Source organism: Rattus norvegicus, chromosome 8, assembly GCF_036323735.1.
Source record: "Rattus norvegicus strain BN/NHsdMcwi chromosome 8, GRCr8, whole genome shotgun sequence".
Classification (NCBI taxonomy): Eukaryota; Metazoa; Chordata; class Mammalia; order Rodentia; family Muridae; genus Rattus; species Rattus norvegicus.
This window is the reverse complement of record NC_086026.1, coordinates 63,569,905-63,858,262: the sequence shown is the minus strand read 5'-3', so window position 1 is coordinate 63,858,262 and position 288,358 is coordinate 63,569,905. Positions and strand designations below refer to the sequence as shown.

General features: G+C 43.4%; 4 protein-coding genes, 1 non-coding gene and 2 pseudogenes across 10 annotated transcripts; 4 read left to right on the top strand and 3 right to left on the bottom strand.

Annotated features, from left to right (window-relative positions):
• Positions 1–14,961: 14,961 nt before the first annotated feature.
• Positions 14,962–31,853, top strand: Cib2 (calcium and integrin binding family member 2). 2 transcript variants are annotated; one of them, NM_001015010.1, is made up of 6 exons: positions 14,986–15,215; positions 20,926–20,960; positions 26,683–26,794; positions 28,107–28,254; positions 30,605–30,800; positions 31,167–31,853. In NM_001015010.1, exons 1-6 carry the CDS (start codon positions 15,165–15,167, stop codon positions 31,186–31,188), a joined length of 564 nt encoding a protein of 187 aa, NP_001015010.1. In that variant the 5' UTR covers positions 14,986–15,164; the 3' UTR covers positions 31,189–31,853. The 2 variants fall into 2 exon arrangements, with proteins under 2 accessions (XP_006243133.1, NP_001015010.1); XM_006243071.5 differs by lacking the exon at positions 20,926–20,960 and having other exon boundaries at positions 14,962–15,215.
• Positions 31,549–45,209, bottom strand: Sh2d7 (SH2 domain containing 7). The gene is made up of 6 exons (XM_008766362.4): positions 43,512–45,209; positions 42,260–42,349; positions 37,979–38,144; positions 37,526–37,735; positions 35,155–35,841; positions 31,549–33,442 (listed from the first exon to the last, which is right to left on the bottom strand). Exons 1-6 carry the CDS (start codon positions 43,685–43,687, stop codon positions 33,392–33,394), a joined length of 1,380 nt encoding a protein of 459 aa, XP_008764584.1. The 5' UTR covers positions 43,688–45,209; the 3' UTR covers positions 31,549–33,391.
• A 9,142-nt stretch (positions 45,210–54,351) lies between these two features.
• Dmxl2 (Dmx-like 2) lies at positions 54,352–220,949 on the top strand. 5 transcript variants are annotated; one of them, XM_063265469.1, is made up of 44 exons: positions 54,352–54,371; positions 96,849–96,974; positions 99,694–99,765; positions 101,200–101,278; positions 102,026–102,161; positions 102,887–102,953; positions 115,774–115,952; positions 117,868–118,051; positions 121,332–121,506; positions 127,361–127,600; positions 128,222–128,493; positions 129,305–130,001; positions 130,827–130,948; positions 157,611–157,700; positions 159,371–159,494; positions 164,390–164,509; positions 166,045–166,272; positions 169,006–170,682; positions 174,419–174,529; positions 176,809–176,978; positions 178,047–178,144; positions 178,590–178,755; positions 180,315–180,579; positions 182,839–183,908; positions 184,655–184,846; positions 186,481–186,557; positions 188,200–188,330; positions 190,773–191,021; positions 197,305–197,483; positions 200,373–200,503; positions 201,367–201,452; positions 201,816–202,017; positions 202,870–202,987; positions 206,893–206,955; positions 207,825–207,911; positions 207,992–208,113; positions 210,740–210,878; positions 211,491–211,551; positions 211,647–211,774; positions 212,332–212,409; positions 215,555–215,646; positions 216,794–216,846; positions 218,124–218,341; positions 219,467–220,949. In XM_063265469.1, exons 6-44 carry the CDS (start codon positions 102,909–102,911, stop codon positions 219,674–219,676), a joined length of 8,649 nt encoding a protein of 2,882 aa, XP_063121539.1. In that variant the 5' UTR covers positions 54,352–54,371; positions 96,849–96,974; positions 99,694–99,765; positions 101,200–101,278; positions 102,026–102,161; positions 102,887–102,908; the 3' UTR covers positions 219,677–220,949. The 5 variants fall into 5 exon arrangements, with proteins under 5 accessions (XP_063121539.1, XP_008764580.1, XP_008764582.1 ...); XM_008766358.4 differs by lacking the exon at positions 54,352–54,371 and adding an exon at positions 76,983–77,457 and having other exon boundaries at positions 188,203–188,330; NM_001427384.1 differs by lacking the exon at positions 54,352–54,371 and adding an exon at positions 77,147–77,457.
• LOC134480174 (glyceraldehyde-3-phosphate dehydrogenase-like) lies at positions 112,623–115,360 on the bottom strand (annotated as a pseudogene).
• Ptbp1-ps2 (polypyrimidine tract binding protein 1, pseudogene 2) lies at positions 191,028–197,297 on the top strand (annotated as a pseudogene).
• Positions 220,950–238,916: 17,967 nt separating the features above from the next.
• On the bottom strand, positions 238,917–282,993 carry Gldn (gliomedin). Its single transcript, NM_181382.3, has 10 exons — positions 282,459–282,993; positions 263,092–263,143; positions 255,755–255,772; positions 255,332–255,439; positions 247,520–247,666; positions 246,209–246,328; positions 245,006–245,089; positions 244,324–244,449; positions 243,295–243,445; positions 238,917–239,960 (listed from the first exon to the last, which is right to left on the bottom strand). The coding sequence occupies exons 1-10, from the start codon at positions 282,819–282,821 to the stop codon at positions 239,480–239,482; spliced, it is 1,650 nt and encodes a 549-aa protein (NP_852047.2). The 5' UTR covers positions 282,822–282,993; the 3' UTR covers positions 238,917–239,479.
• Positions 275,587–275,667, top strand: LOC120094446 (small nucleolar RNA SNORD113/SNORD114 family). Its single transcript, XR_005488760.1, has one exon. It is a non-coding gene; the product is annotated as a small nucleolar RNA SNORD113/SNORD114 family (small nucleolar RNA).
• Positions 282,994–288,358: the final 5,365 nt, after the last annotated feature.

The following is a 288,358-nucleotide window of genomic DNA, read 5'->3' as shown; positions in this document are numbered from 1 at the left end:
CATGCCTGTGTCCAAGGAGGCCAGAAATTGGATTCCCCAGGATTGGAGTTATATATAGTTGTCAGCCACTGCGGGCTGGGAATTGAACCCAGGACCTCTGGAAGACCAACTAGTTCTCTTCCTGCTGGGCCATCTCTCCAACCCTTTCTTCCTTCCTTGTATAGGTTCTGGGTTAGAACTCAGGTCCTCATGGTTAAGGGCAAGCACTTTGCCTATGAGCTATCTCTTCAGCATTCCCACCCCTAGCCATCCTCTTCAGGCAAAGCTCTGTCATTCCTAGTGCCTTGGAAGAGTGATTCTCCCTTGCGTTCTCCCGTCATTGTGTATTTTGTCAGCTTATTTTCCATCAGTCATCCCAGGGTCAAAGACCGGAGATACCAGCCAAGCAGGCATGCTGGCTGCTCCCCAAATGTGTCCCATGTGCCGCCCTCCGCACTTAGTGTCTTCCCATTCTGTCCCCTCTGCCCTTGACTCCTCTGCACCATTCTTGATGGCTGAAGTCTCAGCGACTTGTCAAAGCTCAGCTCTGATGTTGGTTTCTTTGGGATACCTCCACAATCTGTCCAGTGTCCCTTCCACTCAGAACACCAAACATGTGACTCCCAGCCCGAGAAACCTACCAACTTCTCTCCAACTGTATACCATCAACCCCAAGGCCATCTCTTACCCACTTTGTTTCTCAAGCAGAGACTAGTGCACCAAGGTATTGTTACACCATGATTGCAATGAGCTTATATTCAATGCTTAGTCACCAAGGAGAGGACTCTTCCCTAGGATTAGAAGGATTAGGGGGTGTGGCCTTGTTGGAGGAAGCATGTCACTGAGGTTGGGCTTTTAGGGACCTCTCCAAAGCCATGCTTGTTGCCATGTTCCACAACATGATGATGATGGGCTAACCCTCTAGAACTGTAAGCAAGTCTCAGCTAAACGCTGACATCATGCCTTGGTCATGGTGTCTCATCTCAGCAATAGAGCAGTGACTAAGACTAAGATGGTGAGAAGATCCCACCTCAAAAAAAAAAATAAGGTAACGAATGGCTGAGGAGAGTACTTGACATTGACCCATTGGGTATGTGACATGGACCCATGGTCCACTGAACGATGACTCATGGTTCCAGGCACTGAACTAGAATTAAGCTTACATGGCAAGTGCCCTACCCATTGCACCAGTTCATGGGTCCCCTTTTCAGAAGAAGCATACAGCTCACTTCAACAAAAATGTCTTAGTTTACTTTAAATATCTTTACAAAAGTGTGATGTGGTGACTCATGCCTCAGGAGGCTGAGGCAGAAGGCTCACTGTGACTTTAAAGCCAGCTTTGCCTACAGAACAAGACTCTTATCTCAAAAATAAAATAAAATAAAGTGGGTCTGGAGAGGTAGCTCAGCAATTAAAAGCACTTACTGCTCCTCCTGAGGACTACGGTTCAGCACCAACATGGCGGCTCTCAGCCATCCATAAGAGTTCCAGGGAACCTGACTCCTTCTTCTGAACAATATGGGCAGTAAGGGCACATGTGGTATACACCTGTGAGCAAAACACTCATGCATAAAGTGAAAATAATAAATCTAAAACAAATTTTAAAGGGGGAGCTGCAGAGATGGTTCTGGGTTGAGAGCACCAACTACTCTTCCAGAGGACCAGAATTTGATTCACAGCATCTGAAAGACCCACCCCATGAGTCTTAACTCAGAGTTGCAACAGGCTTGAACGAGCCCAGGCACGCCCAGATACCTAGGGCCGAGTCACCGTTAAAACTAACAGACCATAAAAGGAAAGGAATACAGAACAGACTAGGAGTACCGGATCTGGCAGGAAGGGATAAGTCCCTAGCCCCCCGACATTCAGGACATCCCAGCCCGCACGTACTCTTACCATGTTACAACCTCATTCGAATATGATTCAAACCTGCCAATGTGTGTAGCTATACCTTATTACCTCATCTTGTGAAATAACCAATCATATGTGAACATGTCTCTATGCCTCGTTTAAATCCACCAATCCCCGTAACTATGCATCTGCTTCTGTACGCCCGCTTCTGCTTCCCCAAACCCTATAAAAGCCCCATGCTGGAGCTGCTGGGCGCGCAAGTCCTCCGAAGAGACTGTGTGCCCGCAGGTACCTGTGTTTTCCAATAAACCCTCTTGCTGATTGCATCCGAGTGGCCTCGGCTCGGTCATTGGGCGCTTGGGGGTCTCCTCCTGAGGGAAAGGTCCTCTCCGGAGGTCTTTTCACATCCACATGGTCTATAAACCACTGTTCTCCTCTGATCTCTGAAAGCACTAGGCACATAGACAAAACATACATACATATAAAATAAAATAAGAAGTAGAGTATCATCAATGAAGCATGCATCCTTGTCTTAGGGCAACTATAGATATGTTAAAACTCCATGTCCCGGATTAACTTGAGGGGAAAGGGTTCATTTGACTCACACTTCCACATAGCTGTTTATCATCAAAAGAAGTCAGGGCAGGAGCCTGGAGGCAGGAGCTGATGAGGAAGCCACAGAGGGGTGCTGCTTACTGGCTTGCTCCCCAAAACTTGCTCAGCCTGTTTTCTTATAGCATTCAGAACTACCAGGCCAGAAAGGGCACCACTCACGATGGGCTGGGCCCTCCCCCATCAATCACTAATTAAGAAAATGCCCTATAGGCTTGCCTACAGCCCAGTCTTATGGAGGCAATTTCTCAACTAAGGTTCCCTCCCCTCAGACAGTTCTAGCTTGTTACAAGTTGACATAAAACCATCTAGCACAGTTCCCATCTCAGTTGTAGGGGGAAAACCCAAGTTTAGCATCAAAAAGGCAGATAAAGGATCCAAGCAATTGGTTCACAGCCAAAGACACAGACAGAAGCTTAACCATAGCCAACCGTATGGCATGCTTAGGGGCAAGCAAATCAAGAATCTGACTATGGAAACTTTCAACCCCTTGATTCCTAGGGGAGGACTCTAGGGTCAGACACAATTCCAACCGATGGTGAAACTGTGACGCCCAAAGCTGTGGCTGACCTTGAGGAATTGCCACAAGCTTCTTTGAGAAAAAAACAGTTTAGCAATATGTCTCTGGAGTCGATCCGCATTCTCACCCTTTCTCCTAGTTAGATCTGTTCCTGGGCATTCACCTCTTGCAAAACTTCAGAAGGAGAAATCATCAAAATGCTCACGATAGGGTTTTCTTTATTTTTCAAAAAACATTTCTTGGGGGGTGGGGGAGCATAGACTGTATCGGTTACTTGTGACAAAACACAGGACAAAAGCAGCTTAAGAAAATAAAGGTTTATTCCAGCATTTCAGGGAAGGTATGGTGGCAGGACCTGGAGGCACCCGGTCGCATTGTGTCCATGGCGGCTAGGGAGATTTCTCAGCATTTAAGAGCACTGGGTGGGGCTGGAGAGATGGCTCAGTAGTTAAGAGCACTGATCTTCCAGAGGTCCTTCCAATCACACGGTGGCTTGCAACCACCTGTAATGTGATTTTACGCCCTCTTCTGGTGTGTCTGAAGACAGCTACAGTGTACTTATATATAATAAATAAACAAATCTTTAAAAAAATAAAGCAGAGCACTGGCTGCTCTTCCAAAAGACTCAGGTTCTATCCCTAGCACTTACATGGTGGCTCGCAGTCATATATAACTCCAGACCCAGGAGATCTGATGCCCTCTTCTAAACTCCTTGGGCACACATATAGTAGATATACACATATACAATAAAAATAAATGAGTAAAATAATCTTTTTAAAAAAAGAAGCAGAGAGTAATGCATACTCATGTTCAACTAACTTTCTCCTTTTTATGCAGTCCAAGATCCCAGCCTAGTTTACACAGCAAGTTTCAGGTCTGCCAGGGCCACATAGGGAAGCCCTGTTTCAAAAAAAACAGGTGGGGGGTGGGAGTGGGGTCCAATGCCTAAAGCATATTACGGGCACAGTGCATTGTGGTTGGGAAGGTATGAGAGCGGGTGGTAATGTGTTGTCCGGGACAGGTAGCGGCTGGCTATACCCTTCAGTACTCAAGAAACAAAGAGAGTGATTACTTGTTCCTCCCCTCCCCCATCTAAGCCCCACCCATGGGACAGTGTCACTCTCATTCATGCCCGGTAGCAGGAGCAAAGATCCGAAAGTGAACGACAGTCTGATAGTATCTGGGGGAATAAAGGGCTGAAGGGCACAAGGCCTGGTGGGAAAGGGGGGCAGAGAGGGGAGGGTACGGACGACTCAGAGTCCAAATCTTCACATGTAAATCATCATAAGTGTCGGGGACTCTGTCCTGGGGGAGTAACGGGACATCATCCAAAAAGTCACGTTTTACTTAATGGACGCATTGTTTTGCTTGATGAATCCTGGCCAAACAATTTGCCAAGTGAGGTCTCTGGGGGAATAGTGTCTCTGGTTGCCCAGTAATACGCCATGGAGCTGTTGAAATGGCGTGGATCTCAACTATCTCTCCTATTTGCTTATGCTGTGGAACCTGGCTTTGCTCTGTCTGCCAAGTCCACAGGTCAAGGGCTTAGGATGGTATGCAAACAGCAATAAAACTTACCTCAAAGCACATGATGAGTCTCGGGTCTTGGCTTTCCCTAGAGTTTCTGAGCCCATGGCATCCAATGTAAAGAACTGAGCCTGACTTGGTGACATGGGCCCATGATCCCAGTTATTTGGAAGACTGGGGTCTGAGGGTCAAAAGTTTGGATCCTTCATGAAGTATGTAGTTCAAGGCAAGCCTGGGAAACTTAGTGAGACTCTGTTTCAAAAGCAAGAAGTAGGGGGCTAGGTAGATGGTTACACAGTTAAAAGGCGCTGGCTGCTCTTTTACAGGACCTGGGTTAGATTCCCAGCACCTACAGTCATCAGTAACTGCCTCCATGACACTAAGCAGACATGTGCACAGACAGATACGCACACAAGCAAAACACCTACACTCATAAGATAATTTTAAAACAAAAAGCAAACGCCCGCAGTAGGGTGGTGTTAGCATTCCTTCTAGGCTCTGCCCCACAGTTACCTGGCAACAGCCAGGTATGCCTGACTCACTGTAAAAGGGGCTGTTTGCCCCCTCCTCACTCTCTTACCCCCCTTATTCTCTTACTCTTCTACTCTCTTCCCCTCTGTCTTAGGGTTTTACTGCTGTGAACAGACACCATGACCAAGGCAACTCTTATACAGACAACATTTAATTAGGTTCAGAGGTTCAGTTCATTATCATCAAGGTGGGAGCATGGCAGCATCCAGGCAGGCATGGTGCAAGCAGAGCTGAGCGTTCTTTATCTTCCTCTGAAGGCTGCTAGTGGAAGACTACTTTCCAGGAAGCTAGGGTGAGGGTCTTAAGCCCATGCCCATAGTAACATACCTGTGGCAAACCATCATACCCTCTTGTCCCTTCTCTCCCCATTCCCTTTTCTTCTTTCCTCTCTTTCCACCTGTTCCTGGCTTACCTCTATTCCCTCTCCCCCCTCCCTCCCTCTCCCCTGTCTCCCCCTCCCCCTCCCTCTCCATCTCTCCCTCTCCCTCTCTCCCTCTCCCCTCTCTCCCCCTCCTTCTCCCTCTGCCTCTCTCCCTCTCTCCCTCTCCCCCTCCCTCTCCATCTCTCCCTCTGCCTCTCTCCCCCTCCCTGCCTCCCTCCCTCCCTTCCCCTTCTGCCTTTCTCTGTCTCTACTCCCTCCTCAACTCCCCTCCCCATGCCCTGAATAAACTCTATTCCATACTATATCCATCGTATGGCTGGTACCTCAGCGGGAAGGGATGCCTCAGCATGGACCCGCAGAGGTATCCCCTTCCGCCTTACCATACTGCACCTCTACTAAACATTCTGACTCTTTCTTTCTTTTTTTAAAACACAACACGTGGGACTTGGAATGTAGCTCAGTAGCAGAGTACTAGTCTAGGCTCTGTACTCAGAACAACTGAATACATAAAGTAAAGGAATGAACCTTGAAAGTCTATTTTCTGGGCTGGTGGGATGGCTAAGTGGTTAAGAGCTCTGACTGCTCTTCCAGAGGTCCCGAGTTCAATTCCCAGCAACCACATGGTGGCTCACAACCATCTGTAATGGGATCCAATGCCCTAGTCTGGTGTGTCTGAAGACAGTGACAGTGTACTCACACGTATAAAATAAATAAATCTTTTTAAAAAAGTCTATTCCCCATTTCCACAGTATCTAGGGTAGACAGAACCTGTTGCCATTTATGAAGATATGGCATCCAAGTAATCCCCAGGCAAATACAGACCTTGGTTCTCAGGCGTTCTCTGGATGTGTGAACTTGAACAGTATATAACTGAGTTATTAAATCCACCAAAGGCAGAGTTCAGTGATTAATGAAAATGAGGCCATCTAACATCGGAAGATGCTTGGAGCCAGTGTGGTACCACACACTTACAATCCAAGCATCTGGAAGGTAGAGACTAGAAGACAGGAGCAACATAGGGAGTTCAAATCCAGCCTGGACTGTGAGACACTGTCTCTAAAACACAAGATAAGGGCTAGCGAGATATTTCAGTGAGCAACTGTCCACAAGTCCTTCTAGCCCCCTACAGCTGTAATGATTTCCTTACTCCCGAGCCTCTTACTCTATGGTGATTACCTGTAAGCTTCACTACAGGCAGAGAAGAACAATCCAGAAGGAGATACGAGTGAGACTCAGCCTGTTTTTATTGTACTCATCAATGGATGAACCAGGACGTCTAGAGTCTGGCCCACATCATTTTACTTCAGCCATATTTAACCACGGCACAATTTTGGAAGAAAAAGAAAAACCAACGTATTCAGGTAACAATTACCTCAGCTCCAGGAGTGCAATGAAGCTTAAGACATGATTACACTGGTCATTACACTGAGGTTCTTCAAAGTACATATGACTTCATCCATAAAACAAAGCCATTCTTGTTGACTTCAGTGCTCAAGAAGAGAGTCTAGGGAGAATGACTGAGGTAAACACAGCCTGTGGGAGTCAGGATGGGCCTGGCTCTAAGATAACAGAGACTTTGCTTAGGCTGTTGTAAAATACAAATGACATCATTCATAAGAATGAGTTTTATGGCTTAACAGCAACGCTCAAGGTTTAGGAGGGAAGGACCTGAGATAACTCGATGCTGGCAGATATGGGCGGAGCCTTTCTCATCAGACAGCAAAGGATCCCCAGGCTGTAAACCTCCTCCATTCCTGGCATTCCCGGAAGAGCAGCTACCTCTGTGCGGTTAACCTTCCTGGCGTCTCCAGGTTTCTGTGCTTCCTGGCTTCTTATCTGTGTGCACAAGGCCTTTTTGCATTTAACATCAACCCACCCCTATAAAGGGTTACAGCTGGATATTCCCCCTGGCAGGCCCCTCAATTTCAATCAGGAGAGAGGCTGTCCCTTGCAGTATACAATAACAAACACAGTCTGTTGGAGGTCAGACTCTGGTCTCTTTCTGTCTTACGTCTCTTTTCTCTGCCTCAGAAATCCTATGACTGGGATCCCACTCTAAATAGCCAAATCTTAGAAGAACTCTCTAACACCCATATAATCCCATCATCCTCTTGGAAAGACAACACAAGAGGATCACAAGTTCAAGTGTCACTGGGCTACAGACAGAGAGAGTTCAAAGACAGCTAACTTAGAGAGCTCTGTCTCAAAAAGAAAGAAAAAGAGGTAGTGGTGGTGGCTGGGAATACAATTCAGTGATAGAATACTTGCTTATCCACTTCCGAGGCCCTGGGTTCAATTCCCAGTACCACAGAAAGAAGGAACAAGGACACAGAAAGAATGTATACCTTATTGTCTTTACTCAAATCCTTTGTAATACCCAAATTAACCTGTAAGTCCCACACTGCCCAGGGACCAGTTAACTTCCTGGCATGCTGGGAGTTGTAGCTCTTGGCAAATAACAAAAGCTTCATGGGGAAAGTTCATTGGCCTGTGGGTTTGTCTTTATAATTCCCTGTAACACAGTGTCTTGGGGTCACTCACTGAGCTGAAAGTTCTTGGGAATGGGCCTGACCAAAGTCTATCTTGGGAGGTATTTAATAAAGTTTGCTTCAAATTTGCCTTAGATGGTGGGACTGGTTTTTTTTTTTCTCTTGTGAAGGTCAGGAACAACACCTTTTACCTTTTGTCAAATGCAGGCCTTGGCTACTTGCTGACAATTATATGTTTTCCTCCCAAATTTTAAATTCATTGTGAGAATTAGAAATGAAAAACTAACAAACAAAAGACTAGCATTTCAAAAGCATTTACAAATGTCAGGTTCCAGTGCAGTATCCTTGACCCCTACCCCAGGGTCTACTGTCCCACCCCTCCAATTGTGACAAGACTGTAACTGGCTAGGGGCATAGAACCCTTAGCAGTGGTAGCTCTGTGTTCTATTTCCTTCCCCGGACAGTGTGGATAGGAACGAGTTGGGGTTCAGGTCTGTTTTTTCCTTTTTGTTTTGTTTTCTTTTGAGACAACGTCTCACCATGTGGTTCAGGCTGGCATGGAACTCCCTGACTTCCTGTTGAAGCTTCCTACATGCCAGATTACCAGCAAAACCCAGATTCAAACGCACATTAGCCTGGCATGGAGGTTTGTGCCTGTAATCTTCACATTCAGGGACAGGTGCAGGCCAGTTGCTGCAAGTCCCAGGCTGTCTTGTGCTACATAGTGAGCCCCTTTCTCAAAAATCAGTCAACCAGTGCATCCATCAACATTTGTGGCCCTGTGTGCCTTCTCTGAGATGATTTATCTACTAAATAGGAAAGTGGCGTCAGACTCTATAGACCGATGAGGCGCTTATGAGGCGATTATCTTCAGTTGATATAAAGTCTGATATGGCCCTACACACCAGGTACGTACTGTCTTCCTTCTCCTTCTAAGCAATACCCTGTTCTCCTCAGGGCTTGTCCTGAACATCTGGAATGGCCAGAGCACAAGGCATAGAGGCTGAAGTTCGAGCCTTCTTTACTTCTAGCTGGGTGGCACTGGGCCAGTCCTCTTGCCTCTCTAGCTTGCAGTTGGCCTGTCACTCAGGATCTGTATCCCTTGACCTCCCTCACGATATCTTAGCTTGAAAGAGAGAGCTTCAGTTAGGGTGATGAAAATAGCAATTAGAAGGGATTTTTAAAGAGGAAACTTCCAACTCAAGTTGGCTTCCTGCACTTCCTGTGAGAGCTTTTTGGAGGTCCTGGCTTTTCTACCTAGAATGTGAGGCATGCATCCTAGCAATTACACAAGAATGTCGAAGAACAGGGTCTGAACACGCAGGATCCTGGCTTGCTCCTGGGCACTCTAAGACAAGGAAATCATTTGCAATAATGCTGTAGTTTGGCAAGCACTTCTATTTCCCCGACTCTAACTTTTGAGACAGGGACGTGCAGGCAGAGAGTCTCTTAAAGGCACCTGCCTGATGCACATCTTCAGGTCCCCTGGGTCCTAGAGGACAGACTCCACTTCTCTCCCACAGCTAAGGTCTCCTTTGTCTACACTGCATGCAAGAGGGGAAGGTGGCCTTTGAAGACTGCTCAGTAGTTCCCTGGGCTGCTTCACTGCTTCCTGACCACCCCACAGCTCCTGACTGCAACACCTCCAGTAACATTTGCAGTTCTGTAGGGTGGCCTGTCTGCTGCACTCACCAGGGGCTGACAGAATAAAGCCCCAACCAGTTAGGAAAAGCTACAAACCCTCATGAAGCCCTCCTACAAGCTCTGACCAGGCCCTTAACAAGCCACAGCCTGAGCCCGAGCAGAGGTTCAGGTGTGGTCCAGCAGCAACTAGGGACTTGTCAGATGCCCGCAACCTCAGCAACCAATCAGAAACTTAGGGGTACAACTTCCCTCGTGATTTAGAATCAAGAGCCTAAGAAACAAGGCACACCTTGAAGGACATTTTTTTTTTTAATTTTATTTAATTTTTTACTTATTTACTTCAAATCCTGCTCACTGCCCCACCTGCTGGTCACCTCCTCAAACAATCTTCCCCCATATCCTCCTCCCCTTCTCCTCTGAGTGGGTGACCCTCAGGGATTGCTGCTTACCTATGGGGGGGGTCTCAGGTTGGGCTGGTTATTGGTTGGCCAGTCCCTCAGTCTCCGTTCCATCCCCATCGCCTGCATTTCTAGTAGACAGGATAAATTTGGGGTTGAAAGTTTTGTCCGTGGGTTGGTGTCTCTATGGCTTCATTGGGGTTCCTCCGTGGCTACAAGAGGTAGCCTTTTTAGGTTCCATCTCCCCAATGTAGTGAGTCACAGCAAAGGTCACCCCCATTGATTCTCGAGTGCCTTTCTTTTTTTTTTCTTTTCTTTTTTTTTTTTTTTTTTTGGTTCTTTTTTTCCGGAGCTGGGGACTGAACCCAGGGCCTTGCGCTTCCTAGGCAAGCGCTCTACCACTGAGCTAAATCCCCAACTCCCTCGAGTGCCTTTCTTATCCCAGGTCTCTGTCTCATCCTGGACATTCCCCCTACCATCAGTTGCAGATTTCCATTCATTTTCACGGTTACCTGGTCATCTTTCCTGTCCTTCCCCACACCTGATCCTGAACTCCCCCATTCCCCTCCCTAAACCTCTCTCTCCCAATTCCCCTCTCCGTCTGCCTCTTACAACTATTTTATTCCCCTTTCTAAGTGAGACGTAAACTTCCTCACTTGGGAAGGTTCTTCTTATATTGAGTTCCATCTTCGATGCTCAGGGAAAATGAGCTTTTCTGAGCTATGATTACAGTGAGACAAAGGCATGAAGTCCCCAAGCAGGGAAGGGTCTCTCCCCTCAGAGCCTTCTCCACCTCCTCTGATTCACAAATATGGTTTCTTTTCTTTTTTAACTTTTTTTTTGCAAACCACATTATTTTGTGCATACGACCCCTCATGAGCTTAGAGGGTGGGGTGAAGTATGTGTGCCAAGATGATATGCTGAGCTCAGAGTAACTTCGCAGAGTGGCTTCTCTTTTTTTACCGTGTGGATTCCAGGTCTGGTCGGTCAGGCTTGGCTGTGTGAGCTCTCTCACTGGCCCTGGTTTGGTTCTGTGATATAGGGTTTTCTTATTGAAATCAGGCTCACATGAGCCTTGCAGCAATCCTCCGGCTTCTGTTTTCTTTTTTTTTTTTTTTAAAGATTTATTTATTTATTTATTTATTTATTTATTTATTTATTTATTTATTAAGCACACTGTAGCTGTCTTCAGACACACCAGAAAAGGGCATCGGGTCTCATTACAGATGGTTGTGAGCCACCATGTGATTTGAACTCAGGACCTCTGAAAGAGCAGTCAGTGCTCTTAACCTCTGAGCCATCTCTCCAGCCCCGGCTTCTGTTTTCTAAGTAAAATATTACAGGTGTGTGCCACCAAGTCTCACTTGTTTTGCTCTGTTTGAGACAAGATCTCATTATGTCGCCTAGGCTGATCTCAAGCTCAGTTCTCCTGCCTCAGCTTCTGAGAGCTAAAATATAGACATGAAAACCACGTACCTGACTACATTTTATTTTCTTATTTATTATTTTTAAACATTATCAATTATTACATTCTCTGTGTTGAGTTTTATTAGTAGCTTTTATTATTTATTAAAAGGTTTATTTATTATTTATGTGTGTGTCTATGTGTCTATATGTGCTATGACACAAGTAGAGGTCAAAAAATAACTTTCAGGAGTTGGTGTCCTCCCACCACTTGGGTCCTGGGATCAAACTCAAGTCATTCAGCTTAGTGCCTTTACCCACTGAGCCGTGTTGCTGGCCCTCTTTTTAAATTGTTTTTACTTGTTATTACTGTGTGTGTGTCATGTGTGGAGGTCAGAGGACAACTTTTGGGAATTCAACTCTCCTTCCATCACGATTATCTGGAGATCAAACTCAGGTTGTCATGCTTGTAGTAACTACTTTTATGTACTGAGCCACCTCACTGGCTGAAATCTTACAAGACAAGCATGTCCACAGAGACTTGAGCTGAGTAGAGGAACAATACAGAGCGAATCACATAAAATAGCTGGAGCTTGAAAGACAGAGTGACAGCTGGAGAGGGCAGGCACAAGTAAAGGTTAGAGGAATGACTGGGAGGAGATGTCCTGGCTTCCCCACAATCCCACCCCAAATCCTCCTAATTAGTTTGTTTTGGTGTGTGTGTGTGTGTGTGTGTGTGTGTGTGTGTGTGTGTGTGTGTGTGCATTTTCCTGTGCCTTTACATTTTTACAGTAGAAATATGGTTTCCACCACATGGCTACACTCCCAGCCATCAAGCCTTTATTCTATTCTCACAGGTTGCAGGGTAGTATGTTTGATCTGTGGCTTCCTGATGAGTGGCACACAGCTAGAGATTTGGGGAAGAGACAGTCTTGTCAGGATGAGAAATGGACAGGTCTAAGCAGGATCTGAAGAGAAGGGCAGAAGCATCTTTTGGCGGGTGACTAGGATCCCCACAAACCTCTTCACCAAGGAGGATGGCAGGGAACAAAAGGGAAGGGGAAGTTTCAAGTGAACACCATTATAATGTTTCCCTTGTTCGTTCCTCAGGCTGGAGGGATTTTTGCAGGCTGTGTTCTCTGACTGTCCATCTGTCCATAGACCGGAGCACGGCTTCCATCAAGCCACCTGAAGCATTGTTCCCAAGAGTTCCAAGTGCTATTACAGTTGGAGAGGAGAATGTAAGAAGTTATGTATATGAGTATGTGTATATAACCAATACATAATAAATAGATTGGTATTTAGACTATATGGTACCAATCACTACACTATTTAGCTATACTTCCTCCAGTGTTTGCCACCAAACTAAGTAGGAAGAAATCCTTGAAAAGTTCAGCTGAAGCTACTAATAGACTTTAAACAAGATTTGAAGGGACCCTTTAGCTCCATGTATATATGTATGCGTGTATGTATATATGTACATATGCATGCATGCATGTGTATGTATGTATGTGTATGCATGTGTATGTATGTATGTGTATGTGTGTATGTATGCATGTGTGTACATATGTATATGTGTGTTTGTATGTGTATGTGTGTGTATATGTGCATGTGTATATGTATTGTATGTGTGTATGTATGTGTGTATGTACGTGTATGTATGTGTATGTGTGTATGTATGCATGTGTGTATGTATGTATATGTGTGTTTGTATGTGTATGTGTGTGTATATGTGCATGTGTATATATGTATTGTATGTGTGTATGCATGTATGTGTATGTGTGTATGTATGTATGTATCTCTCTTCACTAGTTGTGCTATCTTCTCAGAGCAGTCAGGGTCTTCTAAGAATGCAGCTTCCCTTGGAAGTGCTGATGATATTCTCCTTTCCCACTCACACCAGCAGTAGGGACTAGGGGGCTCACATCTGTAATTCCAGAACTCAACAGGCTGAGTAGGAGGGCTGTGAGCTCAGAGCTAGCCTGATTTACACGGCAAAGCTCTATTAAAAAGAAAAAGAAAAAGAAAAAGAAAAAGAAAAAGAAAAGAGAAAAATACCTAGAACAACCACCACCAAACAAATAAAAACCCTGTTATGTAGAAACTTGTCTCAATGATTACAGCAACAAAAACACAGACTGCATATATACATATGTATATCTTCCCAGTCAAGCTTTAATTATAAGAAAAAGAGTGTGAGGCTGGAGAGATGGCTTCCAGAGGACCCAAATCCAGTTCCAGCCCCCATAGCAGGCCCTCAAAACTACCTGTAACTCTAGTTCCAGTGGACTTGATACTCTGTTCTGATCGCCTCAGGCACTGTACTTATTGCACACACCCACAGCACACACATATACACATAGTTTAAAAATAATAATTATGGGGGCTGGAGAGATAGCTCAATGGTTAAGAGCACTGACTGCTCTCTAGAGATTCTGAGTTCAAATCCCAGCAACCACATGGTGGCTCACAACCCTGTGTAATGAGATCTGATGCTTTCTTCTGGTGTGTCTGAAGATAGCTACAATGTACTTATATATAATAAATAAATCTTTAAAACATTTTTAAAAGAAGTAAGGGGATTGATAAAGAAGAAGCAGCACTTGGGGCTGCAGCGTGAGATGGCTCAGCTGGTAAGAGCACTTGCTGCTCTTTTACAAAACCTGAGTTTGGTTTCCAAGAACTCATATCTGCCAGCTCATAGCTGTCTGTAACTCCAGCTCCAGAGAATCTAACACCCTTTTCTGGTCTCCACTGGCTTCTACATATAAACATGGCAGACACATAGACGTAACGCACATAAAAATAAATCTTAAAAAATTTAAGAGTAGAACATCATGACCCCCAAAGTGATATAAGTCAGGCAAAACTGGGTAATATTGGTGTTTAGGTTTTGTTTGCTTTTGTGGTGGTGCTAAGGACTGAACCCAGGACCTCCCGCATGCTAGGCTAGGTCTCTGCTACTGCACTACTTCCCAGCTAGTTACTTTTAGTTACTATATTTTGTTTTCTGAGATTAAGGGCCATCTTGGCTAGGACAGCTTAGATGAGCACATCCTTGGCCTTCTCTTTAAACTCTGATCTCGATTTAAGACCTCAGAGTCAGACTTGGGGGGTTCCTGAGTCTCTTTGTCCCTCTTCCCAGTGTGGTCGCATTGAATACATTTTCTTTTACTGTTTTTGACTTTCAATCTGGCTTTTTAAACCGGCTTTTTGAGGATGGGTCTGGTGGGAAGTAGACTGTGACTGCGCAAGCTCAGTAACACACCAATTCTCAGTGGGATCAGAGGCTGGAGGATTTGCCCACTAATCCATGGCCTTTTCTGGCTCACCAGGATTGACCTGGGCGCTGCCTGTCACAGTGCTAGTTGAAACCAGAGGTACAGACAGTGGCCAGGAGTCAGGCGGCCCTCTGAGGACACCGCTTGGCCATCCCAGTGTGCTGCAAGAGCTCAGACTGAGCAGGCCTCTGTCCCCAGGGAGAAGTCACCTCCCGGATCGCTCTAGACAGGTCTAAGGCTCCGCCTCCTTCCCCCCCCAGACCGCGCCTCCGCCCCAATCCGCCTCCGACCCCGCCCCTCCGGCCCCGCCCCCGCCTTAGGAACGCCCCCGATCCAGGCCCCGCCTTCGCCTCCCCAGCCCTTGCACCCCTCCCACTGAACTGCAGGACCAAGCGGAGCGGGCAAGCCTAGGCTGGCGACGCTGCCCGCTCCCGGGCTTGCAAGGGCCGCGGGCGCGGGGCTCGGGGCTCCAGAAGCCGCCGATGGGAAGCAGCAATCGAAAGGGCGAGAGACGCCGCCGCGGCCATCCATACCACCGCGGTTACCATGGGGAATAAGCAGACCATCTTCACAGAAGAGCAGCTGGACAACTACCAGGTGAAGTCGGCGCGCCTCGGCCCCTGCAGTCCTCCTTTCTGTCTTTTCCCAGGCCTCGCAAAAGCGGACTCACCGAGGTTCAAACTCTGCCGCTGCCTTCAGCGCGCAGCGTCACCTTGGGCGGATGACTTCCCCTTGATGAGCCTCAGTTTCCCAGGCCCGGGATTGCATTCCCGTTAGAGTATTCTGTCAGATGCGCCTCACCCACTCCTTCTTCTCTTCCTTATTGACCTTCTTCCTGCCCTCCCTGGCTGGACCTTAACCATTCTTACCTACTCAGTGGGCATGACCCCCATCCCACAAAGGTCTTGGAGTAGGGGGAGGACAAGAGGCCCCAAATGCAGTTTACAGGATGGGGTGTGTTGTTTATCTGTTATAACTGTAGGAAGGAGGCTACATACCCATATCCTTTAACCTACTTTGTGATCCTGATAGCCCTTTCACCCCGGATTCTTCCAAGTTCAGAGCTAGCTGTCCGTATCAGTGATCTCAAAGACCCCAGCCACGTGAAAAGTTTTCTATAGGTATAGGAGGAAACCTTATCTCCTGGCTAGCCCAGAGTCTTGCTCAGCTGCCTTAGCTCACCATGTAATGTCTCCTGTCTTTCAAGGTACAGTTGTGGAGTCTTCTTTGTGTCTTCTAAAACAGATTGGTTTGGAGTGTTATGTCACTTGTGTTCCAACCTTCGCGAATATTCAGTTAGCACAGAGTGGTTACCTCCAGTATCACCCAAGTGATAGAATATATATTGAGAAAAGTCCTAGTGGACAAGGGAGGGCAATAACTCTTGCTTTTGGAAGGTTCAGGAACAGTACAGAGCTTGCATAGGGCCTTGGGAAGTCTGGATTTTTGCCCAGAAAGTTCTGGAAGGAGGTGTTTTAAGTGGAGGTAGACGCAGGCCAACAGCCCAGACCCGGGAGAGAAGAGCGGTCTAGGGAGGTGGGGAGCCTGCATCCCCACTCAGACTAGCCTGGCATTGGGTTACTAGTCAGACCCAGTCCAGTGTTGAGTTCTGATCTTTTGCCAGGGCCCAACTAGACCCTGCCAGGGAAAGGAGAGCCATGAAACACAAGAGCCCCACATCTCTTTCCTTCTGGCTCTCTAGCATGCCCAACCAGGGCTGGGTGGGGGCCCCAGAGTTACATTCCCTTTTCCAAGCAACTCTGGGTTTCCTGAAACTTCACAGTCTGGTGGTCTTCCCTCCCTGAGGCAAGATGCCTCAGTCCCTGGTCTCAGATATCCCTGCAGATTCCCAAAGTTTCGGCTACTGCCCTGGCCACTTTTGTGCATGGCACACCCATTCCCTCTTCCCCTCACGAGCCTACCGCTGCCTTCCCCAGAGTGCACTGTATTGCTCCAGCCATTCCAGCTCTTTGCCTCAGCCCATGTCTTAAATTGAGAACAAGCCCTATGTATGACTCAGCCTACTTTGCATCTCACCTCGAGATCCCCTCATCCATCTCAAGAGTGTATCCCTGGTGAGCCCTCCAAAGTCTCCTGAGGACAGAGGACTAATGGGAATTTCCTCCCCTCCTTGGGTTCTTGACTCTAGCCAGCGTTCTGTAGTCTTCTCTTTTGTCCCTCTTCTCTTCGTTCCCTTCTTCCTTCCCCCATGTTCTCTTTCCTTCTTCCTTCACCTTTCTTTCAAGAGATAGCATACACCCTGCTATAGTTGGATTGACTGCACTAGCCAGGCCCCTGAAGGTAGCCTTAAGAAGCCATCCGTTGGGGGCTGGGGATTTAGCTCAGTGGTAGAGCGCTTACCTAGGAAGCGCAAGGCCCTGGGTTCGGTCCCCAGCTCCGAAAAAAAGAACCAAAAAAAAAAAAAAAAAAAAAAAAAAAAAAAGAAGCCATCCGTTGGACCTGGATGGATGAACAGATATAAACACGTGCCCAGCTCTAGCAGGAACTTTGTAAAACAGATACGGCCACCTTCTCTCCAGCTCATCCTGGCCTGCTCTGGGTTCAGCTGGTCTCCAACTTCATTTCTTTCTCTCTCTTTTTTGAAATCAGATTTACTCACTTTATGTGTGAGTATTTTCATTTATGTACGTGACCCTGTAGGCGACTGTTGCCCGTAGAGGCCAGAGAGGGCATTGGGTCCCTGGGACTTGAGTTATATGTGGTTGTAAACCACCATCTAGGTATTGGGAATTAAACTCAGGTGTTGTGTAAGGGCGACAACTGCTCTTAACCCCTAGCCAACTCATCCAACTTCATTTCTGACTTCAACCCCCAGGCACCCTGCAGGGCTTCTGGTCAAACTGGTGTTGTTGTCTCTGCTCCTCAGCAGCAGGCTGTCTAGGTCTCACATCTCCAGGAAGAGCTCCTTGATCTCACCCTGGGAGTACACAGTGGGCCTGTGACACACATCCTTCTCCAGTCCTTTCTCTGAATGGTTCCTGCCTGGCAATGTTGCTGCCTGTACCCTCTCTTCCTGAGAAACATTTTCTAGGCACAGAAGAGGCTTGTGAGGAAAAAGGAAGGAAGGAAGGAAGGAAGGAAGGAAGGAAGGAAGGAAGGAAGACAAGCACATCTATCATACAGTTCAAGAACCGCAAAGAACTCCATATAGGGATTCTGAAGTCCTGGGTTCAAGTTGTAGTTGGGCAGTTGACACTGGGAGTTGATAAGTTGATGTTCTCTTCTGGGCCCAGGTTTCACTTTTGTGGTGGGAATTCTTAATAATCAAGGCTGTATGGGGACCAACTGAGGCCATGCTGGAGCCTGACCTCCAGCTGTTTGGTGATGGGTAGGGGTATACCCAGGCTGTGCCGGCAGAGCCAGAGAGGAGCCCTGTCTCCTTTATAGGCACAGATAGTGGCTTGGCTCTTGACCACTGCTGTAGGCAGGCCAACTAGATAAGAAGCAGACGCCAGATAGAGCTCTTGAATTGAGAGGGGAGGGAAGTGCAGGAGAGGACAGGGAATTGGTGGCACATACATTGGAGGCAGAATTAAATTTTGGAAATTACCTCTAGGTTTCTACTAGTAACTAGAAGATCCCAGCCTGGCCTATTTGGTGCTTCCAGAATCCTGACCCCCAATTCTCCCAGTCCAGCCACGCCCCTCCCTCCACGCCCCTCTTACCCTTCCCACCAGACACAGTTTTCAAATCTGTAACACAGGGAAATAGCACCAGGGTGGTGCCAAAGATGAGATGAAACTGACAATTTAGAGTCCCTCTCGCAAGGTGCATGGTAATTGTGTACTGGCTGTGAGGTGGTTCTCAGCCTGGGCTGTTCTTTCGAATCACTGAGTGATGGGGTGAAGTGGGAGCTCTGGGGGATTGAACCTAAAGCTTTCTATGTGCTAGGCACTCTATTACCCTTGATGTGTATCTCCATGCCTAGTCTTTGACAGTATCTCACTCAGTAGTCATGGCAGGTCTTGAACTTGTGACCCTCCTTCCTTAGCCTTCTAAGTAGTTAGGATTACAGGCCTGGTTAGAAGGACTGAGTGGCTTTAAAGGCCACTGATGCCCAGAAGGATGTAGGAACTTCCCATTTCATTGGTCTGAGGGGTGGCAAGGTGTCCAGGTATTTTAAACTGCTCCTCGGGGGACACTGCTCTGGAGATGTTCTCTTGCTAGTAGGAATCAGCACACTGGGAGTGCTTTTAAAATGGAACTACATACTTAGAGTTTTAGAGCCTACATTTCTACCATATTCCCAGGAGGCTGCTGCTATGACTCAGGCACCGTTTCTTCAAGAGCAGTGCCCAGAAGGTGAGTCTAGTTGTGCTCAGGACACATGAGTCAGAATTCAAGGGAAAAATGCTTTTGTAGCCGCACTCTTGAGGCATCTGTATATGTAGGAGGAACTCTGGGAATATGTAGGAGGAGCTCTGGGTATATGTAGGAGGAGCTCTGGGTATATGTAGGAGGAGCTCTGGGTATATGTAGGAGGAGCTCTGGGAATATGTAGGAGGAGCTCTGGGAATATGTAGGAGGAGCTCTGGGAATATGTAGGAGGAACTCTGGGAATATGTAGGAGGAGCTCTGGGAATATGTAGGAGGAGCTCTGGGTATATGTAGGAGGAGCACAGGGAATATGTAGGAGGAGCTCTGGGTATATGTAGGAGGAGCTCTGGGAATATGTAGGAGGAGCTCTGGGTATATGTAGGAGGAGCTCTGGGTATATGTAGGAGGAGCTCTGGGAATATGTAGGAGGAGCTCTGGGAATATGTAGGAGGAGCACAGGGAGACTGGAGCCAAGACTCTCTCTCCCCTAGTCCAGTTCTGTGACTGTGCTTCCAGTTTAGTTAGAAGAGCCCTGGCCCTTTCTGCTTGGTTCCTTCAGCCGGCAGAGCTAGCCCTCTAGATAGGCAGGGTGTTCCTAGGAAGCTTTGCCAGGCTGTCTTTGCTGCCTGATCTTGGTGTCTGAGAACAGCCAAGGAGCCAGCCCATATGCCCTCAGCCTACCTGTCTCTTGGCCCTGTCAGACAGGGAGTTTTCTGTCTGCATTGGGTCAGGATGGGGCTGCTGCTTCCCAGCCTGAGCTTTTCCTGACTACTACAGAGGAGACATCACCAGAAACAAAGTTGAGTCCTCCAGGAGAAGCCCTTGAGTTTCCGAGATGGGCACAGCCGCATGGAGTCCTTCCTCTTCGTCCAGTAGACAGCAAGTAGCCTGGAAAGACATTCACTAGGCCTCGTGGGAACCTGGAAATTGCACACATCTTCTTCTTTGCCTACACAGAGGCAGCAAGGAAAACCCCAGCTATTGTGCACATATGGTGGGCATTCTCTTTGGCCCACCTCAATGTGCAATCCTGCCAGCCTGGTGTCTAGTAGCTCCAGGTCTTCCAGAGCCAGCCTGGCTGTTGCTGCACCCTGGGCTGTGTCCTTAACCCCCTCATCAGAGTAGTTCTGCTTAGCATAAGGCCCCAGGAGGCCCTGTGGGCTCTGGGCTCTGCAGAGTCTGAGGCTTTCTTCCTTCATGCTACAACAGTGGGCAAAGGCAGAGGAGCTAGACCGCAGGAGATAAATGGAAAAGCCCTGCTTTGGTGGACATTTGAAGTCCCGTTGGGCCGCTTTCACTTCCTCTCTCCTCGGCCTGACATAGTAACCATTACCTAAGACTCTTGGCCATGAACAGATGTACCTCAGCCAGCCAGAAGGTCCTTAAAAAGAGTTCACTCCCCTCATCTGGGCTCTGCCCCCATACCTCAGGCCCTCCATCTTTCTCCTGCCCCCCTCAGTGTGATATCCCTTGTCCTTGCAACCTAAGATCATATGCCTGGAATCATAAGTTCCCAAACTCAGGACTGATGCCCACAGCTACTAGGACGTCCACTTTACACTGCCTGCTCACGTGACTTGGTGTTCTCAGGGCCTCAGGTAGTGTGCTGAGGCCCCCGTTGATCCTCTCTACAGTGGTCTCTAGAATTGTCTAGTAGTTACCCTGTACTCTCCCACCATGTATCCCCTTGGCCTTCAAACCTACTGTGGCCACTTGTGTTCCTCTTTGCTGAGTACCCCCAAGAGTACCCAGCCCCACCTCACCTCCTCATCACTGTCCTGGGCCCAGTTGGCAGGGCAGTGGATCAGAAGTTTCTGGAAGCATCTTCCGGACCTAGAATTGGCTGTCCCTTCTGGAAAGGAATGGGGAGGAGCAGTAGGCATGTTCTGCTTTGGGTCCAGGGCTGTTGGGTGAGGCCCCATAGCTGTACGGGCTCTAAGAGAACACCATTTGTGTATTCCCTCCACAGGACTGCACTTTCTTCAATAAGAAGGACATCCTCAAGTAAGTATGGGTTCTTATCTATCTCTCTGGGGCTGAGGCTGTGGTAGGAATGGGGTCTTTTAGGACCTTAGGGATCTCCATCTTTTAAGCTAGGGGCTCTAATCATCCTCTGGTTTCAATGTCTGTCACTCCTGGGACGTCAAAAGCCAAAGGCATGCCTACCATTCCTGAGCTGTTTGCCAGGGTCTCCAGGCAGAGATCCTGAGCAGGAGAGACTGCAGTGTTGTCAGTCTCCGACCAGTGAGCAGCTATTACAGGATGCTGGAAACCTGCAGCCATTGCTGGCCCTCTCTACCTAGGCTATCCAGTGTCACTAAAAGCCAGCAAAGTCTCAGGATCAGTTTCCCTGGAGATCGATGTCTCAGGCTGGGGCTACAGCCTGGTCCAGCCTCCTCAGAGAGTTGTGCTGGCGGGTTGTTTTTTTTTTTTTTTCACTCCCCTGACCACTCTGTGTGGACAGTGCTCCTCTTCCAGCCTACCATTCTACCTTGTCACTTGGGTAGACGTAGGATACCCTGTTCTCACCTCTTAGGGGGTCAGAGTTCCCAAGATTCAATCTCAGGGCCTGAGCTCTCCTCCCACATTCGCAGCATGGAGGGAGACCTATGGCCTCAGCGAGGTTTGGGCCTCTGGAGTCTCCCTTTCTGGGATTCTGGTTCCACTATCCAGAGGCAGTAGTCAAAGATGCAGTACCTGAACAATGGAACTATCCTGAATGTGTCCTCAGTGAGGATTTCCGGTGCTGACCCTGACCTTCCAGAGGTCTTGGGACAAGTCCTCTTTTTAGTAGGAACTCCATAGGAATCTTTTATTGAGGTGTGCCTTCGACCCCCTACCCCCAGCTTGGTACACGCTGATTCTGGGCTTCTTGTGCTCTGAGGCTCACAATGTTTCTGTTCTGGCCTTGCCACTCCAGCACTAACAATGCTCTCTTAAAGTCAGTCAAAGTCTGTAGATTCATAGGCTCAGTAACTGGCCCCCTCTGGGGCAGAATTCAGATGTCTCTACCCATGCCTGGTGCCTGGCCATGGTGCCTGGTGGCCATCAGTGATAAGAGGTGGGAGGACAGGACACAGGTGGATGTTCCAGACTGGCAAAATGCAGAGACAAAAGCACAGTCCTGTGTCTCCCTTTCAGCCCCCACCCCCATGTACCAGTCTCTACTGAGATCAGCAAGGTTACCCTTAGGAAAGGATGGCTCAAGACCAGGCCAACAGTTGGGACTGGTCTGACAGGCCTTTGGAGGTCTCTCTGGAAAATGAAGGAAGGGAACTTAGGCAAAGTTCCCTGGGTCTCGTCAGTCCTGGCCTTTTTATTTCCACACTAGGGAAAGAACAAGCGTCAGGTCCCCTCGTGGGTGAAGGAACCTTCCAGTTATCTGGACACCCTGCCTGAGCAGTTTCCTGTCTTGTTTCTGGGTGTCACTCCCAGCAGAGGCCCACCTCACTGACCCCTGTAGCCCTGTCAGGCCAGCCCTTCTCCACCGCTCACATCTCAGGGAGGTCCAGAGATGCTAAGGAGCAAAGACGACCCAGCAATGCCCAGCAGGTCAGTGGCAGAGCCAGCCTGACAGACCCTGCCTCTGTTGGTCCGCCCCCCTCCTTCCCTAACTGGCAGCAGCTTGTTTCCTTGGTAAGCTGCACCCTGAGTACTGACCAGATGGCAGGGAGGAAACCTGAGCCTGAGGTTCCTCTGTCAGTGACTCAGATCACAGATAACCATGGTCCCCTGCTCACCTGCGTCCCCTACCTACAAGCCCTGTAGATCCCGGTACTCTCTAGGCACAGCTTTTCCAGCCCAGCATGGAGGTGGGTGGGCAGCCCACCCCACCCATCCCCCACCCCCTTCAGCTTCCATGCTTCCTGTGGGTAAGAGCTTAGTCCTTCAGCCCCCTTGTCCTCAGTGGCACTTGGTTCCTGAACAAGTGGACAGGAATTCTGTCCCCCCACTGCCAGAGACAAGCTCGTCCAGTTGACACCCTGAGGGGTCTGCTGAGTGATTGCTTTATTATTTATCTTCTTTACCTTTAAGAAAACGTATGTAATCTATTTTAATTGCTTTTTACTTATCTTTATTGTACACGAGGTGTCTGAAACTTAACTGGCTGCAGGGCCAGCCTGCACCATGAGTAAAGGAAGTGGGCCAATGCCTGGTTCATTGCTGCTGCAGAAATAACTGCTCCCAGCCCAGCAGGAGCACCAAACGAATGTATAGTGTGAAAGTCTTCCCGTGTGTAAATGTTGGCAAATAAACTTGCAAATTTAATTATTTAATCCTCTCTCTTCTAAAAATGTAGCGTATTTAAAACCCCATTCGAGAGCCAGGCATTCGTGTCGGCTGTTTATGACTTTTCAGAGGAATCCATCTCTCTCCTAATGATTCCAAACGCTGTGTGTCAGAGGCCTCAGCTCAGTAACACTCGTCTCAGTCTGGTGCCAGTGCCTTGTCTGTCTGTCTGTCTGTCTGTTTGTGTTTTCTTACGGTGGGGAGCACAGGAGGCAGGTAGTTAAGACAAGGCCTTGCTGGAGAGGGTTGGCTGATTTCTAACCTTTGCAATGCCTCTGTTTCATTCTTTGGGCTCCAGGTGAGAGCTTGGCTTTGTCTCTCCCTTTCCCTCTCCTCATCAGTCTCCCTCCCCTGTTCTCTCTTTGTCTGTTTATCTATTATTTATGGATTTTTGGTTTGGGGGGTTTGGGAGTTGGGCTTTGTTTTTGATTTTTGGTTCGTTAGCTGGTGTTTTGTTTTTGAGACGGGGTCACCCTGTATAGCTTGGGCTGGCTTTGAACTTGGACTCCTCCTCCTGCTTTAGCCTCCTTAGTGGTTGAAGGGCACTATGAGCTTCCAAAACCACCCATGGGGCTTCCACATCTGCTTCATGCAGCTAGAGCAGTACAATTGTCATTTCTGGTTCTCAGGTCATGACAGGACATAGGTGTATACATCGTCTTTTTTTTTTTGTTTTTAAACCCGGTGCTCTTTATTAAGGGAAGTGACATAGATGTAGATTCATTCATTCTTTCTTTCATTCACTCACTCATTCTTCTTTCTTTCTTCCTTCCTTCCTCTCTCTCTTTCTTTCTTTCTTTCTTTCTTTCTTTCTTTCTTTCTTTCTTTCTTTCTATGACTTTCCTCCCACAGCGATTCGGGTTTTCAGATTCTTCTTCGTGGAGTTCCTTAAACATTTCCAGAATCTTTCTTGTTATTTTCCTTTCTAAATTTTTAATGTTTTTAAAGAATTGTTTATTTTATATGCACCGAGTGTTCTTTTTCCTGCATGTATGCATAGGTACCACATACATACATGCCTGGTGTCTACAGACCGGCAGAGGGGACCAGAAGAGGATGTTGGGTCCCCTAGAGTTAGAGTCACAGGTGGTTGTGAGCCATACTGTGGGTGCCGAGAACTGAACCCAGGTCCTCAGCACGAGCAACAAGTGCTCTTAACTGCCAAGCCTTCTCTCCAGCCTCATTGTGTGTGTGTGTGTGTGTGTGTGTGTGTGTGTGTGTGTGCATGTGTGTGTACATGCAATGCATGTGTGTATGCCTGAGGAGGTCAGAGTTGTCAGATCCCCTGGGGCTGGAGTCGAAGGTGCTTGTGAGTGCTGGGATGGTGACTCAGATCCTATGGAAGAGTACATTCGCTCAACCAGAATCATCTCCAGCCCTTAGCTGTTGTTTTAGAACAATATTCCAGGGCAGACCATGGCTCCTCACTCTTTGGGAGCACCCATAGCCTGATCCCATGCCCACCTCTTCTGGGGCATCGTTGGTAGGCAAATAAGAGTGTAGAAATAGCTATAGTCTGATGCCCGGTGGTTTATGTATGTGTGCAAACTCGTGTATGCATTTGTGTGCACGGGTGCACATGTTCTGTTTTTTTCTTTCTTCCTTTTTTACTTTTTGGAGACAGGGTTTCTTTGTGTAGTCCTGGGTGTCCTGGAACTCACTCTATAGACTAGGATAGCCATGAACTCAAAGATTCATTTCCTTCTGCCTCCTGAGGGCTAGGATTGAAGCCCCCTACCCCCTGCTGCATGGGTACATATGTGCGTGTGGGTACATCAGTATGTATATGCCTGTGGAGGCCTGAAAAGAACCTCAGATGTTGTTCAAGCACCTCCCTCTTTGTTTTGAGACAGAGTTTCTCAGTGACCTGGACCTTACCAAGTAGGCAAGGCTGGCTGGTCTGACCTCAGGGTCTGCCTGTCTCCTACTCCTCAGCATTGGGGTTAAAATATATATATATGTGTGTGTGTGTGTGTGTGTGTGTGTGTGTGTGTGTGTGTGTGTGTGTGCGCGCATGTGTGCATGTGTGCATGTGTGTATATATATATGCCAGGGATGGAGAGATGCCTCAGAGGCTCAGAGCACTTGCTGTTCTGACACCAGACCCAGGTTCAGTTTTCAGTTCTCCCACAGTGGCTCCCAACTACCCCTAAGTGTGTATGTGGAGCACATACACAAATGAAGGCAAAACACTCCTCCAGGTAAAATAGAATAAATTCGTCTTTAAAAAATTAAATACATAAAATGTTAAGATTTTTAAAAACAAAACAAAAACAAAAACCCAAAGCTATTTCACTGTGCTTGGTCTCTTCCTTCCTTCTTTCCTTCCTTCCTTCTTTCTTTTCTTTTCTTTTTTTCTTTTTAAATATAGGTTCTGGGCATTGAACTCGGGTCCTTCCCTGACTTTACTGACCGAACCCCAGCCTACCAGAGAGTTTTATGAACTCTGTCCTATTTAATTCACACAAATGTGGAAAATGTTAAAATGGTTCCAATTTCTGGCTGAAAATTATTTTCTGCAGTTATCCATTTACCCAAGGTCACCCCACTAGCTAGTGAGTGGCTTAGCTGCGTTTCCAACCTCAGCTCTGCTTAAAGCTCCTGCTGCAGCAGCCCTCACAACTTTGGGGGCACAGGCTAATGTCCAGAGGCATCAGCATCACTCCTAGCACAGGGGGAGGGGAGTACATGTTCAGGTCTAGTCCGAAATGTAATCAGAAACACCGTGGATCTGTTAAAGATGAGCGGATTAGCCAAATGTGGCAGCCTCAGCCTCGGGAGGCTGCAGGCTATCCAACCAAATAAGAGGCTTGCAAGGCCTGGCCTGGCCACATGGTGAGGCTCTGTCAACCCCAGCCTCCTCCAAAAAGCACATGAATTGCAAAATAAGCATTTCGTTGCAAGGACTTTTTATAAAAAGAAGGGTAATGTTCCTCAATGCAGGGAATAACAGGACATTTGAGTGTCCTCTTGCAGAGAGTCCCAGCTCTCATCTGGCCACACTGATGTCTTCTGACCCTCTCTCACACGAAGAATAGGATATGGGGGTTTCTCCTTTCTGCTCTACCCCCTGTGGCCTTAGATCCTTTGATGGAGATGTGTTCTTGGAGAGGAACAAAATCAGGAGGGTGAGGGGAGAGAGGATGAGAGAGGGAGGTGAGGGCAGTCGCCCAACTGGGGGACAGGGAGGAGGTGATGATAGTGCTGGTGCATGTGTGTGTGCTTGGGAAGCAAGAAGGACCTGGTCAGTTGGGTCATCTGCACAGGGATTTGCCAGAGCCTGCTTCCCCTCCAGGCTATGCCCACTGTGGACAGAGCAGACAGCCTCCTATTGACCCTTCACTAGCTCTTGGATAAGGACCTAGACAGGGAGGCACTGGGTCACTGGGGCTCAGGGTCAGTAGCCTCTAGTGCCTTTCCTCTGCTTCTCTCAAAGGCTTCATGCACGGTTCTATGAGCTGGCTCCCAACCTCGTCCCGATGGACTACAGGAAGAGCCCCATCGTCCACGTGCCCATGAGCCTCATCATTCAGATGCCGGAGCTCCGGGTAGGTGAGAGGATGCTGCTGGTGGGCCGGAGCATGGGGGATCCATGTCCAGGCAGGGAGTAGAGGCTCAGATCCAGACTGCCACCTGGCTCTAGCCATTGTGAATGTGTTTGCCCCGAATGGACCAGCGAAGCTCTGTGTGCCTCGGTTTCCCAATACACATGATGCATAAATGAGTTGTGGAAGGGTGTGGGGCTTGATAGGTGTCCTCTGGATATGTGGCTGCCCACTGCCCAGCCACTGGCCTGTGTTCACCTGCTTGTCCCTATGTGGAATAGCCTGGGCTACACTCAGCAAACCTTGGTATATTCTTTTAGATAATTTGTCTTTCATTCCCTGTCTGGCCATGGTTTCTTGGTCATCTCTAATGACAAATCTCAGACTGGAACTTTCTGGGATTTTTGGAATGTTCATTTGTATTTGGGCTATGTGGGGTAGGCTCAGCCAGCTCCTAATAAGTCCATGTGAGGGTCCTCGGGTCACCTACACATGGAAAGTTTCTTGAGTTTTTCAACATGGGATATAGAAAAGTACTCCCACAGTAAGAGAGCACCAGGCACAATTCCACAGTGCTGTGGGACTTGGCAGGCCTGGGATGTATGGCTTACAGTACGGTAAGAGCTACATGGCATCACCTTGGGCCGGCATCTTGACTCTGTCCTGAGAGGTGACAAGCAGAGGCTTAGCCCTAGAAATCACTGCCTGTCTTCAAGGGAGTAGGAGACCGTGAGGCACTGCAGGGTCTTTGTCTCCAGGTCTATGGGGCTGATCCAGGCTGAGGAAGGAATGTGGGTCCCTGACACTTTGGCATGACGGGGAGGAGCAGAGGCAGGTGCTGGGAATGAGAACAAATGGGCTGTGTGGCTGTAGGCATCAGAACCACCTCTTGCTGCTTGTGTTGGTCCTGACATCTTGGGGCCTCACTTCTACTTCCCACCTGTCTGGCCTGAATTAGCCTGGACCGAAGGTTTCCTGGAGTCGTTGTCTTCTATTGCTGGGGACGAAGCCCAGTTGGTTGAGGAAGGAGCCTGTGTGTGTGCCTCTGAACAATGAGACAGTTGGGATGCAGGGTCCTCTGTGCTTGCTGTGCTCATGTACACATCCTGTGTAGTGTGAGAACATGCTAGCTGAGCCAGATCCCAGAGCAGCGCCTTACACTTCTAACCTGGAAGCTCCTCCAACAGCCCATTAAGAAGCTGTGGTTGTTGCCTCTCTGAAAGCCACATGTGCAGGCTGTCACAGGCTAACCCTCAGACTGGCTTGAGCCCCCTGCTTTACCTACCCCAAGTGACGGGGCTGTGCTTTTCTTCAGGAGAATCCTTTCAAGGAGAGGATTGTGGAGGCTTTCTCTGAGGACGGTGAGGGGAACCTCACCTTCAATGACTTTGTGGACATGTTCTCTGTGCTCTGTGAGTCGGCGCCTCGGGAGCTCAAGGCGAACTATGCCTTCAAGATCTATGGTAAGGAAGGGCTGGCAGCAGGGCGGAACCGCATTGCTGAAAGGAGCCGTGAGCCATTGCGACATCCCGTTATCGCTGGGTACACTAAGGCTGCCCTTTGAGGGATGCCTGCCTTGAGGGCGCAAATCATGCCTGAGGCAGACACATCTTCAGAAAGACTCACCCGATCTGGGGTGGGGAGGGGGGAGATTAAAATGAGGAATATGATGTCAGGGACTAGAGGACTAGGGGAGATTCGTCCCCTGGGACAAAAGGACAGGCACCCCAACAGAGTGCACAGTAAGGCTTGCCAATATAGTGATTGGAGTGTGGTGGGAGGGATCTGTGAGAGTACAGCGAACTGTGAGGAGTTTGGGCCCAGTGCTCAGGGCTGGGACACTGCAGGGTTCAGACAGGGAAAGGCAGGCAGAGAAGGGCAGTTGTGTTCTAGAAAGATCATTGGGAAACTTCGATATGCGAACTAGAAAAGTCAGGCTAAATCTAGGGGCCGGACTTCTTGAGACACGCTGATAAGCCAGGCAGAGAGGGAAATCCTGAAGAGTCCCCCTCACAGGCCAGAGATAGGGTCATCCCATTTCTCCAGCCTGCTGACCAACCGGCCACTAGAGGGCGCTGCACACACTTCATTTTCCCAGAGCTAATGGAAACTACCACACTGCTCACTTTCTGTGCCTTGAACTTTTACTGGGCCATATGAAAAGACTCCAAACCTTCCTGCACCTTTGAGAAGCTGGTGGATGTTAAAGCAGTGGGACCGTCAAGGGCTGTCTGTTAATTTTGTGCTGTCACGTTTATTTCAAAGGACTTTGGTTTAGGTACACAGTGCAACACACGGTGTTTGCCTATGAGAAAGCAGACCTTGCCTGTCCAGTTCCATAAATGTAGCTTCGAAAATTACACCCATTGTCCTTAAGCCTAGGACTCCACTGTGCTGTCCCTGGGAGAGGCTGTCATCTTAAATCGGCCTAGGATTCTGTCCAGCCCACTAGCCAGATAGCGAGTCTTTTCCTGGAACCCTCTGCAGGCCCTTCAGGAGCAGAGATGAATCCCATCTCATGCCTACCATGGAGACCTTCACAGGCAGGGATAAGGTGGGCAGCTCAGTTTACACTGAAGGGCTTCTACTCTAAATCTGACCCATGGCTGTGACCTCAGGAAGGTCCTCGTCCTCTCCAGCTCTGCTTTTTCACTTGCAGAGTTCAGGCATGGTTTACACAAAGGAGGAAGAGTGGTTCAGGTCTTCCTCAGTGCCATCTATGCCAGCCTGGTGGGCAGCAGGAGTTCAGTTAGAGGGACTGTCTAGAAAACGATGCTTGAAGAAACTTGAAGGCCAAGTGGGTATTTGCCAGGAAGGCATCAGAGGCCTGGGAAACCAAGTGCACAGAGCTGATAGCTTTACTAAGAGAGTGAGGGGTAGGGTAGAGCTTATCATGATGAGCTTGCACATGGCCCAGCCCACAGGGCTACCAAGTAATGCTCTGGGGATGGCCTTTTGCCCAGGAGACCCAACAGTGCCCCTATTCTGTCCACAAAGGCCTTTCCTGTGTTGGCCTCTCTCTAGCGGGATCCTGCATCTCTTGATTTATGGTTTTTTTAATTGACAGATTAAGTTGTACATGATTACCACTTATAATATGCATATTGTTAGATTAGTTGTGTGTGTGTATGTGTGTGTGTCTGTGTGTGTCTGTGTGTCTGTGTGTATGTGTGTATGTATATGTGTGTGTATGTGTGTGTGTGTATGTGTGTGTGTGTGTCTGTGTGTGTATGTGTGTCTGTGTGTCTGTGTGTGTGTGTGTGTGTGTGTGTGTGTGTGTGTGTGTGTGCCTACCAGGGGCGATGAGGTGCCATTACGAAAATGTGGGTCTTAGAGGTAAATAGACCTGATCAGAATCCTTGCTCCATCCCTAATTGGATCTTCAACCTGGACTCAGGCACTGGCCTTTCTGGGTCCTGTCTCCCTTGGCTCCAGGAGTCTAGTGTGGGCGAGAGCAGGAAGGCTCTTTGGATTGAGTGGGCTCAGGGAGTTCATATTTGGAACAGCGTGGGCTGTAGCTGTAAACGCCTTCACTGTGGGGGCTTGGGGGTCCCTCAAGTATTAATTTGTTGCCTGCAGATGTTTAAGATCTACCTTGCGTATGAACTTGTTGGTTTCTTTCAGTGGGGACAAGGACCCCAGTGTTCTCTGAGTTCACAGAGATACTCTGGGGAGTCCAGAGGCTGATAGTGAGATCTGTGTGCTCAGCTGGGAGGAAGGAGTAATACTGCACAGGACACCTCTGTCCTCAAAGCCCCTGGAGGGACTGAGCCCTCTTCTGACCATCTCCGTTCATCCCACCTAACCTCACAGACTTCAACACTGACAATTTCATCTGTAAAGAAGACTTAGAGCTGACACTGGCCAGACTTACTAAGTCAGAGCTGGATGAAGATGAGGTAGTGCTTGTGTGTGACAAAGTCATTGAAGAAGCTGACCTGGACGGTGATGGCAAGCTAGGCTTTGCCGACTTTGAGGACATGATCGCCAAGGCCCCTGACTTTCTCAGGTGAGGTTACTCCAGGAGCTGGGCTTGCTTGGGTTACCGCAACATTTAGGGGCACAGCTGGCTGCCCGGTCTCATGGGACCTCCATAGATAATGATATAAGCAGGCCTATTTCGTCCAGGCCCAGCTTCCCAGATGCATGACTGGCTCTTATATGACTACTCCTATCACCAGAGGGAGGGATCAAGACTCTTAGGGGAAGGAGGGAGGGAGGGAGGGAGGGGTGGTCTAGATCTTCAGTTTCTCCTTCTTAGCCTCCTGGAAGCTTTCCCTCTGTGCAGCTTTCCTTAAGGACATGACCAGGGTTAGGTCAGCTCTCTCTTCTGCCCAGCCCTCAGTCTCTCACCCTCTGTGCTTTCTCTTTATAGCACTTTCCACATCCGAATCTGAGGACACTGCCAAGGCTGTGGGGCCCCGGACTCCGTCCTCTGGCCTGCTGTCTACGCAGGTATGGTTTTCAAGTGCTCCAGGGAAGGAGCTGTGGCCTTTGGGGTTCTCACCCGTGGACATTTCCTGTGGCCCTTTCAGCAAAAAATAATCAATTAATAAATTAAAAATAAAAATGAATAGAAAACCTAACTGCAATGGGGTTGTGAAGAGCAGGACCCTTCTCCAGGCCTCCAGTGTCTACCCTCAAGACCTGCATTTCCCCTGCAGGCCCTCTCACCCACCCCCTTGCCCAGTTCTTTTCTCACCTGGGAGGGGAAGGTAGAAAAACCTTGCAGGAGAGGTAAGGCTGAATTATCTGTGTGCTGGGCAGGCACTCCAGTCACCCAGGGGTAAGTGCAAAAACCAAACAAACAAAGAAACAAAGGAAACAGAGCCTGGGGTTCTATGCAATCTTTTACCAAAGCCAAGGCTGGGCTGTACCCACCTCCAACCCCATGCTTTCCCAATGTGAAGTTGTATACGAAGTTAGGTCCAAAGGGCTCTGCCCCCATGTCACGAACACTACTCCACCCCACCCCACCCCATCCCCGATGACGTGGTATCACTGATGTGTGCTGACCTCAGATTTGTGAATTCCTAGAAATAAAGCACTTTTGTGTCCTGCACTCTCCGTGTCTGTCAGCGTCAGGAACGTTCGGTGACACTCTTTTAGGCAGTCCCTGACGCCTCAGAGGAAGGGTCGGCATCAGTGTCAGTTGCTAATATTGGCTTCTGGATGTTGGGTGAGGGTTGTTTCCATTTCCCTAGTAATGGATTTGTCTACCAGCAGGGAGCTCACCATTGTTAGGCTTGGGGTTTTCCTGCTATTCTTAAACCTTTCACCAGCACCCCTAGGAGATAGGGACTTCTAGAGTTCAGAGGGACAAGCACACTGACCAAATAATCTACCAAGGAGTGGCTTTCCCCGGTGCGCACTGAGCCAGTTCTGCCCAGGGCCTGGGTGGAGGCAGGTGGGGAGGGGACTGTGGTTTTGGTTCCTGCCTCCAGCTTGTAAAGACAAGGTAAAGAGAAGGCAACAGGGGCTGGGGATTTAGCTCAGTGGTAGAGCGCTTGCCTAGCAAGCGCAAGGCCCTGGGTTCGGTCCCCAGCTCCGAAAAAAAGAACCAAAAAAAAAAGAGAAGGCAACAGAGCAGTTGCTGACGCTATGGGTTTGGGGACACATGGGTGAAGGGGAGCAGTATAAAACAGGACAATTCCCGGAAGAGCCAGCTTGGCCAAGGGAACAGCTTGAGCAAGAATTTTCTAGTCCCGACCTGGTGACTGAGCAGAGCCCTACTCCCAGAAGTCCCTGGAGGTGAAGCCACCAGGTTCATGGTAGGTTGCATGGGAGGAATCTGAGTTGCTCCAAAGGTCAGGACCGGCCGGAGACAGAGGGCAGGAAGGGGTGACCTGCTCACATCAGCATAGCATCAGATGTCCCCTAACTGGCTACCAGATGCTACCTAGCAGTACATCCAAGGTTAAGCTTGCCTTATTGAGGGGGTCTCTGTTCAGACCCTCACTAGCTATGTCTTTGAACAGGTTTCTGTAGCAAAAGCTAGGAGTTTGCACAGTGAATCTAGGATAAAGATGGTGGAGTGGGGAAGGAAGGGCTGGGGTCGGTTCCCAGGAGCCCAGCCTGATATTGGGTTAGAACCATGGCTTCTGAGGTTGGACCTGGGCTGCTGCATCCCAAGCTTCTGGATCGAATCCTTCTGGGATGGGTGCAGAGGATGTGGCTCCCGGCCATCTCCTCTGGCAAGGCTGTGAGGAAGGGAACTGCTTTCGTTCTCAGAAGTAATAGCATGATGTCATTTAGCCCGTCAGGAAAGTGTCTGTCTTGGACAGGGGCCTGCTACATACTTGTTAAGCGTCTGGAGCATGAAGCCAGCTTGATCGATCAGTCCAGGCCTTCCCATGTTCATCCAACCCTTCCTTTAGTTAGTCCCCACCCTTACTGGCCTTATCCCTTCATTATGTGGATGGACAGCATTGAAGAGACATCCAGGAGTTGCAGGCTGCTGCAAGGTCTCTCCCAGGCCTTCCTGGATAGGTACCCGGGCTGCATCTTGGAGCCTAGTTCCGTAGCCGATGAGCTGAGGGTATCCAGTAATCCCTGGTGCAGTGTGGCTACCACTAAACCCTCTGAATGCCAGGCCTTTCCTCAGGATTTATGCTTCTTGTCTGTGAAGAAGAGCCTCCGGAACTTGTCAGGCTGGGAGGAGAGAAAAGATGTTGGGGCAGAGAAAACCAGAGACCCATGCTCAGAGGCTCTTAGCTCAGGCCTGGGGTGTCAGCCAGAACATAGTGCCAGCATGGCTCCCACAGGCCTCTCTTGGGGACCCCAAACTCCACTTTCAGTCTTCCAGTTTAAGATGAAGATTTATTTAGCTTTGACTGGCTGAGGATGGATAGTGAGGAAGGAGGTAGAAAATACCACATTTCCCTCCTGAGTATGTGCTGGGGTCCCTACTACTTCCTACCCTTCTGGGGCCTTGCTACGCCCTGGTTGCAAAGGGTGGAGAGGAAGACAGATTATATACAGGACCACCAGGAGTAGAGGAAGACATGGGGACATCTGGAGGAAGTGCAGACACGGATTCTGAGGACTGTTCACTGCCTAAGTCTTAGAGGATTGACCCCTCAGAAATGATGGAGGTTGGGGAGGGGAGAACAAGACAAGGGTGGGGATGGGGGTGGAGGTGGGAGTGGGGGTGGGTGGGGAAACCCTGCCCTGAAGGAAGAGCTGGTTTGAAGCTCAGGGTGTCCTTGTTCTGGCTAGGAGAGGGAGGTTTCAGGTTTCTCCCAGATTTGGGGTTGTGTCCACTGGAAGGAGGCTTTCCACTCCTGTTGTGTGCAAGTACAGGCAGCTGAGGGATAGGGCGGGGTTGTGGGCTCATCTGCCACCTCAGGGGCCCAGGTTCAGCCCCATGCCAACCACCTCCCTCTGGTGTTATTTTTACCCCCTGCCCTCGCCTTGTTCTTCACTTCTTTGTCATGAATCCTCAGAAGTAGTCACCCTGAGAGCCAAGAGCCACCTCTGACAGTGTCTTGTCAACAGGGCATATGGTGCATTGTTCCCAGGGCAGCCGCCCTGAGCGCAACTGGATAATCGGCCCATTGTACAGACACGGAAGAGTCTGGGTGGGGTTTCCAAGTCAAAATATAGGCTCTCCAGTTAAATCTGAATTCTAGGAAAATAAGAAACCATAGTGATTTTTTTGTTTTGTTTTTTTTCTTTTCTTTCTCTTTTTTTGAAACTTTAAAAAATGATTTATTTATTTTTATTTCGAGTGTTTTGCCTGCTTGTATGACTCTTATGTCTGGGTGAGGGCACAGGTAGTTGTGAGCTGCTGGGTGGATGGTAGGAACTGAATCCAGGTCCTCTGAAAGAGTAGCGAATGCTCTTAACTGCTGAGCCGTCTATCCACAGACTCCCATCATAATGTTTGAGATATGTGAAAGCTACTGATTTATATACAATTAAAATCTAACTAGATGCCTTGTATTTTATCTTGCTAAATTTGGTGATTATAGTCATCAGAGAAATTGTCTTGCCTAAAACCAGAAGCTAGAAAGTTGTTTATTCATGACTATGGCAGAGGGCCTTCTTTCCAGCTTCCAATGGTTCTGACAGCCTTCTGATGGGCTGCAAGAAAGGCAGGAGTGCCTACTGTAGAGCAAGCTCCTGGGTGATTTCACCCTGAAATCTAGCGGCTGCTTTTCCCACCTTTAAATCACCGGGGTGGGGGGGAAGTTCTGGGCATTGGTAGTAACCTCCTCGTGCTTGAGGACCATACAGAGTCTCCCTATGTAGTCCTGACTGACCTAGAGCTCACTATGTAAGCCAGGCCGGCCTCAAACTCACAGAAACCCTCCTGCCTCTGCTACCCTAGTGCACCACATCCACCCCCTCTGGGAACTCACCTTGTGCACTCGTCCAGTGTCCTTGTTCTTGGCAGCTGGGATTTGCTCATAGGTGTTCCCTGGCTCTGGAAGCTGCGGGGTCCCCGGAATCTTCTCATAGCCATAGTCCATTGGCCCCGATAGTTGGCTGTATGTCGGACTAACTCCAGGGCATGGGAGCTTGGCGGCGCTATGCCAGCAGGACGGAATCTGCTCGTAAGTACTGCCTCTTTGGTCTGGTTTGTCCCTACCCTCTTGTCGTAGGCCTGATGTCTCAGCAAGCTGGTAGGTGTCTGCAGAGCTGGCTTCAGAGGAGGACTGTGCCTCGTGGCTCAGCTTTAGAAAGCCTTGCCTCCAAGTAGTAGCCCGAGATCCTTGGGCCTCAGAATTGGGAGGCAGGGGAAATCCTAAGGAAGTATAAGGCATTGTGGAGCCTTGGTCTGGCTTCTCCCCAGAGGGGGCAGGTTCTGGGCTATTGGGCTTGTTTTGATCTTCATCTGAGAGTTTCCTTGAGGGCTCCCTGCCTGGGGATGAAGCCAAGTTGCCAGCAGGAGCTGGCCTGTGCCTGCCCCAGACCTCTGTACCTGGGCCTAGCTGTGCCCGGTTCATCTTCTTCAGTTCTGAGTAGACGATACCACTGGGGCCTGCAGAAGAGTCATCCAGAAGAGAGGGACTCTTCTGGGGAATGGGGGGCACTCTAGTGGGTACCTGAGAGAGAGGGACAGAAAATGTCTTAAAAAGCCACCATTGGTACTATGTCCTTAGACCCTCTAAGCTATCTTTATAAATTGAGCCTCCCTCTTTTGTCTCAGTTTGCCTATCATATGCAGGGGTTGGTTCAGGTTTCCTGGTTCTGATTCTAAATGCAGTCTTTGCCTTGACAGCCAAGGCCTTGGCCCATCAGCTCAACAGCAAACCCAAACTCATTCTGCCTGGTCCTCCTGTCTCCATCATGGTTCACGGGGTCCCACAGGGCCCTATGAGTCCTCCCACTCACTGCTATGCACCCCTTCAGAGTGGTTTACTCCCAAGCCCATCAGTCATGGAACCTTTCAACAAATATTTACTAAGTACCAACTACACGGCAGACAGGCTAAGTCCTGAGACCAGCCTGAGTTTACATTCTAACCTGGAAGCAAGCACAAAGATTTGGTGTAGAGTATGATGTATGAATGTGTGATAAGGATGTCCCGTCACGTCATGATCAGTGCTGTAGGGAGCAAAGCAGGTAACAGAAGAGAAAAATAACAGGTGGGAAAGGTGGCATGTCCTGTGTGTAGGTCAGGAGGGAAAGGTGGCATGTCCTGTGTGTAGGTCAGGAGGGGAAGGTGGCATGTCCTGTATGTAGGTCAGGAGGGAAAGGTGGCATGTCCTGTAGGTCAGGAGGGAAAGGTGGCATGTCCTGTATGTAGGTCAGGTGGGAAAGGTGGCATGTCCTGTAGGTCAGGAGGGAAAGGTGGCATGTCCTGTAGGTCAGGAGGGAAAGGTGGCATGTCCTGTAGGTCAGGAGGGAAAGGTGGCATGTCCTGTATGTAGGTCAGGTGGGAAAGGTGGCATGTCCTGAATGTAGGTCAGGAGGGAAAGGTGGCATGTTCTGTATGTAGGTCAGGAGGGAAAGGTGGCATGTCCTGTATGTAGGTCAGGAGGGAAAGGTGACATGTTCTGTAGGTCATGTGGGAAAGGGGATACGTTGTATAGGTCAGGTTGGAAAGGCGATGTGTTCTGTAGGTCAGGTGGGAAAGGTCCTATAACTCAGGTGGTCTTTCTGAGGAGAGACGAAATGCAGTATGAGTATGAGTGATGTCACTCTGGTAAGAAGAGCAGCCAGGCAGAGTTTACAGGAAGTTAAAAGCCTTGTGGGTTTAAGAAAGATCTGTAAGGCCAGTGGGGCCACAGTGGGCAAGGGAGAGAGGTTCAGGAGACTGGAGTGGCTCTTGTAGACCCTGGAGGTTTTAGGTTCTATTCTGAGTTTAAGACATCCTTGGCATGCCATGGTCTATGTCTAAGGACATTTTCTGAGCCTATCTCATCATAGAGACACCCCACCTTACAGTTTCCTGGATGGTGTTCAGTATCTCACAACATTCTCACTGAGCCCTTGCAGGTACCTCAGGAACTATAAATAGACTCATAGAGAGTTCATGACTCACACAAAGGCTCACACTGAGAATATGGAAAAGTCTAGTCTAGGCTTGAGTCAATCCAGCTGACCAGGGCAGAGCAGAGCATTGGTGAGTCACTGGAGGCTGTCTCTAGGTTGGGCTTCTTATACTGTGAGCCTGGTGTTCACCCGCTATGTCTGAGGATACCGTCTGGTGGCCTCCAAGGACCTGACTCTAGTATGACCCCCCCACATCCCAACCTAGCCTGTGTGGAGCAGACTCCTCCTCACCTCTGTACTCTCCTCATTCGAGCCAGTTCTGGAACTCGCATCTAGGGCTTTCTTGGTGTGCAGGAAGGAGACCTGGGGCTTTGCAGGAAGGCAGGGGCTGGTAACCTTGTCAGGGAGCATGCTGGGAAGTTCCATAGCTGGAATTTCCAGGCCTAGATTAGTCTGCTGGAGGCCCGTGTTGATGGCGTCGTATAGATCATTTTCCTCGAGCTGGAGGCAGTGAAGATATAACAGGCTTATGGTCATACGCTAGGGTCTTCAACTGCCTGCCAGGGGCTGCTTAGAAGGGATAGACACACTCCACTAGGTTTCTGACCTTTGGGTAAGGTTCTTTTTTTGATTGAGGGCCATGGTGCCTCTCTGTTTCTTTGATGGCATGTGCCTGTGTAATTGTTACCCCAAGGATGGACACCCCATCCACCCATCCTCACCCGGGGAAGAAGAGGTGCCTACCCGTGGGCAAGCAGCAGCAAGGGTCTCTCCAAAAGGCTCAAGCTGCACCTCCTGGTAATGGCGTAGGAGCTCATCCAGGGTGCTGTGGCTGAGGGTGTCTCCTGAGACAAGGTAACGTCGATTTCGCAGCTGGTTGATGACAAAATGGCGGCAGCGATCACTACCCCTGTAACACAGTTCGCACGTGGGCTGGGTTGGGCTGCTGGCTCTGTGCGGGCCAGCTTTGCCCCTGTGTGTCGGAGGATCATCTCTCCAGTGCAGACTCGTGTGACCAAGGGTTGCCCTCCCCACGTGCATCTGTGGTGTTCCTTGGAGAGCTGGGGGGCACTTCAAATGTCTGGGCCCTGGGAACAACCTGATCTTGTTCTTTGGAAGCACAGGGCTAGGACTAGTGTGATTTAGACACTCATCGAGCACAAAACTTAAAGATGCTCATCTATTTACTAATGCAATAATTTATCTGTTCTTTTTTTTTTTTTTTTTTTTTTTGTGGTATTGGAGAACAAACCTAGGGCCTGCCTACATGCTGCACAAGTGCTATGACACTGAGCCATGCCCCTAGCCCTACTTAATTATTTATTTTAACTTTAAATCCTTTAATTATTTCCTCTTGATTTTTCAGAGAAGATCCAACTTTATAGCCCAGGCTGGCCTTGAACTCAGGTGGATCCTGCTGCCTCAGCATCTCTGTAGGTGCGAACTATGGTGCTTGGCTAAGACAGTAGTCAGAAGATCAAAATAAAAGAAAAACGAAGCAAAACCATAAACACAACAAAACAATGAGGAAGAAAATATCAAAGTTTCCAATAAAGGCAAGGTGCAACCCTGTACCTTTGTCACTCAGCTTCACCCATCCCCCATCCTCTGGAACAGCAGAACTCTCCCTCAGCCTGCAAAGTCCCACCCTCTTCATTGTCCACAGCACACATCATGGGTGCACAGCAAGATGAATTTCTGCACATAAAAATGCCCAGGTAACCACATGGAGATCAGGACATGAACCTTGCCCGGCCCCTCCCTGCCAGTACCCCCAGGTGGCCTCTTTCTGACCTATTGCTTGTTTCTTCCATTCTGGAATTTCAAATAAATGAAAATTATGCAAAAATCCTCATTTGTGTCTCACTTCCTTCACTCAACGTATATTTCAGATTCGCTTAGGCCCAAGTAGGTTTAGCTTCTTTCTTTCAAAAGTTAGGTGTATCGTCTCACCCGATGCTCATTGGGGTTGTGCTGACTGTGCTGACTTTTGGTGAATGCATTTATTCATTTCTACTGAGAATATGCCAAAGAGTAATAGGCAAGGCCGAGCCACCATACACACACACACACACACACACACACACACACACACACACGCACACGCACACACACACACACACACCACACCACACACACACACAGTACACCATCCCATACACACACACCACACACACCACACACACCACACACACCACACACACACACCACACACACACACACACACCATACACACACACCACACCACACACACACACCACACCACACACACATACCACACACACCACACACACACACATACACACCACACACACACCACACACACACACACACCACACACACACCACACCACACACACACACACCACACACACCACACACACACACACACCACACCACACCACACACACACCACACCACACCACACACACATCACACCACACACATACACAGTACACCATCCCATACACACACCACACACACCACACCACACCACACACACACACACAGTACACCATCCCATAAACACACACACACACCACACCACACACTCACACACACACCACACCACACACACACACACACACACACACACCACACACCACACACACAGTATACCATCCCATACACACACACCACACACACCACACACACCACACACACACACCACACACACACCACACACCACACACACACACACACACACACACAGTACACCATCCCATAAACACACACACACACCACACCACACATACACACACACACCACACCACACACAAACAGTACACCATCCCATACACACACACCACACACACCACACACACCACACACACCACACACACAACCACACACACACCACACACACCACACACACATCACACACACCACACACACAGTACACCATCCCATACACACACACACCACACACACACACACACCACACACACACCACACACACACACACACCATACACACACACACCACACCACACACACACCACACCACACACACACCACACACACCACACACACCACACACACACACACACCACACACACACCACACACACCACATACCACACACACACACACACCACACCACACACACACCACACCACACACACACCACACACACACACACACCACACACACACCACACCACACACACACCACACACACACACACACACCACACACACACCACACACACACACTACACACACCACACACCACACACACACACACCACACACACACCACACACACCACACACACACCACACACACACCACACACACACACACCACACACACACACACACACACACACACACACACACTCCTCTGTCTCTCTCTTTCTCTCATTTTACGGAAATCAAATTTACTAGTCTTTAAGAGCTTGTTTGGGGATTTTAGACCAAAGGTCGTTCCTTCTTTATTCTGGGAAACTTGTCCTCTTTAACAAACTGTGCTTCAGGAGGGATGCCCGTGTTTCAGCAAGGGAGGGGTCGCTTTTCTAGCCAGCCAGATCAGCTGAATGAACGCTGGTCACAGGTTGGGTAACAGATGTGGCAGTCAGGCTGCATTCACATCCAAATTTATCAGTCCTTTATAGTGAGTACTTTATGTGTAAGAAGCTTTTCTTTAATCCTGTTTTTATAGGCACCTTGTTTGCTAATGGAAATATTTTCCTGTTCCTGTTTCCTTTTAGAAAGGTTATTGTTTTCTATTTTGGACCTATGCAGAATTACTCATTTTTGTACCTTGTATGAGGTAGTGACCATTTTCCCCCTAATTGGATATCCAAGGGCTATGTATCAATTACACGAACACCGGGAACAACCGCGGTGTCTCTGATGTGGATGTGGGAGTCAGCACGCTGACTGTCTCTGCCCCCTTCTATTCCTTTTCATTATTTATGTTTCTTTGAACACCTCCTCTTGCCCTCTTTTATAAGGTGGCACTCTGCCTAAGGTCTCATGAGGGAGACAGAAGCTCAAAAAAACACAGAATAAAGAAAACCCAAAACCGAAAGGAGATTTGGGAAATGCTTATTATATTTCAGAGTGCCCAAAGCAGTGCCTGGGGACAGATGAGAATCGAGCGATTATTAACATTTGCCCAACCCTCCCATGTTTTGTTCCCTGTGCTGGGAGTTGCAAATGCCTGTCTCATCGGGTGCTTGCAACAGTCCTATGGTGGGTAACTAGAACGCTCCTATTTTACATATGAGATGGCAAAGACACAGAGAGGCAAAGAAACTTCCTCCAGGTTAGGATCTGAACAAGGAGAGTCTGTGCACATAATTTGAATCAGAATGTGAAGACTTGGAAGTTTGCCCTGCAGTCCTGGCCTCCTTCCAGGCCTCCAGAGGAGCCTTCTACCTTCCCAACTCAACCTAATTTCAGGCCGTGGTCCACAGTCATCGCCCCTGACTTTATATTAGGTACCTGTCTCTTCCTCTTTAGCCTTATAGCCTTATATCAGGAAGACCCAAGATCTTCATACCCAACCAATGGTGTGGGCTCCCACAGCCTTCACACCTCAAGACTGTCTCCAGTTCTCCCTCCTTATGTGGTTAGAGGGACCCTGCTTCTGCCTGGATCCCTTCTTTGTGGTCCGACTTCTCATCCACCGCTATCCTGTTCCCGGAAGTGTTGTGTCCTGCTGCACCCAAGGATCTGTGGTTCTCAAAATCTTGTACTTCTGTTCATGCCAGTTCACTTACTAGAAAGACTTTCTTATACCCAACCATGCCCCCTTCTCACTAGCAAGCCTATTCCTCCACTGCTGGGCCCAGAGTTCATCTGTGCCCACTGGGAAGAGGTTTTATCCGACTCCCCTCCTCCCTTTGAAGGCTGCAGCAACATCCCTGGCATATAGTCAGTGCTGGTGCTCTGAAAGGGTTGGCCAAGCAGAGGATGACTGAATCATGGAGTCAGGGCCCAGAGAAAACCAGACAGTGGGTGTGTGAGCCTCTGTGTTCATCAGCAGAGTCTGCCTGTCTCTTCGTAGAGGGCTTTCCACTTACCTGTAAGATAAGATGTAGCCGGCAGCCCGGTCACTGAGGCGAATGAGGAAGGAACCAAGAGCTTTGTCCCTGAGTAGCTGCTCTGTCTGCCTGGACAGAGGACATGCCATTAACTGGGGTCTGTACCCTCACAGTAACCAAGCAGCCTGAATCAGACCTGTTCAGGGCCCTGCTGCGAGTCCTAAATTGAGACAGATATTCAGCCCTTGATGGAGAGTCTTCTGAGACCTTTGACTGACTCTGAGGCCTCTGAAGGTGCAGTCTGTGGTTGGTCTTGGCTCAAGGAAACAAACTCAAGACAATCTGTAGTTGGATGTGAGTCCCCAGGCCACAGGTACCTCCCACTCCCCAATGTGGCCTTGCCAGCAGGAGCAAGAGACATGGCCTGCAGATTCCCGCTCTCCACCCGGATAAGTATGTAGACAGAACGATACCGGAGACTTTTGCATTGGTAGGAATCCCTCTCTTGGGACTAAGTGTGCAGTTGTGCAAGATGTATACTACATAAGAGTTTCTGTAGCAAAGAGCCGCTGCTGTGTCTGAAGCTTGGGTACAAGAGAAGCTTACAGGAATTCACCACCACCCTTCAGCTTCTTCTACATGACACCAAGTGTTTTTGAGGCAAGTAGAAAATTCTAGTTCTTTATTTTCTTTTTGGCTTGGAAGAACACAGACCATATAATTTCTTACCCACTAACTCACCAATACATCACTAATCAGAACTACCTTCATAATTTTCGGGAATCAATGCCCAATGAACGTGTGGGACCCCTTATTTCCAAACAAAGAGTGTCAGGACAGTGACACAGAGCAGTAAAACAGCTGCAGGTCCCCCGAACACAGCCTCATGTGGTCTGCAAAGCTGTCCCAGGTGCTGGGTTAGGCACTGGGCCAGGACCTGGTGGGCTTTGTTTCTCATTCCTGCTTCCATATGGTACTTGGGGAGCTTGGTAATCCAGCCCAACCACAATGCCAAGTCCCACATTCTTGCCTCTATGCCGGGATAACCGTGTGTCTAGGTTCCCTGGATAGTTTTTTACCTCAATTACAATAACATTCCAGTGCCTGCACACGGCATGGCCTTCTAACTTTCAACAAGATACCCAGAGCTCATCTAAACACGCTCAGCTCCTACACAGCCCACTTTAGTCCTCCCCACAGCTGCCAGTACCAAAGATCCCGCTAGGGACATGCCACACCTGCCTTCAGAAGCTTCTTCAATCTGCCCCTTCTACCTCAGGGGCAGTCTTACTTGCGAGTGATGAATCCATGGAACCAGGGGGGCAGAGCTCCATTCTGTAGGATAGAGGGGGCCTGTGTTTCCATGAACCACTTCAGAGCCAGCTCCTGGATTTCTGCCAAGGCCTGCCCATTTCCTGCCTCTTCTAGTGCCTTGCCCTGATGGAACTGCTCCGGGCCGCCCTCCATCCCGGTGAGCACTGGTGATAAGTAAGCCCTGATGGCTGCAGTCCTTTATATCTGTGCGTGATACAGCTCATTTGCCTGTACTCACACCCTCCCCGATGCCTGCGGCCCACAGGAGTCCTATTACCTCTGCACTGGTAGATTCTGGTAGGTCTGACTAGATTCATTAGCAGGAAGCTATGGTGGCAGCCTGGTGAGGATCAGGCAGGGTTTCCATGATCTCTGGGCCAGCAGATGAGCTGATGACTGTGACCTCTTTTCTCCTAACCTCCAGTCTTTGCCTCAGTGGACAAGCAGACACAAAGTACAGTCACAGCACTGCCCCTGTGAACAGAGTCCTGGATTTATATTCACTGTATCTTGCCCTCCCAGGGGCTTTTGTGTCTTGGTGGGGAAGTTCCATTCTGATTTCCTTCTACTTTTTTTTTTTTTTTTTTTTTGGTTCTTTTTTTCGGAGCTGGGGACCGAACCCAGGGCCTTGCGCTTCCTAGGTAAGCGCTCTACCACTGAGCTAAATCCCCAGCCCCTCCTTCTACTTCAAATTGTGTAAGGTACCTGCTGTGCATGATATAGATCTGGGAATAAGACCACAAGTGGTGGGAAAACATTATATGTTCAGTGTATGTGTGTGTGTGTGTGTGTGTTCACACACATGTATGTGCACATATTCACACACGTGCATGTGCACACATGCACACAGGTATTTATCCACGCATAAGTCTGGAAGTTACAAGTTGGGCGTCTTCCTCTACATCACTCTCCATCTTATTTTTTGAGACAGGGTCTCTCATTGAACCCAGAGTTGCTGTTCAGGGTTGACTGTCTGGCCAGCAAGTTCCTGGGATTCTCCTGTCTTTGCCTCCCTCTCAGTGTGTTCAGCTTTTATGTGGGTTCTGGGGCTCCAAATTCAGGTCTTCATGCTTGTGAAACAAGAACTTTACCTACCGAGTCATGTCTGCACTCCCAGAGAAGCACTACTAATAGAAGTAGACAATAAACGTGTGTGATTGCATGTGCAGCACTGCACCAGATGAACCCAGCCTGCAGGAAGCAGGGAGTGGGAGACAGAGAGTGTTGGCTGCATGTCATGGGTTGTAGTCAGTCTTGCCCAATAGTGGATCCTTGAAGGAGGAAGCCAAGCACCAGGTGAAGAGGGACTGTTGCTAGCTGTGAAGAAAATGAGGACAAAGACGGGATTTTGCATCAGTTTAGGGCAGGCAGTAGAACATTTTTTTTTCATACAAATATTCCCAATCCCTGGTGTCAGCCTTCTACAGCAGAAACTGGAGCTGGAGGACACTGAGGACCATCAGTGCCCACCTCCCCCACCACCAAACATGGGTTAGAATCCCACTTCTATCACATTTGGGCCTAGAATATCAGAGAATGGCTGAGCTGTTGGAAATACTTCGGTTTCCTCATAGACTGGGAATTAGAAGCTATTGTTAAGACTCCGGGGCCTTTATGATGGGTAGAAGCAAAACAGCAAAGAATGAAAGATCATTTACATTCATTCAAAGCAGGGCAGAACTAATCAGTGATGATAAAAATTAAGACAGCAGAGGCTGCAGTGGTGCAGGGGGCAGTGTTTATTGACTTCCAGGAAGGGACGAGGAGCCGTTGAGGGTTGGTGTGTTTCTACTTTCTGATCTGGGTGGTGTGCTCACTGTGAAAATTCATGGGAGCATAGTTTATGCCCTTTGCCAATTACATGTTTTACTTCAATAAAAAACATTTACTGAAAAAGAAGAGTAAGATACCACAGCCACATTTTCAAGGTTTAGATTCTGGCTTGATAGCTGTGTTGACCCTTACTCAAATGTTTTAACTTTTTAAATTTCAGTGTCTTTGTCTTTGAAATGAGGATGATAATATGACCCATGTATTAGTTCATTTTCTATTGCTGTAATGAAATACCTGAGGCTGGCTACTTTGTAAAGAAAAAAGATTTATTTAACTCATAGTTGCGGATGCTAGAAGGCCAAGATTATTGGGGAACTTTACCTATTTGGGGTCTGGCAGAGGTCTCCTTAGTTGTACCACCGGTGGTGGATGCCATCATGAAGACATAACTGAGAAGGAACAATCACATGGCCAGACAGAGCCAGGTTAGCTCTTCTGTAATAACCCACTCTATTTGGAACTCTCTAGAGTGCCATAAAAACTGAATTAATCAACCCCTTCCAAGGACAATGTTCCCCAATGTTCTTCTAGCCCCCTTTCAGGGTTCTACCACCTTCCAACATTGACTCTCCAAGGATCAAGCTTCCAACAGATAACTCCTTAGGGGACAAGCCACATCCAAACCATAGCAACTTGTTGTTAGAGAGGTCAAATGAGTTAACTCCTTTGAACAATAGCTCCTTTATTCAGAATAAAATAAGTGATTAGGATCAGCCATTGCTCTGATGATCATGACACCGATGAGGATGATGATATAAAGATTCTTAAGTATGTGTAGTGTGACCCCCATTCAGTAGACTACTATTGTTACTGCAACATTGTTATGAGTCATCTCAAGTCTAAAATGAAATGTGTTGGGGGAGGGGTAGTGGTGGCAGTGTATACCTGTAATCCCAGCACTAAGCAGGGAGAAGCAGGAGGACTGTAAGCTTGAGGTGAGCCTAGGCCCCATTTCAAGAGATCAGTTTGAAACCAGCCTGGGTCATATAGCAAGACCTTACCTCAGAAACAAAGTAAGGGGCCTGGCAAGATGACTCAATGGTTAGAATCAGAACTGGACTAAGTTTCATGTCCAGCATCAATATCAATTAGCTCACAACTGCCTGTAACCTCAAGGGATCCTGGGATCGTCGTCCAGCCTGTTTAGGTACATGCACTCATGTGCATGCATGTACACACACACACACACACACACACACACACACACACACACACGATCTTTCTGTGTAGCCCTGGGTGGCCTGCAACTCACTATATCGATCAGGCTGGCCTTGAACTCACAAAGATCTTCCTGCTTCTGCTTTCCCAGTGCTGGGATTTATGGTATATACCACAATGCCTGGTTTTAAAATAGAGTCTTTTGAAAATGTGTTTGAGCATGCATAGGGCGCATTTGGTTTATTGGGAAGGCAAGAGCACGAGGCAAGCCTGCCATCTGAACGTGGAAGCTCACTCTTTGCCTCTCAGCCAAGTCTTCTTCATTGTCTTCCTCATCTGCACAGAGTAACAGTGCTCACCTCTCACAGGCATCCCAGCACGAGGACAGGCACATGGCGACGTAGCAGGTGTTCTTGGAGAGTCAGCACCCACAACATTGTTTGTTTTTTAATTCTTGATTTCCAGCCTTGACAATGAGAGTTCAAAGAGGGGGACATCATTTCCAAACCTGTTTTTCTGTCTCCCCATTACAGACAAGCCAGGGATATCATGGGGTCTGGAGTCTCGGACCCAAGTTGGCAAGGACTAAATTTCTCTAGAATGCACATCTGGGGAGGAAAGAGTTCCCATGCTTATTTTCCCTAACTTTTCATTGAAATTCAGTATCTCCTTCCTGGTGAACAGAGGCAATAAACCCCATTAATACCAGCAGCTCTTCCTTCATCACCACCAGAAACCGCAGAGATTTTCCGATCTCAAGACAGCAGCTGCAGATAAGTGCACAGAGCATCTTTCCCATCATACCAGAATTATAAAACTCCAACCCAGTGCTGCATCTTGCTCTGCAATACAATGCAAAACCACAGTGCTACCTCACCAATATCTTCCTGTGACCCCGTTTAAACACTGTTTAATTCCACTGTTACCCTATAGGTCCAATTGTGTGCACTAAGAAGTATCTAAGGGACACAGGAGACTCAGTAGATTTTCCAGAGGCCCATGCACCATATGGGTGAGCACTCTGGGGTCCGATCCAGAACTGGTTTGCTGCCAAGGTAAGGTCCTGGAAGTATTCAAATGCAAAGAAATATGCTGCTCTCTTTTCCATGAGGCCATTCTCACTCCACCACCGTTAATGCTGGATACATTTGTGGGCGGGACCCCATCATTTTCATAAGAGGACAAAGGCTTTTTTGTACCGAAAAGGGACGTAGCCCAGATGGCTATGGATCAGGGTGACAATACTGAGAGTTAGGCAAATAAGATGAGCTCTGTATCTATACTCAAAGGAAATATGGGACCAAACAGGGCAAAGCCCAGGTTTGGAGAGACCTAGGGGTACTGTGTAAAGGATCATGGGTAGGAAAAGATTGTTTAGGAAGGAGCCTGCATCCCATTGTTCAGTTCACTACATGTTCACCTACAGGATGTGAACTCTGGACAGAGAGAATATTGTGGAGTAGACCCCCTCCTATTCTCCCTGGGACCCAGAAGTGTAGGGACGGAGTCAGAGCTTCATTCTCTAGAGTCAGGCTGAATGGCTCAGAATACCAGCTCCCACTGGCTGACTCAGTGATATCTCTGTGTCTCAGTTTCTTTGTCTATTAAAATGGAGTGCACTGGTCAAGTGTCTGCTGCACAACCACAGGGACCCGAATCTGAATCCCTCCCATCATGGAAAAAGCTGGCTGTAGTGGCTTGTACTTAGAAGCCTAGTTTCAGGGAGGTGGAGTCAGGAGGATCTCTGGCAGTCACTAGCCAGCTCGTCACTGAATTGATGAGCTCCAAGTTCAGCGAAAGGCCCTGTCTCAAAAAAAAAAAATAAAGTGGAGGGGCTGGAGAGATGACTCACGGGTTAAGAGCACCTTCTGCCCTTGCAGAGGACTCAGGCTCAGTTCCCAGCGGCCACATGGTGCTTCAAAAGCACTTGCAACTCTAGCTCCTGGAGACCTAATATCCTCTTTTAGCCTCTGTGTGTGCCAGGCATGCATATAATACATATACAAACATGCAGGCAAACACTCATACGCATATAATAAAAACAAACAAATCTTTTTACAAAACAAGGCAAAGAATAATAGAAGGGAGACATGTGCACATGCATCTGTGTGCAACACACATGTGGAGGAGGGGAGAATACCTACATGATAGGGTTAGGGTGCAAATGAGTGAATGCACGCAGCTCAGTGGCCAGGAGGCATGGCTGAGGCATGAGGAGGTGGTCGCAACGTAATTTACACCTTGACTTCAAAATATTACAGGTCGCCAGAGTTTGATGCCCTATCTTTATCATTACTTTCCTACCCTGGGTCCTCATCCCACAAGGTCTCACCCTCCAAATAGAGAGCGGCAGGCTAGCCAGCAAAGGACTCTCCTGTGTGACTCTTGGAAGCAAGGCTGAAGTGTCTCTGCAGAGCTTTTCAGAGGGTGTGTCTCGCCAGCCACCTGACTGAGCATACAGACTGGAGACAAAGCAGGCACTGGCTTGGCTGGCACGACTGGTTTGTGCTTCTTTCCTGAGTAGTAAAGGGGTACACTGTGGGGTGCTGCTGGCCACCAGGCCCTGAGTGGTATCACAAAGGGAACTGCAGTGCTCTTGTCTGAGGTATAAGCACTACCTTTGCACACCCTGGAGGTTCTGTGGACAGGGCGTGACTTTGCTCCATGAACTTGGGGCTAGAAAAAGGATGACTCGATTTTTCCACCCCCACAACCCTCTTCATTTTGAAGCATCTGCCATTCTCTGCATGGTACTGTGCCCAGAACAATGCTTGACACAGAAGCAATAGGCACATATTAAATTAGTATTCAAGTAAATGCCATTTATGTTTTTAAAGGTTCGATTTTTTTTATTTATTCACTTTACACCCCTTTTTAAGCCCTCCTCCCTCCCCTCATCCCAGTTCCACCCTCACACGCCCCTCCTTTTCTCCTCAGAGAAGGGGAGATCTCCCCACCCCATCCCTGCACCATGGATACCAACCTGCCTTGGCACATCAAGCTGCAGCAGGATTAAGTGCATCCTTTCCCACTGAGGCCAGACGAGGCAGCACAGCTAGGGGGAAGGGATCCAAAGGCAGGCAACAGAGTGAGAGACAGCCCCCACTCCAATTGTTAGGGGACCCACATGAAGACCAAGCTGCACATCTCCTACATATGTGTTGGGGCCCTAGGTCCAACCCAAGCATGATCTTTGGTTGGTGGTTCAGTTTCTGTGAGCCCTCATGGGCCCAGGTCTTGCAGGATATTTGTTCACAGTGAACCCCAAGATTGTGTTGTTTACTGGAAAAGCCCATTTCTAGTTATGGTGTGCCTCAGCCCTGGCACACACCTTTATTAATTCCTCTGACTGGAATACAGACACATTTTTAGCACACACCTTTATTAATTCCTCTGACTGGAATACAGACACATCTTTAGCACACACCTTTATTAATTCCTCTGACTGGAATACAGACACATCTTTAGCACACACCTTTATTAATTCCTCTACTGGAATACAGACACATCTTTAGCACACACCTTTATTAATTCCTCTGACTGGAATACAGACACATCTTTAGCACACACCTTTAATTCCAAACAATAAAGGTAAAGTTAGTTTGTAGAAGGAAGCACCCATGTTTGAAAGTGATGTCTAATTGAGTGGCAGACAAAGTGACGAACCAGAGAAAGATTTGACAGGATTGGATATGCCCAACTCTCACAAGAACAGAGAGGAAAGAGAGGTGACTGAAGAGAGAGCAACACACACACACACACACACACACACACACACACACACACACACCTCCCCCACCCCTTTTTGAGACAGGTCTGACTATGTAAACCCAGCTATTCTGGAACTCTCTTTGTAGACCAGGCTGACCTCCAACTCATAGAGGTCTTCCTGCCTCTGCTTTCTGAGTACTGGGATTAAAGGCACTACCACCTCTGCTTACCTGCCCCTTTTCTGAGACAAGGTCTCGCTATGTTGCTCAGGCTTTCCCAGATTTCTGGATTCAAGTGATCTCTCCTCTCCAGTGTGCAGAGTATCTTGAACTACTGTTATGTTTTTAATTTTTTCCTTGTTTATATAAAAGGCATCCAACTGTAAGGTGCCCTACTTTCTATTTCACTGTCATTATGCCCATATTCCAGTGTGACTGGACTCAGAAATGGCATGTGGACCAACGTTACCATATACTACTCCCTCCAAGAATAGAAATGACACGTGGGACAACATGCTTATTAACTGCACCTCTTATGACAAGGCTTCAAATTGGCATGTGGATCCCCATTCCTGTGACGGGGTTTGGAAATATGTGTACCAAAATGCTCCTACAAAAAAGACATGTGTACCAATATGTCCACTCTGTCTCTCCATATTATTTAGGTCAGTAATGGGATGTGGTCCAACATGCTCATACTTCTCCCCATATGACCTGACTTGGATATGGCATGTGAGCCTACATGACCATATACCCCCAGTGTGTCTGGACTTGGCAAAGGCTTGTGGTCCAATATGCCCATACATGCTTTCATATGGCCAGACTAAGAAATTCACGGGACGAATGGCCCAGCATGCTCATTCTCCCTCTAAAATGGCCTGGCTTGGAAAGTGAGCCAACATGCCCAAACACCTTCCAATATGGTTGGACTTGTCTTGTTGGCCAACATGGTCGCACACAGAGTCTTCCAATATGACCAGACTTGGAAACAGCATGTGGGCCTGCTTACCCATTCCTTCCCCATGTAGCTAGGTTCAGATATGGCATGTGGACCAACATGCAATTCACCATCCATTTTGAATGAGATTGGAAACGGAATATGGGTCAGCATACAGACCTCCATGTGACTGAACTCAAAATATTCACGTGGGCCAACATACCTCTCCACTGCTCAATGTGGCTGGGCTCAGAGTGGCATGGGGACCAACATGCACGTACACTGCCCAATGTGACTTGGTTCAGAACAAGTCCATACACCTCTTATGTGACTGGTCTAAGAAACAATATAAGGGCCGGGATGTCTATTCACTCCCTGTGTGAACTGGTCGAATATGGTATGTGATCTGTTTTCTCATAACATTCTCATACAGGCCCCCATATCACCATGGTTGGAAATGGCTTGGGGGAAACATGTCCATATACCCTACCATACAACCAATCTCGGAAATTACATGTAGGCCAAAATGTAGGCCATACGCCACCCCATATAACCAGACTACAGAATGGTATATGCCCACAAGCCCATACACCTGCAATGTGACTGAGTTCCATAAAGCATGTAGGTGAGTAAGCCCATGCACCCTTACGTGTGACTGGTATTAGAAGTTTCATGGAAGCCAAGATGTCCATACACCCTCCCCATATGACCAGACTTGAAGTAGCAACATGCACATACTCCCTCTTGATGTGATCAGGCTCAGAAAAGGTTTGTGGTCCAACACGTCCATACAGTTCCTCATGTGACTGAGCTGAGAAATGTCATATGGGCCAACATGGGTCAACATGTCAATTTACTCTCCTATATGTCCTGGACTTAAAAAGGCATGTGAGAAATTATGCCCATACACCAGGCCCATATTACTGGGGTCATAAATGGCATGTGGACCAACATGACCATAAGCTCCCCATGTGACCTTGTTCTGAAATGACAAGTGGGCCTCCATGAACATATACCCCTGACATGTGACCTGGCTCATATGTGCCAACCAATATATGATCAGGTGTAAAAATAACATGTGAGCCAACATTCTGTCAACCTCAAGATATGACAGGGCCCAGATACAGACCAAGTTTAGAAATGATATGTAGACCAGCACACCCATACACTCCAGGGTTTGAAAGTGGCATGTGAACGCACACACCCACATACTCCTTCAATGTGCCCAGGCTCAGGAATGCCACAAGGGTCATTTTGAACCTGTCACATGGTGGGTTAAAAGGAGGTGATATGGCCACATGCTATTTACAAAGTAGGTGTTGGCCTAGCTGATCTTTCTAAGCTCTGTCACATCTGTGAGTGTATGAACATGTTCACTCACATGCTATTTCTGAGCCTGATCACATGTAATAAACTGTATAAGCATGTTGGCTCACATGTAATTTCTCAGCTTGGTCATAAGGGTAGCCAGGTCATAATGGGAAAGTATGAGCACGTTGTACTACAAATGACATTGGAATACTGCATGGGAACACGGATTCACATGCCATTTTCAAACTCTGATACATGGAGGGGGCTGTATGGCCATGTCGGTCCACATGCCATGGAGGTGTGTGTGGGTGTGTGTGTGTGTGTGTGTGTGTGTGTGTGTGTGTGTGCCCACATCACATTTTTAAGACCCATCATGGGGGTCTATTGGCATGTTGGCCCACATGTCTACTTTGAGCCAGGTCCCATGGGCATGTGGCTGTTTGGGTGTGCCGTTTCTTTCTCTGGGCATATTGGGGTAGGTAGGGCAATTATCTTCACATCCCATTACTGATATGGTCCTATGGGGAGGAATATAGGCATTTTGGCCTACATGCCATTTCTAAGTCTGGTCACATGGAGGAGTGTGTGAACATATTGGTCTACCTGCCAAGCCATTTTTATGGGGGCAGGTATGGACATTTTGGTCTCTATGCCTTTCTAAGACTTGTCTTGTAGGGGTTCGTATGTACATGCTGGCCTACATGCCAATTCTGAGCCCGTTCATGTGGGAAAAGGGTTATATGGGCATATTCTCCTACATGCTATTTCCAAACCTGGTCACAATGGGGATGTATGGATACATTTGTTCACATGTCATCCTGAGCCTGGTCATATGAAGGTTATATGAAGGTTGTATGGGCGAGTTGACCCAGAAGCTAATTTTGAGGACTGTCATACAAAGGAGCATATAGACATTTAGGCCTACATGCCAATTTTCCACCCCGTCATATGTGGAGTGGTACTTTAATAGTTGTGTTGAACATAGTCACATGGGAGAAGTGTGGGTGTGCTGGTTCACGTGCCATTTCTGAGTTTGAACACATGGAGGGGCATGGATGGATATACTGACTTTCATGCCATTTCAGATTGGTGTGTGAGTGCGCGCGCATGCACGTGTTGGTCCACATGCCATTTTCTAAGACAAGTTATATGTGCTGGTGTATGGACATGTTAGTCTATAATTCCATTTCTGAACCCAGTCACAATGGGCCGGTGAATGGGAATAGTGGCCTACATGTCCTTTCCAAGCTCTGTCACATGGGAAATATGTATGTGCATGCTGTCCCACATTGCATTTCTAAGCCCAGGTTCATGGGGAGCTGGTTGTCTAGCCATGTTTGCTTTTAGGCTATTTCTGAACACAGTCAAATGGGGGATGTATGGGCATGTTGGGTCACAAGCCATCTTGGATTCTGGCTCTAAGGAGGTCAATTTGGTGAGTTGAGCATCCTGCCATTCTGTATCCAGCTATAGGGGTGTATATGTGCATGTTGATTTGTATTCCGTATCTAAGTCTGGTCACATGTGGGAAGATGTATTCCGTATCTAAGTCTGGTCACATGTGGGAAGATGTATTCCGTATCTAAGTCTGGTCACATGTGGGAAGATGTATGTATGGCCATGTTGGCCCATATACCAATTTCCGATGACTGTGTCACAAAGAATATATAGGCATATTGACCCAAATGCCATTATGAGTCTGGTGGCACAGGCATTAGGGGCATGGTGACAGACAGAGCTCTTGTGAGCTCTAGGCCATCCTGGTCTACGTAGTGAGTACCAACTAGGAACTTTGTCTCCAAACAAACAAACTTCCCCGAGCACATAAAAGAATCAGAAGTGAGCACTGCGGCACCATACCTGTCATTCTGGCACTTGACGGGCTGAGGTAGGAGGAATATGATGAGTTCAAAGTCAGACAGTTAAATCTTGTCTTGAAAAGGAAAAAAAAATGTATCAAAAAGAAATACAGGCTGATTGTATTTTAGTGAGAAAAATAGAATAACCTTCAAAGAGAACATCTAGAGTTACCCAGTGGCTGTACTGACCTGGTATTCCCTGGAACAAGCCTACTTTTTCCATTCAGGTGACACTGGACATCCCTTTAGAAGAAGGAGGATTGGATTCACATGGAAATTAAGCTGAAATAGTCCTGGATATTCTGGAAACACTAGGAAATACTGCCACCAGGTGGATGGTAGCAATTTCATTTCGGTCCAGTTCTAGACTGAGTGCTCTTTGTCTGAGGCACCGCCATACAGATGAGGATGTCTGAGTAAACAATCTTCATCTGTATGGTAGGTCCTGCACAAAGTAAATAGGCTCATATCTGTGGAACGAATAAATTAGTAGTGTCATGGTTTAGTAACCTATTTAGTAGAAAATGTCTTAAATTGTAGTGGCTAAAATTAAAAATTATTACCTAGGAACTTCAATTAGTTCAGAATAAAGCAAATGGTTAAAGTAGTTCTTTTCTTTTGGATATAAATAACTATTTTAGTCAACCAGATTATTCCAAGTCCATATTTTTTCTTAGGGCAGGGTCTCATGGAGCCCAAACTGGTCTAGAATTTCCTATGTATTTGAACCTTGAACTTCTTATCCTCCTGCCTCCACCTCTTGAGTTCTGGGGTTGCGGGCAGTGTTAGCATTCCCAGCTTATCAGGTACTGTGTGTAGAACTCAGGACTTCAGACATGCTAGACAAATTCTCCAGCAACTGAACTCTATCCCCAGTCCCCAAACTGCACCTTTGATTAATTTTTAAATTGTCTTACTCGATCTTTTATATGTTGGTTTGCTTTTGTGCTTCGGTTTGTCCAAATGACTCTGAATTGCTCATCTGCTGCATGGACTATTTTGATTGTCTATAGACTTTAGAATTACAACTCTGGGTCTTTGTACAGACTTTTAGTACTAAGCATAGATGAGGACTGACTTCTGGGGCTCTCTTCCAAGTAGCTAGCCCAGACTTGTGAATTAGATCTCATATGTAATCTGTAGGCCAGAGGAGGACTATCAAGTCTTTCAAGCAAGACTTGGGGATTACTGGGCATGAGAGTGCGCACATGCAATGTCAGCAATTGAGAGGCAGAGGCGGGAGGATCAGGAGTTCAGGATCATCCTCAGCTCAATAGTTGGAGGCCAGCCTGGACTACGGTGACCCTGTCTTAAGTAGACAGATAAAGGGAAACTCCAAATAATTTAACAAAACTGAACGCTTCAGTATGCAGAGCATCTTGGAAGGGAGGAATGCCCAATGTTAATATTAATGTGTGACAAAGGACACAGGCTATTAAATGTAACTGTACTCAAACAAAATTAGAACAATCCCTAAAACGCCAGTCTCACGTATCTAATGTCAAGTTTGTTGATATCCAACACCTTGGTTAAGAGTTGGATATTTACATCATCCAACAAACTCCTTTTTTTTTTCAGATCCCAGACTCTTTCTCAAAAGTCAGGCTTGCTTTGTAATGAATGGCCAGTAGAGAACAGATTGGTTCCAGCCTGTTGTATTTCTCATGGAAAGTTAATAACATGGCATTTTGTTCCCATCAAATGTATAGGATACTGTATATGCACAAAGCAGTATTGCTGAGCGGCTTCTAAAGGCCCTTCTAATAAACACAATCATATGGATAGAGTATGGGGAGTTGGTCATAAAGTAACATGTAATGTTATGTAAGTGAAATTCAAGATTGGGTGGCAGAAATCAGGATAGAGGGGTGTCTAGGAGGAAGAGATGTTGACTAGAAAGAGGGATGAGGAATATTTATGGATTTAGGGTAACCATCCATGTTGATATCACATCAGTAGATGCATGTGTCAAAACTCTCCAGGTTGAGCTGGGTGGTGGTAACACACACACCTTTAATCCCAGTATTTGGGAGGCGGAGGTAGGTGGATTTCTGGGAGTTCCAAGCCAGCCTGGTCTACACAGAGAGTTCCAAGACAGCTAGGGCTACACAGAGAGACCTTGTCTTGAAAAAAAAAACCCACCAAAGTCCAGACTAAACACTAAGGATGTGTGCTGTTTTCTATGTGTAAAATATTTTTCAAGACTGAATTATTAACATACGAAACTGCCCGCTTTAATCATTAGCTTCTTGTGAGCTTAGTGTGCATGAAATAGAGTCCCTGGTTCACCGGCTTGGCTACCGTGAGATTTTGGACAATTCTAGTTCTACTAAAGGGCCTGAGGGCTTTGTAGAGGATCATGGCAGTGTATATTTGCTGGGGTTTTAATCTTGTAGAAATTTTGGTCAAATGTCTCACTGAATGTTGTTAATGGTATTATTTTATGCTATTAGGCAGTAGATTTAAGAGAGTTTGACATTTGTTTTCAATGGATTTTTTAGGTTTCTTTTTAATCAATATATTCTTTTTAATTAATACATATTGTGCTCTATTCTCTACTAAACATCCCCCCAAATTTTATTAGTTTGTATGCTGCATATCCTCACTAATTTCTTCAGAAAATTAAGGTATTTGCCCAAATCAAATGGGTACTTTTACTAAGAGTCAAGCTAAAACAATGTATTCATCCTTTTAGTGAATTAAAGAGATATTCTTTAATTAGAAAAGTTAAGGATCCACAGAAGGCAGACATAGTGGAGCACACTTGTAGAGACAGAAGAACTAGCAGTTCAAGGCCATCCTCAGTGTCTTTCTCAGCTCTTAGTATAAAGTACTCTTCCCTCTAAGTCAGGGGAAGCTGAGTTGTTATGATACCTGGCACATAATGACATTCTCACTAATATTCAATCACCACCAACATATCAATAACATCACCGTTATCATTACTATAAATTACCACTCTGGTCATCCTCCTCCTCAGGAGTCTCAGCTAGCGACATGCACTGGTTTCCTAGACAACACTTTTGTGAGCTAACACAGAATTCTTCATAGGCCAAAACAGAAGGAAAACTCACACCAAATGCACAACGAACTGTTTACTTGTTTATTTGGGAGTCTCACTGCTGTTCTAGGTGAACTAAATAGATCAGACTGGCCTCGAACTCACCAATATCCACTTGCTTCTGCCCCTAAGTGCTGGGATCAAAGGTGTGTACCCCCATTCCTGGTTTTTACATTCATTAATAATGACAAAACTAGATGCATCAGTATGATTTTCCTTCCACATACAACTCAGAAGACAAATTACCTGTGAAGATAGTTTAATAAGTCTAGGATCATTGTTCCCTCCTGTGGAACTGCTATATCCTATTCCTAAATGGTTGACAGCTTTAGACATGCCAGGAGAGTCTTGCTTGCCAAAGACCACAAAATAAGCTAGGTTCCAAAAGAGATACTCATAGGGTTTCTATAACTGTGCAAACAACAAGAGAGGAGCTGAACATAGGACTGTTAGGACAAGGGGAGGACAAGAGGATAACTGTTAGGACAAGGGGAGGACAAGAGAATAACTTAGGACAAGGGGAGGGGACTCGGAATAGCAGAAGGAGAGGAAGGAAAGGTAGGACAGAAAACAACCAAGCCAGCTCAGCAGTCAACAGGGTCTCAAGCGAGGGAGTGAGGATTGAAAAAGAAAAACAGACAAAATTATAACACGACTCCAGCCCGTACTGAGGCCAAAGCAGCTTTATGTCTCTCTAGCCTGCTTTTATATCATTCTAGGTACATCCAAAAACCATGGTCAGTTCTCAGATCAAAGACAAAGTAATCAAGCAAAGTAGTAAACAAGGAGATCACACCAGCCCGTAATTAACTGAAGTAGGAAGCAAAGGGATCACATAAGGTAGTATTCAGCACAGCCGTGAACAAAGCCCCATGGTCGCCCAGTCTGCTACTCTTATCTGAGCAGCCTACTTCTTTGTCTGAGCCCAGTGACAAATGCCAAATTCCTAGAAGCAGCACCAAAGGCTCTCAGCAAGATAAGAAGGGGACACGACTGGAACACAGCACACACATGTGTGGAGACGTTACAGTTAAACCCATTCGTTTCTATAATTAGTGTTAATAGTTGCAGTAACTAGTTCCAAGTTCTTTATAAAAGGGATGTCTGTAGAAATGGCTATTTTTGTTGAGTAACTATTGTGTTGTAGATCTTAAATGGACATAGATTTTTACTGTCAATCTTTACACACACATTTTCAGAGCTGCAGTTTTATTCTTATTATTTGGGTCAAACCACTGAAGACCAGAGAAGAAAGCCTCTTCAGGAGCCTCTGAGTGGCTGGCACAGGCACCACTTCCGCGTGCTTGTACATTTCTCTACAATCCACATTCTTTTCCTTGGTCGAGCACACTAAAACGGTTTGTGCAGTTTTCGGCTTCTTCAACATCTAAGTCCTTTTTAAAAGATTTTATTTATTTTATGTATATGAGTATATGCTATAGCTGTCCTCAGACACACCAGAAGAGGGCATCAGATCCCATTACAGATGGTTGTGAGCCACCACGTGGTTGCTGGGAATTGAACTCAGGACCTTTGGAAGAGCAGTCAGTGCTCTTAACCGCTGGGCCATCTCTCCAGCCCCTCCACATCTAAATCTTGTATCTCAGGAAAGCACAGCATCACATAGCATTTTGACAAGAGAAATCAGTTGTTGGACAGAAGGTCTGACCTTACTTTGGAAGGTTTGTAAATAGTTATTCCAGTAACCTGGAAGAGTTCAACCCAGAGAGATCTTTTAGTAAAGGAATAAGATAGGCCATTAAAGACTCAAAGTCCCTGAATATCACTTTGTAGTAATCTCCAGACTTCTGGATTTCAGAATACAGTTGGAAACATAAGCTGATAAATTAATAGAAAGAGTGGAGAGAAGAGAAAAAGACAGAGTTGCTAACTTTTAATTTGCCCAGAAAGAATGTTATGATTACTCTTAATTATAGCTAATGTTACCATAGTTACATTTCCCTCCCCAAAAGCCAGACGATCACGATTCAAAAACAAAGTAACAGCTGGTGACCTTACTCTGAGCCCATGTCCTCCATTACCGTCACTTCTCTTATGTTTGTCTTAGATGGGAGAATTCTGTCTGATAGTCACTCCACTTCTGACTGTGGAGTTCTGACCAGGAAACAATCTTCTACCACTGTATCAGGAATGACACAGTCAAAGTCAAGCTATTAAATGAATAGCTCATGCTTAACACATGGGCCTTAAACTTCAATTGTGTGTGTGTGTGTGTGTGTGTGTGTGTGTGTGTTCATGTGTACCAGTGCACATGTGTGCACGCCTGTTTCTATGCATGTGGAAGCTAGAAATAATCCAGGGTGACATTCTCCAGGAGTCATCTGTCTTTGAGGCAGAATCTTTTATGGGTCTGGAACTACCAAGTAGAATAGACTGGCTGACCAGTGTGTCCCGGGCACCTCTGTTTCTGCACCCCCTCCTACACCCCCTCCAGGGATGAAACTACAAGCGGTGCTGTCATACCTGGCTTTTTGTTTTTTGTCTTTTGAAACATGGATTCAGGAATCAAACCCAGGCCCTCGGGCTTGTAGTCGCACTTTATCGAGTGAGCTGTCTCCTCGGTTCCTTAAATTTGATTTTTAAACCTTGCTGATTAGTATTCCTGTTTCCGGCATTTATTAAAGAGTCACTGTATGAAGCAGAGAGCCACATTCTATCAATCATTTCCTTAAGGCGGCACCTGACCTTTGAGGTTTCAATGCCCCATTTGTTAGCGTTTGGACATTGGCCTGAACCCACAGGAGTCCACAGTCTAGAAACCCTGAAGAAGAAAACAGGGAAGTCTCACTGTTTCAACCCAAACTGTTCATTGAGTGTTTATCCTGGTCTTAAATGTAGACACTCATAATTTATGATGTCACTGGATTCTGACTGAGTAAGGGGAGAGACTCTGCGTGGTCCTGGCTGCTCACAAAATCCTGACCCAAGCAAGGAGTCTGAATGATTGAAGAGATGGATAGAAGGCCCTTGGAAAAATCGCCACAAAATCAGATGAACCTGTTTGTCAAACAGTAATAAACTTCAATCAGTGGATAGTGCTTGACATTTATAGGGGTAATTCTAGAAGAAAAATATAGAACATATGAAATAAAATAAAAACAAAATGAACAACAGCAGGAACGACAAAAAAAATCTCAACCTCAAACCAAAGTGCTTGGACCATAAGGAGACTGTGGTCCAGTCCTGGAACATGACCTTGTTAAAGAAAGTCAAAATTAGACACTGGGGAGGTGGAGCTGGAGGACTGGGTATTGGATGCAAAACCCAGTTACACGGTGAAGCCCTTTCTCATAAAAATAAAATAAAACGAAGAAGGGCTGGGATGAGATATCCCATATCTACTTTCTCCACGGAGGCTGGTAACTGTGGGAGATGCGTGTGTCATCCCCAAGGACAAATGAGCAAGCACCTTTTCTGCTCATGCCATTAGTAGTCAGAGACAGGATCCTTTCATGGTCAGTTTCTGTTGAATTCTCCAACACACAAAAGACAAGAGCCACATTTCCAGTATTTGATCCAAAGCAGAGTGAGATAATTGGTCTTCTGGTTATTTCCCCCAGTTCTCTTAATTATATCTCTTTAGTGATACTGACTTTGTGTTTCGTATTGACCTGGACCTGAAACACACGCCGACCCTCTATTCTATGCCAAGCAGAGTGTTATTTAATTATTACAAACCCTATGAGAGGAGGGCGCTTATCACTCTCATTTTATAGATTAAGATGCTAGGGTGTAGGGGACTGGAGAGATGGCTCAGTGGTTAAGAGCACTGGCTGCTCTTCCAGAGGTCCTGAGTTCAATTCCCAGCAACCACATGGTGGCTCACAACCGTCTGCTCACGACCATCTGCAATGGGATCTGATGCCCTCTTCTGGTGTGTCTGAAGATAGCTACAGTGTACTCATATAAATAAAGTAAAAATTAAAAAAAAAAAAAAGAAGATGCTAGGGTGTGACACAGTTAACTTGCCAAGATTACACCATCACCAAGTGGTAGAGCTAGGATTTGAACTTGGCACCTTTACCTAGGTTTTCTGCTACATGAATTGCCTTCCACTAGATTTAGTTCATTAGAATTATCTATCCTGTCTACTGAGTTATAATCTCTAGGAACAGGATCTAGCATCTCGGATTTTAAATGGACTCTTCAGATGATGCATCAATCTCAACTCAAACCGGAGAAAAAGTCACTCATGCAGCCCGAAATAGAGACGTGTGGGAGGGCAGAGGCTGGCTCACTTGGAGAAAACCGAGAGGCAGGAAGAAATTGCTATGAGTTTAAGCAAACAAGTACTGATTGAGCCAAGCAGCACTCTGCACTGCGGAGGCCACAGTACCTTCGGCGTCTGTAAGGTGATTGGCCCTTTGAATGTGCTGCGTCCTCCATTGCCTTCCTCTTTGCAAATGCTCCTCGCGGTTCTTTGCCTAGAGAATACTTTAAAAGCAATTAGGGGTTGATCTTGTAAAATGGAAATGCTAAGAGAGGATTTATATAAAGGACACATAGAATATAGCTCAGAGGTATTTGACAGCATAAAATGAACATAGCAGGCATTGTCAGCCATTTGTGAAAGGAAAAGCAGCTGTGTTACTCTGAATTTGCTCCCCGGGAGCGAGTAATGGCTCCGCTGTGCATCATCAGGTCCTGATATCTGGTTCCGTGTGTGCTCAGCTATCTTTCTGGCTTCTCTCTGCAGCCCTGCTCACTTAGGCTCCTCTGATGTGTAATTTGGTCAGTCCTTGTGCTCATTTCTGTCTCAACTTTGCAAATCCTTTAGAGTCTTTTATACACCATTGTCCAATTCGAGATCTCTGTGTCCCAATTTCATATTTCCAGCTCAGAAAAATCTGATTGGCTCTGCCCAGTCTGTGTTGGTTTTCATTTGAACAGGCTCTAGTCAGCTCATTCGAGCCTTCCTGGAAACCAGAGAAAACAGGGTCAGTTAGACTCATTTTTCAACAGTATGACAGGTGGAGGCAATCCCAAAGGACAGCATTTGTATTGGTATCTCAAATACGCCCAATATAGTCCATGTAATCCATAATTATACTGTAGTTATCAGGACTGTTACTGCCTTGCATGCTACCTTGTTTGTCATTTTTATATTTTTCCTAGTTCAATAGACTTTTAGTATGACTTAGCATCATATGAATTCAATATACCCTTTACCTATAAAAAGGAATTCATACAATTATCTGTATCTTTATAGACAGCAATGTGTATTATCATTAGCATAATCTCTTTTTGTAGCTTCTGTCTCTGAAAACATTTTTGTGTGTGTTGTCAGACTGAATTCTTGGTAGGGAAAGTGTAGGTGGGATTTCACATCAGGATGTGTGGGATCACCTTTATACTAAGGCTAATGCCCAGGTCACAGATTTGTGGTGTGTGTGTGTGTATGTTAGTGCATGTATGTCTGTGCATGTCTCTGTGTATGTGTGAATGTGTGCATGTGTGCCTGTATGTATGCATGTGTAAGTTTGTGTGTATATATGTATGTGTGTGGGCAAGGGTGTTAATGTGTACACATGTCTGTGCATGCATGCATGTTTATTTTCATGCAGTGTGCATGAGTGTGCGTATATGTGCATGTATACAAAATCAGAACTCACCTCAAAAGTGGACAAGAGATAGTTTATTTTGGAGCCAACGTGAATGACTATATTCCCAGAACACAGACTCAGACTACTACAAATTTCATGTTTCAATGCAGAAGCAGTTTTATGAACTTTCTATAGGAGCAGAACAAAGAAAGTCATAGACCTTTAAAATGCGTTGGTGTGTAAACATCGGGGATACGGATTGCAATCTCAGCATAGACCTTGAAGCTATCCAGCAGCAGTCTTAGCCCTCTGACTGGAGGAGACTAAGGTTCGTTAATACATTCTAAAAGGTTTCTGTCTGTTAGTCACAGGATGTTGGGCCTAAGACAGGGGTGGGCAAGAAATGGGGGCTAAGGATGGCCCAAGATAGATTGTCACTAGATAAATCCAACTTCTCTACACTGCTCAAGTTCACCAGTCAGTCAGCATTTGCAGACACAGCTTCTTCTTCCTAGGAATTTTCACCCACAGTGTGCCTAGAGCTCTTGGAGTCTGTCCTCTCTTGCAGTCTTGCAGGGTCCAGGGATCAAATTCAGGTCAAACTTTTGTGCACAAGAGCCCCTACCTACTGAGCCATCTCCCCCTTTATTTTTGAGATAGGGGTCTCCCCTGACAGTGGCCCTTTGGCTAGACTGGCAAGCCTCGCAAGCCCCAGGGAACCTTCTGTCTCGGCCTCCTCAGTGCTGGGATTATAGGTGTGTGCCGCCATACCTGACTTTTTAGATCAGTGCTGGGGATCCTGACTCAGCCTTCAGGCTTACATGACAAAGGCTTTATTTACTGAGCTACATCTCTAGCCCTAGGCTTCCCTTCTAAAACTTCAGTTACAATCCATTGTTATTATAAAGGTTTCTTAATTTTTTTTTAAATAGATTTTTACTCTGAAGCCCAGATTGGCCTCAAATTCATTGCATGACTCAGGCTTCTCAACATAACTTTGGCAATTCTCCTGCTTCAGAGTCCTGAGTTCTGGCATTATAGATGTGAGTCACCTGTCTGGCTGTGCATTTTTAACATGCACTGAATGAAGTTGGTCCTCGAAGCCAGAGGAAGACATTTGTTTTCTGCTTTTTCACGGGTGGTTTGTTTGGTGCATGGCATGAAGGAGTTCTGAGTGTTTGACCCATATCTGAAGACCTAGCTCTGGGCTGGTGTGCTAGATCTGCAGATCTGCAGGCAAAGCTCTAAGCCATCAGATGTCAGCAAAATGATCCAAGACTTGGAAACAAACTAGAAAGATGAGCCGACATGCCCTCAGCCAAGGGGCGGGGGTGGGGGGTCCAGCTCACGGTTAACTTAGGGTGTTCCATTTGATTCCGTTGGATTGATTAGCTATTGATCAGGGTGTTTTGAAACATTGCAAGAGTAAAGGCAAAAGTTTGAAAACCAATAGGGATACACATAATTCATTTTAAAATTAATGTTTAATTAGCTTACAAAGTCCAGGTTTCCTGCGGCATTTCTATAGCTCCTGAGTTTTGATTAACCACCGTCCCTTACCTTCATAATTAATTTTCATAAGCAATGCAATCAAAACTGACCTTCGTTAGGTGAAGAATACAAAGTGCTACAAGCCACATTCTCACTTAAACCAGCTCAATATCCATCTGGTTACTCACTAGGAAGTAAATTGAGTAAACTATTTGTATAATTTCATTTTAGAGATACACGAGTGAGTTATGTGTGCTTTAGAGAAATAATGGACACCCTGCAGCCGAGGCACAAAAATTTGTGGGAGCATAAAAGGAAACCAATGCATTCAATATCACAAGGAGGAAAGTTTTTACAATGGAAGTGATTATTTAAAATAAAAAAAAAAAAGAAGAAACTGGATTTGAAGAAGTTTAATTGGGTCAAGTTGTGTTGGGGAGACGAAAAGGAAGAGAAAGAGTTTTAGGCAAGACCAGTGGCAGACACTGGGGCTTTTGGGAGTTCCGATGTTTATAAATGCACACGTCAGAGGATCACTGTCTCCTCATAACCGGAGGCGACGGAGCTGAGGGTGGTAGGCTATGGAGCCCACCTCCCCAGTGCCAAGGTCAAAGGCTCAGCAAGGACAGCCCACCCTTTGGGAATCTGAGCATGTGCTCCATGTAGGCTTAGGAGCCCTGTGCTGCTTAGCTGTTAAATAAATGTAGATGTGTATTTTACGTTTGCACTTGAAATTTGACGTGCACATACATTATTGTATGCTTAAGTAATAGTGAAATAATTCCACAAACAACTTCTTATTTGTTCACAGTTGAAATTTAATTCTATGACAGGAAACCTTTTGCAGAATATATAATGTTAATCTGAGTACAGTTTTCTAGACATTCCCTCCCTCTACTGAGATGTGGTCTCAGAAAAATGTAATTCAGGCTGGCCTTAAACTTGTGATTCTCTTGCTGAGTTTTGAGGTCTTTAAAAAATAATGTGTGTGTGTGTGTGTGTGTGTGTGTGTGTGTGTGTGTGTGTGTATGTGTGTGTGTGTCACATGTTTGCGTTCGAATGCATGGGTGCACATGCATGTGCCATTGAATGCTTATGAAGGTCAAAGGGCAACTCAAAGAAGCCAGTTCTTTCCTTCTGGCGTCAGGGTCCTGGGAAGATGAACTCAGGCCGTCAGTCTGAGTGGCAAGCTCTTTTGTATGTTAAGCCATATGATCGGTCTCTACTTTCTTTCTTTTTTTTTAATTTATTATTATTGTTGTTGTTGCTGCTGTTTTACTCATTCACTTTACATCCTCCTTGCTGTCCCCTTCTGGTCCCTCCCTCCTACAATCTCTCCCCGCAATCTCCTTCCCTTCTGCTCCAAGCAGGCGGAGGCTCCCCTGGGTATTCCTCCATACCCTGGCACTTCAAGTCTCTGTGAGGCTAGGTACTTCATCTTCCCCTGAGGCCAGACAAGGCAGCCCCAGCGAAAAGAACCTATCCCACGTACAGGCAACAGCTTTTGGTTAGCCTCCATTCGGGTTGTACATGAAGACCGAGCTGCACATCTGCTATGTTCGTGCGGGACGCCTAGGTCCAGCCCGTGTGTGTTCTTTGGTTAGTGGTTCAGACTCTGAGAGCCCAAAGGTCCAGGTTAGTTGGCTCTGTTGGTCTTCCTGTAGAGTTCCTATCCCCTTAGGGCTGCCATCCTTCCTTCTACTCTTTCATAAGAGTCCCCAAGCTCCATTGCTAGTTGGCTGTGGGTCTCTGCATCTGTCTGAGTGAGGTGCTGGGTAGAGCCTCTCAGAGGACAGCCATGCTAGACTCCTATCTGCTGTATTAACAGTATTGCTAATGGTGTCAGAGATTGGTACTTGCCCATGAGATGGGTCTCAAGTTGGGCTGGTTATTGGTTGGCCATTCCCTTAGTCTCTGTTCCATCCCCCATCCCTGCATTTCTTGTAGCCAGGATAAATTTTGGGTCGAAAGTTTTGTGGGTGGGTTGGCGTCTCTATCACTCCACTGGGGTACCTACGTGGACACAGAAGTCAGCCTCTCCAGGCTCCGTAACCCCTAATGCTGTGAGTCACTGCTAAGGACACCCCATTGATTCTTGGACTTCTCTCCTATCCCAGGTCTCCATCTCTTCCTGGAGACACCCCTGCTTACTTTCCCATCCCAGTCAGTTGCAGATTTCCAATCATTCTCATGGCCATCTGGTCATCCCTCCTGGCCCTCCCCACACCTGACCCCAAAACACCACTCTCCCCCACCCCTCCCCCACTCAGGTCCCTCCCTCCATCTGCCTTCCATTACCCTTTCCATGTGAGACTCAAGCATCCTTGCTTGTGCCCTCCTTCCTGCCCAGCCTCCTTGTGTCTATGAAGTGTAGCATGGGCATCCTGTGTTGATGGCTAATATCTACTTATAACTGAGTACATACCATGCGTGTCCTTTTCCTCCTAGTTTTTAAATTAAAATTCTTCAAAGAGAGCTTATTTGTTTAAAAATTAAACTTTTTTTTTTTCAAAAGAGGGTTTCATTGTGTAGCCTTGACTTATCCTGATACTCACTACATAGACTAGTCTGGCCTCTAACTCAAAGATTTGCCAGCCTCTGCCACCCACATTCTGGAATTAAAGATGTGTACACCAATACCCAACAATTTATGAGTTTTCTTGACAGGTACATTTATTGTAGAAAATTTGGGAACAAATGTGCAAAAGGATTGAAATGAAGTTTGCTCCCAATTGTACAGTTAGAAAAAAGGAATTGCTGGGCTGGAGAGACGGCTCAGTGGTTAAGAGCACTGGTTGTTCTTCCAGAGGACCTGGGTTCAACCCCCAGCATCCATATGGCAGCTCACACCCATCTATAATTCCAGTTCCAGGGGACCCAATGCTCTTTTCTGGCCTCTTCAGGTTCCAGGTACACAAGAGGTACGCATACATGCAGGTAGAACCCCCCTGCAGACAAAATAAAAATAAAAAAAAATAGGAAATGCTAACGTAGTAACTTCTAGATCTTTTTCTTTGCTTATATACACACATGCATATTCTCTTTTTTACACACACACACACACACACACACACACACACACACACTATTTTTTATAATTCACAAGCATCCTTCCCTCCTTACCCTTCTTTCCTTCCCTCATTGAAATGACATTCACATGACATAAACTTAATTCATGGGAAACAAACAGGTCAGGGACATTTAGCACACTCATGCTGTGGGATAGCCATTTCATCTGACTCCAGAGCATTTTGGTCCCACATAAGGCACCTGCTCCCATTAAGGGTCTACTCCTCAGGCTTCCTACACTTGATCTTAGCCAAAAGTGATCACCTCAGGCTTCCTTACCCAAGTGCTTGACCCCTACCAATTTGCTTTCAATCCCTATGGATTTTCCTATCTTGGAAATTTCATGTGAATAAAATTGTACAACATCTGACTTTTTTCTGTCTGATTTTACTTGTCTATTTCATCTCTTAAGATAGAATTTCACATAGCCCAGGCTAACCTTAAATTTGCTATGTACTTGTAGACAACATTGAACCCCTTGTCTTTGTGCCTCAGCTTCCCAAGTGCTGAGATTACAGACACGACTCACACTACTCCTGCCTTGGCTTCTTCTATTGAAGCCAAGCAAATTTCTAAGGTTCACCCATGTTATAGCATGTATGAGAATTTTGACTGAATGGTGGTCTCTTGTATGTTTATAGTACATTTTATTTAACCCATTTATCCATAGGTGGACAGGTTTTTTTTTATTATTATTATTTTTAACAATCTACCTTTTAAAAGCTGACTAAGAACAAGATCTTCTAAATCTACCGAGCAAAGCTTACATGAACTCAGAATGAAGCCAGAAGTGCAGGGCCTGCGCAGGTCTGTACCAGATCCCCTGTGTGTGTATTATATCTTTCAGTTCAGTTTTTTTTTTTAATGGCATTGCTGACTGTGCGAACGAGTGGGTCTCTGAGTCTCCTGCCTTCTCTTGGGGCCCGTTTCCTTTTGTGGGTTTGCCTTGTCCACCTTTGATGTGATGGGCTTTTATTTTCCTTATTACTTTTTATTTTATATTTGGTTGTTATCTCTTAGAAGCCTGTTCTTCTCTGACGAGACAGAAAGGGAGTGGCTCTGGCTGGGAGGGGAGGTAGAGGGGAACTGGGAGGAGTTCAGGGAGGGGAAACTATAATCAGGATATATTTCATGAGGAAGATAATCTCTTCTTAATAAAAGGAGGGGAAGCTTAATAAAAAAGCCTTTCATGTATCCTTTTAAACGATCTTGCTTCAAAGGTGAACGTGTTAATGACCACCGGGATATGTCAGTACAAGCCTGAAGAATTCACAGCAAGGGGGAAAGCTGAGCCAGTCAACAGCATCAGGTTTTGTTTGTTTGTTATTTTGTTAACTGCTAATGCAGGAACCTGCCCAGTCTACCTCTACCAGAAACCAAACCCTAGTTCCAGACCTCTCCCTACTTCTTGTTCCTGCTATGAATTCTTTCATGGAAGAGAGAACACCATTTCTCTTTCTCCATTTCTCACTTCCTTTGTCCCTACGGTGTTAGGAAATCCAGCCTCTGACTGGGCTGTTCCGTCCTGCAGATTGCGGTTACTCTGGAGATCTCCATAACACAATAATATCACAATGCTTGTTTATTGCATGAGTGACTTTTTTTCTGGGCAACTCGAAGAATCTAGCATGGTCCTTTTGCTCCCTCGGTCTATGATCAGATTTAAAATTCTTCTCAATTTAAAATTACATTCTGCTTAAGCTCCATCCCAGCAAAACCAGTTTGGTTCTCTTGAGGCCTAACATGGCCTGCCGTCTTTCCATTAGACCAAGACTAATTCAGTGACTAATTCCAACTTCTGTTCAATCCTAATTTTTTATCAAGGCTTCCCCATCCCCCTCTAATTCCATAACTGCTATCTGGCCTTCCCCATAAGATGTAATATTTTGTTCCTGATGTTTCAGGAAGGTATGTACCTCCTGAACTACCTATGATACTTGGGTTAGTAAACTTTTTTTTTTCTTTTGAGACAGCGTCTCACTATGTAGCTCTGGCTGGTTCATAACTTGCTTTGTAGACCAGGCTGGCTTCAAACTCATAGAGATCCACTTGTTTCTGTCTTCCCAGTGCTGGGATTAAAGCTGTGTGCCACCATGCTGGGCAGTAAATATTTCTTGAATTCCTGTTGTGTAACAAGAATTATGTCAGACTTTAGGAGGTAAAACCACACTAACAGGGAGGGGTGTCAACTTTAACAGATATACAAAAATTTGAACCAAGCAACTTAATCTGGGTGTGATGGTGCCCATATACAATCCTAACACTTGGGAGTCGGAGGCAGGAGGATCAGTTTATGGGGATGCTTGGCTACACTGAGGATGACTCTAACCTAGGCCTCATGAGACCTTCTGTTAAAACAAACAATCAAAAGCATAATGATGGTGAGGGCGATGGTGGTGATGGTGGCTGAGGACATGGCTCAGCAGATAAAGGCACTTGCTGCTAAACCTGGTGACCTGAGTTTGGTCACAAATGAGGGGAGAAGAAAGCTGGCTCCCCCAAAGTTGTTCTCGCCATACCTGCTCCATGATGTATGAGTGTGTGCATGAACACACACACACACACACACACACACACACACACACACACACACACACACACACACACACACAGACAGAGGAAATGTAATATAACAACAACAACCTGGTTGTAGTAGGCCAGGGCCGGTTGGAGTTCCCCATCTCCTGGGATTCCTTTGAAGCTTTCAGTTTTCTTCTCTGTCACTCCTAGTGTTGGCTCCTCATCCTCATGTTCTAGGGTGGATGGAGCTCTAATCATCACATCCATGTTTGAAGGAAAGAGGAGAGGAAAAGGAAGAAGGTACTGACAGAAGGGATGTGCCCTCTTGCTCCGGGTTACTATTACTGGGATAGGACACCATGACCAAAAGCAACTTGGGGAAGGCTGAAAGGTTTACTTCAGCTTAAAGCTTGTAGTCTGGATGTCAGGGTCAGAAGGCCATGGAGGAGTGCTGCTTGCTGTCTTATTCTCCATGGCTTGTTCAGCCTGCATTCTTAAATACCCTAGGATCAAATGTTTTGGGATGGCACTGCCCACAACGGACTGGACCTTCAAACTTTTAACCATCGATTTAAAAAAAAAAAACCTGCCCCACAAGTTTGTCTACAGGCCAATCTGGTAGGGCTACTTTTTCAATTAAGGTTCCCTCTTCCCAAATGACTCTAGCCTGTGTTAAGTTGACATAAAAACTGGCCAGATCAACTGCTTTAGAAGAAAACGTTCCAGAAAGCATATTTATTATAATGTAGCCATAAATTTAAACTGCAGCAAGGTTGTCTGGGCACACAATTCTTCTTTCTCATTTTCTCTCAGTCTATTTTTCCACAGAAAAACTGGGGTCCTGATGTGGAGAAAGGAGACAGCAATCAGCATAGACAAGGCCGTCTTCCCTCTCAGACAGAGAGAGAAGGAGGGCATAAAGAAGGAATTTGAGCCACCGGGCGTGTGTGTCTGTTAAAGGGATGGTCGCCTCTGACCTGAGTTCAAAACTTTGTGTAAAGAAGACTGGAAATTAGACAATTAGTGTGGTGATGAGGGAGCTTCTAGAAAGGGGAAGTAACCAGAGTCCAAAGGCTTGAAAAGATTAACCGGTATTTCCACCCCAGTGTGGTGGTGGGACTGTCTGTTTAGAGATCAAAGGTCTTGAAAGATGAAGTTAAAAGGTCAGGTAGGACCTCTACATACTAACTATTAAATGACAAGCTCTTTTAAAAGTTAGTTCCCGCTTAAGTGCTAATTTACAAGAAATCACCACATGTCTGGAATAGTGGCCCATGCCTTAAACCCCAGCACACAGGGCGCAGAGGCAGGCAGATCCCTGAGTCCGAGGTCAGCCTGGTCTAGAGTTCTAGGACAGCCAGAATTAGGCAGAGAGACTTGTCTTTAAAAAAAAAAAAAAAGATAGAGAGGAAGGAAGGAGGGAGGGAAGGAAGGACTTAGAGTAAATGAGTCCTTTCATTTTTGATTTTTGAGACCGGGTCTTCCTATTTAGCCTTGGCCTGTAACTTGCTCTGCAGTCAGGCTGCCTGTCAGCTTGTGACTGTCTTGCTTCTGCCTCCTGATCTGAGACTATAAGTGTGCACCATTGCCCCAGTGTACTTTTCACAGCATAAGTGTGAGTTTGCCAAAACAAGCCATTCTTTTCACTTTCTTCCAAAGATGATTAATCTTCTCGCAGCTTAGTAACAAAGTAACCCATGAAAACCTACCCTCTTATGAAAATAAAAACATGGATTTAATTTTATTCCTAAAGAGTCAGCACTGCCTCAAAGAGGGGTGTTTAAAAACTGCCTGGTGTGAGAGAACAAATTGAAGACCTAAGGTTTGAGTTAAATGGTGAAGTGTATGTGAGGCCACCAAGTCAATTACTGTAGGGTGATGTGAAGGAGGGCAGCGAAGCAAGTGCGAGCTCTTCCACCTCACGAGAATTTTTCTCATTTCTTTTTTTTTTTTGTTTGTTTACATTTATCTTTATGTGTATAGGTGTGTTGACTGCATTGTATGTCTATGTGCTGCGTATGAGCCTAGTGCCTTCAGAGACTTGGAACATGATGTTAGATGTCCCAGAACTCTCCATTCCTATATTAAGGTGTTATAGACATTAGGCGCCATTATGTGGATTCTGGGAACTGAACCTATGTTTGCGGAAGAGCAGCAAGTACTCTTAAGCACAGAGCCATCTCTCTAGCCCTTCTCCTCCCTCCGCTGGTTACCTATGTCGCTTTAGTTCTCCTCTTCCTATACTTCTGTTCCCCTGTCCCCTCTTCTAGAACTCCCAATTCTTTCGCCTCCCCTTCTCAAATACCATGCTGATAGGAGTGTGCTGTCACCATGGGTTACTGTGTGCTAGCATGCAGTTTGTGCATGCTAGGCTAATACTCTATTAACTGGGCTATATCCTCAGCCCCAGTAGTGTGATTTCTTAGGCTAAACTGTAAAAGACATCACAGGTTCTACTGGTCTCATTCTCACATTTCGTGTAGGAGAAATCATCTGCAGTATCCTGAGGACAGACCTGTGGAGAGAGTGACACAGTGACGGCTGTGTCCTTCTGCCAGCCATGAGGATCAGCTAGCTAGCCAGAGCAGTATACTATCTTGGATGCCTTCGGCTGTCTTTAGGCCAAGTTGATACTTCTTTTAAAGATTGTTTTATCAAGACTATAATTTATTTGCCATAGAATCCACTAATTCCAGCTATATTATTCAATGATTCCTGATAAATTTGCAAAAATACCATGCTTGCATTTTTATTTTAAAACATTTATCCGTTTCATTCAAAACGCAACCCCATGCCCATTAAGAGCAATTTTTTTTTTTCTATTCTTTTTCGGAGCTGGGGACCGAACCCAGGGCCTTGCGCTTGCTAGGCAAGCGCTCTACCACTGAGCCAAATCCCCAACCCCAAGAGCAATTTTTTGTTCTACCCTCTGTCCTGTGAAAACATATCAACATACTGTGAAACGGTACAGAAATGGAATCAAGACACATGCAGACTTTTGTATCAAGCTTCTTTTATTTCATATCAAGCTGACATTTTCACTGTATCTGAACCTGAACCTTCCGCCTAAGCTAGTATTGAATTCCTTACCACAGACATCCAGACACTAAATTTTGGGCGTGGGCTTTGCGATTACTGCTGGGAAGCTAAGGCCCTCTGACATTTAAAATGTCATTAACTCCAACCCTCATGCATTTACTATTAAAGCCCGTAGAGCTGGTAGTGGTGGTAGTGGAGCCCACCTGTAATCCCAGCACTAGAGGGGAGCAAACCAAAGAAGAAGCAGTCAAGTTCAGCTCAGGTTACAGCACGGGCTGCCTGAGACTCTGCCTCAAAACTAAACAAAACCTGAGGACAGGAAGTTACCTTACAGTTGTGTGTGTGTGTGTGTGTGTGTGTGTGTGTGTGTGTGTGTGTGTGTGTGTGTGTGGTGTGTATGTGTGTGGTGTGTGGTGTGTATGTGTTGTGTGTGTGTTGTGTGTGTGTCTGTTGGTCTGTCTGTCTGTCCGTCAGTCTATCTAGAGGTCTACCTTGGATATTTTTCCTTAGGAACCTGCTATCTTGTTTTCTTTTTCTTTTTCTTTTCTTTTTTTCTGAACAGGGGCTGTCACTGGCTGGACAGTGAGTTCCAGGGATCTCTGCCCAGCTCTGAGTCTTCCCCAGTGCTGGAATGACAAGCATGTACCACTACACCTGTTTTTTTTTTTTTTTTTTTTTTTCCCCTCTTCCTTTTTAAAGTGCATTCTAGGGATTTTACTCAAATCCTCCAAGCTCTTTACTGGCTGAGCTATCCCGGAAGCATGGGTTCAGACTTCTAGGCTTTTAAATGCTATTTCTTTCGGCTGTGAGTGTGGAGACTGAGATTGTTTGCTTTATTGGAGATAAGATCTCACAAGGTGATCCGTTGGCCTCGCTTCTTGAGTGCTGAGTTGTAGGAGCGAGCTGACACACCTAGCTAGGACTCTTTCTGACATTGCTTCCTTCTTGTTAAATATTTGTTCTTCCCATAACTGGCTTCTATAACACACTTTCCATTTTTCTTTTATTACTTCACATTTAATAAAACACTTGCCTCTGCTTATGAATATAGTGTTAGAATTGCTTCAAATTGTTATTCTGCTGTTTTTTTTCCTAGTTTCTACTGCCCCCCCCCCCCCCACACACAAGACAGGGTTCCTCTGTGTAGCCCTGGCTATCCTGGAACTTGCTCTGTAGACCAGGTTGGCTTCGAACGCACAGGGATCCACATTCTTTTGCTTCCAAGTGCTGGGATTAAAGGCATGGATCATCTCTGCCTGGCAGGAAATCTTTATCTACAGGAGTTAAACCTTCTTATACAGAAATTTATTTTAATTTATTGTATTTAACCACTTTATACCGTTTTTACAGATATATGCTATGCCTGCATGCGCAATAGAAGTTGCTACAACAAAGGAACAACTCTAGTATTTATTTTCATGTTTATCATGCACAACATAGAACTTCATTGGTTATGATAGCTTTTGTTTTGCTGTCATATCTTTAATGTGTTTCTTTTTAGTGACATAGCTTTCTATCTTTTATTCATGGTCAGCTGTCTATCAGTAAATAGACAGTCAATGATTTCCCAGAATTCAGTAAATTGCACATAGTGTCAAAAGATAGAAATAAAAAGATAGAAATTACAACCAGGGGCTGGAGAGATGGCTCAGTGGTTAAGGGCACTGACTGCTCTTCCAGAGGTCCTGAGTTCAATTCCCAGCAACCACATGGTGGCTCACAACCATCTGTAATGAGATCTGATGCCCTCTTCTGGTGTATCTGAATACAGCTACAGTGTACTTATATATAACGAATGAATAAATCTTAAAAAAAAATAAATAAAAAAGAAATTACAACCAATTTAGTATGAGAATTTTTTTCTTGAGACAGGTTCTGGGTATGTATTTTATGTTGGCCTTGAATTTACTATGTAGCCCAGGCTAGCTTTGAATTTAAAGCAGTATGACTGCCTCAGGCTCTGTAATTCTGGGAATTACAGGTATGTGCTACCATGCCTGACTGGATGCTGTCATTTATCTTTTACTCTATAGGTTAATAAAGTATTACAATTCTAGTACTAGGGAAAATTAAATACTCACCTTAACTTGAAATGTCTATGGAGTCTAGTAATAAAACACATAGCATAAACAAACATATTATTGTGGTGTGCGTGTGTTATGCGTGTCACAAAGGAGGAAGCCTTAAGGTATTTGGAGATAGTCAAGGTGATTAAGAGTTACAATATGGTTTCCCAGGTCAACAACTGGAGGAAGGCATTCCAGAGAGTACATATAGCATGAGTAACGTCAAGGAAGCATGAAAAAGAAAAAACCCTCTGGAGAGGGCATTGATTCAGCGGGGCTGGACACTAGTGGTTAATACAACAGCCTGAGATAAACCAGGAAGATTAGGCAAAACCAGAGTGAAAGGATTGTCAGACCAGCTGAGGAATGTGGACTTTAACCCCCAGGGAATGGAGCAACTACAGATTCAAACCGTTTCTCTGGGCTGGTGGCGGTAGCTGAGTGACAGAGTGCTTACCTAGCCGGTCCTGGCTGGGCTTAACCAGCACATCCCAAATCAAACAGAAAAATGTTTCTTTGAACGGTTTGGAGAGCGAATGTGCTGAAGACAGCACATGGGAGGCAACTAGGGTAGTTAAGTGAGAAGCTGTGAAGGGCAGAAGAGGGAAGAGGGCTGGGGAGCTGGGGAGGGGCATGGATTGTGAACCTGGCAGAGAAACAGATGGGTGGAGGTAGGGAGTGACTCCGAGATTTTAGCCTGGGGGTTTTATGCCACTATAGATGAAAAGGAATATGCCTGAGGTCGTTGGGAATTAGTCCATTACTTCTGCTGCTTTCCCTGGAACAGTGAACAAGCCAAATCTGCCTCTATTTTTCCCACCCTCGGCTTAACGCTCTGATGCGCTGCACAGTCACCTTTCCGAAGCAGCTCTGATTATAAATTTCAGCTCAGAAGTACCTGGTAGCCTCAGGATAGGCAGAACAACATCTAGGCTTCTCAGTGGATTCAGTGTTTGGCAAGCCCACAGACACAGACCCTTGGGCACGTTTATTTCTTAACCATCACATTTTTTTCCTAACTGATATACAGTACCACCTGCCTCAAGCATTAAACGGAGTGCCTTCCCCAGCCATTTTACTTTCTAACTCTCCCTAATTTCTCTATTGTAATGCTGCACTTCTAGTTGCTCCTAGCCTGTCAAAATTGGATTAAGGGACTCCTTACTCTATGTGCTTAGAGGGATCCTTCCAGTCCCCTATTAACATATTGTGACTTGATCGATTTTTGTTATCTGTTGTCAACATTGTGCTTGTTTGGTTTAAAATTTTCCTCAATAACCCTTGTTCCATGTCGCGGTTTCTTCTCTACAACCTGAGCTAAAAATCGCAAAGAATTGACCGGGGACAGGGATCTGATTTCAGTTTAGCAGACAGCCTGGAAAAGCAGGCGATTCTGCGACTTCATGACATCACACCCCGGGGGAAAACACGTCTAGATAGAGGGATTACCGGTCTCTAGGGGGACGCGTGAGAAAAAGTGTGAGCAAAACAATTTGCTGTCAGGGGAGTTCAGCTTCCCTTAAAGGCTGTAAGATGCCCGATACTTTAAAGCAGACAGAAGGACCATAAGATCATGGGATTGCCCAGTGATGTTAGTGTCCTTCCCCTGAGGTCAGCGGTGCTGACCAGCACGCACTGTCCAGAGGGACGCTTAAACACTTAGCAAAACAGGCCGGCCCCCTTGCCCCGCCCCCGGAGGTCTGGGCCCCGGGCTCGGAGGGAACTCCCGCACGTCTGCGCGCGCAATCGGCACAGAGGGTCCGTGCGACGCGGCGCGCGCAGTTGTCCTGGAGACTGTGGCGCGCGCACGCGCACGCGCGCCGCCGAGAGCGCGACTGCTAGTGTGAGCGCGTTCTTTTCCCTCCGTGTCGCGGCCCCGCTCCGGGAGCGCGCCGGCCTCTCCCAGGCGCGCGGCGTGACGGCCTCACACGCGCCCCTCTTGCGCGCTCCCCGGCGCCGCCCCCGCCTCGCACGCGCCGCGTCCCTGCGCCCGCACTGTGCGCCGGTGCGGCAGGCCGTGGGAGCATCCGGGCATTTCCGCAGCCGAGCGGCGGTCGGGCTGCGGCGGCCAGAGCCTCTTATGGCCGGGCGGCGGCTGGCAGGCGACAGGCGAGCGGGGCGCTGAGTCCCAAGAACGCACAGGAAGCGGCTGCGGCCGGGCGCCGGCGCCGGGCTGGTCCTTCTCTGGTGCAGAGCTCGGACCAGCCGGAATCCCGAGATGCATCTGCATCAGGTCCTCACCGGGGCTGTCAACCCTGGAGACAACTGCTATTCGGTGGGCAGCGTCGGGGAAGTCCCCTTCACGGTGAGCAGAACTGGGGCCTCCCGTAGGGCCGCGAGCGACGGGCCCACCCACGCCCCCTCGGCTCTGGGCTTGGGCAGGGCCGGGGGGTGAGGATAGGGAATCACCGCCCTCGTCCGCCCGGTGAGTGCGCGGGTGGCAGGGATGGAAGGTTCAGGGTAGCCCCGGGGTCTGCGGTGCCTGGAGGTGGTGGCAGCAGCCAAAGCCCGGGGCGGTTTCCACCTGCTCCTGGCTGGCAGCAAACGGTCTTGGTTTCAGGGTATGGAGGCGGTGCTGCTCCCTGGCTCCCCGACCAGCCTGCGGCTTTAAAACGCGCCCTCTGTATCTCCCAAGGTAGAATCTTGGCACAAGGGAATAGAAAAATCTGCCTTCTCCCAGAAAGAGTTAGAATGGAAGTCACCTTTTCATGAGTGGCCTATCTAGCTCAAGGTTCCGTTTTGATAATCCTTTCAGGTAATAGCTTAATCTTTGCAAGGTAGTTTTTTCCTTTTTTTTTTCTTTTTTTTAACCCCGAAGCAATGGCACATTTTATTACTTTCCTTGGGCGTGTGATAAAGATGTATGTAAACATAACGTTTTGGAAACTAGCACCTACCTACACGACATAGACTGTTTCTCAATCAGATGGGTGGAAATCATCAATCTTTTTTTGAGAGTAGGTTGTTAAAATCAAGGTCTCCTAGGGCTTATTTTTTAAGACTCACACAGACCAATAAGAGTTTTTAATATTAAATATATACATGGTCCTCAGAAGGAATTGTATTAGTGAGACCTCTATTAAGTACATATTGATAATCATGCTTAATAAAATCAGACGTTGCTTAGCAATATGCTTTTTAGACAACAAAAGCCATTTGATTTGATGTCTATTTTACAGCAGCATGTTTTTGAAACTGCAGGAAAAAAAATTAGAGCAAAACTGCAGAATCATTATGTAGCGCTGCGTTCTGGAACACTTTATCTGTTTTTAATGTTTTCTGATTCATTAAGGAAAACCCAACAGGGTTGCTTCTTGGCCTTATTAATTTTTAAATGTAGTCGGCTCAGCTTTGTTCTGGTTTTGAAAGAATCCTTTAAAAACAGGGTTGTTTGACATAGTGTTCTATCGCTATCAGTGGTGCTGTGTTTGCTACACATGTGACTTAACAGCATCTGTATAGGGCCCTGTGAGACGACTTGCTGGGTAGAGGTGCTTGCTACCAAACCGAGAGTCTTGAATTGAATTCCCTTATGGTTCTCATGGTGGAAGGAGAGAACAGATTCATGTCAGATTGCACTCTGACCTCCATATGCTTACTGTGGTATTCATGTTTGCCCCTCCCCCACGATGAAAATTGTTTAAAAAAAAAAACCCAAACAACCCAGTAATATTAGCATAGACTGGAGCTTGGTCTTTTAAGTGTATGGAGACTGTTTGGAGAATAGAGAAAAAAAAATACTTTTGTGTCTTTTAGTAGGTAGAGGAGGAAGTCCCTGAGGACCAGAAGAGCGGGTTTCCTTCAAGAAGTAAATGTGAAAAAAAAAAGAGAAGTAAATGTGGACTTTTGGTTATGGATATTTCCCCTGGAGGGATGATGGTATTTACCGGGTCCATCTAAAAGTGAAGCATTAGCTGGGCGTGGTGACACACACACCTGTAATCTAGTACTTAGGTGGTAGAGAATCTGTGAATCTATGCTTAAAATAAATGAACCAACACCCAAAAATAATGTTCTTAGTTCCCTGCAAAGCTGGTTTACAGAGTTAAAGTAGTTTCTGCCTGGAAAGGCCACTGTAAGAACTGTCGTGTTTTGCAGGTGTGGCTGTGCTACAGGCCGTCTGTGGCCATAGTTCCCACTTGAATTTATTCTGTCACCAAGTCTGATTGTGTAATGTCTTCCAGATTCACCCCTTTGAATGTCTGTAGTCAACATCTGGTTGGAGAACCTTGTGTTAGTGTGAAAGCTTCCAAATGGGATTCCTTACACTCATCCCAGCGCAACCTTTCTTGTCATAGCTGCTCGGGTGTTTTCGTTGAGTACTATTCCATCATGCCCCTCCCCTGGGAATAGATAGTTGTTCCTGGTAGCCACATTAAGGAGTCATTGTCAGGTATCCTGCTGTCTTTCACTTTGTTTGACACTGCTGCTCACATTGGCCCCTCTGTGACATACTGATCTTACAGAAGCCTACATTTTAAATTTTATTTTGTTTTAAATTATGTGTATGCGTTATGTTAGTGTGTGGGTCTGTGCAGGTGAGTACAGGTGCCCTTAGAGGCTGGAGGGGTGAGGTTCCTGGAGCTGAAGTTATAAGGGGTTGTGAGCCGCCTGGCATGGGTGCTGGTCAGCCAGACTTCAAATCCTCTGCCCTTGACCGCTGAGCTGTCTCAGGCACCCTGCAGACTACATGCTCATCGGGACAGCCTGGCTTATTATTTTCTCTGCTACAGCTTGAAAATTTATTTGGTTTAGAATGTTGGCTGTGACTGTTGTTATTTTGACCCTCTGGCAAGTGCAAATACAAGTCTATTTGCACATGCTTCATTTCAAATCTTAATTATGAATGCCATGCTCCAGTTATCTTGCTGTGAACTAAAAATGATCTTCTGGGTACTATGAAAACATACTTGCTTAAAGATACGATAATTATCTGTTTTCAAGCATTCCAGAATCAACTAAGAAATACCTTAAAAACTATATATAGTAAAGATAAAATTACAGAAAATAAATTCTCTTTACATAGATTATGCCAGTTGATTTTATAATTTATGTTTGATAAGAAAGTCTTCAGTTCTGGATCAGATGACTAAAGGACTGCTAGGCATGGCTGGAATGAGTCTTGTGACTATTCGTTTGGTGGGCCTTTTCAGAAGTTTTCTTAACAGACTGCTCTGTACTGTGTGTGCACACATGCGCGTTCCTGGGTGCATGCATGGGTGCATGCGTGAGTGAGTGGGTGCGTGCCTGCGAGTGTGTGCTTTCCTCTTGGTATAGAAGGAATATCTGCTTTGCAACTAGCCAATAGCTCTTAGTTGATGTGTTGCCTGGTAACTGTGAGACCTTTTCAAAATAGAGTAGATAATTTACTTGGAATCTATAAACTGAAAAAAAAAAGATTAAAATTGTTCTAAGTTTTTCAATGCTGTGACATTGTAATAATGAAAAAATAGTGCACTGTGTATTTCACTGCATGCACTGGGGGCTTGGTTGGCTGGCTGTGAGTGGCTGCTCGGTGATGTCCTGATGTCCCAGCTTATGCTGTATGGATGTATGGACATGGTGGCGAAGTTTGTGGTGTGTGTTCCCAGTGGCATGTCATTTCATAGGTGATGTGTGAGGTGCGATGGTTTCCATTTGTGTCCTGCCTATCACTTGACAGCAGCTCTTAATTCTCTCAGCATTCAACTGTGACTTTGTAATTTTTGTATTTTAAAATGACATTTTTGTATATCATTCTTTAAAGCATCACCGTTTTATTGGTTTGCTTGTGTGTGTGTGTGTGTGTGTGTGTGCATGTGCGTGCATGCGTGCATGTGTGTGTGTGTGTGTGTAAAACATCTGAGTTTTAGAAATAGCTCTTCTGAAGAAAGTTAGATCCTGGGTAGTCCAATGTGCTCTTCTGTGTCTGAGCTTTATTGTGTGTATGTTGCCTTTAAATACTCTTCAGATGAGTGAATGGTCTGAGGCTTTTAAAATTAGAGATAGGGGGGCTGGGGATTTAGCTCAGTGGTAGAGCGCTTACCTAGGAAGCGCAAGGCCCTGGGTTCGGTCCCCAGCTCCGAAAAAAAAGAACCAAAAAAAAAAAAGTAGAGATAGGGTTCTAATTTATTGTTTATTATTTTTTAAAAATTGTCTCTCTATTAAAATATTGGTGATACATGATTATTAATATAGTTTTAAAACCCACTGTCTGTCCTTCGAGAGTCCTGTGTGCAGTTTTAGGTCTGTGAGGGCAGTTGATGTTATCTTAGCTTCACCTGAGTTTAACACTTTGATCCAAGTTTACAGAATTAGTCATTTTCTTTCTGAGGGAGTTTATAAAAGATTGATGGATTAAACAAGACGACACGAGTACAAACAGGTGGATAGATGAGACTGTACGCAGTTTGGGAAGATAGGAACTAAAGCTCTCCAAAAGCAAGAGCAGCAAAAGCCAAGAATGGAGTAATACAAAAGCTGATGGGTAAGCATGTTCTCTTCATGGAGGAATTTTTTTCTTATCAGCCACAGGGCTTCATTAAGTAGCAGATGCCCTGAATGTTGAAAAATATGATTTACAACAATATTCATAGCCTTTCGTTGTTGTTTTCCTGAGATAGGGTCTTGCTTGCTAGCTTAGACTGAATTTGAGTTTGATCTCTTACCTCTGCCTTTGGAGTACTGTGATTACAGACATGTGCCACCATGATTGGCCTGCAATTAAAAAAATTTAATTAATATACCACTAATAGGTTGGTCTGAATGAAAAACTGTTCCTTTAAGAATTAGAAGGTAGGGGGGCTGGGGATTTAGCTCAGTGGTAGAGCGCTTACCTAGGAAGCGCAAGGCCCTGGGTTGGTCCCCAGCTCCGAAAAAAAGAACAAAAAAAAAAAAAAAAAGAATTAGAAGGTAGGGGCTGGAGAGATTAAGAGCCGACTATTCCTTCAGAAGACCCAGGTTCAATTCTAGCCTGTACATGGCGGTGCTCTCTCCCTCCCCCTCTCTCTTTGAGAGTGTGTGTGTGTGTGTGTGTGTGTGTGTGTGTGTGTGTGTCTATAACTATAATCCCAGGGGGCTTGATTTCTTCTATCCTCTGCCAGCACCAGGCATACATATGGTTCACAGGCATGTATACATATAGCCAAAACACCAATACACATTAAAAAAATAACTTAAAATACAAAAAAATGAGAAGATAATGTTATTTCTATTGTACAGTAATATTTTAGTTTAGAATTATGGCAAATTTAATAGCTTAATATTTAGAGAAGTAAGGGCTTTTTGTTTCAAGAAAATAATAATCAATAATAACAGAATAATGATTAACCTGTTTATACATTTAGTACATGTTTGTTGAATACATAGGTGGCTAGAGTCTGTGGAGATTAAAAAACCCCAAAGGACATAGCCCTGACTCAAGGGAGACAACCAGAGAAGTGTAGAACTTAGAAAGCTAGAAGCGTTAAATATATTAACCACAGCTGACTAGGCACTTCTTGTGGTCTCAGGAGAAATGAGAAGTTACTTTTGGAGGGAGTATCTATCAGAGAGCTGTATAGAAAAATGCTCCTGAACTAGCTGGTTATTAATAGGTATGACACCTCATGTATCTGCTGACTACCTATGCTTAGTGTGATGGGGAAGACAAGTCAGAGATTTAGAAGGGATTTCTATTCCAAGAGAAACTGGCCCACTTGGTTTTGGGATGTAACATTTTGTTTGGGTTGATAGGTAGTATTTCAAACATTGTGGTCTTACATTTAGTGTCACTTGGTATGGGAGTATGAATTCTAAGTCCTTCCTAAGGCCTTGTTTAGATTGTGGGTGGGTTGCTTTTTTTTTTTATTTTTTTAAAGACAGGGTTGACTATGTAGCTCTCGATATGTATGTAGACCAGGCTGGCCTCTAAGTCACAGAGATCCCCTTGCCTCCGCCTCCTGGGTGCTGGAATATATGGAGTGTATCACCACCCTGTGCCCTGTGTAGATCGTTAATTAGCTTTTGTGCTGATGGAGGAAAGATGAGCAGTTTCTCAGAAACTCTGATGCGCTTCTGAATGCCTTCCTCTACAGTGGGAGTTCAGTGTGTAATTACTTGTATGATCTTGATAAAATTCACCTAGTCATTTTTATATTTCTCATCTGTAAACAGAAGTTCTTGAAGTAGGTGCTCTCTGTGTGTTTAGTGAATTTCTTTAGACATTTTTTGGGGCCAGAGTAAAGATGGGCCAGCACTATAAAATGGTTGTGGTAAAGTTCTGGGTCTTAGTTGATGGTTGCCTTATCTCATGAGACCCCATAGTGTGGAAGCTTCATTTCAGGCTTCATAAAAAGCCCTTTCAGAGATTTATGAAGTAGTAGGTTCACAACTGCCACGGAGCTCCCTCCTCTTCTTATTAAAAATACTACATTACTTAATTTATTAAGTGTGTGTGTGCATGTGTGTGTAAGTATGTAGACATGCATGTGCAATGTCATGCATGTGGAGGTCAAAAGGCAACTTGTAGGAGTTGGTTATCCCTTTTTACCATGCATCAGACTTGGTGGTCCATGCCTCAACCTGCAGAACCATTTCACCCCCACTCCCCTTCTTCCTGCTGCATTGTTGCTCAGGCTGTTCTTCAACAGGCAGTTCTCCTGTTTCAGCCTCCACATGCTGGACTACAGCTGTGTTCCACAAGCCGTTCTTGGGAAAATTTAGAACAGTGGTTTTCAACTTGTGGATCAAAATCCCTTTAGAGGTTAACCCTCATACAGGGATCGCATATCAGACATTTTGCATGTAGATATTCACACAACTCATAACAGTAGCAAAATTACAGTTTTGAAGTAGCAATGAAAATAATTTTATGGTGGGGTAACACAATACAAGAAACTGTATTAAAGGATCTCAGTTTAGGAAGGTTGCGAATCACTGATTTATAACAAATCACATTCTTGGTATTTGATCACAAGAAGGAGCACAGAATGTTGGTTAACAACTATAGTAAACAAGTCATGCTTGGCCAACTGAATTTCTTCAGATGATAGAAAGTAAAGCATTATTTGCCCATTCTTAATTAAAAGATTATTTTATATGTGTGAGTGTTTGCCTGCACGTATGTTTCTGAGCCACGTGCATACTCAGTACCGAAGGAGGTTAACAGGGGTGTTGGACCCCTTGGATCTGATAAGTTAGAGATGACTCAATTCATCTTTTACTCACTCATGGGAGCTGCCATGTGGGTACTGGGAATTGAATCTAGGTCTTGTGGAAGAGTAGTCAGTGCTTTTAATGGCTAAGTCATGTCTACAGTTCCATGTCTTTTTTTTTTTTTTTAAAGCAAGTTTCTAAGGTTTTAGTATAAATTTTAGGGTTTCCAAATTTAGAGTTTGTGGAATTCATTTGTGTAAGAGTTTTGATCTGGAACTCTTTAATTTTTTTTTTTTTTTTGGTTCTTTTTTTTCGGAGCTGGGGATCGAACCCAGGGCTTTGCACTTCCTAGGTAAGCACTCTACCACTGAGCTAAATCCCCAGCCCCTGGAACTCTTTAATTTATACTGTCAATTTATAAGTCTGCTACTAAGGAACAAGTACAACTTCTACAGGTTGTATGGCTCCTTTTTTTCTTTTAGAGATGCTCATTGTAATCCTAGGAGTTGATGTATGTATACATGTCAGACCAGTTTCCTGTACTTCTGATCTCCTTCTTGTCTGAGTGCTTAGGATTCTCCAATGTCCCTAATCCTACACACCTGACAGTTAGCCTTCTCCTGACAGAGTAGTCAGTGTTGTAAAGGGCTTTCTGCATAGAATCTGACACTCAGTGAATATGGCAATTTGCTGAGGTGACTTAAAGGACAAATGATAATGCCATAGATGGGGTGGAGGAGGAGCAAAAGCAGGAGCAGGAGGAGAAATAGCAGCAGCAGCTCCTCCTCTTCCTGCTCCTCCTCTTCCTGCCCTTCCTCCTCTTCCTGCTCCTCCTCTTCCTGCCCTTCCTCCTCTTCCTGCTCCTCCTCTTCCTGCCCTTCCTCTTCCTGCCCTTCCTCCTCTTCCTCCTTTCTTTTTCTTCTTCAGATAGATGCATTTTCTTCCCATCCTCTAAATATTGATTCTTCCCAGATCTAATAGTAAGTTATACTAAATCATAGTGACGTTTCTCTTCTGTGACTTTGGGTAATCTGAGGTGTTTGGCAAGTGGGTGACACTTGTAAAGACACAGGCATTGCCCTACCCTCAACGAGATGAAAACAACAAACCCAAACTCAAAGAACCAGCACATGCAAAGCTTGGTTTACTCAGTTTACAAACATGTAGTTTATACAGTAGCTGTAATCCAAGAACGAAATAATTACTGGTTCTGGTTGTACCAAGCTGTATAGCTACTTGGGAAGCTAAGGCAGGAGGACCATAACTTCAGGGCAACCTAGGCTGCATAGTGCATTCAAGGCTACTAGCCTGGGGAACTTAGTGAGCCTCTGTGAGAGTGAAAAGTAAAGCAGACAGACAGCTGGGCTCACTATCAAGGCTAATGAATTGTATCACCATGTAGAGCTTTTTCACATGATGTGCACATACATGTAAAGTTTGTACTGAAGGACATGTTCTAATTAGGGGCTCTGCTAAAACCCTTTGCTTCACAGAATTCCATTTTTATTTGGAAGACCACTTGATAAACCAAAGCTATTCAGATATTTAAAAAATCAAGCTATAGTTAGAAAATTGGAAACTGGACTAGTGTAATGAATATCAGAGTTTCCCAGCATAAAGACTTTTCTTTTGAGATCCATGATGCGTAAAAGTATACAAGTCTTTTGGCTGGCCTAGAACTCACAGTGAGCTTCCCACCTCTGCTTTCTTAATGACAGAATTACAGATGTATGCTTCCATGCCTGGAAGTATATTTTGATATTGTGTATTAAAGTAGGTTAATATTTAGAAGCTCTTCACAAGCTGACATATCAACATAAAATTAGATGGGCAAGGCAACAGCTCTTCAAGGTTTGAAAAAGATACATGGATTCCAGCGTGACAGTACACAGAAAAGGCAATCACCGTAGATAACCTTTGGCTTGACTAGCCTCTCGGAATCTGTGTGCTGGAATAGTCTTGCTATTGGTAAATTCAGTCTGAATGCCCAGGGTCCTGAATCTTACTCAACATTCTGGCTGGATTGTTTGTTAGAACAATATGATTTATAATTTATAAACTTCTGTTTCCTTTCTAGGATGCTAGGATTATTGTGACTGTTTGAGCATGGGCAAAAGGCTAGTGTAAGCCCTAGGCTTTTAGTCATAAGTGCATGTTTCTTGGCAAAAACACCTCACATATGTTGTGGAGGGAGAAGTGTGCTAAGAGTAACTCTGAGGAGGGAGAACCTTGGAAGTCCACATTTTCCAGGTTCTACCTATGTGTTTCCCTACCTGCGACGGTTGGCATTTCTTTATTTTAATAAAATGTAACCATAGCTATGACTGTTTCTGTTTCTTAGTCCATCTTCATCCATGTAGGAGGTCATTTCCACAGTGATAGTGAAAATTTTTCTGATGACTTCAGAATATGGTGATGTATGTCTATAATTCTAACACTTGGACAAACAAGTTGACTGATATTTTCTTATCTACATCTCGCTTTTAAGATACTGCCGTTTATTAGCTGGGCATGGTAGCACATGCAGTCCTAGCAGTGGGGAGGCAGAGGTCGGTCTTGTCTACATAGGCAACAGTCACAGAGTAATATTCAGGACCAGTGAGTCGGCTCTGGGGCTCAAGGCACTTGCTGGGGAGCCCAACCACCAGAGTTTCTTTCCTTGGAACCCCATGGTGAAGGCAGACTCACTCTCACAAGCTGCTCTTTGATCTTTATACAGGCAGTGGCAGACACACACTCCATACACATAGGTACATAAAATATAAAGAAGATAAAAAACCATTAGGAAAGGCTATTAAAATAGTTACTCATGTCCATCCAGGATCTGCGATGTCAGTTAAGTCATCACAATAGAATGTGAAAGCAGACATGGGAACGCAGCTGTTTCTTCATTTCTGTAGTTGTTAGGCACGTGTGGGCTTTTTTGGGGAGTGCCTCAGATCACTATTAAGGAAAGATGGATATGATACAAATGGAGATGAAGAATGTACAACCATACTTTCGTTAGACCCTGGTATCCCAGCTAAGGCTGAGAACGCAGGCTCAGAAGCTGTGGGGACCAACACTCATCTTTCTGCTTATTCATTGCAGACTCTCTGCAATGACCCTGATGAGAGAGGTGGGCACACTGTTGACTAGAAACCCGTACCACCCACTCCTTCAGGGATGCCCACCTTGTTTTTTGTGCTTTTGAGACAGAGTCTCACTTTGTAGCCCTGGCTGGCCTTTTCTTGCTCTGTTGTTGAGGCCTGTGGCCTGTGTGGTACTCAGTGGTGAGTCGCCTGTCTTAGCATCTGCATCTCTAGTTCTCTAATACTGGGGTAACAAGTGTGCCTACCACGATATTGGTGTTTTGTTTGTTTGTTTTGTTTGTTTTTGTTTTTGAGGCAGGCTTTCTTGATGTTACCCTGACTGACCTGAAACCCGGTGTATAACCAGGTTGGCTTTGAACCTGGGGTAGTTCTCTCATTTCTGTCTGAGTCCTGGGATTACAGGAGTGTGCTCAAAAGCCCTAATCTCTTTAGCTCCATAGTTCAGTTTAAGGGATCATGGAAGAGTGTGTCAGGAACTGTATCATCACTCTACTTTCTGTCTTCCAGACTGCTGTCTTTGGGTTTTCATTCCCTGCCACAGTTTCACGTTTTCCTTACAACTCTGTTCTGAATATCTTTAATCTTTCTTTTAGCTTTACTTTTCTTTGCTCAGGACGAGACACATACAGTAAAAGCAAAAATAAGGCAAGTATCGTACATGCCTGTACTCCCAGCTGAGGCAGGAGGATCTGCTGTTTAAGGTGGCCCGGTTTATCTAGTGAAACTGTCTGAAAAACAAACAGGAGATTGGGGGTGGAGAGCTGGCAATTGGGAACACTGGCTGCTCTTCCAGTGGACCTGGGTTTAATTCTAGCATCTACCTGGTGCTCACAACCATCTGTAATTCTCATTCTATGGGTTCTGATGACCTCTTCTGGCCTCCTCAGCCACCAGGTACTCGTGATACATAGACAGACATACATGTAGGCAGAACACATAAAATAAAAACAAAAACAAGACAAAGAAATTGAGAGAAAAGCTTTTTGGTCATATTTTTCCAATAATAGTTTTATATCTGAAAAAATTGTTCATTCCATTTTTTTGAAGTAGCCATTTTATTTTTTTGAGTTTTTCGTTTAACTAAATGTTTTGGTCACCCATTTTTAAAATGAGAATTACTAGTGTATAGTCACTGACATTTCCATCCATCCATAGGTCATGCATTGATCATGTTTCCTTTCCGGACTTCCTTTTCCTCTTCCCTCTGGCCTTTCTCTGTAGCCTTCTACCCCGAGGTACTTTGTTATTTTGCAGGACAGGCACTCATCAAGAGAACAAATTTGAGCCTAAAAGATAACATTTAATTTTTATATATGCTGACCAGTCCCTGGGGCTTCTGTTTTTACTTATTTTACTGTGATTTACTTTAGCATTTTTCATAATTAGTACTTTGAATAGTTTATTCTTAGCTCTGACATGCAAAGTAGTTATTTACATTTTGTTTTCTACTGTCCCTCCTTTTAGTGAGAATGCAGACAAGCCAGAGACAGCCGGTTTTGTAATGCTTAATTAGAACAAATTAATTAATTATTACTTATTTGCTTTTCAAGCTCTCATGTTTCCTTCAGCTATTACTAGCAGTAGTAAACATGTTTTCTTTATCAGAAATATAGAAGTATTCTTAGCTTGGGCTGTGAGGTTTTTTTAAATTATTTATCTTTTTAAATTTAGTTTTTCTTTTTTTTTCTGTTTTTTTCCTTTATTTTTTTAATTTTTAGACAAGAATCTTAGTCTGTAGCTCTAGCTGGCCTAAGACTCACTGTACAGGCCAGGCTAGCAGTCTTTCCCTTGGCCTCTCGCTGCTGAGACTGTAGATTTGTGCCACAGTGCTTGGCTTACATGCGTAACTCAGTACTTACACCGAGTATTTCCATGTATTTTGTTATTAATATAAAATTGGATAGTTTTTGACATGTTCAAAATTGTAAAACTAAAGTATTTTAAAAAGAGTATGAAAGAAAGCATTTCTCTAGAGGAGGAAGGTCCTGGGGTGGAGCTCAGTTCATGGAAAGCACGTGCTCTGTCACTGAGCTATGCCTCAGACCTAAGAAAGGTGTGTTTTTTTTTTTTTTTTTTTTTTATTACTACTTAATCAAAAAAATATATATTTTTAAAACGTCCTAACCTATCTTTTTCTGGCAGTAGGTTATTGTCTTTACAGATCTCAAGTTTTTCTGTCCTGCTATTTTCAAGTATTCTGTTACTTTTGCATTCCTCATTTTTTCTGAAATGAAGGGTTTTTTAGGTGCCACACATGACATAATTTGCAGCACTGCTTCCCTCATTTTTGACTTAGTATAATTTTTTTTTCTGATTTTCTAAGTCTGTTTTGCCCAGTTAGCATTCTTGAGTGGACATTCAGCCATTGGAGCAATTCACTTATACATTGGAAGTGAAGTATGTTTTTAGGAATGTGGAAAGAACCTTTAAGGTTTTGGAGACTGGGTCTCACTATGTAGCTCTGGCTGGCCTGGGATTTGTTTGGCCTGTAGATAAGGCTGCCTCTGCTTCCTGAGTGCTGGGGTTAAAGGCATGTGCCACCACACCTGGTGGCTGTTACTGTTTTTAATTGTGTGTGTATGTGGGTGTATGAGTGTATATGTGTGTGTGTACTTGTGCACATGTGCGCACGTATGAAAGGTGGAGTGGGGGATGTGTGTGTATGCATGCGTGGGTGCTTGTGAGTGCAGGTGCTCAAAAGTCCAGAGGTGATGGATCCTCTAGAGCTGGGATTACAGTTAGTTGTGAGCCCCTGTGGATGCTGGAAGCTGAATTTGGGGCTTTTGTAGTCATTATGGCTAGAAAAACAAATGGTTTTTAACTGCTGAGCCCTTTTTCACCCCTAGATACTTTTCTTCACTCTCCTTACCACAGAAGGAATATGCCATGTGACAGTCATTTAGATTCTTACTAATATTTGCAGTAGCAAAATATAGGAAACAGATTAATTATGGCAAAACTATAAAATGGCATAGAATGCACCTAGTAAGAAGGTTGACTGAGGGTGAAACTCATAGACATAGTGATGTGGAAGGAGAGAGTTCAGGAGGCCTTAACCCCACGTACAGAGAGCTACAGGCAGTTAAGGGGTGCTAAGAGGAGAGATAGTGTCCCCAGGAGGAGACAGCAATTGGCTGTGTAGAACTAAGTGGTTAACCCTGAAAACATACACAGGTAACATTATATGGACAGAATGGGCTGTATTTATATATTTACAAGTATTTACAAACATTTATATACTTGGAAATATATACACACATGTATACATATATGTATATAACAATAATTAAGGAAAATAGCTAACGAATTTGAATGAGAACAAGGAAGGGTACATAGGCGTAAGGAAAGGTAAGGGGAAATGATGTAATTATAATCTAAAAAAATTATAAAAAGTGACGTATTTCTTTCAGAGATAGAATGGAAAGTTCTTCGAGATGTGTTAGTTAAATGAAATAAGTTTCATAATTATGTCCATTAGAATCCTATTTATGTTGAAGAAGATTGATTTGAGTTACCCTTATACACAGAATGTTTCATGAAGGCCTGTTTATAACTAAGTGATTGCTCCTTACTTATGTGGGAAGCTGATCAAAGTAATGAGTTGTCATACTTTTCTGATTTAAATTTATGTGTTATTTTCTCTGCCTTCTGAGTAATGGGATTTACAATCATGTGCCACAAACATCCAGCTAATTTTTAAGTCTGAGAATATTCTAAGGAGTTAGGATTTTAGTTAGATGGTGGAATGAAGGACAGGGTAGGGTGTCTTCTTTCTTTTTGAGATTATAACATAATTACATTACTTTTCCCTTTCCTTTCCTCCCTCCAAACCTTCCCCTATGCCCCTGCGCTTGTTCTGATTTGTGGCTTTTTTCGTTGTTATTGCATGCATGTAGGAGTGTGAGCGTGCTCCATGCATGTAGGAGTGTGAGCGTGCTCCATGCATGTAGGAGTGTGAGCGTGCTCGCTGGGCTTGGGCAGGTGGAGTGCAGGTGCCAGGCTACATTCCATCCTCCCAGCCACGGTGGTGCCTGGTGCCGCTGTGGAATGCCCACATCCGCTTGGGGTTGGCGGAACGCAGCCTAACATGGGGACCCCAGCCCGATCAATCAAGAAACCGGGGCTGAAGCTGGGGTTCCCTAACTTCCGGGTACCCAGTTGCTGCTGGGAACTGCAAGGAGTCTGGAATAGAGGGGGGCCTGCGCCTGCCTGTAAGAGCCTGGGGAGAGGGGGGAACTCCATCTTGGGCATAACAAAGGCCTCCCCCAACTGAGCTTCTTGAGGAGAGAGACGGTCCTTGCTTGTCCAAACTGTTTATTCTACTCATAGTGAAGAATAGATGCATACCACTTACTCAGGGTGAACCAGAGATCAAATACCTTTTGCAGGAAGGAATGTCTGGGGAAGGAGGCTGATTGGCTAAACCCTCAGGGCCCATCTAGATACCTCGTTAGCAGGAAGAACTCTGTGCTATGTTGTCAGGATTCTCATGTGGGGTCACGTGCCCCAGGACAGGAACTGGGAATAGATGAAACTCCTACCCAGAATTGCTGGGGTTTTTGAATCTGCTCAACCTTCCCAGTTTTTGTTTGGTAACACGGTTCCACTTGTCCCACACATACATGCATATGTATATGTATATTCCTAATACAACCTCGGGCTGTATGTTAGTTGTATGTCTATGAGTTCGGGGCGGACCACTTGGAATTGGGTAACCAATCGATGTGCCCTCCCAGCAAAGAACTTACAGGTAGCTAAGAAGTGCTGACAGGGAGCAATAGTATTTCCTCTCAGCATTTCTTCATTGCCTGTAGCTCTTTGCATCGGGTTAAGGACTCGTAGGCTTCCCTATGTGCTCTTTGGCATGTCTGTAGGTGTTGTCTTTGTTCAGCTTATGCCTAGGTAATCATGTTGGTGAGGCTTCACAGATGTAGCTGCCGACACGACTAGGAGAGATACAGTCTCACAGCAAATTCCTTGATCCTCTGGCTCCTAAATCTTTTTGCCCCCTCTTCTGCAATGCTCCCAGGGCTGTAGCTTTTGGAATTGTTTTATAGATGTATCATAGATTCAGGGCTGGGATTCACAACCCTGCATTTTGATTGGTCGTGGTTTTCTGTAATTGTCTTCACTGGTTGCAGAGAGAAGTTTCTTTTTTTTTTTTTTTCTAAAGTTTTTTTTTTTTTTTTTTCCTTTTTTTCCCGGAGCTGGGGACCGAACCCAGGGCCTTGCGCTTCCTAGGCAAGCGCTCTACCACTGAGCTAAATCCCCAACCCCGAGAAGTTTCTTTGAGGAGTGCTGATGACCACACTTATCTGTGGGTGTCAGGACAAACGTTTATAGTGTAGTCAGGGAGTATGCTGGTTAGCTGGTTGAGGGTTCTCCCAGGTCCATGACTTCACTAGTCTCAGTTTCCAGTACCAGGCATTTCCTTCTTGTTGGGTAGGTCTTAAGTCCAGTTGGATTGGTGTTGATTACTGCCAAGGTGAATGTGCTGCTACCACACTCCTCGGGGTATGCTGCCATGCTGGTCATTGTTTTGGGTTACAGATGTTTATAGCTGGGTAGGACTATTAGTTTCTTTCCTTCTTTGGAAGCTTGCCCAGTGTCCTCTGGTACCATGAAAGCTAGCTCTCAGGGAGGAGACAGTCATGTCCGGCTCAGGGGTCTCTGGATCCTGTTTCTAAAGACAGCAATAGGGATATTTACCTTCGGCCTTTAGGGGAGAACCGAGGGCCATAACAATAGGCTATATGTTTTAACTGTCTCTTGCATAGCCCTGACCCTTTTCCTGTCTGGTGTTTAGGGTTTTGCTAGATGATCATTAGTTTTAGGAGGGAGCATTGTCAGCCCAGAGAAGACAAGCTTATTCAAATTATGCATGTGTGTTTATTCATAGGATTATGTTTGTTATGGGTTTCTCTTTATGACCCTTGATGACTTTTCAGACATCCTTATGTTCTTTTACCCTTCTCCCTTTTTCTGTATTTACTATTTACCTTTCACCTTCCTGCCTCTTTTTAGTTTTTTTTTTTTTTGAGATAGATTCTCCCAGTTTCCTTCTGGAAGGTGTCTATATCCATTATGTTGCTAGCTGGAAATTATCAGCAGAGAGGCTATGCTACCTTTCTCAGCATCTTTGATAGATATTTTTATTTTTTGGTACTTAGATTTTTGTAACCACAAAATGTTATGTTGCCTGTCTTACCTCCCCTAAGGTTGAGATCACAAGTTCTTTCCACCATGCCTAGTTTGTTGTCGTTATTTTAGTTTTGGATTTAGAAATGGTTTCATTTGACACTGTGTAGTTCATACTGGCCTTGAACTTGTAGTCATTCTTCTGTATCAACCCATGTTCTTTTTTTTTTTTAAATTTATTTAATACTTAATAATAATTCTTTGGTTTCTGGGCAAACATCCCCCTCCCCCCTCCCCTTCCTTATGGGTGTTCCCCTCCCAACCCTCCCCCCAACAGTCTAGTTCACTGGGGGTTCAGTCTTAGCAGGACCCAGGGCTTCCCTTTCCACTGGTGCTCTTACTAGGATATTCATTGCTACCTATGAGGTCAGAGTCCAGGGTCAGTCCACGTATAGTCTTTAGGTAATGGCTTAGTCCCTGGAAGCTCTGGTTGCTTGGCATTGTTGTACATATGGGGTCTCGAGCCCCTTCAAGCTCTTCCAGTTCTTTCTCTGATTCCTTCAACGGGGGTCCTATTCTCAGTTCAGCGGTTTGCTGCTGGCATTCGCCTCTGTATTTGCTGTATTCTGGCTGTGTCTCTCAGGAGCGATCTACATCCGGCTCCTGTCGGTCTGCACTTCTTTGCTTCATCCATCTTGTCTAATTGGGTGGCTGTATATGTATGGGCCACATGTGGGGCAGGCTCTGAATGGGTGTTCCTTCTGCCTCTGTTTTAATCTTTGCCTCTCTCTTCCCTGCCAAGGGTATTCTTGTTCCCCTTTTAGAGAAGGAGTGAAGCATTCACATTTTGATCATCCATCTTGAGTTTCATTTGTTCTAGGCATCTAGGGTAATTCAAGCATTTGGGCTAATAGCCACTTATCAATGAGTGCATACCATGTGTGTTTTTCTGTGATTGGGTTACCTCACTCAGGATGATATTTTCCAGTTCCAACCATTTGCCTACGAATTTCATAAAGTCATTGTTTTTGATAGCTGAGTAATATTCCATTGTGTAGATGTACCACATTTTCTGTATCCATTCCTCTGTTGAAGGGCATCTGGGTTCTTTCCAGCTTCTGGCTATTATAAATAAGGCTGCGATGAACATAGTGGAGCACGTGTCTTTTTTATATGTTGGGGCATCTTTTGGGTATATGCCCAAGAGAGGTATAGCTGGATCCTCAGGCAGTTCAATGTCCAATTTTCTGAGGAACCTCCAGACTGATTTCCAGAATGGTTGTACCAGTCTGCAATCCCACCAACAATGGAGGAGTGTTCCTCTTTCTCCGCATCCTCGCCAGCATCTGCTGTCACCTGAGTTTTTGATCTTAGCCATTCTCACTGGTGTGAGGTGAAATCTCAGGGTTGTTTTGATTTGCATTTCCCTTATGACTAAAGATGTTGAACATTTCTTTAGGTGTTTCTCAGCCATTTGGCATTCCTCAGCTGTGAATTCTTTGTTTAGCTCTGAACCCCATTTTTTAATAGGGTTATTTGTCTCCCTGCGGTCTAACTTCTTGAGTTCTTTGTATATTTTGGATATAAGGCCTCTATCTGTTGTAGGATTGGTAAAGATCTTTTCCCAATCTGTTGGTTGCCGATTTGTCCTAACCACAGTGTCCTTTGCCTTACAGAAGCTTTGCAGTTTTATGAGATCCCATTTGTCGATTCTTGATCTTAGAGCATAAGCCATTGGTGTTTTGTTCAGGAAATTTTTTCCAGTGCCCATGTGTTCCAGATGCTTCCCTAGTTTTTCTTCTATTAGTTTGAGTGTGTCTGGTTTGATGTGGAGGTCCTTGATCCACTTGGACTTAAGCTTTGTACAGGGTGATAAGCATGGATCAATCTGCATTCTTCTACATGTTGACCTCCAGTTGAACCAGCACCATTTGCTGAAAATGCTATCTTTTTTCCATTGGATGGTTTTGGCTTCTTTGTCAAAAATCAAGTGCCCATAGGTGTGTGGGTTCATTTCTGGGTCTTCAATTCTATTCCATTTGTCTATCTGTCTGTCTCTGTACCAATACCATGCAGTTTTTATCACTATTGCTCTGTAATACTGCTTGAGTTCAGGGATAGTGATTCCCCCTGAAGTCCTTTTATTGTTGAGGATAGTTTTAGCTATCCTGACAACCCATGTTCTTTTATACAAGAAACTTCTGATTTAATAAGTTTGGGGTGTATTGTTAAACAATTTTCTTAAGTAAGTTCAATGCAGCCAGGTTTGAGAACCATTGCAGAATTAGAAAAATATGCTTACCTTTGAATGTTTTCAAAGATTCAACTTTTAATAATTCTTTTCTTGTTTTCCTTATACTTGACCCTTTCTGCCCGACTGACTAACTTGAACTTACTTGGTTTTTATTAGCTGTCCTGTCTGCTTCTTGGGTGAAAACTTAGTTTATTAACAATTTTTATTTTGCTACTATAAGAATTAAAAGATAATAAACTTCTGTGCATACAGTTGCTTCAGTTGCCTGCCGCCTACACATACACACTTAACACACATGCACATGCACATGTTAAAATGTTGTCTTCCTTATATGGAATACCTGATATTTTTGAGTTTCCTTTGTCAGGGATGTAATTTAGTATATTAAATTTTCTAAATTTTCTGAAATTTGGGAATTTTCTCTTTGCTTAGTGCTCATGTGATCAGAGAAAATAGTTACATGATTTCAGCCCACTCAGATTTGTTGATCAGTTTCTAGTTCATCTGTGATCCTGAATGGTAGACAGAAACCAATCTCCACCCTCATGATGGCTGTGCCCCAATCCTTATGACCAAAGGAATTTTGCATATGTGACTGAATTGTTGATCCTGAATGGGGTAATCTGGGGTTGTCTGTAAATGTAGTGTATGGAAACGGTGAGGACTAAACGTCAGGGACTGAACAGTGAGAGGAGGTGAAGTTTTGTCTATAAAAGCTGGAAGAACTTCTGCCTGTTGAAAGCAGCTTTTGAATGATGATGCATGGAATGCCATTGGTTTATTTTTTGATATGATCTTTTTGTTTGTTCTTGAGACAGGGTTTTTCTGAGTGTTCCTGGCTATTCTAGAACTTGCTCCGTAGACCAGACTAGCCTTGATCTCAATGAGATCCACTTGCCTCTGCCTCCTGAGTGTGTTAAAGGGATTAAAGGTGTGGTTTTTTGATATGATATTTTATGTTCTTATTTGTGTATTAACTATTTTGTAAGATATGTCAAGGCATATCTTTATATTGGTAACCGAATCCAAAATAAAGTAAGATGTAATAATAATTCAAAATTGTATCTCTTACAGTGTCACAAACCTTTTCCTTTTTAGGCATATGGATCAGGCTGTGATATTGTTATTCTGGCGAGCGACTTTGAATGTGTGCAGATCATCCCTGGTGCTAAGCATGGAAACATCCAAGTCAGCTGTGTGGAGTGCTCCAACCAACATGGAAGAGTAAGAGATTCAGTCACTTAATTAACTGTCACTTAAATGTTCTTAACTCTTAGAATATTTGTATGTGAGTCGTGATGTGCTATAATGCCAATGATGTGAAAATTGTTCTCCCACTGGATAGACTATGTCGAGAGGTCCATAGACCTCCCAGTCTTAGGCCACTGTTACTCTGTTAATTCTGTAACCTTTAAGCCTTAAAGGGAGGAGGAATCAGTTTCCTCCAAATTCCAATAGCAGCCTTGTTTGTTTTTGAGCTGAAGTCTCACTGTAGCGTGCTGGCTGGTCTTTACTCTGGGACACAAGGTGAACTTCTTGTTGAGCATCTGCCATGAGCGAGACCAGTAGACCTGACCCTTCCTCTTCAGTAACAGTGGATGCTTAACAGGAAGGTCAGGGAACTGGGTCTAATACAATACGTGTCACATAGGTGCTTTGTATACTTGTTAATTTAGTGAAAGTTTGTTGAGTGAATATTTAAGAATTTATTCCAACTTTACTGAGGATTTATTTTGTAATAGTTAAAGCTTCATCTAAAGTCTTCTTTCTCAGATTCTCTTTTTTTCCTCTTTCATTTTTCAAACAATATAAAGTGAATACTAATAGAGTATAATTGATATATATTCTATGCATTCAGTAAGAGCAATATTATATGACAGTTGTATGTCACTATAAGATTATAAAAAGTAGTTTTAAAACTATGGTGGGTAATTAGAGTATTTAAACATTCTTGGTTTTTTTAGAGGTTGTTCTTTACTGGATAAAAGTCTATCAAAGATATGTTGTTAGGATCTCCATGGTAATCATGCAAATTTATACTGAATAATGAATTTAATTACTTTATTATTCCATCTCTCCTGCCTTATTCAGCTGTTTGTATCAGGCTCAATAGTTGTATAAAAGCACGGTTGCATGGTAGCAACGCACTTGAAACACTACATTCTCTACTTGCTTTTATGACTTTATGTATTTTCCTATAAGTATCGCTTGTGTTTAATTTAGAGAGCACTGAGGACCATCTTTCTTTCATTATTTTTTGTGTGTGTGTCAATCTTCTCTCTAGCCAAGCAAGGTAGCTTCAAGCTTGCCAAGGGTTGAATGATAAAAATTGCTAACCAATTTTTATAAATTACTTAAAATTCATGGTAATCACAATTAATACATTATATGGGAGTAAGGATTTAAAAAATATATACAATAAAGCTGGCTGAGACTAGAGGATTGTTTGAATTTACTAATCTAGGGTCAGCTTGGGCAACACTGTAAGACTTTATCTCAGAAACAGAACGATCGTTAAGTATGGAAGATGTTTGTGTTCATAATCAGATAAAGCCTGTTTCTAGTCTCCTCCCCTGGGGACAGACAGTTAAAGTATCGCATCTCTTCTGCCACGTTCTTGTATTTTAATCCTTTATCCTCGGTTCCTGTGAGTTCATATTAGCTGGGCATTTGAAGTAGCCCCCTGCCCTACTGTGGATCAGTAGCCTTGTTTGGAAGGTTAGTTTTGTGGATTATCAGAGTAAATGGTGTTAGAAGGGAGGGCTTTGGTCGGTTTCCTGATGCTGATTCTTTCTTCCTCAAGAGGATGATGAATTGGGAACAATTTCCAGGAATTGTTAGATTTGGGCTCTGGTAGCCTCTTGGAGTGGAGGGGCTTGCGGTCCTTCTTATCAGGTATGATCTGGAGCAGGGTAGTTCTGGCCCTCGCAGACCCCTTCAGTGGAGACTCACAGCAGCTGCTCCATCCGGGTGCTCGGCATAGTTCAGCGATTTCCCTCTTTGTTATTTCTGTTCCTCCTTCAAGGTGATTTCCCAATTGGTGTTTTCTGTTCGATGGTATAATTACAGCCATTTTTGTGACATAGTCTTAAAATCTGTTATTGCTTGATCTATTTTTTAAAACTTCTCACTGGATTATAAACATTGCTAATAAAGAGATGTACTGCTAAGACAGATTTTTGTTACTAAAGTTATCTCTATATTAAAAATATTAAGGGCTGGAGAGATGGCTCAGTGGTTAAGAGCACTGACTGCTCTTCCAGAGGTCCTGAGTTCAAGTCCCAGCAACCACATGGTGGCTCATAGCCATCTGTAATGGGATCTGTGTGTGTAATTGTATACAAAAAATAAATAAATCTTTTAAAAAATATTAAAAATTTGAAAATTGCATCTGTTAATTTACTGTGTGTGTGTGTGTGTGTGTGTGTGTGTGTGTGTGTGTGTGTGTGTGTGTGTGTGTGTAGTGGTCAGAGGATAGCTTAGGAGAGTCAGTTCTCTTCTACTATGTAAGTTCTGGAGATTGGACTCACGTTATTAGACTTGGTGGCAAGTACCTTTACTCAGTTATCTTCCTGGTCCCAAAATAAAGTCTTCTAGAAAATGTAATTTTTTAAAATAGACGTTGAGGTGCATACTTGTAATCCCAATAGGATTAGAGGCAGGAAGATTAGGAGTTTGTGGCTAGCCTTAGATACATATCATGTTCTAGGCTATCCCAGGGTACCTGAGATCTTGTCTCCTTTGTAACTTTAAAACAAGACTATTGAAGTTTTTGGTAGCAGAGGTTGTTAAATTTACAATACTGCAAGGTTTATTTGTAGAAGTAAACCATAGAGATATATTGAAATTGGGTTGTGTGAAATTAGTTTAGACGTTTGTATGGAGAAGGCCATTTCTATTTCACTCGTTTCTAAGCACTAACATCATGTTCATTCTCTTTTAGGTTGCAGCTTCATATGGGAATGCTGTGTGTATTTTTGAGCCCCTAGGTATAAATTCTCATAAGAGAAACAGTGTAAGTATTCACGGGCAGTAGAATATTCTAAGAATCTGGTTAACTTCATTTATCATCATTATTATTATTATTATTATTATTATTATTATTATTATTATTATTATTATTAGTTTTGGTTAACGTTTGAATGTTTTCTTGTTTCCATAGACTCTACCTACAGTAGCGGTAGAGAGCTTCTTAGGAAGCAGTACAAACAGTGGATAGGAATATCTGTGAAGTCTAGTAAAGGCTTTGTAGAAACCCAAGTTTCTACAGTATTGCTAATTGCCATTTGTTGTGTTGAGATCTACACAGAGCCTCACAACCTCTGACTCTGTATGTCACATGTGTGATGTGACTGTGTTGTATTGTATTTTTTGTTTTTGTTTTTTTATAAACAAATAGGTACTTTTATTTATTTAGAATACTATATCCCATGCCAAAAACATTTGGCTTTTAAACTTTAATTATCTTGAAGAATGAACGGATTAGATAGAAATTACTCAAATGTAACATCACATTTGTGAATTGCATATATATTTAAAATCTATCTTCTTCTTGGGAGTTCTATCTAGTTTAGTTTAGATATTGAGTCCATTTCTGTGCATTAATAAAAGTTTCAAAATGATTTATTTTTATTCTCTTGTCTCTCTGTCTCTGTCTCTGTGTTTGTCTCTGTCTTTCTATATCTCTGTCTCTGGTGTGTGTGTGTGTGTGAGTGTGCGTGTGTGCGTGTGCGTGCGTGCGTGCGTGCGTGCGTGTGTGTGCGTGCGTGCGTGCGTGCGTGCGTGCGTGCGTGTGTGTGTGTGTGTGTGTGTGCACATAGAGGCCAGAAGAGAGTGTCAGATCCCTTGTAGCTAAAGTTACAGGTGGTTGTAAGGCTCCTGGACTAGGTGTTAGGAATAGGACTTGGGTTTTCTGGGGAACAGCAAGTGCTCATAACTGCTGAGCCTTCTCCAGCCCTAATAAGATTTTATAATAGGCATGGCATGAGCTGAAGGTAAAAGGTTAGAGCAGTAGTCCAGCTTGGAGGCAGAAGCTGGAGGACTGGCCAGCATGGCTAGACCCCACCTCAAACCCCAGAGACAAAAAGGCAAACAAAAAGAAAAAAAACCAAACTGAAACTCCTTACTCACACCCTCCCAACCCCAGTCCTACCAACAAGCAGATACACTGTCATGCTAGTAGATGCACGTAACAGCACTGGGGAGGGGGGCAGGGTCAGGGTCACAGGTCATTTCTGTGCTATATAGCGTGTTCCAGGCTAGCTGGGACTACTTGAGACTAGACCCTATGGCCGTGTGACCTGTAAGTGGGCCCATTGAAGTCATTTTAAAATAGTAATTTAATATTTAAATCTTTGTAAGTTTGTTTTACGTTGAAGAAAGTGAAAAAATGGTGGAATTTGGAGGTATTTTAAAAACATCTTTTTTTCCCTCTCTCTACATGTTTCAGCAACTCAAGTGTCAGTGGCTTAAAACTGGGCAGTTTTTTTTGAGTTCCGTGACATTCAACTTAGCATGGGACCCTCAAGGTATTTAGTAGCTATACTTAAAAGTTATTAAAGTGAATAATTTGATGTGAGCATTTGATTTGAATGTATAATTAAAATGTCATAATCTTTGATGATAAAAAGTTACAAATGTATTTTTGTTGATGAGTGAATACAGGTTTTTCTCTTTCATATCCAGTGCTTTGCACAGAACTTAATTTTCTCCCCTCTTCTTTTTAGTCTTTGCCTTCTACTGTTTTATTTCAAGAACCAGTGTTTTTTTTTTTCAAGTTAACATTATTTTAGCTACAAAATGATAAATAAGACAGGGGTGGAACATTTTTATTTTGTTATGGTGTATTTCAGGAAATTACTGTCTTTAATTTGCAAAGATTAGAAACCTGTAATGACACATAGCTGGTACCCGTTTATGTTCACAATTAGAGAGGGTTGTTCTGTATTCCCTGTAGGAAACTCACTTTTAGTTTTGACCATGTCTTGGCATGTGAGATGCAACTCCACTTCAGCGCTTCTCAGACTTGCTTGCCAGATGAATCCCTGAGCAGTGGGTTTTTTGTTTTCCCTCAAGTCGTCCCTAATAACAATTCTTGCTTAGGTTCTTCTTCTTGCTCTTCATCTAGGGGATTTCTCTTGAATTGAGTCCCTGTGTTTTTCATAGCTGGCATTGTATGTTTTCAAAACTACTAGTTTATAGACCTAACAGAAACCGTGTGCATTTCTATTCTTACATAAGCCTGGGTCATTCACCAGAACACTTTTAACTTTCAGATAACAGATTGCTGACAGCGACCGATTCGATTCAGCTGTGGGCTCCCCCAGGAAGTGACATTCTAGAAGAGGAGGAAGAAGTCGATAATAAAGTCCCCCCTGTTTTAAATGATTGGAAGTGCATCTGGCAGTGCAAGTTAGTATCTGTGTCTGTTGTAACAGTGATTCACTGAGTGCTTCCTAAACTATGTTCTCTCTTACCAAGGTCTTTATTTTTTGGTGGTATTATATTTTAGAAATCAAAAAAGTAGACTTTTTTAGAACTAAAACTTATTATAATATCATTATTTAATTTTTAACCTGTGCTTTAGTTAACTGTTCTCCCAAAATTAAAAAAAAAAATCATTATTTCCAGTTCAGTACTTGAGTTGACTAAGTGTGCTGAACTAAGAGTGAAGGAAAGGTGGGTTGGGGATTTAGCTCAGTGGTAGAGCGCTTGCCTAGCAAGCGCAAGGCCCTGGGTTTGGTCCCCAGCTCAAAAAAAAAAAAAAAAAAAAGAAAAGAAAAAGAAAAAAGAGTGAAGGAAAGGTTTGGAAGCTCCAGCAATGACTGTTAGTGTCAGCACAAGTTATGTAAAGAGACCCAGTTATCCAGGGAAGGGGGGACTGTCTGTGACATGCTATAATGAGGGTTTTGATTGGCATGCATGTAGCAATATCATGTGTGGGTATTATATTCTTTGTTTTTGAAAGTATACTTTGGATTAGTTTATTGATGTTTTTAGGAAGGTGGAACTCGTATTGTTATGAGGGCAGAAAGATGTGTTGTGATGTTTGTGACACTGCTATTAGGAATATCTTGTTTTGACCATTTATACATAGAACATACTCTTCTGAACACATTGGCTTTGTTTGTTCTTAGAACCTCAGTGTCTATACATCTGATGGAATGGTCTCCTGATGGTGAATATTTTGCTACTGCCGGAAAGGTAAGGGAGCAAGCCAAAGAGTAAAGCACTGTAACAAAACACCTCCAATATCCCGTATGTTCATTTCCAGTTCTGTCTCCCATGAATTGAGATTTTCCCTCAAAACTTGCTTGAAGTATAATAAAAATATTCGTGAGGCTGGAGATATAGCTCAGTGATGGTGAGCAGTGTCACCATTGAAGTCCTGAGCTTAGTTCTCAGCTCTGTAAAATGGCGAGATGGTTTTAAAAGACCTGGCACGATCTCTACAGATAGTATACACTTGGGAAATAATGGCTATCATTATTCCTATTTTACTTTAGCGCAATTATATGAGAAAAATTTCACACTTACTGTGTATATGGTGTGTATGAGGGGCAGAGACAGAGATGAGGGGGAGGGCGGAGCTAGAGTGAGAGTGAGTGATGTGTGGAAGTCAGCTTGCAAGGATCAGTTCTCGCCTTCCACATGTGGTCCTGGGATCAGATGAAAGCCACTGGGCCTTATCCACTGGGAATCTTTATTCCGTGTGCATTTCCATTTAAATTAAAAATTAACTTTTAATAATTTTATACATGGTGTTTTGATGATATTCAGCCTCCCATTCCATACTCATTCAACTTGATGTCTTTATTTTTTTTTAAGTCAATAACCTCTAAGTTGGACATCATGGTATATGCCTTCAGTCCCAGTGCTTGGGAGGCAGAGGTAGGCAGATCTCTGTGAGTTCGAGGCCAGCTTAGCCTACAGATTGAATTCCAGGACAGCCAGAGCCATATAGTGAGACCTTGTCTAAAAACAAAAACCAAAAAACAACCAACCAACCCCTAAAACCCAAAAACAAAAAACCACAAAACCAACAAAAATCCAGTGAGTCCAGTTGTGCTACTAGTAAACTTTTGGGTGTATGGCCATCCATGGCTGGATGCATGGTCAACCTTAAAATTCATTTTTCTATTTTAACTAGTTTTTCTATATTAAAAGTATAATATAGTTCTATTTAAAAAGTAGAATTGAGCCTCACAGGATGGAGGCTCCTATAATCCCAGCACTTGGGAAGCAGGCAGATCAGGAGTTGGCAAGGCTCATGCCTTTAATCTTAGAATTCAGGAAGCAGAAGATGAAGTTCTGTAAGTTGGAGACCAGCCAGAGCTGCAGGTAAGACCCAGTCTCTAAAAGGACAAGAAACAAAGTAGATATGTGGCACCGAATAGTGACATGCTCTGCCTCCCCTTCCCACCCCACCCCTTCTTTCCTTCCTTATTTCTCAGACAGTGTGTTGCTGTGTGCGTCTTAGGGCTCTCTAGAGGAACAGAATTGCATGAAAGCAAGTACAGAGGGCATTTATTAGAGTAGCTTACAGGCTGTGGTTTGAGTAATCCATTATTTGATTCTAAAACTTAAAACAATGTAGAATTAAGTCCTGAGTTCATCTGTGTGTTGTTGAAGACAGCTTACTGACTCCTTTGTTCTTTTTCTACAACCCTGCCACGCCATTTCTGATGGGTATTCAGTAATGCTGCAGGGAGGGCCTTGCACACGTGTGTCAGGCATGCATATGGCTTTTCTTGAGTGTACTCAGGAGGAGAACTGGCTGGGTCCTGGGTTATTTGGCTCTGTAGCCTTCACAGATAGTGCCGGCTAGTTCTGCCAAGCTGCTGTGGCTAACCGATGCTCTCACCACTTTGCTTCTCTTCCTTGCCCAGGCCAGCATTATCAGTCAGACTCTTAGGTTGCAAGTGTAGCTTTTGGACTCTATTCAGATTTGTTCAGTCAGTGTTACTATTTGGGTGCTGTGAGAACTTGGAAATTCAGGGAGTGTTGATTCACTGAGTGGGCTCAGTGAACTTTTATCCTAGAAACCCATTGGGATGTCTAGGTCTACCTGGAGGTATCTACTTGCTTTAGAAAGAGTAGCAACCAGTCAGAGTCCATGGCTCCTCCTAGGTGTTGTGAGTTTGCCAGACTCTAAAGTTCTATTTAAACCTACTAGGGTCTGCCTTGTAGTCAATTGCTGTTTAAACTCAGGTTTAAAAGTGCCATGCTATTCCTCAGTAGAATGCTAGAGTTCAGAATTAGGAAATTATTTTACTGTTCCTAGAGTTTTAAAAATCCATACTCATTCTGCCATTTCATAAACTGGGAAAAGAAATTGCACATTTATTCTTATAGAAGCCTGTAAGCACTCCATAGACAGAAATGCACCCTGGACTAATGCTCAAGTGTGTTTCCTGGGTCACTGTAAGTTCTGAGTATTAGTATCTTGGCATTTCTTTCCTTTTGGAAAAATGACCATATAATAGATACATACGCACCATGCCAGACAACAATGTGTCTTTAGCTTGAGAGGAGTTCCAGTTTGATCTATTTTTCTGAAAATCACAAAGTTTTACTTTTAATGGCAGACAAAAGCTCCATTATGGGATTTAGAGAGATGGCTCAGAGGTTCAAAGCACATATTTCTGTTTTGGAGGATCTGGGTTTGGTTCCCAGCACCCACACGGTGGCTTAAAATTGCCCGTAATTCCAGTAGCAGGGCATCCAATGACTACTTCTGGACTCTGTGGGCTCCTGCATACAGGAAGTACATGCAAGCTTATGCTCATGTACACACACACACACACACACACACACACACACACACACACACACTCTTAAAATGGGATTGGAGCGATGGCACAGTGGTTAAGAGCATTGAATGCTCTTCCAGAGGATCCAGGTTCAATTCTAGCACTCATGTGACACTCAGAACTGTTTGTAACTCCAGGACCTGACATCTTCACACAGATATGCTGGCAGGCAAAACACAAGTGCACATAAAAAGAAAAATAAATAAATAAAGTTCTTAAAAACAACTCCTTCATGGCAGGCTGTGTTGGCACATTTTTCTTTTTTTTAAAATAATCTTAGCACTTGGGAGGCTGAGGTAGAGGCAGGAGGATTATGAGTTCAAGACCAGCCATGGCTATACGATGAGAACCTGTCTCAAGCAATATTCCCCTCCTTCCATAAAAAACAAAAACAAAACAAAACCTTCCAGACAACAAAAACAAAGACTAGCCCTCCATTGTGTATATATGTATGTGTCACATTTCCTTTCTCCACTCATCTGTTGACAGACACCTCAGCTGCTTCCAGACCTTGGTCATTGTGAAGAGTGTTCAGAACCATGGCTGTGCAGGCATCTCTTTGTAGTATGCTGACTTAGATTCCTCTGGGTGTCTCTAGTTGTGAAACTGTCCAGCTTTTCTTACTGTCTTGTGGCCTAGTCTTGTGGCTTGGTACAGAGGTAGTTGCTCAAGAGTTGCAAGAACATAATAGGAAAATTGTACCACACTGTAGACAGGAAGGTTACAGTCATATTTAGGTTAGCAGTGGTTCTGATCATTAACAATTTCTAAGTAAAATATGTGAAAATATTTTGAGATACATAGCAACCATCATGTGGTATCAAAATATTGATTTCTAGGCAAAAATCACATGGATTGTTAACACTGCTTTGCTTTGTTGAAGCATTTTCTTCAAATAGTTATGGAAACAGAGAGGTAATTGTTCTTCAAGTTCATTGAGCTTTGGGTCTTAATTTCTAGCTTCTCTAGAATCACACATGGAAAGGAGGACGCATGTGGTTAATGTGGGAGGTGTCTTAGTTTCTTTCCTGCTACTTCTATAAAGTTTTGGCTTACAGTTCTGAGTTACATTCCTTCCCCGTGGGGAAGTCACGGAGACAGAAGCTTGCAGAGGCAAATCCTAAGTCAGGAAGCAGAGGGACAATGCATGGTGCTGCTCAGCTCCCTTTTCTCCATTTAATGTAGTCTAGGATCCTAGTCAGGGAATGTTCCTACCCACAGTGGGTAGTTGTCTCCCCCTAATTAATGCAGTCAAGCTAGTCATTCACTGGTGTGCCCAGAGGCCTATCTCCCCGGCCATTCTGATTCTGCCACCTTGACAGTTAACAAGCCATCACATGGGAAATGATCAGATGAGATGTACTAGATGGAGGCATATTCTTAAGGAACATGGCCATATATCTTTTCTTAAGTGTTTTAATTGATTTAAGTCTATGGATACTCTGAGAGCCAGCATTACTCAGATACAGTATATTCCTTGTACATACTCTTCGAAAACTATTTAAAATATTTTTATACAGTATATTTAATCATATTCTTTCTCCTTCCCCAACTTCTCCCAGATTCTTTGCACCTCCCTATTCTCCCAAATTTATTTCTTATTCATATTCTTTACACATCAGTAATTGGCAGAGGACTGGTGAGGACAGAGCTGAGATGCTTCAGAGATGGACATGCCAAGTAGACACCTTCAGCTGAAGCTGACACACCAGATTGCTAAGCCTGCTGAGTATGGGTGATGGACCCAAAGCATCTGCTACATCGAGGACCCCTGGCTTAGAAGTTGGGCATTTTATATTTGTATTTGACATTTAGTAATTTCTATAATTTGGGGGAATGGTTTAGACAGTGACAGTTAATTTTTTCTATTTATCTGTCAATATATCCAGGGGTCCTACATAGTTAATTGAAAAGCTTCTCTTTCCTTGCTCTCTGTAGCTACTTTTGTCAGAAATAAAATGTCTCCATTTCTGTGCGTCTGTGTCTGGGCTCTGTTCAGTGTGCTCATTCCCTATATTTGTGCCACTGTCTCAATTGCTATTCTTTTAAAACAAGTCGTATCCTTAATACAGCAAGGCCTCTCTTCTGATTTGCTAGATATGGTGGTGCCTGCTAGTAGTAATCCTATAGTGGGGAGGCTGAGCCAGGAGGGTGCTTGTTCTAAATACAAACTTACTGTACTGTCAGGAGAATGGCTAAGAGCCCATTTCAACACGCAGGACTGACAGAAAGATCCCCCAGTTTCTGTCATGTCTCCCTGCATCCTTATGGAACCTGGAAAGGGTGTTTTCTTCTTTCTGTCTACATGGGTTTTCCTCATTTTCAGTTGAGACCACCTACCAGCACTCTTCTAGTGGTCATCAGAGACTTCCTGTTACTAAACCCTGTGGTTAATTCTTACTTAACCTAAAACCATGAGTCAACACATTAATTACTGCTTTCTTTTTAAAGCCTGTTAAAGTAGTAGGAGTACTTTGGATTCACAGGAAAACTGAGGAAGGTACAGAGAAAACTCTGAATTGCTTATCCCTCTACACATGCACATCTTCCTGTGTTGCTCACATTTATTTCAGTTGATAAACCTGCACTGACAGATGTTGGTACCCAAAGTTAGTGTTTTAAGACTAACTCTTGTGTCCATCTAGTGGCCTGGGTAAATTTATAAGCACATGGATCTGACATTGTAGTGTTGTGTAGAGTATTTTCACTGTCCTAGAACATCTGTCCTCTGCCTATTTGTAATTCTGACAGTCCTTGAGATTTTTTTGTGTTGTTTTATTTTTGCAACTTTGGGCAGAGTTGTTTTGTTTATAGTGGTGGTGCAGAGTCCTACGGTTCTCAGGTTGGTTTCCAGCTCATTGTGTAGCTGAGGATGGTCTTGGAAGCCTTTTGTTTCTACCTCTCAAGTCCCATCTTATGGTTTGTGCCACACCAGCTGTCTCTGCTGCTTTAGTATTGCAGTACCAGGCTCAGCTTTTGGCCTTTCTCTAAATATAGCTGTTCCCTTAGTTTTCAAATGTCATCTTTTAAATGCTGATGACAGGGTTTTGTCTGTGGTTGCCCCCGTCCCTTTATCCCTTGATCTGTTCCTCTACTATTTTCCTTGTAGATCTCCTTTAGGATATAGTCACAATCTACTCACTAGTTTTTAAGCTACAGTGAGCCACCCAGATAAACCCTGTGCTCGTCTTGATTGCCTCCATGGTATATTCAGATATAAGCCACCATTGTGAATCACTTACAGTCTTTAAACATTTACCAGAACAGTTCTTCCAAATTTTACTGTGTTCCTGTCTTTTCAAAGTGTGCTTTTTAAATATTCAGGCTAAAAGATCACATGTGGTACACACTTTACTTCCAGCATGAGAAGCGTAAAGTTAGAAGATTGTTATAGGTGTCGGGTTAGCCTGAGCTACAAATTAAGACCCTGTCTCAACACTGCTCTGAACCTGTCATGAGGTTTCCTTTTCATTTTGGAAAGTCAGAACTCTATAATGGCCCACATACACACTGTACTCTAGGTCCAGGATCATTCCTTCAGTCATATTTCCTGTTATATCCTCCCTTTGTAGACTTGACTCTAGCCAGTTAGGCCTCAGTGTTCATGAACAGACTTGGCCCATGCACACATAGAGGTGCTACACTTGTACCCCGAGTCTTGTATTCCCAGATTCTGTATGGCTTTTCCCTTTTACTTCTGAATGTCACAGTGACAGCAAGGCTTCTCTTGGCATCCCTTTGTAAATTGTACCTCACCTTCCAACATACTCTACTCTTTGTTTGCCTTAATTTTATCCATAATATTTATCATTAGGCATGTATATTGGCTTTCTTTTTACTATGTTAACAAGTTACTACAAACGCAGCAGCTTCCACCACATTATTATCTCAGCTCTTTGGATTAGGAGTCTTGGCTTGGCTAGGTGCTCTGATGAGGGGTGTGAAATGCTCTAATGAAGGTGTCTTACAGCCTGGATTCTCACCTGGAGGCATAGCTTGCAGACTTACTCCAGTGGGCAGGGTTGATTCCTTGCAGAGGTCTGGCTGACGGGCTGGCTTTTTACTGGCTTTTGGTTGAGGCCTTTTCCAGACCCTGAGGCTGCTGAAGCCCTTTGCCGGAAGGGCTTCCTCTCTCTCCACTCCCAAATAAAATATCTAAACAGTCTACCTAAATGGCAAGCAGGGATTCAAAGAAAACAGGAGCAGTCACAGCTAGAACAAATGAAGACAGCCGGAACAAGTAATTTGGAAGAAAAAAATTACTGAAGTTAGATATGAGAAGTAAAACCCTAAAAATTTCGATAAGCTTGTTCAGTCGCTTAAGAATAGTGAAAAGGTAATTTCTGTATAGACTGCAGAGATTCATAGACAACTTTTTAAAAACAATGCCTAAAAAGAATGTGTTAATAACAAAGAAAAGTTATTATCAAGATCATAGAAAAAATAATTTGAAAAATAGTATAATTTATGAGTTTTTAAAAACCAATTTGTTTATTTTTTGTTTGTATGTTGGGGGGTGGGGAGCTCCTGTGTGTGCCAGTGTGTGGAGGCCAGAGAATTGCCCTTAAGAATCTCCTTCTCTCATGTAGTTCTAAGGATCAAACACAGATTTACCTGCCGTGGCCTCCCAAGGGCTGAAGTTAAAGGTGTGTGACACTGTACATGGCAGAAGGCTGGCTTCTTTATAAGTCCACATATGGAGATAAATTTAGTATAACGATCACTTCTAGAATTCTAAAATTCTGTAACAGTTGAATCAAGAAAGGTTCTTTAGAGCTGGGCTGTCACTTAGTGGCAGAGCACTTTGAGTGTGTGTAGGCATCTGAGTCCCACAGAATGGATTTTTTATAAAGCTAATTATGTAGGCAGCTGGATCTCACAAAGGTCTGTTTGCTTCTGTGTCTTGGATGCTGAGATTAGAGGTGTGCATGATCTTTCCTGGTGATATGCTTTTATTTTTTGAGGCATAGCTCAGGCAGGCCTCACATGCGTATGTAACTGATTCCTGGCCCTTCAGCCTCCCCTAATCTAGCATTACAGGTGTGGGCCACTGGCCAGGTTTGTGTGCATGGTCTTCTGACAGAGACATTGGCACTTTAATTTATTTGTGGTATGGGGCATTAAATCTAGGATTTTGTCCAAGCAAGGTAAACTTACCACCAGGCTATAGCCTTACCCCGTTCCCCATTTAAAATATATTTTGGGGGGCCATAGAGCTGGCTCAGCAGGTAAAGGCATTTATTAGCAAGTCTGACAACCGCAGTTTGATTCTAGGGACCTGTGTGTGTGGTTGAAGGAGAGAGCCGACCACTGCAAATTGTCCTGTGTCTTCTACTTGTACACCATGGCATGCGTGTGTGTCCACCTGCAGACACAGACACAAACACACAAATAAACAGTAAAGCATAATAAAAGTTAAACAACCTGAGACAAGGTCTTAGTTGCCAAAGCTGGCTCTGTACTTGTGATCTTCCAGCCTCAGCTTGCCCTGCAGCTGGGTTGGCAGGGCCGTGCCTCTAGGCTTACCTAACCCTTGGCACTGTAAGCCTTCTGTATGGTAACCTGGTTCATTATATGAACCTTTATTTGTGTTCTCATCGTTAATCTGAAAGATGCTTTTGTACTTTGTGTAGGATTAAATCACAAGAGTTACAGCATATTTCCCTTCAGTGGATGACTAGGTTTGAAGCTCCTCAAGGCCTCCACCTTGGTTATATATTCAGGAACCAAGAATTGCTATCTTTGAATTTTTATTACACACCGCCTTGAGGATTACTGAGAACTTTTACTTGCTTAATTATATTTCCCCAAGCTTGTATTCAGTTCTCCAAAGAGCTGTTTAATAATTCTTATGGAATGATAAGAGCATTTGATTGGTAAGGATCCTTTGAGGGTCAGTTAGCAAAAGTGTTGGATTTAAGAAGATTATTTCCTCAGGTTTGGAAAAGATAAAATATTAATTTAGATTCTCTTGAGAAAAGAACAGACATTGACTTTGGAATGCTGGGCAGATTTTTGTCCCCACACCCCCATCTGTTCTGTTGAGAAGGTGGCGTCTGTGTGATCTGATGAAGCAGATGGGAACTGTGGCTCTCAGAGAGCACTTCCCACTCCTCTGCAGTGCACACAGTCAGGACTTCAGCTGTTACAAGACTCCAGTTACTTTTGGGATTTTGAATATTATTGGGTACTTTTACTGATAAGATTCATTTCTTATAAATGTGGAATTAAATTTTTCTTGGTCTTAAGAATATTTGGAATTTTTATCTGAGCTTAAATAAAATTTTACTTATTAATGAGCCATTTTTACTTACAAGATATTTGATTAAATCTTTTTAATATTCTCTTAGTATGTAGCCCAAGGTGGTCTCCAATTCATCCTGAGTCAGCCTTCCCAGTCCAGTGCTGGGAGGTGTGTGTGTGTGTGTGTGTGTTTGTGTGTGTGTGTGTGTGTCTGTGTGTGTGTTTTCTTTTTTCTTTTTTTTTTTTTTTTGGTTCTTTTTTTCGGAGCTGGGGACCGAACCCAGGGCCTTGCGCTTCCTAGGCAAGCGCTCTACCACTGAGCTAAATCCCCAACCCCTGTGTGTGTGTTTTCATGCCTGGCTCTAAAGTCTTTTTAAGGATACTGTAATTTTCCACCATGTGAGTAAATGTACTACAATTTAACTTAGCCACACAACTTGAAAAAATCTATTTGTTATTATTAAATAATTGTATTATTTATATTTAAATGATAATAATTATTATTGTGATGGAATCCAAGACCTCATGCAAATTAGACAAATTCTGTATCACAGAGCTATACACTTAGCCTTGGACAACTCTTTTTTTTTTTTTTTTTTTGTGGGTGCAGTGAACTTTATTGATGGTATTCAAGAGAGAAGGGAGGGCTCCCTCGGCCCCTCCTGTTATTATGGGGTCTGGGATGGAATTGTGAGGGAGATGCTCAGTGTTGGGGGCTGAGTTGGGATGGGAACTCCTCAGCAACTGAGGGCCTCTCTCTTGCCCTTTTTTTTTTTTTCTTTTTTTTTTTGGAGCTGGGGACCGAACTCAGGGCCTTGAGCTTGCTAGGCAAGTGCTCTCTCTTGCTCTTAATATCCTTAGTATCCTTGCTGGGCTGGGGTGGGTGGTCTAGGGTTTTTTATTCCTTGGAGGCCATGTAGGCCATGAAGTCCACCACCCTGTTGCTGTAGCCGTATTCGTTGTCATACCAGGAGATGAGCTTTACAAAGTTGTCATTGAGAGCAATGCCAGCCCCAGAATCAAAGGTGGAAGAGTGGGAGTTTCTGTTGGAGTCAGAGGAGACAACCTGGTCCTCAGTGTAGCCCAGGATGCCCTTTAGTGGGCGCTTAGATGCCTGCTTTCTTTTTTTTTTTTTTTTTTTTTAAATATTTATTTTATATATATGATGAGTGTGCTGTAGCTGTCTTTAGACACACCAGAAGAGGGCATCAGATCTCATTACAGATGGTTGTGAGCCACCATGTGGTTGCTGGGATTTGAACTCAGGACCTCTGGGAGAGCAGTCAGTGCTCTTAACCACTAAGCCATTTCTCCAGCCCCAGATGCCTGCTTTCTTGATGTCATCATATTTGGCAGGTTTCTCCAGGCGGCATGTTAGATCGACAATGGATACACTGGGGGTATGAACACAGAAGGCCATGCCAGTGAGCTTCCCGTTCAGCTCTGGGATGACTTTGCCCACAGCCTTGGCAGCACCAGTGGAGGCAGGGATGATGTTCTGGGCTGCCCCATGGCCATCACGCCACAGTTTTCCAGAGGAGCCATCCACAGTCTTCTGAGTGGCAGCGATGGCATGGTGTGGTCATGAGCCCTCCCATGATGCCAAAGTTATCATGGATGACCTTGGCCAGGGGTGCTAAGCAGTTGGCGGTGCAGGATGCATTGCTGACAATCTTGAGGGAGTTGTCATATTTCTCATGGTTCACACCCATCACAAACATGGGGGCATCAGCCGAAGGGGTGGAGATGATGACCCTTTTGGCCCCACCCTTCAAGTGGGCCCCAACCTTCTCCATGGTGGTGAAGATGCCAGTAGACTCCATGACATAGTCAGCACCAGCGTCACCCATTTGGTGTTAGTGGGATCTCGCTCCTGAAAGATGGTGATGGGCTTCCCATTGATGACAAGCTTCCCATTCTCAGTCTTGACTGAGCCATTGAGCTCACCATGGGTATAGAGTCATACTGGAACATGTAGACCATGTAGTTGAGGTCAGTGAAGGGGTCGTTGATGGCAACAATCTCCACTTTGCCAACTGCAGAGCAGAAGGCAGCCCTGGTAACCAGGCGCCCAATACGGCCAAATCCATTCACACCATCCTTCACCATCTTGTCTATGAGACGAGGCTGGCACTGCATGAGAAGATGCGGCTGTCTCTGGAACAGGGAGGAGCTGAGAGCCCTCGGACAACTCTTAATTAACATTAAGTGTGTTGTTAAAAATGAATACACGAAACCTGTCATTTTTTAAAATTAATTTAGTATCTTTCAATTTTGACAAATTTAAAATCACTAAGAGAATCAGTACTAGAGAACATTGCTATCATCTCAAAATATTAGCTGCTTTTTGACATTAGCAAGAGTTTTCTTGCTGTTTTGTGTTGAGTGTGTGGGTGTGTGTGCGTGCATGCATGTGTGCATGCGTGCATGCAAGCTCAAAGTCTGAATCTGGTATATTTCACTCTCCACTGTATTCACTTGTTTATTATACTTTAAGTCAGGTCCTCCTCTTATTTACCTGAGCTCACATACAGAGATGGACATGGCTGCATAAGCTAGTGAGTCCAGCATTTTTGAGGAGGACATAAGTGGCTCTCAAGAGCTTTCTGGCCAGCCATACCAGCCAAAGTGGCGAGCTTCTCAATTGATGAGAGACCCTGCTTCAAGGCTATAAAGCACAGAATGATAGGGGAACACACCTGTAGCCCTCTGGGGTGTTCTTCTGCTTCCACATGTGTGTGCATAGGTGCACGCAGCTGCATACTTAACATGGATGTTACCACACACACACATTTCCCGTGATAAAATCAGTGGTGTTGTCATACTTATAAGTACTTTAGCGATAGAAATGATTTAATTGGCTAGCTAAATGCTTTCTTTGAAAATCACTTATAGGAAGCATATTATTAGCCAATTACTAACAAGTGTTTTTTACAATTTTCTTAATTCATTGTGTTGTGTCTTTTACATTGTTGTTTAAAAATTTTTTAGATTTATTTTATTTTATTGTGTATGAGTATTTGCCTTGAATGTATGTGTGTGTACCACCTGCATGCCTGATACCCATAGAGGTCAGAAGAAAGTGCTGGGTCCCTTTAATCTGGAGTTAACAGATGGTTGGGAACCACCGTGTGGGTGCTGGAATTGAAGCCAGGTCTTCTGCAAGAGCAATGAGTGCTCTTAACTGAGTCAACTCTCCAGTTCCTGTCTTTAACCTTTAAAATTCTTTCCCTTTTATTTAACATGTATGTAAATATGCCTCCATGCATATGTGTGTGCCATATGCACACAGTACTCAAGTAGGGTAAAGAGGGAACTACCAAATACCCAGAACTAGAGTTACAGTAGTTGTGAGCCACCATGTGGCTCCTGGGAGTTACAGCTGGGACCTCTGGAAGAGCAGACAGTATTCTTAATCACTGAGCCATCTCTCCAGCCTCATGTTTTTTGTTTGTTTGTTTGTTTGTTTGTTTTTACATTCTTAAAGGGTCCTAAAAAGGAAAAAAAAAACTTCTCAAACAATAATCTGTGCCACAGACCTATGAAGCTGGTTTGTCAATTGCCATCTATTTGGCCCTATAGAAAAAGTTTTCTGGTTCTTAACTTAGAGCGGAAATAGTCTGTATTTAAGATGGTTTTATCCTGGCAGATGCCTTCAAACAGGGGAGCAGTGACTGATAGCTAACACATTGGGTTCCCCCCCTTTTTACATCCAAGGGACTAGTACCTACTCTGCGTATATGCAGGACTTTATGTAACAGTAACCTCTGAAAAATGCCAGTGTACAGAGAAGGTTGGTAATGAATAAATTGCCCATTTATTTCTTTAAAGTAATAAATGTCATTTTAGGTTTGGCTTTGTAATATGCCTGTTACATACTGTATTTTAAAGATATATTTTGTTTTAAAGCTTACATTACTGCATTTAGAATAACAAAATAGTTTTATACAGTCCTATATCTTTTGCAGGATGACTGTCTTCTGAAAGTGTGGTACCCTATGACTGGCTGGAAGTCTTCTATCATACCTCAAGATCCCCATGAAGTGAAAAGAAGACGGGCTTCCACTCAGTTCTCTTTCGTTTACTTGGCACACCCTCGAGCTGTGACAGGTTTCTCATGGCGGAAAACTAGCAAGTATATGCCCAGGTTAGATGCATGTTTCATACAATGCTAATTTTTTTCTTAAATGTTTATAAAATAATGAAAATGGAATCTTCACTGTACTGATAGGTTGTGGCTAACAGAATAGAGTGGAATGAAGCCTTCTGAATTCAGCTTCTACATCTGTCATTAGCCCTGTAAGCTTGTGAATAGATTTTTAAAGCTCTCTGTCTCAGTTTTTCTCTTTGTCGAATGAGGGTAGTAATAGCACCATCTCAGAGAGCAGTGAGACAGACGTGCTTGTGTGCATGAAGTATTTAACAGGCCACAGCACGTGTTTGCCCAGACCACATTAGCTGGTGTTATGAATAGTAACATTAATGGTGGAAGATTCTAAAAAGGATATCTTTGCTTATAAATAGGAAAGTACCCACTGAGGAAAAGTAATGACTCTTAATAATGTATATGGTGAAAGAATACAATTTACAGTTTATACATGACAGAAATGGCCCATGATATGGAGATAACAGTGGATTTATTTGTCTTTAGAGTCCAAATGAAAAATTTATTTAATCTATTCGAAAACAAAGACTAAATCTTTAATTCCAAATACCAGGGACTGAAGTCCTCAACCTTGCTAAGGGTACACCTCCTTTTGAATCTTTGTTTTATTCAGTGTCCTCTACACTAACATGTTGTAGTTCCAAATTAGTAGACAGCTTATATTTCTGTTTAAAAAGGTTATTTTGTTTAAGTTATTTATATCTTTTGTAATCATTTGAAAATTACTTTTAAACTTTTGGCAAAATTAAATTTCATGTGAACAAGTTTTAAAAATACTTGTATTTTTTATTTTATATGTATGAGTGTTTTCCCGTACACTTGCCTGTGCACCGTAGGCTTGCAGTGCCCACAGACGTCAGAAGAGGGCATCAGCTCCCTTCAAATTAGAGGTACATATAGATGAGAGCCACCAATTGAGGGACTGAGCCCTGGTCTTGTAGAAGAGCAGCAAGCTACTAAGCCACCTTTTTAGTCTCAAGATTTCTTTCTTTCTGTTTTATATGTATATGTTTGCCTGAATATACGCTTGTGCACCACACCTTTGCCTAGTGTGCACAGAGGCCAGCAGAGGGCATTGGATCTGCTGAAACTGAAGTTAAGGATGGTTGTGAGCTGCTGTGTGTGTGTTGGGATTGAACCCTTGTCCTCTACAAGAGCAGCAAGTATTCTTTAACCACTGAGTCATCTTTCCAGCCCCATAAGTAATTTTACAAAAGAAACAGTAAGTTTTGGAGGCTATAGCTTAGTCGGTGGAACACTTGCCTGGTGTGCACAGGGCTCTGGATCTGATCCACTAGCCCATAAGCCCCCAGATAGATACAACACACACATGCACATGCACATGCATACACACACACCTTTGTTATTTTATGGTAAGTAGTTAATGTATTCAGCTGCTTGATATTACACATTTTTTTCCTGCCTTTAACTTAATGACATTGGTTTACAGTTTGCAGTGCTATTCTTGTTGCTATATTATGCTTCTTTGTCTGCCTGTTTACAACTGTCTGCATTGTCAAGATGTCAGAAACCATAGAAGTACTGCCACCAACTAAATAATTATATTCAATGATTTTTATTATGATCATACCTTAACTTACAGCAGTTAGGCTTCCTTCTGCTCCTTGTTCGTTTAGAAGATACTGATGTTCCTTAGAGCCTGGTTTTAAATAGCACATGTACTGTCAAATCCAGTTCCCTGTGTCTATTGTCAAGACTATTTCCCAGTTCTTATGGTGTCCCAGGGAGCAGCTTTAAGGCTTTAGTGAATTACTTTTACATACAGTGTTTTATATGAATGCCAGGTTAGTAAACGAAGAGTCAATGCTAACTAATAACATGTAGTTCGTGGATGGCACTGATACTCACAGCATTATATGTTTCTGTTTGTTGCTAGGGGCTCTGTCTGTAATGTCTTACTGACTTCATGTCATGACGGTGTGTGTCGGCTCTGGGCAGAAACACTGTTACCAGAAGACTGCCTTTTGGGTGAGCAGATTTGCGAGACCACTACCTCCAGCGTTGCCAGCAACCTTTCTTCTGCTGGAAAACACAAAGACAGAATCCAGCATGCTCTTGAGGTATTATCTTATGTAAAGCCGTAAATGGATTTTGAAGGTTTGTTTTGCTGGGTATGGCACACATGACATGTGATAAAGTTAATAGTGAATTATACTTGTGAGATTGCTCAGTGTGCTGTTATGAAGCTAAAGACAGCGATGATTTTAGGCATATAGTCTAGATAAGCAACACAGATTTGATGTTTTCACTTTGCAGGTCAAATATCAAAATCTTTAAGAGTACTTAGCACTTGTAAAATATGTAAAAGTCCTTGAACTCAGTTCTAAATATTTTGTTTTTATTTTGTTCCTTAAGACTAAAGATGATTATTTGTTAAGATTTAGGTAGAGAAGCTCTGGGTGGTAGAGCTGGGTTTGGTGTCCACGCCAGTGATTCTCCACCTGAGAGGAGGCAGAGGCAGGAGGACTGAGATTTAAAGCCAGCCTGGGCCTCAATTTAAGACTGTCTGAAGACAAAACAACAGCAGCATTGCAAGCACAGAAAACAACAACAAAAGCTGTGTGAGAGGCTGGGCGAGTGGTACACAAGTACATCCTTAGCTACATGGGGAGTTCAAGGTCAGCCTGGGCTGCATGGAGCTCTGCCAGAAAAAACTGTTAGGCCCAAGTGAACACATATCACTGCTACACAATGACTCTTGTGAGCACTTTGAAAGTGAAACAGTTTTTCCACTTTAAAAATATATGAGCAGGCTGAATATATAATCCAGCCAGTAAGAGCATTTGTCGTGGCAGAAGACCCAGGCTAGATTCCCAGCATCCACATAGTGGCTCACAAACATGCATCACTCCAGTACAGGAACCTCTCTTCTGACCTCTGCATGCACAAGGCACTCGTATGGTATACATACATATGAGCAAAACTCATATACACGTAAAATAATTAAATACCGATGTATTTCCATATGCAGCATGGTATACATACCAAGTTCCAGCCCTTGGGAGATAGACGCAAGATCAAGGAGTTCAAAGTTGGCCTTACCTCCACAGCAGGTTGGAAGCCAGCGGAGCCACCTGAGCTCTGTCTCAGCATAGAAAAGTTAGAGCAGAATAAAAACCAAGCCAAAACAAGATAAAATTGTTTCTAGCATTGTATAAAATGATAAGGAGTAAAACGAGGAATACATAGTATTTGAAGTTATTAGATATTTTATATAGTAAATATATTGTAACTGTTATCATACAAGGAAGATACCCTTATTCTAAATTTACTTATATTTATGTGTACCAGTGTTTTGCCTGCATGTATGTAAGTGCAGTATATGCACATCTGGTATTTGTAAGTGTGAGAAGAGGAGGGCCTCAGAGGAGTTATATGGTTGTGAGCCACCTCGTGGGTACTGGAAATTGAACCTGGATCCTCTGGAAGAGTAGCCAGAGCTCTTACCTTTTGAGTCATCTATCTAGCCTAAGAGAGCCATATTCTAAAACAATGTTAAGAAGAGGGGGGACAGAAAAGATAATAGAATTTATATATGTGTGTGTGTGTGTGTGTGTGTGTACACATAGGTATGTATAAATTTTCTTAATACAATTAACATATTATATGAAATGTTTATATATTATAAACATCATTCTTCATTACTACTTACACTTGTATGTTAATGTACTTAAAGAGTTTAATGACTACATGGTCAAAATGGCTTTGTTTTGTGGAGTAGAAATATTTTGAGTTTGATATTTTAAAACTGGTGTTCAAGAATGAGTTTTACATGAAGCAAGCGGGCTCTAGTGGCTTTGCTCACTCTCCACAACTGGGCACTAGTCATATATTTTTAAAATAGCCAAAACTTAAGTAAATTAAATGACCAGAGTCATTCAAGGGACATTTTTGTTTTTATATAGAAATTTAATGGGATAAAGTACTAATCAGATGTTTGCTAATTTTATATATCTGTTATGTTTTATGTTCAAGTTATGCATAAACATTTACTGACTAAGTCTTTGTCCTCTCTGACATCTGATACACATCTTTTAGCATGTATGCCAGTGATTTGACAAGCTTTTGCTGTCTTGTAACAATACTATTAATAATGTTTAAATTTTTTTAAAGAAAAGCCTATTTGTAGGAGTACTCTGTAGGGTACAGCTCAATTTAAACCCCACAGGTCAGGGCTCAGGAGGTATTCAGTGGTAGAACTCGCCTAGCACACTGCTTTCTGATACCGTTTCCTATGAGCCCCTCACTGCTAGGTTTATGCATTTGCGTATACTTTTAAATTATATATTTTTGTTTCTAGAAGAAAAATTAATAGTATTTTGTTTTTCCTGAATGTCAAGTATCTATTGAAAAACTCAGGCAGTTTGAACTAGGAGTAGTCTAAGAGAGCAGAGGCTTCATAGCAGGGTGATACCAGAGAACATATATCAAAACGATACGGCTTTCTGTAAGCAAAGGGATGATGCTTGGAAAACTGAAAAGGAGGATTAGATACAGTATTTTAGTAGCCAAGCACTGGTAACTTATTGTCACTTACTATGATGAGAAGAAGGGAAAGAGTGGGGTATAAAGCATGGTGTTTGGGGATAGGGTAAGGTATAGACAAAGGGGGTTGTGCTATGAAGAAATTTTGCTGAGAATGACCATGTCTCTGTGTTCTCAGTCATGCTTGTGAGCAGGCCTACTATAAAAAGTTTGACCTTATAATTGCATCTTATGTAAATCATACAAGCCAGAGGCTTGGGAGATTGTCAGTGCTAGACTACTGGCCTGCAAGCTAATGCCCTGGGCTCTGTCCCCAGCAGGTAGTTTGTGAGCCTAGGCCAGCGCTTCAATGAGGGCATTCCTGCCTGCTCTGAGTGGTTCCTGTTCTGTTCTATAGTTTGTTTTCTTCTTTATATTGGGGATAATGCATTTTGTAGTTTAGGGCAATCTAATTCTAAGTGAGTTTTGGGAGGAATTTTCCCTGGAAAGATTCAGGGACTTTATTTTTGTTGTTTTGAGTAGTAAATCTTATTTCAGTATGGGATACCCCTAAAGCACTCCCCAACTCCAACCTCCCCATGCCACAAAATTTGAATCTCCTAATCTTAATGTGGCCTTTATTCAGTTTATAGATACCATGCATAAGTATTTTTGAGCAACTACTTTTTTAAAATAATTTTTTAAGAATGATGGAACATATATCTAAAATTATTCTACTGTAATGGAGAAAGTTTATCTTAAAATCATCAGGTCCACAGGAGGCCAATCCTAAAATTCTGTAAAATGCAGAGACTTCTCTGGTTGAGATGGTTAGACCTTTCAGAGTTGGGTTTAAGACATACTTTTCTATTTTAGACAATACACCATTTGAAGAATTTAAGGAAAGGCCAAAGGAGGTCTTCTGTTCTTGTAACTCACGCTGAACTGATGCCTGACAAAACGGCAACCCATGAAGTTCACAGACACATTTCTCACCATGCCAACGCGCTGTGCCACTTTCACATTGCGGCGAGCATCAATCCCGCCACAGGTACCGTGCAGTATAAATGTGCTGAAGTAAGGCAAGTCACCGAAAGACAGTGCTGCTTCCATAGCCAGGTCTTTATTTTATGTTGTCCTTTAGAATACTTCTTAGCGTGGGAATAAAATACAAGGTAGTCCTCCTTGTTGGGTCTCTGTGGTTTCTTGGGTATAATTTCCAAAGTCTATTTGAACATCTCTGTCTAGAACGTAACGAAGGCTCCACGTAAGTCAGAGCTGTACTTGGGCCAGGCAGCACAGATGGTACTGGCTTGGGTATTTAGCATATCCTCTCCCTAGCCTAACCGTCTTTTGTAACCATATCTAGGAGTTTACATCTTGGCATGGCTTATTTTTTATCTATGCAGACTCTCTTGGCCTGTCCCTAGGAAGAAAGGTATTTCTCTTCTCGCCTGTTTTTTTCTTCTAGCTTGTCTTCTTACCTGGCTAAGAATTATCAGAAGCAGGTTTTGTGTTGGCAAAGCATATTTGAGAGCTTTTCTTTAAGGGCATTGTGTTTTCTTTTGGTCTAAAAATATATAGAAACACTGTAAATTTCTTGCTGCATTGGTGTTAGAATTGTATTTCTATAAATTTTGTCCTACTTTATCAATTGGAGGTCTGTTGCTTCAGAGTGAACAGAATTTCATTTTTAAATGCTTCTTTATATAATGATGATACTCGCTGAATACAGTTCCTAAAATCTGATCTTTAACAGTGATTACAGTTGTGTGCTGTCCAGTGATCTTGAAATATGACTGTTCTAAATTGAAGCTTGGTATATGGTACACATTGGATTTCCTATGATAGTATAAAAAAGAATGAAACATTTTTTTCTACTAGTTTTATTTCTATTGTCTACTTGTTAAAATTACTTTTTTCATAATTTTGAAAGAAACAAAATATATTGCTAAGTTAGGTTTGTCTGTTTTTTAGACATACAGAGTTACTATTAATGTTATTGTCAGTAAATATAAATAATATTTATGTGAAAATATTTTTGTGCAATATATTCTGATCGTTTCCCCTTCTCATTTCCTAGATCTATCCCACCTTCCCATTCACCTAACTTGATGCCTTCTTTCTTTCTTGCTTTAGAAAACAAACAGGCAAATAATAAAAAGGGAATAAAAAACAAAAACAGTACAAGAAGCATATGCATATGTGTGCACACGCATGCACACACACAAACTCAAAGTCAGATACACCAGCAAAAGACTGGTGAGGTAACAAAAGCCTAAGCAGAGCAATATGAGGCAGAAAACCCCCCAATGCCACTGCGTATGCTTTGTGTTTGCCGGCTACTGTTGGATGTGGGCCTCCCTTAAGTGTGGTTTTACACTCAGTGAGACTCTAGTGGAGAAAGCGAAGTTTTCTGTTTCCAGCGGACGTCAGTTGGAGACTCCTTCTTGGTTAGGGATTAGTGCTCCTGTCCACTTTGCCCTCTCAGTGCTGGGACCTAAGTGTTGGGATTTTGATGGGGATTGCATTGAATCTGTAGATTGCATTTGGTAGGATGGCCGTTTTCACTGTTAATCCTACTGAGCAAGGGAGATCTGGGATAAGATTCTGATATCTTATTCAATGTCTTAAAGTTTTTCTTATACAGGTCTTTCATTCAGTTGGTTAGTTATCCTGAGATATTTTATTTATTTAGTTGGGGGAGCTATTGTGAAAGGTATTGTTTCCCTGATTTCTTTCTCGGTCTGTCCTATGTATACAGGAGGGCTACTGATTTTTGTATGTTAATTTTGTTTCCTGCTACTTTGCTGAAAGTGTATCAGTTGTAGAAGTTTCCTGGCAGAGTCTTTAAGGATTTTCATTTCATGTATAAAATTATTATCATCTGTAAGTCTGTAAGTTATTATCATCTGTACTTGTGACTTCTTCCTTTCCAATTGGTATCTCCTTGATCTCTTCCAGTTGTCTTCTGCTCTAGCTAAGACTTCAAGTACTGTACTGAATAGATCTGGAGAGAGTGGGTATTCTTCTCTTGTTTTAGATTTTCAAGGAAATCAATGTGGGCTGTGGGCTTCTGTATATTGCCTTTCTTATGTCGAGATATGTACATCCTTGTACTGCTAGTCTCTTTAGGACTTTTATCGTGAATGAATGTTGGGTTTTGTCAGAGGACTTTTTTGAATCTTGTGAGATGACCATGTGGTTTTTGCCTTCTAATGTACTTATGTGGTGGGTTATATTTATTGATTGACATATATTGAACCATTCCTGCATCTCTGGGATGAAACCTTCCAGTTTTTAGAGTTTCTATTGAGAACTTGTGTGTTACTGTGATGGATCTTCCTTATATGTTACTTGGTATTTTTCCCCCTTTGTAGATTTTATTCTTCTTTTTTTGTTCCCTAAATTCATTGTTTTGATTATTATGTATTGTGGGGAATTTTCCATCTGCTTGATGTTCTGTATGCTTAGTGGGCCTCCTAGTTTAGGGACATTTTCTTAAGTTATTTTGTTAAAAATATTTTCTTTACCTTAGAGCTGGGATCCTCTATTCCTAGTATTATAAATTTGTTCTTTTTATAGTGTCCCAGACTTCTTGGATGCTTGTGCCTGGGTTGTTTTAGCTTAACATACCTTTGACTAGGATTTTCATTTCTTGTACGTTGTCTTCAGTGCTTGGGACTCTCCATGAGTCTTATGCTCTGTTGGTAAGGCTACCTCTCAGGTTTTTGTTGGACTTACTACAATCTTCATTTCTCTGGTGGGTTTTCTTCAGTGATTTCAGGTCCTGAACAGTTTTTATTATTTCATTTTACTATTAGTATTTTCACAGACTCCGTTAAGGGATTCACTCATATCCTCTAAGGTCCTTAAACATATTCATAATTGGAATTTTGATATTCTTGCCTTGTTTGTCAGCTATATTGCATTTCTCAGGATCTTCTGTAATTCAAGGTTCCTTCGTTCTGGTGGAGGGATATGGTCTTGGGTGTTAATATTTGTATTTTTGTGATGGTGCCTAGGCATCTGGAGTTAAGATGATTGAGGTAATTCTAGGTGCTGAAATCTGGTCCTGCCTTTGTTGAGTCCTTCCATTCTTTGGTGTCTGTTGATCTGTCTGGATCTTAGAAAAGTATGGTGGCTGTGTTACCTCGTGGAGATTGCTTATGTAGGTTGTTCGGTGGCAGAGAGGGATAGAGTTGGGCTAGGTGAAACGAGAGAGAGGAGCTTCAGGAAAGAGCTAAGGTAGATCCACATTAAGATGCCAGGTCACAGAGAGTTGGAGATGTGGTAGGAAGAGGGGATCCTGCAAGTAGGTTACAGTAAGACAGAGAATTATCTGGAGAGACGGGAATAAAAGGGCTAGGGGACCCTGAGTCTGAACCAAGAATTGGAGTTGAGGTAGGAAGAGGGGCACATTTAAAAGCATGTTGTTGCCAGGTTGTTGGTGGTAACAGAGGGGTTGTATTAGAGAACAAGGAAGTAGGTTAAGATTCACCTACCTGAATCCATGTCGCATATGGCTGCTGTGTGGGCGGAGTTCAGGTAGAAGGTATATCTAGGCTTTGGTGTTTGACTTAAAGGAATGGGAGGGGAGTTGAGAGTCCACAGAAAGGGGAAAGGTTCAGCATAGTCATCTACTACATGGTTAACTGTTCTTTATGCCTGCATTTGTGGTTCTCACTATTTTTCTCTTTGGTTCTACAATGATTGTTATTTTACTTATATTATCCTTTTGATCTTTTTGCCCCCCACCTGAGTTTTTGAGGCATGATCTTGAAATGTATCCCAAGTTGGTCTTGAATCTATAATTATCAGCCTTTGGAGTCTGGGGTAGTGATAAATGAATATCACTATGCTTAGTTTGGTCTTAAACCTTTATCATATTCTAAGAATGCCCTGTAACTTATTTTAACTTACTTTTTAAAATGTTGGTGGTTTTATTTTTTTTTTTTACAAAAATTTTAACCTTTCAAAAGAAGCTTTTCTTGAGTTGTTGACTGTGATAAAGATACAACTTTAAAAATGCAATTATTGATAGTCCACAATAATTCCATCTACTCTAGAAGCTTAGCTTTTACCTATGGATACTCTTGAAAATCAGACGGGCCGGGATCCATCCCACATTGCTTTATTATCGATGGATGTAGGAGTTGTATATTCTTGTAGGTATTGGGCCTTACCTTCCAGAGTTATTTTGTTTTCTGTTTTGAAACTGGATCCCACAATATAGCCCTGGCTGGCCTGGGACTCAGTCTGTAGACTAAGCTGGCCTAAAACTCACAGAGAGCTACTTGCTTCTGCCTCTTTTTAGGATTAAAGGCATGTGCTACATGCCTTACCCACCTGCATACTATTATTCTAAATGTAATTTTCATGTCATTTGGCTTGATGGCTTATAGGTACTCTTGCAAATACAATTTGTAGATTGACCAAATTAATTGTTAAATGCAAATGCTTTTGTATTGTTAGTTTTTCCCTCCTATTTTTTTTCCAGGAAAACATTTGAATCTGTGATATAGCCAAAAGACAGTTAGTTGATTTCTTTTATTAATTTATCTAGTGATATTTTTGCCTGTATTTATGCATATTCACCACAGGCATGCTTGCTGTCCAAGGAGATCAGAAGAGGGCATTTGATCCTCTGGGCCTGGAGTTATAGATAGTTGTGAGCTCACGTGTGTGCAGGAATCAATCCAGGCTTCTACAAGAGCCACTAGTGTTCTTACCAGTGAGCCATCTGAATCCTCTGACAGATGTCATACTGTCCATGTAAATTCATCATATATTACTAGCTAATTAGATTTCATTTGTTTCTTCAACCTGTATGTGTTTGTATATTATGTGTCTTTTTCTTTCTGTCGTGTGTGTACATATATGTATATATGCATGTTTACATGTATGTGTGTGTATGTGTGTGTGTGTGTGCATGCATACATGTGTGTGTCCATACAGAGGTTCTTAGTTTTTCTTAATCACTCTTCAATGAATTTATTGAGGCAGGATTTCTCAGTTGAACGCAGAGCTCACTAGTCTAGCTAGTCTGGTTTGGGAGCTTCTGGAATCCTGTCTCAGCCTTCTGACTGCTGGCATTTCAGGTGCACCATGATACCCACCTAGCATTTACATGGACTCTGGGCATCTGCACCCTGGTTCTTTCTTGCTTAGTAAGCACTGTAATCACTGAGCCAGTTCCCTGGTTCTTTCCTTCATCCTTGTGTTCTTTCCCCTGAACTTGTAGGAAAGTTTTAGACATTCAGCAAAACTACAGGAGCAGTACAGTGAACACTTAGGCTTAACCATTAGCATTTGTAAGTGTGAGAGTGTGCATGTGCGTGTGTGAGAGGCGTGCTTGTGTGTGTGTGTGTGTGTGTGTGTGTGTGTGTGTGTGTACGTGTGATCATGTGAGCATGTGTGGGAGTTTTTTTCCTTAATCTTTTCAAGGTGATCTGCCCATATCATGAGATTTTACCCTTAGGAACTTGGAGTATTTCCTTAGAGTTAGGAAAGTTGCTCCCATAAATATAGCATCATTATCAATGCCTAGGAACTGGTTAGTCATTCCACATGGTTTAACATCCAGTTCATGTTTAAACTTCTTCACTTACCTCTCATAGCTGTGTTCATCCCCTTTTCTCAAAACCGAGACTCAATAAGGTCGATGTGTTGTTATATTTGAAATTAGTATTGTAATTTGATATAAGACTATGACATTAGTTCTTAATATTTACATTCACCATTAAATTCAGTTACAGTTGTTACAAATCTTGGCAGAATCATGTTGACTTATTGTTTTAGCACCTTCTCTCTGTAAATATATGACAAATCATGATAAACACTTGTCTTATTTTTAAAGAAATTGGAGCACCATACTGAAAGTTTAATCCTTTTTGTTTCTACAGATATTCCAAATGTCCTGGTTGGCACTGCATTTAATATTGATGATATCAATGGAGGATTTGTAGTTCATTGGTTAAATAACAAGGAATTTCACTTTACATCATCAACTGAAATATTTATGCACCAATTACGAAAACTTTCTGAAAAACAGTTAGATCATGAAAGTGATGATGCAGATAGAGAAGACGATGAGCGCTCACAGGAGGAGAGAGAGAGGGGCTTGCGTATGAAACTGGATCATGGTTTGTATCCCTCGCCTTGCTGTCTCACGAAGGATAAATAGCAGCTTTCTGTGGGGCCTCTCTGAGTCTGAGCTCTTCCTGCTTTTCTCTGTCCTTTGCTTTTTCTTTTATAAGTACGAGTCACCGCATAGACCAGGCACTGGGCTTGTTCCTGCACACATTGTTAACTCTAGCTGATTTGTTTTGTTTATGATGTGGACTTATGCAGGCTAGGCAAGTACTCTGTGACTGAACTATAGCCTGTAGCCCTTTCATTTTGAGATCAGCATTCCTGAATTGCCAGACTGGCCATGGGCTTGAATTCCTTTTGCCTAAGTCTCCTGAGTAAATAGGATTAGAAACTTGTGCGTGCATGCCAGCCAGACTCTCTATATATCTTCTATAGCACCTTCAGTAATGTACTGTGGATACCATATTCTTTTTTTGGAAATATATTTTGATAATTTTAATAATGAAAATATGGTATAATTTTTATTTATCTAAAATAATAGACATAATAATTTCAATTTGGACAAGAAAATACTTTTGCTGATCATAAATCGTAAAGGTAATTTATAGTTTCTAAATGAATTCTATAGTATTATATAGTATATATTCTGATAAATATATTTTCTGATTTAGAATTGTCTCTGGATAGAGAATCTGAGGCAGGTACAGGCTCATCAGAACATGAAGATGGAGAGAGAGAGGGAAGTCCCAGGACCCACCCACGACCCAGCGTCTCGCTGCCCCTGCCCACAGTGCTGCTGGATCGGAAGATCGAAACGCTGCTGACAGAGTGGAATAAGAACCCCGACATGCTGTTCACGATACACCCTGTAGATGGGACGTTTCTAGTGTGGCATGTAAAGTACTTGGATGAATATAACCCCGGAATATTTAGACAAGTTCAGGTATATTTCCCTGATGAAAACAATTACAGTTTTAAAGTAACAAGATGCTATATAGACTTCATAGATTTTCAGAATTACTAAAAGATTTAGCTTTTGTAAACAACTAAGAAAAAACTTATTCTTGTTTTTAAAGAGGATCAGTACCACACATTTTGCACAATTAGTTAATTCAATGGAACTTCTTTTCTTTTGAAAACACCAAGTATTTAAATGACTACACATGCTTTCTGAGAATTGTAATATTTTTAGTACAACCAAGGGAACTATTTTGAAAATATGATATATTCTTATTGTCAGTTTATTTCCTTTTTCTCCTCTTCTCCTCCCCTCCTCCTTCTTTTTAAGGGACAGGGTCTCATGTAGCCAGGCTGGTCTCAACTAGTTGTAGTGCCAAGGATGACCTTCACTTCCTGATTGTTCCTCTCCCTCCCAAGTGCTGACATTGTAGGTGTATGCTCACCCTCGGTTTTAGAAGCCAGATCAAGCTGCTTTCCTGTGGTGTCATCTTAGCTGTGTTATAATTTAAGGACACTATTACGATTACTTTGGTGTAAGGTATAAGCCATGTATTTGAACTTTATCATTCATTTTGTACTGGGATATTACTAGTGATCTGTTATCTAAATTGGAGAATTAAACTATACAGAGGTTAAACATGATTTCTTTTTTTTTCTTTTTTTCTTTTTTCTTTTTTTTTTTTTTTTGGTTGAGAGGCTAGGATTTGGCATTTTGAAAATAGAAGTGTGTTTGGCAAAGTATTTTTGAAATAAGGCAAACTCCTTATAATGAATCATAAATTTGTGTTTTTCAGGTTTCTTTTTCCTCTCGTATTCCTGTTGCATTTCCCTCTGGGGACGCCAACTCTCTTAGTAAAAACATCATGATGTATGCTTGTGTAAATGCTACAAAAGACTCATACAGCACCACATCACAGCCTGAGCTGATGTCTGTAGATAGTTCACATGGGTCACAGCCTCACTATACATCACACAGCACTGATTGGAACATTTTAGCGCCTACGGTAATGATGGTTTCTAAACACATAGACGGGTCTTTGAATCAGTGGGCAGTCACATTTGCTGATAAGTCAGCCTTTACCACTGTTCTGACCGTATCTCACAAGTTCAGATACTGTGGCCACCGATTCCACCTCAATGACCTGGCATGCCATTCCGTTTTACCTCTGTTGCTGACATCTTCCCACCATAATGCTCTGTTGACTCCTGAGGCAGACTGTCAGTGGGACACGGACAGTAAACTAAATAGATTAATAGATCCTGTAAAACACACAAAAGGTTCATCAAAACAGCCGCTTAGAAATGCAGCAACCCGCACATTTCATGACCCAAATGCAATCTACAGTGAACTTATTCTGTGGCGTGTAGACCCCATTGGACCTTTGTCATATACTGGAGGAGTGTCAGAATTGGCTCGAATTAACTCTTTACATACCTCAGCCTTCTCTAATGTGGCATGGCTTCCAACTCTTATTCCTAGTTATTGTCTTGGTAAGTATTTATTTCATTGGAAAATGAGTAAAAGCTTTTATTTGTTTTATTTTATTTAAAAAAAAATTTTAAGACATCGTTTCTCTGTGTAGCCCTGGCTGTTCTAGAACTCTCTGTAGACCAGGCTGGCCTTGAACTCAGTGATCTGCCTGCCTCTGCCTTCTAGGTGCTGGGATTAAAGGCATGTGCCACCACCATTCAGTGAATAAAAGTTTTAAAATTATTACTTTTTATTAACAAAATCTTTTTTCTTCTTTATATTTCTTTTGAGCCATCGTATCTTGCAACATTTTATGTAGACCATGCTGGCCTTGGACATTGAGATCTTGCTGCCTCCCACGTGCTGATATTACCATCATGCTTGGTTCACAAAATGATTTAGATTTATCATAGTTAAGCTCTTTTTAAAAAGTTATTTTATTTTATGTGTATAAGTCTTTTGCCCACATATATGTCTGTTCACCAAATGCCTGCTTGGTGCCATGTCAGAAAAGGTGTCAGATTTTTGGGACTGAGTTACACACAGTTGTGAGCCACCATATGGATGCTGGAAGTCAAATCAAGGTTCTGACTGCTGAGCCATCTCTCCAGCTCTGAGCTTCTTTAATAGGTTGTCAGAATGTTTGTACATGCTTGTCTTTAGAGTGTTAAAGCTTTTATAGTTTTTCTACTGAGTGTTTGTTAATAAGTTTATTGTATTCATTTAATTATTCCGGATGGTAGTTACACCTAGAAAGAAATATGTACTTATTTGTTCTTATATTTCAGTCAGTAATAAAGATAAATTACACATTGTAACCCAAAGACTTTATTTTTTTTCCCCAGGCACATACTGCAATTCTGCAAGTGCTTGCTTTGTTGCATCTGATGGCAAAAATCTAAGACTCTATCAAGCTGTGGTAGATGCAAGAAAATTATTAGATGAACTATCAGACCCAGAAGCCTCAGTAAGAATTTTCAAATCATTTTCTAAGCTAATAATTCTCTTTTTACTTCACCTAAGACTGCGGTTTATTAGTTGGTGTTTGGGGAATGAGAATATGTATTTTGGCTATGTTGGACAGACAGTAAGACAGACAGATATTCATAAACACACAATTTTTTTTGTGTTCTAAGGTATACAATTTAAAACTTAAATGAAAATGCACATCTCAATTTGACATATAAAGAAACAAATATCTTGTCATTTCCCTAAAATATTGACTTTCTAGTTTGATTTTTTAAAAGCATATTTATGGGTTATTTGTGTGTTTTGGTGTGTCAATGCCATGTGTGTTCAGGTGTCCACAGACGGTGTTAGATCTCTGGAGCTGAAGTTACAGACAGTTGGGAGCCCTCCAATATGGGTGCTAAGAACCAAATTTGGGCCCTTTGGAAGGGCAGCAAGTCCTCTAAGTGTTGAGTCGCCTCTGCATCCCTAGTTTGGGCATCTAAATCTTGCTTTCAAGGCATCTTTACCCAATGTTTTAAATTAGAAAATTAGAGTATTTCTAAGCCTAACTTATTTAAAATATTCTGTGGCTAGAATCTATCTATCTATCTATCTATCTATCTATCTATCTATCTATCTATCAATATATATAGTATATCTAAAATATATATAATATTGCCTCATTCTAGTAGTTATATAGGAGACTAGAACTCATATATTTTACTCAATATTTGGGTTTGATCATTGACTTTTTCATTAACTAATAAAGACATATCTCTTTATAAAATGTTTCCTGTTCTAAAATGTTTCCAGTATTGAATACCAAATACCGGGCTGAGGAGAGTTCATAGTTCAGTGTGAAAAGCACTAGCTGTGTAATACGCCTCTCAACCTGACTTAGAGCCTCAGATGCCATGAAAGCCACATGCAGAGGTGCACATTTACAACCCTAGCATGTTGATGGTGGGTTAGGTGGTCAAGACAGGAGGATCCGCTAGAAGCTTGCACAGCAGCAGAAACAAGAGACCTTGCCTCAGAAGCAAAGTAGAATGAGAGAACTGACTGCTCCCAGCTTGTCCTGACTTCCCCCTGTGTACTGCACTGTGCTGCTGGACCTCATCAGGGAATCCGTGAGTAGTCAGGGAAGCTGGAGCACCAGGTGCTCTTTCTGATGTCTTGTACCTCTTGATGTATAGAAGACACAGAACATAGTTACAGTGCTGACCTTTAAGAAAACTTTAATTTAAAAGAAAACTGCAGTAGAAGGCAGAGGATCAGGAAATTTGAAGTTATCATTGGTTCTATGGTTCTGGGGCAGACTGAGCCACGTGGGACTCTGTCTCAGAACAAAAGAGAAAGTCTTAGTAGAAGATTAGTTTGAGACCAGAGGAAGTGTTTAGGTGCTCTTCAGCTGATTGCTAAAGATATGGCACTGGAAGTGTTTATAGCAGCAGAGAGACCAGATTAGGATGATTATGGAAAGTTCTATCGAAGACTGGGTTTTGCTTTGTTCTGGACAAATAGGTAAGATTTGGAAAGATGATACCTTTGTTTTTGTCTGTGCAAAATAAGTGTGGCTACAGGAAAATACACATATAAAACACATATAGAGATAGAGGGAAAGCATTTTGGGTTCTTGGTGTAGAGAAAGTCTCAGCTGTGCTATAATACTCTAAATTCATCTGCTTTTTTTTTTTTTTTTCGGAGCTGGGGACCGAACCCAGGGCCTTGCTCTTCCTAGGCAAGCGCTCTACCACTGAGCTAAATCCCCAACCCCAATTCATCTGCTTTTAATTCTGCTAGTGGAAGCTAAATGAGGTCAGACCTGGTTACTATTTGGATGGGACAAAGTTGGCCAACGAAGCATCCTAGAGTTGTCCTTGGAGTTGGATAGTGCACTAAAGGCCAGCTACTGTCACCAGCCATTTGATGTTTTAGTCCAAGCTATCTTACACTGTCATCTCTGTTGTCAGGGAACTGATTCTGATACAAATCATGCTGTCTTTGGTTAATGTTGCTACTATGTTGAAATTCAATGTATTTTCCACAAATTGTCTTGGCTAGTCATAGTTCTACTTAGAGTAAGTCTCATATTCTTTTCACAGAGAATACCACAGATAATCAAAGATAATCAAGGTTTTGTAAACCTTGGGCTTTCTTTCTCCTTAGGACAAATTTGTTTCATTTCTGACCACAAGTTTTAGTTTTTCAGAGTTTGTGTATTTGTGTGTATGTGTGTGTGTGTGTGTGTGTGTGTGTGTGTGTGTGTGTGTGTGTACAGAGGCCAGAGGAAGGCATCAGTTGTTGTCCTCTGTCATTATCTACCCACTTTCTTGAGGTAGGATCTTTGACTGAACCTGGAGATAGGCTGGCGCCCGATAATCCAGCAGTCCTGCCTCCATCTTCCCATTACTCATGCACTGCTACACTCCCAAACTCAGGCCCTCGGACCTGCACCAACACTTGAACACACTTAAACCCCTGAGCATGTCTTCAGCCATTAACAGTTAATGGATGCCTGCCTGCCTTTTTTCTTTTTTCTTTTTTTTTTCTTTTTGAGACAGTTTTTTCCTGTGTGTCCCTGGCTGTCCTAGAACTTGCTCTGTAGGTCAGGCTTACCTTGAGCTCACAGAGATCCACCTACCTCTGCCTCTGAGTGCTAGGATTAAAGGTGTGCACCACCACCACCTGGCTTGCCCTAACGGTTTCTTAATTGTTTTATGTTTGACCTTGGCTAGCCTGAGCAGGTTGGCGTTGTGTGGTGTCAGGAATAGAGCTGTGCTGCAGTCTCTTCCTCAGTCACTAGTATGTTTGTCACTCTCCACACTCTGCAAGCCATTGGTTCACGTTTACTTGACCACCAGTTAAATGCCCCAAGGTCTTTTATCTATTCCATTATATAGAGTTTGGGACTCAAATGTAGACATGGTTCCTCTATTGCATTAATAGCACTACCTTTTACTGTCCTTTTGCATCTAGACTCTTACATTCAGTGTATTTAATATTGCTTAATGCTAGTCGTGCTGTGACTGTCAATTAAAGATGCTAAGCAGCAGAGGTGTGAATAGAGTCTAGCAGTAATACCTTTAGACTTTAGAGTTTCATTATCCAGAGTCATTCTACCATTCTCAACGGTTTGTCTGGAGGAGCTTGTTGTCTTCTGTGCTAAAATAAAGTAACCCTGTTTACCAAATCTTCTACATAAAAAGAAGGAAGGTAAATGTTAACAAATGATACTATTTTGAGACAGGGTCTTGCTATGCAGCCCAGGCTGTTCTTACACTGTCCGACTTCTACCTCCTGAGCACGGGGATTATAGGTGTGGACCACCATGCTTTACTTCTTCCACACCATTTGATACCAAAGCATAAATTATACTGCTTCTTAATTTGGTTTCTCTAAACGTACTATTTCCTTTTTAAAAATTTAATGATAACAGGGATTGAATTTAGGACTTCGTTATGTGCTAGGCAGACAGGCTTCCACTGAGCTATCTCCTAGCCCTTTCTTTTTAGTTTGAGATAGTCTTGCTAAATTTGCTCATGCAAGCCTTGAACTTGTTACTGTCCTGCCTTGGCCTCCCATGTGGCTGCCCAGGCAGGTCTTGAACACTGTACTGTCCTGTCTTAGCCTCCTGGGTGGCTGGGGCTATAGGCCTTTGCCATCAGCAGCTTGCCTGTTATGCCAGGAAGCATTCATGAATCCCAAAAGACCACCAAGGAGCCAACCCCGATGCAGTCACATTGGGTTCTCGTTATTACAAACCTGAGTTTGAGCTCACTCACCACCGACTCGTAGGGCAGTTTGATGAAGCAGCTCTGACTCTCATCAGGACAAGATTTCACAGAAAATGGAAGTAAGGAAGGAGCGGGGTCCAGCCTGGCAGTCATCTAACTAAATGTCTATTGTAAACCAACGGGTGGGTGCTCTGAAGTAAGACCGTATACAATCACAGACGATCTGAAAGTACATCAGTCAGACTAATCTCTGAGTAAGTGTTGCTAGGAAGTAGCTAGGGAGTAACTCTGGCCAAGGACAGCCATGAGGACCTTTATGGTATGTGGGTGCAGCTGTGGGCCAAGTTCTCAGGCCCCCTTTTTTAAAAGATAGGAGTCTGGTTCCAAGATGGAGTAGGTTTGGACTATCAGCCTTGTTTTTGAAAGCTAGACATGGGTCTGGTTTTGGTTTAGTCGCTGGTGTCTGTTGGCGTGGGGGTTTCAGTCTTGCACTCTTTGGTCTTTGTTGTGAGTTTATTAACCACTGCTGTTTGTTTGCATTGAGAGGGTTTTTAAAAAGACTCTTGTCCTTGTGAATAGTTAAGTGCTATAATTATTTCTTTTATAAATGGAATGTTGCCTAGTTTGTGTGTTGCTGGCTATTGAAACTAGAGCTTTGCATGTACTGGGCAAACATTTTCTAGACTGGTTCCTCCTGGCTAATTTTCTTGGTATTTTCAAGGAGCCATGTTTCTTTGAACCTCTGCTTCTCTGTTGATTTGTCTGCTTTTATCTTTATTTCCTAACTTTTGCTTGCTTTGGGATTTCTTTCTTCAAATTTATTCTTCTGTCATATATTTTATCCTGACTGAAGTTTCCCCTCCCTCCTGTCGTCAGTCTCCCGTTTCTGTTTCCCTTCTCCCAGATCCACTTCCCTCACCCCACTTCTCTTCAAAACAGGGCAGGCATCCTAGGGTTATCAACCAAACATGACATATCAAGTTTTAGAAAGACTAGGCACCTCCCTCATTATTAAGTCTAGATGGGGCAGCTCAGCGGGAGGAAAGTATAACTTTAATTTTTTCAAACCTTATTTTATAATGATGGTTCCTAAACACTTTAACCTCCCTTGTAGCCCACCACCCACCAGAGGTAGTGGAAAAGAAAGAATACAGGGGTGGGGGGAGGGGCTGGACCTGTTTAGAAAGGTTCTTTGGAGCAACTTCTGTCTCTGTGTTCTCTGGAAATAGGCAGTTCAGTTTACAGATTAGCAGGCAGCAGCAGCTTGATCCATTCACAAACACTTCACAGTAGAGTCTAGTTATCTACAGTGATGATATGACCTAGCAGAGACAGCAGGAAGGACCAGCAGGAACACCAGGAGAAGTCTCTTTTTCTCTTAGGGAATCGAAGATCAGCAAAGACACACCCACAAGCATTGCATAGCTAGGTGTACCAACAAGCCAAGCTCTGTCTCCATTAACTGTGGAGTCCTATTTATCCCCTCCAAACATCACATGTCCTCCGTGTGCCTCACCTAAACACAGGTCTTGCCTCAGCACGTGCATCCAGTCAGCCTGAGTCCGCAGACATGTCAAGAAGCTGCAGCACACCACCAGAAGGTTTTTGGTGCCTTCTCTCTATGGTGTTCTGGCAAATGCAGCTCAACTGTGCAGTGTAAGGCAGATCAATACATGTGTGCTGTTAGCAGAGAATCCTTCATCACATGTCCTTTCACCTGCTCACTTTAGCAGAACATCCTCTGCTGTGTCTGCTTCAGTGAAACATTCCTTCATGAGTCTGCCTTAGCCTTTCACACTCGTTTCCTTTTTAGCGAAACGTTCCTTCATGTGTTTGCCCCAGCAAAACACCATCCAACTGACTTCCCAAAGAACCCTTATGTTTCCACTTCAGAAAAGGGTTCTAGAAGCAGGTAAAAGTGTCATAGACAGCCCCCACTCCTACTGTTTGGAGTCCCACAAGAACACCACGCTACATAGCTATAACATATACACAGAAGACCTAGGGCAGGTCAGTCTCTGTGAGTCCCTGTAAGCCCAGGGCTGTGGGTTCTGTGGGTTTTCTTGTTGTGTTCTTGACACCACTGGGTCCTTCAATCCTTCCTTCTCCTCTTCCACAGGATTCCTTAAGGTCTGCCTAATGTTTGGCTGTAGGTCTCTGCATCTGCTCCCATATAGCAGAATATCACTAGGATTCATTTTACTGCCTTTTTCTTTCTTTACTTTTGCTGGGAATATTTGGTTCTATCCTAGGTCTTTGGGGTATCCAGCCTCTGGCTCCTGGCCCTCCAGGCAGTGTCAGACGTGGCACCTTCTAGTTGCATGGGTCTCAAGCTGGGCCAGTCATTGCTTGGACACGCCTACAAATTCTGTGCCACTTCACCCGGCACATCTTGTAGGTAGCAGCTTACCTATGTGTTATCCTAATCCCTCCACTGAAGCCTTGCCTGCTTACGGAAGATGGTCAGTTCAGGCTCCATGTCCCCATTACCTTTAGTTTCTGACTTGTCTTGAGTTTTCTTTCCTTATGGAGAGAGGAGCTTAGATTATTAATTTAAAATTTATTTCCTAAATTAAAATTTGTCTTGAGATTTATTTATTTTATTTTAAGTGTATGGATGTTTTGTTTGCTTGCTCTGAGTATCGTGTGCATTCCTGGTAGCTGAGGAGGCCAGAAGAGGCTATCAGATTCCCTGGAACTGGAGTTACACACAGCTCGTGAGCTGCCGTCCGGGTGCTGGAGAGTGAACTGAATCTTCTGGAAGAGTAGTTGTTGGTCTTAACTACTGAGCCATCTGTCTAGTCCCCTACGTTTTTGTTTTGATTTTTATATGCACATGCAGTGTGTGCATGTGGGGTCGTGCACAGGTGTGTGCACAGGTGTGTGCTCAGGTGTGTGCTCAGGTGTGTGCTCAGGTGTGTGCACAGGTGTGTGCTCAGGTGCGCATAAAAGCTGCAACTGTGGCGCTCTGCCTTTTTTTTTAATTTTTAAAAATTAAAAAAGATTATTTGGATATTTTATGTATTTACATTTCAGATGTTATCCCCTTTCCCTCCTCCCCCTGCTTCTATGAGGATGTCCCCACTCCCATCCACCCACTCCCATCTCAACACCCTGGCATTCCCCTACATTAGGGAAACCAGCCTTCACAGGACCAAGGGCCTCTCCTCCTATTGTTGCTGGACAGTGCCATCCTCTGCTACATATGCAGCTGGAGCCATGGGTCCCTCCACATGTGCTTTTTGGTGGGTGGTTTAGTCCCCAGGAGCTCTGGGGGTCTGTTTGGTTGATAATGTTTTTCTTCCTATGGGGTTGCAAACCCTTTCAGCTCCTTCAGTCCTTTCTCTATTTCCTCCATTGGGGTCTCCGTGCTCAATTCAATGGCTAGCTGCAAGCATCCTCATCTGTATCAGTAAGGTCTGGTAGAGCCTCTCAGGAGACATCCATATGAGGCTCCTGTCAGCAAGCCCTTCTTTGCATCAAAAATAGTGACTGGATTTGGTGTCTGTATATGGGCTGGATCCCCAGGTGGGGCAGTCTCTGGATGGCCTTTCCTTCAGTCCCTGCTCTACTCTTTTTTTTTCCTGCTCCACTCTTTGTCCCTATATTTCCTCCTGTGAATTTTTGTTCCCTCTTCTAAGAAGGACTGAGGCATCCACATTTTGGTCTTCCTTCTTCTTGAGCTTCATGTGGTCTGTGAATTATTTCTTGGGTATTCTGAGTTTGGGGGCTAGTATCCACTTATCAGTGAGTACATACTGTGTGTGTTCTTTTGTGACTGAGTTACCTCACTCAGGATGATATTTTCTAGTTCCATTATTTGCCTAAGAATTTCATGAAGTCATTGTTTTTAATAGCTGAGTAGTACTTCATTGTGTAAATGTACCACATTTTCTGTATCCATTTCTCTGTTGAAGGGCATCTGGGTTCTTTCCAGCTTCTGGCTATTATAAATAAGGCTGCTATGAACATAGTGAGTATGTGTCCTTGTGATATGTTGGAGCATCTTTTGGGTGTACAGCTGGGCCTTCAGGTAGCATTATGTCCAATTTTCTGAGGAACCACCAGACTGATTTCCAGGTGGTCGTCCCACCAACAATGGAGAAGTGTTCCTTTTTCTCCACATCCTCACCATCATCTGTTGTTACCTGAGTTTTTGATCTCAGCCATTCTGACTGGTGTGAAGTGGAATCTCAGGGTTATTTTGATTTGCATTTCCCTTATGACTAAAGATGTTGAACATTTCTTTATGTGCTTCTCAGCCATTTGATATTCCTCAGTTGAGAATTCTTTGTTTAGCTCTGTACCCAATTTTTTTTGTACCCAATTTTTAATAGGGTTATTTGATTCTCTGGAGTCTAACTTCTTGAGTTCTTTATATATATTGGATATTAACCCTCTGTCAGATGTAGGATTGGTAAAGATCTTTTCCCAATCTATTGGTTACCATTTTGTCCTAATGACAGTGTCCTTTGCCTTACACAAGCTTTGCAATTTTATGAGGTCCTATTTATCGATTCTTGATCTTAGAGCATAAGCTATTAATGTTCAGTTCAGGAAATTTTCCCCTGTGCCTCTGTGTTTGAGGCTCTTGCCAACTTTCTGTCATTTCTAGCAAGTAGCTAGACATGACTGAGAGATGGAGATTGCCTCTCTACTGCCCCTGCTGGTCAGTCTCCTTTCTTGGTAATCCTTTTTTTTTTTTTTCAAATATAGGAAAATATTTTATTCTTAAGTCATTAAGTCATTTTAATTTATCTTTATAGACAGTAAATATCTTGCTATGTGTGATGGCCAACACTTTAGTCCCAGAATTCAGGAGGTAGAGACGGTTGCATCCTTGACTGGTCTACATAGTTTCCAGAGACCAAGAGCTACATAATGAGATCCTGTCACAAACAAAGAAACCAAAACAGCAAGACAAAAAAACGTCAGTGAAAATCACATATAAATTATATTGATCTCTTTGTGTTTAGGCTTATAAAATAAATTTATTAAGGTGTAGAGATAGTACACTATATAGACCAAAATTTTTGTATACGTTTGTGAAGGCTACCACTTTCCTATATTATCTTTATTGGTGAATTCTATTTTATTATCAAGAAGCATAAGATTGTAATGTAATTTTTTCACAGCTATAATTATAGAATGCTATTTAATCACTTTCCATTTGTTTATTTTCTTGAGTGTTTTGATAATTTCATGAAATTACTTTTTTATAAATGTGCAGAAACATATCATTGTTAAAAAAGCATCTTTATTATATGAATTGTCAAAAATGCTCTACCTAATACCGTTTGATATGATATTTTTATATAACTTCCAGATGATTCATTGTATTAGGTATAATTTATGTATAGGAAACAAACCAATATCATATAGCAGAGAAATTTCTCACAATTTGAACAGACACAGAGAGTCATGACTTAAATCAAAACCTTATCTGCTGCTTTCTTATTTACTGTTCCTTCTTCCTGACCAAGGTCAGCTCTGTTTTCTCACCAAGGGTTACATTAGCTACTTTTACAAGTCCATGTATGTATCTACAAGTGGGACAGACATGCAGTTCTCATTGCACCAACCCTCATATTTAAATTCTAAATATATCCATTCCGGTTTCATTCTTCCCTTTTTTTTAAATCTGTGCTTTTGTGCAAAGCCACTCTGCCTTAACCGCTCCCTAGAGTGTTCGCTGATGGGGAGTTTTGGCTGTCCTTTGTCTTTTGTCTCTGTGGGACTCTCTGTTCCCCATGTGCTGAGGAAAGAAGCATCTGTAAGCACATCACCCTCTTGGCTCACGCTCTTCCTCTGTCTCATGCCCTCACCGTTTAGTGCCATGTCAGCAGCACGCCTCTTTTTTGCCAATTTTTTTTTTTTTGCCATTTTCTTTTTCTTTTCTTTCTTTTTTTTTAAAAAGCAATTGGGTTTATTGTATTATGTTAAGTTGAAAATACCTCAGTTACACATAATTTGGATACTGCACTTGAGATTATATATACCTCATACTGACAGTTATGTTTTCATTTCAAAGTAACCAGTGTATAAATTTTCCTGTTACCTAGATTTTGACATTTAAAGAGTTGATAGACTATATTTTATAACAAGTTGAACTAAAAATTCATGATTTCTCTTCTCTTGAAAGCCACTGATTTTATATTAGTTTTAATACTTATCCTGGAAACATAAATTTGCCTCTAGCATAAACGTTTCTGTGCCATTTTTTTTTAAATTTTATGGTTTTTTTTATTTTTTTCCATCTTTATTAAATTGGGTATTTCTTTTTTTTTGTTATTTGATATATTTCTTTATTTACATTTCAAATGTTATTCCCTTTCCCGGTTTCCTGTCCATAAGCCCCCACCCCCCCCCTGTACGGGTGTTCCTCCCATCCACTCCCCTTACCACCCTCCCTCCCTGGACATTCCCCTGCACTGGGGGTCCAACTTTGGCAGGACCAAGGGCTTCCCCTTCCACGGGTGCCTCAACAAGGCTATTCTCTGCTACATATGCAATTGGAGCTCTGGATCAGTCCATGTAAAGTGTTTTGGTAGTGGTTTAGTTCCTGGAAGCTCTGGTTGGTTGGCATTGTTGTTCATATGGGGTCTCAAGCCCCTTCAGCTCTTTTAGTCCTTTCTCTGATTCCTTCAACAGGGGTCTTGTTCTCAGTTCAGTGGTTTGCTGCTGGCATTCGCCTCTGTATTTGCTGTATTCTGGCTGTGTCTCTCAGGAGAGATCTACATCCGGTTCCTGTCGGCGTGCACTTCTTTGCTTCATCCATCTTATCTAGTTTGGTGGCTGTATATGTGTGGGCCACATGTGGGGCAGGCTCTGAATGGGCGTACCTTTAGCCTCTGTTCTAAACTTTGCCACCCTATCCCCTCCTAAGGGTATTCTTGTTCCCCTTTTAAAGGAGTGAAGCATCCACATTTTGGTCATCCTTTTTGAGTTTCATGTGTTTTGTGCATTTAGGGTAATTCGAGCATTTGGGCTAATATCCACTTATCAGTGAGTGCATACCATGTGTGTTTTTCTGTGATTGGGTTACCTCACTCAGGATGATATTTTCCAGATCCATCCATTTGCCTATGAATTTCATAAAGTCATTGGTTTTGATAGCTGAATAGTATTCCATTGTGTAGATGTACCACATTTTCTGTATTCATTCCTCTGTTGAAGGGCATCTGGGTTCTTTCCAGCTTCTGCCTATTATAAATAAGGCTGCTATGAACATAGTGGAGCATGTGTCTTTGTTATATGTTGGAGCATCTTTTGGGTATATGCCCAAGAGAGTCCTCAGGTAGTTCAATGTCCAATTTTCTGCGGAACCTCCAGACTGATTTCCAGAATGGTTGTACCAGTCTGCAATTCCACCAACAATGGAGGAGTGTGCCTCTTTCTCCACATCCTCGCCAGCATCTGCTGTCACCAGAGTTTTTGATCTTAGCCATTCTGACTGGTGTGAGGTGGAATCTCAGGGTTGTTTTGATTTGCATTTCCCTTATGACTAAAAATGTTGAACATTTCTTTAGGTGCTTCTCAGCCATTCGATATTCCTCAACTGTGAATTCTTTGTTTAGCTCTGAACCCCATTTTTTAATAGGGTTATTTGTCTCCCTGCAGTATAACTTTGTGGATTCTTTGTATAAATATCTATTCTCCAAATACAAGGGCACCTACATACATAAAAGAAACCTTACTAAAGCTCAAAGCACACATTACACCTCACACAATAATAGTAGCAGATTTCAACACCCCACTCTCATCAATGGACAGATCATGGAAACAGAAATTAAACAGAGACATAGACTAACAGAAGTTATGAACCAAATGGACTTAACAGATATTTATAGAACATTCTATCCTAAAACAAAAGGATATATCTTCTTCTCACCACCTTATGGTACTTTCTCCAAAATTGACTGTATAATCAGTCACAAAACAGGCCTCAACAGATAAAGAAAGTTAGAAATAATCCCATGCGTCCTATCAGACCACCACGAGCTAAAACTGGTCTTCAATAATAATAAGGAAAGAATGCCCACATATACATGGTGAACAATGCTCTACTCAATGATAACCTGGTCAAGGAAGAAATGAAGAAAGAAATTAAAGACTTCTTAGAATTTAATGAAAATGAAGGTACAACGTACCCAAACTTATGGGACACAATGAATGCTGTGCTAAGAGGAAAACTCATAGCTCTGAGTGCCTGCAGAAAGAAACAGGGAGAGCATATAACAGCAGCTTGACAGCACACCTAAAAGCTCTAGAACAAAAAGAAGCAAATATGCCCAGGAGGAGTAGAAGGCAGGAAATAATCAAACTTAGAGCTGAAATCAACCAAGTAGAAAGAAAAAGGCCTATACAAAGAATCAACAGAACCAAAAGCTGGTTCTTTGAGAAAATCAACAAAATAGATAAACCCTTAGCCAGACTAACCAGAGGACACAGAGAGTGTATCCAAATTAACAAAATCAGAAATGAAAAAGGAGACATAACAACAGAATCAGAGGAAATTCAAAAAATCACCAGATCCTACTACAAAAGCCTATATTCAACAAAACTTGAAAATCTGGAGGAAATGGACAATTTCCTACCAGGTACCGAAGTTAAATCAGGAACAGATAAACCATTTAAACAACCCCATAACTCCTAAAGAAATAGAAGCAGTCATTAAAGGTCTCCCAACCAAAAAGAGCCCAGGTCCAGATGGGTTCAGTGCAGAATTCTATCAGACCTTCATAGAAGACCTCATACCAATACTATCCAAACTATCCCACAAAATTGAAACAGATGGAGCACTACTGAATTCCTTCTATGAAGCCACACTTACTCTTATACCTAAACCACACAAAGACCCAACAGAGAGAATTTCAGACCAATTTCCCTTATGAATATTGACGCAAAAATATTCAATAAAATTCTTTCAAACCGAATCCAAGAACATATCAAAACAATTATCCATCATGATCAAGTAGGCTTCATCCCAGGCATGCAGGGATGGTTTAATACATGGAAAACCTTCAATGTAATCCATTATATAAACAAACTGAAAGAACAAAACCACATGATCATTTCATTAGATGCTGAGAAACAGTTTGACAAAATTCAACACCCCTTCATGATAAAAGTCCGGGAAAGAACAGGAATTCAAGGCCCATATCTAAACATAGTAAAAGCCATATACAGCAAACCAGTAGCTAACATTAAACTAAATGGAGAGAAACTTGAAGCAATCCCACTAAAATCAGGGACTAGACAAGGCTGCCCACTCTCTCTCTACTTATTCAATATAGTTCTTGAAGTTCTAGCCAGAACAATCAGACAACAAAAGGAGGTCAAGGGGATACAGATCGGAAAAGAAGAAGTCAAAATATCACTATTTGCAGATAATATGATAGTATAATTAAGTGATCCCAAAAGTTCCACCAGAGAACTACTAAACCTGATAAACACCTTCAGCAAAGTGGCTGGGTATGAAATTAACTCAAATAAATCAGTAGCTTTCCTCTACACAAAAGAGAAACAAGCTGAGAAAGAAATTAGGGAAACGACACCCTTCATAATAGTCCCAAATAATATAAAATACCTTGGTGTGACTTTAACCAAGCAAGTGAAAGATCTGTATGATAAGAATTTCAAGTCTCTGAAGAAAGAAATTGAAGAATATCTCAGAAGATGGAAAGATCTCCCATGCTCATGGATTGGCAGGATTAATACAGTAAAAATGGCCATTTTACCAAAAGCGATCTACAGATTAATGCAATCCCCATCAAAATTCCAATCCAATTCTTCATAGAGTTAGACAGAACAATTTGCAAATTCATCTGGAATAACAAAAAACCCAGGATAGCTAAAAATATCATCAACAATTAAAGGGGAATCACTATTCCTGAACTCAAGCAGTATTACAGAGCAATAGTAATAAAAACTGTATGGTATTGGTACAGAGACAGACAGACAGACCAGTGGAATAGAATTGAAGACCCAGAAATGAACCCACACACCTATGGGCACTTGATTTTTGACAAAGGAGCCAAAACCATCCAATGGAAAAAAGATAGCATTTTCAGCAAATGATGCTGGTTCAACTGGAGGTCAACATGTAGAAGAATGCAGATTGATCCATGCTTATCACCCTGTACAAAGCTTAAGTCCAAGTGGATCGAGGACCTCCACATCAAACCAAATACACTCAAACTAATAGAAGAAAAAGTGGGGAAGAATCTCAAACACATGGGCACTCGAGAAAATTTCCTGAACAAAACACCAATGGCTTATGCTCTAAGATCAAGAATTGACAAGTGGGGTCTCATAAAACTACAAAGCTCTGTAAGGCAAAGGACACTGTTGTTAGGACAAAACGACAACCAACAGATTGGGAAAAGATCTTTACCCATCCTACAACAGATAGAGGGCTTATTTCTTGGTAATTCTTTACCGCTGCAGTAGAGCTGGCAAGGGGCAGCCCAGTGGCTTGCAGGTCTCAGCTGTCTCAGACATGGGAACCTTCAGTTATCTCCTGAGCTTCAGAAGCTTGAGGAAGCTGCTCTCTTGAACTGTCAGATCCAATTTGAAGGATTTTGCGTTGAGTTCTTGAGCATCTTTACTGACTGTATGTGTTCTAGCAAATATTGAAAGGATGTTAATTTATCTTAACTCTAATTGGGAGTTTGTGTATTTTCCCTTCCACTTTTAAAAATTTTACCTCATGTATATTTTAAAAAATGTTTTTGTTTCTTTTGGGCACATATATATCTAACTTGAAGTTAAGGGTGTCAAAGGTGAGGCCTTCTCAGGGTTGTGGGGAGGATCCTTCCTTGCTTGTCCTAATAGCTCCTGGTGGCCCAAGGAAGACTGCTCAAGTCTTTTGAGTCTTTAGAATCTTGAGCCATTTGAATTTCAGAGATTCTGGTGGAAGGATTCTGGGCTTTGTGTTTATTTCTGTCTACACGAAGTTTAGCATGGTCTGTAATTCCCGCCATCTGTGCTTTTCCTTTTGTTATTTGTAAGTTCCCTAGCTACTTCCTCTACTAATCATGAGTCAGAAGAGCAAGACGTTGTTGGCATAAGCTTTCTTATTCCTCAAAATTAGATTTTTCACAGATGTTGGATAAAGGCCAGCTTACCCCTCCCCCACCACCCACCATAACAGACATTGAAAAGATTTGACTGTTTTTATATAGATGGAGAGGTAGATCTAGGGGACATTGAAAATGTTGGACAGGAAAGCCAAGTGGTTGGTCTGTGTGGTGGTTTATAGTGGATGTGCACTGGAAATATGATGGGAGCAAGGAGTGTGCTGAGGTCAGCTAAATACTCTTAGACAGACTATAGCTAGAGGTGGGGTTCCCTACAAACCGGGAAGAAGAGCAGACTTAGGAGCTGCTTGAATATGGATACAAGATATGACGTTGAGCTTTCTAATGTGATTATGGCTTCGGTATGGCAAGATACTGGAAGGTATTTATGATTTAATTTGGAGGTATATCAAATGGGGGTACTGTCATTTTAGGTTCTTCTAGGTGTGACTTAGATCATTATTTTATAGATAATTACAAATAAATTAGTAAGGCCTGAGGGTCATGGTGATGCAGCACTTGGGAGGCAGAGGCAGGTGGAACTTTGTGAGGTCAAGGGCAGCCTGGTTATTTAGTGAGTTCCAGGACAGCCAGAGATATGTAGAGGGACCCTGTCACAACCCTACTCCTCCCAAAATAGCAGTGTTCCACATTCTATAGCAGTGGATATTTGGAATGAATTATTGTAAAGACATAACTGAAGTTAGTGGATTTGTGCAGGCATTGGTAAATGTACATATGTGTATCCTAATTATCCAGGGAAGATTCTGTTCAGCCAACTGTTTATAAACACATTTAAAAATGTTTCATATTTTAATATTAAGTTATAATTTTATCTGAATATCAGTTATTTTAGTGTTTAAAACATAAACTTTTGAATCTGTGCCAGTGATGCTAGATTTATTCATTCATCAAGTATATGGGGCACCGCAGGACGACTGGGACTGGAAGTAGAGCGGTTTAATATGTACTTCTGTTACTAAAAGCAAGCTTTTAGAGTAGGAACTATGTTACATGTAATTTGTTTTTCCTCATTAACTTATTGATTTGTTTATCTATCAATATTTAATTTTCATCAGTGACTCACTGTGTGTAAGCTGTGACACAGTGGAGGAATAAATGTGCACAGGGTTCCAGATGATAAGAGTATTAAAGTGAACAGACATGGGAATAGGTTCAACCCTCAAGTATATGTCTGAGGCATATGAATCTGTTTGTCTAGCATGTAGTAACTGGCAGAAAAGGCCATCTCAGGATTTGAAACTCAGCTGACTTTCATGTAGTTAGATCCTTGAATTTCTTGATCTCAGACCTCATTCTTCTACACATGTAGGACACCCTCTGGAAGAACAGTGTATAAGGAAGAACAGTGTATAAGGAAGAAGTGTATAAAGCAGAACAGTGTATAAGGAAGAACAGTGTGTAAGGAAGAACAGTGTGTAAGGAAGAACAGTGTGTAAGGAAGAACAGTGTATAAGGAAGAACAGTGTGTAAGGAAGGACAGTGTATAAGGAAGAAGTGTGTAAGGAAGAACAGTGTATAAGGAAGAACAGTGTATAAGGAAAACAGTGTATAAGGAAGAACAGTGTGTAAGGAAGAACAGTGTGTAAGGAAGAACAGTGTATAAGGAAGAACAGTGTATAAGGAAGAACAGTGTATAAGGAAGGACAGTGTGTAAGGAAGAACAGTGTATAAGGAAGAAGTGTGTAAGGAAGACAGTGTGTAAGGAAGAACAGTGTATAAGGAAGAACAGTGTGTAAGGAAGAATAGTGTGTAAGGAAGAACAGTGTGTAAGGAAGAACAGTGTGTAAGGAAGAACAGTGTAAGGAAGAACAGTGTGTAAGGAGGAAGTGTGTAAGGAAGAACAGTGTGTAAGGAAGAACAGTGTATAAGGAAGAAGTGTGTAAAGAAGAACAGTGTATAAGGAAGAACAGTGTGTAAGGAAGAACAGTGTGTAAGGAAGAAGTGTGTAAAGAAGAACAGTGTATAAGGAAGAACAGTGTGTAAGGAAGAACAGTGTGTAAGGAAGAACAGTGTATAAGGAAGAACAGTGTATAAGGAAGAACAGTGTGTAAGGAAGAACAGTGTGTAAAGAAGAACAGTGTGTAAGGAAGAACAGTGTATAAGGAAGAACAGTGTGTAAGGAAGAACAGTGTATAAGGAAGAAGTGTGTAAGGAAGAACAGTGTGTAAGGAAGAACAGTGTGTAAGGAAGAAGTGTGTAAGGAAGAACAGTGTGTAAGGAAGAAGTGTGTAAGGAAGAACAGTGTATAAGGAAGAACAGTGTGTAAGGAAGAACAGTGTACAAGGAAGAAGTGTGTAAGGAAGAACAGTGTGTAAGGAAGAACAGTGTGCAAGGAAGAACAGTGTGTAAGGAAGAACAGTGTGTAAGGAAGAACAGTGTGTAAGGAAGAACAGTGTGTAAGGAAGAACAGTGTGTAAGGAAGAACAGTGTGTAAGGAAGAAGTGTGTAAGGAAGAACAGTGTATAAGGAAGAAGTGTGTAAGGAAAAACAGTGTATAAGGAAGGACAGTGTGTAAGGAAGAAGTGTGTAAGGAAGAACAGTGTGTAAGGAAGAACAGTGTGTAAGGAAGAACAGTGTGTAAGGAAGAACAGTGTATAAGGAAGAACAGTGTATAAGGAAGAAGTGTGTAAGGAAGAACAGTGTGTAAGGAAGAACAGTGTGTAAGGAAGAACAGTGTGTAAGGAAGAACAGTGTGTAAGGAAGAACAGTGTGTAAGGAAGAACAGTGTGTAAGGAAGAACAGTGTGTAAGGAAGAACAGTGTGTAAAGAAGAACAGTGTGTAAGGAAGAACAGTGTGTAAGGAAGAAGTGTGTAAGGAAGAACAGTGTGTAAGGAAGAACAGTGTGTAAGGAAGAACAGTGTATGAGGAAGAAGTGTGTAAGGAAGAACAGTGTGTAAGGAAGAACAGTGTGTAAGGAAGAACAGTGTGTAAGGAAGAACAGTGTGTAAGGAAGAACAGTGTATGAGGAAGAAGTGTGTAAGGAAGAACAGTGTGTATGGAAGAACAGTGTGTAAGGAAGAACAGTGTGTAAGGAAGAAGTGTGTAAGGAAGAAGTGTGTAAGGAAAAACAGTGTATAAGGAAGGACAGTGTGTAAGGAAGAAGTGTGTAAGGAAGAACAGTGTGTAAGGAAGAACAGTGTGTAAGGAAGAACAGTGTGTAAGGAAGGACAGTGTATAAGGAAGAAGTGTGTAAGGAAGAACAGTGAGTGTATAAGGAAGAACAGTGTATAAGGAAGAACAGTGTATAAGGAAGGACAGTGTGTAAGGAAGAACAGTGTGTAAGGAAGAACAGTGTGTAAGGAAGAACAGTGTGTAAGGAAGAACAGTGTGTAAGGAAGAACAGTGTATAAGGAAGAACAGTGTATAAGGAAGGACAGTGTGTAAGGAAGAACAGTGTATAAGGAAGAAGTGTGTAAGGAAGACAGTGTGTAAGGAAGAACAGTGTATAAGGAAGAACAGTGTGTAAGGAAGAACAGTGTGTAAGGAAGAACAGTGTGTAAGGAAGAACAGTGTGTAAGGAAGAACAGTGTATAAGGAAGAACAGTGTGTAAGGAAGAACAGTGTGTAAGGAAGAACAGTGTGTAAGGAAGAAGTGTGTAAGGAAGACAGTGTGTAAGGCTGAATTATGTCTGCAAGTTAAGTTGCAAGCTCTGGTCTGTCTAATGGTCACTGTGTACCAGCACCAGTTCTAAGTGTTTCATAAACATTTACTCATTTAGTCTTTCCAACAACCCTAACAAGAAGGTAGTACTATCATTCATGCCTTAGAGCTAAGGAGACTGAAGTTAATACTTCAAGAAACGTCTCTATTTCCTCTGGAAACTCTAGACAGAATCTGTTTCTAGCCTGTACAAGCTTTTAGGGGATATCCCCGTTTTCTGCCTTCTGGTCATTTTTCTCCATCTTAGAAGTCAGTCAGTCTGTGTTCTACCTGTCTCTGTTACATCTCCTCCTACCTCCCCCATAGAAGACCTAGTGATTACTAGGATTGTATGAGGAATCCAGAGTGACACCCCCCCCATCTCAGAAGTTTGAAGTCTCTCCAAGTAAAAATGGATTAGCATAGGAATTATGATGTGGGCATCCTTGAGAGAAACAGACCTATTATCCCAATTATCACAACAGACTGATTACACTGTTAAAATGAGAAGTGAAAATTAACTGAAGTATGTTTAGATTCTAAAATTCTTTGGTGACAAAATTTTTTTTGGGACATCTCACATAGCCAAGTCTGACCTTGAACTACTGCCTCTACCCCACCCTGGGTGCTGGAATTATAGGCATATGTCACCACACCTTGCTTATGCTAAGCATTTAAGAAAGTTTGGTTTTGTGAATATAGTTGGTTTATAAAACTCTGCAACTTTTTGAGCGCTTTTTAAAATTCATCAATTTATCCTATTGAAGATAGGTTTTTTTTTTTTTCTGTTGATAGTGTTCTTTGCCTTACAAAAGCTTTTCAACTTCATGAGTTCCCATTTATTAGTTGTTGATCTTAGTGGCTGAGCTATTTGTGTTCTGTTCAGGAAGTTGTCTCCTGTGCCAGTGCACTCAAGGCTATTCTCCACATTTTTGTCTATCAGGTTCAGTGCATCTGGCTTTATGTTGAGGTCTTTGATCCGTTTGGACTTGAATTTTGTGCAGGGTGGTAGACATTAATCTATTTACGTTCTTCTACACATTGATGTCCAGTTAGACCAGTACCATTTGTTGAAGATGCTTTCTTTCCTCCAGTGTATATATTTCTGGCTTCTTTATAAAAAGAAAATCAGGCGTGTGGATTTATATCTGAGTCTTCCATTCACTTCCATTGATCAACCTGTCTGTTTTTTGTTTGTTTGTTTTACTTATTCACTTTTTATCCCACCCATTTCCCTCTTCTATAATTCTTCCCCCATCCCCCTTCCCTTCTCCTCTGACTGGGCATCCCCTCACCCTGGCACATCAAGTCTCTGCAGGGCTGGGTGCATCCTCTCCTCTGGAGGCTAGACAAGGCAGCCCAGCTAGAAGAGTATATCCTACAGCAACAGCTTTTGGGATAGAACCCGCTCCAGTTGTTTGGGACCCACATGAAGATCAAGCTACACATCTGCCCCTTATGTGCAGTGAGGCCTGGGTCGAGCCCATGTATGTTCTTTGGTTGGTGGTTTAGACTCTGAGAGCCACAAGGGTCCAGGTTAGTTGACTCTGTTGGTCTAGAGTCCCCAAGTCCATCCACTCTTGGTATGTGTCTACATCTGTCTGAATCAGCTGATAGGTGGAGCCTCTCTAGAGGACCGCCATACTAGAGTCCTGTCTGTAAGCATAACAGAGTACCACTAACAGTGACAGGGATTGGTGCTTGTCCATAGGACAGGTCCAGGTTGGGCCAGTTATTGGTTGGCTATTCCCTCAGTCTCTGCACCATTCCCCATGCCTGCATTTCTTTGTTTGTTTTACTTATTCTTGCATTTCTTGTATTTCTTGTAAACAGAATAAATTTTGGGTCGAAAGTTTTATAGGTGGGTTGATGTCCCTATCGCTCTACTGGGGTTCCATCCTGGCTACAGAGCTGGCCCTTTCAGGTGAGTTACAGCAAAGGTCACCCCCATTGGTTCCTGGGTGCCTTCCTTATGCCAGGTCTCTGTCTCATTCTGGAGATGCTCCCCACCTCTGTCAGTTAGATTTCCAATCATTCTCATGGCCACTGGTCATCTCTCCTGTCCCTCCCCACACCTGATTCTGAACCTTCCCATCCTCCCCATTCCCCTCCCCATTCCTTCTCCCTCCCAGTTCCTTCCCTCCATCTGCCTCTTATGACTATTTTATCTCCCCCCCGCCCCACAGTGAAATTCAAGCATCCTTGCTTATGACTTCCTTCTTGTTTCACTTCTTCAAGTCTGTGGAGTGTAGAATGGCTATCCTGTATTTTATGGCTAATAGCCACCTATAAGTGAGTAGATACCATGCATGTCCTGTTGGGACTGGATTACCTCACTCAGGATGGTATTCTCAAGTTTCATCCATTTCCCTGCAAAATTCACGATGACTTTGCTTTCAGTAGCTCAGTAGTATTCCATTGTGCAAATGTGCCACATTTTCTTTATCTATTCTTCAGTTGAGAGACATCTACAACCTGTCTGTTTTTATGCCTCTACCATTTGGTTTTTATTACTATTGCTCTGTAGTTTGCTTGAAATCAGGGGTGGTGATACCTCTGGAAGTTCACTTATTGTACAGGTTTGTTTTAGCTATCTTGGGTTTTTTTGTTTTGCCATATGAAGTTCAGTATTCTTCTTTCAAGGTATGTAAATAATTGTGTTTGAATTATGATGGGGAGTGCCTTGGATCTGTAGAATGCTTTTAGTAAGATGGTCATTTTTACTACATTAATCCTACCCATCCAAGAGCATGGGAGATCTTTTTATTTCCTGATATCTTTTTTAGTGATTTGAAGTGTTTACCATGCAGGCCTTTGACTTGCTTGGTTAGCTACCCCAAGGTATTTTATATTATTTGTCACTATAGTGAAGAGTGTTGCTTCCCTGATTTCTTTCTTAGATAGAGGGCTAATATCCAATATATATAAAGAACTTAAGAGACTAGACATCAAGAAACCAAATAACCCATTAAAAAAATGGGGTATGGATCTGAACAGAGAATTCTCAACAGAGGAATCTCAAATGGCTGAGAAGCACTCGAAGAAATGTTCAATATTCTTAGCCATCAGGGAAATGCAAGACAAAATGACTTTGAGATTCCATCTTGTCTGTCAGAATGGCTAAGATAAAAAACTCTAGTGACAGTTCCTGTTGTGGATGGTGTGGAGAAAGGGGAGCACTTCTCCATTGCTGGTGGGAGTGCAAACCTGTACAGTCACTGTGGAAGTCAGTATGATGTTTCTCAGAAAAATTGACCTACCTCAAGATCCAGCTATACCACTCCTGAGTATATACTCCAAGGATGCTCTGTCCTACCACACGGACACTTGTTCAACTATGTTCATAGCAGCTTTATTCGTAATAGCAATAAACTGGAAACAACCCAAATCCCCCTCAACTGAAGAATGGGTAAAAAAAAAAAAAGTGGTGCATCTGCATACTGGAGTATTACTTAGCTCTTAAAAACAACAAGATCATGAAATTTGTAGGCAAATAGATAGAGCTAGAAAAAAATTATCCTGAGTGAGGCAAGCTAGACTCAGAAAGATGAATATGGTATGTTCTCATGTATGAATGCTATTAGCTGTGATGTTAAGGACAGTCATGTTAAAGCTCACAGACTCAGAGAGGCGAAGTAACACAGAGGGCTTACAAAGGACGAAGGGTCTCCCTGGGAAGGGGAAATAAAATAGATTTCTCTGGTGAACTGGAGGCCGGAGGGGTTGGGAACAAGGAGGAATCTGGTGGGTGTTGGGGGAGAGGAAGAAAATACTGGGAGAAAGAACTGGAATTGGGGGACATTTCAGGGTAAGGTAGAAACCTAGTGCAATGGAACCTACAAGAGTCCTGCAGAGGAGAGGAAGGAAAGTTAGGAGGAACCACAGGGATCAGGGACACCACAGGAACATGGCCCACAGAATGAACTGATGGGACTCATGGGAGCTTGCAGAGATCATGGAACCCAGAGGGGTCTGACCTAGGTCCTCTGCATATATGTTATGGCTGAATTGCTTGGTGTTCTTGAGGGATTTCTAAAAGTGGGAGCAGGACTTTGGGGCTGTCTCTGTCTCTTTTGCCTGCTTTTGGGATCCTTCTTCTACTTGGTTGTCTCAACCAACCTTGAAGTAATGGTATGTGCCTGCTCTTAGTATAGCTTGTTATGCCATGTGTGGTTGGTGTCCCGGGGAGGCCTGTTCTTTTCTGAGGGGGAGTGGATCTGGGAGCCAGGGTAGGTGTTGGGGAGAGACTTGGTGGAGGGGAGGGAGGGAAAATTGTAGTTGAAGTGACAGGACAAAACAAACAGGGGGGTGGGGAGCACAAGAAACACATATAGATGCAGGTACCCACACATTCACATACAGAAGTCCTGTAAGAACAGACCTGGAAACAATCTATACACTCTGTGCACACTCTGTAGTTGTGGGTCTCTATTTGTTTTCATCTACTGCAAGAGGAAGCTTCTCTAATGATGGCTGAGCAAGATACAGATCTTTGAGTATAGTAGACTATCATTTAAAATCATTTTATTTCTGCATTCCTTTAGCAGAACGGTGATATTTAGTTTTTTTGTAGGACCCTGAGCTATCATAGTTTCAGTTTCTTGGTCACCCGAGCAGTGTCGGGTAGGTTCCATCTCATGGAGTGAGCCTTAAGTGCAGTCAGATGTTGGCTGGTCCCACAAGCTTAGTGCTACTATTGAAGCAGTGCATCTGGCATGCAAATTACCACTGTAGATTGAATAATCTGTTCCCATGTTGGTGTTTATTTCTCCTTTGGTAGCATGCAGTGTCCTTTCCAGTACCATGAATACTAGTCATAGGGGTGAAGGCTCTAGGTAGCCATCAGGTTGATTTCTCCACAGTGATGACTTGTGCAGGTGCTGTTTTCAGCAGTAGGGCCTTACGTCAGTCTGTGGAGAACAACAGCAGACCTTACCACAGTGTCATTGGAAGTAGGAGTAAATGGAATGCAGTGTTTTGTTTGCATTTCTGAAACTGATTCACAATATTTTAGTATTGTACTCATTTTTTCCTTTTAGAAAAGGTTTATTCATTTTTATTTTATGCATATGTGTTTTGCTTCCATGAATATATGTATGTGCCTGGTGTCCCTGGAGACCAGAAGAGTGTAGGATCCTCTGGAACCGGAATTACAGAGTTGTGAGCATCCATGTGGGATGTTGGGAACTGAACCCAGATCCTCTGCAAGAGCAGCAGTGTCATCCTACAGAAGTTTCCGTCTGGTCAATAGATATGAATGTTTACTGATTACAAGCAAATAAGTTGATTTTTGAAAACATTATGAATGTATTTCCATCCATTAAAGCCAGGAAAATAAAACTAGCATTAATTTTATTTTGTGTGTATGTAAACTTAATCTTTTTATAATATATTTTAACTAATTTTCTTAAAAAAACAGGATTGCATTTATAAAGTTTTTAATTTTGCTTTCAGGATTATTAAGCCATTTGATCCTATATTTAAATTTTTATATTTTATTTATTTTAGATTTTTTGAATGAATTTTCATTTTTAAGAGACACCACAAATTTATATCATTTATCTTGATTTTTTGATGCCTTTGAAGTTCTGTGCCTCACTACATCAGCCTCGTTTTGCACTGCCCTGCACTGTAATATAAGCTTGCTAGTCAGAATCAAAGTGATTTCTACTGCCCAGTGAATTCCTTGGCTGTAGGTTGAGTGGGATGCTGTACTGGCAAATTCCTTAGTTATACTGTTGATAGAGTTGTAAGGAGGGAAGACAAACGCTTAGCTGGAATTTGTATTTGTTCTTGTTAGAGTCTTGGTTATATGTTGGAAGTACCTGAGGAACTTACAGAATCACTCATGAGCAGATCAGTCTCTGTGCACAGGACCTAAGCATCAGTAATTGAGGAAGAATCAATGTACAGCCAAGACTGAAAATTATCAACCACAGAAATACTAGACACACGTGCATGTGTGTGTGTGTGTGTGTGTGTGTGTGTGTGTGCATTGCTAAAAATGTAACCCAGAGCCTTGTGCTCACTTGATAAGCACTGTACTGTTGAGATACACCTCAGCCTATGACTGGAACTCACTCTGTAGCCCACGTTGCTCTTGAACTCCTGATCCTCCTACCTCTACATTCTGAGTGCTGGAATTAGAGGTTTACTTCACTCTGACCTGTGTCTTAGGGTTCCTATTGCTGTGACCAAAAGCAACTTGGGAAAGCAAGCATTCATTTCATGTTACAGGTCTTAGGTCCTATTTCATTACTGAGTGAAATCAGGACAGGGACTCAGACAGGACCCTGGAGGCAGTAAGTGAAGCACAGCCATGGAGTGACGTTGCCTCCTGGCCCATGCCTGACGGCTTGTTCATCCCGCCTTCTTGTATAATTCAGGACCACCTGCTTAGGTGGGGCACTGCCCCCATAGGGCTAGGCCCTCTCACATCTACCAAGAAAATATCCAAGTGGGAGAGAAAACATTGTAGTCAATAAAAAATAAATTTTTATAGAAAAAAAAAAGAATGGAAGAGGATGGGAAGACTAACAATATGGAAAGTGGGGGGTGGGGTTCAGCCATGGAGAGAACTGGTATGTAGGCTGAGAAACTGCAAAGTGAGCCGTCAAGAGATGCTTGGGCAACAAGGGATCATTTGCACCTTTCCCTGAATTGGGCTTCTGCAAGCAAGAAGGTCACCAGCAGCTCTGCTGGAGTCACAAATGGAAGTGTGACCAGGTCTCTCACCCTTCAATGTCCACTCAAAACACCACAGGCCGATTCCCAAATACAAACTGAGCATACACCAGCAGTGTTTCCATCAGTTCCCAAAGGACTGCTTCATGATGTTGAAAAATGACCTATCTAAACTAGATTGTTAAAGATTGTCTGCAAGGACAAAAGAGATCATGTAGATTGTCTGCAAGGACAAAAGAGATCGTATTGGCTTTTTAAAATACATATAGTAATCATATAAAACTTTTTAAGACTTGCAAAAATAAAAATCCTACAGATTTGTCTTTCCAAATAATACTAGCTTGTGTCAAGCTGAGAAAATTTTAACCAGGACACCCCGCTTATAGCAGCCATACTTCTTAAACTTCTATATACACACGAATCTGGAGATATTGTTAAAATGCTCATGCTCAGCACACTTCCGAAAAGTACTGTCTTGTTGCTGTGGTTCTGTTGATGCACTAGCAGTCTCCTTTTTTGTGCTAGAGAAATCCTGGCATTTTAGCCTCACAAGTTGTCACAGCTGAGCCCAGGTTTCAATGGATAAAATTAGCAGAATATCAAACCACTTGTTGGTGTTAGAGCTAATACTTTAAAACTGACTCTGGAGTGAATGTGCTCATATCAATAAATTCAGCCCTACTTAATCACCAGTCTTATCTCTCATGGCTTATTAACACCAGAGTACACCCCAGTGCACGTTCTCTTGAATCCTCCTGATACAAATCAGAGCAGTTTTACACATCCAACATGGATACTCTTTCTCCTAGAGTTGTTCTTTAGCTAAGCTTGGATCTAAACTTCGTTATGGTGGGGTTGTTGGGGCAGAGAAAGACACTGCAGATTACTGCCGAGAGATTCACTTATTGACAGGTTTTTATTTAAAAGTGATGACTTCATGTTGAGGGTTGGGAGGAGAGACCCCTTCCAGTATGAAGTTTGGGGAGTTTTAAGAGATCCAGATGTTAGCATCATGTTTTGTTTTTTTTTCCCCCGGAACTGAGGACCGAACCCAGGACCTTGCGCTTGCTAGGCAAGCGCTCTACCACTGAGCTAAATCCCCAACCCCTATCATGTTTTAATTCATACATTCATACATACATACATACAGCCCTTCTTGTCACTCAAGATCTCTGTGTATCATTTGGATGGAGTTGTACTTTCCGGTGGCTCTAAACATCCATATGCCACACACAGGCATTGGGTTAGACCCTTATCCACATTTGTCCTGGTGAAGACATTGTAATAGTTAAGTGCTTTGAAGTTACTATATTTATGTTAATATTGTCAGTTTTTCTAAATTTGTAACTTTAAAACAGAAACAAGAACAGAAATTCAATGTGTTTCTTTGAATATATGAATTGCTATTGTCAGTGATTATACTGGTAAGCTATCGTGTCTCTGATGCTATCATATTGACAGTAGAGTGGCAATTTTGTTGGTCATTAACATTTTGCATTTGTTGTTTACAGAAACTTATTGGAGAAGTGTTTAACATTGTGAGCCAACAGTCCACTGCTCGACCAGGATGCATTATTGAACTCGATGCAATAACCGACCAAGTAAACACGTGCTTTCCAGTTGTGACGTTATGTGTTGTGTTTGACTCTCTTCATTCTAGAATGCTCTCTATGTACTTTTCTAGTTTTACTGTAATCATTTGATAAAACACCCAGTGTCCAGTGACTCCCAAAGTGTGTGTGAGGACATCTACTAATGACTTAGGAGTTACTGCCCTCCAACTGACTTGGATCTGCGTCATTATTTCTTATTTAAAGGAAGTTTGAAACTGTAATCTCAGTGTCTATGTATGTGCACACCCCAGTTGTGGTTTCTCCTCCATGTTAGCTTTGTTTGGGCATCAGAGTGGGTATTTTTATGAGATCCATTAAGATGCAGATGAATGTAGTCTCAGCATATACTCTTACTTTGTATTCACAGTCCTTTGTGTAGACAGGCTTCCTCCCTACCTCCTACCTGCATTTCTCCCCAAGGAGTGGAAAAGTCCACTTATCTCTGTACTGATTATTTCTTTAAGGTCACGTTCGTGGACTGGGAGAGAAATCACAGCCATTTATACAAAAAAGATTACTTTGAGGAAGTAACCATATATTTAAAACAAAGTAAAATTAGGAATCAGACAAGTATAGAGTTACTCATAATCTTCTATGGCACTTGTATTCTTGAAGGATATAAAGTATTTCTACTTACATGGAGAAATTACCACATCAGCTTTTGGTAGCAGAAATGGGGCTGCCAGACTCAAGTTACTAATGATGCCTCTAAGGAAAGGGGAACTTTACTGTCCTCAAGTTGCACTAATGTGCTTTAAATTCAAAGCAACACTAGTCGCTTCCTTTTTTCTACTCCGGACAGATCTAGAGTGTGGATTCCCCACATTGGTTGGTCTCTTTACCATGGATATTGGTGTGGCCCACTCTCTCTTAGTGCTCTTTTTCTTTACATTTATATCACGTTGGTTTCCTGTCTGCTTCTGATTTTCTGTAGCACAAGGGTGGTAAAGTCCTACCCCTGATAAATGGTGGGTTTATGAATCTCGAGAATTTAAAGCTCGGTGTAAGTTTGTTCCCAGTATGCTTTCTTATCTCTCTCCCCATCTCCTTTCTCCCTGCCTTCCTCATTTTCTTGTCTCTCTATCAGTATTTCTGACAATTCCCTTTTCCCTAGTTGAATCCTCTTTTTCTCCCTCTCTCCTTCTCTGTCCTTTTGTTTGTGTTGGAGACAGCAGCTTTGTGGCCGGCTGGACCTCACCACTGCCCCAACCTTCTGAGGCCTGGGGATGTAGGCTTTTGTGCCACGACTGTGTTCTTGGAGTTCTTTGCTCACGATGGCCTGTCTTCAGTTTTTCTCTTTCCCTTGGGAAGATGGCCTATTTTATAAAGAGATTTTATATTTTTATATCTGACAAACAAATGTTCCAAACTTTGATACAGTTTTTATGGCTTTATGTAATATTATAGCCCCTTTATTTCATTCCATGTAAGGAGACTAATTTCCTTGAAAATTTTTTTTTTTTTAGTGATTATGTATTTTTTTTTTTTTTTTGGTTCTTTTTTTCGGAGCTGGGGACCAAACCCAGGGCCTTGCGCTTCCTAGGCAAGTGCTCTATCACTGAGCTAAATCCCCAACCCCTTCCTTGAATTTTTAAGATTGCACTCCGTTCATTCAGTGTCCAGCTAATCAAAGCTGCTTTCACTTATCTTGTTTATAGTGTGGCTCAAATACACAGCTACTGCACGTGTTTCAAGAAGACTTCATTATTGGATACAAACCACACAAAGAAGATATGGAGAAAAAGGAAAAGGAAACAGAAATATTTTTCCAGCCATCACAAGGTCTGTCTTTGAGGGAGGTAGGGCATGTTCATTAGCTGATGATGGAGTTTGTTGACTTGTTATCATTCCAGACAATAGAATTTCATCTGGGAGAACAGTAAGTGAGCTCCCTTAATCTTAAAACGCTCCAAGCTTTCAGCAGGTGTGGGTGTTCCAGGGCAGTCACTCAAGCTTTGGGCACTTAGTCACCTGTCAAAGCTGCTTGTTTGTGCTGGAGAGATGGCATGGCTGTTAAGAGCTTCTGCTTCTCTCCAACAAGACCCAGGCTTTGGTGCCAGGGCCCTTTTTTTGGAAAGAAAATAGGTTTTCTATAAGATCTTCCAAAACAAAGAATAAAATGTTTAGTTTCAACTTCAGAATTTAGCACCAAGTATCTCTTTAAGAAATTATGATTTTGAATTTATAAAAGTCATGCTGTGTTACAATGAAAAACCATGTTCTTTTCTAAGAATTTGTTCTCTATAATGAGTACCACTTTAGTTTGCAAATGGTTTCCAAATACTTGTTCCCCTTTGATATATTTCTTATGTCTCTGTCAAATTAAGCCATTTTTTTCCTTAATGCTTCGGAAGTTTCTCTTCTGTAAAGTTTCTCTTTGGTTTTCCTCCCAATTTTATATCCATTTTTTAAAAAAATTTATTCACTTTACATCCTGATCACTGACCCCCTCCCCCAGCTCTTTTCCCCTCCCCTTCTTCTCTGAGAGGGTAGAGGCCCTGGCCTGGGTATCCCCCACCCTGGCACATGAAGTCTCTGCAGGGCTAGGCACATCCTTTTCCACTGAGGCAGCCCGGCTAGAAGAACATGTCCCATGTACAGGCAACAGCACTGGGACAGCCCCTACTCCAGTTGTTCAGGACCCACATGAAGACCAAGCTGCTCGTTTGCTACATATGTGCAGGGGACCTAGGTTCAGCCCATGGATGCTTTTTGGGTTGGTTGGTCAGTCTGTGAGAGCTCCAGGTGCATCAGTTAGTTGACTATGTTGTCTTCCTGTGCAATTCCTTTCCCCTCCAGGTCCCTCAATCCTTCCCCAAACTCTTCCATAAGAATCCCCAAGCTCCATTCAATGTTTGGTTGTGGGTTTCTGCATCTGTTTCAGTTAGCTGCTGGGTGGAGCCTCTCAGAGGACAGCCATGCTAGGCTCCTCTCTGCAAGCATAACAGAGTATTAGTAATAGTGTCGGGGATTGGTGCTTGCCCACAGGATGGGTCTCAAGTTGGCTGATTATTGGTTGGTGATTCCCTCGGTCTCTGCTCCATCTGCCATCCCTGCATGTCTTATAGACAGAATAAATTTTGGGTTTTGTGGGTGGGTTGGTGTCCCTTTTGCTCCAATGTGTAGATGTGCCACATTTTCTTTATCCATTCTTCAGTTGAGGGACATCTAGGTTGTTTCCAGTTTCTGGCTATTATGACTAAAGCTGCTATGAGCATAGTTGAGTAAGTGTCCCTGTGGTATAGTGGGGCATCTTTTGGGTATATGCCCAGGAGTGGTATAGCTGGGCCTTGAAGTAGAACTATTCCCAATTATCTGAGAAACCACCAAATTGATTTCCAAAGTGGTTGTACCTGTTTTCACTCCCACTAGCAGTGGAGGAATGTTTCCCTTGCTCCATATCCTTGCTTCAACATTTCTTCTTGAATGGTGCTTCTCAGCTGTTCGAGATTCCTCTGCCGAGAATTCTCTGTTTAGTTCTGCACCTAATTTTTAAATTGGGTTATTTGATTTCTTGGTGTCTAACTTCTTGAATTCTTTATATATTTTGGATATTAGCCCTCTGTCAGATGTAGGGATAGTGAAGATCCTTTCCTAATCTATAGGCTGCCATTTTGTCCTATTGTCATTGTCCTTTGCCTTACCAACCAATCAGCAGCCCAGCAACAGCCACCCGCCCTGCCTCTGGGTCCTAACATTTATAAATGGTACCCAGAATTTAAAATGTCATAGTTGCAGAAACTATCTTCAGCTAGCAACACCATGTTCTTGCTAGAGCATGAGGCAAATCATAGTCAGCTGTTGAGATCGGTCCAAAGCAGCCCCAAATTCCCATACCTGGGATCAAAATGGAAACATATTTCCATGATATTTCTTTGTTTTTTCAAAGAAATCAGAACTCCAAAATTGTCACTACACTGCTCTTCTTGGATAGCAGGTTTCTTAGTCAAGCCTTTTGTTAATGCGATGAAACACATGACCACAAGCAATTTGAGCAGGAAATGGTTTATTTGGCTTACAGTTTCACATTACAATTCATGACCAGAGGAAGTCAGGACAGGAACTCACACAGGGCAGGAATGTAGTGGCAGAGGCTGATGCAGAGGCCATGGAGGGTGCTGCCTAATGACTTGCTCATGACAGCTCACTCAGCTTGCTTTCTTCCAGAACCCAGAGCCACCAGCCCAGGGATGGAACCACCCACAATGGCCTGGACCCTTTCCTGTTAGTCACTAATTGAGAAAATGCCCTTGCTGGATCTTATAGAGTCAGTTTTTCTTTTTTTAAAAATCATCTTATTCATCTACATTTCAAATGATATTCCCCTTCCTGGTTACCTCTCTACCACCCCCTATCCCCTCCCCCTCCCCCTCCCTTTGCCTCTATAAGAATGCTCCTCCACCCATTCACCCACTCCCACCTCATCCCCTACACTGGGGCATCAAGCCTCCCTCCCCTCCCACTGATGCCAGATAAGGGCATCCTCTGCTACATATGTATCTGGAGTCCTGGTTCCCTCCATGTGTACTCATTGGTTGGTGGTTTAGTCCCTGGGAGCTCTGGGTGGTCCAGTTAGTTGAATTGTTCTTCCTATGGGGTTACAGTCCCCTTCTCATCCTTCAGTCCTTCCTCTAGCTCTTCCACTGGGGTCCCTGGACTCAGTCCCATGGTTGGCTATGATTTTCTGCATCTGTATTAGTCAGGTGCTGGTAGAACCTCTCAGGGAACAGCCATAGTAGGCTCCTGTCAGCAAGTGCTTCTTGGCAACAGCAATAGTGTGTGGGGTTGGTGAGTGCAGACGGGATGGATCCTTAGGTGGGGTGGTCTCTGGATGGCCTTTCCTTTGGTCTCTGCTCCATTTTTTGTCCCTGTCTTTCCTTTGATCAGGATCATTTCTGGGTTTAAAATTTTGAGATGGGTGGGTAGCCCCATCCCTCGGCTGGGGGCCATGCCTGTCTACTGGAGGCGATGGAGACAGGTTTTCAGCTGAGGCTCCTTGTTCTCTGACTCCTCCCCAGCACAGCCGGCAGGGCTCTCCATCCCCGAGCCGTCTCTACAGTCCCTTACCTGCGTTTCCAAAAGAGACAAGCTGCTTACATCCTCAAGCTAGTGAAATAAAAAACCCCAGAATCATATAATAAGTAGTTTATGTGTTATCTGCCTAAAATACTGGTATTTTTGTGTTTTGAATCGATTTGACTCCATAGCCAAACTAAGTCCACATATTTTTATGTGCATGTGTACACTGGGGACTAAACTCAGGTACTCAGACATGACAAGCACTTTCCAACTGAGCCAGCTCCCCATGCCCAAGCTTTCACTGTAAAAGACAGTTTGCACTGTTCAGTAGAGATCTCATTTTCCTTTGTAAAGACTACAGTTTAACAGGTGTAATAGGAGTAACGTGCTCAAAATGAGATGCCTACAAACTTCTCTGTGCATTTACTACTGCCTCCCTCTCAGTCACATTTATAAAAATGGTAGTTCATGTTAGGAAAGCAGTACTTAATATTTGTGGTGTGTATGTGTGTACCGTGGTGTGCCGTGCTGTGATGCTCAGAGGACGACACAGGTTCCAGGCTTGGCAGCTCCTCTACTCCGCATCCATCCCACTGACCGTCATGCTTGATTTTCAGCACCTGGTTGCTGGCCTGTCTTTGGGCTCCTTTTGTGTCAGCCTTTATGTGTTTTAAAATTTTTAATGTATTTATTATTATTATTATTATTATTATTATTATTATTGTTGTTGTTGTTGTTGTTGTTATTATTATTGTTAGTTTTTTAAGACAGGCTTTCTCTGTGCACTCTGGCTGTCCTGGAACTCTCTCTATTCACTAGTTTGGCCTTGACCTCAGAGATCCACCTGTCTCTGCTTCTGAGTGCTGGGATTAGAGGCATGTGCCACCAGCTGGCACATTATTATTGTTATTACTGTTACTTGTTTATGTGTGAGAGCATGGTGTGAGTGTGTAGGTGTGCATGTGAAAGAAGACAGTTTTGTGGGGTTAGCTCCTTCCTTCCACCTTTTCATGGGCCCGTTCTGGGAATTGAACTCGGGAAGCCAGGCTTGTGTGTGGCAAGCTCCTTTGCACATTGAACCAATTCACTGCCCTCTTTGTGTACATGGGACAGAGCACAGTTAGTTTTAATAGTTCTGTACTTTTGACCCAAAACATATGTTAAAAATAATTCTTAAAATGAAATCTTACTATATTTTTGATGTACCTCAGTAGTCCAGTACCATAGAAGAGAGATTTTGGCTTGTGGTTTTTGGCCCATGGTTGAAAGTCTATATCTATCTGATGATAATGAGTTCTAGGAGCAGCTAAGCATGTCACTAGGGAGAGAGGGAACAGACCTCCTCTTTCTCTTTTAGAGAGCTGCCACTATCCAACCATTGTGACTCCACCATGGTTCCTTATCTAATCCTACTGCCTTCCAGGGCTCCAGCTCTAAGTACAATCGGATTGTGCTTGTACCGTCTTAATACCTTAATACAGTGGGAATTAAGTCAACTAGAATTTTAGAAAGGACAAAGCATATTTAATACCACATTTTGCCTTCTTTCCAACTTCTGTGCATATTAAGAGATTTTTTTTCTTTCTTTAACCATTGAAAATTCCTTTATAATCCTATAGAAAAAACAATTTAATTATTCTTTTCCCTTTGAACAATAGGATATCGCCCACCACCATTTTCAGAAAAATTCTTTTTAGTAGTCATTGAGAAGGACGGCAATAATAATTCTATTCTTCATATGTGGCACCTTCATCTTCAATCTGTGCAAGCGTGTTTAGGTAAGTAATTATATTGCTATGTTATACAGAGATGATGTGAAATAAAGACATTTTAATAGAAAATGCTTTAGATTGGTTGGTTCTTTAAGATGAAGAAATAAACTATAAATTGAGTTGATAAATGAAAATATGATGATGAAGATGATGACGTAGCCCATGCTGTTACAGGAGCCCAGCCCAAGATCCTCAGTCTCCTGAGTGCTAGGTTTGGAAGATAAATGTGACCAGGCTGAGTTTCTGAAACAGACTGACCCTAAAAATAGACCAGTCTGTGGGCACATTAGATATACTGGAGATAAAAAAAAGGTTGACTGGGTTATTTTAGTTAACAGTTATGGAGCACCTGCTGTCTGTTTGTGGAAACCATGTTTTTAAGTCAGTCAGTCCTGGTGGTAAGAGTCTGTGGTATTTATATATGTAGTCTCTCCTTGCTCTCGGAAACACTGCTTCAGCCTAGCATTGTGAGCAACAGTTGTTTGGCCAAATGAGATTAAACACCTGAAGGTTCCTTGAGAATACAGTAGTGTGGGTGATAAACTGTTTCACACATGCTTTACCATACACATTCACATTAATTATGAAGCAAAGAAAGGGAATTTAGGGGGGTGAGGCGTTAGTGCATTACATATTTGGCACACAAGGACTTTATCAGTGAGCTACACTCACCCCCCCCACCAGTTTTCTTTTGTTCTTTCCTTTTTGATACACAATCTCATTATATAGCCTAAGTTGTCCAGGAACTCACTTTGTAGGCTATATTGAGTTTATTTTAATTTTTAAATTGTGATTTTTGATTGTTAAGTAAAGAACCGCAGGAATAGCCATACCATGCTGAATCCACTGTTGCTGGACAATAAGATATTTTACATACATTTTATTTTTAATTTACATATTAGGTATTTTTATGGATTACAGTGTGTGACTTGACTTGTTAATATGCAGTGTGATGTGTAACCTTTGATTTAGTGTAACTGGTTTATTCTCTTAGACGTCTGTCACTTAGTTATCAAGGTGAATCTACTTTAAAGTAGTTAACACAAAGTTCTAAGAGCTGTTGAAAGATTCTGTTATTTTTGGTATTAATTTTGCTATTAACCAGTTTTATGAATATTACATAAGTGTCCTTACCTACTAAGCAATCTTACTAGCCCACTAGGCTGTTTATTAAAGGTACAGGTTACTAAGATCTGTCTCAAGTTGATGTAACCAGTGTCTCTGGGATTAGACACAGGATTTCGTACGTTAATGTGTTTCTTAGGCCTTTACTGTGTTTAAGGCTTAGGAATGCTGTACTGTGAAGTTAAGGTTTAGATCTCATAGGTCGTGGTTCTCCCCTGACATGTCCCTGTGAAGAAGTAGGGCACAGTAAGAAGGAACCAAACAGTCAAAAAGTATATATTTCTCAAGGTAAGCAAGGAGTCTAAAAATGATCTTTTAACAAGTAGGAATACTTATAAGAAGTTGCATTTCTTAGAGAGTAATACCTCATCTTGTATGAATAGTGGAGATAATACATCTCAAATTTATTCACAAAGCCAAAGCTGCAGAGGGCATCTCATCCGACAGTCTGCTTTCAGTCCCGGGACAGAAAAACATGGAGTCTTCTTCAGAAACCTCCTCTAGTGTGAGCTCCATGCCGCATTCCTCATCAATTGCTAATCTTCAGACTGCTAGCAAACTTATTCTGAGCTCCAGACTGGTGTATAGCCAGCCCCTGGATCTGCCGGAAGCTGTTGAAGTAATAAGAGCAACACCTTCAGCAGGTAACGTGTTGTTGAGACTGACAGTGGTGCCTCAGAGTGTTGTCTCCCAGTGTGTGTGCTGCAGTGACATTAAGGAAGTTACTGCTTGTAGTGATCCACCCATTTACACATAGCTTTCTTTTCTCCCCAATAGTTTATTTTTTTATTCACTTTACATCCCCTCTTTCTTCTCCTCCATGTCTCACCCTTACAAATCTCTCCCCCATGACCCTCTCCCTTCGGGGACATCTAGTCCCCATCTCTCTCACTGAGGCCCAACACAGGCAGTCCAGGCAGAGGAGAGGATCCAGTGGCAGGGAACAGAGGCCAAGGGAGCCCCTGCTTCGCATCTTAGGAAGACCAGGCTGCACATTTGCTACAAATGGAAACATGTTTCTGTTAATAATAATTTTATGATAAATTCCAATGGCTGGTTCTCTACCAACCATGTGCACAATGAGAAGGAACCAAACTGTTTCAAAGTATATTTTTTTTAAGGTAACCAAGAAGGAGTCTGACAATTATCTCCTAAGAAGTGGAAGTACTTCTAAGACACTGCACTTACTTCCTGTCTTCTCATTATGTAGCTCATGCTAGCCTTGAACTCTTGGCAGTTCTCCTGTCTTGACCTCCTGGATATTGGGATTACATTTTCCTTCAAAAGCATCTGTCAAACCTTGTTCACACATAAAGGTAAAACATGGTTAGCACAGAGTGAAACCTTAAATTAAAATATTTTACGTTTGTAAATTTATTTTATTGGGATGGGGCATACTACAACATACATCTAGAGGTCCCATACTGGCAGGAGTCAACCGGTAGGTTCAGAGGTCACACTGGAGTCATCAGGCTTAGGGGCAAGCACCTTAATCTACTAAGCCTTCTAGCTGTAAATACAGCAACTGAATGAACTTCAGTGATTTGCATACAAATGCATTTCTTGTCTGAAGTTTTGCTATGATAGTATTCCAAAATGTAGACAAGATACCTCACATTAGAATATGTATTTCTGGTTGTTGAAATAGCTCTACTGATAGAGGCAGTCTCTGTAGGTTCAATGACCTGAGTGCAAGCTGGGGTCCTAGAGAGAGGCAGGAAGCCTCCACATGCATACCATGTCACGTGCACCTGCCCTCACACACTATAAATAGTTTTTAAATTAAAGATATGTCATCTACCTACTTATTATTGTTCAGTCTGTCTGCCTGTCCATCCATCCATCCATGCAGTTTTCAGAACTGGATGTTTCTGGCCATAATGCTGCATTGACTTTAGTAAGGTAGATGAGGTAATTTGAAGGATCTGAAATGCTTGCCACCTGAGTAATTCTAATTGGAGAGTTCCTAGGATAGTGATATTGACAAGTCACAGTGGAGGTTCAATTTTCCTTTGCTTTATAGTGGGTGCCATTGAGTACAGTTGAAAGATTATCCTGAGAAGATTTTTATTATAGGCTTTTGTGTTTGATGCAGATCCAAACAATTCATTTGGATTTTGTTTGTTTTTTGACAGTGAAATTGTTTTTTGTTTGTTTGTTTGTTTGTTTTTTGAGGGAGTCTAATTTTGTAGCTGAAGCTGGTCTGGAACTCATTAATGTATGAGGTAGGAATGTCTGGAACTTTTAATCCTGCCTCTGCCTCCCAGTTACTGGTTTTCCAGGCATATTTTCCAAATACAGAAGGTTTTTAGTTTTTCAAAATATTTGGAGGTTAGTTAGCTGACTGGGTGGTTAAGAACATTTTCTATTCTTCCAGAACAGTACCCACATCAGGCAGCTTCTAACCACTTGTAACTAATAGCTCTGGGAGTGTCTGTCTCTCTCTTCTGGCCTCCAAGATCACCTGTACTCACGTGCACATACACATAGTTAATATTTAAAAATATTTGAAAGTTTGGAATATACTCATTTGTTTATTAAAACTTAGAAATAAATTATACAGAAGCTTTATTAAATGCTTTCAAATATTTCATAGACACTGACATCCCAAGTCAAGTAAAAACTGCTCCCTGTTGTCTAGAAGGAATGGACTTACATGTTTAAATGGTTTTCCCATTCTTCCAAGGGTATTGATGGATTGAAACTTGAATCCAGGTCTTCTGATCCCAAATCTTAGTCAGAATCTTTTTTTTTTATTGGATATTTTTTATTTACCCCTTTCCCAGTTTCCCGTCCATAACCCCCCCCATCGAATCCCCCCCAACTTGTTCTATGGGGTGTTCCCCCTCCCCATCCACCTACCCCTTCCCGCCTCTCCACCCTGACATTCCCCTACACTGGGGGTCCAGCCTTGGCAGGGCCAAGGGCTTCTCCTCCCATTGGTGCTCAACAAGGCCATCCTCTGCTACATATGCAGCTGGAGCCATGGGTCAGTCCATGTGTACTTTTTGGGTGGTGATTTAGTCCCTGGGAGCTCTGGTTGGTATTGTTGTTCTTATGGGGTTGCAAGTCCCTTCAGTTCCTTCAATCGTTTCTCTAACTCCTCCAGTGGGGACCCCATTTTCAGTTCAGTGGTTGACTGCTAGCATCTGCCTCTGTATTTGTTATGCTCTGGCAGAGCCTCTCAGGAGACAGCTATATCAGGCTCCTGTGTTTTACAGGTGATAGTAGATGGGAAGTGTAGACAGACTGATACATGAGGTTTCTGGTACAATGTTGAGAGATGCTAAATTAAACTGAGTAAAGAGTTTGAGATCTACTGATCTCACATTTTTGTAATTCTCTGATTATGACTATTTTCTTTCCTTTTTATAAAGGTCATCTGAGTTCCTCTTCAATTTATCCAGTGTGCCTTGCACCTTATTTAGTGGTTACAACTTGCTCTGACAATAAAGTGCGCTTCTGGAAATGTTGTATGGAAACGAACTCACCGTGCAGTTCAAGTGGTGAGAATGAGACCTATCACTGGAGGAGATGGCCCTTGATGAATGATGAAGAAAAAGATAACAGCAGTACTGTGAGCATCGTGGGAAGACCTGTTGCTGTTAGCTGCTCATACACAGGCCGGCTTGCAGTGGCTTACAAACAGCCCATCCACCACAATGGTTTTATTTCTAAAGAGTTCTCTATGCATGTCTGTATATTTGAATGTGAATCTACAGGAGGGTCAGAATGGGTTTTAGAACAGACGATCCATCTTGATGATTTAGTTAAGGTGGGGAGTGTACTTGATTCAAGGGTTAGTGTTGACAGTAATCTGTTTGTATATAGCAAATCAGATGCATTTTTAAGTAAGGATAGATACCTTATTCCAAATATCAAGCATTTAGTACATTTGGACTGGGTGTCAAAAGAAGATGGCTCTCACATTCTCACAGTAGGGGTTGGTGCTAATATCTTTATGTATGGGAGACTTTCAGGAATCGTAAATGATCAAACCAACAGTAAGGATGGAGTAGCTGTCATTACGTTACCACTAGGTGGTAGTATCAAGCAAGGAGTTAAGTCAAGATGGGTTCTTCTGAGATCTATAGACTTGGTATCCTCTGTGGATGGCACGCCCTCACTGCCTGTTTCTCTCTCCTGGGTAAGAGATGGAATATTGGTGGTGGGAATGGACTGTGAAATGCATGTATATGCCCAATGGAAGCATTCTGTCAAATTTGGAGACGTTGAAGCTGATAGTCCTGTTGAACAAACAATAATACAAGATCATTCTGCCTTCAAATCCTCTATGTTGACAAGAAAGAGTATCGCTGAAGGAGCAGCTATCCCTGATGATGTGTTCTGTTCACCAACTGTGGTTCAAGACGGTGGCTTATTTGAGGCTGCACATGCACTCTCTCCCACTCTCCCACAGTATCATCCAACTCAGCTACTTGAATTGATGGACTTAGGGAAAGTTAGAAGAGCTAAGGCTATTCTCTCCCATTTAGTAAAGTGCATTGCAGGTGAGGTTGCAATAGTTAGGGATCCTGACGCTGGAGAAGGAACCAAGCGACATCTCTCTCGGACCATTAGTGTGAGCGGCAGTACAGCAAAGGACACCGTTACCATTGGGAAGGATGGTACTCGAGACTATACCGAGATAGACTCTATCCCTCCACTACCACTACACGCACTGCTTGCTGCAGACCAGGACACATCCTACAGAATTTCAGAAGATAGTGCAAAAAAACCACAGAGCTATGAGGACCATATCGAAAGCCAACCAGAGGATCAATATTCAGAGCTGTTCCAAGTCCAGGAGATAACAACAGATGATATTGATTTAGAGCCAGAAAAGAGAGAGAACAAATCAAAAGTAATAAACCTGTCCCAGTATGGACCAGCTTATTTTGGCCAGGAGCATGCTAGAGTACTTTCAAGTCATCTCATGCACTCAAGTCTACCAGGCCTAACCCGCTTGGAGCAGATGTTCCTTGTAGCGCTCGCTGATACTGTGGCAACCACCAGTACTGAGCTTGATGAAAACAGGGATAAGAACTACTCAGGTAAGAGTTTCAATATAAATGTTAAGTTTATAGTTAATAAAAATATTGTGTCATCTGTGTAATGGCTAATATTTTGAATTATTTTTTCTTTCAACCCTTGAAGAGAAAAAAAGGCCTATGGATAATTATTATAGACCATGCTTGTTTATAAAAGAAAGGACAGTTGAGGCAGGCATGTGTGACATACAGATCTGTGATGTCTATACTCAAAACGTTTGTCTTAGTGTTTCACACATTGATTCCTAATGGTGTTGTTTTTGAGTGATTAAAATGACCCTTTTTTGTTTTGTTTCCCTGTATCATGAACCTTACAGGGACCTCATGGATCAACTTGCTTACTTGACCATTTGAGGCATAGATAATTTTTGAAAAAGATTTATTTTATTTGATAAATGTTTTTCTTGCATGTGTGTGTGTCGCATATGCATACCTCGTGCTATATCAGATCCCCTGAAACTGGAGTTAGTCTTTTGTGTGTGCCTAGAAACTGCACCGAAGTTCTCTGCAGGATCATTTACTGTTCTTAACTGCTGAGCCACCTCTCCAGCCCCATAAATAACTTTTTGCCATCATATAAATTGTCCAAAATTTAGACATGTAATGTAATATGTATTGTGCCATTTGGAACTGGATCTCATTCTGTCTTGTCCAGCTAGTTGAAGGTAATAGAGTCATTTTAAGCAATGACATTAGCAAAAGAAACGAAATTATTGATTATTGATTTATGCAATAAATACTACAGAGGAGTGAAGAATCACTATGTGCCAGGTGCTTTATCCCATTTAATTATCATAATTCTCCAGTGGGTAGGTGGCTGTTACTATGCATATGTGTATATATAATCTCTCTCTATGTATGTATACTATATATAGGTTTATAAATGAAGGTAATAATCCTTAGAAAACATAAGGGACTCAAATACAATCATATAGGCATTACATGGCATAAGTTCATATGTGGATAATTGTTGCTTTCAGAACTGTATTTTAAAAATTCCTTAAAACTTTTAAATTGAGCGAGGGTATAAAAATGTTCCCATAGCCCATTAGCAACATTTTTCAAAGGTTTAAATTCTTACAATATAGCCCTACAATTTTACTTCTGTAGATTAAAATAACCAGAGACCTTGGAAGGTTTGTCTGTGACCCACTGTCTAGTTATGTTGAGAAGGAACAGACCATACCTGTTTCAAGGTTGTGGGCAGTAGTAGAGTAAAACCCCTAGAACAGCTATAAGCCTTTCTTGTACAACTGATGTTGTAACAGTTGGTAGTGTTAGTCATATTTCTCTGGGGAATAAAGAAAGGGCTTGGGGGCTGAAGAGATGGTTCAATTGTTAAGAGCACTTGCTACTCTTGCAGAGGACCAAATTTGGTTCCCAGCACCCACATTGGAGTCTATTAACTCCAGCGCAGACCTCCATGTGCACTTTATGTCACGTGCACATACCCATACAGACACCCACACCCACATATACAGGAGGGGGGGTCAGAAAACAAAGATAAATCTTTTAAAAAGGAAATACTTGGGGGTTGGGGATTTAGTTCAGTGGTAGAGCGCTAGAAGGCCCTGGGATCGGTCCCTGGCTCCGAAAAAAAAAAAAAAAAAAAAAAAAAAAAGAAAAAAGAAAAAGGAAATACTTGTTATAATTCATGAAAAAGTTAAATCTTTCTGATACAAAGCTTTATCATTGGACAATACTTTATAAATGTGAAGTAGATAAGGCAGGGTGGATAGTTCCATTTCATAGGTGGGAAATCGATTTGTATATTTCAGCCAAAGAGAGTTCTTCAGTTTGTTCTGGTAAGACAGCTTACCTCTTCTGTCATAGCAGTGTCCAGTTTCTTTGCACATGTTCTCATAGATCCGTTCTATTATATCCAGAATCTAGCCATTTCTCATCTCCTGTGCAGTTACTACCTGGGTTCAAGCCACAGTTGATTCCTGTCTAATTGTTGAAGTCTCCCGACAGCTTCATTCATATCAACTATGTCTTTCCCATAGAAACCAGTGCATTCAGTCTCACCAGTGTGTGTCTGTTCATCCTTCTTGTTTCATTTCCTTTTTTTAAAGATAGTATCTTATTGTGTAGGCATGGCTGGCCCAAACTTTACTGTTTAGACCAGGCTGGCCTCAACTAACAGAATTTCTGCTTGTGTGCCTCTCCTCTGTTCAGTAGATGATGTGGCTTCTCTGAGACTTTAGAAACCTTGTCGTGGTTTATAAAGTTCTACATGGTCTGTGCTCATTTCTGCTGTGTTTGGGCTCCTGTTAGCCCATGGACACGGAGCATGCTCCGTTCTCAGGGCCTTTATACTTACTTCTCCGGTACATAGGATGTTCTTTTCTTTAGTTCTATGCATGACTCATGTCCTAACCTCAGATTTCTCAGATTTCATCCTGTTGTAAAGTTCTGCCCAGGTCAGTTGTATGAAACAGAACACTATTAATTTGCTGCCCCATCTCATGTCCCGTCCTATTTTTTGTCTTCCCTTAGCATTCATTCCATATATTACGTATTAGTTACTTTGCTTACTTCCAGTTCTGCAGTGCCTAGGCTGTCTCCCACAGAGTAGGCACAGATCTACCCAGTGAGCACACGGGGAAAGCCTAGAGGAAGCAGACGTGGAGCTAAAGCCTTGGCAATAGGGTGTTTGTTTTCTTCTGTAAACTACTTTGTTCTTTCTCAGACAGGGATCTGTCTGTCAGCTGCTGCCTTAGGATCTGTCAGTGCTTTCGCACTGCACTAAGCTTTATTAACTCACCAGGCGTTCATGTCTTTGTTTAGGTTTTTACTAGATTTGTGGAATCAAGGTAAAGATTCAGGTTGCCCTTTTCAACCTAACACAAGCCCAGAGAATAAAAGTTCAAACCTTTGGTAGTATTTTTGTCAAGCTAATAGCCTAGAAAACGTTAGCTTTGTAATTATTGTAACAGATTATTCAGATTATTAGCCTTTAGTATATGATTCCTGTCAGTAAAATCTCAGTTCATGCAGAGTTTCAAACTTCTTTAATGACCAAGGCAACTAGAGAAGGACAAGTTTATTGGGGCTTAGTTTCAGAGGGTGAGCCCATGACCATCATGGTGGGGAGCATGGTAGAAGACAGACAAACAGACAGGCCTGGGGTATCTTGTCCACAGGCAGAGAAAGAGAACAAAGCTGGGAGTAGTGTGAACTTTTGAAACCTCAAAATCTAACTCCAGCGACACATCTCCTACCTGCAATGATCCTCCTGCCTGAGTTTCTAGGTGTTGGACTTACAGGCATGTTCCACTAGGCTCTGCTTTATTCATTTTTACCTAAGCATCTGTTCAGTAATGGTAATCTCGAATCCTTCCCAAGCAGTTCCACCAACAGGGGACCAAGCATTCAAATATATGAAGTTTAGGAAGCCATTCTCATTCAGTGTGCCACACAAACTTATACACATTCCACTAGATTTCAAGGTTTCTTTCATTTATTTTGAATAAGTATAGGTACTGATGTTATTTGTACTAATAGGTAACTTTATTTTCCCTAATAATTTTCTACTAAGGAGTTTTAATATTTGTGTCTTAATAAGAAATATTTTGTAAAGACAAAAAATTATTTACCAAGTAACATGTTAAAATATCTTTTTGTGCAAATTATTACAGAATTTAATGTTCAGCTCATACCTTTTGAATCTTATTTGTGGCTCTCCAATCCTGTTGAATCTATTCTTCCTTAACATATTTTTTTTTTACAATTACAGGAAGAGACACCTTAGATGAGTGTGGTTTGAGATACTTGTTAGCAATGCGCTTGCACACATGCCTGTTAACATCACTGCCTCCTTTATACCGAGTCCAGCTCCTTCACCAAGGTATTCTATGTACTGTTTGAACCTTTGTACTGCTCTGATTGAACGGTGTGGTGCTGGGTGTCGCTTTTTGTGTCCCACCTGTCAGTAGCCTATGGTCTTCATGCCGCATGCCATTTTCCTGTGTGTGCTTCAGCTCTGTCTGACAGCTTAGCTTCTGAGACTAGGTGGTAAAGTTGTAGTCGAAAATGTAGTAACTCAGAGTATCTACAGCACAGCTCTGAATTTTTCTGCTGCCTTCTCTTTAAGAACCATCTGTTTTATTCTTTGTGTTGTCACCTTGGTTCCCTCCCTCCTCATCTCTTCTTACCACTCCCCACTTCCTTTTCACAGGATCTCTCTGTGTGGCCTAGGCTGGAACTCTTGGTGATTCTCCTGCCTGAGTTTCTAGGTGTTGGACTTAAAGGCATGTTCCACCAGCTCCACTTCATTCATTTTTACCAAGCATCTGTTCTTAGTTGCTGTCAAGGAGAGTTGATGCATTAGTGTATTGAAAAGCTCTCTCATAATGACCTGGTACATTTGCTTAGGTCTAGCACATTGCCACACCCCTGATTTGAGACAGTTAGATCAACTCTTACTTATAGAAACTATAGAGTTTTAGAGTGACTGCCCTGGAAACAGGATGCCTTATTTGTAAACATTTAGCCTCTTAGTCTGGTGCTCATTTCTTTAGACTGATGCCTTTTGGAACCCCAAACCCCATATGTTGTTGAGAATGTGGTTGTTAGAATCCCGGGTGTGCTAGACTCCTTTACCTCCTAAAATATTCTTTGAAAACAAAAGCTAGTTATTTATTTATTTGTTCATATTTAATATTTTGGTGGGTTTTTATTTCAATTTATTTTGTGCGTGGATGTTTTGCCTACATGGCTATCTGTAGACTGCTGGTAAGAACGGCCAGTGTTCTTAGCCATAGGATTTATCTTTCTTTAGTGTTGAAGTAAAGTCTTACTAAAGACCATGTGGTCTAGACTGACCCAGAGCTTGTGGTGATTCTTGTTTCACCTGCCAAGTGCGAGCATTACAGTTCTGCCACTATGGTTGACTGGAAACACGATCTGCTGGGCATCAAAACTATACTTTGTCTACTCAGCCCTAGTTTTCAAGGCATTTAAATTTTTTTTGGCTTTTAAAATTTGAATGATCATTGCAAGGAATTATTATAATGTTACATATAAATACTTTAATTATTTTGCTTTTATATTCTTTTTCTTTAAAGTTTATGTATTATTCTGATAATTTCCACAAGCTATTTTATTAATTAAACATTTTTGAATAGGTGTATATTTCTTGTTAGTTTCCTAGCAGTTGAGTTACGGAGTTAGAGTGTGAAGATACTTAACTCTTCTTTAGTATTAGAAAGGTGTTCTTCAGAATGAATACTCCTTTACGTTGTCCAAAGTAGTGTTAGATGGTGTTAGAACTCAGCCACCATCTGACGCAGTTCATCCTTCTCTCCTGTCCCCATCCCTCCCTCCTTACCTTGCCACCTCCCTTCCTTCTTTTTTCTTCCTCGCCTCTGGTAAGTCTTTTGGTCCGTCTCTCCTTCCCTTCTAAGATGAGAGATGAGCCTCACGGTGATTGTGTATTCTTTACATTAAATGCAACAGGAAGTACATTGCTTACTTTAAGTGACTTTGGCTCTTTGGTTAGAGCAAAGGGTGGAGCAGGTTTTAAAATTCAGTGCCAAAGATGCTGTGCCCAGGCATATGGCAGTGTGAATAATTTGGTTTGTAGGCCAAAGCTTTTGACGTGACCAGTGTGTTCTGTTTGTACGTTTGGTATATGAGCATGTGAGTAGCTTGGTTCTCAGTTATGTTTAATTTCATTGACTCAGTTTCATCCTTTGTCTTTTGTTTACTCGTTTTAAGTTCTCATGTAGGCCAGGATGGGCTCGAACTGAAGATGACCTTGAACTTCTGATCTTTCTAACTCCACCTCCTGAGTGCTGGAATTACATTCATGCGACATTATACTATATTATTTCCTAATAACTTTACATTTGTATTTTAAAAGAGCAGTTATATATGGAAGAAGAGTGATTGATTGTGGTGTTATGTATTCTGTCACTGGTCTTGAATCAGAAGCAGATAGAATAAAATCCAGAATGATGGCAGAGTTCCTCCATCCATCCATCCATCCATCTATCCATCCATCCTTCTCCCCCACCCCCTGCTTGAATGTGCTTTTTAGAATGGAGAAATGTGTAATTAAGCAAAATACTGTTTTGTTGTTACTGATGTAATTCCTAAGGTTATTATTTCATGTTTTCAATTTAGGAGTGTCTACCTGCCACTTTGCCTGGGCTTTTCATTCCGAAGCTGAGGAAGAACTGATCAATATGATTCCAGCAATTCAGAGAGGGGACCCTCAGTGGTCTGAATTAAGAGCTATGGGAATAGGCTGGTGGGTGAGGAATGTTAACACACTTCGAAGATGCATTGAAAAGGTAACTTTCTTCATTGGGGTTTTGTGCGCGTACACACACACACACACACACACACACACACACACACACACACACACATTATAGAGGGGCAACAGGTAATAGTTCAGTCTGGCTCAGTCTGACTGTGAATTCCTGATTCTCCTACTTCTGCTTGCAAACATTAATGATATTTTTAAATTTCCAGAAAATCTGCTATAGACAGTTTGTACATTTTTGAGAATTTTTTTCTAGAATAATTTTGAAAAATGACATTTATTTATTGTGTGTGTTTGCATGTGTGCGTGTATGTGTAGGTGCACATGGAGTTTCAGATTTGACCTTTATAAGTGCAGTATGCTGTCAGTTTTTGTCCTGTACATTTGTTTGTTTGTTTGTTTTAGACAGGGTCCCTCTGTACAGCTCTGGCTCTTCTGGAACTCAGTATGTAGCCCAGTCTGGCTTTGTACTCAGAGGTTTGCCCTAAGTTTCAGACCACCCTGTCCTCCATAGTGAGTTCAAGGCCAGCATGGGGTACATATTAGAACTCCAAAACAGGAACCATCAAATGTAGATGCCAGGCTCGGCAGCATGCTTCTTTATCTGTGAAGCTGCACATTAAACAATTAAGTGTGCTGAATTTTCAAACCATGATCACATCTCTTCAATCCTCTTGTCATTATTTTGTTCTACATTTGTTTACTTTCCTAGGTTTTCCTTTCCTCCCATTACAGTGGGAACTTAAGCTACCCATTTAAAGCTCTTGGCTCAACTATGTCTATAAAATGAGGACAGTACTAGATCTTTAGAGTGGGTAGTAGTCATTAAGACTAATGAAAGGTGCCCAGTCTGGTGCCAGGTATACAATAAACAGTCAGCAAATACTAGCCGACGTGCTGTTTTTATTAGGATTACTGGAATGTAAATGCTTTTTTTCATAGAAGGATGCTATCTTAAGCTACGGGGGCCACACACTCTCATCTCCACAGTGTGTGAGCTAAGACGGTAACACGCGGCCTTACTGTTACTTGTTGGAGTAATTGATGGTAGTTCTTTTGTCAAATGGTTCCATGTTATTTTACTTCCTCTCAGGTTGCCAAGGCTGCTTTTCAAAGGAACAACGATGCCTTAGATGCTGCTTTATTCTACCTTTCCATGAAGAAGAAAGCAGTAGTATGGGGTCTGTTCAGGTAACGTGCTCCGCACTTCACAGGAGTTCCTGCAGAGACTTGCTTCCCTCCCGTGTGAGTGCGTGAGGCACATCCCATGTTCCAGTAGAAGAGACGCCAGTGAGCAGCACCTGCAACTGAAGCTGTTGCTCTCCTAGGATTCCCGTGTGGCGTGTGCATGGGGGTTGGCCTGTGTGTTGTATTGCCTGCATGTGTGTTGTGTGCCACATGATGCTGTGCCTGCAGATACCAATGGGAACACTGCAGCCTGACGCTGGAGTTACTGAGAGTAGTGAGCCACCACGTGGGTGCTGGTAACCTAACCACTGCGCTGCCTCCCCTGTTCTGCCTGCCAGTCTTCCTTACGTTAAATGTTTAAATGGTTTTCCCCTTTTCATACACTCTGAAAAGAATTAAACTATTTTAAGTGTGGTGTAGCCACTGGTACTTGTGTTCTCATTCCCAGGTCACAACATGATGAAAAAATGACAACATTTTTCAGCCACAACTTTAATGAAGATAGGTGGAGGAAAGCTGCTTTGAAAAACGCCTTTTCTTTACTCGGAAAACAGCGCTTTGAACAGTCTGCTGCTTTTTTCTTGCTGGCTGGCTCATTGAAAGATGCAATCGAGGTATAAATAAGCCAACAAGCAGTTGTATATGAGGCCGTAGAGCAGATTGTACTGTCTGTTAGAGGTTTGCCAGAACAGAATAACCTCAGAGCTTACTGAATTTACGGGGAATTATGACTTTAAGTATAGCTTATTATGTATTAAGATAAAATGTAAAACTAATGGGAAAATGTCAGAAATGATCTATGAATGCCTTTTATTGTCCATCTTGTGATTCTGAGCCATTTAAATGTGTGTGCAATTCACAACCTCCTTATCTTAGGCAAAAAAGCTGGCGTTTAGTACTTGGAGCTAACATGGCAGTTTGTGCTGTTCTGCAACGTTCCTGCCTTAAGTATTGGCAGCGCGTGAGGAGGTGAAACCCCCCATCTTTTGTTGCATATTCCTAGCAGAGGATTAAAATGCATTAATATTTCTATTTCCTGGTGACTCTTTCTTTTAGTTATTACAGTTATGAACTACCTGGACTCAGACAGAAGTATAAGTAGAATTGAAATAATCCTAGTCCTTTGGAGCAGAGACAGAAAGATCAATGAAAGTTTGAAGCCAGCCTGGGCTACTGAGAGACCCAGTCTCAAAAAAAGAAAGTGTAGAAGTTAATATAACATAACATAACGTAACATAATATAACATAACATAGTGTAATGGTTACATAGTCCTTGGTCTGATTAGTTAGAAGTTAATGTAATATATAATAATATAATATAATATAATATAATATAATATAATATAATATAATATAATATAATATATAGAAATTACATAGTTTTGGGGTCTGATTAGTTTCAGTGTATGAGTTTTTTCTTTTAGCTTACAACTTTTTAAAATAATAAAATTTAAAAGCAGCAACAATTTAAAACACCCCAAAACATGATAGAAGAAATATAAAAATCTCTAACAAAATGAATTAATATAAATCGTAAAAAGTACATTTTACACTTCAGCATACTTGTAACATTTTTATAGTTACAAACGCTGTAATTTTGAAATTGAGATGTTAGCTTAGAAGACACCCAGAAGACGGTGGCTTAAAGATGCTCACATTACAAAAGGGACCTCAGAGTCTCACAGTCAGCAGCTACATCGAATTGTTCTCCCATATATGACAGGAAGCCGCTATTTTCTTTAAATAGAAGATTCTTCCCAAACAGTACAAGTTTATATAAAAATGTTTGGAAATTAAGAGGAATTTATGTATAATCCTAAACAGTTGAAGCCAGTCTGGGCTACTTAGAGACCCTGTCTCCAAAGAAAGTAGTGTTTAATTGAAAAATGAATGCTGTTTAAGTTGACTCAAGAACAAGGTGATATTGTCACACTTGGTTAAGTGCATATTTCATGAAAAATCCTTCCAGTCTAGAGGCTACCATGTGATGGTTTATTACTGCTTGCTTTAAAAATTCTCTACCAAACAACCATCTCGCTGCATCTCACTGTCTCAGCCTAAGGCTCCCCGTCTACATCATGGGAATATAAACTGACAATTCCAAGCTATCAGCGGAGTAATGTATCTCTAACTTAGTTTTCACTAAGATGAATATTTAATATTTAAATTTCAGGTATGTCTTGAAAAAATGGAAGATATTCAACTAGCCATGGTTATTGCCCGTTTATTTGAATCTGAATTTGAGACTTCATCTACTTACATATCCATCTTAAATCAGAAAATCTTGGGTTGTCAAAAAGATGGCACAGGATTCAATTGCAAAAGATTGCATCCTGACCCTTTTCTGCGTAGTCTTGCCTATTGGGTAATGAAAGATTATACCCGAGCCTTGGATACGTTACTGGAACAGACGCCAAAGGAAGATGACGAGCAGCAAGGTAGATATTTTTGTGGGTTTCTAAGTATGGTTTGAAGAGTAAGACAAGGGTTAGCGGGGAGAGGCTCGTGTGCCATCACCCCTAGCTGAAGATCTATCGACGGTTGGTGGCTTCTAGGGGAAGGAGAGTTACTTTTCTTTCAGGCTTTGACCCCTGGCAGGTCAGCTGTGCTGTAGTTAATGGTCCAACACCCATGAGTATATGGGCAGCACAATTAGACTCCATGGGCTATTTTAAAAAATAAAAACTAAAGAGAGTAGAGGGTGGGCTTTTCTGGGAGGAGTGGGGATGGCTAGTTAGTCTTTTGATTTTTTTTAATTTATTTTTTCCATTTTTTAAAAAAATCAAATATTTCTTATTTACATTTCAAATGTTATTCCCTTTCCTGGTTTCCTGTCCATCAGCCCCCTAACCCCTTCCCTTCCTCATCCACCGTCCCTTAAGCCCTCCCCCACCCCCTCTGCACTGACAATCCCCTACACTGGGGGTCCAGCCTGGCAGGACCAAGGGCTTCCCCTTCCACTGGTGCCCCTACAAGGCTATTCATTGCTACCTATGAATTTGGAGCCCAGGGTCAGTCCATGTCTAGTCTTTGGGTGTGGTTTAGTCCCTGGAAGCTCTGGTTGATTGGCATTGTTGTTCTTACGGGGTTGCAAGCCCCTTCAGCTCTTCCAGTCCTTTCTCTAATTCCTCCAATGGGGTTCCCGTTCTCAGTTCAATGGTTTGCTGTTAGCATTCACCTCTGTATTTGACATGCTCTGGTTATGTCTCTCAGGAGAGATCTATATTCGGTTCCTGTCAGCATGCACTTCTTAGCTTCATCCATTGATTTTCTTAAGTTATTTCGAACTTAAGGTTTTAAATGTCTGCGTTCAGTCATTAGCAGTTGATTTTATGGATGCTCAGATTGTCCCATCTTTAATCGTTGGAGGTCTTGACAAGTTTCTGAATTCTTTTGGTATTATATCTTGATAATATCTTTGCTTTCCGGTATGGCAGAACAGTTCAGGTATTTTTTGGCTTAGACCTCAAAATGACCATTCTTCCAGAGAATTGTGTTTCTGTTAGTGAAAGACCCTGCTCTGGAGATGTAGTCTAGTCCCCATTGCTGCAAGGCCACAAGAATGAACACAGCTTTCTTTTTAGTTCCTGTTTAAACGGGGCTCTTCTTAGGCATCTTCATAGATGTGTCTTGAGTGAAAGGCCTGGGTTTTCATCATATGGCAATTTACTGTTGTGTGTGCACAGAGCAGTTTCAGAATAAGAATATAAATGTGTTTCACAACAGTAGTGACTGAGAAAACCTCAACCTTTCTATATCATTGTTAATTGTAGAGTGTTCTAAAGATGTACAGCCAGATACTTTATTTTAATTTATAAAATAAATCATAATTTATCTCTGTGGCTCTACTGCCAAGTTGAGACATAATTCATTTGTTTAGTTTTGTAGAGGTTTTCTTTTCCTTTTCTTGTGAACTACATCTTAAAAATCCAATTTCCTTTAAAATTATATGGGTTGGTGACAATAGTTTTGAAAAATAAATATAAAGGTACTGGCTATGATGGTAAATGATCTAATTCCAGCATTGGTTAACAGAGGTGAATCTCTGAGTTCAAGGATAGTCTGATGTATAGAGCAGGTTCCAAGCCAGCTAATGAGCCTGTCTCAATGTGAGGGTGTGTGTGAGTGTGTGTGTGTGTGTGTGAGAGTGTGAGTGTGTGTGTGTGAGAGTGTGTGTACATTCACTCAGGTGTGCCTTTGCACGTGTTTCTGGAAGGTAACCTTCTGGAAGGTTTCTGGAGAAAAGAGTTCCGCCTCTTTTCTCATTCCTCCCACTTTTTTTTTTTTTTTTTTTTGGTTCTTTTTTTCGGAGCTGGGGACCAAACCCAGGGCCTTGCGCTTCCTAGGTAAGCGCTCTACCACTGAGCTAAATCCCCAGCCCCTCCTCCCACTTTTTAAAGGAACTGTGATAACTTGCACTTTAAATATAAGCTAACAATCACGCATCTCTCCCTGCCCCACTTTTAGACAGGCACTGCTGTGTGCTCCTCCCTTGTGCCTTTGATATCATGTCTCGACATCACTTAGCATTTGTTTCATTCACATATATTTAATGATTATATGGACAAATGGAGGATTAATATTTATTTATAATATTTATTTTCATTTATTTTGAGGAAAAACTAATTTATTTTAATTTTCAATGGATGTTCAAATTAATTCAGCAACTTGTGATTTTTATGTTTTTTTTTCTGCAGTCATCATCAAATCTTGTAACCCTGTGGTGTTCAGTTTTTACAACTACCTTCGAACACATCCTTTACTTATTCGAAGAAATCTTGCTTCCCCTGAAGGAACCTTGGCAACTTTAGGTCTCAAAACTGAGAAAAACATTGCCGATAAGATTAACCTCATAGAAAGAAAATTATTTTTTACTACCGCAAATGCTCATTTTAAAGTTGGATGCCCTGTTTTAGCCCTTGAAGTACTTTCTAAAATTCCTAAAGTAACCAAAATATCCTCCTTAAATGCAAAAAAAGATCAGCTTGACTTTGTTTCTGAAAGAATGGAGAATGGGCCCTCAGAATCAAAACCGGTGAGCAGTAGTGATGGTGGTTCTGGGGCCGACTGGTTGGCCGTAACTTCCTCCCAGTTTGACTGGAGTCAGCCAATTGTTACAGTTGATGAGGAGCCTCTTAGGCTCGACTGGGGTGAAGATCATGATGGTGCCTTAGAAGAGGATGATGGCGGTGGCTTAGTAATGAAGGCTGCAGATGCCAAGAAGGCTGGGCAGGACCAGAGGGCCTCAGACCCGAGTGCATTATTGACTCCTCAGGAAGAGGACTGTGCTGAAGGTGACACTGAGGTGGATGTGATTGCTGAACAACTGAAATTCCGAGCTTGTTTGAAGATCCTTATGACGGAGTTGAGAACGCTGGCCACAGGTTATGAAGTCGATGGAGGGAAGCTGAGGTTCCAGCTCTATAACTGGCTGGAAAAGGAGATTGCTGCCTTGCATGAGATATGCAACCATGAATCAGTTATTAAAGAATATTCCAGCAAAGCTTATTCTAAAGTAGAGAGTGAACTTCTGGATCATGAAGAAATGGTGGACAAGCCAGACATTGGTTCCTATGAGCGCCACCAAATAGAAAGACGAAGGTTGCAGGCTAAACGGGAGCATGCAGAAAGACGAAAGCTATGGTTGCAGAAAAACCAGGATCTCCTAAGAGTGTTTCTCAGTTACTGTAGCCTTCATGGAGCCCAGGGTGGTGGTCTGGCCTCAGTGAGAATGGAGCTCAAGTTTTTGCTGCAAGAGTCACAGCAGGTATGGCCGTCACTTGTTACTCTTCGCCAGCTCAGGAATTGCAGGAGCTCTTCCAGGTGGAGCTGTAAACTTTTTTTTAAACAAATGGATGTAAACATTTTCAGCTTCTGTAGTCTTGGGAGGCAGACATTTGTGTCCAGTGCGGCTTTCTTAGGAGAAGGCTCTAGTAACTAGAAGTTGGTCTGGTTTGTTCTCTGTGGCTTTGATAAACACTGATCAAACCAACTTGGGAGGGAGGTTTACAGGATTTAATCCGTTGTCAAGAGAAGCTAGGGCAGGGACTCATGGCAAGAGCTGCAGTGGAAGCCATGGAGGAGTGCTGCCTTCTGGTTTGCTCAGCCTGCGTTCCTATATCATCTAGCACTACCTGCCCAGTGTTGGCCACTGCCCTTCGTGAACTAGGATCTCCCACATCTGTCCATAATTAAAAGGATGCACCATAGACTTGCCCACAGGCCAGTGTGATGGGTGTGATTCTTTGAGGCTCCCCCTTTCCAGCTTTTTATAGCCCAGAAGTACAGCCTTAAAGTGTTTATGGTGTGGTTGTTATCTTTATATCTTCTGAGCCTGGCACAGCATCCGGGACAGATGAGATGCTCAGTAAGCGCTTGTAGGCTGAGTGAACAAGTACAGGAGTGTGATGGTTTCAGTCACCTGCATTTTATTAGGTAACCATTGGGTTCTTTTCCTTCCTCCATTTTAACAATTTTGAGAAAAAAATAAAAGCAACTCATTGTTTTCCACAGGAAACTACAGTCAAGCAGCTCCAGTCTCCACTGCCACTGCCCACCACGCTGCCACTGCTCTCAGCGAGCATTGCATCCACAAAAACAGTCATAGCCAATCCTGTGCTGTATCTAAACAACCACATCCACGACATACTCTACACTATTGTGCAGATGAGAACACCGCCTCAGCCCAGTGTTGAGGACGTGAAGGTAATGCGAATTCTGTGACTATTTGATACTGTGTGCAGTGGGATGGTAAACTATTCTTATATGTGCTCCAACGTGAGTGTAGAGAAAATACTTGAAATGTTTTTATGTGTTGCCTTTTCACTTCTAATGACTTCAAGACCACTGTGAATGCAGTGTAATAGTATGCATTCTGTCTGTCTGTCTGTCTGTCTGTCTGTCTGTCTGTCTGTCTGTTTTTGAGACAGGGCCTCACTATGTAACCTTAGCTGTCTTGGAGCTTACATTGTAGTGCTGGTTGGCCTTGAACTCAAAAGAGATCCACCTGCCTCTGCCTCCCAACACTGGGGATTAAAGGTGTGTGCCACTATGCCCAGTATTAAGTTAGTATGCATTCTTATTTCTGGAAAAGGCTCTCCAGTCTTCCTTTAAGACCAGTAAACACTTTTTTGTAATAAGATTACTTTTATAGACAGTATTCTTGCTACTTGATAGTCATTTAGGTTTTCTACTCCCCTCACATAAGCTACTAATCTAGAAATATTAACAGCTTTTTGTTTATATGTCAAGAAAGTGTGAAGATGTAGGTTAGGGAGGGTGACTGAGATAACCAGCTCTAGTTCCTGTGTCGCTCCTTTCCTGATGATTGCGCTTTTTGGAGACTGTGCAGTAGGTTAGAGGCAATCAGTATTAATCGTATAGCCCGTTCTGAATACTTAACTAATGAAGTCCAAGAAATTCCAGAGCTTGGCAGGGTGTGGGGAGCCTCCACTCCCTCCAGATGTGTGCATGTTGCTGTAATTCCAGTTCAGCACCTCATGCACAGTCCCTGCTGCTTTTGTCTCTGCCTCTTCTTCTGACAAGTGTGTTTCATTTTTGTCGAGATACTAGATTGACTAGAGTCTTATTAGAGATTTCTAATCTATAGCATGAATTAATTTATATCAGTATTCTTCTAGAGATTGCTTAAATTACTTGTTAGGTTAAGAAATAGAAAAGATAAAACCCAGTTAGAAAATGTTCCATTCTTTGGAATTAAGATAAGACTTGTAAAAGGCATGGAACTATCTCTTGAATACCTTTGAATCTTACAAAATTTATGAGTCTGAAAGTATTGATGTGAGTGGAGTTTTAAGATGTTTTTTAAAATATTGTATGTTAAAATTTTTAAACTTTGTAAACACATTTTTATGACTCTCCTTTGCCTGTGAATACTAACTGAATTATTTGCTTTCTGGAATATGAGCCACTTCACAGAGTGCTGGATTTACTTATTAGACAGCCATTGGTATTGATAAGCATAAGCAACTCTTAAGAGCTCTGAAAATTCTCTGTTGGCTTCAGTTTTCCTTTCTATGTTACTGTATAAGTTGGTTGTTGTAGCATAGGACGAGCCCCCTCATATGAACGCTGGTCTTTGTTCAGGGCTGGTAAATGTCAGGCTTAGCAAGTATGTATGTGATAAAGCCATGTCTGAATCCGTCAGTTTTGTTATAAAGATAAGCAAGTTATTCTAAGAGTTTCAAGGTAGGATTATGGTGTATAGGACCCAGTTTTATTTATGCTATTGCTAGTCTGCTCAGTGTTTTCTAACATTAGGATGTTGCTGTGGTGTGGAATGTTAGTACAAACCGTAACTGTGGCTGTTTTGGTTTTAGGTGCACACACTTCATTCACTAGCAGCATCACTTTCTGCGTCAATTTACCAAGCGTTATGTGACAGCCATAGCTACAGGTAAAAACCACCCCACACAGTTTAATATAGCAGAACGTTCAACTGCTCCAGAGTTTTATTAGGATTCTGTTTTTTAGGGCTGAAAATAATTCCCCAGTATAAATGACGTGTGTACTTTAGTGGGTTAAATAGACCATAAAGAAAGTAGTAATTATTTGGTTAATTTAGTTGTCATCCAGTAACAAAAACGAACTATAGAGCAATAGTGTGAGTGGTCCTAATTACTGTCTTTTATTTCCTTCAAAGAAAATATTATTGCCCAAAATATTTTACACTAGAGGTTTTCTAGTCCTTCCCTATTAGAAATTACTTTTTAAAAATTAGATTAGCTTCTACATGTTTAGGTGATTTTCAGTTGAAATTAAAATAAACCTGAAAATAGTTAAATATGCTTAACAATTAGCTTATATTGTATGTGTAGAAGTCCATTGATAGAATGATTTTTGTTGGTTTGTCATGCAGTACTGAGAGAAGTTGTAGGTCACTTTACTTGGCATACACACATGTTCCACCCCACTTCACCCCCAACCTGAGCTGTACATTCCCAGACCTGAGCTTTTTGAGATAGCAAATTGGCCAAGCCGCCTGGAACTCACCCCGTAGCTCAGGCAGGCCTTGAGCTTGTGATCCTCCTGTCTCAGCTTCCTGAGTAGCTAGGATCACAGATCTGCACTACTGTGCCAGCTAAATGACATTCATTAAAAACAGTGCCTTGAGTTTTTGTAAATATCAAACTTCCTGCATCTGTTTATACTTTACATTTTAAAATCTAGGATAGTGTAGGTTATGAGAAATGGAATCACTTGGTAGGATGACCTAGATTGAAATGAAGTACATTGATAAGTGAAAAAATTTAATAGACTTTATCTACATGAGTATATGTCTAGACTTTTTAAACAAAGGTAGCTGCCTCATGGGAACATGTGACATTAAACAGTTGCTCTCTGAAAATGGTCTGCACTCTGATTTAACCTAATTAACCCACTTAAATGACTCCTAAGATTTGAAATTATGAATAAGGAAGAAAGTTTGATCTAGTTGACACGGTCATCAGTGGCTACTGCTTTCTGTCAGTCACTGCTGGTTAAAATGGCACCAAATGTGACGGTGCCTTCAAGTGTGCGCTTTAGGCTCAGCTCGGACTTCTCTGCAGCCAGCTCTACCCTCTGCTTGTCTGTTTCCTCCATTTCACAAAGCTCTTTAGAGGAGGCCGCCAGTTTTGAGGGACAGTGGTGTTAGATCTGGCTATTCGTCAGACGTAACTCCCTAGCTTCAGGGAGTTAGTCTGAGTGTACGGCTAAGCATAAGTAGCTCTGCAGAGGTAGGACTTAGAAGTAACTGGGGTCCAGACGGGTCTTGTCTACTGTGTCTTCTGCCAACAGTAAACTCCAACTTTAAAAAGTGAGCTCAGATAGAAACTATTGTAAGATATTAAGCTTCTGAAAAACATTAAAATAATCTGCCCAGGGTAGTAAAACCTGGCACGTTCCTTTACATTTGAGATTAATTTCAAGAACATTCTAAAATAAGCTTTCATTACAAAAATGAACTCAGTCATAAAAACTTGCAGTTTTTTGGTGATTTATGTGAAGTATACTGTTGACTGCCTTTGCCCCCGTGGTAACTGCACCTGTGTTTTTAGCAGCCAGACGGATGGAAATCAGTTCACAGGAATGGCTTATCAAGGGCTTCTTCTAAGTGATCGACGGCGCCTCAGGACAGAAAGCATTGAAGAGCACGCAACCCCCAACTCTGCTCCCGCTCAGTGGCCGGGTGAGGAGTTCAGTGGCATTGTGTGGTGATGGGGTGGTTTTTCTCTTTCAGATCCTTTGTAATGAAAAGACACTATATGAACTTATTTGGTGTGTGTGTGTGTGTGTGTGTGTGTGTGTGTGTGTGTGTGTGTGTGTAGGTCTCATATGCCTTGGCAGACATGGAAGTAAGAGGCAAACTCTGGGTAGTCAGTTATCTCTTTCCACCTTGTGGGTGTTGGGGATCAACATTAGGTTGTCAAGTTTGGCATCTTTTCCCCTGCAGCATTTCACTAGCCCTGGGATTTCAAAAAGTGTGTGCGTGTGTGTGTGTGTGTGTGTGTGTGTGTGTGTGTGTGTGTGTGTGTGTGTAATAGAGCGTAGAAGACAACCTTGATTGTTGGTCTTGATCATCCCCCTTCTTTGAGGCAGGATCTCTTGTTGGCTATCGCAGAACTTTTAGGGCATTTCTTAGTCCTGCTCTCACTTTGTTGCAAGAGCACTAGGGTTGGAGATATGCTTCCAGTCCTGGCTTTATGTAAGTTCTGGGGTTTCAAAAGCCCACACTGACTCAGTCTCACACTGTCTCTGCCTGCAACTTGTGGATCAGATGTGAGCTGTCAGTTACTGCTACAGTACCTGCTTGCTCCCTGACATGATATATATGGACTAACCCTCTGAGCTGTAGGCAAGCCCCCAGTCATTGCCTTTTTAAATTAGCTGTCTTGGCCATGTGTCTCTTCACTGCAGAACAGCAGTAACTAAGATACATCTCTTTTCTAAGATAAGGTCTTACTGTAGAGCTCTAGCTGGCTTTGAACTTACAGTGATCCTCCTACTTTTGGGATTGATGGAATGCACCACCACACCTGGCCTCTTTGTTTACTTTCTATGTATATGTATATCTAAAGGTTTTTTTTTAATCAAATATTTGAGATAGTTGTAGGCAAATATTCCTTTCCATTTAAATATTTGTGTTTTTGCATAAGAACATGTTCTCAGATGTAAGCAGAATGGTTGCCAAATTTAACATTTCTATGCTGATAGAGTATATTGTCTTCTAGTTGAGACCCTTTTTAAATTTCAGTAATCACATTGATGCTTCTTTTATGAGCCATGACATTTAACTGTGATAATGCATTCATCTCCTTGAAAGCTAACTGAAGTTTCTTTTTCCCATGCTCCTTCTCTTTCCTTCCTTTTGTCCTTCCTCACTTCCATTGTTTCTTTCTTCCTTTATTCTGTTTTGAGGGTTTTGAAATAGTCTTGCTAGGCATCATAACTCAGGCTGGCCCTGGTTCCTGACTGCTGGACTCTATACATACTGAAGGAGCAATGTGTGTCTGACTCCTTGTCTTTCCCAACCTTGACACTTTTGAAGATTATGTACTTGTTGGTCTGTTTGAAAGAATTCTCCTCAATTTGGGCCTTTCTAATTTCTTTTCATAATGTTATATTCAGGTTATATATTTTTGACAGAGAAATCATGAAATGTACCCTTTTCATTGTAAAGTATCTAGATGTACTTGCTGTCAGCTGTTGTTAGTTATTAGCGTGATTGCTTGCTTGGTGCCATGATTACTTTTCCTTTAAGAAGTCGCTACTTGGGGTTGGGGATTTAGCTCAGTGGTAGAGCGCTTGCCTAGGAAGTGCAAGGCCCTGGGTTCTGCCCCCAGCTCCGGAAAAAAAAAAGAACCACAAAAAAAAAAAAAAAAAAAAAAGAAGTCGCTACTTTTCTTCCTTCATAGTGAATTGGTAACATTTGAAGTAACAAAGTCTCCATATTGAGCAACAGTGCTGATCCTGTCTGAGTCAGATAAGACTGTGGAGTGACTGTATGGGAACTTTCTAATTCTGCTCTCCTTTACCATTGTATAAGTGAGGCTGCAGTTGCAGTGAAGGGACACTGTGACCATGGCAACTCTTACAAAGGAAAACACTTAATTGGGGCTGGCTTTCGGTTCAAAGGTTTAGTTCATTATTGTCATGGCAGAGTGCAGGTAGACATGGTGTGGGGAGGTATCTCAGGTCTGTATCCAGATTGACAGGCAGGAGGAAGAGAGCCAAACCGATTGGGCCTGCCTTGGGCTTCTGAAACCCTAAGCACCACCCGCAGTGACACACTTCCTCCAACAAGGAACCAACCCTTCCTAATAGTGCCACTCCCTATGCGTCTGTGGGGCCATTTTCATTCAAATGACTCTGGAGTAGGAATGCTACTGGAGGAAGAGCTTTTCCTTCTCTTCCTTTAGTCTGTAACTGACCTACTTTAGTGCTTTAGGTAGCTCTGACTTCATACTATAGATTTTAATCTATTCCCCTAGTTATTTGATATCTACATTATGAAAATGCTATTGCATAGGGAATAGGTTACTTAGTTTAGTTAACTGTAGATAAAAGATGCTTCTTTTTCTTTCGTACCTTATACTGATGTTTTTATGATTGATATTCTCTGCTCTTACAGGTGTGAGCTCACTCATTAATCTCTTGAGTTCTGCCCAAGATGAAGACCAGCCAAGATTGAATGTTCTGCTGTGTGAAGCTGTTGTTGCTGTTTACCTAAGCTTACTGATACATGCTCTTGCCACAAATTCCTCCAATGAGTTGTTTCGGCTTGCAGCCCACCCGTTAAATAATCGAATGTGGGCTGCTGTTTTTGGAGGGGGTGTGAAACTTGTTGTGAAGCCTCGGAGACAATCAGAAAGTATTGCAGGTAAGATGATACAAATACTGTGTATAAATGTAATAACTCCCAAATGTTAGAATAAGATTTATAATGGTTTAGCTATTTATCTTAAGAATATAATAATTCTTTTTAGGATAATAAACAGCTAAACACATTAGAATAAAACTAGAATTTTTTACTTTTCTTTTTATAGAGGTAATATTTTTGAGGTTGGCAAATCAGGACATGTTTGAAAAGAATAAAAAAAATAAATAGAAAAAGTAACAGTATAAGGGGGTATTGTAGATAAAATGAAGTCATTAAGAATTTGAGAAAGTTCCCAAAATTGACATTGTAGTTGGCCTTAGATTAAGCTTATTCAGTAATGTGAATGATAGCTGTTTCATACATACGGGGTTACAAATTCCAGGTGTGTGTGTGTGTCCGTCCTCTTTATGGGCAAGAATAGAAATGACTGGTAGTATTCAGACAAGGGCTAAGTGACACAAAGAGTTTAGAGGACACCTGTCTACCTTTGTCCTCAATGATTGAGGCAAACAAGCTTCCAGGGTAAGGCACAGTAATGTGATCTCACCAATTCTGTTGCTTCTGCTCTCCTTTAGCCTGACCTAATTAAAATACATTTTACAGTTTAAAGTTTTAAAATATTTCCTTCAGTGCTGAGGACCAAACGCTATGCTTTGTGCATATCAAGCAAGTGTTTTCCTGCTGAGCTACATCCCTTCCTTCTCTGTAAGTGGTAATGCTGTCTGTTCATTAACTCATCCCTGGTTAGAACATTTGAGAAAGTGTGCACTCACTCAGCCGCTATGTCTGCCAGGCAATGTTCTATTCTTTGATGGTGTGGGAAGAACAAGAGAAACAGGAGCAGGAGAGAGAGGGGGGCGAGGAGTGGGGATGGGCCAGTTCAGTTAGGCTGTGTGCTTTTGACGAGCTGGTATTCTGCAGATCTCTAGGGAGGTCTGTGATCCCACCATACAGAGGTCCATAGTTGAGCACTCTAGGCAGACGGAAGGAACAATTAGCAAAGGGAAGACTGAATTTCTTCTTTAGGAAGCCACCAGAGTTATCACAAATAGGAGGAGTGGTGTTCAAGAGGAGGTTAGAGGAATAACTGGGGACAAGGCCATTTAGAGTTTTGTGGATCACAGACTTTAGCTGATGCTCTAAGGAAAGAGAAAATGATGGAGGGTTTTAAGTAATGAAAATCTCAGGTTTTCTAAAGAGCCATTTTAGCTACATTGTGGAGAATCCACTATGCCATAGATTAAAAGGAGAGAAAGGATGCTTTTATAAGATAATGGTAGGTCACCATCAAGCATAAGTGGGTAATAACCCATGCTCAATGCAAGAAGCCCTAATTAAACTCGTTGGGTTGCACAAAACATATAAACAGAAAGACATGAAGCCAGGTGTGGTGAATCACGCCTCTCATCTCAACAGTTGGGAGTCAGAGGCAGGCAAATCTATGCTTCCGAGGCCAGTTTGGTCTGTACAGTAAGCTCCAGGCCAGTCATGGATACATAGTGAGATCTTCTCAAAAGAGTAAGCATGAGAGCAGAAGAGATCTGGTCAGAAAGAGGAAGAACATCTCAGAGTGACATCATCAGAGTGACATCATCAGAGTGACATCATCAGAGTGACATCATCAGAGTGACATCATCAGAGTGACATCATCAGAGTGACATCATCAGAGTGGAGGGGGACAAGGACAGGAATGGAGGGTGAATTGATCACTGTACATTGTATCCATGTCTGAAAATGTCATGAAAATGTCACAGTGAAACCCACTGGTATATCTAATACACATTTCTAAATGAAGAACTACACGAATAGTGTGATGTTCACATCCAGTCGAGTGAGAAATCACCCTAAAACAGAGCGAAGTAGTAATACATGCTGCAGTATGCATGAACCTTGAAACTGTTAGGTCCAAAAACTAGGCATATGCTTGCTGCACTCCATCCCCAAGGGTCACCTCTGTGTGCCATGGATGTCATCATCACAGACATAGCAGTCAGTACAAGAGCAGAGATCTGATGAGCTCTTCTCCATGTGTGTCAGCAATGGCCCCTTCATCACGAGCAGCTTGGCCTCAGCAGCCAATGGAAACAATAGCAAGAAGTTCAAAGGTGACAACAGGAGCACGGGAGTTCCTTCCAGAGTCGTCCACATCCACAAACCACCTAGTGATGTCACTGAGGGCAAAGTCATCTCTCTGGGGCTGCCCTTTGGGAAAGTTACCAACTTCCTTATGCTGAAGGGAAGAACCAGGCCTTGATAGAGATGCACACAGAGGAGACTGCCAGTACTGTGGTTAACTATTATACATTGGTGGCATCATTGCTTCCTGGACAGCCCATCTACATCCAGTTCTCCAACCACAAGGAGTTCAAAACCGACAGCTCGCCCAACCAGGCACATGCCCAGGCAGCCCTGCAGGCTGTGAACTCTGTACAGTCTGGAAACCTGGCCTTGGCAGCCTTGGCTGCTGTGGTGAATGCAAGAATGGCAAAGGCAAGCCCGAGCCCAGTGCTCAGGACCACTGTGGAGAACCTTTTCTACCCAGTGACCCTGGATGTGCTGCACCAGATCTTCTCTAAGATTGGCACAGTCCTGAAGATCATCACGTTCACCAAGAACAACCAGTTCCAGGCACTGCTGTTGTATGCTGATCCTGTGAGCGCCAGCATGCCAGGATGTCCCTGGATGGCCAGAACATCTACAATGCCTGCTGCACACTGCACATTGACTTCTCTAAGCTCAGCAGTCTCAACATCAAATGCAACAGTGACAAGAGCAGAGATTACACTCGACCTACCCTGCCCTCTGGAGACAGCCAGCCTTCACTGGACCAGACCATGGCAGTAGCCTTGGGTGTGCCCGGCATAATGTCAGCCTCTCCGTATGCAGGAGCTGGGTTTCCTCCCACCTTTGCCATCCCTTAGGCTGCAGGCTTCTCTGTCCCTAATGTCCATGGAGCCCTGGTGGTCCTAGCCATACCTTCTGCTACTGCAGCTGGCTGCATTGCCATCCCAGGGCTGGCAGGGCCTGGGAATTCCATCCTTTTGGTTATCAATCAGAACCCTAAGAAGGTCACACCCTGAAGCCTCTTTATTCTCTTTAGTGTCTACAGTGATGTGCAGTGGGTAAAGATTCTGTTCAATAAGAAGGAGAATGCATTTGTGCAGATGGCAGATGGCAGCCAGGCCCAGCTGGTCATGAGCCACCTGAATGGGCACAAGCTGCATGGGAAGTCAGTGCTCATCACACTGTCAACGCGTCAGGGTGTGCAGTTGCCTTGTGAGGGCTGGGAGGGCCAGGGACTGACCAGGGACTATGGCAGCCCACCACTGCACTGCTTCAAGAAACCAGGCTCCAAGAACGAACTTCCAGAACATCTTTCCACCCTCAGCTACCCTGCACCTCTCCAACAACCTGCCCTCTGTCAGAGGATGACCTCAAGAGCCTCTTCTCTAGCAGTAGTAGTGTGGTCAAAGGCTTCAGATTCTTCCAGAAGGACCGTAAGATGGCACCAATCCAGATGGGCTCTGTGGAGGAGGCAGCGCAGGTGCTGGTTGAACTGCACAACCATGACCTGGGCAAGAACCACCACCTGCGAGGGTCCTTTTCCAGGTCCACTATCTAGGTGCCTGTGGGCCTGAGACAGCTTTCACCATTCCAGAAAAGCCACTTTAAAAAGCAGCCGAAGTGACCTTACAGACCAGAGATTTTATTTTTTCAAATAAAGATCAGTTTAACTTTTTTTTTTTTTAAATCAAACCTAGCCCACTTTGCTGTGGCAGTAAATGGCTTGGGCCACAGAGGTCCAGTCCCAGGCCTGAGGCCACAGTGGTGACCTGACCGCACTGCTTTCTGTGCCTTACAAAACCAACATGCCTCATGGCTGCACACACACCCTCTAAGGCCACCAGTTGTCTCTAGACCTGCAGGTGAGGCAGGTGGCCTATACCTAGGCTCCCAGTGCTGTATAAGAGCTGGGGCCACTCCTCTACACCCTTAGAATCAGGTGACGTGATTCTTCCATGTCCCTGGTCAGCCCAGAAGGCCCAGGTCCCTCAGCTGCTGAGCCTCATGTGACCTTCCTATTCCGTGTGGTGACAGACACCTGTGCCTAGCAATCTTTCCACTTGGCCAAATTCCCGAATCTTTTCCGTTCATATGCAAGAGATAGAGTTTTTAAGTAACTCTGTATAGCAGTGATATAATTGTCTGTATTTACTCTAAGCGTCTGCATCCCCTGCACTCCTTCCCTCCAGTGATCAGGTGGGCCCAGGCCAGGGCTGGAGAAGAAGCTCTGAGACTTGTGGGTTTCTACCTTCAAGTTTTGGACCAAAGTTTTGTTTTCTGCCCACTTTTGACTATGCCTAGTTGAGGGGCTGACCTCTAGGCCTTACTTTCCCCCCTGGACGCCTACCTCCATCCTAGCCTGTTTCTATGGGAGGTGTTCTCTGCACCTCAGTTCTGTGAAAGACTTGGAAGAATGTAAATATTTATGATTTTATACCTGTGGGACTGAGGCAGTGCAGCATTTTTGATGGTGACAGATGTGGTAGCGACTACAGGCTCAGTATTGTCCCGGGGCCAGGCCTGGCCACATCTACCCCATCCCAGATGGTGTCTTTTGGGGAGTGTGGAATTTCCATTAAAGCAGTTTTATAACCTTTGCCAAAACAAAACAAAACAAAGACCAAAAAGCTAGGCATACAGTGTATGTGTTACTGATCTGCTCATGTGACATAGCTAGAACAGACAGATTGACAGAGACAGAAGGGTCCACTTGTAATGCATTTGAATGGGTTGAAGTGGTTATTGCACATCATTTTAAATGCAGTAAACACCACTGAGCTTTACACAGTTTTTAATCTCATAAATTTTGACTTAATTTTAAAAGATTTAAAAAATAGTATAAGCAGTTGAAAGTTGGTCATGCTCTGGATGAACTTTGAGAACATTGCCATTGGATTTGTTCTGTTTGTGGCTCTTTCGTATTCAACTAGCTCTTAAATTATTTTGATATTTCTTTATGTATCTCTTTAGGTATAATCCTGCCTCTGGATTTTACCATTCACCATACTAGTTCATACCTTTCTCATGCCATCTTCTACACCCCTCTTAATGGACCAAACAAAGGATTCCTCACGTGGGACTAACTTAAGATGCTTTAAAGAGAACTGCCCAGCTTCAGGCCCACAGACTGGTCCTGGTCTTTTTACCACTCCCATGATGGAGGACAGCGCTTTACCCCTCACTTACACAGACTCCTTTGGCCACTTGTTCTGGTTGCCTTTTTTCTTTCCTGTTGTGCTTCTGCCATTTATTTTTAAGGATTTATTTATTTATGTTACATGTACACTGTCAATTTCTTCATGTATACCAGAAGAGGGCATCAGATCCCATTACAGATGGTTGTGAGCCACCATGTGGTTGCTGGGAATTGAACTCAGGACCTCTGGAAGAACAGTCAGTGCTCTTAACCACTGAGCCATCTCTCCAACGATGTGCTTCTGCCTATTTAAAAGACATTATGTATACCCTGCATTGTACACAGAATCAGGAGCTTTGTTTTGTTTTGTTTGTTTGAGACAGGGTCTCACTATGTAACTCTGGCTATCCTGGAACTCATTGAAGACCAGGCTAGCCTTGAACTCAGATCTACCTGCCTCTGAGTGCTGGCTTCAAACTTAGAGATCCAACTGCCTCTCCTCCCAAATGCTGAAACTAATGGTGTTCTTCACTACACCCGGCTCTGGAACCATAGTCTGAAAAAGTCACTCAGTCTTACAGTTTTACTCTTGTAAATACAGAGTGTACCATTGTACCATTTCTTTAGTGTATCTTTAGGGATAAGTGTGTGTGTGTGTGTGTGTGTGTGTGTGTGTGTGTGTGTGCGTGCGTGTGCACATGCCTGCACACATGCCTGCAGGTGCCTTTAGAATCTAGTAGTGGATGTCACATTCCCCAGGAGCTGGACTTTGTGAGCTGCCTGAAATTGGTTTTGGGAATCAAATTTTGTTGGTTCTGTGGTAAGTGCTATTAACTGGTAAGCCATCTCCTCAGCTCTTCTTAATTAGTCTTATAGGAATTACTTCCACCCACAGTCTGGTTAAGTAACTTCATGGGATGATGCCCACCTGCTTCTTCCCATGTCTCTTGCTGTGGAGCATTGACTAACACACAGTAACCAGGAATGGCTAGAAGTCCTGTGTAAAGACTCCGTCTAGAACAAAGAGGAGAGTCACAAGAAAGGTGAAGTAAAAACACTAATGCGACCTTACATCTCATTTAGCGCCTCCTGTTGCTTCTGAAGACATAGATAAACACCGAAGGAGGTTTAACATGAGAATGCTGGTACCCGGGAGGCCTGTAAAAGATGCTACCCCACCCCCAGTGCCTGCAGAAAGACCATCTTACAAGGAAAAATTTATTCCTCCAGAACTTAGTATGTGGGATTACTTCGTTGCAAAGGTAAGGGGTGTGATGCATGCAGGCTTAAATGCATCTGCTTGATTGACTTTTGTGTGTGTTACATCCGAATGACGGAACGGCTTTTGATCCAGTCACCGCACTTTAGACATTTAATCTTCAAATCCACAAACTGAGTAGACCTAGAAAATTTAGTGATTATCAAATGATAATAGATGAGAAATTAAAGTCCTCTGGGACTTAGGTATAAACCAGACTTATTTCATATTAAAATGTTTTCTTATGACTAATATAAAGTCAAAAAATTAAGAAGTGTGAAAATATATTAAGAAAAAATAAACCAGGAAAAGTGGAGCACTCAAAAAGTAGAGGCAGAAAAAAAAAAAAAAAAAACTCAAACAACAGGGGGTTGGGGATTTGGCTCAGTGGTAGAGCGCTTGCCTAGCAAGCGCAAGGCCCTGGGTTTGGTCCCCAGCTCCGAAAAAGAAAAAAAAAAAAAAAAAAGAAAAAAAAAAAAAAACAACGCAAAAAGTAGAGGCAGGAAAGTTATAAATTTGAGACCAGCTTGTGTTAAGAAGAGTAGGATTATTATTTAAAATATGTATAGAATTGTTACATGTAGTTTTATGTTTTGCTTTTAGGATTAACACTGTAAGGCAAAGAATTACTATAACTTCAAAAACATAGAGCCAGCCGGGTGTGGTACACTTCTTTGATACCAACACTCCAGAGGCAGAGGCAGGCAGATGCCTGTGAGCTTGAGATCAGCCTGGTCTTTTATGTAGCCACTTCTAGGTCAGTCAGAGATGCACAGAGAGACCCGTTCTCAAAAACAAAACAAAACATACAGTTATCATTAATTTTTTTCTGTTATGGAAAACTTCAAGCACATATAAGAGGAAAAATAATTTCTAAATTCTTCTCTACCATCTAGTTTCAAAAATTGTCAACTCAGTGGATGATCATTTCATTTTACCTTTATTTACAGTTGAGGGGCTGAAGCACGTGCAGACCTCACGAGATTTCATTCCTAAGTACTGAGTGGTTTGGGAGGCCGGGTCCTGCTGTAGCCTTGTGTAGGCTGGCATTGACCTTGCCTCAGCACTCCTGCCCCTCATAAATGTTGTCTACCCACTCACATGCATGCTCCCACGTTAAATAAATACATTTAAAGTATTGTAAAGCTAGATTTGGTGGCACATCTGTAATCCTAGCACTGGTCCCAGGGATAGCAGTTTGAGGTCACCCTGTGCTGTCCTTAAAAAACAAACAGCAAAAGAGCAGATTTTTTAAAAAGGTGTGCACCCACTCGCCCAGCTTTTTTTAAAAATTGAAAAATTATGTGTTTAGGTGTTTTGTCTGCGTGTACGCCTGTGTACCACACCAGTGTAGTGTAATGTAGTGTCCAAGGAAGCGGGAAAAGGTGTTGGGTGTACTGGAGATGGCATCGCAGGTAGTTGTGAGATGCTGTGTAGCAGCCGGGAGTCAGGCCCAGTCCTCTGGAAGAGTGGCCGTACTCTGAGCAGTGCCTTTCCTTTCTATGTTAATGTTTTCATATAGTTGAGTCTGCAAGTTAGGATCCAACATAGGATTACGACATCTCAATTAGCTGCTGTGTCTTAGTCTGTCTTTGGTGGGGTGTTGGAGGAGGGTCTTACATAGACTGTGTGGTTTGTTTCCAGCTGAGTGGGTCATAGGATATGGCAATTGGGACACTTCTTCAGTGACACCTATCCAAGGGTTGCCAAAGTGCTCCATTTTTTTTATAACTACCAGGTATAGGGAGGAAAGGAAGTCCTTGACTGGTGCCTGGGTAGAGGTGTGATAGAGAAATAGAACAAGAGAGGAGTCAGAGAGAAGTGATGACATTAGAGCCCTTCAAACAGAAGGAATGATTCTATCCTTCCAGGAACAGGCGTAAGTTAATAGAGTAGCTTAACATTATAAGACCTATTAGAAAACCAGGAAGATACAGAACAAAGGACATTTTACAATGTCTTTTGCTAAGTTCACAGGCGAATCCATTCTTTGGGCTCTCTGTCTCTCAGCTAGATCACACAAATCTCACTTGCAGGCCTTTGATAGCCATTGGGGTGGCTGCAGGCGCAGTCACAGGAAATATCCACCAGATGGTTTCTAAAGGCCTGGAGTTTGGTCACATCTTCTGTCCTCAGAAACTGCTTTGGAATCCCTTCATGGTTGCCACATTCTATTAGAAATTTTGTAGTGTTCCACTTATTGTGAGTGAGCAACTGCATGTTATGGGGGAAGGTTATCAGGGTACCCTCTCGGGCTTCTTAGTCTTAAACCTTTATGAGCAGACTCAAAAGGCAGGCAAAGGACAATTTTGGTAGTGCTTATAGAAGGAAAACCCCAGGACAGACAAGCTACAGCTCTTGCTAGCTGCTTGTACATGGGAGATAGAGAGAGGCACTGTTTGAGGTGAGCATGGAGGCCAAACGTGTGGCTGTTTGTCTGCCACAGGGAAGCAGGGACTCTGGAGAGAGAATTAGGAAGCCCAGAATACAAGACAAAGCATACTTGGGCTCTGACCTGCCTGTAGCGGAAAGAGACACAGGAGAAGACAAAACAGGAAAAAGTATAGCTCTTTACTCTTTTGTAGGTTTTAAGAATAGAGTCTGGTCTTTAGAATAGAGTGAGAGGCAGACTTCAGCTTTCTTTATATAGTTCTTGTATTGAATCTAAGACAACTGTCCTTTGGTAATCTTGACTTTTGTACATCTAGAACCTGCAAAAGAAAGTTGCTCAGATGGACACAATTTACTATATTCCATTTTAAATCAGAATAAAACTGTATGTTTAAATAATTTAGTAATGTTTAAAATATGTTTTAAATGTGTACTGTATAAAGTCTGTATTTAGTATGTTATCACATTATACCTTTATCAACGGCTTTGTCTCTTGTTGCAGCCGTTTCTCCCTCTGTCTGACAGCGGTGTCATATACGATTCTGATGAGAGTGTTCACAGTGACGATGAAGAAGACGATGCCTTTTTTTCAGACACACAAATTCAGGAGCATCAAGATCCTAATTCTTATAGGTAAATGAGCCCCCACCCTCTTTGGCCTTCTTTTTCAGGAACAACAACAACAACATAGTGTTAGTTAGAACTCTTTGTGGTTGGATGAGGAACTCACACATTTAATTCCAGCAGAGGTGGGCAAGAAATGCTCTGTTCACTGTAGGTCAGCTTGGTCTATAAAACAAACAAACAAATCAAAATTAAAAACAGAGACAGTGTTTTACTGTGTATTCCTGGCTGGCCTAGAACTTGCTATATAGATTAGGCTGGTTTCAAACTCCACATACCTTTGCCTCCCAAGTGCTGGTATTAAAGGCATTTGCCACCATGCTGCCTCTCAGGGTTGTTTGTTTGTTTTAATATTACCATGAATCTGTAAAACGTGATATATTTTCAAGTTAGGAATTTTTTACCTTTCAGGTAAGTTTCTAGACTAGCTTCCATAAAAATTATAAAACTAGCAGTTTATTGAAGAAAAAAATGTAACTTATGCTTTTGGAACTTAACACATCAATAAATGATTATGATATGCTTTTTAGATTCTATGTGACAGTATGAGAAATATTTTTCTACTAGATAATTTTTATATATTCTAAATGTGATATATTATTAAAGTTTCCTTCCTTCCATTTTTTTCTTTTTAGACAGGGTCTCTGCATAGCCTTGGCTGTCCTGGAACTCTCTATATAAACCAGGGTGTCTTTGAACTCAAGAGATCCATCTGTCAAAAGATTCACTTTTGTGTAATAAAAGTCATAGGCAGCTTTTCTGAGCTGGGCCCCACAGTGGGTAGGGGGCGTGACTACTCTTTTCCCATGATTCTCTTTCTAGGTTGATAAGTGTGTTTTTGTTGTTTGTTTGTTTTTTCTTTTCCCAAACAGCTGGGCTCTTCTGCATTTGACGATGGTTAAGCTGGCACTTCACAATATCAAGAACTTTTTTCCTATTGCTGGGCTGGAGTTCTCTGGTGAGTTTGGGATTTGAAAGTCAGTGTTGTTAAAGATGATCAATTGCTATCAAGTTAATGTTCAAAATCTTTGTAGAAGGCCATTTAGTATTTTTAAATGCTGCATTAGGTATTTTAGAACATCTTCTCTATTACCTGCTCCCATCTGTGCTTTGGCTTTGATAAAGCACTACAGGCTTGCCGAGCAGACGGGAAGAATGTGAGTCTAGAACAGGAAAGCTGCACATCTTCTCTCTGCTCGTTTTAGTGTCTTCCATTTCGTTGAAAGTATTAAGACTAAGATTAAGAACATTATTTTAGAAGTCTGGCTCTAAGAGTTTAGACTCTGCAGGCGTGTAGTGACTTGATTTTCTTACTCTCTAGAGCTCCCTGTGACATCACCACTAGGAATCGCTGTCATTAAAAACTTGGAGAACTGGGAGCAGATTCTGCAGGAGAAAATGGATCACTTTGAAGGTCCGCCCCCTAACTATGTCAACACATACCCAACTGACCTCTCAGTGGGAGCTGGACCAGCTATTCTCCGAAATAAAGCAATGTTAGAGCCTGAAAATACTCCATTCAAGTAAGTGCTTCTTAGAATCCTGATGATAATATATTGGTCTAACTTTTTTAGGAAACAGTTTGACAGAGTATGGCAGTAGCCTTCAGAATAGTCTTACATTTATTATTAACTAGATTATCAATTACATTCATAATTAGGGAAATAGTCCTTTATTTTTGCCTATGTTTTTTACTCTTGGGGGAGATTTAATAGCATTGTACATATGCAATCATTGTTACTGGTTTTTGTGGATAATTTAATAAAGGAGAAATGAAGGTTTTATTGTTACTTTGATAACACTACCTGCCTAACTCAGCCCTTTGATGATTAGCATGCTTTCAAAAAATAAATAAAATCTGCACAGCAATAAAAAGTTGTTTTTAACTAGTAAACAAAAACATAGAAGTGATTTTCATGGGTCAGTATGTGCTATCTTGAGATACACGATGCATAATGTTAAAATTGGAGTAAGCATGTGGCTGCTTGTTTTGTTTTGAAGGAACCAGCTATGTTTAGGAATAGTGTTCACAAGCTTGAAGGACCAAGCTGACAGCCTTAAGTAATTGGAAATACTGTCATTTTCTTTATATCCATCAAATATGCTTTTACTATCTGGAATGCCTAAAGTGTAATTTAAAAAGAAAATAACGAATAAGTTGATATATATCTCCCCCAGTTCATTTAGTGTCATTGGAAAATTGATTACTAGGCCCAGCAGTTATTTTCAGGAAAGCTAAAATTAAGAGTGAAATAAATCATAAGTTTGTGTGCTGACAGCTGTGTTCTTTGAATGAATTTGGAGCATTTAAAGCAAGTGTCTATAAACGCTGTGTTTACTATGAGCTGATTGGTTTGCCAACCCTCATTTCATAGGTCCCGAGACTCATCTGCACTTCCAGTCAAACGACTCTGGCATTTCCTTGTCAAACAGGAAGTTCTTCAAGAGACATTTATTAGATACATTTTCACTAAGAAGAGAAAGCAGAGTGAGGTATTATTTCTGTTGTAATTTTCCTCAGTCTTAACATACTGAATTTTAGTATTTGACTTATTTTGAAATTTTATTTTGGATAGGACTTCTTCTATGTTATGTTTTACACATCTGAGTAGTAGCCATTAAGCTGTGGAGAGCTTTTATGAAACTTCATATTTCTAATTCATGGCAATGAAGCAGTGTAGGTCCACGGTAAATTGCATGTTCAGGTGACACTTGGTAATCTCTGTACAGACTGTCCCCTGTCAGACAGTCACCTATAGTAACTTTGCAGTAAGTGGTTTCAGGAACCTACCATATGACATGATCTGATCCTCTAAATATGTAATGTAAATTACAACATAGCCCTTTAAGCCTGTAATTTACCTTTAATTTGTAAATCAACAGGTTTGGTTTTGTTTTTATTTTTTGCTTATAATTGAAGAGGTTTTCTGATCCCCAGGAAATGAAATTAAGGTGGTTCTCAACCTTCTGACGTGGGTGCTGGGGAGGGAACTTGCGTCTCCTGCCACAGCAGTGTGAGCTTCTGACTGCTGAGCCATCCCTCCATCATCAGTGAGCAGTGTTTAAACAACAAATTTAAGAAAAATTCAAAAGAATAAACTACAGAAATACTAAAAGCAAGATAAAGGATGGAGACTAAAGAATTGAGGCACAGGTTTAGTCTTGCATGCTGACTTAGAAGCCAGTGTTAGCATTGCATGTGTGAGTTAAGAATCAGGGCTTTAAGTGCTGGCAAGAGATCTTTTCCTTAGAAGACATTTTATTCAGCACTTCAGTGAGGCAATGGGCAGACTGCAGAACATGCAGAACAGTTTCAGACAGTTAATGGCTTGGCAAGCACAGTCTGAGAGGAGAAAAATGAATTGTAGTTCACCTAGAAAGGTGGAAATGGAGAGGGACCATCTATATGAGGCAACTTCCCAAGGTCAAGTGTAGAACTGCTGAGCCTTTTCCCATGCCCAGGGCAGCAGCAGCTACAACCCTCATTCTTGTTCAGTCATTGTCTGTGCACCTGTATGGTACTGTCTTAGTTGGGAGTTCTATTCCTGCACAAACATCGTGACCAAGAAGCAAGTTGGGGAGGAAAGGGTTTATTCAGCTTACACTTCCACATTGCAGTTCATCACCAAAGGAAGTCAGGACTGGAACTCACACAGGGCAGGAGCTGATGTAGAGGCCTTGGAGAGATGTTACTGGCTTGCTGCCCAGGGATGGCACCACCCACAAGAGACCCTCTCTCCTTGATCACTAATTGAGAAAATGCTTTATAGCTGGATCTCAAGGAGGCATGTCTTAAAGGGATGCTCCTTTCTCTGTGATAACTCCAGCATGTGTTAAGTTGATATACAAACCCAGCCAGTACAGGTACCTATGGCCAGTCCTTAAGAACAGCTTTGTGTTTTATCTGTGTGTTTAAGGATAGAAAGAAGGAGATGTAGTGAATCCTTCGAGTTCCAGTGAACCTCTAATGGTGCTGAAATTACTGATACAGTATTTGTTAGGGAACTCAAGAGGTACACTGCTCACCTTTTCCTAGTGGTGACTGTTGTTGCTTCTCTACAGTGTGGGAATCTGAGAAATGGCTGTAAAATGAAAGATGATTGCTCAATTATGAGTTACTCACAAAAGCCAAATCTTGGAAGGGCTACATTTCCTGAATGTTTAGTTCTTTAAATCATAAAACTTATAGTTATAAAAACTGTATTTTAATTCTTAGTAAGGTTTGTAGCATACAGATCCTTGGCCCCCTACCATATTCTGCAGGCTTTGTGGTCTTGGAGTCAGCAGTCCAAGCTGTGGGTTCCAACAGGGATCCTATAAAGACTACATACAGTAGGGCAGAGAGAGCAGGCACTCCCTAACTTGCTGTAGGAGTATGATATAACTTAGAGTTGGAATAAGAGAACTTTTGTTGGTTTCCCTTTTGATTTTTGTATATTGAATGAAGTGACTCTCATCTCTAGTATTGTGTAGTCTCTCTCTTTGTGCCACCCTATAGAATATCACCAATCACATGTGACTGAGCCCTGAAATGTAGCCCATATGACTGAGCTTCCAATTTTGTGTAATTTTGAGTAGCTACATGGTTAGTGGCTACTGTATCAAGAAGTACAAATCTGTTGAAATGTTTTAAGAAAAGAATTTTGGAAAATATTTAAAACAAGATAAAAACTAACCATTTGTCTCAGAAATACAATCTTCAACACTGTGCTTTATCTTTGTGGGTTTGGGGTGGGATTTTGGTTATCAGCAAATTTGATAAGTTGATTAGTAAAACCCTTAACACACACACACACACACACACACACACACACACACACACACACACACACACACACACACGGCAGGGACCAAACAAGCAAACAAACAGAAAAGCTCTACCAAAAACCTTAGAGAGAGCTCAGCAGTTAAGAGCACTTGCTGTTCCTTCAGAGGACTTGAGTTCCATTCCTAGCTCCTATGTCTGGAAGTTCACAACCATCTGTACCGCCAGCACCAGGGATCTCACACTCTTTCTGGTTTCCATTGTCACACACACACACACACACACACACACACACACACACACACACACGTGTAAAAATTAAAGAACTAAAAGACAAAAACTGACATGTTGGCTAATCCATGATTTGAAATTCTTGACATACTATAAAACGATAGCTTCACTCATCAAATAAGTTAAAGAAAAATATTCCACAGATCAAGCTTTTGTCAGATTGTTAAATGTGTCAAGCCAGTGGGTTGACTTAGCAAGCCAGTTCTTCAGTGATTGACTTTCACTGAATTAGCGGTTCTCAGAGTAGAACAACTCACATGCTTTCCTGGGTGCTTCATTGTCAGTTGCTGCAGCCCCCTGTGTTCCTTAAAGGAGAGTCAGGGAATTTGAATGGCCTCTTAGGCTGAAATTGTCACGTCAAGAACACTGTGGAGAGGTTCAGGTTCTGATGATGCCTTCCAGGGTTAATGCAGTAGATGAGTACTATTTCTAGTTGTACCTTGCCTAGGACTTGTCAACCAGAGAGCAAGCAAGCAGCTTTCTTCCTATGCCTCATCCTCTCTTTCACAAGGGGAAGGGCCTGGTTATCTGATTGCTCAGACTCGTGAGTTAGTACGAATGCAGCAGTGATCAGTGTAGAGGTTGGTGGCCTCTGCTGACCTGCCAGCATTTGGAAGGTAAAGCAAAAGGATCTCGTACTTCAGCCCCAGGCTGTTGGGACCAGGTCTCAATAAAACAAAAGGCAGTGTACTTTTAGCATTCGTGAAGCTGGGGGTTCAAGCCTCAGGGCTTTAAAAAAATGGAGGTGATAGTATGATTGGAAATGGCTCAGGCAGTAACTGAGGACATGGGTCAGCTTGCCAACACCCACAAAGAATCCAAGCAGCCATACACCTGTCCTCCTAGAACCCATGCAGCAGAGAAAGGTAGATGTCAAAAGCCTGCTGACTGATAGCTGTGAGGTCATAGTCAGTGAGAGACCCTATGTCAAAAACATGAGGTGGAGAGCCATTGAGAAAGACACCCTGTTGAATTCTGGCCTCCACAAGACCTCCCTCCTTGTGCACACACATCAATATGTACATGTGTATAAGACAGAAGTAAGAGAAGTAGGGCTTATTTTTAGAGATTATAGTTTTAAGAACTTTACGTTACATAGATGGTATATAAATAGTAAATTTTAATTGTGAAGTAGGTTTTCATGTGTACATGATGGAATAGCACATCATTTAGTTAGGCTGGTTTTGCTTTGTTGATCTGATATTCTGTTTTATCCAATTTAATTTTTTGAAGTCAGTTTTATCCTTTGTATGATGACTATTCTAGTTTGAAATTTTTCATTCTCTCTATTATTTCATTTTATGCATGTATTTTGTGTTTGTGACGGTGTGGTGTTATATAGTCTGTAGAAGAACATGTGGAGCAGGTCAAACACAACTCCGTAGCAGAAGATTGCCACATCAAGGTAGCCTCCCGTGCCTCCCTGTAGCTCACTTTTCAGAGTTCTCAGAGCTAACCCCTCATCTCTAATGCTAACCGCGGCTGCCCAACTGATCAAGAGGCCTTGCTCTCAAAATGGAGGAGAGGGGGCGCCCTGGGTCCAGCTCAGCTCAGCTCTGCTCAGCTATGAGTTCTTCTTTGTTCTCTCCTCCACTTCTGTCATATTTTCTAGATTGTCTTAAAGCACAGCTGATCTTTCTTCTTGACTCTCCTTCTCTTGCTTTCCATTGACCTCAGATTCAAGATGCCTCCCTTGTTCTATTTTTTATTCTTTTCTCCCTGATCTTTCTAGTTTTTCCCTGTTTCCAAATTCCTAACCCATATCTCCTTCAACTTTCTGTGATGACTTTGTCTTTCATTCTGTGCCTCTTACACACACACACACACACACACACACTCACACACACTCACACATACACACACACTCACACACATACACACTCACACACACACACTCACACATACACATACACACATACACACACATACACACACACTCATACACACACACACTCATACACTCACATACACACACACACTCACACACACATTACAGAATATTTGCAAATTTTAGAAGAGCTAAAATAGATGTATAAATTGTGAAAAAAGTTAAATCATTACCTTGCAAACACACTGGGACTCTTCATAATTGGGGCATTTGATTGCAGAGCTTCAGAACATGAGAGCAGATTCCTACAACTAATTCCCAACACTCCAATGCTCCTCCACTCTTCCTGCTGCAGCTACATTTTCTTCCTGCCCAGCTGTCCTGTGGGATGTTTGTGTCTGTGCAGAGTCGTGCAGCAGCCACTAACCCTCAGCCATGTTTTGCAGGTTGAAGCTGATCTGGGCTATCCAGGAGGGAAGGCAAAGGTCATTCATAAGGAGTCCGACATGATCATGGCATTTTCTATTAATAAGGTAAACATTGGAGTTAGTGTAAACAGCGTTCTGCTTTTTAGTGGAATTGCCCAAATCATTGTTCTGCCTTTGCTTCATAGGCAAACTGTAATGAAATTGTTTTGGCTTCAACACACGATGTTCAAGAACTTGATGTCACTTCTCTACTGGCTTGTCAATCGTATATATGGATTGGAGAAGAATATGACAGAGAGTCGAAAAGGTGTGGCTCCTGAGGGGTAATGATAAATGCCATTGTCAGCTGGGTGGTTATGGCGTATGCCTTTGATCCCAGGACTTGGGAGGGTGAGGAAGGGGAATCTGAGCTGGAGACCAACCTAGTGCGCAGAGCTAGGACAGCCAGGGCGTGTGCAGAGCTAGTTCCAGGACAGCCAGGGCTCCTCAAAGAGATCCTGTTTGGAAAAGCCAAAAATGTAAACAAACAAACAAACAAATAAAAATGCTGTTGTCTTTAGCAAATGCATGCTAAGTTGTTGAGATGAGAAAGGTATACCTCTCTTCAGTTATCCAAGAAGCAAACGTAATTGGTTTAGTTGATAATGAAAGTCTTCACTTATACTAAATTTACAAATTACTCATAATTTTCCCATTAAACTTTAATAGTATTTAAACCAGAATAGTCTCTGACAGGTGGTTCAAGGTTTGAAACTGCAACTTTGACATTTAGCCCCAGGGAAGCGGGAGTATACAGTAGTCAGTAGTTTAACTGCTCTGGATAATGAAAGCACAAAAATAGCATGCGTACATTTATAGCCTAATTTAGGAATTGGCCACATTAATCCTCCAGTGTTGTTTAAGTACTATTTTGAGAAAGCATATTTTTTACAGCTAGGAATGTCAACAACTTTAATTTCATCTGAAGAGTTTTGCAGTGCCTTTTAAAGTTGTTTCTGTGTGCTTGCTTTTCCCGTTCTTCTTCTCCAGTCAGGAGTCTCGTGTTGTAGGACTGTCCCCGAGGGCACTTTCCATGTTCAGTTTTCTCTTGATAGTCTGTAACCAGCTTTAGTCCGAGGTAGAGTGGATGGAACCATTTAATATAGTCTATAGCTCCATCATCAAGTTACATTCACATTTTTATGTGATGAAAATTAATGTTTTAAGGTCTTTTTCCTTACTTGCTTTTGGCTTTTTGAGACAGCTTTTGAGACATGGCTATCCTCTAGCCTCCCAGGTACCTAAACATGAGCTTCTCATCTCTACCTTTCTTTTTACCTTTCAAGGACTGAGACTACAGGCATGGTGTTAAGAAAGCTTTAAAATTGTGTTTCTTATTTCTTTAAAAATATAATCTGGGGTTAGCTTAGCATCTTGTTTAGGATGCACGAGTCCTGGGCTCAGTTACATCTAAGGGGAAGGTGTAGTTGGGCATGGGGGCTCATGCACGTGATTCTGGTCCTTGGGAGAGGCAGATAGAAAAGGCTGGAGAGAGGCCCGCTGGTGAAGTGTTCGCTGTACAAGCATGAGGGCCTGCACTGGGTCTTCAGCACCCACCTAAAACCTGAGTGCAGCACCAAGTGTCTGTGACACCAGCACTGCAGAGCAGTGAGTTGCAGTCTGCAGGAGGAGTTCGCCTTCTAGCCTAGCAGAAACAGGGAGCTCTAGGTTACTGAGAAACTCTGCCTCAAAAGAATATGGTGGGGAGCAGTTCAGGAAGGCACCTGACTTCAACCTTCAGCTTTCATGAGTCTGTATAGATGAAAATACATGTATCACACATACACAGAAATAAAAACCAAGCAAATAAATTAATATAAAATAAAGTAATTTGATATATGAGCTTCCTATATATAAGAGATCATTAATATTTGTTTACTCAAAATAAGTCTGTGCTACTTTTTAAGTTCTTATCATCATACATTAATTTACATAATTTGGTCATATTTCTGCTAGCCTCCTGCCCCTCCCTACTCCTAACTGATACCTTTTCCTCTTCTCAGCTAGCTCCTCTTCTCCTTTCATGTCGTGTGTGTGCGTGTGTGTGTGTTCGTGCGTGTGTGTGTGTGTGTGTGTGTGTGTGTGTGTGTGCGCCAAAAAATTTCATTATGGTTGTTTATAGAACCACTGGCAGTGCTGTATGGCTAAAGAAAATAGCTCTCCCTTTCCTAGCAACCATTGGCTATGTATAACTATTCAATTAGGGTTAAAATACTTTAAATATTAGTTCTAATTTTGTAGCAATAAAGCTGCTCACATAGATAATATATTAGACTGAGTTTGTATTTTGTTTAATGGGAAGAAGTGTTAAAACTGGCTAGATTTAGATTTATACCTAAGTTTTTTATTCAATGAATATTTATTCTATTTTTTATGTAATATTTTAGCTGCCAAAGAACAAATTATTTTAAAAAAGCAAACCCTTACTAAATCTGTATTTTTTTCTTTTCATATTTTATTGGTTATTTTATTTATTTATATTTCAAATATTATCCCCCTTCCCGGTTTCCCCTCCTCAAACTTCTTATCCCATCCCCCTCCCCCTGCTTCTTTGAGGGAGCTCCCCTACCCACCCACCCACTCCCACCTCACTGCCCTAGCATTCCCCTACATTGGGGCATCAAGCCTCCACTGGACCAAGGGCCTTCCCTCCTATTAATGTCAGATAAGGCCATCCTCTACTACATATGCAGCTGGAGCCATGGGTCCCTCCATGTGTACTCTTTGGTTGGTAGTTTAGTTTCTGGGAGCTTTTGGGGATCTGGTTGGTTCTTCCTCTGGGGTTAAAGAAAATACCATTAAAAAAAACTTTTATGGTTGTATAAAATCCATGTAGTTGGATTTCTGTTAAAAGAGAATAAACTTTCAGAGTAACATATAACTGTTCTCCACAGTTCAGATGATATTGATTACCGTGGTTCCACCACAACCCTGTATCAGCCTGGTGCAGCCTCCCATTCTTCAAGTCAGGTGCACCCACCCCCATCTCTGCCGTGGCTGGGCAGTGGGCAGACCAGCACTGGAGCTACTGTGGTATGTCTTTCACTGCCAGACACATCCGGTTTCTGAGCATGGTCTCCTCAAGAAATGGGTTGGAGTTGCTCGACACAGAAATTATCCTGAAAATGAGAGTAACATGCTTTGAGTTTCCACATATCTGCCACGAGTGAGGGTGGAGATTACTCTCTCCAGCTTTTACTTTGTAGAGGAATACCGAGACACAATGGTAAAGTAATGTCAGAGAGGAGTTCAATTCTATTTATTTAAAGTTTGAATGTTGCCTCAGGTTACTGAATGTTAATTCTTATTGGTCACTATTGCTGGAGGGGTCCTATTCTTTCATATTCTGAACATGATACCAGCCTGGGCTACCTAGCCAGATTTCCCCAAAGTCAACCCGATTGTTGTCAGGGAGGGGGCGGTTGGAAGAGAGTCCCTTTGTCACTAGATGGAGCTGTTTGTAATGTCTTCACAGCACAGGGCTGTGCCAGTAAGTGATTGCTTCTGTTTGCAAAAATGTATATTAGATATTTCAGAACCCCGAGCAGGGCTTGTCTCAGCTAAAGCTGCTTATGAGGAGGAGCAACAGGGGATGCTCATCCCTTCTGAATACACAAAGCAAACTCATTTTTCCTCCCTTTAAAGCTCATGAAAAGGAACCTGCATAATGTTAAGAGGATGACTTCCCACCCTGTCCATCAGTACTGTACGTATTTGGTTTGTCCTCCACAAGTTTGCAGTGTCTTAAAGAATGAGTTGTTGAAATTCTTCAGTTTCTTACTGCCCACCTTCTGCGTCTAGATCTCACAGGTGCCCAGGACGGCAGTGTGCGGATGTTTGAGTGGACACGACCTCAGCAGCTTGTCTGCTTCCGTCAGGCCGGCAATGCCAGAGTTACTAGACTGTATTTTAACTCACAAGGCAACAAGGTTTGTCCCTGGGAGTTAGTGCTGAATGCATCCAAAAATAGCTGGATCCTGAGTATATAATATTCATTAAAACTATATCAAAAAATGTAATGACTCTGGGTTTAAACTGAGCAGGCTGTTGTATTCTGTTTATGTAGCCTCTCTTCTTATAATGGAAACACAAATCTGCAAAACTTAGTGCAGGTTAACCAGTTATTCATTTCAGCATTTTGTGAACGAAAACTACTTCTACTCCAAATGCTGTTGGTGTCTGCCAGCTTGCTAGAGTCTAAATGACACCCTCTGTTGTGGAGGCTTAGGGGAATGCAGGGTGTGTGTGGACAGTTAGAAGGTGACAGGGTAAGGTGTGTGCTGTGTATGTGTGTGTTTGTGAGTGTGCTCACACACACATTTAAACACGGCAGGGAAGGAAGGAACTTGGCATTCGTGGGAAGCACAGGGAGACAGCTGTAGGAGGAGTTTGTGAAGTGGGGTCTGAGCAGGCCTCTGTCATAGGATATTTTACCTTTGGCAAGAATTCTGAATATCTGTGTTTGGTGTTCATGCCATTCTTACAGTGTGGTGTTGCAGATGGAGAGGGTTTTCTGAGTATCTGGCAAGTTAACCAAACTGCATCGAATCCTAAACCTTACATGGTAAGTGCCACTCACATTTCCAGAGTGAATGTAGACACCATATTGTTGGTGAAGTGTCTGCTTTCAACCGTGGATCTCAGTAGTCATTCTGTTGGAAATGACAGTTCCACCTAGTGTGCGCCATCCACTTCTATCCTCGATTTAGCAGAAATTACCAAAACAACAAACAACTTTTGCTTTTTATCTTAAGGGGCAACTGTGGGTTTTTTCCTCTTTGTGGTCCAATTCAGAATACCTTTTCTAATGGTACTTTTGTCCACTTTAGAAACAATTCTTTTTTCTTTTTAATAATGTTTTATTTTATGAGAACTAAGTTTATAGTTGTAGAATCTTATTAAGTACATAATTAAAATTCAAACAGTTTCTGAGCACTAATTTCTTTCAGGGTTTTTTCTTTTTACTACATGGTAATCTAACCCTGAGAGTTCCTCCACACACTTACCCACTCACATCAAATGTGCGCTGGCACACACTGCTGTGCCTTCCTGTGGCAGAGCTGTGGCTTAGGAGACATGAAAGCCTTTGCTGTCCTGGGTGGGTCTCACATTTCTTATTAGTTGTATTCTCATTTTCCTTACTTATGTTTTGCTTGCATGTGTGCATGTGCACACCTAGAGGTCAGAAGAGGTCATGAGATGCCTTGGAACTGAAATTAGAGATGGGTGGGCGTCTCCATGTGAATGTGGAGAAGAGCAGCACGCGCGTGGCTAATCTCTGAGCTCGCTCTCCAGGCTTAGGTGGTATTTTCAGCATTGTATGAATAAATGGAGGATCAGAAAGCTCTGAACCTAGATTGTCCTTTATAGAGTATAAAATTTTTTTAATGTTTTTATTAAAAATCTTTTTCATACAGTGTATTTTGATCATGTTTCCCTTCTCCCAACTCCTTCCTTACATATGAGAGATACTAATATTAGATTAGTGTGTTGTAGACGGCCTTAGTATCTTTAAGAAATTCAAGTAACCTTGAGCAAACGCTTTGCCTACTCATGCAGAATAAAATCCTGTTTATTTTTAGATATCCTGGTATCCTCCTCTTGGGCTCTTTGAAATTTCTGTTTTCATCACTTGATGTAACAAGGAAGGAATATTTAGTTCCCCATGTTCCTGGGGCATTCTTAGGAGTGTTTAGGGCAGGTTTGGGCTTGTGAGATTTGTGCAGGACCACTTGTAGCAGTGCCTTTGTGATTGGCAAAGTGTAGTGAGCACAAGGAGCACAGAGCTGGCCAAGATGAAGTCTATTCAGACTACAGTGTTAGCTTAACCACAGCCTAAGGAGATGGGCGAGTTGGAGTCTTCTGCTTGGGTTACTGTTGTTCGTTATGATGCAGACTATTGTATCAAGTGTGTCAGGTTAGCCAAGGGGTCAGCACTAAAGTAACTCCAACTCTTAATCTAACCAAATGTCTTTAGTGAGTTCATATGTTTAGTTTGGGGTGACCTTCAGATCTTAGGTTCAAATGATCTTCCCTCCATCCTCCCTTCCCAGTTGCCCCACCCCCTTTTATTTTAGATTTTTCCAACTCTGAGGAGCGCAGGTTTTGAAGCATGACGTGATGATTCTGTCTGCCCTAGTTGAAGGCTGGGGCAAGGCAGCTAGGACGGCACGGGAGTGTGTAGTGTGGAAGGATGCTGAGACAGTGAGGCTGTTGGGGGGTTTGGATGGTGCACAGCCTACCTGGACTTCTCCCCGTTCCCTTGGTCTCTGGTAGAGTGTGCTTTCTCAGCCCCACACTAGTCTCTGGTAGAGCAGAGAGCCTTTGCCCCTGTAGGAGAATGGGATACTGGAGATAGGGTAGACAAAGGCCAAAAAAGTGGGGAGGCTGATGGGTGGGAAGCCTATCTGGACTTCTCCCTGTCTGCATGGTCTTCTGGTAGAGCAGGGAGTCTCTGCTCCAGTTGAAGGCTGGGGCAGAGCAAATAGCAAGGTGCAGGCCTGGGGATAGGCTGGGAGGGAGTCTGAGAGAGAGAGAGAGAGAGAGAGAGAGAGAGAGAGAGAGAGAGAGAGAGAGGAGGGATGCTGAGGGGGGGAGGGATGCTGAGAGAGAGAGGAGGGATGATGAGAGAGAGGAGGGATGCTGAGAGAGAGAGAGAGAGAAGGGAGGGATGCTGAGAGAGAGAGGAGGGATGCTGAGAGAGAGAGGAGGGATGCTGAGAGAGAGGAGGGATGCTGAGAGAGAGAGAGGAGGGATGCTGAGAGAGGAGGGATGCTGAGAGAGAGAGAGAGAGGAGGGATGCTGAGAGAGGAGGGATGCTGAGAGAGAGGGGGAGGAGGGATGCTGAGAGAGAGAGGAGGGATGCTGAGAGAGAGAGGAGGGATACTGAGAGAGAGAGAGGAGGGATGCTGAGAGAGGAGGGAAGTTGGGAGGTGGGCAGCCAACTGGCACTTTTCCCAGTCTGAGTGGTTGGTCTCTGGCCTGTAAGTTTATTTTTTATTTTATTCAGTTCTTAAGTAGCTTAAGACTTTCTGAAATGAAAGACAACTTTAAACTATTTGACCTGAAAATTGTGAGCATGGTTACAAACCCAATGCTTCCTCCAGTAAGAGAAAAATTATCACTAAGGTCACATTGTTACAACTTTTAATACTTTATAGGCTAAAAAATTAGCACTAGCCTTTAAAAGGGGGCAGGACTAGAAATGGGGAGAGACAGTCACAACTAATTCATACTCACTTGTTCTTTGAGTTTGTTAAAATTCTTTAAAGTGCTGTGTCTTTATCTTCTACTTAAAAAAGAAGAAAAAGTTGGCAATGTGGTCTCTGGGTGTTTAGTGGCCTGCAGGTTCTGAGTACTAAGCACTTAGTGTGAGTCTAGGTTCTGAGCAAGACAGGTAGGCTGTTTAGTCTGGAGGAGGCTGGGGCTCAGGCCCCAGCAGTGTGCACTCTGACCCCATCCTCACTGAGTTTACACAACTGTTCTTAGGTGTGGTAGCACAGCACCTGGGGAGTTGAGGATCATAGGTGTGGAGCAGCCTGAGGTACACAACAAGATCCTATACCCAAACCAACAGAACTAATACGTAACCATTTAAAAGTGTATGTCATCGCTCAAGAGTCCTGCACATTACTGGTGGAGCATTATTTGTATCATCTCAGTTGCTATTGGAGTTTTAGATAACATTGGCTACATTTTGTTTTCTCTAGAGTTGGCAGTGCCACAGTAAGGCCACAAGTGATTTTGCATTTATCACCTCTTCAAGCTTAGTTGCGACATCTGGACAGTCCAATGACAATAGGTAGGTTGATGGAAACAAAAGAATAAGAAAAGTTTAAACCTGGGGATCCATCCCATATATAGACACCAAACCCAGATACTATTGCTGATGGCAAGAAGTGCACGCTGACAGAAGCCTGATAGACCTGTCTCCTGAGAGGCTGTGCCAGAGCCTGACAAATACAGATGCAGATGCTCACAGCCAACCATTGGACTGAGCACAGGGACCTCAATAGAGGAGTTAGAGAAAAGACTGAAGGAGCAGAAGGAGTTTGCCCCATAAGAAGAACAACAGTATCAACCAACCAGACCCCCCAGAGCTCCCAGGAACTAAACACCAACCAAAGAGTATACATGGAGAGACCCATGGCTCCAGCCACATATGTAGCAGAGGATGGCCTTGTCAGCCATAAATGGGAGGAGAGGCCCTTTATCCTGTTAAGGCTCGATTCCCCAGTGTAGGGGAATGCCAGGGTGGGGAGGCAGGAGTGGGTGATGGGGGAGCACCCTCATAGAAGCAGAGGAAGGGGGATGGGATAGGGGGTTTGCAGAGGGGAAACTGGGAAAGGGGGTAACATTTGAAATGTAAATAAATAAAATATCCAATAAAATAAAAGAAAGAAGAATTTAAGCACAACGCTTTCCTAGAAAGTGAGGATTTCTATTTAGTAGGGTTTTTTTAATCCAAGGAATATGTTTTATAATCCTTACCATGACACAAAACAAACATTTGCCCCAATGTAGTCTGTTACTACATTGTATCATTTTTATACTGAAGTGACTTAGTCTTTAAAACGGCTGTCATCATAAAGTCCGTTAGCACAGCTGAGCATTTACATTGCTCCAGCCATCTTTTCATTTCCCTCACATTGTTTTCATTAGCTGCGTGCTGTGAACAGGACTGTTAACCTGAAGCCATTACTTCCCAGGGTTATAGCAGGACCCTTCTGCTGAGAAAGTCATTTCCCAGTTTCTCCAGAAGGGTGGCAAAGAGATGGGGTACAATGCCAGGGACCTTATGAAAGTGATACTAGGATAAGCTCTAGGATAAACCACCCTCATTCTAATTAGAAATCTCGGATAAGTAAGAAAAATTTTTCTTGAGAAAATTTGTGCTTAATGATGATTTTGAATAATTGTTTCTGATGTACTTTATTATTTCTTTAAAGAAACGTATGCCTCTGGGACACATTAATATCGCCTGGAAACAGCCTCATTCACGGTGAGTTAAAGGGGATGCTTACCAGGTTTGATTTAACTTCCAGAACTTGGTGTTTGCTCACAGGTTGATATGGAGGACTGCACAGAGAAAAGAGGTTTATTTTGTCCAACAGTTTCAGCCCCTGGTTGATTGTCCTTTGAGTCTGTGGCAGAGAAGTACCTTATGGGGAGAACATGGGCTGAAGGAAGCTATTCTGCTCATGGCTGCCAAGAAGCAAAGGGGAGAAGAATGGGGACTACTCTCCTGCCATGGGGACAGTATCTTTTAAAAGCTCTGCTACCACCTAGTGGTGCCATGGTAGAAAGGTGTGGGGCACGCTTATCCACACTGTCGCAGAAAGCCATCTCAGTAGCTTGTGGCTGAAAGTTTTGAGGTGCCTGAGGCTGAGCTTCTTACGAAGTCACTGGCTACAGATGAGGACAGCATCAGGTAGGGTGAATGGCGCTGGGTAGTGACGAGTGTGTGCACCACTGGGAGCTTAGCCTCCTCTGCACTCCTGCTGCTGTATGCTGTTAAAATGCTAGGAATGAATGTGTGCAGGATGTGCGAGTGAGGGTCAGTGTGCTGTTTCCACATGTGTGCTCTCCATATTTTGTATGAAGCACATAACTTAGGACTTTTTAAACACCCTTTTTCTGTTCATGTTTCATGTTGATATAATGGATAGAAACTTTTTTACTATGACTTAGTACTTTAAGTGCAGGGTTTCAGAGATTCTGTGACCTCTAGATGGGTGTCCTCTAGAGTTTTATGTTTGTCCTTTTGTTGCTGTAACAGAATACCTGACAGAAACAGCTTAAAGGAAGGAGAGTTTAGTATGAGTAAGGGTTTCAGAGGCTTCTTTCTATTCATGACCTGCTGGCTCCATGTTTTCTGTGCTGGTATGAGATAGAACCTCACAGCAGAGAACGTGTGATGAAACAGACCACCTCACCTCACCTAGAGCTCCAGAAAAAGGTGATAGAAAAATAGCTTTAGTGAGCTATTCCCACGGCCAGGCCCGCCTTCCAAGGTCCCCCAGTAATGCCATCAAAGTGTGAGTCTTTCAGGAGAGCTGAAGCCAGAACCCTTGTGGCTGTCATCTCTTAGTGACTGAATTCAGTAGCTGGGGACAAATTCTCAACACATGTACCTGTTGGAAGACACTTTATAAACAAATCATTACAGGGAAGAAAAAGGTGAACAATGAAATGCTGTGTTTTAAATGTGAATTTAAGCTTGAGAACCACAAGCTTCATGTTTTGGGAAAGTCTCCTGGTGTTGTTCTTTTTCTTCAGGTTTTACGTGCCATGACCACGGTGCCACAGTACTTCAGTATGCCCCCAAACAACAACTCCTAATCTCTGGAGGTAGGAAAGGTTACATCTGTATTTTTGACATCAGACAGAGGCAGCTAATGCACACCTTCCAGGCACATGACTCAGCTATTAAGGCTTTGGCTCTGGATTCCTGTGAGGAGTACTTCACTACAGGTTCAGCAGAAGGCAATATAAAAGTAAGTATCCCAGGAGGTGAGACTAGACTAAACGTTAGTCCTTTCCTGCTGTCTAGACTGCTTGTTAGAAAAAGCACAACCATTGTACTCTGAAATGGACGTATTGAGTAAGGCCTTCTGGGGGACTAGACGTTCTTGACGTGCCCCTAACTTCTGTGTGGCTCTTTCTAAAGCACTCTGCTTTGGAAATCCAGCTAATGATTCAATTTACTGGAACTCAGGCTACTGTTACTACGGGCCTGGAAGGGGCTGGGATATACCTCAGTGGTAGAATACTTGCTTAACGTGCAAGGTTTGGGGCCTGGGTTTTGTGAGGATGGTCCTGTCATCAGAAATATTAATAAGAATAGACTTACAAAAAGGGAGTAAAGGTAGGGGTTGGGGATTTAGCTCAGTGGTAGAGCACTTACCTAGGAAGCGCAAGGCCCTGGGTTCGGTCCCCAGCTCCGAAAAAAAGAACCAAAAAAAAAAAAAAAAAAAGGAGTAAAGGGTTTGAGGTTTTGTTCTGTGATTTTTGATCTCAGGACTTCATGGGGCCAGGCAAGCATGAACTAACAAGATATGCCACGAGCCCCAAGTGTGTGGGCTTAACACGTGTGTGCATTTAGCAAAATTAGTTTGGTACCTTAGAATTGTCTTCCTTTTTCTTACCTCTGTCCTCGGTACTCATAGCTGAAGGGATGTTTCCAGGTGGGTGAAGTAATATCATTATTTCTTTTATTTTGTCTTGGAGCCTAGCTAGTTTCATGTGCAAACATATTTTATTGAATTAAATATTTGGTTGAATTAGTAGAGGAGCATGTGTGTGTGTGTGTGTGTGTGTGTGTGTGTGTGAGAGAGAGAGAGAGAGAGAGAAAGAGAGAGAGAGGGGGAGAGAGAGAGAGAGAGAGAGAGAGAGAGAGAGAGAGAGAGGGAGGATATATGGAAAGAGAAATTTGGAAGCAGCAGGAAATCTAAGATAGGATATGAGCTATGTGAGTGACACTATCACCTCCTGTTAGGTCGACAGCTAGGAAACTGGGCTTCCATCTAATTAGTTGGGCCAAGGAACAGAAAGGAGAGCTATATTTTCACTTTAGGTCTCTCATCTTAATGACTCATCTTATTTATTTTTTAAAAAACTAGGTATGGAGACTGACAGGTCACGGCCTGATTCATTCCTTTAAGAGTGAACACGCTAAGCAGTCCATATTTCGGAACATCGGAGCTGGAGTCATGCAGATTGAGATCAGCCAGGACAATCGACTGTTCTCCTGTGGTGCAGATGGCACGCTGAAAACCAGGGTTCTGCCCAGTGCTTTTAACATCCCTAATAGAATTCTTGACATTCTGTAGTCTGAGCGCTTGGGGGTTTATTTTATATACCTCTCAGTTAAAAGGTGTAATGTAGGAGTTAGGCAGTTCTGCTTTCCAATACAGTCAACACCTTGAAATAACAGAATCTCTGGAATTTGACTCTGATGCAAGCTGGGTTTTACTCAAGTATACTTGGGTGTTGCCTACCCAGGTTGGTAGAGTGCATGTACCTTGTCATTATGTTGGCGTATTAAAAAACAAAACAAAACAAACCCCTACCTTGTATTGTATGAAGGGAAGCTATTCTTCACATCATGTAACACCTGATTCAGAAACACTTGCGGTTAGCTGACGGTAAGTTACAATAATGAGCAGGGCCTTTTTACCAAATTGAGGAAGAGAACATTGCTGATTCAGGCTTTTCTTCCTGTTCTCATCATGGAAGGAGCATGCTGCTGTGTCTCGTTGAGTAAAGGACAGTCCCGGGTGTTAGACGCATTAGACCACCAGAAACACTTCCTACCTGTGGAGCAGGCCCAGCCACTCTCACGTCCTGCTGAGTGTGTTCTCCTGTTAGTGTTTATACTGAGCTAGTACTGTGACTTGCAAATGAGTGCAAATTTAAATGCAATGTTTCCCTCACAATTTGCACATTGACATTTTTGGACTGCTAGTTTTTCTATTAAGGTATTTGCCTTTATGTCAGGAATGTCATATGTTAGACATGGTGTATTTGCAGTTAAGTAAAACATACCTTCCCAGTCTAGTTTAGTACTTTTCTTTTTATGTATTTAAAGTTAATAAGGCACATGTAAAGCTATGTGGAAACGACACCAGTAGAACATTTCCTATCAATTAAATGAATGTTAGGCTCTTTGTGGCCAGTTGGTGAGATCGGTGAGATTATTTATTGCCACAGCCGATTGTATAAACTATGCAGAGTTAAATATTATTTGCTTGTAAAATATTAGCCAGTGTCATATTTTGATGTATTTCCTTCGTTATGACCAAAAATATGTTGCAATATTGAAACCAGTGTCTGTGTATGTTTAAGTGTTTACCAGCAAATTGTCTCATCATGTAATGAGAATGTTTAATGCCCATGTGGTAAACAGTAAAACATAATGGTATAAAAGCACCTTTCTCTGAAGGCAGTGTGGTACTCATGCTGTGAAATACACATGTAAAAGAAATGTTACTTGTTAGAGTTTTATTTTAGTTTGGCCTATTTAAGTAGACTGGTCTGGCATTATTTGACACTGTTTTTAAGAGTTAATTTTAATAAAATAATTAACTATTAGAGAAAATTTAAGCCCTTAAACTGTTTATTCATTCACATACGCCTATGGAACGTCATGTGTACAAGAAGCAATTCTAGTGAGATGGAGATTGAGAGGTGAGAGGGTGCTTACGTCACTGAAGCTTGTGTGTAGAATAGTTTACTGAAGGAAGTGTAACTGGTGGGGATGCTTCTGCAGGGTTGGGAGGGAGAGCATGTTGAACACACAGAACATGGACAGTGTGGGGTCAGCATTCATTTACCACACTGTAGGTACTGCAGCCCGTGTGTGCCACATTGTCTTTGTGTGTGCATACTAAGATAGTAGGAGTGTTCATCAAGAGTCTAAAAGGTAATGGACTTGCCTTTACATAATTGAGTGTCAGAGGTCGGATTTGAAATTGTACTTTAAAATCTGCCATTGGTCACACACTTTTAAAAATTGTCAAAATAGATGTAACAGCAGTTTAATGTATATGAATTTTGCTTTCTCTTTCTTTTGGTTAGGTTGATTGATGAAAGGGGTCCTTAAAACAAATACTAGATAACCCATTGGATCTTTGTTCTAGATTTTCTCTGTCACTGTGATAAACACCATGAACCAAAGCAACTTAGGAAGGAAACGGTTTATTTTAGCGTAGTGTTTATCACTGAGTGATGCCAGGTCAGGAATTCCAGGCATGAGCTTGAGCAGAAATCAGTTACTTTCGCTTGTGTCCAGCTACCTGCCTGGGGTAGCACTGACAAAGGACTTGATATTAGCAATCAAGAAGTACCCATATCCCAAGCTGATGGAGACATTTCTTCAGTTGAGCTTCCTCTTCCCAGGTATGTTACAGTGTCAGCCAAGATCAGCCATCACAAGCTTCCAGACGATATGGGAGGTCTACAGACCACCTTTCCTGGGTAAATCACTCATTCCCATTGCCTTGTTTTTCCCTAACCCAAAAGCATAGTTCTAGAGCCATGGCCCAGGAGCTTTCCTCTTCGTGAGCTGCCTTTGTAAGTCTCTCCTCCCTTCTTTGATCCTCCTTTCATATTTCCATTATTCCCTGCCTGTGGCCATCTCCACACTAGTCCTTAAACTGACTTAAATCTGCTTTGTTTGTGAGCCACCCTTGGCTGGTGAGCATTCCTTTCCTCTTGTGTCCTTCTCTCTGTACACTATCTTCTCTGGACCCTCAATTCTAGCTCCAGACCCATGGTTTGGGAGCCATATTTGTCAGCCTTTGTCCAATTCAATAGCTCATCCACCAGCTGTACCTGGCCACCTCTGGTCACACATCTCTTTAGTTGACACAATCTGAGGAAGTCCATATTATTACATCAGATGTGCAGAGAAGGAAGTCCACAGGCCCAGGTCAAATCACAAAACCAAAAACAACATGAGTGGTCAAGGCAGCACATTGCCAGTCAAACCTACTAGGCCTATAGAAGTGTTACCTTAGATGAATGAATGTCAGGACACAAACTTTAAAGGATAATCATAAATTCTATCAAGACTTCAAGAAATTGAAAGAAGGCAGAACTGAACACTTTACTGAACCTCCAAGAGAACAATAAATACCTGAGTGATGATTAAGAAAATAGAAATACATGACTGAATGAAATAAATATAATTCAGAATTTGAAAGTTGAACTGTCCAAAGCTGCTGTGTGGAACACCTCCAACAAGGCCACACCTCCTAACTCTTTCCAGGGACACTAGGTGGGGACCAGGTATTCAAACATGAACCCATGGGGGACATTACCATTTGAACCACCACAGGGCCTGGATCAAATAAAAAGAATATGAATAAAATATTTTAAGCATGGGAAAGTATATGCAAGAAATGTAGGACAGCACCAAAAAACCAAATCTTTAAATTACGAATATGAATTTCAGGTCAATGCCATTGACCAGATCTTGAGCAAAGTCATAGAAGAAAATATATCCAAATTAAAGAAAGACATACCCATATAGATACAGAAAGCACACAGAACCCCATCTAGACAAGATCAGACATACTAAATATTCAAAATGAAGAAAATATATTGGGAGCTGCAAAATAAAATGTAAGACACATCTAAAGAAAAAATCCACCAGAGAATAACACCTAATTTCTCAGTGGAAACTGAAAGCCAGAAGCGTTGTTATTGAAAGGTATGTGTAGCTTGCAGTCACTCTGTTGTTTTGCTGTTGTGTGCTCCTGTGATTTGTATTTGACTAAATTTCTTGCTTTCTTTGTAGAGTTTCTTATCCCTCTTTCCAATTCTAAGTATTGCTTCCATTATTTGTCTAGCAGTTTTGTTGTTGGGTAGGAACTTTTAAGGCTGTTTGTATCTTTGAAAGTTTTTCTCTTTCAACTATAGCATATAGTTTTGCTGGGTAGAGTAGCCTGCCTATCTATCTATCTGTCTGTCTGTCTATCTATCTATCTATCTATCTATCTATCTATCTATCTATCATCTATCTACCTACCTACCTACCTACCTACCTACCTACCTACCTCTATCTGTCTGTCTGTCTGTCTATCTATCTATCTATCTATCTATCTATCTATCTATCTATCTATCTATTTTATCTAACCTAACTACACACACACACACACACACACACACACACACACACACACACACACACACATACATGTGTATAGATTACCCAGAAAAACAGATACACATAGCAGTATATAGAAACTTCTCTAAATTAGACCACATGGCAGGACAAAAACCTTAATAAGTTCAGTAAAACTGAAATTCCATATATCCTAGCCAACTAGTATATAATAAAATTTAAAATCAACAGCAAACAAAATTCTAGTAAGGATATTAAACAACTCATTACTGAATGATAAATGGACAAAAATCAAGGAAGAGAGAAAAATATTCCTGGAGCCAAATGAAAACAAAAACATAATACAATAAAACCTCTGGCCACTTTTCTAATAGGGAGGTTTATAGCTCTAACTACTTATATTAAACCAGGAAGTCATAATAAATGATTTAATGACCCAACTCAAATTGGAGAAAAAGAACTAAGCCCAAACCAGAGGGCAGGAACTAACAACGAAGCACAGATTATTAAAATGGAAAAAAAACAAAACAAAAGAATCAGTAAGTGTAAGAGGGTGTTCTTTGAAAAGATAAACAAGATCAAGAGACCTTTCATCCTTTCAACCAAAAGGGAAAAAATAGAACCCAAATTAACAAAACCAGAAATGAGCAGGGAAGCATTACAGCAGACTCACAACCTATTCTTCATTAAATTGAAAAACCTGAAAGAAATGAGTGAATTTATTGGTTCATCTGAATTACCCAAGTTAAACAGATAAACAACCTAAACAGAACTATAAGAGGGGGGTGACAGTTATAAAAAGCCTTTTGTTAAAAAAACAAAAACAAACAAACAAAAAAACCAAAAACAAAAAAAACTCAGGCCAAAATGGATACACTGAATTCTATCAGACTTTGAAAGAACTACAACCAGTACTTCTTAAGTTATTCCAAAAATATAAATAGAAGGCTTGCTCCCAAATTTCTTGCCAATTTTATTCTAATACCCAAATACCCAAATCATATAAAGGCATGGGAAGGGGGAACAGCAAACTGAATACAGGTGCATATCAAGATCATCACAATCAAGTTGTATCTGTCCCTGAAGTGCAAGGTTGTTTCATCATACATACATCAACAAATATACATTTTGCAGATAATATGTTGTATATAAGTGATCACAAATATTCCCACCAGAGGGGCTGGGGATTTAGCTCAGTGGTAGAGCGCTTGCCTAGGAAGCGCAAGGCCCTGGGTTCGGTCCCCAGCTCCGAAAAAAAGAACCAAAAAAAAAAAAATATTCCCACCAGAAAATTAGAAACAAATCAACAGTTTCAGCAAAATGGCAGAGATAAATTAGTTTACACATATTAGTAGTCTTTTTATACACAAACAAACATATTGAGAAAGAGATCATGGACATATTCCTATTTACAATATCATCAAAGACAATGAAATACCTCAAAGTGAAAGTACCAATGAGGTGAAAGTCCTCTCCAATGAAAACTTTAAATCCCTAAAGAAAAAGATTGAGAAATTAGAAAGATTACTAGAGTATAAATAATTTTGTGAAAATGATCATTCTACCAAAAGCAATGCAATTGTAATCAGATTCAATGCACTCTCAAAACAAAATGCCAACAACAGTCTTCATAGAAATAAAAAAAATAAAAAAAGAAATAAAAAAAATCCTGAAATTTATATGGAACCAGAAAAAAAAAATAACAACCCTACATAGCAAAGTAATCTTGAATAAAATGAATGAATAATACTGGAGAGATTGGTAGTCCAGACTTCAAGATATATTAATTAAGCTGTAGTAACAAAAAACAATACTGGCACAAAACAGATGTGTAGACCAGTGAATGAAATAGAAGACCCAAACATGAGTAAATACATCTATAGCCATCTGATATTGACAGGGACAGAAAGCATGCACAGAAGAGATAGCATCTTTAACAAATGGTGCTAGGAAAGCTGGCACCATGCAGAAGAATGAAATTAAACTTTCTATTACTCTGCAGAAAAATTATCTCCAAGTGGATCACAGACCTCAATTTGAAACCCAAAATACTAAAACTGATAGAAGAAATGTCCTAGGGTCCCAGCACATATGTAGCAGATGTGCAGTTTGGTCTTCATGTGGGTCCCAAACAAGTGGGGCAGGAGACATCCCACAAGCTGTTGCCTGTCCATGGTATATGTTCTCCTAGCTGGGCTGCCTTATCTGGCCTCAGTGAGGGAGGATGCTCCTAGCCCAGTAGAAACTTGATGTGCTAGGGTTTGGGGGACCTCCCCCTCCCTGGCAGCTCCAGCCTCTCAGAGGAGAAGAGAATGGGGGAGGAATTGTTGAAGGGGGTGACCAGGAGTGGGGGCAGCAATTGGGATATAAAGTGATAATAGACAGAGAACTTAAAGGCAGTAATATCTTCAACAAAATTATAGAAGAAAACTTCCAAAACCTAAAAAAAGAGATGCCCATGAACATACAAGAAGCCTACAGAACTCCAAACAGACTGGACCAGAAAAGAAATTTCTCTTGTCACATAATAGTCAAAACACCAAATGAACAAAACAAAGAATATTAAAAGCAGTAAGGGAGAAAGGTCAAGTAACATGTACAGGCAGACCTATCAGAATTACACCAGACTTCTCACCAGAGACTATGAAAGCCAGAAGATCCTGGACTGATGTCATACAGACCCTAAGAGAACACAAATGCCAGTCCAGGCTACTATATCCAGCAAAACTCTTCAATTACCATAGATGGAGAAACCAAGATACTCATTAACAAAGCCAAATTTACACAATACCGTTCCACAAATCCAGCCGTACAAAGGATAATAGATGGAAAACTTCAATACAAGGAGGAAAACTGCACCCTAGAAAAAGTAAGAAAGTAATCTTGCAACAAACCCAAAAGAGAGCCACACAAACATAACTCCACCTCTAACAACAAAAATAACAGGAAACAATCACTATTTCTTAATATCTCTTAACATCAATGAACTCAATTCCTCAATAAAAAGACATAGGCTAATAGGCTGGAAATGTAAGCAGGACCCAGCATTTTGCTGCATGCAGGAAACACGCCTTAGTGACTAAGACAAACACTACCTAAGAGTAAAAAGGCTGGGAAATTTTTTTTAAAGCAACTAGTCCCAGGAAACAAGCTGAGATAACCATTTTAATGTCAAAAACAAAAAACAAAAAAACAAAACAAAAAAAAACAAAAAAAAAAAAACAAAACCAAAACACCAAAACACCAAAAAACCCAAAAACCAACAGCAAAACAAAAAACAAAAATGAAACCAACTTTCAATCAAAAGTTATTAAAACAGATAAGGAAGGGCACTTTATATTTAAAGGAAAAATCTACCAAGATGAACTCTCAATTCTGAACATCTATGCTCCAAATGCAAGGGCACCCACATTCATAAAAGAAACTTTACTAAATCTCAAAGCATGCATTGCACCTCACACAATAATAGTAGGAGACTTCAACACCCCACTCTCATCAATGGGCAGATCATGGAAACAGAAACTAAACAGACACAGTGAAACTAACAGAAGTTCTGAACCAAATGGATTTAACAGATATCTATAGAACATTTCATCTTAAAACAGAAGAATATACCTTCTCAGCACCTCATGGTACTTTCTCCAAAACTGACCATATAATTGGTCACACAACTGGCCTTAATACAAGAAGATTGAAATAGTCCCAAGCATTCTATCAGATCACCACGGACTAAGGCTGATCTTCAATAACAACAAAAACATCAGAAAGCCCACATACACATGGAAGATGAGCACTGCTCTACTAAATGACAGCTTGGTAAAGGAAGAAATAAAGAAATTAAAGAATTTTTTAGAATTTAATGAAAATGAAGGCACAATATACCCAAACTTGAGGGACACAATGAAAGCAGTGCTAAGAGGAAAATTCATAGCTCCGAGTGCCTCCAAAAAGAAACGGGAGAGAGCATACACTAACAGCTTGACAGCACAGCTGAAAGCTCTAGAACAAAAAGAAGCAAATACACCCAAGAGGGGTAGTTGGCAGGAAATAAACTCAGGGCTAAAATCAACCAAGTAGAAACAAAAAGAAATATACAAAGAATCAACAAAACCAGGAGCTGGTTCTTTGAGAAAATCAACAAGATAGATAAACCCTTAGCCAGACTAACCAGAGGACACAGAGACCTTATCCAAACAACAAAATCAGAAATGAAAAGGGAAACATAACAACAGAAACTGAGGAAATTTAAAAAAATTATCAGATTCTACTACCAAAGCCTATACTCAACAAACTGGAAAATCTGGAGAAAATGGACAATTTTCTAGATACATACCAGGTACCAAAGTTAAATCAGGATCAGATAAACCATCTAAACAACCTCATAACCCCTAAAGAATGGAAGCAGTCATTAAGTCTCCCAACCAGAAAAATCCAGGACCAGATGGGTTTAGTGCAGAATTCTATTAGACTTTCAGAGAAGACCTAATACCATACTCTTCAAACTATTCCACAAAATAGAAACAGAAAGAACACTACCCAATTTGTTCTTTGAAGCCACAATTACAATTATGCCTAAACCACACAAAATCCTACAAAGAGAACTTTAGACCAATTTTCCTCATGAAAATCAATGCAAAAATAGTCAATAAAATTCTCACAAACTGAATCAAAAAATACATCAAAATGATCTCACACCATGATCAAATAGGCTTCATACCAGGGATGCAAGGATGGTTAAATATAAGAAATCTACCAACATAATCCACTATATAAACAAACTCGAGAGAAAAAAAAAAACACATGACCATCTCATTAGATGCTGAGGAGGCATTTGACAAAAATTCAACACCCCTTCATGATAAAAAAAAGTCTTGGAAAGATCAGGAATTCAAGGCCCATACCTAAACATGGTAAAAGCAACATACAGCAAAACAGTAGCTAACATTAAACTAAATGGAGAGAAACTTGAAGTAATCCCACTAAAATCAGGGACTAGACAAGGCTCCCTCTCTCCCTACCTATTCAATATAGTACTTGAAGTCCTAGCCAAAGCAAGTAGACAACAAAAAGAGGTGAAAGGGATACAGATTGGCAAGGAAGAAGAACAAAATATCACTATTTGCAGATGATATGATAGTATACTTAAGTGACCCCAAAAATTCCACCAGAGAATTCCTACAGCTGATAAGTTCAGCAAAGTGGCTGGATATAAAATTAACTCAAACAAACCAGTAGCCTTCCTCTACTCAAAGGATAAACAGGCTGAGAAAGAAATTAGGGAAATGAAACCCTTCACACTAACCATAAATAATATAAAACACCTTGGTATCACTCTAATCAACTAAGTGAAAGATCTGTATGACAAGAACTTCAAGTCTCTGAAGAAAGAAATTGAAAAAGATCTTAGATCTCCCATGCTCATGGATTGGCAGGATTAATATAGTAAAAATGGCCATGTTGTCAAAAGCAATCTATAGATTCAATGCAATCCCCATCAAAATTCCAACTCAATTCTTCCTAGAATTAGAAAGAGCAATTTTTAGATTCATTTGGAAAAGCAGAAATCCAGAAAAACTATTCTCAACAATAAAAGAACTTCTGGGAGAATCATCATCTCTGACTTCAAGCTATATTGGAGAGCAATCATGATTAAAAAAACCAAAAACAAAAAACAAAAACTGCATGGTATTGGTACAGATACAGGCACATAGACCAATGGAATAGAAATGAACCCACACACTTATGGTCACTTGATCTTTGACAAAGGAGCTAAACTATCTAATAGAAAAAAGACAGCATTTTCAACAAATGGTGCTGGTTGAACTGGAGGTCAGCATGCTCCACTTGGGGATCCATCCCGTATGCAGCCACCAAACCCAGTCACTATTGCTGATGTCAAGAAGTTCTTGCTGACAGGAGCCAGATATGGGTGTACCCTGAGAGGCTCTGACAGAGCCCTAATGATACAGATGAGGATGGTTGGATATAAGCATTGGACTGAACAAGGGGACCCCAATGGAGGAGTTAGAGAAATATTGAAAGAGCAAAAGGAGTTTGCAGCACCATAGGGAGAACAACAATATCAACCAACTAAATCTCACTAGAGCTCCCAGGGTCTAGACCACCAACCAATGAGTATACATGGAGGGGCCCATGACTCCAGCCACATATGTGGCAGACAATGGCATTGTCTAGTGTCATTGGGAGAAAAAGCTCTTGGTCCTGTGAAGGCTTGTTTCCCCAATGTAGGGTAATGCCAGGGCATTGAGGTTGGAGTGGGTGGGTGGGAGTGGAAGAATCCTCATAGAAGCAGTGGGGGAGGTATGGGAGGGGGGAAGGAATAACATTTGAAATGTAAATACATAAAATAAAATTGGGAAGAAGAAGAAGAAGAGGAGGAGGAGGAGGAAGAGGAGGAGGAAGAGGAGGAAGAAGAGGAGGAGGAAGAGGAGGAGGAAGAGGAGGAGGAAGAGGAGGAAGAAGAGGAAGAAGAGGAAGAAGAAGAGGAAGAAGAAGAGGAAGAAGAAGAGGAAGAAGAAGAGGAAGAAGAAGAGGAAGAAGAAGAAGAAGAAGAAGAAGAAGAAGAAGAAGAAGAAGAAGAAGAAGAAGAAGAAGAAGAAGAAGAAGAAGAAGAAGCAGCAGCAGCAGCAGCAGGCTGGGAGGAAAGGGTTTAGTCAGCTCACACTTCCACAGTGCTTGCAGTTCATCACCAAAAAAAGTCAGAACTGGAACTCACACAGGGCAGGAACCTGGAGTCAGGAGTTGATACAGAGGCTATGGAGGGATGCTGCTCACTGGATTGCTTCCCTGGCTTGCTCAGTTTGCCTTCCTATAGGACCCCAGACTACCAGGCTAGGGATGGCACCACCCACAATGGGCTGGACCCTCCCCCTTCATGACTAACTGAGAAAATGCCCTACAGCTGGACCTCATGCAGGCATTTCCTCAAGGGAGGCTTCTTTCTCTGTGATAACTTCAGCTGTGTCAAGTTGACACATAAAACCAGCCAGTACAACTGACCCTTGCCAATTTGACCCACAAACGCATCACTATTAAGCCTCAACCCCAAGATCTAAATAACTTTAAAAGTCCCACGGTCTTTACAAATTCAAACGTCTTAAAATTTCAATGTCTTTAAAATATCAAATCTCTTTTGAAAATTAAAGTCTTTTACAATTCAAAGTGTCTTAACTGTGGGCTCCACTTAAGTATTTTTTTTTACTTCAAAAGGGAAAAAATAGGGCACAGTTACAAATAAAAGCAAAATTAAACTCTAATAGTTCAATGTCTGGGATTCAGTCATGATCTTCTGGGTTCCTCCAAGGGCTTGGGTCACTTCTTCAGCTCTGCCCTTTGTAGCGCACACCTTGTCTTCTAGGCTCCAACTGCCTGCACTCCACTACTGCTGCTGTTCTTGGTGGTCATCCCATGGTACTAACGTCTTCAAATTACTGGTGTTTTCTTCTACAACTGGACTGCGCTTTCACAAATAGCCCCTCACGGGCTCTTTTCATGGTGTTAACCCTCAACTTCTCTGCATGACCCCTTCAGTCCTGGGCCTTCAACTGCCACAGAAGCTGAAGCTTCACCAACGGCCTCTTCTGTCCTTTTATAGAGGCAAGTGTCAGCTGTTACCCCTTAATGTTTCCAAAACCAGTACCACCTGGGTGATTCAGATATATTACCAAGTCTGGCGCCCAACCAGAGGTCCAACCATGGCTGCCTCTGGAGCACAGATTCTCTGTGCTCTCAAGAAACGCTTCCCAGAAGATTTCACCTCAGTGATGCTGGTCTCTTCTTAATCATTGCTAATTTCTTAGCTCCAGTTAACCAGCATCAATTGTCCCAGTAACACAAAGGTTTCTTTTCAGTATTTCTGGTATCTTGTTAATCACAGCTAATTCTTCAGCTCCAGGTAAAACAAACCAAACCCACAGAATCTTCACAATCAAAATAGCAAGAGCCCTGATAAATGTCTTTAATCTTTCCTCTGAAATTTCACAAGCCGGGCCTCCATCTTCTGCACTCTTCTCAACATCTTCTCAGCTCCTATTGAACATTCCACAGTTTAGACACACAATGGCTCTTCTAGCCCAGAGTTCCGATGTCCTTCCACAGTCCTCCCCAAAACATGGTTAGGCTGTCACAGGAATGCCCACTATGTTGGTACCAATTCTGGATTAGTCAGTTTTACTACTGCTGTAATTAAACATGATGACCAAGAAGCAAGTTAGGGAGGAGAGGGTTTATTCAACTTACACTTCCACACTACTGTTCATCACCAAAAGGAAATCAGGACTGGAACTCACGCAGGGCAGGAACCTAGAAGCAGGAGTTGATGCAGAATCTATGAAGGGATGCTACTCACTGGATTGCTTCCTCTGGTTTGCTCGGCATGGCTTCTTCTAGAACCCAGGACTACCAGGCCAGGGATGGCACCACCCACAATGGGCTGGGCCCTCTCCCCCTTGGTCACTAATTGAGAAAATGCCCTACAGCTGGATCTCATGGAGGCATTTCTTCAACCTGAGGCTCCTTTCTCTGGGATAACTCCAGCTTGTGTGAAGTTGACACACAAAATCAGCCAGTACGGGGCTGGGGTTGGGGGTGGGAGTGGTGTGTGTTAGAGAATATGTCGAGGACTTAGGTTCTCTCTCTCTCTCTCTCTCTCTCCCCCTCCAGATATAGATAGAGTGTGTATGTATACACACATGTATATATGCATACATATATATGTAAAAGTAAATGAAGAGGAACTGGAAATGCTTGTCTAACATGAACAAGGCTCTAGGTTTTACCCAGCATAAAACTGGGTGTGATGATTCACATTTGTAAACCCAGCACTTGGGAGGTGGAGGCCAGAGGATCAGGAAGTTCAAGGCTCTTCTCTGATGTGTAACTCAGGATCAGTCTGGGCTACATGAGATCCTTTCTCAGAAAATAAAATAACATTAAAAAGACTTGCAAATTGAGTTCAGTAATATATCAAAGCAGATGTTTGCTGGATGTCTGCCTTCGACTCTGGGTAATCTAGATGTTCACGTGCCAGATCCAGTCTTCGTTTTGCCCTTTCGGGAGATTCTTGGTGTCTGGAGGTGTAAGGAGCCGGTTGGTTTGTCTACTCAGTGTTCTGCTGTCTGTTAATCGTGCTCAAATGTTAAAATGTTTAAAGGGTCAATTAAAACTGTTTAAAGGGTCAATTAATCCCAGCAGTACCCGCAGAATCTCACCGTCCTCGGTCCCTGCTTCTCTCCTAACTCTGCACCTGCTCTTGAACACCAGCCATGCATCGTGTTCCAGTGGATGCCATCCCCGCTCCACAGTAACTTGAGCTTTGACAGAGGGGCCACCTCACTGTTCCAGTGTCCACCAAGGGCAGTGGCTTCCTTCTGAGACTACACTCAAAAGCGTCCGCCAGCTTTAGCAGATGTAAATACAGGGTTCACAGTCAAGCTTGATTTTTAAATCGACACTTTAATTTTTTTTAAGTTTTGGTTTTTTGAGGCAGGGTCTCTCTATGTAGACCTGGTTGTCTCGGAGCTCGCTATGTAGAGCAAGCCGTCCTGGAACTCACAGAGATCCACCCGCCCCTGCCTCCTCCGTGCTGGAAATACAGTTGCGTGCCTGACTTAAATCAACAGAGTTTAGAACAAGTATATCTATAGTGAAATTTTGTGCATGCTTTTACTAATTTGTTTTTTTTCTTGATCTGCAATTAAAATTTTACTTTGACCATCTGTATTTTATGGGTTAACTCTCCATCAGTCTGAGATCCCTGAGAAGGCATCTGACGTGGAGACAGAATTAATTAGGGTCTATCTGTGGGAACAGCCGAGCAGAGGAGACAGGACGACAGTGATGCAGGATCAATGACACAATCCAAACATTGAACTTTGGCACTAGATGGCCTTTTAGAACCATTCCAATGAGGGTAACAACAGGCCATCCAAGAGGAGTCACAGTGAGGATCCAGTATTGATAACGTATCTAAAGTCAGAGGCCTTGAACCAGACCAACGGCTCCTTGCAATGAACATTGTAAGTAAAACTGTGTGACAGACACACCACGGCTTCCATGGCCAGATGCTTTTTAAAGTTTTATTTCCTTTCAGTGGGGAGGTTATCCAGGGTGGAGGGTGGATATGGAAGGACTGGGAAATGAGTGGGATTGAGGTGCATGATATGAAGACTGCCAGGAATTTAAAGCCAGCCTGTGCTATCTGGTGAGTTCTAGGCCAGCCTACAGTGTGTTATATTGTCTCAAAAGTAAGACAACACCCAGAAAGAAATGGTTTTCATACACATTTTAAAGTTAGTTATGTCTACTTTGGAATGACATGAACCGGATGTCCTTTGTTAATGACAGAGTAAGTGGAAGATGTAATGAAGTCAGGTAAGCATCCGCTCTCGCACCCCAGCTGCACTAGGAGTTAGTCATCTTCTGATCTTCTACTCTCCTGGATGCTAAAATGGTGGTGTTGAGTGTGTGTCTTATAATGACCCCATCCTCTGACTGGAGAGAAGGTTCCTTGACAAACAAGCCTAGCATCCTGACATAACCAGACTGCTAGGCACAGGATCCCAGGCTCTAGTGTTCTCATAAGACTTCACTTATGAATGAAATTCGATTAAGGGCTAGCAAGACCACTCGTGAGTGAAGAGCCTGCTCTGTTCTTCCAGAGGGCCTGAGCTCACAACTGTCTGGGACTCCTGTGCCAGGGGGATGTGATATCTTCTGGACTCGGCAGGTACCTGTGCATGCACATTCGCGGGCGTATGCGTGCGCGCGCACACACACATGCACACACACACTCACACATGCACACACACACTCACACATGCACATATAGGCACCTGTGCACACACATGTGCACACATACACACACATGTGCACACACAGGTACCTGCACACATACATGTGCACACATACACACACATGTGCACACACAGGTACCTGCACACATACATGCACACACTCACACATGCCCACATGTACACAGCCCCACACACACACATAGATGCAGGCACACACAGAATTTGTAAAAAGTAATAAACTGAATTGAAACAAGTTTACTTGTTGAGGTTGACCATAATAACATCTTGCTGGAGGGGAAAGCAAGTGAGGCTGAGAGATGATGTCATCCTTGTTCTAAATCCCATCTCTAGCAGCTACAAGAGATTTAAATTGCATGCCAAGTCAGAACGACCCACTTTTAGGTGCAAGAATCTTTTTAACCTTTTTGGACTTCTCTGTCTGGTGTTATTTCAGTTATGAAAGTCACAGCAGTGCATGCTGAGCTGCAGGGGGGAGAGGTATTTTCAGGAAGCCCTGCAGGTGTGGGGTCCTTAACTGCTCTTCCTCTAGCTGAGGCTGTCTTAGTGTAAAGTCACCACGTAATTAAGGAACTGGGTTTTAGTGGATTGACAATGTTACCTGCCTGATCAAAACAACCAGCACGGAAATTAGTAACATTGTGTCCATGCCTTAGGAACAGAACAAGTACAATTTCTCAAGTATCGTATGGTTTTTAGATTATTCCACATATAATAATCAAGCGTCCTAGTTAGGGTTTCTATTGCAGCAGTGATACACTGTGACTAAAAAGCAGGCTGGGAGGAAGGGGTTATTCGGTGTTCATTTCCTTTTCTCTATTCACCCTTGGAGGAAGGCAGGAGCCTGGAGGCAGAAGCTGATTCAGAGGCCATAGAGAGGCTCTGCTTATTGGCCTGCTATGATGACTTTTCTCTGCCTGCTTCTTAGAGAACCCATGACCACCAGCCCAGAGTTGGTCCCACCCACCATAACCCAGGCCCTCCCACATCAGTCACTAGGAAAATGTCTTACATACTTACAAACACTCAGATCTTGTGAAGCATTTTTGTAATTGAGGTTCCCTCCTCTCAAATGACTCGAGGCTGTGCTAAATTGAGATAAAATGATCCGGTCCAATAGCATTCTATTATTCTGTTTCCAAGGAATTGGGACTGGACCAAACGCATGCAAATCTAGTTTTTTAAAGTTGCCATTTTTATTCTTTATTCCGGATGGTTTTTCAGTTACCTCGCCCCACCTGTTATCCCATCTCCACCGTGTTTATGTTTCTATGTACCCAATTCTGTGCCACCTAATCTTGGTTGTAACCTTGACACATCTGGGAAGAGGGAACCTCCAATGAAAAATGCCTCCATTGTGTTAGCATGCAATCATGTCTGTGAGGAATTGTTTGGGTCGATGATTTGGGAAGGCCAGCCCAGTGGGCGGTGCCATACTAGAGCATGTGGTTCTGAGTCCGAGGAGAAAGCTGGCTGAGCACGAGGCAGTAAATAGCATTCCTCCATGGTCCTCTTCCTTAGCACTTGTCTTGGCTTCCTACATGATGGACTATAGGGTAAGCTGAAACAAACCCTTACCTCCCCAAGTTACTCGTGATCAGGGTGTGTATCACAGCTGCAGAGAACACATTAGAACAGGCCTAGTCTCTAGTTATCCATTTTCCATGTTTTCTTTTAGCAAAAACAGTCCATGTTAATGACATGAACTAGCAAACAGAGTTTCTACAGAGAAACCACCAACACAATTCTACCTCAGCGTACACGCACGCATGCTCGCACTGAGGTAAAAATGGCAATACACTTGTTTCTACATGTTATTATATCCAGGATAGTTTTATTTCACTACCTACAACTGATATTTGCTGGTCCTTTAGAACCCGTGGTTACTGACGGGAGGTTATATGGTGAACAGACCACAGCACTGATAAAAAACTGAAGAACTCCACCCTCCACTTCTCCCTCAGGTAGCTCAACACTAGACAGGCAGTGCCCAAGTAAGTTACTTGCTATGCCTGGAGGATGACAGCTGACTTTTCAAGAATTGTGCTTTCTCATTTGATTTCACCTTCTGATTATGAGGGTACAAAGACTTCAAATGAACCCAAGACCAGAACTGATCTGAAATGTTCAGCCCAGAGCGCTTTCTCTGACTCGCTGCCTTTGCCTCATGAAACACTGAGGCCAGAACCACCTCTGCAACCTTAGTTGGACTCTATATTAGTTAAGAGAAATGTTGGTATATGGAGTCTGGCCTACCTTTGAAGCTGGAAGGTGTGATTTCTAGTGTAAAGGTATCTGCTTAAGATTTCAGAAGAACTGGAGAATTACCTGGTTTCATATCGAGATATGTGAAATGCTTTTAGAACAACTTGGCTGTGACGGCAGGGATGACTAACATCTTCACTTAAAAATACAAGACTGAGCACAATATTTTTAGCAGAGAGCCTGAAACACTGTGTGTGTGTGTGTGTGTGTGTGTGTGTGTAATATAGAATGAAGTATTGTTTGTAAGAAAAGAAATAAAATCTTAATTCCTTCACTTCTGTAAAGATAAACTTGTTTAACATCAGTCGATCTTACTTGTTCTAATCCCACTATACCATAAGAAAAGAAAGATAGAACCACAAAAAGAAACAATAATCTTCATACGAGTTTCTCTAATAGTGAGCATATGATTCCTTATACACAATCAAGAGAGCCAAAGAGCCACTGTGTCTGCGGTCCTAGCACCCAGGAGGCTGAAGCAAGAGTTTGTGATCACAGAAAGACATTGTTTTAGAAAGAAAGAAAGAAAGGAAGGAAGGAAGAAAGAAAGAGAAAGGAAAGGAAGGAAGGAAGGAGAAAAGCTAAGACATTTGATAGTACAGATAGCAAAACCGTGAGTTAATTCAATGTTGGAAGTGATGCCCTTGAAGCCCTCCATGTAGATGTTAAAATTAAATATGACTGGGTTCATGGGAAATCCCCAGTCAGCTGCAGAAGACTAATACAAATCTGGTGGTCAAAATAATAATCATATGATAAAGATACCCAATGTGATGACCTGTAACCTTTCTGAAAAAACCAACATCCTGCTGACTAATATATATGACAAACCTGTGACTTTTCTGACATCCTATCAACATCAGCCAATTCCCTAACCACACGAATATTGTGTCCTTGGCCTGCGTAAATGTTTCTTACTTCCCCCCTTCCTCTGTTACCCATGTTATGGTATAAATTCAGCCTGGAGTAAAAATAAAATTGTTGCCTTGATCAGACTCTTGTCTTGGTGTCCTTCTTCGTGTCCCTTGTCCCCCATTCTCTTCCAGGCACCCCCGGACCCGTCATTTACAATTCAATAGCTAAACTCTTTTGCTTATACATACAATTAGTATTGTATCTATTCTCAACAATGCAACTAAGTAATATAAATGAAATTGTATGTCTATCCATGGCTGCTGTACTCAGAAACAGCACCACATATTTGAATACTTTAAGAGAACAATATCATTCATTAGCTACACTGAAAAAGCATTAGAACTTTACATTCTCAACAAATGAATCTGAGAGGATAGCTTTAAAAGCTGTGATGACAGACTGACACAACCAGTCTAATCACGACACAGGGAAGCTTTGGAAGCCATTACCTGGAGAACTCAACAAGTACGCTGCCAATATCTACCTGGGTATTTTCAGAGGGCAGGGAAATCTAAAGAGTTAAAATGCACACTCCAAGTCTTAAGATGCTAACTATTAAAAAGATTAAAGCGGGTCACAGGCCCACTGAGAATGAGTTTGGAATTGCTGGCCAGTCTTTCCTGGACAGTTTCTATAGTTTCTCAGCCTATCTTCTGGCGGTGGGGTGGGGGATGAAATTCCCTGTTCCCTCCTGAAGCTCCGTAGGCCTTGGCTAGAACTCAGTGTCAGGCAGAAGGCTGAGAACATGGCTATTTAAGGTCTGGTAGGAGCCAATTAACCTAGATTCTCATTATCCAAGAGGGTCAGATCCAACATGGAGCACCACATGGGAGTGAGCGCCTCTACTCTGGAGGCCCTCTTACTCTATTTGATGCTGTCCTTCACCGTCCCCTCTGCCAAAGCTCAAGCCACATCAAATGCTGCTTCTCAGTCCGGAGAAAGCCTACCAGGACCCAGCGAATAAGCCCTTCTGAGAACCTGGCTCATTTTGTGTCCTTAGAATAAAGGCCAGCATTTCTTTTCTTTCTGTAAAGGACTAGGCAGTGGTGGGTGGGGATCTACAGAGCTGCTGTGCTGCACTGCTGCCATGGTCCAAAGCGTGATTCTTAGGTGCAGGGGTGGGACATAAACTGACTTTGGCCTTGAGCCAGTTGCCTTCCCTTATTCTAGACAGTAAGTATAAATGGTGCCTGTCTTCTGAAAAAAGTCACATTTCCATTCTTCTAACCAGATTATTGGCCACTTAGTGTTTGATGCTCTCGTAACAAACCTTTGGCCTTGGCAAAAGGGTCCAGAAACTGAAGGCTTTGTGTTCATGATCCCTAGCGGTAAACGGACATGATCAGGAATTGACAGGCACCTAGGCGGGCCTGATGCAGTTTCATTTAGAGTCCTGAGCCTGTATCTATTCATGTTTTTTTTTTATTAATCTTGGATTTGTACTTAGGAGCTGAAAACAATAATCATTCTGTAGTGGCAGGTGCGTATTCAGAGAAAAATATCAAATTATGGATAATATAATACTTTAGAAGCCATAAGAGACAATGCATCTTCCCTAAACACCAAACAAATGTCCGTCATCACTGATAGGCACACCCCTCAAGCTGCAGGTAAACTCATTTACATGTGGAGAAAAAAAAAGAAACCAGAAAGCAATCTAATATATAACCAGGCAAGAATCACAGAACTTCATATAGGTAGAGGAAATGCTGTCAATCACACAGATGTTTCATATTACTGATGGGGACACTAAGGTCAGGGGGGAGCACTAACTTGCTAAGTTTGAAGAGGGACCAAGGGTCACCAGATGTTATCCATTTCAACTTCCAGCCTCTAGCTAACCTGGCTTACAGGGGGACTTGCCACATGCACAAGAGCCCGTAGCACGGGCGTATGCTCTGAGTATCTGGATATCCTTTACAGGCCTTCTTTCCGTTGGGCTTGGTCAAACCCCAGAAAATGTGTGGTGCATAATGAGGGAGCCGACTGCAGGCCTATCGCTGGCTGGGTGCTGTTGACGAAAAGTGCACAGGATAGAGCATCAGGTGGCCGTCTTCCCACGAGTACAAATGCTGGTCTCTCATATTGTATGACAACATGGCAAGAACAGACTGTGACATTCTGAGACCGAAGTTTGCATTGATCTGCTTCCCTCGTAACAAATCAAAGGCAAACGTGACCCTTGTATCTTTGGTGTCCGTGACATAGAGGATCCCTTGAGCTATGAAGGCATTGCCAGCCTTGGACTTGGGGTATGTGGTATTGATGTGCTGCAGCACAGAGAATGTCCTCTCGTCCAGCTGTGCCACAAGGATGCTTGAGCCATCCACACTCGAGGCGTAGATAATCCAGAGGCCCTTCTCATCCACTGCTATGTTGAAGTAAGTCTTGGAATTTGCAAAGAGGTATTTTCGATCAAAATACAAAGCATCTTCAAGCTTCAGAGTTTGAGGTGTCTCTTTCCCAAATTCAAATCTGAAACAGGATTTTAAAAAACGAGTTAGAGAAAAGATGTCTGTAGAGAGAATTCTCAGGAACTGAATGGACACATCACCTGTCAATAAGGAAAGCCTGTGGCCAATGACAAGAGGCAGGAAATAGGAGGTGGGCGTCCTGGCAGAGAGGGACCAGGGATTCTGGGAAAGAGTCAGGCTCTGGAGATTGGAGTCGAACGCTGGAGGAGACGATTGCACAAACCGGAGGCGTAACTAGCCGTGGGGAAGACTAAAATCGAATAAATGGGTTAACGACGTTACAAGCTAGACCAGAACAAGCTGAAGCTTATGGGCTAAGCATTTATCCATATAAAAGAAGCCTCAGAGTCTGTGGACACGGGTGACTTGTGCTCTTTATTAAGCTGAGTTACCAAGAGTGGACCAAGGCCTGGTGCTCTCTGTTGCCAAAGGGCTCCAGGAAACTTTTCTACTTGCCCTTCAGTGATGTCCTAAGCACCAGGGAAGTGAAGGCAGTGACTAGCCTGTGCTAGCAGAGGCAAAGGGAAACCATAGTTTGGTGTCAAGGACTGTCCTCAAATTAGCAGTGTGGCTGAGAACAGCCTTGAATACCTAACCCTCTTGCCTCCACCTGCCAAGTGCTAGGATTACACCACCAAGCCTTGTTCCTGTGTGCTGAAGATCACATCCAGGGCTTTGAACACTCACTCGAGATACGTCTGTAGCCCCTAAATATAGGTTTTATTTAAAACTCCAAAGTTTTCTGGTTATCCCTTTATTTCATGCTGAAATTTTAATAATAATAATAAAAAAGACAATTTAAACCAAGGAAAAGCTCACTAGATGAGAAGAGATCTAGTTAAGGCTGTGAAAACAATTTTCTTGTCTAGGTAGGAGGCTTATAAGCAGAACCATGCATGGGATTCCATGCCACTTAGCTCTGGGATCTGGTTTCCCAGACTCCAAACCGAAATGATATCCCAAAAAAGTGGATTATGATTCAGCCACTAGCTAAATCTGGGACTAAGTTGGGGATGTTAGGCTAAAGGAAAACACCAGAGGGCGCTATTGAGCAGCTGAGCACGGGAGGTCAGTGTGACTGATAGGCATTTAGGAAGCACAATAAACAGAGCAAGCACTTGGAAAGGACACAGCCATACCAGCTCCTGAGTGCTGGGAACTCTGTACTGCAGGCTAGCCCTGTGGGGTGAGGGAGCATGTGTCTGTCCTATAGGAGCAAGAGCTTCGACACATCCTGCTTCTCCTGCTCTAGGCGTGTGGTTTGATGTTAGGTCTAGGCTGAGGAGAAGCCCCCCACCCAGTCAGCACAGCTCACCCAAGCCTGGTAGTGGTAGAGGCTATAATCTGGGGTACTTGGGAGGCTGAAGTGGAAGGATTGTTAAGCGAAATGCCCCAAAGTGACTATTTTTGTCCTAGTTTTGGCTAATTCCATCATGCACGTCACCTCACTGGGAACACCGTGCCTAGCAGAGCCTCTCATGTGACTGTTGTTTTATTACCTGAACCGAAACCTTTGAAAATGTTGACCTCCCACCCCACCCCACCCTGTGTCACTGGCTTGATGTAATTCTGGGCTTTCTTTACAAACCCTATCTGGCCTTGCTTAGGAAGAAGAGTTCTTTGTGACAGGAGTCAATGCCTAGTCACATAAAGGACTCTTATACTGGTGATGGTATGTGACATTCTGCAGGGGTCCATTCTGAAGCCGTAAGTTCAAGGCCTTCCTTGGCAACACAAAGAAATTAAGAGCATCCTGGGCAACTTCGCAAGACTGCCGTAGACCGCTACACTCTGAGCAGGACAGCTGCCATCTTTCTCATAACAACAAACTCTGTGGCAGGTCTTGATTGTGGATGTTGCTTCCTAGGGTGTGGGGTGTTTAGAAGGTTGCTAAGTCCCCATCTGAGAGTCAGGTCCTTTGTCTGTAATCCTGCCCTAGCTGCATGTGGTGTTGTTTACTGCAGTGGGGAAGGGGACTCAGCTTGTGAAGCTGGAGAAAGGCATCTTTCCTGCTGGGGCGGGACTTCCTGGTGGTGGGGCTGCTGTGGGGTCTAAAGCTCTAAAAGCATGCCCAATAAAGCCACCAGTTCCCCAAGTTGGACTTTAGTGAAGCCACTCTTTGGTGTGCCAGTGTTCTGTGATGACTGGGGAGACTGTTGTTAACATTTCTCCAGGGAAAGTGTTCTCACAATAAAAATTAAAAGTAGAAAGTAGGGGTATATATATAACGTGCTCGTTGGCAAAGACTGCTTCTAATATGTGTGAGGCCTGGATTTGAACCCATACCTCAAAAACCAAACCTCCAAACCCCATTTTTAAAAAGAGATCATTTCTCATTTTAGGGCTTCTTCACCCTTGAACTCCCCTGTTCCACAACTGTGGCCCAATAGCCCCTGGTAACATTAAACAGACATCAGGCACCAGAGGCTCTGGTGAAGGTGTCTGAGCAGGAGAGGAATTCTTTTATACCAGAGTTTACCATAAATGATGACGAGAGATGGCGGTAGAGTAGGGGAGCAGAGTGAGGCAAGGGGTGGGCATTTCCTGTCTCACTACCCTCCAAGCTAAACTGGCTGAGTCTGTCTGCAAAAGGTCATGACACTGGGGTGTTGACTGCTGACCTTCCCTCATAGAAGGGAGTGGGGGGTGTTCCTCACAAGTATCCAACCACGTTTCTGATCCATTGTATGTAATTCTGTCCCAATTGCATGTGGCCTTGGGGGTCTTGAGGAAGGGCAAGATCATATAGGTGGAGAAGGACTAGGGAAAGGGGCAGCCATCATCCATGCTGGGGTTTCTTTCCAGTGTAGCTGCTTTAAGGTCACCCATGCTCCTGCCTGTAACCCTTCGCCCATTGCTCTGTAAGTAAGCTTGATAAACTCATGGGTTCCCCAGACTGGACTTTGGTGGAATCATACTTCTGTTTGTCACTGGGACTTTGGGAGAAAGGATAGATGTTGTTTTTATGTCTCCTCCAGGAAAAGAATCATAACAAATTATCTGAAGACAAAGAAGCTAGCCCCCTAGGTCAGAGGATGACCCTTCATGCCAGGAAAGCTCTGCCCTCACTTGCTTCCTGTCTCAAAGGATGTGAGAGTGGCAGACTACAACTCCTTGTCTCCTTCTCCCTGTCTCTCATCTTCCCATGGGTGCACATCAGCAGGGCCAGGGTGTGGGACTCCCTCACTGTATTCTGCCGTTCCTTTGGGGGGCAAACCCTGATTAATCTACGTAGGCACAGAAAGATGACAAAACGCATCTAAGTGACTACAGAAGACAGCACACAGTGTGCACACTGTGAGGAGACACCTCAGGGCATGGGCACGGTGGCTCACCTCACTATGGTGTTGGAGCCTCCTTTGTGGTAGTAGAGAGAGTTGTTGTAAACAGCGTGCCCGCAGCCATGGAAGTAATGTGGGAGGTGGAGGAGGGTGAAGCTGCTATTCAGGAGGGCGGGCAGGTCTTCAAACTCCTTCACCATGATGCCTGTGGGAGGGGAGGAGGGAGACTCTTACCCACCAGTGCTGCCAGCACTGCCCATGAACATCAGGCTGCCGAGAGCACATCTGTCCCCTCCCACTTACCTCACTCTGTAGTATTTATAAGATGAAGCAGCCCGACAAGCAGTCCCAGGGACAAACATTTGGTGCTTGTACAGTTGCTGCTTGCTGTCCCCCATCCCTTCCTTAGTACCAAGACCACCACTCCTCCCGTACGGCATTTCTCTCTCTGCATCCCCCCACCCCACTGGGTAGACAGAGGTTACTACTGAACTGATCAGTCAGTGTTGATGAAATAAAGACGTGCTCTTAGCTTTTTGCCAACTGATGTGTAATGTCAGGCCCTTCTGGAATGAGGCCACTCTTACCACCATCGGCCACTTCTGGGGACAGTGACTAGCCCTAGGTTCAGACATGAGAGGCTGTGAGATAGCTCTCCATCCAACAGATACATGGGAAAAATGGCCAGGAGTACTCTCATAGGATGGCATCAAACTCAGAACAATGGCCTGTGCACACTTTATGCCGTATCATTCTGAGCGCACCAGGTGGCAGAGACGGTAGTTGTAAACCATAATTTGTCTTTTATGTGTCTTCCACAGTGTGGATTAGTTGATGAAACCCGTAGCTGTCTTTATTTCTGCCTGGCTATTGTGTTATAATCAGATAGTCTGCATTGCGGTGGCCATGTCTCTACAAAGCTTGTGACTGACACATTCAAGTTAGAGGGTGTTCTACACAGTCAGTTGTGCTTTCTAAGATGAGAAGCCTTAGACCAACACCAATGGAGACCTCAGACACGTGGCTATAGAATAAGCTCGAAGGCAGGCCACAAGTATGATCTCCATTTCTAGGTGGAAATACCTGAAAAATGTTCAGTCACCCAAATGCGGTCATCACTCCTGTTAGCAGACTCTCTTAGCCAGGTCCCAAAAGTCTCTTTCACTTTGAGGACTTGGGCCGGGTTACCAATGGACGTGATCATGGGTTCTGTCGGAAGAAAAGAGTTCCAGCCAATTAAAGCATCCAGCTATGAATTTCCAGACGGAATGTTTGTGTGTGGTGCTGGGGATTGAATCCAGGGCCTATGCAGGAGAGTGAAGCACCCCAGCGCTAAGGCTCACCCCAGCACTAAGGCTCACCCCAGCGCTAAGGCTCACCCCAGCGCTAAGGCTCACCCCAGCACTAAGGCTCACCCCAGCACTAAGGCTCACCCCAGCGCTAAGGCTCACCCCAGCACTAAGGCTCACCCCAGCACTAAGGCTCACCCCAGCGCTAAGGCGCACCCCAGCACTAAGGCTCACCCCAGCGCTAAGGCTCACCCCAGCACTAAGGCTCACCCCAGCACTAAGGCTCACCCCAGCACTAAGGCTCACCCCAGCGCTAAGGCTCACCCCAGCACTAAGGCTCACCCCAGCACTAAGGCTCACCCCAGCACTAAGGCTCACCCCAGCACTAAGGCTCACCCCAGCACTAAGGCTCACCCCAGCGCTAAGGCGCACCCCAGCGCTAAGGCGCACCCCAGCCCAGGTGCGGGGGTTTGTACCTGTTTGTGGAGAATGGCGCTCATTGACTTTCTCATCAGCTCTCCCCACCAAGGTATCATCATTGGGTATGACACACGTCTCCCCTAAAATGACAACAACCAATGCGGTTGTCACAATGGGTCACATAGCTTTATATCCACAACCTCCACTTCCTCGTAAAGTCCCAACTATAGCCCTTATAACATTTCCACTGTGTTTCTTGGTTGCTTGCTTTTCAGCCACAGGCTCCTAACCAGTGTTTCTCTGTTAGCTGGGACCATTCCCTGGAAACATGGAGGAAGAAGGCTGTTCCAAACAATGCAGGTATTTGGAGAAAGTCAGGCTCCTCCACGTCTGCTGCTGAAATGGCAGCTTGAGTTCTGCCTTGTGCTTTAAGACAGGCAAGGCATTCTGGCTAACCTCTCAAGTTCAAAATCCCCTGTTGAAATATTTTCCATTAGCCTTTGTTTCTAAGGAACTTTTGAATTGGGCGGGGGCCAGGTAGCTCCTTGGCTGTCTGTTTCTCTCTATAAATTAGAAACAAGCATGCCAACGTCTTAGGACGGTCATGGGAATCAGAAGAACTAAGTATTTAGCACTGTGCCTGGTAGTGCTATCAGCACTCAAAACTAAGTGGCAGAGAATGCAGTTATAACTTAGTGGTAAACATGGGGCTCTGGGTTCAACCCCCTGCTCCCAACACACACACACACACACACACACACACACACACACACACACACACACACACACACACACACACTCTACCGGTAGTGGTGGAGATCTATGATCATTCTCTGCAGGGTGTTAACCAATTTGACTGGCCCACTATTTTCCAGTTTCTTACTCTCTCAGGAATTTGTTGCTACAGTTAACAGCCTAGACCTAAAGATGTTGCTCTCAGGGGACCTAGTGACACTGTGTCTTTAAGTTGTAACAGTAATTAAAAACAAACCAAATAAAACACTGCTCCTGGGAGAGGGTTGTATGGCCAGGAAGAGTTACACCATGGAGGTAAGTGTGGGAAGAGCAGTGAGGGAAGGGGTGATAGGTTCACCCCTGGCCACAGTCCCCATTCCCAGGGCAGGTATTCAGACTTCCTGTGAGCATATTTCAGGGATGGGTCTCATTTAGGACAACATCTCCTTTCAAAATTTGGTCATGAAGTCTAGAAGCGGTTATCTTAGCGTAAGGAGTGGGATCCCTTGACAGGGCTTGGTGACCTGGACACTGGTTGGTGAACGAATTTGGCTGCCGAGGGCCTTTGGCTCTTCTGCTTCCAGGAGGGCCTGGAGGCCCTGGGGGTCCAGGTGGGCCAGGGGGCCCTTGGTCACCTTTGGCACCTAGAGAGAAGGAAAAGGAGAAACTGATAGAATATTCTCTACAGGGACAGTTTCCGATCAGGGAAAGATAAGGGAGCAGCTCTGGAGTCCCACTTGTGCACCTCTTTCCTAGAGACAACTTAGGTTAGCACCGTCTTTACTGAATTAAAAAGCTACCAGAGTAGGTCCTGATGATCCACCATCTGTAAGAGCTATGCCAAGAGTTTTATCAATCGTCCATTCATTCTTCCAAGTCTCTCTGTGAGGTGCTAGTGGGCTCCTCTCAGGATCGTTCTAGTTAGGAAGTGGTGGTTACTTAAGGTCACCAGTGGACAGAGCAGGATCTCAGGTCTCAGAGCTCTGAACAGAGCCAGGCCTATGTCACTGCAGTGCCAGAGGGTCCCAATTCTGACTTCCTAAAAGTGCAAAGGAACTCTTCTTCCCCTCCCCCTCCTTCTCTTCCTCTACTTCTTCCTCACCTCCCTCTTCTCCCTCCCCTCTGTCCTTCCCACTCTCCTTGTGCTAGAGAATTTAACCCAGCAGTTCTTGCAAGCTAGCTGAACACTTTATTACTGAGCTAAACCCTCATCTTCTACAGACCTTGATTACTATCCAATCCCAGAGACACTCAGAGTGCCGCTGGGGAGATTGGTCATCTGCCATTTGAAACCCTCCTCCTTAACAGCCAGGTAGGAGAAGCATTGATGAGTAGCAGACCAACCGTGAGCCTCATTGGACTCTGCTTTTGTTCACGGTGTGACCTTGGTCTGACCACGTAATCAAACTTGAAGCAAGCTTGAAGCTTTAGCCTCCCCATGCCTGGGACTGCAGGCGGGAGCTACCACACCCCTCCAAACAAGGTAAATGCCTTAAATTACTCACGCTGGATACCAGCTTCAGACTTGCCTACATGGAGAAACAGGCCCAGGTTTGAAAATGCAGACCACCATGCTGAGCACGGTGGTCTACAGCTGTAGTTGCAACACTTGGGAGGTGGAGGCAGGAGGGTTGGGTAAGGTCAGTCAGCCTTTGCTACACAGAGAGTTCCAGGTTAGCCTGCGGTACAGAAGACTGTCTCAAACAAACAAGGAGGGAAGGAATTCTAGAACCTACTGCAGAGCTGAGGCCCAGAGAGGTGAGAAGTCACCAGAGCAGCCCATGGGTTGGATGAGGCAGACCTCTGTGCCCTAGTGCAAGAGGACCCCAGCCTACCTGTCAAAAGCACGTCATTGGACACATCTCCTTTGTCTCCTTTGTCTCCTTTCTGTCCTGGTGGTCCCTCATTTCCAGGTAGGCCCAGTTCACCAGCATCTCCCTTCTCTCCCTTTTCCCCTGGATTTCCTGTGGCTCCGGGTAACCCTGTGAGAAAACAAAGTCACGTTAACTGGTGTACACAATTCTGCCTCACTCTTCGTAGTGGTTGTACTTTTGCAGAGCTGCTTTGCAAACCAACCACGAAACCCTTTCCACCCTTCCACGGATGCTGTCATACACTCGTTATGGGATGGCATCTCCAGGGGGCCCTGGGAGCTTCTTTTAAGGAATCTGGCTAAGCCACTAAATTGAAGAGTGAAGCAAGAGAGGGGCAATGACAGTTTGAGTAATGCACCATCCCCCACGGACGGTGTGCGTGTCCTTGAGAGGACAGTAACTACAGCCATTGTCATCTGTGCTCTTAGTTTCTTACAATATAATGAGTGGTGGACTGGGCAGTCACTCTGCCCTTTGAGCAAAGTTGAAATGGTGGTTGTAACTGATGCTGCTAAGCCAACACTCAAGGGCAGATGACTGGCTGCCTCAATTCCTTGCAGTCTCCCCTCTGCTATAAAGGACTGTACCCTCTACTGCAGCCAAAGTGAACCTTCTGCTCCTTAAGTTGCATCCATCAGCCATTTTGTTGCAATGGCTGGAAACAATCAGAAAACACGTGTAGAGTAAGGCCAACTTGTGATGGTTACCACTGACTACAAACCAGTCTGATCCTTCCAGGCTTGTTTGGTTTATTGCTTTACTTGTGTGTCCACAGCCATCTTCCCTGGGATTAGTCTAGCCCCAGTGCTATTTGCCATTGGACAATCTTTCCAATGCTCCGCTCAATACCCCAGGCAACATGAAACGGGAATTCAGCTTTCAAGAAAATTATTCAGGATGTTAAATTGTAGCCAAAAGTAAGCGACCATAATTCAGGTTACTCTAACCGTGTTCTGAAGGTAACTGCTGGATTCCATAGTCTCTAATAGCTGAGGCATTCAGTACATGTAATTCAGGATATTAACAAACAAGGAAAAGCATGTCTCAATGGAGCAAAAAGGCATTCGATGGTGTTCAACATGCATTCTCAGTGAAATCCTCATCAAACAAGGAATAAAAAGGAAACCTCGTTCCACAAGAGAGTGGGAGAGACCGAGAGGCGGCATTGTCTTTTTCAGTGAAAGACTGCGTGCATTTCCCCTAATATCAGGAACAAGGCAAAGGTGTTCACACTTGTCAGGATATAGAGAGCATGATATTCTAGAGAAAAAGAAGGCTCGCTGATCTGGAAGTGGACATCCAAGCTATCTTTTTTTTGTTTCTTTTTTTTTTTTTTGTTAAATCTTTTTTTTTTTAAAGATTTATTTATTCATTATATATAAGTACACAACACTGTAGCTGTCTTCAGATACACCAGAAGAGGGCATCGGATCTCCTCACAGATGGTTGTGAGCCACCATGTGGTCGCTGGGAATTGAACTCATAACCTCTGGAAGAGCAGTTGGGTGCTCTTAACCGCTGAGCCATCTCTCCAGCCCCAAATTTACAACTCCTTTTTTTTTTAAAATTTATTTATTTATTATGTATACATCATACAGCTTTCTGCCTGCATGTATACAACTACAGGCCAGAAGAGGGCACCAGACCATAGATTATAGTCTGGTTGTGAGCCACCATGTGGTTGCTGGGAATTGAACTCAGGACCTCTGGAAGAGCAGCCAAGCTATCTTAATATGCAGCTGGCCTGATGGTTCATGTAGAAAGTGTCAAGGAATCTATAAAATCAAGCGCCTTGGAAGTTACAAGTACACGAGTATCCTGGGGTTCTGAGAGGAGAGAGTGGTGCACAAAGTCACTGTTAGGAATGGACCATATACAAATGAACCATATATAAGAAATAACTTCATTTTGCTAAGAAATAACTGTTCATTTTGCTAAGAACTCCCTGAAGATAATGTTTAATTGTGATGTTACTTAAATCGAGGTTGCAGGCATCAGGGGAGAGCCAGACGCATCTGTTATCACAAGCCTTCTTGTATTCTCGCTGACCATAACCATGTAATCATAAAGGTGATGTGGAACCTTCTGCATCCTATACCTACTGCCAGCTCTGTAGTCCCCATCAAAGTGTGGCTCATCTGCCCCTCCCACTGTGTTCCATTCGTTGACTAATTCCTCCTGATTAGTCACTCTCAGGAATGGCAAAGTTTTTCCTCCAGTTTGTTTCTTTGCTTTGTTTTTAAGATTTCACTATACAGCCCTACACAGCTACCCTCAAACTCACAGTGATCCTCCTGCCTCCACCCAGGAGTCCAGTGTGCACTTTCACAGCTGTTTTATCTGGGGCTTCAGACTCTCCTCAGGGCTTTGCGTACGCCTCGTGAGTGATCTACCATCTGAGCCAAATCTCCTGCCCGCTCTCTGGACCACCCTACCTCCTGCCAAACATGCTGCTGCGTTCCACCATAGTTATTCTAAAACAGCATTCGTGTGTGTATGTGTGTGTGTGTGTGTGTGGTGTGTATGGTATGTGGTGTGTATGTATGTATGTGTGTGAGTGTGAAGTGTGGTGTGGATGTGTGTGGGTGTGTGGTATGTGTGTGAGTATAGTGTGTGTGAATATGTATGCGTGTGCTTGTGTGTGAGTGTGTGTGTGTGTTGTGAGTGTGTGGTGCATGTGGTGTGTTTGAGCATGAGTGTATGTGTGTGTGTGTGTGTGTGTGTGTGTGTGTGTGTGTGTGAAGGCCACGTGCTGACATCAAGTATCTTCCATCACTCTTCACCTTATTGTTTTTAATTAAACAAAACAACACTGGCCAGGATGACACACACCTTTAATCCCAGCACTCAGAAGGCTGAAGCTGGCAACTCTTTCCCTTTGAGTCCAGCCTGGTCTACATAGTGAGTTCCAGACATGACTATATAGAGAGACCCCGTCTTGGAAAGAAAAGAAAAGGTTTATCATGTGTGTTGGGCATAGTGTGTGGTGTGCTCATGTGGAGCTCAGAGGACAATCTGCAGTCAGTTTTTTCTTCCACTGTGTGGGTCCTGAGCTTTAACTCAGGTCATCAGACTTGTACTGCTAAGCCACATCACGGGCCCCATCTTGCTTCCTGAGCTAGCGTCTCTTTACTGAGCCTGAAGCTTGCTGCTTCATCTGGACTAGCTGGCCAGCAAGCTCTCGGAAAGGAACCTTCTGTCCGCCCCGTCACTCCAGCTGGGAGCACAGGACTACACGGTTGTGCCTGCTTGGGCTTTAGCCATCGCGTGTGACAAAGCGTCCTCTGTTGGTAATTGACTGTGGCCACCCATGGGCACCACCCAGCCACGTTCACTGTGTGTACAGCATCTTCTGCCCACACCCAGGTTAGCCTGCCAGTCCTGCACAGCGCCACTGCAACATGTGACTCTCTACTGGCATTGGGTTACATCTGCTAGAGAAGAAACGTCATATTATTCCTGCCTAACTCCTGGGGGAGAAATGGCTCTCTTGTTTTCTTCTGGGGTGGCCCACTCAAAGCAGACGGTTCCATTAAGCCTGTGATAGCTCCAGGTTGGAGTCAGCTTCCTTGTCTTCACATCAGAGTGGGCACAAAGGAGAGGGCGCCATGCAAACCCCGATCTCCAGCCGCACACTGGCGGGAGGGCCGTGCCTTTGGTTTTCTTAACATGAAGGTTTGATTTTTAGAGCAGATATTATAATGTTAACCCTGTTTTCCTTCCCTTTCCTTTCCTTTTCTTTTCCTCCTTCCTTCCTTCCTTCCTTCCTTCCTTCCATTCTTTCTTTCTTTCTTTCTTTCTTTCTTTCTTTCTTTCTTTCTTTCTTTCTTTCTTTCTTGTAATATTAACTCTTACTGAGAAAATTTGAGACAGATGGGAAGAAAAAACCCAAAGCCACTTGGTTCTGAGGCCTGGAACCTCAGACTTCATAGAAGATGCCAAAACCTAACTGGCAACAACACTCAAGTCTCCAGCCTCAACTCCAAAACTAGAATGGGCTTTTCAGCCTCATGCAGGCCATTTCCACGTAGCTTCCTTTTTGGAAAGGACACCACAGAAAGGGAAATAAATCAGGTTCAGAGAGACAATACGTCCTGCTCTCACTTAGATATGGAGATAAGGCTGATCCCAAGAGCTCAGAACGTGGAGTAGTGTTTGCTAAAACCCAGACAGGTTTGGGGGCAGTGGGAAGGGAGTCAGATCTGTATGGAGTGAAATGGACAGAGGGATAACTTACCCTACAGGAACAAACTGAGGGGATCAGTGGCTGATGAACTGGTCTGAATTATTGAAAATAGCTCATGGAGATGACTTGAGATGTTCCCAACACAAAGAAATTGTGTAGGTTTTTTGAGACAGAGTCTCAAGTAATCCAGGCTGTCCTTGAACTCACTGTGTGTCTATGACTTTGAAATCCTGATTTTCCTGCTTTCAGGAAGATGTTTCTCTCTCTCTCTCTCTCTCTCTCTCTCTCTCTCTCTCTTTCTCTCTCTCTCTCTCTCTCTTTGTGTGTGTGTGTGTTTTAATTAATATGACGGTAGCACTAATCTGACCATTATGTCTTGTTTAAATATATTGAAATTCCATACTACGTGTCCATAATATAATTATGTAAATTTAAAGTATATTAATAGTATATGTGGTTTAACTATAGATATGATTTTAAAGTGTTATGAAATACATATTACAAGTAAAACAAAATTTAAATTAGATGGTTTAGAAGTTGGATATGACAGAGTGAAGGGAGGATTTTTAACTGAGACCAGGTTTCTCTTCCACCTCTGGAAGGAATAAATGACGCTAGCCACTGGGGATATAGCTCAGCTGGCAGAGTGCTTGACCAGCATGCGCAAGGCCCTGGGTTTGATCTCCAGCAATACATTGAATACGCTTGGTACATCTCTGTAATTCCAATACCTAGGAGGGAGGCAGGGGGCCAAGAATTCAAGGTCATCCTCAACTACGTAAGAAGGTTGATACCAGCCTGAGCTAGAGATCTTGTCTTACAGAAAATGGGAGGAAAATTCTGGAAAATACTAATATAGAATTTATGTGTCTGGCCCTAGTATTTCATACATATTAGCTCATCATCCCCAAACACTGTGAGATTAGTAAGATTACCATCCCTATCTAATAAATAGGGAAATTGGAACACAGTGAGCATGTAACCTATTTAAGGGTTCACACTGGTCAGTGTGGAGCCAGGGCCCACACCAGGCCTCTGGACTCCAGGTCTAGTTTTGTTCTCATGTTTCTGAAATTGGAAGGTGTGAAGGGTGTTGATTCTTCTGGAAATATTTAGGTTATAATCTTAAGTTCTGCTTCATTGGGTCAGGCATCTCTATAGATCACGTGATCATGTGGTTTAGATATGACATGTCCCCAAGAGGCTTGGTTCCCCCACCCAGAGAGAGAGAGAGAGGTGATCGGACCATGAGGGCTTCACCCCCTGATAGATTCAGCACAGAGTGGCTGGAACTATTAGGGGACTGGCAGGTACGGCTTGGATGGAGGAAATGATCACTAAGGCCAGACCCTGGAAGGGCGTTTTGTTTCTCCTTGTTTCCTGTGCTACTCCGTATTTCCCAGTAAGGAGATCTTGTGTGCCACGCCCTTCTGCCACGAGCCATGAGGCTCTGCCTTACAGCGGTCCTGAAACATAGCCAGCTGCCGTGCATGGGAAACTCTACCATGCAAGCAACATTCAACCTTTTCTCCCCTACATCTATCAGCTATTCCATCACAGTGGCCAAAACCAAACGAATTCAAGAACTTGTACCAGCTCCTACCCACCCTTAGTCCTGCTTTGACGGCCGTTAGCTCCTTGCTTATTCCCTTCTGGTTTGGGTCCCCAGAAATACCCGAGGGTGGCTTCAGACCTGCAAACCCAGGGCTTCTATTCTTTCTCCACAATTCCTTCACTGGACCTGCCCTTATCTTAGTTATGAGATGCTAATACCCTCTCTCTTGACTATTGTTTCTGTTTAGTTCTACCGCAGAAGCCATTGTCTACCCAGGGTCCTGTTTGTTCAGAACTGTCCAGGGAAGTCAAGCTTTCCCTTCTAGTAGTGTTGTCTGTCATGAGGTACAGAGCCATCTTTCAGTCAGAATAAATGGTGTTGACTACATTCTGCTCATAAAACAGACAGCCATGGTAGACGTACCATATCCACTTTCCTTACAAGATCATAACTACCCCTTGGGCTCATTCAAACTCTAAATGGGATCTTCATGCAAGCTAAGTTCTATCCCGGATCAATTCATTCTCCATGGCCGTCACTGACGGCCCTTTTCCTTGTAGGAAAAGGGGGTATACAGGTTTCTGAGGGACTGGGCTGTGACTGCCTGCCTGTGAGGAATGGTAATGTCTTTTCTTTTGATGGGTGTCCTGCTCAGTGTGTTTCAGTGACTGTTCAGAGGGAAGAAGGGAAACTTTGTCTGCAAAGGCTAATTGGCTTTGTTACCTTTGAACCAGTGTCTAGACCAGCACCTGTCACATAAGCATGTTTTCTATACATTGATGGAAACTTCTCTCCTTGTGGTCACATGAGGCCATGGCTGCTTAATTACATGTCCTCAAGACCAGGGCTCTGTCCCAAATCTTTAGGAAAGTGTTCCCTTTCTAGATGCTCCATATTCACTTCTAACACGGTGCTCCCCACCCCAAGTCTGCCACCAGAATATTAATTTTCTAGCCTTGATCACAAGTTTGATGCCTTCCCAGGATAAACCAAGTGGCTGCACATTCCTGAAGCCCATCATCATTCCATGCCGATGAGCATTGGCAGTTAGCATTATTTCTGCTCTGTGATTCCAGTTGTAATTGCTGGCCTGGTGAGGTCTGAGTTGACTTGGGTAGTGTGTACCCATTGTCATGTGTAGTGTGGCCTCTGGGAACACAAGTAGGTAGGCTCGCTGAGGGACAGAGGTGCCCAGCATATCTCTCTCTCTCTCTCTCTCTCTCTCTCTCTCTCTCTCTCTCTCTCCACCAGCTCCTGTTCAGATAGCTCTGGGGAGAGGTGCTAGGAGAGGGACTGCCTGTGGTGCTACTAGGGGGAGCTGTGCTATTTGAACGAAGCTCCTCATACCTCTCCTAGCCCAGAGCTGTGGAGCTAAGAAGCTATACCTAGAGAACCTGATAGAGAAAAAAAGCTCAAAGTCTCTCCTGCCAGGGTCTGCAAGTCCCCACCATGCCACATGCCAGTTTTCTTCAGAGGATTCTACCTTACCCTTTACTCACATACAACAGCCCAGAGAAACTTCCTCAGAGACAACGGAATCCCTTTGTGAGCGTCCTTAAGAGAGGACCCTAAGTTAAGCGCCCACCCTGAGTGTTGCCTTTCTACTCCAGCGGTGGGAGCTCTTCTGCTAGTCAGGAAAATCCTCCACAAAGGCCAACATCAGACCTTTGAAGGTCAACTAAACACAGCAAGCTGCTGGAGGGAAGGTAGCAATGGGAAGCAAAGGGGAGACTGAGCTTTGACTGAACAGAAGTGTGAGAGATTGGCGGTCACAGCCTGCTCCCATGCATCTCCAGCTGCAGACAGAGAAGTTCGTAGCTAGGATGCTGTCCCCTCTGCTCTGACGTAAACGTTTAGACAGAAAAGAAGATGCCTAGCATCTCAACACAACAGCTTCAAGGTGGGAGTTATGTTAGCACCCCATGCAGAAAATGGAGGGTTCTGTCTCCACACTACTTCCCACTGCTAGCCATCTGAACACAGTCATGGAGAAGAGAAACACAGGGATTAATTGGCAGAACTGCCTAGTTACCCATTTTTCCTCTCTTCCCAACTGCTCCTTTTTCTCCTTTTGGGCCCTGGAGACCAGGCTGTCCATCTGATCCATTGTGGCCTGGTAACCCACCAGCTCCTGGAGGTCCTGTGTCAAGCATCGAATGGGAAGAGTTAACATTTTCACTGAAGGCGATGTGATCCCTTTAGCTAATGAGACAGCCAGCATCTATGCCATTTTCCACATCTTCCTGCCTTTTCCTGACCTCCTTTTAAAACAGGGACAGGTGGAGGGTCTGGCGTATGGGGTGGGGTTAAGTTAGAGCCACATAAAAGGACATGGATGTAGGCAGGATGTGGCTGCCCTCCACCCCTCCACCACCAAGGACTCTGGGCCTTGGATCCTGGGCCCAAGCCACCATAGCTACCCCTTGAACTAGGAAAATACAAAATGGGCACTTACCTGGTGGGCCCGGTGGTCCTACAACAGAAGAGAGAAATTAGATGGTAAAGCCACAGGAGGTAGAATGAGAAACCCATACCACAAACCCCTTCCCTACTTAAACATCTGTTACCTGCTAAGGAAACCATCTAGCATTGTTTATTATTTATAGCTTATTGTGTTTCCCCCTAGGGGAAAAGCAACTCAGCAAAGACTCATTTGCTAATCAAACCATTTTTAATTATATTTCAACAGGTCTAATATAATTTTTGAGCTGGTTTCAATATAGAGTCATACATCAATTACCTTAGAAAAGATCAAACTAATTCTCTAGGGTCGATGGAAACACAAATTCCCATGCAGCCTGTTGAAGGGCAGGTGCCAGCACACGGGGGTTCTGTCACTTCAGAGCAGAACACTGACTGTCACTAGAACACCTTCAAGGGCACTCCCCCCCCCCACATGCACACACACACCATCCCCAGCCAATGTGTCTCCTCTAGGACACTAGAGGAGTAACCCTAGCCCACGGTGGCTTTATGAACCTGTATTTTGTTGCACAAAATAGCCTGAGAAAGCCTGAGAGTTCAGGTCAGGTGACAAATACATTCTTTAGTGTGAAATGGTCTGAGGACCTAAGTAGTTTGGATGAATCATTTACACAGTACTGAGCAAATGCTTTTGCTTCCAGAAATAGGCATATCTTACTGTTGGCTAGCCAGCGAGGCTGTAATGTGAGAAAACCGAGTTCCTTGTGTTTCTTTAGCTAATACATCATTCCCAGCTTGAGGCTTTGACCGCTCAGCAGCAAGCATTTCCAAACATATATCATGAACACCAAACTCCACTAAGAAATCTCAGTACTGGTGTCTGCTGTGTTCATAGTCTATGTGAGGACGGTAGAGCCTTTAAAACCACAGAGCAATAGAGAGGGCTAGATAAAGAAATAAGCCCCAGGTTACTGGAGAAGTTTCTGGCCACACTGAAAACTGAGAAGAGTTCCTAAGAAGGCAACCTTTGGACTGTGGTCCTAGAAAAACAGTGGGACTAAGAAGTCAGTATATATGAGCCCAATACTTTATGCAAGGGACAGAGAGAAGCCAAGGTCTGAACTTGGTCAGGAGGGAACTATTAAGGCTCAGGGTGGGAGAAAGAATAAAAGAACTGCCCATGCTTGTGTGGGTAGACAAGGCAGTGAACGGGCTGCACAGGTAGAAGCCCCTGAATCCCAGGGCACCGTCTCTGAGAGACAGGTTCCTGAGTGGAGTGTGTTGCTGGGACATTGGTGTAAGTCTGAGATGTTCTCTGTAGCTGGAAGATGAATAGAGCTAAATTAATTAGACAGGGACAGATGGGGTGCACAGAGAAGCAGAGAGGAGCGTGGTGGGGGAGAAAAAATGCAGACCTTTAAGGTGAAAGTTGGGCACAGTTGTGGGTAAATTTGACAGTCGAGTTGCGGAAAAAGCTAGAAATTCAGAGTATCTTCATGGAATAAGGAAGACTCCGTGTCCAGTTGGAAGTAAGTGGGGGGGATTTAGATAAATAGACTCTAGGACACTGATGAATAGAGTCTAGGGACATAGGATTCTCGGAAGAGTTGTGTCTGCAAGCACTTTCGAAGTGCAGGGATTTTCAGGGATTTCGGGTCTTTCACAATAGCTCAATTTTCTTTTCAGGGCATAACTAACCAAGTGACTGAAAGACTATAATAAAAACCTTAAGAAACTGAAGAAGATATCAGAAGATGAAAACATCTCCCATGCTCATGGATCGCTTAGTATAGGATTAACAGTGAACATGGCCATCCTACCAAAAGCAACCCACAGATCCAAAGCACTCCCTTTCAAAATCCCAACAGTTTTTCCCAGAATTTGATAGTGTTACCATTAAATCTCCCATGGAAACACAAAGTAAACAGGACAGGCGAAACAATCCTGAATGGTAAAAGAACTGTTGGAAGGATCACCATTCCTGGTTCCAGGCTGTACTAAGACAGTATAGTAATAAAAACAGCATGGTGTTAGCATAAAACAAACACATTGATCAGTGGAATTGGACTGAGGACCCAGACATCAGTCTACACATCTATGGACAAAGCCAGAAATACACATTGGAAAAAAGACAGCATCTTTAACAAATGGTGCTGGTCAATCTGGACGTCTGCATGTGGAAGCATGTAAATCGATTGCTATTCATCGCCCTGGACAAAACTCATCTCTAAATGGACCAAGGACCTCCACATAAGGCTAGACAGACTGATCTGCTACAGCAGGAAGTGGCGGGATAACCTCGAACGAATTGGCACAGGAAAAAGACTTTTCCGAACGGGACACCCACAGTTAACACAGGCGCTAGAAACAACAGCTACTACATGGGACCTTATGAAACTGAAAGGGTTCTGAATTGACAAAGTTCACTGACATTTGGACAGGGAAGCAGGCCAAAGATGTAACAAAATGGCTGGGAAATACCTAAGTGTTTACCATCCTTAGTCACCAGGGAAATTCAGGTTAAAAGTACTTTGAGATTTCATCTTACGCCAGTAAGAACGGCCAAGATCAATGCAACAAATGACAGCCCATGCTGGTGAGGATTCACAGAAATGGGAGCACGTACGCACTGCTGGTGGGAGTGCAAACCTGCACAGCCACTGTGAGAATCCGAGTGGAGATACCTCAGGGAGCTGGGAACAGATCTACCTCAGGATCCAGCTCAACCACTCCTTCACAAATACCCAAAGGACTCTACATCCCACTATAGAGACACTTGCTCCACTTGGGAGAAAATCAGGCGATAAGTTAAAGGAACACATCGGTAAAATGGCTGCTTGCAACATTCTGCCATATTCGTAGATCAATGCCTTGCTCAGCCGTCATCAGAGTTTCCTCCCACAGCAGATGGGAACTAATATAAAGATTCACAACTGGACAATGTGCGGAGAGTCAAAGACCTTTAAATGTGCAATCATAAAATGTCTTCATTAACTCTCTCCCCTCAGGGCTCAGGGAGAGAAGGCAGAAAGAGTCTAAGAGCCAGGGGTTGTAAGACTCCAGGAAAACACTGCCCTCAGACACCGCAGGACTGACACGCACGTGCTCCCAGAGACTGTGGTAACGCGCACAGAGCCAGCACAGGGGCAAGCCAGACGGGCAAGCCAGACGGGTGCCAGTGCTGAAGGTGTCAAGCGGACGTGGGCTCCTCCCACTACCAACAAGCTATTTCCGATTGACGACCGAAGGCAAAACAAAAACCAGTTTCCTTCAACTGAGGGTCAAGTATACAAACCACCCTTAAGGACAGGCCCCACGCCCGAGAGTAGAAGGCTAACACAGAATGAACTCGGCAAGTTCCGGGAGATTTTTGTTGTTGTTGGTATTGATGTCTCCTATAGCTTCGTTTGAGCATTTAAAAACATTATTGGCTTTTAGCTTTTATATTATGGTTTCTGATTTTGCTTTTAATGTGTTTTGGGTTTGTGTGTGTTTGTTATGCTTTTTCTTCCTTCTTTCTTTTTTGAATTGTTTTTTTTCCTGTTTGTTTTCTAAAGAGAGAAAGAAAGCATAGAGTTGGACTTGGATGGGTAGGGAGGTAGGGAGGAACTGGGAGGAGATGAGGAAAGGGAACTATGACCACAATATGTTTATTTTATTTTCATGGTGCGCTCCTTTAATCCCAGCACTCGGAGGCAGCGGTGGGTGAATCTCTGTGACTTCCAGGTCAGCCTGCTTCCAGGATAGCCAGAGCTACAGAGAAACTCTGTTTCAAAAGAAAAAAAAAATCAATTTTGAAAGTTTATAGTAATTTGCTGAAAAGGCTTGAGTCAGTACTGCGTCTTGACCAGCAGAGAGCACACGTGAGCACATGCACACACTGAAAAGGGTTGATGGTGACAGGAGTCAGAAGACCTCAGTTAATCAGCTTCTCTGCAGGATGTGTTACAAGTGGGCACAGAGGATGGAGGGACTCTCTGTAAGATACATGTTGATCATGTCAAATGGGCATCAGGAACTTCCGGGAGAGTTCAGCAATCGTGTCAGAGGTGAACTTCAGTGAGAAGTCCTCAGGCGCTGTGTGTTTACGATGTTAGCTAGCTCTTCATGGTCTTCTAATGAAATGTTTCTATTACAGTTCCCTGAGCTCCACTGACCACAGTTTTGTTTGTATCCAGAGACTTGCCCACCATGCTTCTTAAAATTAAATATCTGGGTGCCCTCTGGAGAGTTTAGCTCATTCCGGGTTGAGAGGGAGGCCTGGAACCTGCATTTTTACTGGGTACCCCTGGTGAACGATGTACATGATGACAGATCCAATATGAGGTGACAGCTTTCTAGAAGAATATTTAGTCACACATCCTTAAAAGGGTCCCCCGAATGTGGGAGTCCTTGCAGCGTGGGGCTTCTGTTGGGAAGTAGAATACATCTAGCCTTGGCCTGGAAGGTTTCAGAGCCATGCAAGCACTCTCTCCATGAGCCTGAGCGCCTGCTGGCTGCACTGAGATGACAGGTTTGAGGTAGCCGCAGCGTGGTGCTCTGGATAATCAGAGGAGGCGGTACTGGGAGTGTTATTCGAGCATCACTGGGTGCTGGAAAGTGAGAACTTTTGGTACATTAGGCCGAGGAAGTTTTACTGTCTGTGAATCAAAGTCTGACCTAACCTGTACTGGCAAACTATAGACCTCTAGCCATACAATGATTCAAAACATGCCATACTGTTGTTTCTTCTCAGGTAGTGGGTTTCAACTAGCAGAAACAGAAGACTCTTATTGGAGGCAAGAAATACAGGCTTTGCAGTTAATGGGGAAACGGTAGTAAATAAGTATAGCTTCAAGATTGGGCACTGGCGAAGGATAATTCTGCAGCTTCTGGGCTACCTGGTTCCACCCACAACAAATTCAAAGCAAATGGAAGAAGGACCTGTCCTTGCCTGTCTGCAACTCCTGGCAACATCTCCCTGTTCACCGATCCACAGCAGTGATCACAGAGGAAGCACTTTTCCCAAGACTGATTTAAAAGAAGGAAGGCATCAACACCTGAAACACCTGAGAGAGTGAGGCTCGGGGCTGCTGTTTTAGAGAGAGCTAAGGGAGAGAGCTCTAGGCCTGAGAAAACCTGGGCATTCTCTCTCCTCCCCAGCAAGGGCTCCTTGGGGTCCGGCTTTTCTCCATGTTGGAAGACGTGCTCTCCAACTTCCATATACTTAAAAAAAAGTTTGTAAAAATATGAATCTACTATGAAATTAGGCCTTTCTCTGGGGCGTGAGGTTAGCTCTACCTAGATGGCGCTCCTGCCCGGAATCCACACTAGCCTGTGGACGGAAGCTCATTGTCTGTCCCCACCCCCACTGTAGACAGTGTGGTCTGTCCCAAAGTGCCCACGTGCTCTGCCACTAACACTTTTTCATACTTAAGTTTTTAATTGAAGAGCTTCTGTGTAAAAGGAGATTCAATTTCATGGGAGAAGAGGGTGTTGGTTTTTGAAAGCGTGTCCTGAGGTAAGAAAGACCTACTCAACCCATTTCCACGGTTCCCCATCCGTGTTCGTCTCCCTCCTCTAAGTGGTCTCAACAGCTCCATCCTGCGCATTCGCCGGGCGCCTGCCTCTCGGGTCTCTATAAAAACCAGAAAGAAGCTTTTTCTATGCCTCTCAAGGCTTTTGTGCCTGTCACTCCATCCCTCTGAGCGCTTCTGCAGCGCTCATTACCTCACATGCGGGAGCTCTGAAGAGGGACTTCCACAGATGGGAGGGAGGCGCTTACACCACTAGAGTTTCTGGACAAAGGATGGGCTTTCTGAAGACATTTCATTTCCTGTGAGGGCCTAATGCTGCGTAAGTAATTCAATTAGCATTTCCCAAGAAGCCACAGGATTACGGCCTTTCTGAGGCCAAAATAAGGGGTGAGAGTTAGCCTTGGCTTGGAGGCTCCAATTCTTAAGCCACAAGTTCATCTTTTGGACAAACTCACTCCCGAGTGAGGAGAGAAACTGAGGCAAATGCTGTAGCAATTGGCCAGGTTCCTGGCATCCAGGTACTGACTGAGAAACTTCTTTACCCTGTAAGGTGCTGAAGAGTTCACAGCAGCCCCTAGGGACAGCAACCTCAGCGTCCTAGCGTAAGCGTTTGTCCTCTAGGTCTCGTGGGCATCTTTAGAGTCCAAGGAAGTGTTTGCTCACCTCATTCCTACGGTTTTAATGAGAACATTGTTAATTTCCCTCTCTCCTCAGGATGCCGACCTTCTCAGGAGGACGAGTAATAGAACATCCATAGTCAGGCTCTATGGAAAGGTCAGAGCACCCCTTGGCTTAGGTACAGGGAGAGTGACGGCTCTGAATCTGGCTTCTCCCTTGCCCTCACCTTCACGGGGCCTGACTCTAAGGTGAGGGGCAGGCTTCTGTCAGGCCCTCATCCATTACTGGGCACATATGTATCTGTAAACCCAGTACCCAGGAAAGCTGGGGAAAGAGGCTTCATACATTTGAAGTTCAACTGGGCTACATAGCAAGATCCTATCTTGAAAACAAACAAAACCAACCTCCTTCTTCAAAACAAAACAAACCAAATGACCACAAAACCCCCAGGCATTCCTCCTTGTATTAGTCATTACTTGACCCATTATACCTCCTGGCTAGTTCTTTTCATGTGTCCCCGAGCCACTGAGAAATGGGAGTAGGGTGTACGGCCAGCCTGTAAGTCCACCTAGCACAAGAGATACTCCCTAAAAGTGGCTCGGCAGACGATGTGTCTGCTGTGCAAGCCCGATGTCCTGAATTTGATCCTTGGACCCTCATACAGGCAGAAGGACAGAACCAACTCTATACAGTTGTCCTCTAACCCCTCTCTCCCCTCCAACATGCGAGTCATGGCCCACACATGCCCTACCCTCATATCATACACAGACACAGAGATACTGAATAGAAACAGGAAGACCTTAGTTCATGATCACAAAGCGCATTCATCCGGCACTGTCTATGCTGCACATTTGAGACGGTGGAATAATTCTACCTGGTGCAGAGAGGAGCTTCTCAGCAGAGGGAGCTCTACTGGGTACTTCTTTTTCCCTTCTTCATTTTCCCCTTTAAAACCAGCGGGTGAAGAGAAACAGCCTTGGCCCTCACTTAGGGTCACATACATTTCTAATTTCTCAAGTCCTAGTTATTTTCCATGACTACATTTCTGTGACAATACCAGAAAATAATACTCTCATAATCACATTACAGTTGGTTTTATTTCTATGAAAAACATCTGGTCAAAAGAAAGACGGTGCATTTTTGTCACAGAGTGCCCCTAGGTGTGCTTTTGGGCCCTGACTCTTTGGTGAGCCCAGTGTTGCACCCGGCCCTCCGGGGAGTGGCACAGACCTACCTGTAAGGCAGATGCCCTGGGTGCTGTTGCACAGGTCTATCATCACCCGGATCTGTGAAGAGAGAGGTGATTAATGGCAAACAGTAGACAGCGGGCTTGGGAGATGAACTTTCTTCAGGTGAAGCAGAAAGCAGCTTGGAAAATCTGCTAGGTAACTTCAGGGCAATAGGCTTATGCCCGAGGAAACAAACGGTCAGGGGATGCTGGGAGCGGGAGGAAAGGTCCTCCCATGGTCATCGAATTCCAAATGGTGAGCCCTAAACTATGCATGCAAGTAACGTTATAGAATCTGAGCCGAGTGCACTTATGCACATGTATGTGTATATGCACTTATACGTATAGGTTGTGTAATAACCATGAAGATAAAAGCCGTAAAAGAGAGTAGGGAGGGGTACATGGGAGGCTTGGAATAGGGAAACTGGAGAAATTATGTAACCATATTTAATACCAAAAACCAAACTAATGCTCACAAAACTCTGAAGAGCCAGGCATGGTGGCACAGGCCAGTAATCCCAGCCATTCCAGAGGCTGAGGCAAAGGACGGCAGGTTCGAGGCTTTGGGCTACAGAGTGAGTTCAAGGCCGGTGGTCAATGTATAGAGACCCTATATCTGACGTTAAAGAGCTAAGGATACAGGTCTATGGTAGAGTACTTGCCTGTATGCATGAGGGCCTACAGTCAGTCCTTAGGATAGCATCGAACTGCAAAGAAACCTTTGAAAGAGCCATGGATATTGGATCCGAGTAGTTCCCTTCAGCTTCTGAGAAGACAGAGGGGATTCCTATAGAATTCAGTTTTCCTATGATAATGGGCAGACTCCCGAATCTGAAAAGCTTGCTGTGAGAGCCTGAATACCGAGCACATCCTCCCTGACCAGGTAGGGAAGCACTGAGGAGGTATTCAAGCCTTCAACATGCTAGTAATTCATCAACCTGCCTGGAAGGCTGAGCTACCTCAGCCCCTAGCGCCTGGGAAAGTTCTCGATGGCTGAGTTCCTCACTGACACCGTCGGCTGGTCACAGTTACTGCCACAAGGGCTAAGCCTGATGTCCACCCTTCCACGCACTGCTGTCCTATTGGTCTGTGCTTTGCTCCCCAGAACCGAGTGTGATAATCTCAGGTCCACAGGTAGAAGTAGAGCGGTGGACATGCTTTTGTTTATATAAGGCAAGGAACGGTGCATGGACAAAAGCTTTAGTATGATTCTACACTGGTGTTTAAGAAACTGTGTGTGCGTGTGTGTGTGTGTGTGTGTGCATGTGTGCGTGTGTGTGTGTGTGTGTGCATGTGTGTGTGTGTGTGTGTGTGTGTGTGTGTGTGTGTGTGTGTGTGTGGTGTTGTGGGGGGACATCACATGAGATGGAGGTGGGAGACCGGGTGGAAGAAACTGTACTAAGCTCAACACGTCATGAAGTCTTTTCTTCACGGATCGACTGTGCCTTCTGTTCAGTTACTGTCAGTGTTTTGGTCTGGAAAGAAGGCTCGGAGATTACTAGCATTTGCTGCCCTATGGAGGACTGAAGTTCAGTTCCCACACTTACTGCCTGCAATTCCAGACCCAGGGTATCCAAAATAATCTTCTGGCTCGGGAGGCCTCTGGACTCGGGTGCATGCATGCACGCAGACACATACAGATATGCAAAATTAAAAGTAAGGGGAAAAAATTCCCAAATCTCTTTTAAAAGATCGTATCTGGCTTGAAGAAAAGGTGATTTAGTTACTTGTGTTGGATGGGTCCGTTTGTTAGGGGATCCAGAGGGAAACTCATCCTGCATTTCATTTTACTTTTTGTGCCAACGATGTTTGTTGAGTGACACAGAAAGAGATTTGTGAGTTAAGGGAGTGCACATCACACATTCACACAAATGTAGCAAAACTGAGCTGTGCGAGAAATACGAGTGGGTTCCTCTTATCTGTGCTCATAGATTCAGCCAACGACAGGCTGAACAGATTCGTGCTTGCACTGAACGTGTGCCGGCCTCTTTTGCCGTTCCCTGAATGATACCCCTATTGTGTACACAGCATTTACACTGTATTAGGCATTATTAGGCAATCCAGAGGTGACTTAAAGTAGACAAGTGGATGTGCATAGGGTACATTCAACTGCTACATTATTTAAACTTAAACTATTTAAAGGGATTTGAGCATCTTGTGAGTTTGGTATTTACGGAGGGACATAGAATGAATCCCCTGAGGAGCTGGGGGTGGGGGTGATGTATTCTACTGTAGGATAAGGTCTAGAAACTAACGAATGCCTTGTGCATGTCTCAGGCACCTCCGCCGCCCAAGAGCGCTCTGAACGGAAGCGTATTGGGTAGCGCTCATTTCTAATAATGCCCCCGTCTACTCGGGGCACCCGGCCTGCTCGGGGACGGAGGCTCAACTCCAGGTCCACTGTACTCTCTAATGGCTTTGATAATTATCTTAACATGACCAGCCCCTCCCCCCACGGACTTGCTGCATTTTAGTTACTTCTATAAATGAATGTAATCAGCTGCACCGTGACAAAATTTATTGTCTTTAAAAAATATATAATTGCCCATTGAGCGGACCAGAAAAGACTTCACAATGATTCATCTGTTGCCTGGGGGATCACAGCTGAAGCTGTTTGCCACAGCCGAGCATCAATAGGGAAAATGAGTCTTTCTTCCTGACACTCATTACTGGTCTGGGGCAGACACAGCTGGAAACTGTGGGGAGGGAGTGTTCATTTCCTGACCTGTTGGCCTCATTTATAAGCTGAGTGTCAATTTACATGTTTTATAGGAAATTACTTTAATCTTCTCAGAAATAGTCTCTTAATAACTTAGGCACCATAAAACTATATTTGAAATGAAACATTCTGTATGAAAATGTGTGCTCATAAAGCCAGAAGTGACACCACACACACACACACACACACACACACACACACACACTGCTATCACAATGATTAAGAATTTCGATAGAAATCTAAAAATTAAGAATCAAAAGTCTAGATGATCAAGATCAAGAGTCATATTGATATAGAAGGCTTCTTAGGTTTTGATTTAGGACTTGAGGGTATAGAAGCGGAAGAGGCCTTTGAAGCCATTGCCCTGGGGGTGTCAGGCAGGCTCTGTCTACATCCCTGTCCCAGTCCCATTCCTGCCCCAACTCCTGAGGCCATAACCTGGCACTGCCACACTCCTCACTGCCCTGGGCCTGTCATGCTGTCTCACCATGGCTTTTTGTTGGCCCCACTGAAGGCTCCAATCAGGGTTTCCCTAACTCCTAGGTGAAAGGACCACGATACCCTGGTGGCCTCAGCTGGTTTTTGTTTTATTTTGGAAGCACTTACTATTTACCAATGCTACGCTGTTTATGTTAGTCACCCCATGCTCCTGGTAGGAAAAGTATACATGGGTTTCTGGACTGGCATTTTCATTGCAACACGGTTTGCATAGCAAGATGAGGCAAACGTCCTCAATATACCAGGCTTCATATTGATGACCTGTTATGTCAAAAACAACGTGATGGGTCAGGATATCCTTTCTGGAGAAGTGGCTTTGTCGTAGTAAGAAAAGTAGATAATAGCCACACAACACAACGATGGGCGCTGTCGGGGAACCCCTGAAGTTTCCCATGTATGCCTTCTCTTTGGTCAGTGTAACAGTGTATCAATGCCAGTGGGAGGGTGGGGCTGGGGATGCAGCTCAGTTGGTACAGTGCTTGCCTACTTTGCAAGAACCCTGGGATCCATTCCCAGAGCTGTACAAAACCAGACTGGAGCACATCCTAATCCCAACAGTCTGGCCTACATCAGATTCTGCCTCAACCACAAAGATAAAAAACCTGATAAACATAGCTTAGTCCTATGTCTCCTGGACAGTGACCGTTCCCTAGGCCTGTTCTTAATTGTGTAAATTATTATGATAAGCAAGTGAATGACCTAACAAAGGCTCCCAGCATCTGAAAACTGGCCTGCCATTATCAGATTCCTTGGGCTGGAGACAAAAGGCTCTGAGGATGTTTCCTACTGGTGGCTCAAACCACAGATGATGAAAGACTACCCAGAGGTCTGAAGTTGTGGTCAGATAATCTGGACTCAGCCAAGAAAGGCTGTCTCTTCCACGTGGTCACGGTGTGAAGAAAATTTGCAATTCCGAAAGGAACGTGCAGTTTGCCTTTATTTAAAAATTAAAAAAGAAAAAAGATCCTCAAGGCCAGCCACCTGGAAGGCACCTAACTGCAACTGAAGCCCTCCTTAGTCTTCCTCCCCAAACCTAACCTTAAACACAAATACAAAGTACTCTGACCTTGGCTGCGGGAGCCCACGAAATTAAACAAAGCAGCTGTAGATAAGCAAGTATAAAGAGTGTCTCCCCTTCGGAGAGAACGCGTAGCTGTGTGTGGTGGTGCTTGCCTGTCATCTGCAGGCGGGAGGTGGAAGGGAGGGGTGCAAGTTCAGGCCACTTTAGGGGGGAGACAGACGCACGCACACACACACACACACACACGCGCATATGCACATACGCACACATGCAAACATGCACATGCGTGCACACACACTCAAAAGAGTGAGGGGGTTTAGAATATTTCTTTATGTTTTAAAACTGTGGTAGAGGTGTTTTAAGATTGAGACTGTGAAAGTTTTTTGATATGAAGTCTCTTAGCTTGTGGACTGTTTTCCATATTGATAATAAGCTCTGGAAATTCAAATTTGATGTCTTGGAGCTGGCCTAAGGCTCACAGTGCAGCTCTGAGGTGTAGGTCCCAGCTGGTGCTGAGACCATTGGGGTAAGAGAACCACTGGGGCCCAGGCAAGTGAGCCTGCTCTGGTCATCTTGTCTTTCATTTTGCTTGGGATCCCCAAGAACCCAGGGGAACCCTCTTCCTCTCAAGCCAGTTCTGTTTACAGTGAACTCTGTAGATGGCTGTCAGCTTCACAGCATGGGACTGATAGGGACTTGGAATAGCTGTGTGCTGATACTAGAGAACTCAAGAAATACTTGCTTAACTGGGGAAGGAAGGTATCCCTCACCGTGTACACCATGCTTTCCTTACAGGAAGTAACATCGGTGCTGCTGGAGTTCGGGGAGTCACACCAAGAAGCACAGTCTTTTGCCCATACTGAGGACTTTATTTCTTTATGAAATGACACAGTCTTTCTCTAGTACCCAGACTGGTTTTGAAGTCACAAACTTCCTGTCTCAATCCGCAGGTGCTATGGCCCTATGTCTGCTTGTGTGCGCCAGGGAAATGTAAGCATTCGGGGGGGGGGGTCTCGGGGGTCGGGTGCTGGGGAGCTGGAGTGGTTAAGAGCATTGACTGCTTTCCCAGAGGTCCTGAGTTCAATTCCCAGCAACCACCTGGTGGCTCACAACCATCTGTAATGGGATCTGATGCCCTCTTCTGGTGTGTCTGAAGACACTGTACAGTGTTCTCATATACATAAAATAAATAAATGTTTTTTTTTAATGCAAGCAAGACTCCACTTTTGTTTGTTGTTTTGTGTCGCTGTTGTACGGGGTGGGAGGGGAGGAGGTGAATCCACTGCCCTGCACTTGTTTCGCAAGCACGCTGTTCCCAACCTATGTGCACACTGTACCCCTCCACACACAAATTTCAATCTAGAATTCTTACTCAGCCCAATTTTGTAAAATGAAGAAAAAGAAACTCCTGAGAGAACCAGTATAAGACAGAAACATATCTACTTAAAGGGGGAACACTGAAGAAGGTGAAGCTAAAACTTATTTTCCTTTTAAATAAAGAGACAAAATAAAGACACACTGTGAGTTCCAGGCTGTACCTATGGTCCTTGCACGGCTTATGTAATTGACTCCTTCTGTTAACTTCCAGGTTATATATTTCTGTTACTGCCTTCAGAGCAGTGGTTCTCAACTTTCCTAATGGTGACCCTTTAATGTGTGGTTCTTCATGTTGTGGTGACTCCCAAACATAAAATTATTTTGTGGCTACTTCACAGCTGTAATTTTGCTACTGTTATGAATCATAATGTAAACATCTGATGGGCAGGATATCTGATATGTGACCCCTGTGTAAGGATCATTTGACCTCCAAAGGGGTCATCACCCACAGTTGAGGACCGTGGCTTTGGAGACCGAAGGACCTGCTGAAGGTCACACAGCTAGCTTGGTAGTCAGGATGCAGGCTTTGTCCGATCCCAGTGCTTATGTTCTTAGTGGAGGTTTGGGTCATTCAGACATTTAACCTTTTGTGTGGTGGGTGCTGAGGATCGAACCTGGGACACATGCCTGTCAGTCATGTCCCCTCCCTCTGAGATAATTTTCAGATTTGTAAAGATCTTTCTCATGGAAAAAGAGAGTTCTCCCCAGAATTAAGGTTTTCTCCTTTCCCTGGACACGTTCTTATACAGACTATTGCAGGCCGCACTCAGTCGGCAAGCATGCCCCGTGTCCTTCTGTCTCTGAACCAGTCCACTTCTGTCCTTTCTCCTTTGTCTTTGATGCCCTCAGACCCCTGACTAGATTTGGAGAAGTGACTCCTTTTCCTTCTGTCTAGCCTCTAAGTTCCTTTCAGGAGCTCTAGACTGTAGATTTTCCTATCCACTCTAATGCTACCATCCTGACCACAAACAAGTCTTTTCTTGCCTAGTTTAATAACTTCATAGCCTTCTTCTTGCTTTGGGCCCATCTGCACACCTCCAACCACAGCATCTCTCTTCCTGGAAGCCATCTTCCTTATGACTTCTACTGATAAAGGAACTCTAGCAGCTTCTAATTGCTCACTGGCTTCGTTCTTAAAAGTTTCTTTTAGCCGAGCCAGTCAAACTTATTTGATTTCTCCTGCTTAGGGTCTCCAGTTTAGAGGGTGCCTGGCCAGGCTCCTTCTCTCTCAGAGTTGTTAGTCCAGTCCCCAGACACTCAAGTCATGATTTGCACTTTAAACGTTTCCCCTCCTTCTCGCCCAGACTCATAAAACTATCCTCCCACAGCAGCAGCGATTTCTTTCATTGTTAGGGCGTAAACGTTGGGCTCCTGCACACACTAATGCATGCTCTGTCAGCAGCAGCTCCCTTCCAGCCTCTGAGCTCCTCTCTTCCTGAGGGGTCCCATCCTCATCACATAGCTATAAGAGCTTTCCTTTTCGCAATCTTCCTATTCAGAGATTTCTATACTAGTGTCCTTGAAAGGGAGAGAGCACTTTTTCTTTTCCTAATGAACGAGATTCTAGCCTGTGCCCATCGCCTGCAGATTACTGAAAACAACAAACTGTAGAAGCATTTTGCAGCCCCCGTTGTACCTTGGGCACCGTGACCCATAACTCACTCCTCGTCCTCTCCAGGTCTCAGCTAGAGCGGAGGAAGAGCTCCCAAAGTTCTCAGCAGTTCAGGGAACATGGGAAACTTTCTAAGTAGCAAATGAAGAGATTACTGCCTTGCGTTCAGAACAAACTTCACAAATTGCATTTTGAATGAGCTTCAGCTGGTCTTTTTGTTTTAACTTTACCTTTCAGTGAAGAAAATTGTGTCCTGAACTCCAGTTAAACTAGAAGTAAATTATATCTATTTAAGACGGAGCGCTGTTAAAACTCGAAGATCTACATAAAAGCAACTAATGAGCTTGAAAAATGCTCTCTTTTTTTTCTGTGGCAGAATCACAACTTAAAAGCTTCAGCTTCTTTACACAACATGACCTTTAGTCTGCAGATAAAAATGCGTGTAAATTAAGCTTGAATGTCAACTAGATTTAGCCAAGGATTCTTTGTTGATGGTGGGAGTGGGGTAAGGGCCACGAGGAATGTAGAAGGAAAAAAAGTCTTAGACTTAAAAAAAATTTTTTTTAACTACATAAGTGTATTCTGTCAATGACTACTGTTCTGGTGACTCCCACCTTAGTAACCAACCACATCCTGGGGTACACAAGACCCCCCAGAAAAGAAGTTATCCTCTTCTTTAGAAGTACTTATTGCTTTGTGTTCCCTTCAGATTCTCTCGATTTTCCAGAATAAAGAATGAATTCTTTTGTTCGTTTTTTAAATGCCACTAATAGGAACCAGCAGAAGCTAACAGTAGAAGAGACAGGGGGAAAAGATAACAGTGGCTTTCAGAGGTCACTGTGTCAAACAGAAGGGTGGGGGGCCAGGCAGTCCAGCACTTTGAAGTCTGTCTTGCTGCATACGAAGGTTAATTATGATTTTCTATTTGTTTATTTATTTATTTATTTTTGGTGGCTCTGGGGAATGGACCCAGGGTCCTTTGCATGCCAGGCCACTTAGCTGCATGCCCTGTCCCCTGTTGTGCTGTGAGTGACATAAAGATGGGTTATTTTGATGGCGATCTAAGCTTCTGGAGGCCACACGGTTTCCCAAAGTAGCAGTGATAAAAGCAGAATACAGACTCCAGGAATGGGAAGGAATTTGGGAGCAGAGAGTAAACTCAGAGCTCAGGGCAAGAGGGCTCACAACTGCATAATACCACGGCAGGTTTTCTATCTCCCACCTCCCAGTTGTTACATTGAAGCCATGTGCTAGCATTAGGAAATGACAGCATCCAGTGTGGTGGGCATGGGGGCCCAGGAGGACACAAAAGCAACGTGTCAGGAGTGAGCTCAGTGTTCTTATAAAAAGAAAATGGGTGTTTTGTTTCGTTTGAGACAGAATCTCACTAGGTAGCCCCAGATGTCCTGGAAACTGACACTGTAGACCAGCTTTGTCTCCAGCTCAGAGATCTGCCTGCCTCTGCCTTCCGAGGCATGGGATTAAAGGTGTGTGCTACAAAGGATACAAAAGGATACAAGGATACAAGCAAGGATACAAAAGGAGGACTCAGAAAGTACGTTTACTTTCTTTCAAGGGTATTAGAAGACCCTGCTATTAAGGTCACAGTCCACCATGTCCAGATAGCCCTCCAAGCTTAGTGCAAAATGGAGGGAGGACCCTCTTTCTCAGCAAGGCTTCCCCTCCTTTGCCTGATCTTATCTGGAGAGTGTCTCTAAACACAGATACATGGCCTTATCTGGAGGATGACCCTGCACGAAGCTTCCTGTAAGTGCTGCACATAAGATCTTCCCACCGTATGATAATTAGGTATTGTTTTATGACCAATCAGCTCTTTCCACCCATAGCCCTGAGAGCCTATATATACTCTACCCCTGGAACCGTAGTAAAGTAGAGCTCTCTCACCGAGGCAGTCTCTGGAAGTCCTTTCATCACACTCACTGACATCCAAACCCTGCTTGCCACTTCTGCTCCCTCTACCCTCACGGGCCAGTGGCCAACGACCCCCAGAGGAGAAGGGAGAGCCACAGAGAGTGTCACCTATGAACTGGACTATGCTCTACCAGACACTGAGTATGCTGGCATGCAGGACCTAGACTTCCCCACTACTCCGGGCTGTGAAAAGTAAATTTCTGTTGTTTAAAAGAACCCAGCCTCCGGTAATTTGTTACAGGTGCCTCAGTAGACTAAGATAGTGACCATTTTTGGCTTGTTTGTGGTCCTGGGGATTTTTTTTTTCACATGCTTAGCTCGAGTCGAGTCCTACTACTGAATTTCATCCCCAGCCCAGGGATTTAAAATGACAGCTTACTGATGACCTGACTCTGATACTGGGTTCTGCTCTTACATTTTCTTCAAAATTCCTAGAAACTGTGTGAGACAGGCATTACAGATGAGATCACAGCGGCTCGGAGACCTTTGGAGATGCCCGAGGTTACACAGCTACCCTGCTGAAAATCCACTCGACTTCCATGTCCACTGTGTCCATTCCTATACACTTCAGGGGTCATTCAGGCGTACGGCTTGGATAGGGACCTAACAGTGAAGGAAGGATGCTGTATTGCTCAAATTACGAGTGGGTATATGGGGGCTGACATCACAGCAGAGAGCCGAAGCCCATCACAGAGAGATCTTAGGACAATGGCTCTGGGAGAGTCTGTGGGCTGAGAATCCACCCTTTGACAAAGATTCCTTCATCAAGCGTCCTCAGCCTGTGAGGTAGTGTGGTTCCAGGTGGGCTGATGTCTGGGCTTATTGTCACCCCAGGGTGAAGTGGCACTTTTTAGGGTTTATGTGACTTTGAGTTAGAAATGGTGGGGGTAAAGATGAGAACAGATTATTCAACGGGCTCTGGAAGGCAGTATTGGGTTCTGGCTGTAAGGCTCAGCAGGCTCACCCGACCCTGAGGTAGGCTTTATTTAGTTCCTTTTAATAGCTGTGTGGGAACAGGTCCTCGTGGCTTCCTGCCATTCATTTGGTCAACACCATTTTCCTACTCTCGTGGCTCCAGATGTTTAGCCCCGACTCACTATTTCTTCCATATGTCCTTAGATGACCGTGGCAATTTTATATAGCTGTCCCACAGATGCTGTCAGCAGACCTTCTGTCACCAAGTCCACAGATGCTCAAGTCTCTGTGTAAGTGGCACAGTGTTTGCATATAAGGAATATATATCCTTCTGTATACCTGAGGTCACGTCTAAGTGAAGAGTGACAAGTAAAACAAAAACCTACAAATTTAACATAGAAATAATTGTTTTCAGCCAGGTATGGTGACACGTGTCTGCAATACTAGTACTTCAGGGGCAGAAGCAGGTGGATCACAAGGTTCAAGGCCACCCTTAGCTACTAAGTTGGAGACCAGCTTTGTTACATGGGACCTAACTCAAAAAATTAAGTAAAATAAATTAGGGCTGGAGAGATGGCTCGGTTGGCGACATGACTGTTGAACAAAGGCGAGAGTCTGAATTTGGATCCCCAGTGTCTACAAAAAGCTGGACACAGTGTGCCTGTGATTCCAGCCTGGTACAGGGCAGGGGCAGTGGAGGCAGAAGCACCCCTAATGCTAACAGTCATATTAGTGGCTACTCCCAAAGTCTTTTGAGTCAGGCTTGTAAATAACACGGCTGTGATCAAGTTAAATAAATCAAGCTTGTTTAAAACCACCCGAGACACAACACTGGATGTTCTAAGATGGCCTCTAGCAATGTGAATGTTGTTTAGTCCAAATTGTTCCAACCAACTCATTTCTCTGTCTCTGTCTCTGTCTCTGTCCCCCCTCCCCTCTCCTCTCCTCTCCCTCCTTCCCTCCTCATTTCCTCCTTTCCTTCCTCTTCCTTCTTGCTCTGCTGTCAATATTTAAAAGTTGAGGTTTTTACTTCTCCTGAAAACAATTAAGAGTGGGCTCCGGTTCTTGTGTGACGGCCATCATCAAGAGCACGTGTTGTATGCTTCAGTCAGGATATATCCTGCAGCGAATGAGTTCCCCAAAGCCACAGGTTGGAAACGTACCCCTCCAATTCATGTTACTTGCATTCGGAAGTGAGGACTTAGGAAGGTGATTAGGATCAATGAGGGGAGTTCTCATGACTACATCAGCATCATTATAAGAAAGAGACCTGAGCTAAGAGCCTTGTGTTGGCCTTGTGGTGCTCGGCCACTCTCCAGGAGAGTCCTCTGGGTCTAGCACCATATCCCTGGACTGCCCAGCTTCCGGAACGATGAGCCAAATAAAGTTGTATTATTACAAACTCCCCGGCACTGGGTTTTTGCTATAAGAGCAGAATATGAACTAAGAACCTAGGGTTGTCATAGTGACTGATGTGTTCAAGGGCAGCAGCCACGTTACCTGTGCTTTAGGGGCCTTTTCATCCACATTAAGAAGAGAGTCATTCAATTAAATTCTCAAAAGCAATACTTAAAGCTAAATAATGTGATGGCCACAACATTGCGAGTCTGAGGTCCACATCATAATCTATGCACTGCATGCTGGGATCCTGGTGAGAGATGTTAGGAATAGTCTACTTTGAACACGGAGTTTAAATGTAGATTTAAAAAAATTGGAAATCATGTCTAATAAGACATAATCCCATAGCAAGAGTGCTAATCATCTTGACTGGGTAGTATCTGAGTCAGAAACGATGACAGAGGATTCCCCATAAGCCATGGAAAATCATTGGCTATGTTCCTAGTGACGTCACAGTCATGGCGTTTGATGTGTCAGGAAGAGCCAATCCAAGTGGATTGAAAGCTCAAGCGAGAGATTGGAGAGAGGAGAAGTGATCAAGGCAGATAGCTGTAAATTATGGATGAGTAAAGAGAAAGTTCATCTTTTTGTCATTTTTTTTCTGCGTTTTACTCTCAGAATAGATACCTCTAAGGTGATTTCTACGTTCTTCCTTAGTCTTGAGGTTTGGGATTCCTGGTTTGGGTCAGCAGAATTGCAAGAGTGTGAATTCATCCTATATTCTTCAGTATGATTTTTTTTTTCCTGCATGTAATGCCTCTTCCCGTATGAGTTGATTATCTTGGGAGAGCAACTGTAGACAGTGGTTCAATAAGGAACGCATATGAAAAAAATATGTTCCATGAACTGATTCCAGATGAAGAGTGTGCAGTGACAGAGGTAGTGACCACTGCCAACGATGCTGTAAAGTTTAAAGTACACTCAAGCATCTGGTAGTTAATGTTAGTTTTCAATGGAAATCTTACCAGCACTACTAGTGATCAGCTGCTCAATAAATGCAGCACAATTTAGAGACTGGGGGGATGATGTTAGATCACTGATGACCATAAAAGATGTGGGAGTCGTCTGAGACATGCATGATGACCACAACATTGTGAGTCTGAGGTCCACATAAAGAAAAAAAAAGCTAAATAATGATGGAAAGGTCATTCTTACCCTCTGTGATTTTAGTTTTTCCTATTTACTTTCCATTTTCTTAGGTACAGGGTAAAGCAACACACACCTTTTTCTGCCTTGTTTCCTTTGCTTGGAACGCATCCGGGGGATTAGCTCGCACAGACAGAGCATCTCCTCGTTCTTATTACACCGCTACTTGTCAGTGCTGCAGGATCAGCTTCTTATGCAACTGACAGACGTGGTCATCACAGCCTTTTGTATTCACCAACATTCTGCAGCTAGTGACTCAGAACATGCCACTCATGGGCGTGATAGTCTATCGTGCAAGATATGCTCTCAAGAATGAGACTGCGGGGTCAAAGGGGAAGTGTATTCTCAATTTTTCTAGATTTGCCAAACTGATTTCCTTACCCTAGCAGCCTGGCTACTTCCCTTCAGCTTCCCTGGCACCGTGTGCCAGTCATGGAAAATGATGAAACTCTATTTTAGGGTAGTTGCAGGTTACATTTTAAAATTAAGGTACCTGGGGCTTAGTGGGTAAGGGCACTTGTTCTTGCAGAGAACCCAGGTTTGATTCCCAACATTCACACGGCAATTCCAGTTTTAGGGGATGCGATGCCTTCTTCTGACTTCGTGGGTACCAGGCACGCGCGTGGTGCAGAGACGCACATGTGAGCAGAACACTCATTCATGTTAAGCAAAACAAATTAAAGAAATTGGTTTTCTCCAACATGTTGAAGAGACATTTGGAGGGATGGGAAAGCATTTAAGCAGGGGTGGGAGAAAAGGGGAAGAGAGACAAGTGGCTAAGGTACGTGGGTTACCGAATGTAAGGATGTAAGAAAAATCCTTATGTGAGCACAGCACTTCATAAGCTAATAAAAATAGAATCTAAACATTTAAATAGAACTATCATGAATGGGTAGCCAATGCTTTCCCCAAGATATGGGTTATTAAGTGAAAATCCAGTCACAGGATGCTTCCGTGTAAGTTATCAGTCAAGTAGGCCCCAGAGGCACCCAAAGCACAGGCCACCATCTTCACTCTTGGTATCCCGCCATAACCACGCAAGACCTATGACTGAAGATAGCAAACCCTTTGGTGGCAGGACTTTTAAACTAATCTGGGTACTTCTCATCTGTTGTCCAGCTTTCATGGTGCTGGAAAGTCCTGGACACTGGAGGAAAAAAAGTTGTCAATGGTCTTACCCAGCACTAGGCCCTGCATGCTACACTATCAACTTACCAGGGAAGGTGTGCTCACAGAAACAACAGTGACACGCACACCATGGGGTTGACTAAACTACTTTCTGATTGGATTTGAGACCTGCTTCATAAAAGGGGATTCATGCTTGATACTGTAACTTTGCCAAGAGTCCATGACAAGGGTGGTCATTAACCTACTAACTATTTATGTTCATACCCGTGGTTTAGTGCTGCTCTCAACCCTGGTCAGAAAAAAAGGACTTTTTTATGTGTATGGTATTTGACCCACATATATGTCTGTGCACCATGTACATAAAGTACCCATAGAGTCCAGAAGAGGTCGTGGGCCCCTGAAACTGGAGTTACAGATGCTTGTGAGCTACCCCGTGGGGGCTGGGAATAGAATCTGCAGTCGGTGCCCTCAACTGCTGAGCCGGCTCTCCAGCCCCCAAGGAAATCTCTTTCTGTGTGGATGGCAGGTAATAAAAAAAAAAAACCCTCCTAACTGTTCAAAATCTTGAGAATAAGTGATATCTGAGAATTAGCGGTAAGTGAGAATTAGTGGTAAGTGAGACATATATATCAACCTCATCAAGGTTCACAGAACATGGAAGAAGGGACAAACGTAAGAGACAGAGGATGGGCAGTGTTAGGTACCACACCCGATTGGAAAAATAAGATATAAAAATACAGCATGGCTGCTCTTAGGTATGGTGAAGGAAAAGGTTTACTGTAGCATAGCCAGAGGAACCTGGAAGAGTCCAGAGTGAACATGGACAGACTGAGCCACCCTGTGAGAATAGATAGCCAGGAGGAGGAGGAGGAAGAGGGGGAGGAGGAGGAAGAGAGAGAGGGGAGAGAGAGAGGAGAGAAGAGAGGAGAGGAGAGGAGAGGAGAGAGAGGGAGGGAGGGAGGGAGGGAGGGAGAGAGAGAGAGAGAGAGAGAGAGAGAGAGAGAGAGAGAGAGAACTAGCATAGCCCAAAGGATTGGAGAGTTCAGGGTAAGGGGCTGTGTAACTGGTAGGAACAGAGTGATGCTGGGAGAGACCTGCAGCCAGAATCTGCTTTGATATGTCAAACAGAGACCTCAGCCATTTGTTCCCAGTTTGAGACCTGACCTAAGTAGAGCCGTGAATGCCGCCTTCTGAACATGCTATGTCCATTGCACCCATGAGTTCTCTGCAGCTACAGTTACCTGCAGGAGCTAGCGGGATTCGTTAACATTGTAGCAGGAAGAACTCACTAGACCTGTGGTTACAAAAGAAAAGCAGAAGAGGGCAGGAAGGTGATGTTGGGAGGTACTGGGTGTTTCTAGGGCATCGAGAGCGTGGAATGATACTTTAATGTTTTACTTCCCACTGGATTCTGTTATTGTTTATAGTAGTTGGTTATCAACAATTTTTCTTGGGTTTTCCAGGTAATATAGTAATATAATCTAATGAGAGCCAGACTTTCATTTCTTAACACATATCCAACGACTTTCCTTTGTCTGTTTTCTCTGGCTAATCCTAGGACAAGCTGAGTCACCTAAAGCAAGCAATAGTGGACGGTGCTCTTGGGAAGATTGCTAGTGAGCAGAAAGCTGGTTTTTGAAGGTAAGAGATTCTCATTATATTTTACCTTGATTTGCATGGTAATGGAATACTTTAAAAAGTATTGGAGAGATGGGCCAGTGTTTAAGAACACTTGGTGGGACCCTGTTTGGGTTTCCAGCACCCAGATGGTGGCTCACAACCTTCTGTAACTCTATTGCCAGGTGATCTGAAGCCTTCTGACTCCCAGGCATACACATGGTATACACACAGGTAAAATGCATACCATAAAATCAACCTTTAAAATGATAGAAAATTGGGTGATGGCATCACTTGGCTTTAATCCCAGCACTTGGAAGGCAGAGGCAGGTGGATCTCTGAGTTGAAGTGGAGACTGGCCTGGTCTTACAAAGCAAAATAAAATGGTTAAAAGCACTGGCTACTCTTCCAGAGGACCCTAGTTTTGAGCATGGCGGCTCACAACTGTCTGTAACTCCAGTTCCAGAGGAGCAGACATCCTCACACAGACATATAACTAGGCAAAACAGCAACACACATGTAATTAAAAAATTTAAAAAATATATAGAAAATTAAACAAAGAGCTAGCTAGGTATGGGGCTTAGGAGACTCAGGCAGCTAGAGGGAGATCTCGAGGGTAGCCTATGACATGGTAAAATCCTCTCTAAAATAACAATCTGGTGTAGGTCTTAAACTCTATCAAATGCCCTTTGTAGTCTCAGAAAGTTATTTAATTATATTTATCTTCCTTGAAAAATTATTTGGATTTACTTTAAAATAGAAAACGTAACTTCTTAGAGAGGTATCCAGGCTTTTGAATGACCTCTTAGATGTAGGTGTGTTCTTGGTAGCCATGGCTAACAGTTGCTATGGAGATATACTCACCAGCTTCTGTGCGTTGCAGGTTTTCTATGCTACTTCGATTTTTTTTTTTAAATGAAAGTTCTGGAGGCTATAGGTTTAGGGACAGAAAAGATAACGGAGCAAAGATACCAGGGTATCAGTAAAGGTAAGATATAAAGAAAGAGGAGGTAGGGGGAGAGGAAAGGGGGAGAAGGAAGCACGTAGAGAGAAGTGGGCAGGGGGTCGGATTGATTCTGCTGGAAGATTACAACAGGTTGTGGGGAAGAGAAACAAGGCAGCAGTGTGCCCCCTACAGGACAGGAGGAGGTAGGTCAGTGCTCATCTTTCTCGTGGGTTCTTGGCACCCCTTGTTCCCTTTCTGGCCAGATGCTCCCCAAGCCATGCCTACTGTCTCACTCAACACCTTTCCTACAAAACATTCACTTGCTCGCAAAACCGTTAATATGCTTGTTTATGTCAAATTAACTGCAATAATTTCTGCAATAATTACTGATTTTTCTTTAAAAGACAAAGTCATTTACAGCTGCCAACCAGAGTGTGTGGAGCAGAATGCCCGTGCTGAGTGGTGTGCCTTTTGTTTTAGCCAAAAAGCACAGAAACAACACACAAGGGAGCGTCTTGGCTAAATAGACCACTCTGGAATGTTATTCAAAAATGCTGCTATTAATCTGCATAGAGCTTGCTTCTTTGTCCTCAGATCTCCAACACAGAGTCTGAGCATGAGGCCCTGGGGTGGATCACTGATCTTACATTCAAGATCTGAAACTATAGAAGAAGGCTCTGGGCATGGATGGGTATTTCAATCATAAGAAGTAGACATGTCTACTTCCATGATTTATTCTAGAGTCTTCTCTTAGCTGTTAAGACTTCCGAAGACTTATCAAGTCTACTTGAGGTGCCCAGTGATTTTTTTTTTAATAAATTGGTTTCTTGAGGAGAAAATTTGTGAGGATGAGAAGTGTATTGCTATAATAAATCAAGACAAACAAACAAAAACAAACAAACAAACAAAGGCATTTCAGCAGTGAAATTGGCTCCATTGCTTAAAGCAAGGTCTGGTGGGAACTGAAAGCATTTAACCCAGATACCTGACTCTCCTCAGGGTCTCATATCAATCTCATGTCTGTGGGTAAGTTAGTTCTCGGTCCCAGGCCACACTTCAAACTGATCCACTTGGATCCAGGCACCGATAAGGTTTTCGATTTTTCTGATGACTCTAGGGTTCTAGGACCGCCTTACTTAAAATGTGTCCCTCAAACCTGCAGCACTGGTATTGGTGGGCACTTGTTAGCCATGCAGAATTTTGTATCTTAGAACAGTGGTTCTTAACTTCTGGATCATGACACCCATAGGGGGCCGCATATCAGATCGTTACATTACGATTCATAACAGGAGTAAAATTACAGTTGTGGAGTATTGAGGAAATGATTTGATGGTTGGGGGTCACCACAGCCTGAGGAACTATCTTAAAGGGTTGCAGCATTAGGAGGGTTGAGAACCACTGTCCTAGACCATATGAATCAAGACCTGCATGGCACAACATTCACAGGATACGTATGTGCACTGTAGAGTTGTAGAATACATATGGCGCCGGACGACTTCCATGAAGACTACACCCATCAGTGTGATCCCTGTATTCTGGATCTCCCTTGGTGACTCTAAAAGGCCACAGCACATGCACTGCAGATGTGAGATCAGCGGGTGCTGCTAGCCGCTAGCCTCAGTTTCTGTGCTCATCTGTAACAGCAGCAGGCGTTCAGCGTGACCTGGGAAATGAACTCACTCTCTTCTGTTAGTGGCTGAATAGGCTGCAGTTTTCATCCAAACCGTCTACCTTAAAAGCAGGATTAAAGGTATAAAGTGCTGCTCAGATGGATCTCCCTTAGAAGGGTTTTTAAAAACCCTTAAAGTGCAGAACGAAGGGCCAAGAGAGTGGCCTAGAATTCCCTCAGCGAGTCCTCTTTGTCTTACAGAGGCTGTAGTTTCTGAAATTTTTGCTTAGGCTTGAGTTTTAGATGTTTACTTAAGTAAAAATGTAGAGCCAGAAATGGAAAGACCTTTTTTTTTTGCAAACTAGGTATTTGAAGTGTGTAGTGTTTGTAGTGCTAAAAGCCTTTAAGCTCGCACACGGTCTTTGAAAGCTTCTTTAATAACAGCAAATGTTTACAGTAGACTTCTCTTCAAATATGTAGGATTCCAAAGTATGGCTCGCCTGACTTGGAGGGACAATCAGACATGTTCTAATTTATGAAGTGAAACAAGACCATAGCTGTTGTACAGGATGAAGGGAATGGGAAGAGAAAAGAGCACGGGTTGTGACCTGAGGTAGCTATCAAAGAACCAAGGGTGCAAATCAACCAAAGGGAACTCCCAAAAACTGGAAGGAAGGAGTTTTTTCTTTAAAAGTCTTTCCTGTAGAGTAGTGTTTCTTAAATCTCAGGAAAAGAATGTGCAAATGGAATAGCTCAGAGAATGTGGAGGGACCCAGGGGTGTTGTGGCACATGCCTGTAATCCTGCCACCAAGGCGATGGGAGAGCTGCAGTCCAAGGTCACCCTTGGCTACACAGCCAGTTGAAGGACAACCTTCCCTGGATGCACACATTGAAAGTATGAGAATGCTCACACACCAGCAGTTCTGGCTTTCCATTCTTCTGAGCAACCCACAGGCCCCACATTAAGAACCTCTGCTTCATCAGTGCGTATTCGCATGCTAATAACAATTACACCGCATCAATTCCTCCTGTTTGGGACAGCTTGAGAGCCAGGAAGAAGTTCCAGCATATAGGTGGGAACTTTGGTCGTAGTTTTACAGGGATGAGCCCAGGCCAGATGGGAAGCCGAGCTACTAGAGTATACCATTCTGGGTGTCACTTCACACCCAGAAAACTTTTGTCAAAAGTTGGCAAAGGCTCTTAACTTTCTGCTCACGCTCCTCATTTACCTGAAGACTCAAAAGATGTCAGAAGTGAAGACTTGCCCTGCATGATCCCTGTAGATGAAGACACTGATCTCAAAAGAGTTAAGCAGCTTACCAGGATGACCTCCTTAACCACATAGATACCCAAGATTCTCTCCAGGACTTTGCCCCTGGCCAAGGGATCCTAGCTCCCATCACCTCCCGCTGTCCAGCCTGACCCGGGCACCACTGGGACGAGCCCCTGCCTACCGGCACCATGGAGTAGGTCATCATCATCATCATGTCCTGGCTCTCGGCGCGGATGTGTGACGCAGGCTCGCCGCCGTGGCTGCGCTTATTGCGCGCTGCACTCATGGGGTCCTGGGGTGGTTCGGGGACTCGGGCTGGCGCACGACTTAATTCAGCTAGAAAGGCGCGTAGGGCGCTGTCCTCGCGCTGCTCCCGGCCGTGTTGCGCCTCCAGTGCCCGCAGCGCCGCGCTCAGCTCGCGCCACTGGTACAGCACGAACACGGTGCCCACGGCGTTCAGCACTGACAGCAGCGCCACGGCCATCAGGGCGCCTCGCAGTCCCCAGCCTGTAGCCCCTTGGCCTCGCTCTGCGGCTCGGGTCATGTCTCTGTGCTCAGGCCGAACGACTCAGGGCAGCACTGGGCCTCCTCCCGCAGTGGCAGGTTTTATACCCTCGCGCGAGTGGTGGGCTGGTGGCAGAGTCGTGAGTCAAGCTGCCTTTAGACCCGTCTGGCGAGGCGGGTTGGGGACAGTAATCGTGGCGCCCCAGAAGCCCAGAGGGACAGGCAGACAGCAAGGGGGTGAGAAGCCAGAGGAGACAAGTGCGGAGGAGGGGCGACCAAGCAAATAGCAAACAGGCCTCCCTTCCTTTTCTTGCTGTCCTGCCCGTGGGCATTGCCAGGGCCCAGACAGGCATAGTCAGGGTCAGACTGAGGGGGAGGGCAGGAATTCTTAAAGCCTGAGAAGTTTCTAGATTCCACCCCCTTCTCCCTCCAGTCGTCTTTGGAGAAAACCAAAAGCATGCCCAAACGCCCTGTTCTTGGGAGGTCTGCTGCTTGGGCACAGACCCAGGCTGCCCATCACCCCTCCTCAAGGCCACCATGTGCCCATGGAAGACCCTAAGAGATCTTTCACAGAACGGGAACAGTTGAAGACAGGTTGGCATTAGAAGTATTAAAAAGTCACCCAGAAGAGCCAAGTCAGCTCAGCAAGCAGGGATCGTCCGGAAGATGACTTCTAGGACTAAGTCACGAACTTTCCCTTGAGATCCAGACCAGAGAGGCAGCAGAATGATGAGGAAAAGGGGTTTTAGAGACCTGGTTCCAAAGCCAGCGGCTGATGCCAGACATCTGGGAGTGGTGTGGTCCCCCGGTGTTGTTTCTCACCCCTCCTCCTCCTAAGCTGGAGATCAAAGCCAGGGTTTTGCAATAGCCAGGCAAGAGCGCTCTACTTCAGAGCCTCACAGGATTTCACTACATAGCTGAGGCTGGTCTTGAACTCACTCTTGCTTAGCTGGCACTACAGGCGTATTTTCCATTTTATGTATTTATTATTTTATGTGTGTGGATGTTTTGTCTGTGTGTGATTGTGTACTAGGTGTATGCCTAATGCCTACAGAGGACAGAAGGAAGGCACCCGAGTTAAGGAGCTGTCTGCCTCCACGTAGGTGCTGGGAATTGAACCTGGGTCCTTCGGAAGAGCAGCCAATGTTTTTAACCATCGATCCATCTCTCCAGTCCCTACCTGGGATATTCTAAGCAAATTCCTGGAAACATATTGAAGTTCCTTTCAGCTGAAGGGCTGCAGAGCCTGCTGAGGCCTGGGAACCTCTTTAGGCTCCATTAACCTTTTCCCTTTCATAGCCAACAGCCTCGCTTTCCTCCAAGCTCAGGTGCCTGCTCTGCCTTAAGAGTTACTGTTCAATGCCGGGTACAGTGATGCGCATCTAAAAATAAACCCAGCACCCGGAGGCTGAAACAGCAGTGTCCTAAGTTGGAGGCCAGACTGGATGACTCAGTGCTAATGGGACCCCTGTGTCGAACCTTCTCCCACACCACCTTCTCTTGAGCTGAATCACTTCAGAGCCTCTTCAGAAGACCTCGTCACTCTTTGTCAGCTTCTCCCAGAACGGCACTACTGCCCTAGAGATCCAGGACTTCCAGGGGGCCCTGGTCAGACGAGAAGACTCAAGTAGAAGCCAATATTGCTTCGTCTAGAGTCAGTTAGCCCAAAAGAGACAGCTCACCTGGAGTAGTCAAGGACAAGGACTCTTTTAGCTCTTCTAGCCTGAGAGCCACCACTGGTTGAGCCAGTCCTGGGGAAAGAATAGATCATGGTAGGGATGGGACAGGAGAGGCAAAGGAACAGTGGAGCTTTGGATGTCCCTCCATAGCCACTGCCACCCAACTCATGCTGGTGGCCTCCCTGTGAAAGGAGAGAATATGCAGTTTGGATCAGACTTATTTTCAGGGCGAACTATGGCAAGGCCTTTGGAGAAGCTCAAGACAATGGAAGCTCCATCTTAACTACAGTCCTGAGTCCAGCTTCAGATCCTTGGTTTCTGACCAACTTGAGTATTTTTAGAAGAGCAGTGGCATGCAATGGGATTTAGAAAGCAGGAAGGGTCCAGATATGCTACCTGGAGGGGGATGACATCAATATCAATAACTTCTTCCAGTTCCTCCCATCTCCATCATTATATCCTGTCGGAAGAATTGTTGTATATCCTTTCTTTCTAATCCATGCTAGGACTGGGCTACAGAGAGAAAGCACGGAGAGACAGAGTTGGGGATCAGCACCCATAGGCTCTCAACTTAATTCAGTGACCCTTTTACTGAGCCCTTCCTGTGTGTCAGCCTCTGGTGTGGGCATCGAAGATACAGGAGTGAGCGAGACAATCAGTGCAGACGGTGGGAACACCATGGGTCCTGCTGAGCTTTTCTTTATCCTACTGTTCATTACAGATGACCTGTCACCAACACCATCAGCAACACAAGGTTCCAGAGCTCAGGTGACAGATTTGTTGGTCCTTGTCATTCCCAACTGGTGAGGTGGTCAAAATGGGTATTTGGTAACTGTCTACCACATGAGCAGCTGAATGAACAAGTGAAAGGTCATGAGTGACATTTCTAGGAACATGTATGTGTGGTGCTGGAGTCACTTACCATGAACGTGGCATGTTGACATGCCATGGAGCTGGTGCTTCACTTTCCTTGCAAGGCTGGTTTCCAATGTGTGGAAGCTTGGCGTTAGCCTGACATGTACTTTTTCTTTGAGGTCAGGACCACTGCTGGAGATAGAATGGAGATGAGGAGTCACCAGAACCCCTTAAGCTGCTCCTCCTGGCATCTGGGACTCAAAAGGCTTGTGGCATGGCCACCTAATAGGTGGGGCATGGGGGCTACTGTACTGGAGCCAAGGGAAAGGCGGGAGAAGGGTAAAGGAAGGCTGGCCCCTTCCAGTGAGACACTTCCTCAGACTTTCCATGCAGGAATTTGAGAAAATTAAGAGTGGACATGATGCTGTCACCTGTCAGAAGGCTACCCTCTATCACCCCTCATGGTGCCTCTAACCAGCTGTCTTTCCCTGCTCTCTTTCCTATTTTCCTTCTGGCTCCTGTCTGTGACCCTCTTACCACCAGAGTGTCATGGCAACACCTTATTCCTTCACTGGTTTATTATTCTATGCTGCTATTTCCTCATCAAGACCAAGTGTCCCCTTTCAGTGAACTCTGCAAGCCCCACTGGTTCATGAACATGGGCTTTGGAATCTAGAGGTACAGTGTCCCCATCATTTTCTTCCGACAGCTCAGATTTGTGCCAAGTAGATGCTTTCTGAGAACTGCACTTTCAAAATTCTTATAATTCTATTCTCTCTCTCTCTCTCTCTCTCTCTCTCTCTCTCTCTCTCATCTATCTCTATCTATCTATCTATCTATCTATCTATCTATCTATCTATCTATCATCTATCTATGTGTATACGTGCACCTGTATCATAGCATACATATGGGAATCACAGGACATCTTGCCAGACATGGTTCTTCCTTCCAGTATGTGGGCCCCAAGGGATGGAACTCAGGTTGTCAGGCCTGGTGACACGTGCCTTTGCCCTGAGATGTCCTGATGGCCTAAAATTGAACTTTTAAGAGCTTCAGAAACTTTTAAAACTTGAGTTTTTTGCTTGAGTTATTCTGACTTTGAGATTGGTTCTGTGAGGCCCTCATCTGCTGATTCCTAAGCCTCTTGAGATTTCTTGAGAGGCAGATGCATTTACACAGTGCGACCTGCCTGGTTCTCTTCTTGATGGGCTGGTTCTTTCTACTTATTAATTTCAGAAAAAAATTTAGCTATCAGTCTGGCTTTCTTTATTGACACAGGAGATTCGAGGTACGGTGGAGGTACAGGGAGATACACAAATTTCCTCCACTGGAGACCAAAGAAGCCAAGAATACAGTGTGCTGCCTTCACAATGAGGAACAATTTTTCCATTAAAAAGCAGATACTTTTTCCCCCAGAGGCTAAATAGTAGTCGCCAAAATGAGTTCTATCTAGCTAACTTTAGGGCTCCAGAGAATAGAATCAAACCAAGAAATGTTCGCCAGCTCGTCCCATAGCATGCTTCCCCGATTGTGAGGTGAATAATTTTATTTAATATAAGTTCTTAGATACTTTGATCTTCTATAATAAGAATCAGCGTTATTCTGTGACTTCAGTGCTTTGCTGTCTCTCTGCTGCCTGCTGTCCCCGGTCAGTGAATGAGGAGTCTCTTTGAAAGATGTCATTGTATATAGCCTTCGTTCAACCTCAGTTTAACTCTCATCGCCACTATTAACTAATTAGTAGAGGTAATTAATTAATTTTAGAGACAGGGTCCCATGTAGCTCAATCTGGCCTCAAGCTCACCGTGTTGCTGAGGGTGACCTCGAACTCTTGATTCTCTTGCTTCTCCTGGATGCGAGGACTTTAGGCACACACCACTACCCTTGGTTCTGCCCTGCAATGGGGGATGTGTCTCATTACGCAGTCAAGGTTGTTCTTGAACTCTTGTTTTCCTGCCTCGGCATCTTGACTGCTAGGATTATAGATTTGTGTCAGGATACTTGGCTCCAAAGGAGAATGATTCTAAACAGAGCTGTGAGATAAATGCTATGGCAGAAGGAGTGAAATTCTATAAAATCACATGGCTGGGGATCCTGTTCTAGACCAAAGGGTACGGAGCTGGTAAAGACTTTCCCGTTAGAAAGAATGCCTAAGGCTGGAACAGTCGCCAGACCAAACAAGGCAGGGCAGGGATGGAGTCTCAGAGAGAGGGCACACAGGGTTCCACAGCAGTAGGTGTTATGGTTTATGTGAGGTAAGGGTAAACGCAGCATGGCTGCAGCATAGATAACGTCCAGAACAGGAGAGGAGAGGGAAGAGGCAGAGGCTGAATCAGAGGCTGAACTGTATGAGTGGAACCTTCATGGTTGGGGTCCTTAATGTGAATGCGCTGGAAAGCCATGAGGAGTTTTAACTGTGAAGAACAGGGACTGGTACACGACAGATTTGCATGCTAAAAAATAACTTTTTATTACCAACACTTGCAGTCACTCGAAAAGCTCTAGATGATCTCTCCCTCCACCAAGGTTAACCTTGACTCTTCTACAATCTTTTCAAATGAACCAAGAGTGTTACTTTCTGGAATGTAACAGCTTCATCTGCATACATAAAGAATACAGAAAAACAGACCTGTGGCTAATTTAGTATCTGGTGGCTAATAATGATCTTTGTTTGGTATCGTTGGTTTGAGACAGGATGCACATGCATCCAAGTCATGCTACACAGCTGGGAGTGATTTTGAGGTCCTGATCTTCCCGCCTTCACATTCCCGTGTTGGAAACACAGGCAGGCACCACGACGTCTGGCCTTTTCCGGTTGTTTTTTGTGCTGTGTATCTCTAGCTGATCTGGTAGTTGCTAGGTAGCCCATATTTAGTCTCAAACTCTGCAATTCTCTTGTGTCAGTCTTCCAATGCTGGCATCTGGGCATGAGCTATCACACCCTGTTTGTTTTCTAGTGCAGGTTCTCATAATATATAGTACGCTTCCCATTTTCTTAGAAATCAGCTTCAGAACCTCAAGGTGACAGTATTAAATCAGGGCA

Bases quoted from the DNA above. Each gene is read 5' to 3' on its own strand.
- Cib2 (NM_001015010.1), top strand. From the start codon at position 15,165: ATGGGGAATAAGCAGACCATCTTCACAGAAGAGCAGCTGGACAACTAC. The intron at 20,961-26,682 runs GTAAGTATGGGT...CTTCTCTCAAAG, and splicing joins AATAAGAAGGACATCCTCAA to GCTTCATGCACGGTTCTATG. The intron at 28,255-30,604 runs GTAAGGAAGGGC...CTAACCTCACAG, and splicing joins CTATGCCTTCAAGATCTATG to ACTTCAACACTGACAATTTC.
- Sh2d7 (XM_008766362.4), bottom strand. From the start codon at position 43,687: ATGGAGGGCGGCCCGGAGCAGTTCCATCAGGGCAAGGCACTAGAAGAG. The intron at 42,350-43,511 runs GTAAGACTGCCC...TCCTCTGTCCAG, and splicing joins CATGGATTCATCACTCGCAA to GCAGACAGAGCAGCTACTCA. The intron at 38,145-42,259 runs GTAAGTGGAAAG...ACTGTGTTACAG, and splicing joins GGCTACATCTTATCTTACAG to GGGTAGTGATCGCTGCCGCC.
- Dmxl2 (NM_001427384.1), top strand. From the start codon at position 77,371: ATGCATCTGCATCAGGTCCTCACCGGGGCTGTCAACCCTGGAGACAAC. The intron at 102,954-115,773 runs GTAAGGGAGCAA...TATCTTTTGCAG, and splicing joins ATTTTGCTACTGCCGGAAAG to GATGACTGTCTTCTGAAAGT. The intron at 201,453-201,815 runs GTGAGTTTGGGA...CTTACTCTCTAG, and splicing joins TGCTGGGCTGGAGTTCTCTG to AGCTCCCTGTGACATCACCA.
- Gldn (NM_181382.3), bottom strand. From the start codon at position 282,821: ATGACCCGAGCCGCAGAGCGAGGCCAAGGGGCTACAGGCTGGGGACTG. The intron at 245,090-246,208 runs GTCACCAAGCCC...TTGTCATTTTAG, and splicing joins GTTCACCAACCAGTGTCCAG to GGGAGACGTGTGTCATACCC. The intron at 243,446-244,323 runs GTATTTCCACCT...CCCCTCCCACAG, and splicing joins GGTGACTGAACATTTTTCAG to GCATCATGGTGAAGGAGTTT.